The sequence below is a fragment of the Rutilus rutilus genome (genome assembly GCF_951802725.1).
Source record: "Rutilus rutilus genome assembly, chromosome: 14".
In the NCBI taxonomy this organism is placed as follows: domain Eukaryota; kingdom Metazoa; phylum Chordata; class Actinopteri; order Cypriniformes; family Leuciscidae; genus Rutilus; species Rutilus rutilus.
In genome coordinates, this window is record NC_140219.1 from 16,129,876 (window position 1) to 16,383,248 (window position 253,373).

A 253,373-nucleotide genomic window follows, 5' to 3' on the forward strand; every position below is an offset into this window, starting at 1 on the left:
GAGCCAGTGTCTCCGGGCAAGATGGCCGCCGCCACGCTTGAACCTGAGCCCTCAGCAGAGATGGTCGCCGCCACGCCGCCTGAGCCCTCAGAAGAGATGGCCGTCGCCACGCCGCCTGAGCCCTCAGAAGAGATGGCCGTCGCCACGCCTGAACCTGAGCCCTCAGCAGAGATGGCCGCCGACTCGCCTGAGCCCTCAGCAGAGATGGTCGCTGCCACGCTGTCTGTTCCTGTCCCTGAGCCGGTGTCTGTCCCTGAGCCGGTGTCTGTCCCTCCCCATAACCCTATAGCCGCCCCCAAGGAAATTTTGGTCTCCTGAACTGTCTGGTCCGCCCTGTAGCCCTGAACCGCCAGGTCCGCCTGGTCCCCCTGAACCGTAGTCTCCGCCCTGGCCGCCTGAAGGGTCGTCTCCGCCCTGGTCGTCTGCACTGCCTGCTCCGCCCTGGTCGCCTGCACAGCCTGATCCGCCCTGGCCTCCCATCCTGCCGCAGTCTCCAGGCCCTCTGCCACTCCATGGTCCTGGCCCTCCATCCCGCCCCCGGGTCCGCCTCCGCTCCACCACCCTCCTGAACTATTGTTTCCTGGGGAGTGTCTGGAAGCCACTCTTAAGGGGGGGGTTATGTAATGATTCATGTCTGTGTTCCTCTGTCTTGTCCCGTGTTTAGCAGTTCCCTGTTATGTTGATTAGTCTCCCCAGGTGTTTCTTATTTACCACGCCCCCTTGTTAGCTTGTTTGCATTTGTATTTAAACCTCTGTGCTTCAGTTGTTGTTTGTCGGTCGTTGTAGCTGTTTCCATGTTTCTGTCCTGAGTTTTGTGTTCCATTGTTTGCCCTGGATTTCCTGTTTGTTTCATTAAATTAGTGCTTGCGTATGGATTCTCTCTCTGCTTCGTCCTTGCCTCATCGTAACAGAACGACCGATCACACGATGAATCCAGCAGCATTAAGGGGTAATCTCCAGCAAAGTAGGTGGCTACGCCTGATTCTTATCCCCAGAATGGCTGCCGCCACGTCTGCCGAGCCGGAGCTCCACGTCAGACCAGCCAAGTCTGAGTCCGTCCACGTCAGCCCTGCCGAGCCTACGCTCCACGTCAGCCCTGCCGAGCCTGAGCTTCTCCACGTCAGTCCTGCCGAGCCTGTGCTCCACGTCAGTCCTGCCAAGCCAGAGCTTCACGTCAGTTCTGCCGATCCAGAGACTGTTCATGTCACGTCTGCAGAGACCGTTCACGTCACGTCTGCAGAGACCGTTCACGTCACGTCTGCAGAGACCGTTCACGTCACGTCTGCAGAGACCGTTCACGTCACGTCTGCCGATCCAGAGACTGTTCACGTCACGCCTGCCGAGCCAGTGTCTCCGGGCAAGATGGCCGCCGCCACGCTTGAACCTGAGCCCTCAGCAGAGATGGTCGCCGCCACGCCGCCTGAGCCCTCAGAAGAGATGGCCGTCGCCACGCCGCCTGAGCCCTCAGAAGAGATGGCCGTCGCCACGCCTGAACCTGAGCCCTCAGCAGAGATGGCCGCCGACTCGCCTGAGCCCTCAGCAGAGATGGTCGCTGCCACGCTGTCTGTTCCTGTCCCTGAGCCGGTGTCTGTCCCTGAGCCGGTGTCTGTCCCTCCCCATAACCCTATAGCCGCCCCCAAGGAAATTTTGGTCTCCTGAACTGTCTGGTCCGCCCTGTAGCCCTGAACCGCCAGGTCCGCCTGGTCCCCCTGAACCGTAGTCTCCGCCCTGGCCGCCTGAAGGGTCGTCTCCGCCCTGGTCGTCTGCACTGCCTGCTCCGCCCTGGTCGCCTGCACAGCCTGATCCGCCCTGGCCTCCCATCCTGCCGCAGTCTCCAGGCCCTCTGCCACTCCATGGTCCTGGCCCTCCATCCCGCCCCCGGGTCCGCCTCCGCTCCACCACCCTCCTGAACTATTGTTTCCTGGGGAGTGTCTGGAAGCCACTCTTAAGGGGGGGGGTTATGTAATGATTCATGTCTGTGTTCCTCTGTCTTGTCCCGTGTTTAGCAGTTCCCTGTTATGTTGATTAGTCTCCCCAGGTGTTTCTTATTTACCACGCCCCCTTGTTAGCTTGTTTGCATTTGTATTTAAACCTCTGTGCTTCAGTTGTTGTTTGTCGGTCGTTGTAGCTGTTTCCATGTTTCTGTCCTGAGTTTTGTGTTCCATTGTTTGCCCTGGATTTCCTGTTTGTTTCATTAAATTAGTGCTTGCGTATGGATTCTCTCTCTGCTTCGTCCTTGCCTCATCGTAACAGTGACACTGAAGACAAGAGAAATGGCTACTAAAGAAAATCAACTTTTTATAATTACATTTTAAAATGTATTAAGATAGAAAGCTGTTATTTTAAATTGTAAAAATATTTGCCAATATTTCTGTTTTGTGTATTTTTGATCAAATAAATGCAGCCGTAGTAAGAATAAGAGACTTTATGCAAAAAAATTTACCAACCCCAAAAATTTTAAACAGCTATTCAAAAGTTACTTTGGTTTTTTTAAGATGATATGTAAAAAGATACACAGATATCTAATATAATAACATAAAAACAACATTTCATCAGAGTGTGCCACACAACTATAAATCAGTTGATGGTTACCCTAAAGACACATTGATTTCCCTGTGCCAATTTAAGATTATCTGGAATGTGAGATCAGTCAGATAATGCATAAATATCATATGAATGAAGAACGCAAATAGGGGAATTCAATCTTTAAACTTTTAAGGTTAACTTAATGATCTACTCTGTATATCTGCCATACATAACTCCTTATACATGTACAGGCCTATACCCATAATTATGATATTAAATAATTAAATCGTGTTCATAATGTGTCCTAAATTAACAGCAGGAGAATGATTAAAATTATGGCCATGTCACAGGTTGCTAATGTTGAATGTGATGCCCTGCACTTGATTGACAACTGACATTTAGCGGTGAAGGAACAGTCTGGGAGAAAACCATGAGAGTTTTCATGCAGAGCGGAACAAAGCTCAATGACCAGGGTGGTTTTTTGGGTTTTTTTGTTTTTTGTTTTTTTGGTGGCCATCTGAGAGTGCATTCAGAGTTGAGCCCTGGCCCTTTGTACTAATTAACCTGTCTAATGGGTTCAGCAAGTTCCCACTTCCACACTCGATGGAGTCCGTTCAGAGTTCTGTTATTTTAATAACACGCCAGGAGAGAGATATGGAGAACAGAATGCCAAAAGGTGGAAGGTCTCACTGGGTGTTTTAATATAACTCAGAAGACCCACAGCTCTGTGTTCCTCTCCACTCTTTTCCCACATCTCTCACTTCACCAACACCAAGAGCTGTTTGCGTGCTGTGCCTCTTAATGTTAAATACATTACCCATTAGCTCTGCATTCACAACAGCTCTAGTGAGATTCAAGACATTCCAACTGGTTATTTGTCACAGCAAAGAGTCAAACATGGATTTTATGAGTTGACTGTGTATGGTTTGGGCAGTGTGAGGAACCAACATTTAACTGCAGTATTCCCAATTTAATAAGATTTAAGAGATTTTTCATTTTCTACATTCTTGAGTGAGTAATGTTGCAGTTTGAGCATGAAAAAGGTCTGCAAAGTCACAAAGCACAAAGTCACCCCAAAGGGAGTATATCTCTATATCAGTAAGCACTGTTTCTGAGCTCCCTGCAACACCTCGATTGTAGTCTTGAGAGTTTTTTTTTTACGGGAACATACACATCAAAATATTCCTCATAAAATAATTCTCTCCCAAGTCATATGCATATCCTGATTGAGTTGCGTTAGTAGTAGTGTGTTGAAATTCGCGGTTATGACATTTCTGAAACACGCTCAAAGCGGTTAACCAATTACTACACACTGATCCAGCCGACCAATCAGAGTACATTGTGCTTTTCGGAAGGAGGGGCTTCATAGAGACAGGAACTAAACGGAGCGTCACTGACTTACTGGGAAGAGAGGTGATGCAACAATGTAAACATGTGAAGAATGTGTTTTTGAACATTCAAGCATGAAAACCTATTCTAGTAGACCCACACACACACAAAAAAAGACTTTGTAAAAGGGCATAATAGGCACTTTTTAAAGGATTATATTTACTCACCCTTATGTTGTTCCAAACCCTTATGCAGAACATTCTGACCATTAAAATGATTAAAATGTGATGAAATGAATTTGAACAGATGTGACTTTTCATAAACAAAACATTCAGTTGAGCCTGATCTTTTCAATAAATTGGTTTATCCAGTTAACCAAAATTTGAATGATCACTGACTCAGTGTTCCTTGAAGTCTTGAAATATAGCGCATGTATCTTATAGACCATCATTTTTTAAGCTTTAGTATTCATAAATAATTTTCATTTTTGAGTAAACGATTCATGGAAAGGTACATTCAATTGAAATGGCAAGTAAAATAGTCAAAGTGGAGCATGCCAAAAATGTTGTTTCACGTGTATATTAAAGCAACACTAAGGAACATTTTTTACCTTAAAATAATGTTTCCAAAATCGTATCAGTGGTTCATCAAGTCGTAACAGGGTGAAAGGCACTTCTGGATTCGCTTTGCAGCCCTATATGTGCTATAACCACACTATGCAAGTTTGCCAAACCGGGTTGCGTTTCTGTAGTTCGAATGAGACATAAGAAAACTACAAATTTGACTTGCTTTACGTTAAGCGTTACAATAGTCATTATTTAGTTTTTCTTCGTTTCTGATGTCGCAATACATCATACTTTCATGAAATCATGCAACATACACTACCTTGTCTGTGGACATCGTTCATTCCAAAGCCGGTGCTAGATAAACAGCGACTGTAGTGCGACAGTAGGCTGCGGGCGGCGAAATTATTTACGACAGCGGTAATGGACAATTCCGCTTCCAACCTGTAGGGCGACCGAAGAGGAAAAGTTCCTTAGTGTTGCTTTAATGGAGTATATTTCAAAGGTAATAAGTGAGGTAATTCTTCCAAGCCAGGTATTCTGGAAAACAGCTGTTCAGACAAACACATATACTGTGCACATACCCTGAATGCAAACATTATACAATCATGCTATTGAGTTATCAGTTTATTTTCTGTGTGTGTGTGTGTGTGTGATGGAGACACAGAGAAAGAAAGAGCAAGAGAGAGAGAAAAGATGAGACCTCTAAGTACCAGCTGAACCGCCCACGGCTACCTGTGCCTCAGCTGTTTTCATCTCTTCTCTTTGATTTTCTGTGTCTGTACATCCGAGTCCTCAGAAGACAAACACAAACACAGCATTCCCACATGACACCCTTCAGACAGACTCTCCATAAAAATATCCAAATATCAGAACATGTCCAAGAACAGTTGCTCTTTTAGGAACACCTAGACCCACTCACACCTACTGCATACAAATTCTCTTTTTCCACTGTGCAGTATTATAACTCCAGCTCACCTAAACACAATGACACACAGTCCCATTTCGCCAGCATGTTGGCTTTATATAGCCGTGATGCTCAGCACTGAGAGAAAGTGGGCTGTGATTACGGTGGCGAGATGTCAGGAAAAGAAGTTATTGCATGACCTTTGACCTTCCACGCATATCCTTCGGCTACGGTTCCTGTTTTCGAAACAGGTGACCATTGCACTGCAATAAATCATTTTATTCATTCTTCAAAAAAGTGCATTTAGTTGAGAAGCAAAACTGTGTATATTAAGATTTCCTACCCATTGTACTGTAGCTTTTTCTTGGTCTTAGCACAAATTTAACACAATTTAGTGAGGTTTATGCTTAAAACAAGAAGAAAAAAAAAACAGTTTGCCAATGGGGGAAGAAAAATAAATTGAATTCAAGATATTCTGTGGAAACAAGCTGAAGGAGATTCAATAGCAATCTGTGTGTTATTATAAGAGAGCAACCATACATCTGTGTTGTGTTTAATTTTCTTTGTTGTTTTTTTATATGATTTAATTTTATAATCATTTATGATCATTAGTCATTTATGTAGTTGTCATATACATAGTGTTTCATTTCTTATTATTTCCTTTCTATTGTGATTGTGAGGTTTTAAAGCTACAATATGTAATTTTTTTGCCGCCAGAGGTCGCATTTTCAAAAAAATAACAAAGAAGAAGCTTGATGACGCTATGGAGGAGAGTGGAATGATGGGAGATGTCGTTTTCACCATCCAGAGATGTATAGAATTCACGAATCATATAAATTATATATAAGCTAATAAATTAGTTTTTGTATTACCTGTACGTTTTATCACACTATGTTATGTCATCGTTATGAATTAGCTGCCAGGATTGTGAAATGTAATGCTATATTAGCCTGTTACTAATATGTGACTATTTGTCAAATTATTTGGTGGGTTAATGCTGTGCAGTTTTACAACAATCGTACTAAAAGTAGCCTACATTTGAACAAACCCACATTTGCAAGTAATGGCTTAATATTTTTGTGCAACACATACTTAAAGGTTGTATCAGTGATTTCAGGCCCAACATTTTTTTTTATCACATTCATCTAATCACCAGTCTTAATCATCTTGGTCACCAGACTTGATAAAAAGCGTTACTGAAGTACAAACAAAGTGCAATATATAATACAATAAATACAATAAATAATATATTTGCTTACCTGTCTATTAAAACACATGCGAGAGCGGAGTCTCTGTAGACAGATCAAGTCAGTTTGTCGCGGCACTCAGCGGCAAGATATTTCCCAAAATTTACTGGCAATGGCAATGGCAATGTTTTTATTTATTTTATTTTTTTTATTAATGGAAGCTTTAGGGTAATATACAGGTTATATTATAAAATAACACAACACAAAAATATAAAATTACAGGACAGAAACACAGACCCCCCCCCAGTGTTCTTCTCACATATGTCCTGTCGCATTTTTAAGTGAGAATTGTAAATGTTCACTAAAGCACTTCTACGAAAGACCAAAGCTTGTGCTTTTGTGCATGTGTATGCATGTGTAAATTAGTTTACCCCCCTCATGACATCTTGCTTTATCGCCGCTGGTCCTTATGTTCCCCTGCGTGTGCCGTGTTTGTGCAGACTGACTGAGAGTATAGATTTAACCTTGCTCACCTCGCTTTAACATTTCCACTCCTGTGTTGGTAACCCAGGGCCATTATTTCCATGCCGCACAGGCGAGCTCTGACTCCATCTGTGTGGTTCAATAGCCACGGGCCCTTGCTATTGAGTCTGTGGACTAGACCTCAGAATCAAATCAATACCAGCACTGTAAACATCAGACACTCTACAGCCACTTAAAGCAGAAAGAGAAAACAGCCCTAAAACAAATACAGCTGAACTGCAAATGCCATTTGCAGAATCAAAATACAGCTTATAAGATGTGAAACACACAAAAAAAGGTAAACATTCTGTTAGGGTGTTATACTGATGACATTTATTTGTTTGATTAAAATATGATCGATTCTAAATTGTCTGATTGTTAAAGAGTTCATTGATCCTTCAACAGACATGACTGTGATCGACTAAAATGTTCAGCTCTGCAACCCTTTAATGCGTAGATTTAAATATAAATGCTATAATCAACACTTTTCACGATTAGTTAACCTTGGTAGCTGCATTGGTAAAAACCTGTTAAAAGTTTTCAAAAGAGTTTTACAAGGAGACAAGCCCAAATCAGAGGGCTAAAAGAAAATGGCTTTTGATTTTAAATAATTGTATTATCTTCCTTACAGATTTGCCTCTACTAAGAAACATTATCAATGACAACAGTTATTTATATACTGCCATTCAGTTTGATGCTAGCTCAGAAATCGCACACTGCAGCTTTAAATAAAACAGAGCAACAAGGTTCTAAAAATCTTTCTTACATCAGTTTATGCTGTTTGATATAGAATGTTTTCTCTATTTTACATAACTGCTCATGCCAACTTTCTATCAAGACGCTTTAAGGACCTTAGGACAAGTGTGGTTACTAAACAAGTAGATCTTTGGGACTCTCCATCGAACAGAAATCAGTTTGGAGAGTTTGGCTCATTCCAAAGACTCAGACTGGGAGTCCTCGGTAGCCAACTCTCCCTCTGCAATCAGTCTGTATCCTGCAGCTAATAAACCTGCTCATTAACGGGCTCCTGAAAACTTAATTAAAGTTGGAGAGAAGGAGGCACCGCCGCCCCAAAGAGGAATAATCCACTCTGTGGTGTAATTCAGCCTTTGTGTACATCAGGGAAAGGAGCCTGGGGCCTGAATGTCAAAATCCTTGTTAGATTAATGAATACTTATGCAGACCTTATAACATGACCTCTCTGCTCTTTTATATTTGACTTTTTTAAGGTAATTAGAATTGTTGGGGAGACTTTAAAGACATGGGTTAGGACCATCATAACTGAGCAAAGTACTATGAACAAGATGCTCATAATTGTGTCTATAATTGTATTAAGGATTTTTTCCTACCCATGAATTCCCATATTTCTGCAACACTTTATGCTTATTATTTGAGTTACACTTCAAATGAATTATTTGAATCATATTATATATATTTTTTTGTTTTGTTTTGTTTAATCGAAGCTTTTTTATTGTATTACTGAGTGACTTTGCCAGTACTGCACAGTTATGTGCATTAAAAGCACACATTGATCTTCAGATTCTTATTATTGACAATCATGCTGGCTTGGAAACACAGGATAAAATAGATGGCTAAAGCAGGTGGTACTTTTTGTGTTTGAATGTCTGAGAAGGAAAGTAATATTTCGTTAGCACCGAGCTGCAAGGTTTATTTACTGCCAGTGGGGAGAGGGTTATAGCTTTTATATTTCTGTTATTAAAGCAGTGGCTAATGTCGCATCCACAGACAAGAACAGAGGAGAGCCGGCTTTGCAGCAAGTCTGCCCATGGCCACCTCCATCTGAGTAATGTTTACAGAACTCTCTAGCTGTGTCTGAAATCGCTCCCTATCCACTATATAGTGCACTATTTAGGGTGTCGGCCATTTTGTAGTGGTGTCCGAATTCTGAGTGAACGACATCATTCCCTACATTCGTTCACTACTTTTACCCACAATCCTCTCTGAATTCGAGTGTACATCCGATGTACACTTGCTGAGACACTATTTCCCACAATCCAACACGATAAGGCGATAGAGCGCGAATGAAAAATAAACAAAAATGTCACCGTGGCAACGGCGCACGCGAGATAGAAAACATCATTTATAAGACCAGACGCCTGGTTATTTATTTATATATATACAGTTATATCTATATTTGAATAAACAAATGTGCTGTGTAGTGTTTTGTTCTCTTTTATTTTCACATATAAATGTAAAAAGTAAATAAATTGTGTTTTTATTATCTTTTTTTATCAAATAACGCAATAAACGTGAAAAATACATACATACAATTGTTACATACAATTCATACAGCCAAAAAAGGAAATATTAAAGATGGGTAGGTAATGTTTATGACGAAATTGTCCGAGCTCTCTGGCGCGTGATAATTATGTCAGCGTCCGAATTCGCTCACTCGTTTTCGTTCACTCTTTGCTGATGTAGTGCACTCAACTGCCATTCACTATGTAGGGATTAGTGAATGAGTGAACGAGTGAGCGGTTTCAGACACAGCTTCTGTCTCTCTTCTATCTCACACATACACACTCTCATTCAGTTTTTTCTTTCCTTTTTATTTCCTCTGCTGGCTTGGGAAGAGTGCAGCTTTGACACACACTAATAGACTTCCGCTAAATGTGTAATTAATGACTGCCCAAGAGCCAGGACGACAGGTCAGAGAGTCCGTGAAAAAAGAGAAGCTGCGACGATATCTGAGATACAGGCAGCTTAAAGAGTGTCACAGAGAGAAGCACAGTGTGCATTTTAAGTCCACAAATATTCGCACACTGTGTATTTTACACCTTTACAATAGCACAATAATAGCGAGACTGAGGTTAGTTGTCACACTTTATTCTATATGAATTTGCATTACCCTTTTGATAGAAATTATTACTTTTATTCAGCAAGGATGCATTCAATTGATCAAAAGTGAAAGTCAAGACATTTATAGTTTTACAGAAGATTTTTATTTCAAATAAATGCCAGTAATTGCTATTTCTATTCATCAAAGAATCTTGAAAAATTGTATCCACAAAAATATTAAGCAGCACAGCTGGTTTCAACATTGATAATAATAATAATGTTTATTGAGCAGCAAATCGATTATGATTTCGGAAGGATCATGTGACACTGAAAACTGAGACACAGAGTATTGGCTGCTGACAATTCAGCTTTACAAATGACATTGTAATAATATTTGACAATATTACTGTTTTTACTGTATTTTTACTTGGTGAGCATAAGAGACAAAAACACTTTTGAGCGGTAGTCTATAATGTTACTATAGGTTCAAAATGTTGTTTAAATCCACTATTTTAAAAATAGGGACATTTATTTTCCTTTAAATGACATTTATTAAACACATATTGACCTTTTGACTCTTGTAGTCCCATTATTTTGAATTATATTATAATGAAACCGTTTTTATATTTATTTTTGGCGAACAAAAATATAAAACGTGTGACGGCTTGCCCCAAAACATTTACAAAACTCTTGAAAGCAGTTTCTTTTCAGGCTTTACAAAATGAAGCAATGTACAAAACATGCTTCTTCAAGCACCAGTTTCTCTGGAATAATGATAATATGTCACAAGCCCATAATTTTAACACAGTCAGGCACATCAACACTGCAAAAACCTCATCCTCTCCTATTTAAACAGCCTTAAGAGACTCATCTATCAAGGCCCAGCAATTAACAGCACAGCAGCTCATCAGAATCAGATGCAATTGCTCCAGTCCGATGGAAACTAAATTTTCTGCCTTTTTTTCAATCATTAATTGAAGCGGTGACAGTCAGGGCAATACCTGATTAGGCAACTCTATTCAATGGCCTGGCCTGTATGGCAGATCCATCGTGTAAAAAAGCAGGAGATGGATTATGGCTTTTCTGCCGAGCAGGCAAACACGAGTCCCACTGCCATTCATTGCTTCTTATTGCAGAACAGAAATCCATTAGCAAGGCTGTAGCCAACTCTTCTGCTAATCTCATATCTGTCTCATCCAGCACACAGGGAATACTACAGCTCTTCAGTCCGTTTCTTCTTTTTCCCTTTTCCTTTACTTAAGAATATTTTTTTATTGATCAATGTACCGGTAACCTGTTTTTACAATAACATCTGTCCCGGTTTCTATTCATTAAAAGCAGGGTAAATCATAATCCAAAAAATATTTAGAGTTGCAGAATTGTTGTCTGTTGCACCAAATGGAATTGCAAATATGTGACCCTGGACCATAAAACCAGTGATAAGTCGCACGGGTATATGTGTGGCTATAGCCAACAAAACATTGTATGGGTCAAAATTATAGATTTTTATTGTATGCCAAAAATCATAAAGTAAGTAAAGATCATGATCCATGAAGATATTTTGTAAATATATATTTTTTAAAAATAATTTGTGAGTGGATGCAGCAAAATCGCCAACATAAATGGATAACTTTAAAGGCGATTTTCCCAATATGTAGATTTTTTTTGCACCCTCAGATTCCAGATTTTCAAATAGTTGTCTCTCGGCCAAATATTGTCCTATCCTAACAAACCATACATCAATGGAAAGCTTATTTATTCAGCTTTCAGGTGATTTATAAATCTCAATTAAAAAAAATGTACCCATAAGACTGGTTTTGTGGTCCAGGGTGGTCTTCTCAGCCTCCCTGGGAAAGTCTATGCCAGGGTACTGGAGAGGAGAATCCGGCCGATAGTAGAACCTCGGATTCAGGAGGAACAGTGTGGTTTTCGTCCCGGTCGTGGAACACTGGACCAGCTCTATACCCTCTACAGGGTGCTGGAGGGCTCATGGGAGTTTGCCCAACCAATCCACATGTGCTTTGTGGATTTGGAGAAGGCATTCGACTGTGTCCCTCGCGGTGGCCTGTGGAGGGTGCTCCGGGAGTATGGGGTCCGGGGCCCTTTGCTAAGGGCTATCCGGTCCCTGTATGACCGGAGCAGGAGCTTGGTTCGTATTGCCAGCAGTAAGTCAGACTTGTTCCCGGTGCGTGTTGGACTCCGGCAGGGCTGCCCTTTGTCGCCGGTTCTGTTCATAATTTTTATGGACAGAATTTCTAGGCTTAGCCAGGGGCCGGAGGGGGTCAGGTTTGGGGACCACACGATTTCATCTCTGCTCTTTGCGGATGATGTTGTCGTGTTGGCCTCATCAAACCAGGACCTCCAGCATGCACTGGGACGGTTTGCAGACGAGTGTGAAGCGGCTGGGATGAAAATCAGCACCTCCAAATCCGAGGCCATGGTTCTCAGTCGGAAAAGGGTGGTTTGCCCGCTTCAGGTTGGTGGAGAGCTCCTGCCTCAAGTGGAGGAGTTCAAGTATCTTGGGGTCTTGTTCACGAGTGAGGGAAGGATGGAACGGGAGATTGACAGGCGGATCGGTGCAGCTTCTGCAGTAATGCGGTCCCTGTACCGGTCTGTCGTGGTGAAGAAGGAGCTGAGCCGCAAGGCGAAGCTCTCGATTTACCAGTCAATCTACGTTCCCACTCTCACCTATGGTCATGAGCTGTGGGTCATGACCGAAAGGACAAGATCCCGGATACAAGCGGCCGAAATGAGCTTTCTCCGCAGGGTGGCTGGGCGATCCCTTAGAGATAGGGTGAGAAGCTCGGTCACTCGGGAGGAGCTCAGAGTAGAGCCGCTGCTCCTCCACATCGAGAGGGGTCAGTTGAGGTGGCTCGGGCATCTTTTCCGGATGCCTCCTGGACGCCTTCCCGGGAAGGCGTTCCGGGCATGTCCCACCGGGAGGAGACCCCGGGGAAGACCTAGGACACGCTGGAGAGACTATGTCTCCCGGCTGGCCTGGGAACGCCTCGGTGTCCCCCCGGAAGAGCTGGAGGAAGTGTCTAGGGAGAGGGAAGTCTGGGCATCCCTGCTTAGACTGCTGCCCCCGCGACCCGGCCCCGGATAAGCGGTAGAAGATGGATGGATGGATGGATGGGTCACATATTTTAAAATGCAATCAAACTAAGTTTTTGTTTTCTGGTTGGACAAACAATTCACGGCATTGGTTGAAATCTTGCTATAATCAGCCCACAACCAACAAATGACTTCCTTACAGTTGGTTTTGCACATTAAACTGGAAAATAAGTATTTTATGTAGTTTTACTTTATCCGAGTACAGCTGAAACACAAGCACTCTGTACTCATCTGCATCGAATACAGAAAACCCTTCAAGGCTCTCTCACCATTTCTTGCTCCTTCACTTTTTCATATTCATAATCACCTCGCTAATGCCTCTGTCATTATCTCTGTTCATTATGCCCACATTTCTGTATCCCTGTGAAAAGGGAGAGGTCAGTAGATGGGAAAAAGAGAACGCAATGCAGACAGAACGGCAAATCAAATGAATTTCTGTAAATGGATTTTAAGATATTCCTGAGACAGAAAATAGATTATTATTATCTTATTTCAGGACAGCTGGAGTAGGATAAATTGCCTAGTCTTGTCAACGTTTTCTTTGTGAGCTGAAATTTAAACATATAATCACCGGTGATGGACATTTGTGATTTGCTTGCAGAATGAATGGAGGGTAAAATCAAAACTGGACGGTCAGCTCCGCACAGTAGGCCATGATTTCCAATGAATAAGAACGAGTTGATGTAAATGAATTCACACTGCGCAGAGGAACTCTCGGTGTCCTGGTTTGATCATCTATAATGGAACGGATGAAAGTTTGGTCTGTGCAATTAGAGAGTAAGAGTAGGGAGAGACATGAATGAAGACAGCTGGCAAGATCCAATAAAGGGATGAAAATAGTTTTGATCATAATACCAGACTGTATGTGATGTGATCTGGATACATCAGGCATTTTATTTTAAAACAAATAAGAAACTGGCCATTATTAATGTATAAAATAAACTGTATGCACCTGCCCTCACATTTTTAATTATTTGTGAAATGTTTTATATTCACAATATATGCCTGATTCAGTAGAATAGAATAGAATAGAATAGAATAGAATAGAATAGAATAGAATAGAATAGAATAGAATAGAATAGAATACAAATCGTACATGTATAGCTTGCTGGAGAATCTGTTTCGTTTCTGACAATATCTAAGTCCATATTCCGAGGTTGAGGAGGATACATGGCACTAGTACAGTACATCATGTTCACAACAGGACGTTCATGTCCTTACGATGGAACAACACCAAGCGCTAAGAGTTAGAGGACAGAAGAGAGATTGGGACATAAAGAAACCCTTGGAATGTGATAAATGTTTGGTGTAGAAGTAAATCGCACAGTTGGCCGGTTTGACCAGACATTCTCCACTGTCACTAAGGTTTATGGTCTCAGCAGAGCAAAGCTATACTCTGATACTGAAAATCCTTTTTTTTCTTTTTTTTTTTTTTGTGAGGACTAGCAGTTGTACATGGAGTGCCCCCAGGTGCTATGTGACATGACTCAAAATTTAAAGCACTTTTCAAATATATATGACTTTTAATAGGTATTGTTACCATTTTTATTTTAGATTGTTTTTTTCTACTTGCTTAATTTAATATGCAAATGCATACATTTGAAAATAAACTATTAGCAATAATAACAATTTCTTGTGGCACTGTAAATTTACAATACTGCATTTTAACATAATATAATATTGTAAATAGTTTAAAAATAACAAACATCTATAAAAATAAATATGAAAAATGTAAATGTCTCAAGAAAGTAATATTACATGATAATATTAGTACAGAGTTTATGCACTAAAAGGTCTAATACTGTAAAATACTAATTATAATGCAGAGGGTGAATAATGCTCTTAAGCTGCTTAACAGGGCAAATTAAATATTAATGCACGACACAAGCTGGTTCCCGAATCCCGTCTATGTACTATGCTTCCCTCTTGTGGGCAATCCTGATACATCCAAATCTACAATTTAACTTGTATTTAATGTGGGAACATGATATGGGTTATTATAAATAAAACAAATACAGGACTAAACTAATGGAAAGCCATTATGACCGTTATTTGAAATATGAGGAACATTTGGACGTGTTTCTAGTCCACTGGCATGTTTTTCAACAGTAGCCTACAGATTATTCAGCCGCATATCAGGACGGACACTGTGATAAATCCATGTGAAAATGGAAACCAACCGCCATGTGTGGTAATGAGAAAAATTACATTTGAATATATTTGCTAGACTTGATGACTAGTTGTACAGCATTATTTGTCACTAGAGATGAAACGGTTTGAAAATTGTATATCACTATTATAGTGACCAAAATTAATCAAGGTTATCTATATTATCACAACTGTTCAAATGGTAACACACGTGAATAATTGGATTATCTGAATTGTTTAGATTTTTAGAATGCACATTAACTTATTTTTCATCAACTTGCTTTAAAAATTCAGTCAGATTTTCGCACTGGGTTGAATAAAAGCAGTAGACAGGCTTTTTTAAACAATGTAAATCCACTCTTTGACAGTAGGTGGTGTTGCTATTTTCCTAGTAATGTCTGTACACAAAGCGGCGCTGCGCAAATAAACACTACTTTATTAGGCATTACATTGAGGGAAGATAAAAAGAAAATGCAAACTCCCTTCAGAAATACATTCATATAAAGTTTGTAGAGGTTATAAAACCCCACTGCCTTCCGCCATGTTTTCTCACAAAAACAAAACCTATGCGGCGTCTATGCGAAACTGTTGCTAACTTTTCTTAAAGGGATAGTTCACACTAATGTGAAAATTAAGGCTGCGTTTAAGTCCGATTTTTTATGCCCTTCCCTCGCTAACTTCCCTCTGTCTCATTTACTCAGATGTATGTCATTGCTTACGTTGGACGAGTGCCCACTACTAGCGGAACCACTGAAATGTGTTTAGATGCAACGCCCTAAAGGCCCCTGATATACTCACAGCAAAGTTCTTTTTCGTTCTTCGTTTAGGGGTTAAAGAAGTACGAAATACGTGAGCAGCGATAAACTGTAAGCGAACAGATGACGCCCACACTGCTGAGAGCACAGTTTGATGAATATGTTAATATGTGCTGCGCGCTTTCCTCTCAATATCAAGATTCACACACAACAAAGCATTTTTTAATAAAGCATAAGAAAAACATTTGATCATATTAACGATATGTGATGCGATCTGGGAAAACCCGTCGGATGTCGCGCTGGGCGGTTTTCAGTAAATTCCAAAATAGTTTGAATGTCAGTTTTTTTGTCAAATTTTTTTTTCCATTAAATTATTATTCTATAACATCTTTTCTCTTATCTCTGAAAATATCTTGGCAAAATTCCCTTGTTTAGTGCAGAAAAACAGCGATTTATAGTGTCAAGCTGAAAATACTCTCTTTCTCTAATGCATTCTATGCGACCATTAACGCCCGGCAGAGGTGAAAAAAAAAAAAACAATCGCCGTATACCCCATACACCTGTCCGTCTCGTAACACTACAAAGATAGTTTACCTTTAAAATAAACCACATACATGTACAGTGAATGTGTATACAGTAGTGCGCATTTCGCGCCAATCCTGTTTAAACTATAACGTCACGCAGTTTCATAACAATCGCGAGATGGACGCGTCTCAACGGTGACAGTTATTTAAACCTGTTTTTCTCAAAATTCCGTTCCAGAAAATCATAGAGATCAGCCGACTTCAGATAAACATAACTTCTGCTACCAACAAGCTATGATAAAAGTAAAAACAGATTTGGAAAGGGCTTGATACCAGCATCCATATGATATCAAAACCTGTAATAGGTAAAATTTCACCATGTGGTGGGTTTTCCCAGATCGCATCACATATGTTTGCAGGAGCTGTACAATTCGGCACCCTAGTCACGTTAAGATTATTTATATAGCACTTAATACAATATATGGCTTAAAATCAAGCAGCTTTACCGTATTAAACATGAAAAACCGCATCAGTGTCTTGTTTCATCAAAAGTACAACTTCATTATCTACTCTAAAGCATTCTCTCCAGTGTGTTCATGCTTTTACATGCGGAGGCCTGACCTCAACAAACTGAACGCACAGACCTCTGCAGGCTAGACAATGGCACCCTGACTGCCATTAGGTATCGGGATGAAATCCTTGGATCCATTGTTAGACCCTATGCTGGTGCAGTGGGTCCTGGGTTCCTCCTGGTGCACAACAATGCCCGGCCTCATGTGGCGAGAGCATGCAGGCAGTTCCTGGAGGATGAAGGAATGATACCATTGAAGGGCCACCACGCTCACCTGACCTACATCCAATAGAACACCTCTGGGACATTGTGTTTCGGTCCATCTGACATCACCTGGTTGCACCTCAGACTGTCCAGGAGCTCAGTGATGCGCTGGTCCAGATCTGGGAGGAAATACCCCAGGACACCATCCGTCGTCTCATTAGGAGCATGCCCCGACGTTGTCAGGCATGCATACAAGCACGTGGGGGCCATACAAACTACTGAGTACCATTTTGAGTTGCTGCAATGAAATTTCAGCAAAATTAACAAGCCTGCTGCATCATTTTTTCACTTAGATTTCCGGGGTGTCTTTGAATTCAATCCTCTGTAGGTTGATCATTTTCATTTCCGTCAAACGATGTGGCATCCTTTCGTTCATAACACATTACCCAGTCCATATTAGTATAGATATCCAGCATGATATTTTTCCCCATTGAGATCTGATGTGTTTTCAAAGTGTTCCTTTAATTTTTTTGAGCAGTGTATATCCGGTCTGGAACTCTGTTTGTCTGATGATAGTCAGAATGACAATTGATAACTTTGTTATGACAAACACAAGAGATATAATCACCTCAGAGAAGAAGGTACATGGATTGTATTTTGTGTCCTGTTTTTGTTAATATTGACTTCTGAAAACTTGTGTGCCGTGCACTGCAAGACAAACGGCCAAGGTCAGGATTTTCTTTAAATAATGTGTTAAATTTCATATCGTATACCCCCGGAACACTTGGAATATACGACACGTGTATAGCATGGGATCATTCTGTGATACTTTTCAGCCTTTTTTAAAAAGCTTAATGCTGGTGTCACGCTGTGGTTGAGACAAGGAGGAAGCAGGATCCAAATGCAGCATACTTTATTCACTAGACTCTAGACTTTACAAACACAGATAAGGGAACAGAACTCAGGAACAGGACAACCAACAAAAGCATTTAACAGAACCAAGAACTCACAATGATTGAACTAAAACACAGGGCTTAAATACAAGGGCAAACAAGCTAAACAAGATAACAAGGGGGCGTGGTTAATCTGAAACACCTGGGGAGACTAATAGACATGACAGGGAACTGCTGAAAATGAAAAGACTGGGGAACACAGACTGACATCACAACAGCTGGTCACTATTTACTGCCATTTTATGGGCGAGTGTGAGCAGGACATTTTTTCTCTTTCTTTCTCCTTTTGTGGCTGATTTGAAATATTTTCATTAATTGTGAATTCGGCAAGCAGTTTTTTTAGATTTCAGGATTCCCCAATTTAAATAGATAGGACTTGGTCTTGGATGCCTGAAATAGCTGCCCGGAGGCGTTGCAAATCTGGTCACTGAGTGAACAGACTTTTCTTGAAAGGGGCTTTGCTACAGCTAAACGTGTAATTAATGGTTGCTACAAAGAGCCGAGATTAGAGGTCAAAGCACCACACAAAACAACATAAAAAATAAAAGCAGGTCGGCTGCATGAATATTTATTAGAGCACACAGCCACTCTAGAGATTTGTATGTCGTTTGATTGTTTTTACTTCACTTACTAATTATCAGTGTCTATAACTTCAGTGCAATTAGCAGACAATGTTTTGTATTTCTTTGAAAAGTCTAAAAAAAGGATGATTTATATGCTATGATGGCACAATTTAAGACATGTACTGTAACATTGAGAACATAATAGTCTTTAAATCTGTATTGTTAGATCGCAAAGTGCTGGGCACCAGCATTAAGAAATAAAGCTGATATACACAAAAAAAAAAAAAGCGTTGGCTCAACAACAACAACAAAAAAATTAACAGTCAATCAATTAACGCAGAAATCTGAGTTTAAAGTACACACAATATTAAGGCATAGATCAACATTATCATGTCCAACAGAACTCAAAAAATAATGTTTACAACTTAAAAGTTTAATTAAATCAATAAATTATCATTTTAACTTAGAATTTAATTAGTAACAGGTCCCTGTATTACTTTTCAGAGATGGCCGAATATTTTGAAGAGGTTTGATGATTGCCGTTGCATGTGGTCATCAAGTCCATCGGCATCAGAAGTACTTGGTGGGATTTGATAAGCCACACATTTGAACATGAACATGGGAAGTGATGCCACGATAAACTCTCTGCATTGGGAGCATATGTCCGATCCTCTGCCCTTTCTTCAGGAACCCGGTGTAACGGTCCGGCTTTACGTAGAACAGCTTTAAGCAGAGACCTGCCAAACAGATGATGTGGGAGATATAAGATTATGCTTTTATTGTACGAAATCTTATTCCTATATTAGTAGTAGTAGTAGTAGTAGTAGTAGTAGTTGTAGTATTTTATCAAGAAAGGACTGTTTTTTCCACAAACATCTCTCTAAAAGAAAATTTTGCAACGTTGCTATTCATGCTTTAGAATATTTAACATTAGGTACACACCTTGCCCGCTCAAGTTAATGCCATCATCGATAGCATTGTTATTTCCGTATGGCCTAGATCTGCCATTCAGCTTCACATCAAATGGAGCATAAACTATGGCTCCATCAGCACACGCAATGTCAAGACCCATATGTTTCCGATTCCCACTGCAGCACAAACGCACATAATGTGATCAAAATTAAGTAGAAAGTTATTTGTCTTTCCCTAGCTCTCAAATCTTAATATGCATTTAAACATGATGCAATAAATCAAGATCTGACATCAGTTACATCAAACTTTTTTTGTTATTGTTTGTCGTGTGACAATTGTAGTGAATAATAGTATTAGTACACATTCATTTCCAAATTTTCCATTGAATGGAAAAAAGCAGTCTGATCAGTATCAAAAATAGAAAGAAGGTCGTACAGCATGTTATGGTGATGAATTTTATTTGTTTTATTGTATTAGAATGGTGTCTAATTCAAATTGAATAAAGAACCTTTCTATACTGTATATAGAACTCCATTTATCTTTTTTTCTAAGAGTGTATGATGCAGAATAAAGATATTTTGTAATGTTGGGTTGTGTCAAATTTGTGTGGGAACACACTCAAAACAAAAGAATGATATCAATATGTTACAGCACACCTCCATTACAAATGTGTTATTTGCTAAATGTGCGTCAACGACTTCTGGGAAGAGCTATGAGGAGATAAGTCAGATAAAACAAAATTTGCTTGTGAAACAGAGATTTATATACAGACAATCAGAAGAAACATGATCAAAAACAGAATTTACCGTTTGGCTCCATAATGTCCACAGCCATGTCTATCACATCCTCTTATTCTGTTACTTGGGTGACTACTGCAGAGGCGGCCAAATTTCGCTGTGAAATAGAAACATAATTTTCTCATCTCAACTCATCTCTGTGTTACTTTATGCTTCCTGTCTGTCTTTATATTTGTCTGTATGTTTGTCTTTTTCTTCATTAACATTGCATACCTTGAGCATCAACAGAAGAGCTGCAAATCACTGAAAAAGAGACACATTAAAACTTGAATTTGCATAATTACTGTATTTCCTTTTTTTGGAATGTTTTTGCAATGTTTTCTCTTTTCACAATGTCTTTAATGACACCACAAAACATCAGTGAATTATTTAAAAATGGTAACAATAAAACTTCATCTTAATACTAATTTTCGTTTACTATAATATGTGAAACATGAATATTTATTTTTCTTTTAAACCTGTATTTAATTTAGCCTTAAACAGAGTAATGTACATTTTAAAATATAAACATTTTCAAAATGAATGATGCTTCATTTGTGCAAATAGACTTCTATCATGTGCAATAGCTTTCTTACTCATAAGCAGCATTTTCAAGTTAAGTTTTAGAATAAAAATGCAGGCAGTGATGCTTTAAGTTAAATTGTAATTTCTCACCAGCCAAAAGCAGAAAACTTAAAAGGATGTAGAGTTTCATGATCCTATAAGCGTTTGTTTTCAGATGCTTTCTTCTCTGCTGTCGTCCTCAGTCTGTTTGTGTCAGGTTTGTGGGTAAGGATGTAGAGAGGACTCAAATGCAAAGTATTATTTGCTTTTGTAATTGATAAAATAAAACAAAAAACAAACAAAAACTATACCCGAGGAGAAAATGCAGGATTAACCGGCACGGCTGGCGAGAGCGGCCTGGACACGGCAGGACAGGACTTGAAATTATGGGATGACCTAAAGAGGTTCACACAGGACGAGTCACAACGACGAACTGGCAATGGACTGAGAACATGGAGAATATATAGGGAATGAAAGGGTATAAATGGAGAGAAAGTAGGGCAAATGAACCAATAATCAGATAACAATCAGATAATAAGAATGAATAATAATCAGATAAGAAGGGCAGGGTTGAGACAATACATGTGAGAACGTGATAACAGCCAGAGCTCTCACAGAATGCAAAAAACATGACAATAAAGAAGCACAAGGCCGATGATAAACACGTGCCGCATGCTCCACATAACACAAAAGCATGAAAGCACACAGCCAATGGTAAACACGAGCCATGCTCCACAGCACGACTACACAAGAACATTTGGCCAATGTAACTTGGGGTCTGATCAAATAAACCCACTTATCCACATGACTATAAGTATTACTGTTTCGAGTTAGTTTGAGGCTGGATCATCTTAAGTGTGGAAACTCTCTGTCAACTGATTGAACTTCAACTTTGACTCCTGGGGCCCGTTTCAATAAGGAGGTTCAACCAACTGAGTTAAAACTTGAACTCCGAGTTGATTTACCCTGACATGGGAAACTCTGAGTTTTAGTTTTCAGAACAGCTGATTTGAGTTAGTTCAATCAACTCTGAGTAGGCTGACTCGCATACACCACGACTATGAAAAAGCCATGATCAATGGAGCCCTGAAATTTCAATAACAAAGAGAATAAGTGATAATGTATCAGTATACACAGGAGAAATGTTAGCAATTCTGTTAGCAGTACAGTGGATAGAGGAAATAAGACCATTGAGGGTTATAATATGTTCAGATTCAACTTCATCATTAGTCAGTTTACAGAACAGTCATTCAAACAGCAGAGCCGATATTTTAATAGAAATACAACAAGTATTATATAGAATTCAAATGATGGGCATTGAAGTTATATTTTTGTGGGTACCAGCACATATTGGAGTCATAGGAAATGAAATGGCAGACAAGGCTGCAAAGGAGGCCACAAAAAGAGAGTATGTTGAAGTTACAGTTAACATCAGTAAGATGGAAATGAAAAGCATTATTAAACAGAGGTTGAAGGAAAGGTGGCAAAAACAATGGGAGGAAGAGAGGAAAGGACGGTGGTTTTACAAAATTCAGAGGAGAGTGGGAGAAATGAGATGTGCAGGAAGGAGAAGGAGAGAAGAGACAATTATATCGAGACTTAGATTTGGGCACACAGGGTTAAACAGTAATTTATTTAAAATAGGTAAACATAACACCGGCAGATGTGAATATTGTGAGAAACAGGAAACAATAGAACATGTTATAATACATTGTAAAAAATATGAGGGAAAAAGGAAGGAAATGATCCAAAATCTTAAAAAGGAGAGAATAAGTTTTGATTTAGTAGAAATTCTTAGGAAAAACTCAAAAGATAAATGCTATGGAATTGTTTTTCATTATCTTAGAATAATCGATGTGATTGAGACGATTTGAGACTTTATTTTTTTTTTTTAAATTTAAAATAAAGTAATTAAGACATTCAGATCCACACTCCATACCAGTTGGTGGCAGTAATGCACCATTTCGTTGTGTGCCAACCGCCAAAAAACTCAAGAAGAAGAAGAAGAAGAAGAAGAAGAAGAAGAGCCCTGAAATTACGATTCACAAATGGCAACAGCACCCGACAAAAAGACGTCCGTATACTTCCGAGTCAATACGCAAGTTTAATTCTTAATCACTGTTAAAATATCAGAGGTAAAAACTGGCAAGCGTTAAGTTATTAAACTAATATTCATTTTCATGGTATCCCAAGGGCAAAAAAACAAACAAAACAAAAAACACGTGGCAGCAACTAAAAATTAAGTAGGCTATAAAAACATGATTCAATCAGGTTAAGCTTTAAAGTGCCCCTATTGTGGTTTTTGAATATTCCCTTTAATACATTGTGTAATATATCTGTTTGTGAATGTAAACGTTCTGCAAAGTGCACGATAAATAAAGTTATTGTCTCCCAAAAGAAAGAATCGACTCTGAACCGCCTTTACTAGTCGTTTGTGTTTTATGTCATTTTATTTTTTTATCACAATGTAGAACAAATAAACGAAAGGGGAAAAAAGACACAAGACAGGGGTATATAACTAATCAGGAAAGATTACATATCAATTAAAAGATTTAGGCTACATATTTTAATTGTTTTTAAAGCCTTCTTGTTACACGAGTCAGAGATAGTCCCAAAGTAATGTTGTACTTCAGTAAGCAAAACATAGAAAAGTGGTTTCTGACCAGAAAATTTACATTTATATATATAAAATTTTGTTAACAAAAAAAAGAAGATTAAGTAAGAATATTTTATTTTTGTGTAATTGCATTCTTTTTTCCAATTAACAATTCCAAACAAAACATTTACCCAGTCAAACCTAATCATTATCAGTGTTCTCAATAACAATTCGGGAACAGTCTTTCCACAATAATTTGGCAAAGCCAAAGTAATGGCAAAGCCAAAATAAATGCACTTTAGTCTCTGGGTGCTGTTTACAAAACAAAAAAAAACAGTTTGTGTTAATATATTCTTTAAATTTCTTTAAGAAGGTATTAAGGGGATATTAAGTCGTTTGTGTTTCGAATCCGACTGCTTTGCGGTTCTACGTCACTAGAAGACACATTTGCATAATGCCCGCGTACAACTTGACCAGCCCTCAAATGTCATTTTACGACTCAACGCAGGATTCTTGCTTTTGAAAGATGGGTCAGTACCCAGTTTATTTGGACCAGCTTGCTCCTCGGAATCACAACCTGTACGTATGAATAATTATAGATGTATTAAACGGGTAGTTTTGTGTTTTATATTGTGTAGGTCTAATCACCTGTGGGCTAGCCTGGCAAGCCAGACCTACATCAAGATGTTTGGTCTGGCAACTCACCATAGACACGCTCAATCCGAGGGGCGGGATAAATGGCTGTCTTTCAAATTCCCTCTGCACGCAATAGGACAGCGCTTCAACCAACCAGAGCGTTTTCCCACCAGCGGAGCTAGTTGATAGATTCAACTTTTGCCATATCTGGCCGGCAAAACTACGAACACATCTTCCTTTTTTTAAGAATGACTTAAAGGGTTAGTTCACCCAAAAATTTAAATTCTGTCAGTAATTACTCACCCTCATGTTGTGCCAACCGCGTAAGACCTTCGTTCATCTTCGGAACACAAATTAAGATATTTTTGATGAAATCTGAGCCATGTTTCACTCCTCCATAGGCTTCCAGTGTGACCGAAACTTGCTGGCCCAGAAAAGTTATTAAAGAGATCGTTAATATAGTCCAAGTGACTCCAGTGGCTCAATCTTAAGTATATCAAGCGACGAGAATACTTTTTGTGCGCAAAAACAAACAAAAATAACGACTTTATTCCACTATTCATTTCCTTCTCTCTGGATGTCTAGTTGGTTTGCGTAGTGTTTTTGCGCAGCGCGTCTGTGTTACACGTCACCACGTAGGCTCACTATTGGCCGACGCCAGTCATGTGTGTGTTGCGTGATGACGTGCAACACAGAAGCGCAGCGCAAAAACACTACGAGGCCCAGAGAGAAGGAAATGAAAAGTGGAATAAAGTCGTTATTTTTGTTTGTTTTTGCGCACAAAAAGTATTCTCGTCGCATGATAAACTTAATGTAGTGCCACTGTACAAAATTCTGTCAGATTTCATCAAAAATATATTAATTTGTGTTCCGAAGATGAACGAAAGACTTACATGGTTGGAACAACATGAGGGTGAGTAATTACTGACAGAATTTTCATTTTTGGGTGAACTAACCCTTTAAGTGCCGTTCTTTGCTCTTTTCTCAAAGAAAAACTTCAAATCCTCCAGAGTCGCGGCCAAAGCCGATGAGCAGCCGTCATTCTTTGTTTTCAAGTAGCAGCCAGGGAACCGTCGCAACTCTGTCGTCATATGTTAAGCCCGCCCCGCATACTCTATACACGACGTGATTGGCCTGACCCAATTTAGGTTTTTGCAGCTCGAATGTCTATGGAGAGTTGCTAGACTGCCCTGGCTGCAAAATACATTTTGCTGCCGCTAGGGTGCGTCTAGATTTCTAGGCTACCTGTGGGCCACTATTACTTTAAACTGTGTCTATTGATGCAGATTGTCTGTCGTTCTCACTATACTTTGAGTAAAGATTAAGGATGAAGCAAGATTTGTTTTACAAACGTTTATGTTACATCAGTCATTCACATTAGTGCTTGGCTAATGTAAGTTATGCACCATTATCGATACAGTTCCCGCATGTGCACCGCAATAAATTAGAAATATACACATCGGTTTGTTGATGAACACACTTTTTAATGCTGATGGTGAGGAATTACAGTTGCAACATCTCATAATGTACCTCAAACTGAGTAGTATATAACTGAGAAAGGTCCTGCTCAAATTGTCCTTGCGATGGAGGTTCGGGTTGAATAACTACATAGTTCTTCCAATGTTTCCTCATTTAAACCGATTTCTACACCACTGATTTCACAAATCCTGTGAATCTCTTCTTTGATGGCTCTCACGGGTTTGTGTCCAGGAAACAACACAAAAATTCGAAGAAAGAACGTGAGAGCGAGGCACACATTCCTTCCCGCTCTGCATACAGCGGCCTTACTGATGTGCTCTGCATCCCCATGTTATATAGAAATATGCACAATAAATGAATGTACTGCACTGCAAATGATGCTTACTTCTTAGCATTTTTGTCTTGTTGTTTCCAGTCAAAATATCTAAAGATTCTTAAATCAAGATGCATTTTCTACATAAGAAAAAATAAGGTATTTAGTCTTTCCTGGGGGGAAAAACGATATTTAAGTGCATTTTTCTTATTTTACAAAAAATAAGAAAGTTTCAGTTTGCATTAAGATTATTTTCCCTCATTTCAGGGTTAACATACTCAGAGTTTTCACTTAACCTCCTTTCTGAAACAGGCCCTGGTCTTCATTGAGCATATTGGTCTCTTTATGTGGCTTAACCGTAATTCCCCTACACAGACTTTTCTTTTAAATTTCCATTTTCCCCATGCATTATCCCAGTCTATGATTTATCCCAGTGTCCTGATATGCTGCTGAATAATCTGAATAAACTTCCCAATGTTTCTCATATGCACATTATTCACATTTAAAGCTGCTTTGAAACAATCTGTATTGTATAAAGCGCTATAAATAAAGGTGACTTGACATATGGCTACACGTGATTTGGCACTGCACGGACGATCAGCTGTCTTACATTACGAACATTGCAGTTTATTGCTCTGGCCACATCTGCATGTGCAATAATTGTTTATGGTTCATTGAACAAGCATGAAAAACATTGTTAAAACCCTAAAGATCTGGAAAGCTTATTTGTATTTTATAAAATTATGTAAAATAAGAATGCTTTAGGATAGTGTGCACACACAACTATAATGACTCAACCTGGTTCAAATTAGTAGATTTTGTGAACTTCAAATAACCTTTATGGAACTGCTTCAGGCCAGACATATTATTTAGGTTAATTCATGTCAGGTGTTGGACTTTAATCCCTACTTTTCTCAGCACTCTTTATGGAACAGGCCCTATGTGGGGAAAATAACCCACTAAACAGATAACAAGATGGGCAGGGTAGAGTTAATAGACGGGAGAACATGTGGCACATGCATACAAATATAACTAAAGTCACGTGTTCACACAAAACTTGATAAAGAGCAGGAAGCCAATGAGAGCTCTCACAGACTGCATGTCCACACAAAACATGACAACATGAAAGCATTCGGCCGATGATAAACACGAACTACGTGCTACACATACTGTAACACAACAACATTAAAGCATACTCACAATGAAAGACGAACCATGGACCATGAATGTATAAACCACAGCACTGAACCGAAAACCAAGCTAGACAGAAGTGCTGGGATCCGAACACCACGTGCCGTACAGAAACAGAGTTTAAAGAGATAATCTGGTGTCAGTAAATGGTCATACATTATCATGTACACCAATCAAAGTCTATTTAATAGGCTTCCCCACTCTGAGTCTTTATCAGTGTTTAAAGAAAATATAAAACCCTTGACAGTATGCATGCTAGTGGGGAAATTCCAGTGTAGTAATGAGTGTATGCAAAAAGCAAATAAAGACTGCCTTTGTGTTGTTCTTAATTTAATAAATTATAAAATCACAACACTTCTGAATCACTGAATGTGGGAAACCAAGTGGACCAAATACAGTTTTATTAGGAATGTCATTATTGTCACAGTGTCTGGTTTTTGTGTATCTGTTGATATGTTTGTGGGTGTGGGATCTGTGTGTGTGTTGCTTAGAAACCAGCTGATCACTTAATCAGCCCGCAGCTGCAGCTAGTTAATTCTGTTTGTTAGCTGCCTATATCTAGCAGGAGTGATTATTGCATGGTGTCGGTGCCTGGTTTCCTTGCGGAGATAATTCCTAGATCTCGTCTGTGTTCCCAGACTTCTGGAGATCATTGGAGTCCTCTTCTTCCAGTTACCGTTGACATCCGCTCAAGGACCATTCATATCACTCATCCTCTCCTGTATATCTGCTTCCAGGTCGCCCACCTGCTAAGCGTGGTGTTTTGAGTGTTTCCATCAGTTCAACCCGCTTGTCAATAAACTGCTTGCTTGCAATTGGATCTTCGACTCTCATTCTGACAATTATACATTGCAGTAAAAGTTGTTGGAGAATGTCTAAAGGCTGTAATATACCACTAAAGAAGCTAATGGATAAGTTGAAATGTGAGACGTTGCAGTCTGATCAGCTAAAAAAAAAAAATGTTGTGTGTTTTTTTTGTGGGGACAAGCAGTTGTAAATGGAGTGCCCCCATGTGCTTTGTGGCACGACTCAAAATTTACACTATTCAAATATATTAATTTGTAATGGGTATTGTTACCATTTTTATTTTATATTGTATTTTTTTCTACTTGATTCATTTAATATAATATTGCAAATGCATACATTTTAAAATAAACTCTTTGAAAAAATAATATTTTGTAGCACTGTAAATTTACAATTCTTTATTGTAAAATAATAAATCAAATAGTTTAAAAATAACAAGAACCTCTTTAAAAACTAAATATGAAAAATCTCAAGAAAGTAATATGATAATATAGATTGTATGCACTGAAAGGTCTAATACTGTAAAATATTCTTATAATGCAGAATGTAAATAATGTGAATATGAGTGACATTGGTAAGTTTATTCAGATTATTCAGCAGCATATCAGGACACTGGGATAAATCATAGACTGGGATAATGCATGGGGAAAATGGAAACTTAAAAGAAAGCAGGCCAAATTAACTTCACTCAGTACCATCAAGCGTACTGAGATTCAATGGTCTAAATTCAACAGAAAACATACCTGAAATAAATACTATATGATTATGTACATGTGTTACAGTACATGTACTTAACTGAATCACAGGTAATTTATATGATGGGTGGTAATAAGAAAAATTACATTAAAATATATTTGCTTGACTTGATGACTAGATGTGACAATGAACAACGACATTTTGGCCACATCCTTTGGCTACATCTTGCACTCAATTTGACACATGCTCAAATAGCAAATGCTGCACACGGTTTTCTGTCTCTCTCTGTGTGGTTTTCTGCAACGACAAACTGTGCAAAATAGACTTCAGCTAAATGTGTAATTAAAGAGTTAGTTTACCCTAAAATTCAGAAAATTCAAAAATAAAATTCTAGCATCATTTAGTCATCCTGATGTACCGTTGCATTCGGACCAAATGCAATGATTGGACAAACATTTTATGGTCCTAAGCCTTATTTATGCATATAAATACTTTAAGACCACTTAACTTATTGATTGCTATCAGGATGTGAAGAGACTTTTAACCAGCAAAACAAAAAATGTTTCTGGAACAAATCGCCTACCCTGCCTTTTAGACATGTAACACTGAGAACATAATCTGAGTCTTCAAAACTTTATTGTTAGATTGCAAAGTGCTGGGCACCAGCATAAAGAAATAAGGTAAAAAGCTGTAAATATTTTGAAGTGGTTTGATGGTTGCCGTCGCATGTGGTCATCAACTCCATCAGCATCAGAAGTACTTCGTGGGATCTGATTTGTCACACATTTGAACGTGAACATGGGAAGTGATGCCAGGATAAACGCTCTGCATTGGGAGCAGACTTCCGATCTTCTGCCCTTTCTTCAGGGTCCCGGTGTAACGGTCCGGCTTAACGTAGAACAGCTTGAAGCAGAGACCTGCCAAACAGACATGAGATTACTGTGAGATTATGCTTTTGATGTACAAAATCTTACTCCACATGTCCTATATTTACTAATATACTAAAATTAATTTTCAATATAGATATGACCTATTCTATGAAATAAATGTATGCTACATTGCTATTCATGCTTTAGAATATTTAACATAAGGTACACACCTTCTCCACTCAAGTTAATGCCATCATTGATACCATTGTTCTTTATGTATGGTGCAGCTTTGCCATTCAGCTTCACATCAAATGGAGCATAAACTGTGGCTCCATCAGCACACACAATGTCAAGACCCATATGTTTCCGATTCCCACTGCAGCACAAACACGCATAATAAGAATAGTCCTATCATCATTTACTCCCTGTGACCAAAATTAAGTAGAAAGTTGATTTTAAAAAAAGAAAAAAAAACTCACATAGCTTTAAAATCTAAATGTACATTCAAACATTATGCCACTGCATGGAAAAATAGTCTGGTCAGTCTGTTTCTTATGAAAGACAGAATGTCATATTGGTTGTAAACAACATGAGGGCAAATTCTTTTTTTTTAATTATCATGTCTGTGGTACAGAATTAAAATCTTGTGTAAAGTTGAGTTTTTGGGTTGTGTCAAACTTGTGTGGTAAAACACTCAAAACAAAGGAATGATCAATGTGTTGACACACCCTCCAAACAAAAATGTGTCACTACTAAATGTGTCATCAATGACTAGAGCAATGAGGAAATAAAAGTCAGAAAAAAAATTGCTTGTGAAATAGAGCTTTATACGTTAGACAGTCAGAAGCAACATGATAAAAAAACAGAAATTACCGGCCGGCCCCATACTTTCCACAACCATACTTTCTATCACATCCTCTTTTACGGTTACTTGGGTTACCACTGCAGAGGGGGCCAAATGTCACTGTGAAATGAAAAGTTTTTGTGTTATTTTATGCTTCCTATCTGTCTTATGTGTCTGTTTGTCTTTTTCTTCATTTACATTTCATACCTCGACTAGCATCAACACGAGAGCTGCAAATCACTGAAAAAAGAGACACACATTAAGACTTTAATTTGCATAATTACTGTATTTTGGATTGTTTTTGCAAGGTTTACTTTGCATGTTAACTTGCATGTTTACTCTTTTCACAACAAACAACAAAACATCAGTAAACTTCAACTTTAAAAAATGTTAACAGTAAAACCAGAATCTTAATAGGTTGCTCATTCTTGTTTGCGAGAATATGTGGAATAATTTGTTTTACCAATATTTCATTTTGATTTTAGAACATAAACAAAATTAATTATGCTTCATTTGTGCATTAGACTTAGTGTTTTCTTATTTTGCTCATTTACAAGTTTTAGAATAAAAATCGCTGGCAATGATGATTTAAGTTAAATTGTAATTTCTCACCAGCCAAAAGCAGAAAACTGAAAAGGATGTAGAGTCTCATGATCCTATAAGCGTTTGTTTTCAGATGCTTTCTTCTCTGCTGTCGTCCTCAGTCTGTTTGGCTCATTTAACTGTGAGTTTTTATATTTTGACTGGGGTCATGCACTCATGGGGAAATTTTGCTTTCAACACACTTGCACATGCTACAAACACAATAAAATTGCAAAACAGCCAAAATGGGAACAAAAAACTAGCCCATTTTAAATATAAATGTATGTCGCAGCAAAGATAAGCCAACATTGTGCAACCACAGTGCAAATATGATGATGAAAATGATAAAAGCTCAAATGTATTCTAAAAGTTTTTAAAGAGATACTTTGGTTATACATTAGGATGTTCACCAGTCAGAATCTATTTAATAGACTCACCACTAACTTATAGTATATGAACACATGTAGTACATACTGAGACTTTATCAATGTTTAAAGGGGTCATGAACTGCCTTTTCAAATTTTCTCTGAGGTTATAAGCTAATTTGATTTTTACATAAATAACATCCTAATTTAGAAGTAATAGAATATTTTCTATCTTGTTTTTGACCCTCTCTTTGAAACACTCTGATGGCCGTGCCACATTCAAGACTTGGAAATAAACGCCCAGTGATATGAATGGGTAACAGTTTTGCATATTAAAATACTTTTCCACATCCCCACCATTACATGTGAGAAATTGTTTTGAAAACATCCGATGTTGCAACCGGTGAAATTCGAGCAAGAAGGTGGCTGACCGCACACTGAATTCAGTACAGACCACAGAAGTCTATCAAAACCGGTAAAATTCAGCCATATATGTTGGAACCAGAGTCTCAGACAGATCAGACCACCTGAGAAAGTAGATACTATGTCTGATTTCAAAGAAATTGATGGCAAAATTTTGGAAGAAACCATACAGCACCCTAAAACATCAACATGCGCCCTTGACACACTTCCCACATCTTTTTTCAAAAGTGTGTTAAACAGTTTAGAAGCAGATCTTCTAGAAGTGGTAAATGCCTCAGTTTTCCAAACTTCCTGAAAACTGCAGTTGTCAAGCCCCTCCTGAAAAAGAGCAATCTGGATAAGACCATATTAAGCAACTATAGACCAATCTCAAATCTTCCTTTCATAGGCAAGATCATTGAAAAAGTTGTCTTCAACCAGCTGAACAAATTCTTAAGCTCAAATGGATACTTTGACAATTTTCAGTCTGGTTTCCGACCGCACCACAGCACAGAGACAGCGCTCATAAAGATAATAAACGATATTCGCTTAAATACTGATTCAGGCAAATTATCAGTGCTGGTACTACTCGACCTCAGTGCTGCATTTGACACTGTCGATCACAACATACTTCTTGACAGGTTTGAAAACTGGGTGGGGCTTTCTGGGATAGTCCTAAAATGGTTCAGGTCATACTTAGATGGGAGAGGTTATTATGTGAGTATAGGAGACCATAAGTCTGAGTGGACATCCATGACATGCGGAGTCCCTCAAGGCTCAATTCTTTCGCCACTCCTGTTCAACCTGTATATGCTCCCACTGAGCCAAATAATGAGAAAGAACCAGATCTCTTACCACAGCTATGCAGACGACACACAGATCTACTTAGCCCTTTCGCCTAACGATTACAGCCCCATTGACTCCCTGTGCCAATGCATTGATGAAGTTAACAGTTGGATGTGTCAAAACTCTCTTCAATTAAACAAAGACAAAACTGAAGTCATTGCGTTTGGAAACAAAGATGAAGTTTCCAAGGTGAACGCACACCTCCACTCTAGGGGTCAAACAACTAAACATCAAGTCAGGAATCTTGGTGTGACACTAGAGTCAGACCTTAGTTTCAGTAGTCATGTCAAAAGTAAACAATAACTAAATCAGCATACTATCATCTGAAAAATATTGCAAGAATTAGATGCTTTGTTTCCAGACAAGACTTAGAGAAACTTGTGCATGCTTTCATCACCAGCAGGGTGGATTATTGTAATGGACTCCTCACTGGCCTTCCCAAAAAGACCATAAGACAGTTGCAGCTCATACAGAACGCTGCCGCCAGGATTCTGAGCAGAACCAGAAAATATGAACATATCACACCAGGTCTTTACACTGGCTCCCAGTTAGATTTAGGATTGATTTTAAAGTATTATTACTGGTATACAAATCATTCAATGGCCTAGGACCTCAATACATTGCAGATATGCTCACTGAATATAAACCCAACAGATCACTCAGATCATTAGGATCATATCAGCTAGAAATACCAAGGGTTCACTCTAAGCATGGCGAGTCCGCTTTTAGCTACTATGCCAGCCGCAGCTGGAACCAGCTTCCAGAAGAGATCAGATGTGCTCCTACAGTGGTCACATTCAAATCCAGACTCAAAACACATCTGTTCAGCTATGCCTTTACTGAATGAGCACTGTGCCGCTGTTCATCCGACTGTTTGTACTGTACTGTATTTTATTTTATTTTTCTAAACTGTTTTAATTATTCTTATTTCTTTTTATTATTTTAATTTCTTCTATGTAAAGCACTTTGAATTGCCATTGTGTATGAAATGTGCTATATAAATAAACTTGCCTTGCCTTGCCTTGATACGGAATCGGAAGACAATACATAAGGAATAAATATTTATATTTATTCCTTATGTATTTGTAAGCTAGTATTTTATGGCGTTATTTTAGTGTTGAAACAAAGACGCCACAGAAAGGTGTTTATCTCATTACATAGTTGAAATATTGGCCAACTGTATGTAAGGGTTACGTTTAGTTTCATTGTGTTTTAGTGTGGTTTTCCCTGTTCATGTTTGCCTGAGTTCTTATTCATTATTTGATGTCATGGTTACTGATTGCATTGTGGGCCTGTTTCTTGTTCAGTTTATTTTCTCAGTGTATTCAAGCCCTCTGTTTAGTTAATGTCCATTATTATCTTTGCTTTGGTAAATCTGTTGCATTGGTTTTCTTCTGACTGTTCTTATGTTGAATTGTCTTCTTTGTTTTTGACCAAAAAAGTTTCAATGGCTATTATTTGTCCACCTCACCTGTTCCTTGCCTTCGCGTTGCCTGCACGTGATAGAATACTGGATCTAGAAGAGATAAATAATCAATATACCAGCCGTTCTCCTCCTCCTCCTCAACCAGGGGAATCGCTTCAAGAACCACACCAGTGAGCTTTTGGACTATGCCCATCTTACACACTACCCTGACCTCAACTAAGAGTTGGTGGAGCGTGTCTAAAGGCTGTAATGTATCAGCCTTTGTAGAAGGAGCTAATGTAGAAGTCGAACAATGTGCCGTTGAATTATTGCAGTCTGATTGCAAATAAACCACAGCACAGAATCAGTTCAACTGTCAGTTTTGTTTTGGCAAGATATTTCATGTTTCTCCTTTTTTGTTTCTGCTGCTTTCAACAGTGACAGGACAAAGCGAGCATACAGTAGAAAGATGGTTCAAACACAAAGACACGAGGAAGAATGAAATCAAAGGACACATTAACTGTGGTCTTACAAACCAGACATACATGCTCATCTCTGTGTGTTTATGTACAGTATCACTGTCAGAAATAGGGGTACAGTAGGAGTCCATTTCTGTTCCCCAAGGTACAATCTACACTAACGTACCCCATAGGGCTTATTATTGGACCTCAAGGTACATATATGTACCTTTTTGAGGGGCAAAAAGCATTAAAAGGTACATATATGTACCGTTTCTTTTAAAGGTTAAGGTACAATATTGTACCCTTGAGGGTACAGCCCCAGTGACAAGCCATTGTACCCCTAAAGGTACAATTATGTACTTTATTTTCTGAGAGTGTATATAATAATGTACACTCTTTATTTGCCTACAGTATTTGCCGGTCTATATCTATACCAAAGGTTTACTCTTTCAGAGAGGTAGACTTTTTTAGAAGCATATATAACATTCCTTACTCGTGCTATATCATTCTATTGTGTCTGTGATGGACATACAATATCTATATGCCTATAGCTTTCCCAAGGGACTTTTACCTCAAGACTTTTACCTCAAGACTAATTTTACAATTTCTTTTCATAGTTTTGCTCCATCACTATTCAATAAAAAAATATTTTTGATCATTGTACATTCAAATAGTGTAATCAAACATATATAATGTGTGACATACTGTAGTTTTTCTATTTTTAATGAATTCTCAGTCACATCAAGGTTTTTAAATGTCTCATGATATCAGTATTGTCCACTAAATGGAGTACACAATGTAAGTTCAGAAGGAGCATTTCAATGAAGGTAAGAAAGGCAACATAATCATGAAATATTGTGTCATCAGAGCATTTATTGTCATTTTAATGTTGACATATAAAGGTAATTGGTACTTTCTCAAAGCAAAACAAATTAAAACATTTCACAAGAACAGATTTGTCAGGTTTTGTATTATAAAACAATAGATATGCTGTTCAAATACATTTAAATATACATTTTTGATTGTTAATGTTAATCCATAGTTAATGTCATAAATAAATAAAAATCAGCAGTTCATGACATAAGAGCTAGATATGGTTGCGATGTGGTTCTGTACTTCCTACTTACAGACATTCACATACACAAAGAAACTATTATTTCTTATGCATGCTTCTATAGCAGAAAACAGGCTTATAAAAGGCATTTGCTATTCAATGGTTTATACTAAACAGCACAATCTACAGTCTGCTATACTGTATAATTCATGGTTGAAATGCACTTTACATTTTGCCTTCCACTGTTAAAATCCATTAAATGTATTCAGTTTTTAGTTCACAGTTTATAATATAATAGAACATTTTGAATATGTACAATTCTAACCCAATTTTGGTGAATTTTTCAAGCAGACATTGGCAGAAACTTTAATTCACACAGTCCCCTAATTTTTTTAAGACGGTATGAAACTGAGTTTTCCAACATTATTAATCCATCCATCAGGCCATGGAGACTGTTGAGTTGTCTTGAATATCTATACAAAGAGCATTTACAAATTTTAGATGCAAACATGCAGTGTGCCTTCATGCAAGAAACTTGAAATGTTTTAAAATACATCTATTTGTCTCTAATGTCTAAAGGAAAAAAAGAAGGAAATGGAATTAATATCTCCCCATTCCAGTTTTTCCTGTGCAATTTAAACTAATCTTAAGTTACTTTCACGGATAGGCAGACTGACAGATGGATGGACAGATAGACAGACGCTCTATATAGTATTAGTCATTCAGTTCACCCTAGAATTATTTTTAAGTTATGTAGCCTAGTATCTTCAGATTTCCATAACTGTAATGCTAACCTCACGATCAAGCTTTTTCGCCATTTAAGGATCATTCAGTCCTGCTCATCTTTGATAGTAAGGTCATCTTTGTCCTGGATTCTGAGGAGGACTCCGAATCAGACCCAGAACACCTTAGAGCCTCCTTTAACCTATTTCTGAAATCCTTAGACACATAATAAAAGATGAAAGGATCGATGCAGCTGTTGAAGGTGCTGAGAGACAAAGTGATCAGGTATGGAACATAAAGGTCATTATTGGCGAAGTCCGATTTGGAGTAATGCAACAGCAAGAGAACGTTGCTAGGCAATAAGCAAACAATAAAAACCGTCAACATCAGCACAGTTACTCTAATTGCATGGGCAAAACGCTGGCCTTCAGCCATAAGGGTGTGTAGCACTGCAGAATAGCAGAACAGCACAACCAACAGTGGAAGCAGAAAGCAGAGGGAGAAGAGAGTAGCAAAGTACGGCAGGAAGTACTTTTCCTGCTCTTCTGAAGGCAGTGCATCATGGCAGGTTGTTATTGAAAGATTCTTTATGTTATAAGACTGTTTTGAGGCTAACAAGGGCACAGCAGCAGCTGCAACTACTATCCAAACAAAAACACTCATAATGATTGAGTTCTTGTTACTACGAAGTGTCTTGGCACCGAAAGGGTGAACGAGAGCTACATAGCGATCCACAGCGATCAGTGCCAGACATACCACTGAGCCGTACATGTTTCCATAGAAGAGCGCAATTACAATTCGACAGAATGGTTCTCCAAATGTCCAGTTGTTGCCTAGGAAGTGGTAGACAATACGAAAGGGGAGCACCAGCAGTAGCAGAAGATCACAGGTGGTGAGGTTGATCAGCAGAATGGTGGAAGGGAGCTTTTTGGTTCGCAGGACCAGCAACCAGAGGGCTAATGTGTTTGTGGGAAACCCGATGAAAAAGGCGAAGAGGCAGAGAAGAGGAACCACTAGTTCAGTCCTGTAGCTCTGGATCTGCTCCTTATGCTGGTCTAGAAGTGTATTATTAAACACAGGAAGGCTCCTCCCCTCTGAGAAACAGAATAACAGAAAATACATACTCATTTAATCACAATAGGTCAACCCAGAAAGCAATCACAAGCATAACTACTAAGTGAATGCTATATGTGCAGTCCAGTCAAATAGACATTATTGGTCTCTACACCCTGTTTAAAAGGCTAGTTCACCCAGAAAATCTAAATTATGTCATCATTTACTCACCCTCAAGTTGTTTCTAAACCTGTATGAGTTTCTTTGTTCTATTGAACACAAAAGAAGATAGTTTAAAGAATGTGGGAAACTACACTGTAAGACTTTCAGCCACATTCGGTATTTTTACAGAACTAGTACAGAAACTGATTGCTACTAACACTCTTCAGAATATCTTCTTTTGTGTTCAACACAACAAATAAACTCATACAGGTTTAGATCAACTTGAGAGTGAGTAAATCATGACAGAATTGATATGTGACCTGTTCCCTCAAGTTTTATTTATTATTCAGTTTAATCTGAAGCAGCCTACATTGCACCGGTGATGCAAGAATCTGATCAAATCCATGTGTTATGACTAAATGTGACTGAATCTCATGTCTGTGCATGTTTCACCACACATTACACCCAGCCCACATTTTATTTAAATATGCTGTGTTGACCTAAATTATCTTTTGTGAAAATCAGGACAAAATGTCAGTAATAATGATGCTTATTTAGAATTTAGATTACTGTAGCTACATAATCTTTTCTGTTAGCCTATATTTTGACAGAAAGGTCAACACACCAAAGTCACAGACAATCAAAACACAATGTTAATCTTAAAGTTAATAATATAATGAGAAAAGACTTACGAGCACTTCTGTTGGAGCTTTTCACCTCTAAAGCTGAAGAGATGTGAAGCACAATGAGAAGGAGATGGAGAAAAAGCAATCGAGAAATTACCAAAAATGTCATTGTGCTGAAAAACTAAAAGTATTTTTCAAGGCTGAAATCCTATCTCTTTCCTCCCTTTAGTTTGTTCTCGAGTTCTATTAAAAGGTTTTTCAGCTTGTAGATACCGGTCCAGTCCGCTCTCTTTACCGGTTCTTTTTTTTTTTTTTTTTGCGTTTGTCACTGTTTAAAAAAAAGAAAAAAAAGAAAGAAAGTTGTTTTAATAGTTTTGCTGTCTTGGGGGATTTCTCACTCCGCCTCCTCTTGAGTTTAGACCAATCAATGAGTTTTTTGTCTTGGTCGTTCCTCTGTCTGTTTCTGAAGATGGCTGAACAGATGTGATCTCCTGTTTACATGTTTCCCTCCTGCTCTAACTCGTATGGGAATAGTATAGGTTGCTTGAGGGGAAAAAAATCCAGATTTCATAATGATTACCAATTTTTTTTTTTTTTTTTTCATATGTTCATATGTTTCAATATTTCATATGTCCAGTATTTAAAACCAAATGGTTTCATGGTGATAGTTTTAGTGATGTAAAGAAGTCTAGAGATGCCTGCATTTGTTAAGCCATTTAGTGGACAAAAACTGAAACAGTATAACAATTCTGAAATGTCTTACCCATGACAGCACCACTGTACTAAACAGGAAGAGATAGGATCGTACTGGGAGGAAATGAAATAGTATGCTATGGGAATAATGGGGGTTGTTGGTAAAAAGAAGAAGGCCTACTTTACCCACAACATGCATTGACCTTTCTTAGATCCTTTAAAAGAGAAAGAGAGAGAGGGAAAATAATAACAGTTTGTTCTATTAAAACTAAAGGTTAATTTTATAATAACTGCTTGCCATTAATAACAATAAGAAAGATTATTGCATTAAATAATGGTACAAAGATTGTGCATTCAAAGTCATTAATTCCTCATTTGTTTTTTAATGACTTTTTAATGGCTAAAGATTTGCCTTCACTATCACTTCACTTGAAGTATTAGTTTTGTCTTTCATCAAAAAAAAAAAACGCAATAATAACAGTCATTTTCTGTTCATGTGTAGGCCTATGCATGATTCCCTACCACTAAATAACCTTTATTTAAGAGTGTAGATGTAGACAGTGAGCTCTAGAGGGCGCAACGATTGCACTCTTGACCTGCAAGATTAACATAATTATAGTTGATACGTCATTTCACAATAATAATAATAATAATACACAGTCCTAGTTAGTTTCCACCCTCTTTACACATTAGGCTCATTTGAGATCTTGAGAAGTTGAATCTTGTGAAACTGAAGAAATATGAAAAGGAGACTGGAAAGAATTACATGCATATGAATGATAATTAGACATGACACTAAGTGTATTATTTTTTTCCCTTATAATAATTCAAGTGCCTTGTTTTAGGCAACTCAACTGTTAGTTTCAGTTTTCCATCGTATCGACCATGTCATCATAACCATTCTCTGATGCTGAAGAAACATAATTTTCATTTTCACCAACTTCATAAGTAGCTATAGGCTATAAGTAGAAACAATCTTAATGTAGGCTAATACGTAATCTGTATATGCAGGAAGAATACATTCCTTGTTAATGGAAACATTAAAGATAAAAATAAATATTTTTTAAGTTCACATTTCAGGGGGAATTCTGTAGGAAATATGCTGTCTGATTTAAAAGCATGCTCGTAGTTGGACCTGATGAAATGACTCTGAACAACAAAGAGGGAAAATAATAAATAAAAAAAACGTTTGTTTTTATGATTTATTGTAATGTAGGATTATATGGCCTCCACTAGAGAGAGCCAGAGATCTGATGAGTGATAGTTATATATCCAATGGTTCGGCTAAAAAACGATCTCTACAATTATTAAGCTACAAGAAATTGTGTACATATATATAGTGGGCAAATAAAGGTAATTGTTTAAAGGTGAACATAGGACAATAAAGAGGAAAATAATGATGGATTCATGTATCTCCTGCTGTTTGTCAAGATTACAGATTTGTTTGTTATATTGTGCATTAAAGAAAAGAAAATATTTTTTTCAGGATTCTTTGATTAATAGAAAGTTCAAAACAGCATTTATTTATAATCTTTTGTAACATTATAAATGTCTTTATTTTATTTTATTTTATTTTATTTTATTTCTTTCCCCCAAAAAATAAAATAAAAATTCTTACAAGAATTTGAACGGTAGTGTTTAATGTTACAAAAGATTTCAATTTCAGATAAATGCTGTTCTTTTGAACTTTCTATTCATCAAAGAATCCTGAAATTAAAATGTAAATAACTATTTTCAGCATTGATAATAATAAGAAATGTTTCTTGAGCAGCAAATCAGCATACTAGAATGATTTCTGAAGAATCGTGTGACACTGAAGATTGGAATATGAAGAGTTCAGATGCAAAAGCCTCTGAAATTTTCTTCTAGAATTATCATTTTTTATCAAGCCCGTATATTTAAGTTCAGTAATTTCACTTAAATGACAATTAACAGGTAATTTTCATTGCCATTTAAGTGAAATTACTGATCTTAAATATACGAGCTTAATAAAAATGATCATTCTAAAAGAAAATTTCAGATGGCACTTAGAGGCTTTTGCATCTGAACTCTTCATACTGTATATATATATGCTATAAAATGTTACTTATAGGCAACATTTTTCAATAAGGATTTATTTAACAATTACTTAACTACATTAGTTAACAATAACCAAGATTAATAAATGCTGTAGAAGTACTACCCATTGTTTGTTAGTTCAAGTAATTTCCACAATTACGAATACAATTTTAAAAACAAGTTTTATCTGTTAATGCACTTTGAACTAATATAAATAAACAATAAATAATAGCATTTTTATTAACTAAATCATTAAACACAAAACACACACAAAAAAAATATTGCTTATTGTTGATTTATGTTAAAACTAATGCATTAATGTTATCAAATGAGACCTTATTGTAAAGTGTTACCGTTACTTATTTAAAATTGTGCTCTGGGTTTTCACAAGAGTAGCCGCTGAGATGTTTATGTAGTCATGTCAATTTATGTACAAGAGAATCATTCATCTTTATAGAACAATACATTAACAGTAGGCTATACCTTTATATGATGCTATCAAATATGGAAGTTGCCTCTGTATTATTATTAGCCTACATCATCGGTAATGTAGCCTATTATGCTTTACATTCATCCTTGCTTACATGCTTACATAAACAGCATCTTTCAGATGAGCAAACTGAAATAAAACAGCTCTGGTCATGCAATGTAAAAAATGTACAAAACATAAAATACATAACTCTTTGTAAACTCTAGACCTGTGAAGTTAAAAAAGTACGGCCTCGAATGCTGCCACTTGTATTAAATGAGTGATTAAGGCCCAGCATACGCATTTTGAGATGATGGTGATGATGTGGCCCCGTCCTTCCCTCCCACTGATCTGATCTCACCGTGCGAGAGACACGCTGCTTCGCGCATGCGCATATGCGTACGACTCAGTGTTCGCGACCAGGAAAAAAGCAGAACAGCAACACATTGGTCTGCCTATGGCCGAACGAGCCACGGCTCTGTGAAATATTACAACAAAGAGAGAGTTTGACTCAAAATAATACAGGTGGAAGCGACCGAGCAGGTAAGATATCCCGCCATAACCCTTTTTACTGAATGAAAATCTCAGCGCGTGAGGAAAGGAGTTTTTGTTTCATAGCTGTCCCTGTCAGGGCTGGTTGCACGAACAAAGCAGTCCTGGTACCAGAAGAAACACATTGGTTGCCCTTTAACAGTCGTTAAATGCCAATTTACTAGTTAAAGGGCCTGTAGACGAGGCTACTTAACGGCCTTTAATAAAAGCAAACTGTGTTTATTATACGGACTCAAGCCTCTCTAATTAAATCTACGCGTTTTGTTGTCATTGCAAAGTCAGTACCGTCGACTAATCTATCGACCCTTTCTTTCTGTCAGGGGAAGCCACGCATGGCTCACCATATGGACGTTGTGTCTTGAGAGGAGGACAGTATGTTTACATGAGGGCTCTAGAGACAGAGCGCTGACCGTTGAAAGAATCGCAGAGTCGGGTTGCGTTGATCGGTGAAGACATTGCCGAAGATGCTGAAGAGATTGGCCGCGCCGGCGTCATGCAGCAGCTGCCTTCTCGCCTTCCTCCTTGCCTTCGTCTCGCCCAGGTGTACGCAGTCTATCGGTGCCGACAAAACTATGGTGAACAAGGAGGATTATTATAGCGCCACAGTCAACGCCACCGTTTTGGACCATAAAGGCAATCCTCAACATTTGGTGACGAAGAATGACGGACGGTACGGGCAGAATTCGCCTAAAACAGAGGCGAAGGGGATCGTGATCGCACCTGCTGCTGTTAATGGGGGTGAGTGTGTGTGTGTGTGTGTGTGTATGTATGTGCATTGATATTTTAAACAGGTGTTCAAAAATATTCCACCAGAACAGATGCTCTATCTCTTCACTTATCAAGGTTATCATCAATAACTGTCTCATAAATAATAATCATTTTTGGGGGGAAGCATCATAAAGCAAAGTTGGTTTGATATTGTACGCAATTGTTCGTGGTTTGCTTTAATGCGTCACCTTTTCAAATATCTTCAAATCAATTATGCTTTATGAAAGAGAACTATTTTGGAACTTCATTGTAGATTTGCAGGTCAGAAGCTTCCTGTGATATTTGTCAACTTCTTCACATGATTGTCATGTAATATCCTCTATACTGTGTGCAGTGTGCACAACAGAGTAACATGATGTTGAATATTTACTATATATATATATAGTAAATATTCAACATCATGTTACTCTGTTGTGCACACTGCCCACAGTATAGAGGAAATGACTGACAATCATGTGAAGTATAATTTATAATACAATAATTAATTATAATATAAATTATTATAATACTTTTTTTTGCTACACGTGATTTGAGATTGTTACCCTTTCAGCTACCTATGTAGCAGTATAGCACTCTGAGATATTCAGGTGCCCTGTTTTGGCTGATTCTCCTGCAATGATGACTCCGTAAACAGAACTGTACACCCTTCATACGATAAACATAACCTCCCCTGAAGAGGCCCTGCACCGCTTTGTGCTCTGTTCTGAAATTCAGTGACGTAGGGGATAAGGGACACAAGTGTGACTTGCTTTGTTTCATCTGCACTAAATTAGCAGCTCTTGTGTCTCTGAGCATATGTTAGGTGCCCTGCTTTGACGCCAACCGGTGTTGCACAATTGCTTTGCAAACTTGTTTAATCACAGTATCATGCATACTTGTAACCCCAAAGTTGCTTTTTGCAGTGCCATGGCTGCTGTCTGTGGATTGTCTTTATCAACAATCTCCCATTTGTTTTTCAGCTGACATATTTTAGGTAAATTCATCTCCTTCACACTTGTTATTAAAAATTTTGCTGAATCATTTAGTTTTTGCTAGATCTTCCTGTATGTATTGAATGGCTTAAGGGAAGTGCAGTATCTATAATAATTCTTAGGCTGGCTGGTGTCGTCTTCCGGTGTTCGGATGTATATTTCTCTCTCTCTCTCTCTCTCTCTCTCTCTCTCTCTAACCCAGTTGTCCTCTTATACTGTGCTTGTTCAGGTTACAGGATGCTCAGAAATCACCAGAAATCCTTGAGACTGAGATTCTCTGTAAATCAATTATTAATCAATATAGCACCATTAGAATGCTTATTGAGGTGCAGGGCACTTTGACTTGGTTTAGCCATTGTGGTAAGACTAAAGAAGATGAATAGGCTATGTCAATGATGGCAACCGTTGCAGTCAAGGGATCTTTACTGCTGATCACATATTTTAAGTTCTGTTTTCAAGCCTTGTTTTTGATGACTTCAGCATGGCAGTTTTCTAAGTCTCGTGTCCATCCCTCATTGTACCAATTTTCAGCTTGCATGCTGTTAGTTAACCTACTGTGTTGAATTTACCCAAGGCAGTTGTCTGACCTGCTGGTCATTATTCCAGTGAACCCAGTGGAGGTCATTAATCCTGATCCAGTCAGGAGCTGGAAAAGGGACACCAGGCTCTATATTTAATGTGAATTATGTTCTCAAGGACATTAGCACACCCATTCTCCTGTTTGCAGTGAGAGAAGAAAGACAATAGCCAAAGGAGACATTCTATCATTTTCAATCAAGTTTGCACAGTAAATCCAAAGCTAAACTTCCACAAGCTGTTCTGCTTCTTTTATTGCCATCTCAATTGGATCTGAGGCAAGGTAATAATTCTTAGTAGAAGATTGTGTATAAAGAGAGCAGAGTACTGACATAAAACAGTAACATCCACTTCCTCTGTCACTCTAATCACTGTCAGGTCAGGATTAGGGATTGTAACGATTAATCGACAGTCGACTCATTGTCGATCATAATTTAATCGATAAAACATATCGATGGTCGATTAAGCAGGGTCATCATTAGAGTGCTTAAGCTGCCTTTCCACTGCACACGACATTCACATATGATTGTCGCGTTTCGCCCCCTTAGCGGCAGTTGTGCGGAACTTTGAAGTTGGTCGTGAAGCAACCGTACCCTCGATTTTAATGAATGTCATGCATTTATGAATATATCCACACAAAACAATGACCCTCAATACATCTAGAATAAAAACTTAGTAGATTTTATAGAGCTAATCAACATAAATATTGATTTGATAATTATAAAGTAACTATTTCTGGCATAATTATTAATAACCGCCATTTTGCAGAAATAGTGTTTAAAATATTTGTAATTCTAGCTTCGCACTCATAGTTTTGATTAGAATACATCACATCCGGTCGGCTGGTTGCATACGGTCTAGCTGCAGAAGTTCAAATATTTCAACACATCCGAAATTTCCGCATATGATCGGATCTCCACACAGCTCCCGTACTACTCTCCATTGGAAACGAATGACTTCCGGTCCAACGGCTGTCGTTTGTCGTGTGCAGTGGAAAGGCGGCTTTAGTGTTGAGGTGCAGAAAACGTTCAGCAGTACAGCGTGCCGTGGTTACATATTCTAAATTTTTTTAATGTCTTCAAGATAATTAATCAAGGGAAGAGTCCAAAACACCCTCCAAACTAGTGATTTTAATGAACATGAAGTACTTGCATGTGTAAACGCCACAATAAAAGTACAAGAGGTTAAGATTAACGATTAATTGATTGATTGATCGTTAATTTAAACGATCGATTATGGGAATTTTTGGAAACTGACATCTATAGTCAGGATTCTCTCTCTCTCTCTCTCTCTCTCTCTCTGATGATGGCTGCATTTGTGATTTCACTCTAGCATAATTATTCCTGAGTTGCTCAGTACTACAGATCAGCTGACCAAGAATATTCTCTCAAAGAAAGGAATGTTTGGGATGTTACTGCTCTCAGCTGCATACATTTAAAGAGGAAGGGTGGTGGGTATGGATTTAAAGCTTGTCACATAGCCTAGTCTTTTGGAGTGACAGCAACGTTAAATAACACTGATTAAACTGACCATGAATAAAGTCTCGCCCTACTTTTTCGTTTCACTCTAATATACATCACAATAGGAAAGGAAAGTCCAATTGTCTGGGTCATGCTGACATTAAATTTGTATGTATACATGTATTTGTGTAAGAGTCCCAAATCAGTAGAGCATTCGTGAGAAGATGTCTCATTACCGTTATTGCAGCATAAACTCCGGTATACTCCGGTATAACTCCGGTGAGCTCTTCAAATGGGTTTGACAGTCTAATGCTGTGACGTTTGAGTGAGGCTGAGAGTGTGCATATGCACACGCACCATCTGACTGGCACCACTCATGTTACATCAAGCATACTCCAATGTACACACCTAAAGGATTATTAGGAACACCATACTAATACTGTGTTTGACCCCTTTTCGCCTTCAGAACTGCCTTAATTCTATGTGGCATTGATTCAACAAGGTGCTGAAAGCATTCTTTAGAAATGTTGGCCCATATTGATAGGATAGCATCTTGCAGTTGATGGGAGTTCCACCACATCCTAAAGATGCTCTATTGGGTTGAGATCTGGTGACTGTGGGGGCCATTTTAGTACAGTGAACTCATTGTCATGTTCAAGAAACCAATTTGAAATGATTCGAGCTTTGTAACATGGTGCATTATCCTGCTGGAAGTAGCCATCAGAGGTTGGGTACATGGTGGTCATAAAGGGATGGACATGGTCAGAAACAATGCTCAGGTAGGCCGTGGCATTTAAACGATGCCCAATTGGCACTAAGGGGCCTAAAGTGTGCCAAGAAAACATCCCCCACACCATTACACCACCACCACCAGCCTGCACAGTGGTAACAAGGCATGATGGATCCATGTTCTCATTCTGTTTACGCCAAATTCTGACTCTACCATCTGAATGTCTCAACAGAAATCGAGACTCATCAGACCAGGCAACATTTTTCCAGTCTTCAACTGTCCAATTTTGGTGACCTCGTGCAAATTGTAGCCTCTTTTTCCTATTTGTAGTGGAGATGAGTGGTACCCGGTGGGGTCTTCTGCTGTTGTAGCCCATCCGCCTCAAGGTTGTGCGTGTTGTGGCTTCACAAATGCTTTGCTGCATACCTCGGTTGTAACGAGTGGTTATTTCAGTCAAAGTTGCTCTTCTATCAGCTTGAATCAGTCGGCCCATTCTCCTCTGACCTCTAGCATCAACAAGGCATTTTCGCCCACAGGACTGCCGCATACTGGATGTTTTTCCCTTTTCACACCATTCTTTGTAAACCCTAGAAATGGTTGTGCGTGAAAATCCCAGTAACTGAGCAGATTGTGAAATACTCAGACCGGCCCGTCTGGCACCAACAACCATGCCACGCTCAAAATTGCTTAAATCACCTTTCTTTCCCATTCTGACATTCAGTTTGGAGTTCAGGAGATTGTCTTGACCAGGACCACACCCCTAAATGCATTGAAGCAACTGCCATGTGATTGGTTGATTAGATAATTGCATTAATGAGAAATTGAACAGGTGTTCCTAATAATCCTTTAGGTGAGTGTATATTTGCACCTTTGTTTTGTTTTTTTTTAAAGTATTTTTTTACTTTTAATTGCATTTTTGTTTTCTTTTCTGTCACTCTCTTGTCATTTGTTGAGCAGAATGACCACAATTACTCTTGAAAATGTGCACATCATGATTCATGCATATTTAATATTTATATACAAACTGCTATAAATGTGATTGTTCCAATTTGTTCATGCTGCAATTAAAAACAATACTAGCCCTACATTTAAGAATGTTCGTACAGACCATAAGATTGTGCAGTATTTTTGCCTTTGAAAATCTACTAAGTCACTTAATGCCTCAGTGAGCCTGTCTCACACAGAAAAAACAAGCTGCTCATTGCTTCCTGTTTGACTGCTTCAAGATTATATTTCCTCAGGAGACCTCAGTGTATTCGCCTGACCTCTGTTTATCTCTCCTCCTGCTTCTCAGAGAGCTTACCGGTGGCTCGTCAGTCTAAACAAGGTGGTGAGCACAAAAAGATTCTCTTGCTTTTAGGTCTTACTATAGAAAGGGAGAAAATGAGAAAAAGACAGAAGGTGTGCAGGGTTTTGTGGATCTTTCACTCCATTCTCTCAGTTTCTCCACCAGCTGCTGCCATCATTAGGGGTCTGGCAACAAAACAAACCACACTCAGCTAATGGGTAGTGAGACAGAAAATCACCTGCCAATATGCAGAGGTAACTTGTCGTCCAATAAATGTCAGTCCAGCAAAGCCCCCAATCAGACATTAACCATCAAGCCAAAGAGATAGCAGTCTCAATCAAGACTGTGGCCAGTGGGAGGTGATGAATATTTGTAGTGATAAACATCCTGTAGCATGATTCCAAGTGTGAAGCGATTTATGACGCGTGAACAAGCCCAAATGGTAACAAATGACCCTAACATTAGGGCTAATTAGATTCACTCCTGGTCCTGCACATGACAAGGTGGCGAATGGGTAAGTAACTCAATGGTCCATCTTTATCAAGTAGGCTAATTAAGTTGAGTTAATTTAAATATTTAGTTTAAATAGGTAGCTACTTTCTGTACTTGTTTCATTCTCATATCATGGTTTTTATTTTACCTTTTTAATATATATATATTTTTCATGTTGAAGAGGCTGTAAATAGGAGTGGTATTCCATAGAAATTCTACCCGTCACAGATATTGGATATTAATAAAAAATATTAATGCTGCAGTTTTCATACAATTATAAGATTTGTTTGAAGTGTTTCAGCATGTGTTGTCAAATTTTTTTTCTTTATTCCCTGTTGTCCTACTTAAAGCCAAATGTAAGTGCATGAAAAAATGGTAACCTAAAAGGTTAAACCCCTAAATTAACTGGTCACAAAGTCATGTTTTTATGGGTTCAATCTGGTAGAAATAGCTCTGTACGTCAACACTTGCAGGTTACTTATGAGAGGTTCCTTAAGTATCATGTGATGTGTAAACAGTCGATTGATTTGCTACTACCCAAGGAAGAACAGGAAAATCCATTTGTAAAAAGAAACAGATGAAAGAACAGACAGGAACCATGTGCCATATGCTTCTAATTGATCCAGGCAGGAAATGTGAGCTGGAGTAATGTTGGGACATTGATTGCAGTGGTGTTGTTGTCATATGAAGTGAGGTTGGAGATGGTCAGTAGGGTTAAGGTAGCAAATTGCCTGCCGGTTTTTCTTAATACCCATGATTTTCCTCTGTGTGGGTGCATGTGAGTTTGTAATGTATTCTTATTTGAGATGAACACGATGTTAGGAGACGGGCTGCTGAGAATCAAATTAGTGTCGTGTCTGAATGTAGTTTGTAAAGATTTACTGTAAACTTGGTTTATATTCACACAAATACTTAATGGGTTTTGTGCCTCTTCTCAAAATGTCTGAACTCTGAAATAGCCTTTTAGTATGTTTTAAAGAAGCACTTTAAATCATCCATTGAATGTCTCAATGATGTTAGTGATTGGTTGTGCTGAACTTGAAACATTTTCATCCGATTTCAGCTCTGAATCACGGGTTATTTGCTTTTGCAAGTACTAGGAAAGACTCTTGGAGAAGGCACAGGTTGCACATATTTTACTACCTCCCTTGGATCATTCACAAAGCAGCACTTATGTCTGTCTGTCTGTCTGTCTGTCTGTCTGTCTGTCTGTCTGTCTGTCTGTGCGTTTAGAGTGAGACAAACCTGTCTAAACCACAACACATTAGAGGATGTTATTATGGAGCTGGCTTTAATAATTGAAACAATTATTTTGAAGAAAACATGTTTTTTTTTTGTAACATAATATATACATAACATTTATAATATTAGAGTATTTATATTATATAGCATTGATACAAATTTCATGATTTGATTCCATTTCGATTCACAAGCTTGCGATTCGATTAGGTACAGTACATGTCAATTTCTCTCAAGGAAAAAACATCTCTCTCAATAATGCTGTAAACTATACAGGGAAGCCTTTCACTTTATGCATTTAAAAATTTTAAATTGTGCAGTTTTTAAATTTTATTCACGCATCAAATGAAAGCAGCTTAGACTAAAAGATTGATTCTTGGGATTTAAAGGTTTTTGGGACACAAAAACAGTTGGTTTCACCCCTACGTCATAGGCAGCCACGCACGAGCGCAAACCTGACAACACCCACCCCTGTCGGTGATTGGTTGGAACACTATTTATTTTGGTTTTGAGTGGTTGGTGAAACCAACTGTTTTTGTGTGCAGATCTCAGAGCCTAGGCTGCCTACAGAGACGCGTTTTTTGACGGCATGCTAATGGGGCGGGCAGCTAGCGGATCGTTAGGAAAGATTAGATGAATGTGATCATTTATGTTTGGGCCTGAAATCGCTGATACAACCTTTAAGAATCGATATTGGTTTATCAAAATGAGCATCAATTAAAAATGAGAAATGTATGTTTCAACACAGCCCTAATAATATAATATGTCCTTATTGGCAGTTTTGTTTTTCACCCCTTGTTTGCTTCACTGTGATATATTCTATCTAATGTGATTTCACTCTTTAGAAATTGTGAGTTTAATATATTAAGAATTTAAAGAAGTATCTTCCCTTTTTTTTTCTCCCTCTCTCTAGCATGTCTTTACCTCTCAGCACTTAGATAGCCAGAACAAAATACAGTAGATGTGATGTGACTTTGTCATGTGCACTTCTGTCAGGATTGACCTACATATCAGTCTAACAGCGCTTTCTATTGTGGAGTTCTACTGTGGATGAATGACTCTGCGTCTGTCTGAAAGCTTTTCCTGGAATTTGAAGTGTGCTTTATGTAATGTTGAAGTGATTAAAAGTACTCGTTGTTGATTAACCTGAAAAATTGTTCTTTAGTGTGATGCAAATATCACACTCAGTTTCAGATCCAGCACAAGAACCGTTTGCCAGCTGTTCAGGTTTGCACAAACCAAGTCGCATCTCTCTTACTCCCACAGGGAGAGATGAGAGATACCTCACTGAGATATGGCTTATTTGTGACGTTTATCTGGTTGTAACGCAGGTGGTCTGATGGAAGGATTTTGTTGCTTCTGCTGATGGTATCTAGCATTCCTAAGCTTGCACATGCCTGTCGTGGTTGTGCCGAGAATGTTAGAGGTGCAAAAACAAAGATACAAATGAGTGTAGTCTTGAAAAGAAGGCAGATGTGTTCTTCTGCATATACTTGCATTTTATTTTATGTTTGAAACTATTTTCTTTCTTGTTGCGACTTGTAGATTATAAGTATCAGTTTTCAGAGTCTTTTAATATCATTCTGGCAAAGGTGAATTATACACCTTTTACAGGAAATAAACGTCGATGTTATGTACAGTATTCCAGTTTTACAAATTATATCTAGCAACTAATTCACATATTTAATCGTGTTTAATATTAGTGCCGTACAGAGTTGTACATTTTATTTTTACTTAGTACATTTTATTGTGGGTGGAGAAGTGAAATAATGAAACTTTGACCTTTAATTTTAGCTAAGTTAAGGCTAAGTTAACATTTTATTTTTGTTCAATTCATATTTTAATTTATTCATATTTGAGAAAAAAATGAAAGGCAAACCCTTTGTTGAAGATCCCTGGTTTAGATGACAAATAACTTAATGTTAATTTTATTCTTAAAGATAAGGCAGTGCAGATCAAGGGCACAGCAAATAGCAAAATAGCAAAAATATCAAATTATTTTTGATAATTATTCTCTTTATTTTATGGTTGAGTTGTTGACTTAATTTTATCTAATATAGCTTTATAAATATTCACCTATAATAATTAAGGCTGATATGTCCCCTCTGCTTGGTGATGACAGACATGCCCCAGATACACAGGATCAATTTGATTTTAAAACTCACACTGATCAACTCTTATGCTCCACATCGTCTGATTAGAATTAATAGAGACATCGATTTCTTGGAAGCACATGTCCTCCGGCACTGCATTTAATTTGTGAAAAACATTATGCTCTGCCTAGCTATTGGACAAGATCCCGATTTGATGTTGCAGACAATCTGTTCGTTTCAGCTAATGATTGGTAGAAATGACCTGGTGTCAGATTGCTTGATCAGCCTCTGAACTAATGTTATTGGCTCTGGAAATGTTGGGCATTATTATGTCCAGAACGGCTGATAATATTTCAGCATAATATTAGAAGTGTGTTGTGTTCTGATGTTGGTAATAATATTCATTTCTTTATTATATTTATATTTGTTTATTTTTCAGCTACATGGTGAGTTCCGATGTATACCAACAAAGCTTCATAACAGGATCGCATTTGGATGACTGTATTAACTTTTGACTCATGTTCTGCATTTGTAATTCTCTACAATTTACTAGAGAGCAGAGTGAACATGTGAGAACATACATTTGAATGTTTTCTTGTTTTGCATTTGTCTTCTTTGCAGTCTTTTGCATTTAGTCCATTTAAATGATGATTCATTTAAAACGAAAACTGCATTGTTAATTTCTCTTTTCTAAAAGATCAAATAAAACTTGATTTTACCAGCTTTTACTAAGATGGTATAGCGTCTTGTTGAGCCTGAACCTATTGGGAGATCTAACAAGCTGAGTCATTAAATTCAAATAATTTCCGGTTGTGTATTAAGTACAGCAAGACTGAAAAGAGCACTTTAACAAGGAATTCTCACTGCTTTAGATGACATATGACATGGAATTTAATCCATCTAAATTCTTCAGCATGACATCTTAAGATTACAGATTGTGTGCACATTCACTTTTGCCCTGAATAGATCATGAATTAGTCTAAAGAATAAGTCACAAATTACATCAGATTTTCCTTCCTGCAGATGACTCCCTTTTGAAGAAAAGGGAAAGGAGAAAAAGATATGATAAAAATACTGAGTGACCGCTTAATTAAGGCTAATTTATTGGTTAAACCTGTTACCCAACAATTTTTTTATAACTCATCCGTTTAAATTATATTAAGCCTTAAAATTTCTGCATAATTAAGGGTGTCCACTTTTGAGTGACAGGTGGATTCCCGCTGCTGTGGTCATTAGTCATCATTAGCCGTTTGTCTGCTGTCTGTTAGCCGCCACGTTACCTCAGCTCATTGCCTGACTGTAAAAATAAATCAATCCGGGAGTGACGCGCTGCCAAGATGGCGACGGTCGGCCACGCCCACTTTAGGCTTCAAAAACGGTCTTCAGAAACCTACGGGTGATGTCACGGACACTACGTCCATATTTTTTTACAGTCTATGATTTTCACCCCTTGTCCTGCACGTCGCATGTTGAGAAAATGTCCCGCATTTTCATGTTGGTTTTTAATTATCATGTTAAGAAAACGTGCATGCGTTCTTTTGCCTTTTTAAGAAAGCATTTTATTTATTATTTTTGCAGCGTAGTTTTTCACCTATATTTAACAGTGCTTGATCAGAAGTACAAATACAACAGCCGTTTTTTAAAATCCTATCCAATGGTTGATAAGAAAGGAGTAAACAGTCACTAGTAGGTTGTGACGGCTGTCATTCAAAATGTGGAGCGGTGATTCGTTCCATGTGTTCCCTGTCAGAAAACAAATGGATAATTCGGTAAATTAAAATGTTCATTTAACAGAATTCATCAACTTTTTGCCTGCTGTGATTGGTTTAATTCACATCCTTTCTAAAAATATGAAAGCTTTTGGTTTAATATATTCTTAATATATAAGACTGTCAATGAACTAATTTCATGTTGTTTTAGGCTATATTTTATTTGGTCATTATTTATTTTGTTGGATTTTAGTTGGAATTGCTCAGAACTGTTTCAAAAATAGTTATCTGCATGATGCCTGCTGAGTGATGTTGAATTTAAATGACATGTAAAATAAAGACGTTGTTATGTTACATTGTGCAAAGTAGCAAAGAACAAAGTATTTTTATCAGCTGAAAGGCAGAATACAAATGTTTTGATTAAGTTAGATAGACATTATATAACAGTTTCAGGTTATGTTTTAGTGTTGGTAACATGTCCCACATTGTCCCACACAAACTTAGTAATTGTCCCACATTTGGTTTGTTTGATGGTGGTCATCCTACTCCTGAGGTTGACGATCAGCGTTTTCTAAAGGTTAAATCTTTTTCACTGGCCAGTCTTAAAACGAGGTTCATGCCCTAATTTGTACCATGGAAAGTGCCTTTTTTATTCCACAAGAAGAGAAATGAACTCTTTGTTTCTCAAAATTCACAGTTTGAATATTTCCATGTCAAAGTTGAACTAAACTTTTTGGGATGTCATGGAGTTTCTCATTATATAACCTTACGTAACTTGGAGAAAGTTCAAATAGAAGACCAGATTTCACCAGCTTTCCTTACGAACCCAAATATGCCCTCTCAGAGCTGATAACGCTGCAAAGTCAAAGATGCACTATGCAACACCAACCTTGACCTTAAGGGACTTTCAGTACTAACTGCAGTTACAGCACATTAATAATTGAATCATTTTCAGTTAATAAACATGTTTTGATAAACGCAGTCATGAAATTAGGAATGCCAAAATGAAAGTCTATATTTATCTTTTTATTGTGTCAATGGTTTTTGTTGAAATAAAGCTCTGTGAATTAATTTCCACCTGTGAGCTTTTGTTATTTTCTCTCAGTCCATCTATGATGCATCATCAGGCTGTTTTTATGGTTTAATATCAGGTGATGTTTGGATTCATATTGCGACTCTATCTCAGTATCTCAGCTGTAGGTCAGTTGCATGAATCATTCATGCTGATGCTAATGTTATGGTGATAGGGCCTACAATATTAGTTTGTGGACCAATATTATTAGCTTCTGGACTCCTCGTTGGTTGCTTCTCCGCCCAGTAAACACACACACTCCCAAACACCAACATTATACCAGTGTTGATGCTGAAAACTGATGAATATTTGATTTTGCTTCATCATCTTTGTCTGTGAGCGTGCCTGTGTGTGTGTGATCCTAATGGTAAAGAGATTTCTTTCTACAACCTCTCTTCTTGCTTTTTTTGCATTTAGTGCACAAGTCTTGCTAGAATGCCTTGAGGGAAGGATGGTGGGATTTGCTGGGGAGGTGGGCTTGGTGCTGAAACAAGCAAAAGCCTTCGTATTACCTTTTAAAGACAATCAATTATCGTGACCTGCTCTGCTTCCCTGTGGGGGTTCCAGCTCTCCTCGAGAGCGGGCCAGGCTGCTTCGACATATGAGTCAGTGTTTGGAAGTGACAGGGCATTAGTTTGCATAGCCCAACTCATAAGAGTGCCTCCATAACCTCCAGTGTCAATGGAGCGATCACGTAAGAAATAGGCTGGCAGGCGGCCCCTACATACTCTATTACATTACTAATGAGTTTAGTAGTGGCATGATTTCAGTCCACAGATGTCATGGTGAGTGTGTGTTTCATTAGAATTGCAAAGTGAGGCTGCGTATAATAAGCACATCCTACTGACATTTCAGTTCATCCAATTGGATTTGTAGTTGATTCTTTGTTGATATCTTTAGGATTTCTTTACATTCCTTTAGGAGTTTTTGCAAGTCAGATATTATATTATGTCTCATGCATTCATTTGTAAACCCTTCAAAAGTTTTAGGTTGGTAAGATTTTTTTGAAATGTTTTTAAAGAAGTCTCTTATTCTCACCCTGATTGATTTATTTTAGAAAAAATACAGTAAATCAGTAATATTATGAAAGTATCTGTTTTCCTTAATACATTTTAAAATGTATTGCATTTTCAGCAATGTTCTCTGTCACATGATGCTTCAGAAATCATTCTGATATGCTGATGTGATGCTAATTTCTTATTGTCAGTCAGTTGTGATGCTTAATATTTTTGTGGAAACTGTGATATTATTATTTTTTTTAGGATTCTATGATTAGTATTTGAAAAGAACAACATTTATATGAAATATAAATTACACATTGCACATTATAACATTATAAATGCCTTTTTCTGTTACTTTTGATCAAATAATAATTAGTGTTTGCTGAATAAAATTAATGTTATTTATTTTTAATCTTATTGAACTCAAACTTTTGAACTGTACTGTTGTGGTATACAGCATTAAATAGTTTTTGTGTATTTTTGCCCAAGGATGTACAGCAAGTGTTGGGATGCCATCCACATTTCAACAGGCAAACACCAGTGGAAATTCATGATTATTGAAACCCATTTTTTGATGTGAAAAATGTAAATGTAATAAAAAAAAATAAAAAAATAAAAAAAAAAAGACTTTAGAAAACAATAACTTTTGCTGGAGCATATGTACTGTACAAAGTTTAAATGAAGACAGTAATCAAGGCGGTCCCTCTATCTTTCTTAATTTCTTTTTAGCGGTGGATTTGCAAGGCTGCTGTCCGCACACCCGGTTTGTAGTGCCTCCGAAGACCACACACTGGGTGGCCATTATGCAGAGAGGGAAGTGCACCTTCAAGGAGAAGATCCTTAAGGCAGCTGCTTTCAATGCCACGGCCGTCATTATCTACAATAACAGCACCAAAGAGGACACCGTCACGATGGCTCATGAAGGTGAGCTCCATAATCGATGTATTCTCATTAGGGATGTCCCGATACCACTTTTTCACTTCCGATATGATAACGATGCCGCAGCTTTGGCTATTTGCCGATACCGATATCAATACGATATTTTTATTTTATTCTTGAACTAATACTACTAATAATAAAATATATTGAAGCACTTTGCTCAATTAGCCACATAAAACATCTCACTCAAATGGAGAACAAATACTTCTCCAGTATATAGTCCACAACAACAGTTGATAATGAAAGACTGCCACCCTTTATTCAAAAGACCTTGAGATATGTTTGGTAATTGTACCTGAATGAATTTAACATGAATTTGCTATATTTCAAATCAATATATTTGTTTCTTTAAAATTTTAATTAACTTCAGCGTTATTCTCATCTGAATTATAAATAATTTATTTCTGTATAAAATAATACTACCATTAAAAACACATTTGATTTTCTTTTTTTAATCAATGTAGAATGTGTAACTTCAAAATAAAAGGATTAGTGCACTGTTTTAGGACAAGAAATGAAAACCAATGCAATATGATGAATGTCCAAAAGATGAGATCATTTTTGCTTTTAAACAGTGTGTGTGTGATTTTGGTTGGGTGACAGTTGTAGGTTACAGTTTGACGAGTTTATAGTTTGACAAAAGCACAATGTTGTGTTTTACACAAATATAAAGTAGGCTAAACACTTTTTGCAGTTTTAATGATGTCCTGTATGAACAAAATGACGTATTAGTATGTTTTTAAGTTTCCACTGTTCGATCGCGCCCGTGCCTCTCTCTCTCTCTCTCTGACACACACACACACACACACACACACACACACACACACACACACACACACACATTCCAGCATTGCAATCTTGACATCGCAGCCTGTTCATTTTGCTGCGTTCACACCAAACGCGAATAGAGCGTCAAATTCGCGTCTATCGTGTCTAGTTCGATGCTTGAACGGTTTGAATCCATTCGCGCGTATAATGATAAAGCGAGCGTTTGAAGCGAAATAGACGCGCGTTCAGAGCTAAGGCGGGGCTACAGATTAGGTGTCCCTAAAGAACCCGCATATGTCTATGCACGTATCTAACAGTAGTTCCGCATTACATTAATTAATGTGCACGCGAGTTTTATTTATTTTTATACAGTGTATTCTCCGTGTAAATCCATGCACCGAACCGTGACGCACGTACCGAATGTACGTTCAATACGAATACACGTACCGTTCCACCCCTAATAGGTATCGGATCATAGGTATCGGATATATTTTTTTCTCCCCTCCGATATCCGATCTAGCGTTCTGGGCCAGTATCGGCACGATACCAATGCCGTGGATCGGATCGGGACATCCCTAATTCTCATTAAGACAAACACAGCCATGTTACTTTGATGTTAGGCAGACATCTGTCACTTCTTCTGTCAGCTGACAGAACTCAAAGCTTCTTCGTGTTATAATAATTTTGACACTACATGCCGGTTAACATGCAGACATTGTTCAGAATGTATATGTACCGTAAATGGATATTTATATTTGCCTGCATTTTTTTTCTCAAATACAGGAAGTGGTAATTGTTATTTCTTGACAGGGCATGGTGGATTTACAGATGCTTCTGACCAGTTAGATTAAGGTCTTTGTAATGCTTGCATCATATTTAAATGCAGTGAAATACTGGAAAAATTGTCCAAGGACTAAATGGGAGAGAGAAAGATAGGCTAAGTTTGTACTCTGCGTGTGTATTTGTGTGTGTTTTATTCTGCAGCTCCAAAATTTGCACAGTAAAGATAACTGTAAAATGAAACAAGTCAAAGTAACTCATTAAAACTCTCTCTCTCTCTCTGTGTGTGTGTGTGTGTGTGTGTGTGTGTGTGGCTGTCACTCACACAAAAGTTTTGTGCAGTGGACAGCAGACAGTCTGGGGGAAAATGTTGCTGTGCTCAGCAATAATGCATTTTTATTTATTTATTTATTTTTCTTCCTCTTCTTTTTTTTTTTTTTTTAAAAAGAGCATTTTGGTGAAAGCAATAGCTGACACAGTAATTTCAATGCCCATTACATTCCATTAAGTGTTTACTAAACAGACCACACAGATGCTAACCGGACATGATACAACTACACCAAGCTACGCATAATACATTATGGATTGTTTATTATCAATTATGCAAGTGTTTATAATACTTGCATGTGACTTTAATCCTGTTTTTTTTATGTCCTATTATAGTCCAATCCAGTAGATCAAATCTAGCTATTGTAATACTGTATGCAGTTATGCAGTTAAAAATATATATATATATTTTAAGTAGGCTGTTGCAAATTCTAACAGTGATGTCATTAGTAGTGCTTTTATTATGTTATCTATTCAAAATGTGTAGATTAATTTTTTTTTATTCTGTGGTGTTCATTTTGTTAGTCTGTTTGAGGTAGTTTTATTCAAATTTTTTTTTTTTTTTTTTTTTATCCGTGCACATGCTGACTGTCTACTGACGTCTGTGGTGGTTGCATCGTGACTATTTTTAAAATGTCTCCCACCATTTTTAAGATGATTTAAAAACTCATTTCAAACCCCATGTGTTCTGTTCCATTTATGTGGTGCTTCGTTTAGCTGTTTTTGAATGCAGTAACACATCCTGTGTGAACGTTTTCTCACTCATTCTGTGCTGCCTGCTCTCTGTAAGTGTGGGTTGTTGACGTGTGTGACCTGTAGTAACAGAAAGGACAAAAAGAAAAACATAATACCGGTACTATATTTTACATGCATATAGGAAAATTATTAATTTTATGTTGTTCATGCACATAATTAAATTAATAACCCCAATATTGTTGTTAGGTCATAACACAACTTTATTGGTAAATAAGCATTTTTTTTTCTTTGTTAATTCATGGATTTGTTATTTTTTATGTCACATCACACACTTCGTGGATGACTCTCAGTTGTAGCCAAAACAGTAGCCTTGAGGAGCACGAGCATTCAGGACAAATGCTGATTGTAATATTTTCAAGTCTGCTGGCTAGAATGTTATCATCCGTTTGTTGAGTTTGGAAAGTGTTGTTTGTGTGTGTAGGTATTTCATAATTTGTCTTTGGGCTGTAAACCTGCTGTGAGATAGTGACAGGGACTGTTTGTTTGGTTTTAGAGGACATTCGGACATGATGAAGGACTGTGTGTACTGGAATCTATCTGCCAGAGCAGTCACTATTCTGCAGGTGCACTCTCTCTACACACACACACACACACACACACACACACACTTCTAGCTTGGCATATATGCAACAGCTCTGGATGCACAGAACACATAAGAATCAACCTAAAACTTCTAAGCAGCGTCTTTGGACGTATGAAGGGGTGGGCCGACGTAGGAACAGGAGAAAGGGGAGAGATGGTGAGTCACAGCAGCGCTATCAGAATGGGATCGATGAGATGTTTAAATATAGCAGGACTGCATGATTTATTCAGAAGGTCCTTTTCCCCTGCCACATATGGGATTCAAACATCTTTATACAAGCTGTAAAGGATCTTACGATTCATTTAAATTTGGATTCATATAAAGTCATGACCGAGACAATTGTGCAAGGGTTCTCTGTGCATCTCAATTTTTCAGCAACAGTGTAGGGAAGCAAATTTAAGGTAATTTAAATTGTTAAGGTGACTAACTTGCTGCCAATTCAGCATTAAGATCTTTGGCTTTTGTAAAATGTGAATGAAATGCCACTTCAGAGCACTGAAAAATACTAAAAATAACTAATAACTACTAAATTACTAAAAATGACAAGCACATAACAAAATAATTAAAGGAGAACTTGGTCACTTTTCTAACTTAATAAAACTGTCTAGAAATCATTTGGATGGTTAAACAACCTGTTCTGGTGATATTGGTGACTTTCCCTGCTCCCCCCAGCGTTCCCAGGCGGAAAACCAACCTTGCAACTTGGGGACTACCGTCCCGGCAAGATAGAAATTGGAAGTCTCGTGAGAAGCGAGAACGAGAACGAGCGCGAAACACGAATTGCTTTATGGCAATTCGACATAAACACACACGCATGTATGATGTATTACCAGATTACCCACCTCGGTAGATATAGCTCCACACGATACAGTTGGCTTGCTCCGATCAAAACAAACGCACACGAGCAGCGGTAGAGAGGGGGAGGAGGCCGCCGCAAGTGAGTTTTTTACGACCGTGTTGTGAAATATACGCCCCCCCACAGCTGTAGGGGGAGCTCGTGGGGAAAACATGCAACAACAAAAGGGAAAATCAGCGAAGAAGTGACTAGAGTTCGCTAGAGTTGCCGAGTTCTCCTTTAAAACTAAAAGCATAAAACTAAAAGCTAATTTCAAATATTAATAAATACAAAAGTTTTGTGTGGATATTTGAAGAAGAATCACAATGCATCGACCAGAGAGTTCATTGTTCTTGCACTACATTACAAATTGTGCATCTGATTTTTATACATGCAAGACGATATGAAGAGTTCAGATGCAAAAGCCTCCAAGTGCCATCTGAAATTTTCTTCTGGAATGATCATTTTTATCAAGCTCGTATATTTAAGTTCAGTAATTTCACTTAAATGGCAATGCAAATTACCTATTAATTGTCATTTAAGTGAAATTGCTGAACTTAAATATACGAGCTTGATAAAAATGATCATTCTAGAAGAAAATTTCAGATGGCACTTAGAGGCTTTTGCATCTGAACTCTTCATATATTTATATATAGGTTTCAGTCACACATTCAGATCACTGCATTTAGATAAACATATCTTGTGTACCTACAGGAAGTTTGAGGTTTGTGCATGTGTGTGTGGGTGGGTGGAGAAGTGTTTTCAACACGAAAGATGCAAGCAAACTGACACACTCTTTTTAAGAGCAAGTAACTTAGGATTTAGTTATAGTAAGTCATGCAGTTGTCATATGTATTTATATCAGGTGCTGTAATGATGTTTTACAGAAAAATAACCAGGGACTGTTTTGACATACATTTGTTTTAGTTTCAGTAATGTAGATTGAAGTGTGAAGCTAAAGTGTGAATGTGCTCATGTCCAAGATATAAAAGTGCACGCGTAACTCGCGTTAACTCTGCTCTGCATTTACTGGCAAGTTCCATGTTATTGTAAATAATTATTGTTTAATTCCTCTGAGCATTGTTGGTACAGAAGCATAAACACCTTTAAATATCACCTTTAAATATCTGTTGGAGCTTGGGAACTGTTTTTTATCTGTTCAAGTTCACCTGTTCTGTTCAAGTACTGTTTAAAAAGACATGAGCTAAAACCAATATTTAAAAAAAAATCACATGCAGAGTGCATCAAAATTCATAATGCCACATCCTCTTTGGGTCACTGTGGTTTGAAGGATCACATCACCTTTACTGTCAGAGTCAGTCAGCATGTGCAGGGCTTAAGACCACCTTTGAGGGAGTTTCCCTTTTAACAAAGATCAATATTCGCATGCCTTAAAGGGTTAGTTCACCCAAAAATGAAAATTCTGTCAGTAATTACTCACCCTCATGTTGTTCCAACCATGTAAGTCTTTCGTTCATCTTCGGAACACAAATTAAGATATTTTTGATGAAATCTGACAGAATTTTGACTCCTCCATAGGCTTCCAGTGTGACCGAAACTCACCGGCCCAGAATAGTTATTAAAACATCGTTAAAATAGTCCAAGTAACTACAGTGGCACTACATTAAGTTTATCATGCGACGAGAATACTTTTTGTGCGCAAAAACAAACAAAAATAACGACTTTATTCCACTTTTCATTTCCTTCTCTCTGGGCCTCGTAGTGTTTTTGCGCTGCGCTTCTGTGTTGCACGTCATCACGCAACACACACATGACTGGCGTCGGCCAATAGTGAGCCTACGTGGTGACGTGTAACACAGACGCGCTGCGCAAAAACACTACGCAAACCAACTAGACATCCAGAGAGAAGGAAATGAATAGTGGAATAAAGTCGTTATTTTTGTTTGTTTTTGCGCACAAAAAGTATTCTCGTCGCTTGATATACTTAAGATTGAGCCACTGGAGTCACTTGGACTATATTATCGATCTCATTAATAACTTTTCTGGGCCAGCAAGTTTCGGTCACACTGGAAGCCTATGGAGGAGTGAAACATGGCTCAGATTTCATCAAAAATATCTTAATTTGTGTTCCGAAGATGAACGAAGGTCTTACGCGGTTGGCACAACATGAGGGTGAGTAATTACTGACAGAATTTTAATTTTTGGGTGAACTAACCCTTTAACCTTTACAGCAGGAACAGTCGATAATGAATAAACAGCGCATTACAATGTAAGGCCATTCACACTTTTTTCTCTCCTTTTTAATTTAAGAAGTTAATGTTTCTACATGCATGAAGGACAAGTAATTACTTTTTTTTTTTTATTTTTTTTTTATCTCTATGGGGATCATATCTGATAATGATATTATTATTATTATTATAGCTTATCATATTTAGTTTGATAAAACTGTGAGTACCATGTCTAACAGACTGTGCCTGTAGAAGTGAGTTATGTATAATGATATACATCTGTTGGTTTTTATGCCATTTATGGAGAGAAATGGCCTTGAAGTGGATCTGAGCTTCTCTATCAGTCACTACTAGAGCAAATTGTCCCTGTCCTGCCGTAGACATCATCTTTACTGCTGACAAACTGCCTTCTGAGCCAGGCATACAGTATGCCAGTCACGTCTCATTCTCACATGCTTACACACACATACAAGAACTCACATACACCAATGCGTTCGAAAATCTATACAAAATCACACCAACAGGTAGACTGCATAAGTAAACATTTATTTATGCAAGAAAACGCACATCACACACACAAGCAGCCACATTCACACGGACATTCTCTGACATCCAGACTCCTTTCTCACACTTTTAAGACATTCAGGATTTGGCTGTAAGACAGCCGTTTTTATACACAAGGGATAATGTACCTTTGATTGCTTTCATATAGCAAATGCATGCCTGTTCACCCTCTGGCCTTATACTACAGTTAAATATTAATCAACTAGAACTCTTAATAAACTGGACTTAGTGAACATTTATTCAAACAATAACATGTTTGTTATTGGACACATATGGAGCTATTTACAAAGTCCAATGCCAATCCTAATAAGTAAAAAGCAGGGTGGCTAATATAATACTAAAATGTGTATTATACAATATAGAAATAGCGGATTAAAATGATTGTTGTTCCAAATGTTTATGATAAAACAGCGGGGGTTTTTTCCTGCATTCAAAATGTTTTGACGGACGCCAAAAGGAATTTTTGTCTGGCCAAAGATTTGTTTGATCATTTATTGTGACGATATCTGCCGTTCTGCAGTACCGATGATAGCAATCTGCTTTAACACTCTCCCGTGTGTCTTCGTGTAATTGCTCTGTGAAGAGCCTCATAGGTTTCTATTTACGATGTGTTTTTGCAGTGTTGAGTTTTGTAACCAATCACAGACATATCTGTTGAGCATGTGAGCTCTGGCCAATCAGATGTGTTTGTTAGTCAGAATCTGCAATGCTCGCGAATCCTTTCATTATAGCCAACAAAGTATAAACACGGTGTCAGTAAATAATTAATTGCACAGCGTAGACAGCTTCACAGCTTCACTGAGTTTTCGCAAGAGTGCAGCTTTGTGTAGGCCTATATCGCGCTGAACTGAAGTATTAGACAGCTTCGGTGATTGTAATGGCAACCATCTTTTCCTTCTTTCTGTATATAATATGTTTTTCATGCTGCTAAAGTTTCTGGATTGACACCCGTATTTAAGCGTAATTGAATCCAATTGACAGTGATAACCATAGCAGTGGATGAAACAAATATGATGATGTATGTCAAATGATCTGTGCATTAAGTCTTGGAGTGTAAATGCAAAATAATAGACCTGCGACTTTTTCTAAAATGTGTTACTTTGTTGTTCATTTTATTACTAACTTTTCAAATCACTCAGTAACTTTTTATATATAAATTTATGGATATTTCACTTTGTTTTTTGATCAGTCCTTTTTTTCATAAATAAATAGCATAAGTTGGGCTCGCAGTTGACATGGGTGGGTACTTTGTACTGGATGAACGTATTTGTTCACCATCACCGACTGTAATTATATTGAAGTATGTTGCATTTATTGTACTATATAATCCATATATAAAATTATTAAATTATGCAATTTAATTTCATCTTAAATACATTTTATCAGATACAGTTAAGAGTAAGAAAAGCTGCATTAGGCTATAGGTTTCTCTGAATAACTCAGATATATGTGTGTACAGCTGGCTAATGAGAGGTCTGTATAAAAGGTGTTTATTGTGAGAACTGGTGAGAATGGCACTCTTGGCATTGTTCGAGGATTGGGCGAGAGCATGTCTGCAAACAGCGGCAAGTTTGACGATAGTTATAAAAGGCTGTAATGACAGCGTGTGCGGAAAGCCGTTATATAGAGATGGTTTGGGCGAGTTTTGTGCAAATAACTAACTTTGTGCACACGGCCGCTCAATGAGAATAGTCCAAATTCACGAACATCAGAACGATGTTAAGAACAAATTCATGTGCGTGAACGTGTTGTGAATTAGGCGGAGTAATGCGAGTAAGTTCTCCTGTGCATACAAATACAAAAATAATCTATGCAATTATTAGTGAATGAGACCCATTGTCCAAATGCATCGTTTGTATAAGGTCAATATTTCAAATGTGCTTGCATTTAATAAATGACCCAGAAATCAAATATTTTTATACAGTATCTCACGAAAGTGAGTACACCACTCACATTTCAGCAAACATTTTAGTATATCTTCTCAAGGGACAATACTATATAAATGAAACTTGGATATATTTTAGAGTAGTCATTGTGCTGCTTGTATAGCAGTATATATCTACTGTCCTCTGAAAATAACTTAACATAGCCTACAGCCATTATTGTCAAAATAGCTGGCAACAAAAGTGAGTACACCCTAAGAGAACATGTCAAAACTGTGTCCAAAGTGTCAATATTTTGTGTGAGCACCATTGTTATCTAGGATTGCCTTAATCCTCCTGGCCATGGAATTCACCAGAGCTGCACAGGTTGTTGCTGGGATCCTCTTCCACATCACGGAGCTGATGGATGTTAAACACATGGCGCTTCTCCACCTTCTCCTTGAGGATGCCCCACAGGTGCTCAATAGGGTTCAGGTCTGGAGACATACTTGGCCACTCCATCACCTTCACCTTCAGTTTCCTCAGCAAGGCAGTTGTCATCTTGGCGGTGTGTTTGGGGTTGTTATCATGCTGTTCTGCCCAGTTTCTGAATGGAGGGCATCATGTTCTGCTTCAGAATGTCACAGTACATGTTGGAATCCATGTTTCCCTCAATGAAGCTCAGCTCCCCAGTACCAGCAGCACTCATGCAGCCCCAGACCATGATGCACCACCATGCTTGACTGTAGGCAAGACACCATTTTCTTGGCACTCCTTACCAGGGCGTCGCCACACATGCTGGACACCATCTGAGCCGCACAAGTTTATCTTAGTGTCATCAGACCACAGGACATGGTTCCAGTAATTCATGCTCTTGGACAGGTTGCTTTCAGCAAACTGCGGGCTTTCTTGTGAGCCAGCTTCAGAAGAGGCTTCCTTCTGGGACGACGGCCATGCAAACCGACTTGTTGCAGTGTGCGGTGTATGGTCTGAGCACTGACAAGCTGACCTTCCGCTTCTGCAACCTCTAAAGCAATGCTGGCAGCACTCATGCGTCTGTTTTTTGAAGCCAGCTTCTGCACCTGACGCACAGCACAAGGACTCAACTTCTTTGATTGACCCTTGCGAGGCCTGTTACGAGTGGAAACCGTCTTGGAAAACCTTTGTATGACCCTGGCCTGTACTGTAACTCAGTTTCAGGGTGTTACCAATCTTGTTATAGCCTAGGCCATCTTTGTGGAGAGCAACAATTCTAATTCTCAAATCCTTAGAGTTATTTGCCATGAGGTGCCATGTTGAACATCCAGTGGTCAGTATGAGAGAATTGTACTCAAAGCACAAATTTTAACTGCTCTAATACAAGAAACAACAATTTGTATGGTCCTGTCAAGCAGACAAAAACATGAACTTGATGAATAGGACATGTGGCTTTGCATGGTTAAACGAGGTACAGATATTATCACTTAGTTGCCAGCTATTTTGACAATAATGGCTGTATGTTGAGTTATTTTCTGAGGACAGTATACTGCTATAGCAGCACATTGACTATAGTCATTTCTATAGTATTGTCCCTTGAGTAGATATACTAAAATGTGAGGGGTGTACTCACTTCTGTGAGATACTGTACATTCTCATATTTAGCAGTAATAAAGTTGTCAAGCTCTGCCAAGCTTTTAGGAATTATGAGATTTGTTTCACTATGCTTTCATCGTAATGCTTTAAGAAACAACAGCTCCATGTGGTTCCTTTCACAGGATTTTGTAAAAACCTGTGTCCGTTGTGATTCTTTCACAGCCCTGCCATTCTATCTGCTGCTATAAAACTGAAAGTAGATCTGTGCCTTGTAGACCCTTGAGGAATTGAGACTCGTCGTTGGAAAAAGTCAGTTTAATGTAACATTATGGCATCTCAGTGGTTCATCAAGAAACCTATGCTTCAAAAACATGTTGCTACAGTCTGTCTATCTCACAAATCTCTCTAACTATCTCTCAAAATAGTTTGTATTTCAAGTTTGTGCCATCAGGGGTTAATCATATTTTTGTTATGGTCAAAAAGTAACATACTGTCTTGTCACATTTGCCTAAACATATTCTATCATCATAATAGTTATGTGATGCTATTTGTCATCGCATTTGTTATAGGGCAGTTCAAGTGCCGAATATGGTGAGATTTGATCACTGACCAGGGCAGGTCTGCAATAGGTTTCCATCTGTACTGTTCTAACCTTATTATTGCTAAGCCTGAGGGCCTGAATTATATCAGTGTCTGTTGCATGGCCTAAGCTCCAGATCGGTGTAATTGTGTGTGTTTGGGGTGGGTGGGGGGGATGGACGAAGTGTTTGTTTGTCCTCATTTTCTGGTGGCATTATTACTGTGCCATTTTGTGTGAATGTTTAATAGGTCAGACTTAGGAGCATTACACTGAATTGGACAAGATCAGTGCATATCTGTGAGATGTTTTGATGTGCTCTGAACAGATAACAACATAATAATAAATACATCTGGTGCAACCTGGTATGGATTATGTATCTTTTTTTGTAAAATGTTTGTATGGAGCCCTGTATATTTGTATCTTCAGTAGTAGTAGTAGTAGTAGTAGTAGTAGTAGTAGTAGTAGTAGTAGTAGTATACTAGTACTACTACTATTATTATTTTTATTTAATTTTTTTCCATCACAAAATGTTCTTACTGTATATACGTTCTTTCTCCAAAGGCACTGGTGACATAGTGGCAGTGATGATCACTGAGTCCTTTGGAAAGGACATTCTGGGATTCCTGGAGAAGAACCAGACTGTGTTGGTCTCCGTGATGGTGGGGTCACGAGGGCTGCCTAAGAACATCAACCGTGGCTCCTTGGTGTTCGTCTCCATCTCCTTCATTGTACTGATGATCATCTCGTCTGCTTGGCTAATATTCTACTTCATCCAGAAGATCAGAGACACCAGCGCAAGGGACCGCAGTCAGGTCTTAAACACACACAGTTCTTTTGAAGAAAACACACACAAACCCAGTCTCACCCTCAAGCTTGCAGCTAAAACCTTGGCAGATTTTTCTTTCAAAGACCTCCCTGATATTTAACAGGCTTATCTGACCTTCAAGGACTTCCCGTGTGCTCAAAGATAGTAGTAAATGGCCCATCCTTCCTAGCTCATGAAATCTTAATGTGTGTGTGGTGACACTCTGCCTCTTCAGCGTCTGGTTCCACACAAACAGACTCATAGACCTCATTTCTCCACTGTAGTATTTGTCTCAATGCCCTTTTGCTTTTACCAGACCTCTGAATTTACTACTGACATAAACAGGCTATAATAAGGTGGTAATAACAGCTGCTGCTGCAAAAGAGACTTCTTTCAAAAATATCTGAAAAATGTTTAACGACCCCAAACTTTTGAAAGGTAGTGTAAATGTATTAGCAGGTCATTTTAATGTTTTGAATTTGGCATAAGTGTAATTGCTTGTACCTTCCATTGACTTGTTGTTCTTTAATCAAGCTAATTATAATTAGTGCAGACTGACCTTTTTTAAACTGGCATTTTTAAACTTTAATTAAAACATAATTTGGCCATTTTATGAACCGTACTTGTGAAGACCATCCTCATGAGTCAATTTTAAGAGGTTTGTTGTGTCTGTATTTGTGAGAACATTTTGAGGCCCTTGCAAATATAGCACACACAAACAGTTTAGTTAGCGCTAATCCTTTGGGCCCCGGTTGGTCCTTTGGCATTTTCTGTAAACTGTCGGCAGTAAATCACTGAGCTGTTTATTTAGCAATAAATTGGCAGAATGAAGACGAGGACATCTCAGAACATACACTTATAAACACACACAGACAATGAACTGCCCATCACAGGCTGCACTTAGTCTTTTATTTATGGCCGTCTCTGGCATGCCTTTCGCTAACTCTGCCTTGCTTAATACAATCCTGATAGACACTCAGATATGTTGCTTTTATGACAATTAATAATGCTAATGGTTTCTCCTCATTATTATTTACCCCTACATTGTTTATCAAAATCTGTAATGTAATTTTTTTTTCTGCTGTTCTTGAGTCTTTTCTTCCCCAACTCTTTTTAGTCATTTTAATTTCCTGTTTTATTAAATTAAGCTGCAAATCTAAAATTATGTGACTTACTCTCTCCTTTCGTCCTTTGTTACTATAGCGACGGCTGGGAGATGCTGCCAAGAAGGCCATTAGCAAGCTGACTACCAGGACAGTAAAAAGAGGGGACAAGGTGAGGTCTTTTGATGTCATTGCTTGTTTATTTTTCTCAGGCTCATGTCCATGCCTGTTATGGAACCGTTTCCTGTTATGGAACGGTTTGTGTAATTCTCCATTCATAATGCATCTCCATACTCCATAAAAAGGACTCACTGGACACGTACACACTGCAGCTAAATATGGTTGTCACTCTTCTTCCGAGTGCTTAGTCACATTCATTACGCACACATCTTGGTTATTTACAGCTGCATTCGACAACTAAATTAATTCCTGAAAAATACAAGTAGTTACTAAATCCAAGTTTCTCCCACCAGTCTTGCGGTCTAGCAACAACCCATACATTACAGTCCAGAGTGCATGCTGTTTAAAAGCAGACGTCTGAAGAGCATAAACAGAACACGGCGCCTGGAAATTGCTGGATGATGATATGCATACGATCACTATTATTACTTCAGAAAAGGCAAACTCAGAACAGGTTAAACTGTTGAAATCCATGTTTCAGTTTACATCCAAACAAACAGCACTGCTTTTTTGTGATAATGTGACTAGGGATAACAAAAACTAAAGCACAGTAAATGCATCATTGCTTACATAATATAATGCGTCATAAACCTTTGGTTTATAGTATTGGTTATTTTATATTTATGACTGATTGCTCTTAATTAATCAATAATTGGCTGTTTAATATTGGTGGTAGACAGGTTAGGTTCATCTCAGCAAGTAATGTTGCTGATTGTACCACAGTCCAAAGAGAGACATTGACCTGTGTAAAGGTGAATGACTGTCAGGTGAGAGAGTCAGGGTCGTGAGACTTCACAGCTGTTCGGTTTGGAGAAGGGGTGGAGCCGTGCCAGTCAGTGCATATCATAGCCCAGTCAAGGTCAGCTCACATCAGCTATGAATAAAACATCAGTGGCCTTGGAGAAGTGCTGCAAGAAATTGAAACCTTTCATCTGAGAGGTCATGCTCAGTAGAGATTGAGTGAGAGAACGTCTGTCTGTCTTCCTCTCGCTCTACTTTTTCCTTTTTGATCACATACACATTTTCGATCAGTTATGACACATTTTCCAGTGATGAAGCATCTTTACAGCTTCACTGCTTTTGGCCGAAGCCTCTCGGCCTCTGAGTATTGGCCAAGTCCCTCTGCAGGGACTGGCAGGACCACAGTCGATGACTCTTGCGCTAAGAGGGGCCCATTAGAAACCGAACACCACTCACCACAACATGACCTTGACCATGCAGAGTAGACAGGACACTGCCAGGTGACGGAAATAGCATCTAGAGTAGAGAAGGTGCTTCCAGGAAGAACAAGGCAGAGTGTGATATAAAACCTAGGAGGATTTTTGTCACTTTCTAAATGGCTCCATGCCCAGGGAGGTCCAGTTAGCTGGCTGAGTGATGCGTTGCTTGCTACTAGAGGTATATTTATACTATGATGATAATATCTAAATAGTATTTGAAAATGTTACTGCTGTTTGGTGTACTTCATAATACTAAGTCTTACAGGAATTTGCGATTATAGAGTAAGAATACCATACAAGCAGTTATTGTAGCACTATACACTAGAGCTGTTAATTGCCTAAAAAATAATGGAATTAATTAAATGATATACTGATAAATAATTATTATTAGATAATAATATACACTGCTCAAAAAAATTAAGGGAACACTTAAACAACACAATGTAACTCCAAGTCAATCACACTTCTGTGAAATCAAACTGTCCACTTAGGAAGCAACACTGATTGACAATCAATTTCACATGCTGTTGTGCGAATGGAATAGACGACCGGTGGAATTTATAGGCAATTAGCAAGACACCCCCAATAAAGGAGTGGTTCTGCAGGTGGTGACCACAGACCACTTCTCAGTTCCTATGCTTTCTGGCTGATGTTTTGGTCACTTTTGAATGCTGGCGGTGCTTTCACTCTAGTGGTAGCATGAGACGGAGTCTACAACCCACACAAGTGGCTCAGGTAGTGCAGCTCATCCAGAATGGCACATCAATGCGAGCTGTGGCAAGAAGGTTTGCTGTGTCTGTCAGCATAGTGTCCAGAGCATGGAGGCGCTACCAGGAGACAGGCCAGTACATCAGGAGACGTGGAGGAAGCCGTAGGAGGGCAACAACCCAGCAGCAGGACCGCTACCTCCGCCTTTTTGCAAGGAGGAGCAGGAGGAACACTGCCAGAGCCCTGCAAAATGACCTCCAGTAGGCCACAAATGTGCATGTGTCTGCTCAAACGGTCAGAAACAGACTCCATGAGGGTGGTATGAGGGCCCGACGTCCACAGGTGGGGGTTGTGCTTACAGCCCAATACCGTGCAGGACGTTTGGCATTTGCCAGAGAACACCTAGATTGGCAAATTCGCCACTGGCGCCCTGTGCTCTTCACAGATGAAAGCAGGCAGCAGAACGTTGTCCATGGCGTCTCCAGACTCTGTCACGTCTGTCACGTGCTCAGTGTGAACCTGCTTTCATCTGTGAAGAGCACAGGGCGCCAGTGGCGAATTTGCCAATCTTGGTGTTCTCTGGCAAATGCCAAACGTCCTGCACGGTGTTGGGCTGTAAGCACAACCCCCACCTGTGGACGTCGGTAGTATTGTATTGTAGTATTCTATTTATTGTAGAATTAGCTCTTATTTTGATATTTTTAGTTTACCTTTAATAATTTTGTTATTTGCTTTTGTCATTTTTATTAGTTATTTAGTTTAGGATATTTAGGTTATGGTTTAGTTTAGGTTTAGGATATTAGAATGTTTAGGTTTAAATTTTTTTTTTTTCAGTTTTAATGAAAAAAAAACTTGCTCAGGACGTCTTATGAATATGGGACTACCGATATAAACTTCTTGTATTTTATTATGTACAATAAGCAGAACAATTGCAACAAAAAGAGATAAGATTAGAAAGCATGAAGGTCACAGTGTCAGAATGCCAGTCTGTCAGACAGAAGCTCGAACATGCATTTCCTGCCACAGAGTCCATGACACCTTAATGAAAACAATTTTTAATAGTTTTTGTTTTAGTTAATGATAACAACACTGTTAAAATAAAATAAAATAAAAATACACTCTAAAATAAAATAAAATAAAAATACACTCTAAAATAAAATAATAAGCGATACACAAACATCACTATACTAGATCATTTTGTCATAATCTGCTTTTCTTAATTGATACTAAAGGGTTATAAAAACCTGAAGCTTAGTATTTCATTTTTTTTAAATTCCATTTGTAGAAATGCAGATCACTTGTCACTCCTACAAGTAGGCAATGTTTCCTCAGTGATGTCAAGATCGGCTTCAGACTGACCTCACAGGTCAGTCAAATGACAGATGGGCTGAAAGCGGAGCCAGAGAAATACAGCATCTTTGACACATTGTATCTACTAAATCTGCTGAACGATGTCCTGCTCACTCATCCTGCAATAACTAGATGGATACACTGTTACAGCTTACCATAGGTTTCTCTGGAAGTTGACATGAGTTTCTAGAACTACACTGATGAAATGTTTTCCACATTACTTTCTGATTTTACTCTATTTATATTCCTCTATTTTTGGGATCTGTGTTAGGAAATTATTTGACACAAAATACAGTCGGAATGTTCAGAATGGCATGCTATCAAACCTTATATGCCGGAGTATGCAGTATGTGTACGATGCAGGGTATGCAAATCTACGGTGTTCATGGAATACCCAGATGGCCTACTTCATTTGCCAAAATGTACAGCACACAACCACTTCATCATTCATTCAGCGAGTGACAAACAACCAGTGACTGCTCTTTTTTTGTGCCTTGACTTATTGTTTGATTGGACTTCCAGAAGTAAAGAGATTATTATGTGCAGTATGCCCTGTTGTATACAGTATTGCACTCAGATTGTACTTGATATATATTATATATATTTTGCCATAGTAAAGGCCATTGCACACTGAGTCCGAATTTTTCGTATGCGTTTTTTCGTGTTCGTCAGCCTAAAAATTCGTCACGCACAGAAACCTTGCACACTGAGTCCGATGCGTATTTTTTACACATTTGCGGAAAAAACGCAAACAATACAAAATGGATTCGTCAAGCAGTGAGGATGATTTTGTTGCCCTGTCTCTTCTTAAAAAGAAAAGAAAGAGGAAATATTAGTCCATCCAATTCTGACTTTGCGACGAGAGGAAGGAGAGTTTCACCTCCTAATTAAGGAGTTACGAAATTATCCCGAGCGATTTAAAATTTACTTCAGAATGTCAGTGGAACAGTTTGACGATTTGCTAGCGACACTGGAACCACATTTTAAAAAGAATTCTACCAATTATCGTGAACCAATCCATCCTGAACAGACACACACACACACACGGCCGGCCAGCCGGCGGAAGCACTGGGCAGACAGAACAGCTGTAGCCTACGTTTTTTAACCAAATAATACATTATAGTATTCGAATTGGCTGCTCAATCACACCTTAATCGATCCGAAATTTCGATCAAATTGAAAGGAGTGGTTCCTTTTCTAATACGATCGAGAATCATCTGCCACAATCTGTCTTTATATTCAGTGTTTTTGTAATCTGCATTTTGTTTATCATACAGTGCTTTGTGCTGAGAGACCAAGTGTATAAACTTGTCAGACGCCATTCTGGATGTTGTCGTTTGCTTGTATGGTGGCTCTGAATAGTCAAAAATCCTCTCAAAACGCTGCCTGTGGATGCGAAAAACGCAGAAAATCGAACCCAATCCGATTATTTTTATTACGGACGAAAGTTTCGGAGGCAGTGTGCAAGCGTGATTGACATACCGTGAGGTCGTATTTATTTTTTAACGTCCGAAAAATTCGGATGCGAATTTCGGACTCGGTGTGCAATGGCCTTAACTGTACAGATTGCTGTAGTTGGACTTTTTAAAATTGAATCTGTTTGAAGAATTTAGTTTAGTTTCACTTTCTACTGTATGAAAGTATTATCTAAACCTTAAATGCTGAGCTTGAGAATAGCTGGGTGAGATGAACGCAAGAATGAGGCAAGGAGGAGGTCAAGAGATCAGATCAATATAGAGTGAAATGCAGGTACTCAAAGTATATTGCCAAGAGTTAAAAAGAATTTCACACTTTATACCCATTTCTCATAAATGCATGTCATAAGGCCAGCATGCATATTTAATAATAATGGGCTAGTGAAGTATAAATAGTAGGAAGGATCCTACAACTCCTAAAGGGAGTTATATCAAGAGTTGTTTCTGTATGTTATATTTCTTAATTTGTTTAATTTTTATAATTTAAATAATAATACAATAAAAGTATAATTTTAAAATTGTTGTTGTTGTTGTATAGTCATATTGAATAGAAGAAAAAAAATCATTTTTCTTCTTTTTTGTCCTTAGCTGATCACATCCACCAAGTGACGAGCAGCAGGACATTGCGATGGTCGCTTGGTTTTTATTTCTGTGTTGTTGTGCTAAGTAGCATTGGTCAAAAATGCAGCCCACATAACTATTTTAAAAATGAAAGATATTCATAATTGATAAGTTTAGAATGTGTCATGTCACACAGTGTTCTTTTAGTGTTGTCAGTGGTCATTTATTGCATTTTATCTTCTGATCATTTTCATCAGTTTCTGCCTTTTGACATTTGCCCTCTTTCTTGTTTGACTGGCAAATGATCTTAAAGCTGCCCTAATGTATCTTACGGGAGTGTCCTAATGTTGACAATTTCATTTTTAGCTAAAGTTTGACTTATGAAAAAGCTCATCTTTATTATTTGGCTTGTTCATGTTTTTCAGGAAACAGAACCAGATTTTAATCATTGTGCGGTGTGCATCGAAGGTTATCAGCTAAACGATGTGGTCCGCATCCTACCTTGCAAGTAAGTGTGTGTGTGTGTGTGTTTGTTTGTTTGTTTAGTTTTGCTTTGTGTAATAAGGGCATTATAATCTCCACAAAAGTCTAGGTACACTATTTTTTTTTTTTTTTTTTAATGGATAATAATAATATACTGTAGTAGTAGTAGTAATAGTAGTAATAATTGCATTTATAATCATATGAATTGCGAATTTGCTCAGGAAACTTCCCTTGTTATAAGTGTAGATGAAGATATTTCTGTCTTCTTAACAACTTAGCTTATGTTGTCTGCTGAAAAAAATCTCTTTGCATTGCCCAGTGCAATTTGGTTTTGACCCCAGACTTTGAATAATGGTCAAATGACATTTGGAGAGAGAGGAAGAGAGAAAGGGAGATCAGGGGTCACTTGCTGTTGTGAGATGTGATTTTGTTGAGGAAATATGGCACTGTTGTGGCTGTGAATCACACTGCCCCTGTCAGACCCACTCTGCTTATTTTGAGCAGCTCAGCTTCCCGTGACCTCTAGGCATCCAACACACAAACACAGACACGCATTTATACTTACAAACAGATACACATTATTCATGCACACTGTATTAAAGAGATGCGACATGCAGTATGCACACACAAATACACAAGCATGCCCTTTCCTACAGTTTCAGACACCATCTGCCGAGTATGACCTGGTCACACAGCTGGAAGTCTGACTGCAAATTTTGTGGATCACCTCACAACAAACACATACTGTACACGTTCACACATTATAACTGCAACATGCAGTAAATCACTAGTTTTCTCACTATTGCTGTTTTTTTTATTTCTTCCTCTTTTTGGCAGACATATTGTTGTTGCCACTGTTTTAGTAATTGAGGTGCTTCCTTTTAAGGAGACCATTAGTTGTAATTTACACACCCTGATGTTGGTCCAGACCTAAATGATTTTGTGCTCTCTGTTTTATGAAATAAATTGGACATTTAGCTCATATTTCATTTAGTCAAAGTCAGTCATACATGTTTGGAACCACTAGTAAAGAAACTATCCTTTTAAGTACAGTATCAGTCATCTCTCTATGAAATCTGTCGTACCATTTCTCTTTTCATCCATTCCACACCCACTCACTCTATCATTATTATCTCTTTCTCTCCCACTTTCTGTCTCTACAACTGCACAGCAGCAATGAAACGCTAATCCAGAGCTTGGTTAATTGCATTGTTCTCTGCTTACGGCTGAATCACTGCTTCACTCCAGTCAGATCAAATAACACACTCATGAGCTGCAGCCTGTACTGCCTCAGACAGCTGCTGACATCCAGCTACAAACCAGTCTCAGACTCTTAGTCATAATGAGGAAGGGTTGGATGACCATGTAGGCCTTACAAGCATTGAAGACTCAGTGAAATCAAACTTTTAGTCCATTTCTGATGGCTTTCAGGTCATGTATAAGCTAACACACTCCCAAAAGGTGGCAAAATATATAAACAAAAGCCTATTGGCTATAAAAAAATAAATAAATGTCCTGCCCCTAACTTCCTATTTCTATACTAGATATGTCAACACAGGAAAGAAAACACAAATGAAAACATTTGATTTCATGAGACAAAAAACATGTCTCAAAACATTATAATATTACAAAAGAATTATATTCAAATATAATTCAAATATATTCTAAATATTCTAAAAATATACATCAAAGAATTCTGGAGACTGGAGTACTGATACTGAAAATTTTGCTGTACCATCATAGAAACATACAAACAATGTTATATTGTAATAATATTTTACAATACTACAGTTTTTACTGTATTTTTGATCAAATAATTGCAGCCTTGGTGAGCATAAGAGACTTCTAAGCATAAGTTACCATCTTATCTTATTCCTTCTTAATGTGAGTGTCTCTGCTCTTTTAAGCATAAGCATCTCCAACCACAATCAATAACTCAAAGCACAAGTAATGGCAGTACACTTGACCTAGCCTAGGCCATTCAATTTACGTCCCTGTGCATTAGCTTCGCTGTTTCTCTGTAACTTTCTTAGGGGTGTGCCCTTAACTTCATGGATCTGTCTGACTGCATATGCATGTAAATGGTATAAACATGCATGTGATATGGTAATTGTAAAAGAATTCAGTACATAAAGATTGGGCCCAGACATATAGAGCTGGTCTGCCGTAGTTTGATGGCATGCATCTCTTTAGTATAATTTGTGTTGTAAGCTCCCTCATTAATAATTCATTTGACCCTTGTTTGCATGTTCTCCATCCAAGAAAATACAGCTTTGTTGGAGTTTGTTTGCACGTAACTTTGTTGCAGCATAATTTCAGAAGCATGGGTCCTCTCAGCACCTGTTAGTCGCAGTATGTAAGACGTACTTAGCATTATTTGATATCCTTAGATAACCCCTCTCAAATGTATTGCTGCTGCTGTATTCCACTATCTCTCCTGCCCAGTAGTTCTGTTCGGAATTCTTTTTCGAAACAACTTGTGGCTGAGGAACCTGCCTTTATTCCGGTCGGGACTATACTGTTTTCTATTTGAATGCATTTTAAAATGTCATTTATTCCTGTGATGGCAAAGCCTAATTTTCAGCATCATTACTCCAGTCTTCAGTGTCCCGTGATCCTTCAGAAATCATTCTAATACGATGATTTGGTGCTCAAGAAACATTTATTACTGTTATCAGTGTTTAAAACAGTTGTGCTGCTTAATATTTTTGCACTGACCCCAAACTTTTATATATTTATAAAATGAATTTGTATTATACATGTATTTAATGTGTTTTGTTTCAAAAATCTGTGTGCATTTATCATTTAAAATGTATAAATATACATAGGTAAACAATGCTGTTAAAGGAACACGCCAACTTTTTGGGACTTTAGCTTATTCACCGTATCCCCCAGAGTTAGATAAGTCCATACATACTCTTTTCACCTCCGTGCGTGCTGTAACTCTGTCTGACGCACCCACCGCTAGCCTAGTTTAGCACAAAGACTGGAGGTAAACGGCTCCAGCTAGCATACTGCTTAGAGCCCTGCACGGGGCAAAAAACCCAGCCCTAACCGAGACCTGGCCCGTGGTGTTCAAGCCCTAATCCGGCCCCAGCCCGAAAACGTCTGCAATTTCTCAGCCCGAACCCGACCGGAGACCAACATCAATATTACTTTAAGATCTCTCTGATGCGCGCTGTCTCTGCTAGACGCACACACATACATGTACGCAACTAGGTAAAATTTTATTATAGGCCTCAAACATAACTACCACCACCGACAATTATGCCCACAAATATTAATACAGACTGTCCATTACAGAGAAGCATAAGCATGCAGTAGAGAATTTTATATAGCCAAATGTGATCCAGCAGTAAATAAAGATTTACGGCCTACCTTTTTTTGATGTCAAGTAACTTTACTGAAGAACAACGTTTCAAAGAACTTTTCGCCAACTGGCTAACGTTAAACAATAATAAAATATAATCTTTTTTTTTAAATCCGTTGAACTGAGTAGGCTCATTCACTGTTTATTTGCGAGTGTTGTGAAGAAAAAGAATAGCGTCCACTGTTGAAGGCTTCAGGCTCGGTAATCAAATCAAAACTCTTTCAAAATGCAGCTTTTCCTGAAGTATTGGGAACTTTTAGTAACTCCTTACGCTCTAACTTCTCCCTGATGCTCTCCATGGTCAACTGTCATCTAATGCATTGCACACGCGTCGCGTTACTCGCGTAATCGCATATTGCCTTGCATATTTATAATATTATCAATATAACAATATTTCATACAGTAGCCTGCGCTCTGCACGTATATTACGAGCACGATGAAAGGAGAGAAGCTAAATGAGCCCGAGTCCGACCAAAGCCCAATCTGTAGCCCAAAAAAAAAAAAAGCCCCGACTGCTCCCAATAAGTGACAAAATAACGCCAACATTTTCCTATTTACATGTTGTGATTTTTGTATAGTCACAGCGTGTACAAATAACAAGGTCACAAGAGACACAGACATCTTCTAACCGTATACATACTGGGAACTATATTCTCAGAAGGCGAAGCACTGCTACTTGGGCGGAGTGATTTACTCCAACTCTGAGCGAACTCTCTGCTCCTCACCACGGGGCTTCTCAGGCGCTGCGAGCAAATCACTCCGCCCAAGTAGCAGTGCTTCGCCTTCTGAGAATATAGTTCCCAGTATGTATACGGTTAGAAGATGTCTGTGTCTCTTGTGACCTTGTTATTTGTACACGCTGTGACTATACAAAAATCACAACATGTAAATAGGAAAATGTTGGCGTTATTTTGTCACTTATTGGGAGCAGTATGCTAGCTGGAGCCGTTTACCTCCAGTCTTTGTGCTAAGCTAGGCTAGCGGTGGGTGCGTCAGACAGAGTTACAGCACGCACGGAGATGAAAAAGGTATGTATGGACTTATCTAACTCTGGGGGATACGGTGAATAAGCTAAAGTCCCAAAAAGTCGGCGTGTTCCTTTAATTACTATGCATTGTTGTATGTGTGCATATAAATGATAATGATTAAAAATGTAAGACCTTTTAAGCATCATTTTAGATATAATTTGCCCAGCTCTATGATGCAGTGAGAAAGATTCCTACAATCTTTTGAGCCCACAATAACAGCCTTGTCTCTAGCACGAGTTTCAATGGCTGGCTTGTGCCGAGAATCTCCCTCATGAAGAGGGTTTCCGCTGTCGAGAGCCCAGGATCTTTCCTGGAGTAAACACAGCTCAGATTGTGCAGCAGCCGGATATGAGGAAGAGGAGGAGAAGAGACTCAACAGCTCTCTGTGAAAGCTCATGTTGCTGCTTTGAAGTCCACCAGCTTATTGCTTTTAATCTGCCTCTCACTCTCTCCTCTAGTAATATAAATGTGTAATGTGCTTTTACGTGTAATGTCCTTCTTGCACTAGTGTTCTTAGAGCAGTTTCAAATATTTATCGTTGCTGCAAAGAATTATGGTGATATCAAAGGCTTGATGCTGCATTTCATGGTCTTGCATTGTTATAATCCAGCAGCCATATCACCCTGTAGCCAAAGACTGGTCGCCCACTGAAGCTAAGCAGGGCTGAGCCTGGATAGTACCTGGATGGGAGACCTCATGGGAAAACTAGGTTGCTGCTGGAAGAGGTTTTAGTGAGGCCAGTAGGGGGTGCTCACCCTGTGGTTTGTGTGGGTCCTAACGCCCCAGTATAGTGACGGGGACACTATAATGTCAAAGAGCACCGTCCTTCGGATGAGACGTTAAACCGACGTCCTGACTCTCTGTGGTCAATTTGCCTCAATTTGCCAAATTGCCCAGGGGTCTCTATCCATCTTAATGGCCTCCTAATCATCCCCATATATACTGACTGGCTTCATCACTCTGTCTCCTCTCCACCAATAAGCTGGTGTGTGGTACTGTAGGCGTTCTGGCGCACTATGTCGCAGCCATAGTTATATTACCAGAAAATACACATTTATATTACCCAGAAAAGCGCTAAATAAATGAAACGAATTATTATAATAATAGCAATAGAGAGATTAAAAAGATTTTATTCATGCATATTTATGTTGTTGCAACCATATGTATTACTCTTGAAATATATACAAATTCAACAGATGATTAAAACATGCAGATGTGCTATCAAAATGTTTTCATCTCTTCTTTAGGCATGTCTTCCATAAAATGTGTGTGGATCCCTGGCTAAATGAGCACTGCACCTGTCCCATGTGTAAACTCAACATCCTTAAAGCTCTGGGGGTTATGGTGAGCACACACACACACTTCCGAAGACATCTCTTCGTAAAAAAAAACAAAAAAAAACATTTTGTAACATTATAGCTGTCTTCTGGGAACCATTTTCCACAAAATGTGCTACTAAGTGTACACAACAGACACATTGATCTCAGAGGGCAGCAGGTTATGACTTTTATAAGGCTCTTATTTGATTTGTTATGATTTTATTATGATTTATCCTCTTGAAAATAACATCAAGTCCTGTAGTTTGTTTGGGATGGATTGCCAGAATTATTACAGAACTGAGAATGTAAAGATATTACTGTAAAAAAATGACAAAGAGAAGATGTGTTGCTGGTCTCAACACAATATAGCTATAATCTTGATTTTGCAGAGGATTTATGATCCAGTAGCTCCCTCTGGTGGTTACTTTAGTCATTTCATGCAATTTTTCATGTCATGGCTGATATTCAATGCTGTAAATCTTACCTTTTTTACATCATCTTTTTTTATTTTGGGGTGTGATTTGATAATGTAATTTGACTAAGACATGTATGCCCTTGCAGCCCAACCTGCCCTGCGTGGACAACATGGCTTTTGACATGGACCGAATGTCCCGCAGTCAGACTTCCAGCCAGAGGACGGCGCTGGTGGACCTGTCCTCTGAGACCAGCATCAGCCTAGAGCCTCTACGCCACTCCAGTTCCTCCCAGCTTCCCTCCGACGAAGAGCTCATTCCTCGCTCTGGAGAGATCAACATCGCTGTCACTAGTAAGAGCAAGGCTTATTCTGTCTTAATTAGTCATTTCTGGATGTTCTCTAAAGGTGAAGTGTGTCATTTCTGCATCACCAAACAGAATTTCAAAAGTAATGGTTGTTTTTGAACAGATATTATTTTAGTATTGTAACGGTGAAAAAGGTCATACACTTCCCCTTTAAGTATCTCTCTGTCACCTTTATTTCCTCACCTCCCTCCCACCTTGTCCTTCATTTCCTCCCCAGCGGGGGGGTTATCTTTCCTTCCTTCAGTGCGCTGACTGCATCCCTCCACCTGCTGCTGTGGCTTAGCTCTGTGATGTCAGCAGGTGTCTCTGCTCCACCACAGCGTGTCCTGCCCTTTCACTGCAATACATCTTTTGTATTGGACTTCTCACGTCACTGCGTGTTTGTCATAGCACTCTGTGGTCTCTCCTATCACCTATAAAATGAATGTGAAAATGACATATCATTTTATAATGAGTGAGATTATTTACATTCAGCCAGTTATCGTAAAATAAATCACTTTTTTTTATAATAACTGGCTGTACATTATTGCTTACATATTCGTAAAGTGTGACTTTGCCGATTTTCAACCCACTTTGTATTTTTACAGTGTTGATAATATATGTAAGTGAACAATGTTTACTCGTCTGCTCGTTTAATTGAAAACTATGGCAACAGGTTTCTCGCCTCTATACGTGACAGCGTTTTGCATCGGGGTTTGGGCGGAGCTGACAGAACAGCAGTTTCTTTCAGTTTTTCCCCATCCATTTGGCCTAAAACTGTTCGTGGTCATCCAGTTGTCTACAAACACAGAGGTTTTTCACATGATTCTTTGCAGCCTTTAGCCACTGCCTACAAGGCGCATGATCCAACGGTAACTCCCTCCCTCAAAACATTTACTCTTTAAATTCTTGCATCCAGAAACAAAAAGTCAACACCATTATGACTAAAAGTTTGCTAAGAAGTATTTCCTTCTAAAGCAAGGTGGTATTTGACTCTGATAAGCGTATCCACAGCAGACTGGTGGGAGTGGCATTGGACGGCATCATGCCCAGTGCATTATGGGTGTTGATGTTTTCCTACCTATTTGGAAGAAGGGAAGACAACAGCCTTTTTTTCCTCTTTTCTCTAGTCAGGTAGAGCTGATTTCAATCTTTCTTCTGTACAGGCAGCCACGTTTTATTGAAAGCTCGTTTTGCTAGCTGTGAAGTACCCCTTTAACATTTTAGTTGATATTTATATTTGCCTTAAATTCATATTGATTGACAAAATTTCGAACACTTTTATTGTTGCGCAATAAAATATTGTTTATTGTCCCATACCATCCACCTCTAGTACCTTAGACATTCATCAAAAGTTAAATTTAAGTATTGTTTTTAAATATATATATATAATATGTGTTGGCTTTAAGTAACATCCTTTTCTCTGATGTTATTTTAGTGTATAGATTGTGCCAGCGTTTTTAAGCAGGTTATTCAGAGCAATAACAACACACATGTTGAGTGCAATTGTAGCATGTCTGGAACGGACTCTCTAACACCAAAAGACCACATGACCACTCAACAATGAGATCCAATGGTTGTTTCCTTTTAATCTGTAAACAAATAGAGATCATCAGTGGATCAACAGGGCTTCAGCTTCTCTCTCTCGTGTACACACAGTCATATTCACGGAGAGAAGCAACATAGACTGAGGCTATATCCAAACTTAAACAAAAATAAATAAATAAACACATGTAAATAAAATAATAAATCTGATTACCATACATTTATAATCTTCCTTGTGATACATACATAAGATTAAGACTCTTATTAATACATAGTATATTACATTAATTGTATACTAGATTGCATAACCATATGCATTTATCCAGATATTTATATGCATTAATTCAGATATGTATGTTATAACATGCTATGATGAAACAAATAATCAATTATAATACCATTTGTACACAAATCCAAAGAAAACACTCAAAGCTCATTTAACAGCATACCATGTGCACCACGTGCATCACGCATGAATCTATGAATCTGATTCGTTCCCCTTATAACACTCTTAATACAGTACATATTTATTAAGTCAACCAGATCTCTTTTCCTTCACTAAACAGAACTAAAGAAGATACCTGTAAACAAATAGAGATCATCAGTGGATCAACGGGGCTTCAGCTTCTCTCTCTCGTGTACACACTAAGCATAAAATACTAATCAGTTAGCATCATGATGAATTTCATAAAATCGTATTGCTACACACTTCATCACGACCAACATGCTCAAATGTTGAAACACACTCCAATTACACTTAAAGAGCGACAATTATGCCTTTAGACAATAAACATCATCATACCAGTCATATTCACGGAGAGAAGCAACATTTGCGTGTGCTCATGAGCCTAGCGCACAGGTAGACTGAGGCTATACAGATTGCATTTGCAGGAGGGGAAACCCCAGAGGTGTTCCACCGATGACGCTCCCTCCCCAAACAAAACACCAAAAGAAAAGTTCTGCTATTTTAACACTGTTCTCTTGCTCATGAACAATAATCTGAACAAAATTTCGTGAGGTTCATTAAGAAAAAACTTAGTATAAACAGTAAATTAAAGAAAATAATACAATGTAAAAAACAAACAAATCAAAGAATAATTCACTCCAGTTACACAATGAAACTAATCTTAAGAAAAGAAAAGTGCATAGAAAGTAAAATAAGTAAATGCTCACAAAACTTCTCTTAGTTGCAGAAACAGATGTGGGGTAATTATGGGTTTGTAGGATAATTTATTATTTTCCAACCATTTGTTCTGGTGCTGTCTTTTTAAAATATTGTGTTCAGCAATTTTAACCCCTCCTGTTGGCCTCTATTTGAATTGTAGTGATTAATTATGTAATAGAACCCCAAGCAGGTGTAGCGCCTGAAGAGCTCTGCAATTTATTTATACACTTTTTTTTTTTTTTTTGGTTCTTTTCTAAAAATGTAGTGGTCTCTGTTTTACAGATTCTTTTGAATGTAAATTCTATTTGTTTACAGAATTACACTGATCTAAAAAAATCCCTCAATTTAAATTGTCCTTAAAAAAAGAACAACAACAAAAAACTGCTTCTGTGTGGAATACTTAGCTGCATCTTCTAATGTCATGGTCTTCCTAACAGATCTTTGCTGCTTTGTAAATGTCTGGCTAAACCAGCACTAAGCCTCATGTGCTCTGAATGTGCTACGTTCTGTTTCGCTCTCGTTTTTATCTGTTGTGTTCGGATCATCGCTTGCCCATGGCTTCCTCTCTTGTTCCATGGATTAGAGAAGTGTTCCTCTTTTCTTCACGCCTCCACCTGTCTCCAGTTTCCTGTTCTCTTCGGCTCTCTGTCGAGATGATACCCTGGCTCCGCCCTCAACAGAAAATGACCCCTCCCCCCTTTTACTCTGTTAACAGAAGAGTGGTTTATTGTTGCCAGCTTCGGCGTCCTCTCTGCTCTCACACTTTGTTACATGATCATCAGAGCCACTGCCAGCGCCCCCACCGATGAGTGAGTATTGCAGATCTTTTTCAAGACTTTCATAATGTCACAGCATCCCTATATACATTAACGAAGAGCAAATGTACCTACTGTCCATCAAGATTTGTGACATCAGTGTACTACACTTCTCTAAGAGTAAATACTGTCATAGTGTTATGCAGGCTAAAAGTCTTTAAATGAGGTTGATCAAATCATTATTTTATAATCAATTTATTTAGGTACGTGTTATATATTTCCTAAGCATAATGAGTTTGCTATGTTTTGTTTTACTATGTATATTTATCTTTTACAGCCTTAAATTGGAATGAAGATGTTTTCTGGAGTCCTGAAAAGCAAAGTTGCTGACTGCACTTCAAGTCCACTTCAAACACATGCAGTGTTAGTGTTAATAGAGCTAACTTTCACCTCTGTAGATGTGAGGATGTTCATAGGTTTTCTCTGGATTATATTGCTGATTAACTTCTGTTTTACGCAATTGCTTTATTTAATAAGCTCTTTTTGTTTTTATTTTAGATTAATATTGTTAAATGTTAAATGAATAGAAATATGTTAAATGCTTAGAAATGTTAAATGTTTTTTTTTTTTTTTTTTTTAATACTTTGGTTAATCTTTTTCATGTAAACAAATTTGTTTAAAGACATTTGTGTGTGTATTAAAATTGCTTTGTGCAAACAGCTTTGTTGTACTGAATTGTCCAGTAAGTTAGTAGTTACTAGTACTAGTTTTATTCCTTGATACTGTTTTGATGCTTCTGTCTCCCTCAGTTTATCATGGTGAGACTCCTGAATCAAATTTTGACTTGCAGACGAGCAACCTTCTTCATTATGTCACATGTCTATTAGACATACAGTATTGATTTGCTGCAGCATATTCTAGCTGTAAAGTTTATTTCAGCACTTCCTTACAGAACGTCAAGCTAAGAGCACTAAAATACTGTAACATATCTATGAGGACAGGTTGTGTTTTGTATAAGCCTTACCTTTAATGCATGAGGATAGAGATTGTGCAACTCATGGTCAGGGCTCGAGTCCTGTCCTATTCGGCTCCAGTCCTGGAGGGCCACTTTTCTGCAGAGTTTAGTTGGAAACCTAAAAGCATTTGAACAAGCTAACGAAGGATTACTTGCTGGAGTTAAGCATATTTTGCTTTATTGTTGTAAATGTATACATTATTAGGCCTCTGTCTTTAAGTCTGCAGTTGCTTTGAATACAAGTTGGCCCTCTAGCGGTAAAAAAAAGAACTGCATCCATAAAAACCTGTTTTTGAAAGAAGGATTGGTGTATTGAATTGGCAATTTTCAACATAAAAATGACAATGTGCCTTTGACACCATTTTTAAGGATTAAATATTCTCTGCATTTGCAGCGTTATTTTAAGTAAATCAGTAAGGTTTTTATTTACCTATCTACTGTTGCATTATTTTTATACTCATACTGTGTATAATTGAATACTGTTTAATAATGCACAATTGAATGGAACAGCGCATACACACATACAGTAACACATTAACAGTTCATCGCAGTCTAGTCTACTGGACATAATATAAATAAAATAGAAAAATGTAGACCTATAAAATATACATGCCCATAAAATCCGCTTAAATCAAGGAACTGTATAATCACAAACTCTTCCATAAAGAACTGACTTCCACTGAGAAGGTTGATGGTAATTGCTCCAGTGTCAAGGACATAATAAGTGTTGATTACACGTAACGGACCGACATTGATTTTGAGCTGAGATGAAATGTCAGATTTGAGCGCAACCTTTATGCGGGAAGGTAAATAAGTATTTTCATTCTGCAGGAGCAGAATCCTGAATATTTTATTAACTTTCAGTAGAATCATTCCTTCTTTCATCTTTCTCAATTCCCTATCCCCCTGTTGTACACAAAAATGACACGCGTTAATCCCCATCATTTTTGTTGTTTGTCTGTTTGCAGGTGGTCATTTCTTCAACCGTAGTTCTGTGTCTCCGCGCAGTGTAGATTATGAAATGGAGCTTCCAGACATCCAGGCGTCACTGGACATGTACGACGACAACAAATCCTGAGGACACGCATCTCCTCCACCTCAAGTCCATTCCTCCATCGTCCTCTCCCCGACCCCAGCCTGTGGGGATCAACCTTTATGAGTGTGAAATGGAGTACTGACAGTGAGCACACTGACTCTGGCGATAAACTCTACCACTGTAGAATGATCGGTCGCCTCAAGCGGATGTGATTGGACTATTGCACCATCATCAGCCTCACACTTTTACACTTATTTTTCTCTTACTTTTTGAAAGACTATTTCAAATGACATCTTTTCACAGACGGCTATGGGAAGTACCTCTTTGTTCATTTCTCTGGTAGCCCCAAATGTCGTCTCTGTTGTTGTCTCATGTATGTAATTTGCTGACTTGTTTTTACGTTCCAATGCTTATTGTTCCAGATGGGGAAAACTCTCTCGAGGACAGTCGTGAAAGCAGGCTTTGCAAACTGAGCCTTTATAGAAGAGCCGTCTGCTTTGCATCTCAATGCTTTGCATCTTTGTAGCTAAACAGTGTCTCAGATGCAAACCAACTCGTCCTTCATGTGCTCAAATGCTGCAGCTTCACATTTAGTGCTGGCCTGTAGCACTCGAAACTCCTCGACAAATCACCGTTACTTCCTCGTAGAAATATACAGTATTTCTGTGTACATAGAATGAAAATGTTTGAAACATGTATTTAAAGAAAATCCTATGGAATACCTTCAGTGAATACTAATCAGTTCCAAGCAAGGGGACCTAATATATACAGTATTTGGTAACACTTTATTTTACAGTGTCCTTGTTACATGTACTCACCATAGTAATAACAGTAAAGTACGCATAATGACATGCAACTAACCCTCAACCAAACCCTAATCCTAGTAAGTACATGTAGTTGCTTAATATTACTCAGTACTTAAATATATAATTAGCCTACACTGTAACAATGACACCTTAAAATAAAGTGTAACCCAGTATTTGCATATTAGAATTCATACAGTATATCTCTCTCTCTCTCTCTCTCAATTAGTCTTTCCTGGATCGGATCTTGTCCGTGCACAAGAGTGTCTGTCTATTTTGTGTTCTCGTTTTCGGGGGATGGCATTGTGACCATGCTGGGCTTCACACAAATCTTCATGTTGATTCTGCTTCAGATTTGTTTTATGTCATATAGTTGCAGTCAGGACAGGGCAGAATCTCTGCTCTGAAACGCTCAGTGAGAAACGGCTCTGCTTTATGTGGGTCATAATAATGGGCTACTATGTTACATACTGCCTCAGCATTAAACTTGTCATAATTGCCTATACTGCTGTCTTTCTTTGAGTGAGGTTTAAAATAAATACAACATGGATCAGTGTTATTTTAGTATTGTTTATACACTATTATAGTATTTATACATTTTTTGTATTTGCTTTTATATTTATTTACAGTTTAGTTTTTAATTTAATACGCCTTTGTCATTTTATTATAGTTAAAATCTTTATATTCATGCAGCTCTTTTTAATCCAGTTTAAGATTCATTAATTTTAGTACTTCAACTTCAACCTTTTTTTTTTTTTCATCTAATATTTATTTTTTATTATATTTCAGCTTCATAACAGAACACTCTCATGGATGGATGGATAAATGAGCTTAAACTGGCGCTATTTGAGTCAAGTCTGGATTGGGAGTCCTGTCATGCAATCAGAAAGGGCATCAGCCTCTTTGGAGTTTAAATACCCGGAACCAAAAAAAGAAAGAAGAATGAAGTAGATTTTTATTTAGGAACACTTAAGATGAAATATTATTATTTAAAGCAGTAGTAGAATTTAAAAAAAAATATGTTGCATGCTACTAAATCACTTTAATATAGATTAGCAGCTTCAGAAAATAATTACATCAGGAGAATATATCATTAATGATGCCATCACTTAGTACTTACTTTTATAATAACTGAGTTACATGGGCACCATTAAGTGTGTGACCTTTTAATTTCATGGAAAGCATTAAGAAAAAAATAATTTATTTTGAATTGCGTATAATTAGACGCTTCATAAACGCTATTGGATTAAATTCATGTAATACAATGCATTTGAGAGTTTAGTGTCTTTAACCTTTTCGTCTGTGATTCCTTCGGTGCTTTGGTTCCGTTTTACATTCCAAGAGCCTGTCTGTGTCCCGCAAGTCCGCAACCATAGGTTTGTAAGAGGGCGCTCTCAGGTAATGTTTTCATCAGCCGCTAGAGGGCGATAGAGCGCTCTGCTCTGCTTCTGCTGCAGGAAATTATCTACAGCAGAAATGAAAGTTGCTAAAGAGTACTGCAGGCAGGCTTTTCTAAACGTTTGCTTATGGTTCCGTTTAAATGGCGTTTCCTTTAATATTTGTTGTTTTGATCATTTACCATGAACTGCTCACGGGATCCATCAGCGTCGAACTAAGTAACGTTAGGAAATATCTGACGGACGAAGAACGACTGATGACTTTTCAGCAAGAAAATGAAAACAACGAACTCTATCAGAGACTGATTAATTTCCAGGTATATTTAGTGGACTAACATTAATATCTCACATTACAACGACAGCATTACATCCATATCATAAGAACTCATTCATCGACAATCGCTGCCTATGATTAAGAGACAATGGATGTGTCTCATAACCTAGCGAGCTGCCTAACTAGACAGTATTTTCAGGCATCATGAGATGAGGACTCTCACAAATACAGCTCAATGCGCCTTGGATGCCCAGAAATGCTGTCTAGGTAGGCAGCTTACTCGTTTTTGAAGGCAGCCAATAACTAGAGATTATTCTAATGTATTTAAATATTGGAATTATAAAGTAAATCTACAGTTACTGACCATGTCTCAATACTAGAATTTGAGTTTTATAGTATATGAATACATATACATATAGAGAGAGAGAGAGGCAATGCCAGTGATTCCATTAGTTTCTGTCATGTGATATAGCCTACTTCCTCATGTGATTCAGATCTTACCTGTTGCACAACACACCTTTGGTGATGTCTTCTTGTTTTGTCACATTGTAGAGTTCCCTCAAGAGACAAGCCTTTCTGAACTCACAGTTGAAGAAATCAAACCGTTCTGCCCATTACGGCATCAACCAGTTCTCTGACTTCTCTCCGAAACAATTCAAAGGTGAGTATGGATAAGGATGCTTACAGATGAATTCACTTTTTATATAATGGCAACTGACCTGCCTCATTTGATTGTCAGAGCGATATCTCACAGCTCGGGCTGAGACGGCTCCAAAGTTTGACCCATCTAGGGCTGGATTTCAAATTAAGACGAATTATCCACCCAAGTTTGATTGGAGGGACCATGGAGTTGTCGGACCAGTACGAAACCAGGAGTCGGTAGGGTTTAGATTTTAAAGTCACCATGAAATCCAAATTTGACCATTTTTATTTTTTAGGGAATATTGCAGTATTTATTATAAATTATCTGTGCCCATCATTATTATTATATTTTTAATTCATGCCCTCATAATCTTTAATTAAAGTAAGTAACTTCCCCCTCTTCTATTCTCTGATGATGTGTTTACTGGCATCAGGGTGGGATCAACCTGTCACTCACATGAGATCACAACAATAGCAAACCACAACCATCCACTCAATTACACACTGACAATATCAAGTCCCACCCTATATTTTTTTTTCATTTGAGAAGCTTTTCCACTTGAACATACGTCACAACAGCGAGGAAGAGATCATCACAACTTCTGTTCCGTGCCGACTTCAAGATTAGGCTTTAGATCTGAACGTCACATTTTTTCACTCGTGCATATACTCAGACTCAGAACATATGACTTTTTTGTTACAGTGTGTAATAGATATGTTTACTCTGCATTTCTTTTTGCTCTTTCTTGCAGTGTGGAGGTTGCTGGGCCTTCAGTGTGGTGGAGGCCATTGAATCCGTGTCAGCTAAAGATGGTGGAAAACTACAGCAGCTCAGTGTGCAGCAGGTTATAGACTGTTCTTATGAAAACCATGGCTGTAACGGTGGATCCCCTGATGAAGCTCTGTACTGGCTCATACAGGTGCTGTCTAAATTGATCATAATAGTGTATCCAACTACCATTCGTTTTAATTGCTTTGACCAATGGTGTCGGATCCTGCTCCTTGCGGGCCAGTCTCCTGCAGAGTTCAGCTCCAGTCCAGTCCTAATTAAACACACCTCAACCAGCAACTCAGAGTCTTCCGAATTACTAGAAACAGGGTTCCCACGGGTCCTTGAAATCCTTGAAAGTTTGTGAATCTGAAAAAATGTTTTCAAGGCCCTGGAAAGTTTTTGAAAATAAACATACATAGAGACAGGTGCTTGAAAGTGCTTGAATTTATTTTGTGCAAGAAGTTTTCTGGAAATAATTCCATATTCACTCCAGTCCCCTAATGTGTTATTTTGCCAACAGTTCATGACCTTTGCATACTAGTTTGCTTGATTTGCACTAGTTAAGAGCATTTACGCGTTACGTTACCAGGGTTTTTCCTGCATAGAGAATTATGAGGCGGCCGCCTTCGTCTCTCGACAATAAAAAATAACTAGGGAATCACCGAAAACGTGAGGATGATTCTGTTTTATTTCATTTAAAGTAAGTGGTGATTGATAGCCTATGGTTGATAATAATATAGTCCTACCTAATGTACTGACGGTAACAATGTAGCGCTGTTGAGGCTCGCGCAGTTATTTATAACATATAATAGTTAAGAAACAATATATAGCCTAGGCCTAGGCTACACGCGACCAGAGAGCTGTTTGCCTGAATGCCATCAAGATTGAAACCGAGACGGATTTCATAACAGTTCAATAAACAAATAGTTAAAATTAAGTCACTTACATTTTAGACGCAATGACTGTTTTTGTTCTGTTTCAGCAGCGAAAATAGTTCCAAACAAAGATCACCGCAGAACCATCGCGCATGGCATGCAACAGTTGTTGCATTACTGAATGATTCAGCGTTTTGAAAGAATCGGTTGAGTCAAAGATTCAATTACCCATTCATAAACTGCCTCATTCTGAATAAATCAGCCTTTTGAACGAATCGTTTGAATGAATGACTCAATGACTCGCTCATTAAGACGGTCGCCTGCCGCCTCCTACTGGCGGTTTAGTTTCATAAAGTATCATTCTTTTCAACATTCCTTATTTGTATATTCAAAAATATTTAAAAGAATCTAAATTAATACAGTTATTATTTTTCAATGTAAATTATTTAATTGGATTGGTAACAGCCTAGTGTCTTATTATATTATTTGATCAAATTTAAGAATTTGAAATGAAAGATGGAGCATACATTTAATAAAATTAGGGGAAAATGCCCTTTATAAAAGGTACAAAAAAGTAGTGTATTCAAACAGTAATGTAATGAAAGATTGAAACAACAATGAAATTAAACAATTGAAGTTTGAAGGGAGTAAAGCCTCTGTTTAGGCTATTAAGGAATTATGTAATTTTGCCAAAAGAAGAACTTTTATTTTAAATAAATGTTCATTTTAAATCAGCCTACTTCAGTGTGATATGTTACCATACTATCATGCTTAACAGTGAGAATCTGAATAATTGTAATGAGATGATCAGATGCAGATATCTAAATCAGAGAATATAGGTGGTTTGCGGGTGGATTATCTATTTTTAACAGTGGATTTGGGTGACTCAAAGTGCACCAGATTAATGAATTTATCTTTAAAATGTACAAACTTTTCTTACGGGGGGCATGCCCCCGTACCCCCCTAGAGGTACCAAGCTCAAACAATGTGGGAAACACAATAGGCTATGTGATGATCTACAAAAAATATCATTTTTATTATCTTATTATTAAAATACATTAATAGGATTTTACCACCTCCGCCTCATTTTGAGCCAGGAAAAACCCTGAGTTATGTTAAGTGTTTCCCGCATGAGGTACTTGCCATGAAGTTCACGTGCGCATGAAACTACGATGGTACCTCATCGTTTGTTGTTGGACACAACAAATGTGTCCCCGCATTAAGTCCTTGAATTTGAGGGTATTGGACCTGGAAAGTCCTTGAAAGGTCCTTGAATTTGAAGTCAACCAAGGTGTGGGAACCCTGTAGAAACTTCCAGGCATGTGTTGGAGCCGCACTCTGGATTGCAGGACTAGACACTCTTGGCTTTAACCAATAGTTTGTTATGGCATATTTTCTTATGCGAGGAGTATATACAGTGAGGAAAATAAGTATTTGAACACCCTGCTATTTTCCAAGTTCTCCCACTTGGAAATCATGGAGGGGTCTGAAATTGTCATCGTAGGTGCATGTCCACTGTGAGAGACATAATCTAAAAAAAAAAATCCAGAAATAACAATATATGATTTTTTAACTATTTATTTGTATGATACAGCTGCAAATAAGTATTTGAACACCTGTCTATCAGCTAGAATTCTGACCCTCAAAGACCTGTTAGTCTGCCTTTAAAATGTCCACCTCCACTCCATTTATTATCCTAAATTAGATGCACCTGTTTGAGGTCGTTAGCTGCATAAAGACACCTGTCCACCCCATACAATCAGTAAGAATCCAACTAACATGGCCAAGACCAAAGAGCTGTCCAAAGACACTAGAGACAAAATTGTACACCTCCACAAGGCTGGAAAGGGCTACGGGGAAATTGCCAAGCAGCTTGGTGAAAAAAGGTCCACTGTTGGAGCAATCATTAGAAAATGGAAGAAGCTAAACATGACTGTCAATCTCCCTCGGACTGGGGCTCCATGCAAGATCTCACCTCGTGGGGTCTCAATGATCCTAAGAAAGGTGAGAAATCAGCCCAGAACTACACGGGAGGAGCTGGTCAATGACCTGAAAAGAGCTGGGACCACCGTTTCCAAGGTTACTGTTGGTAATACACTAAGACGTCATGGTTTGAAATCATGCATGGCACGGAAGGTTCCCCTGCTTAAACCAGCACATGTCAAGGCCCGTCTTAAGTTTGCCAATGACCATTTGGATGATCCAGAGGAGTCATGGGAGAAAGTCATGTGGTCAGATGAGACCAAAATAGAACTTTTTGGTCATAATTCCACTAAACGTGTTTGGAGGAAGAAGAATGATGAGTACCATCCCAAGAACACCATCCCTACTGTGAAGCATGGGGGTGGTAGCATCATACTTTGGGGGTGTTTTTCTGCACATGGGACAGGGCGACTGCACTGTATTAAGGAGAGGATGACCGGGGCCATGTATTGCGAGATTTTGGGGAACAACCTCCTTCCCTCAGTTAGAGCATTGAAGATGGGTCGAGGCTGGGTCTTCCAACATGACAATGACCCGAAGCACACCAAGCATATCAAGGTTCTGGCGTGGCCTAGCCAGTCTCCAGACCTAAACCCAATAGAGAATCTTTGGAGGGAGCTCAAACTCCGTGTTTCTCAGCGACAGCCCAGAAACCTGACTGATCTAGAGAAGATCTGTGTGGAGGAGTGGGCCAAAATCCCTCCTGCAGTGTGTGCAAACCTGGTGAATAACTACAGGAAACGTTTGACCTCTGTAATTGCAAACAAAGGCTACTGTACCAAATATTAACATTGATTTTCTCAGGTGTTCAAATACTTATTTGCAGCTGTATCATACAAATAAATAGTTAAAAAATCATACATTGTGATTTCTGGTTGTTTTTTTTAGATTATGTCTCTCACAGTGGACATGCACCTACGATGACAATTTCAGACCCCTCCATGATTTCCAAGTGGGAGAACTTGCAAAATAGCAGGGTGTTCAAATACTTATTTTCCTCACTGTATACACTATTGTTCAAAGCGTTGGGGTCAGTAAGATGAAAGAAAGAAATTAATGGTTTTATTTAGCAAGGATGCATTAAATTGATCAAAATAGATCTTTTCCACTTCCTATTCACCAAAGACTCCTGGAAAAAAGGAATCATTTCCACAAAAATATTAAACATTTGTTTTCAACATTGATGATGATAATAAGAAACGTTTCTAGAGCACCAGATCTTCCTAAATATTAAAATGATTTCTGAAGGATCATGTGAAACTCAAGACTGACTGCTGAAAATTTTATTTTAAAATATATTAAAGGTTATATCAGTGATTTCAGGCCCAAAAAAAAAAGATCACATTCATCTAATCTTTCCTAACGATCCGCTAGCTGCCCGCCCCATAAGCATGCCATCAAAAAAACGCGTCTCTGTAGGCAGCCTAGGCTCTGAGATCTGCACACAAAAACAATTGGTTTCACCACCACTCAAAACCAAAATAAATAGTGTTCCAACCAATCACCGACAGGGGGTGGGTGTTGTGAGGTTTTGTGCTCGTGCACGGCTGCACGCGAAGTCGGAGCTGAAGAAGAAGTTGGCTCAAAACCTCACAACACCCACCCCCTGTCGGTGATTGGTTGGAACACTATTTATTTTGGTTTTGAGTGGTGGTGAAACCAACTGTTTTTGTGTGCAGATCTCAGAGCCTAGGCTGCCTACAGAGACGCGTTTTTTTGACAGCCTGCTTATGGGGCGGGCAGCTAGCGGATCGTTAGGAAAGATTAGATGAATGTGATAAAAAATGTTGGGCCTGTAATCACTGATACAACCTTCAAAGCAGTTCATTTAAATTGTAATAATATTCATCTATTTTCATCTAATAAATTCAGCCTTGGTGAGCATAAGAGAGTTCTTTTAAAATCATTTAAAAAAGTTCTTGCCCCGAACTTTGTGTGTAACACGTTTTAGTAGTTCTATTATCATTTGGATCATATTCCCTAAATTTAGCAAACAAAACGCATCATTTTACAGCTGATTACAAGCAGTAATTAAGTTGGTAAAAGTGCTGAAATGTATTGTGAAGTCTGCGTTCTAAGCTTTTAAATGACATCTGTTTTGTTTGTTTTTTTGTAACAAGCATTTTAATTAGGATTTTAATAAGGGTTTTAATTAATTAGCTAGCCGCTCCAGTTCTGAGAGGGTTAAAACTCAAAGTAAAGTTGTCGGTATCATCCACAACAAGCTGCTAATTAAAGATGTCTGTTATGCTCCCAGAAGTTCCATAATTGGCGCACCTAATATCCTGTTTTGTATGTCTGTTTTATTTCAGACCAAATTGAAGTTAGTGAATCAGGCGGAGTATCCCTTCAAAGCCGTTGCTGGAAGCTGCCAGTACTTTCCTCGTTCTCATGATGGAGTGATAGTGAGGAATTACTCCGCTTATGACTTCAGGTAATAGATGAAGCATGCAGATACCTTGAGCTTTACATCAACAGTCAGCTGTGCCAGTGCATTAAGTGCAGTGTAGACCTCGTGTACAATTAAATCATTAAGGTTGAAGTTTGTTGGGATGTGGGCCAATGTTTTATGTTTACTCATCTGTTCTTGTCAACTCTGTTTGCCACTCGGGGTCACTGACTGTACACTCACTAAGCTCACATACGGCTGGTCAAAAACCAAACGCAGCACTTCTGACCTGTGTTTCGGTGTTAACATTTATGTCAGATGTCACTATGTCTTGCATTGTGCTCTTTCTGTGGCATGGCATGATTTCTTCCCTTACCAACTGGGTCAACCAACCATTTTACTGGTTGTATGGTTTCCATTTCTGTCTCAGCCTGCAGGGAAATCTCATGAATGCATTGAATTGATCAAAAGTAACGGTAAAGACTAAAAAAATCTGTTTTAAATAAATGCTTTACAATTTGGATGGGCGGATTTATCATTACCCATGTTGTGCAATGTAACGTCTGAACTAAGTAAACCTAGTAAGTACTGTATACATTGGGATTGATATGTTGTTCTAGTGTACATGAGGAGGTGATGATGAGTGTCCTGGTGGAGTCTGGGCCTCTAGTGGCCATTGTGGATGCCATCAGCTGGCAGGATTACCTGGGCGGCATCATTCAGCACCACTGCTCCAGCCACAATGCCAACCATGCCGTACTAATCACCGGTTATGATACCACAGGTACACACACACACACACACACACTCACACAGACAGTTAAACTCTCTTTACTTGTGCCTCAGAGCAAACAAAGGTTCAGATCGCTGGCCTTCACGGATTACGTCCTGTCAAGGGCACACAGTTGAGCCGACACTGGCAAATACTGGCCGTGTGCCAACATCCCAGAAAACTGCCTGATGTGTCTGCGGTTTATTCAGCAAGCTGTCCGCAGCGTTTATACACTCCTTTGATTTGTTTTCTCCTGTTTGTTTACTAGTTTGAATAAAGTACTTGCTATGTAAATTAGAGAAAGTCATGCACCATTAGCTTAAAACTGCAAACAATACATGAGCGTTATTGTAATTAATCAGTTTGTCAAATCTGTAATTCTAGTAAGATGCTTTTTGGATTAGTTTGGTATAATTTAGTATAATTTAGTTTAGTATACATACTAAAAATAAACAGATGCACATTTTGACAGAAAACAGGGTCTAATTTTTATACTTGTGTATACTTTTGTGTATACTCTTATTTACAAAAATAAATCAGCACATATGTTAGAACATTACAGTACATTATATTGACAGTACGACTGTATGAAGCCCACTAAAGAGACCCGGTGATATGAAAAAATATGAGATGGGATGAAAAATGTTATTTCGAAACATTTGCGTTCCCCTGAGAAAGAAACAATTCCCCATCACCGTGTCACTTTATGGGCTCCGTACAAATGTGTACTTAAAGTACCGTGACTTAAAGGGTTAGTTCACCCAAAAATGAAAATTCTGTCAGTAATTACTCACCCTCATGTTGTTCCAACCATGTAAGTCTTTCGTTCATCTTCGGAACACAAATTAAGATATTTTTGATGAAATCTGACAGAATTTTGACTCCTCCATAGGCTTCCAGTGTGACCGAAACTCACCGGCCCAGAATAGTTATTAAAACATCGTTAAAATAGTCCAAGTAACTACAGTGGCACTACATTAAGTTTATCATGCGACGAGAATACTTTTTGTGCGCAAAAACAAACAAAAATAACGACTTTATTCCACTTTTCATTTCCTTCTCTCTGGGCCTCGTAGTGTGTTTGCGCTGCGCGTCTGTGTTGCACGTCATCACGCAACACACACATGACCGGCGTCGGCCAATAGTGAGCCTACGTGGTGACGTGTAACACAGACGCGCTGCGCAAAAACACTACGCGAACCAACTAGACATCCAGAGAGAAGGAAATGAATAGTGGAATAAAGTCGTTATTTTTGTTTGTTTTTGCGCACAAAAAGTATTCTCGTCGCTTGATATACTTAAGATTGAGCCACTGGAGTCACTTGGACTATATTAACGATCTCTTTAATAACTTTTCTGGGCCAGCAAGTTTCGGTCACACTGGAAGCCTATGGAGGAGTGAAACATGGCTCAGATTTCATCAAAAATATCTTAATTTGTCTTCCGAAGATGAACGAAGGTCTTACGCGGTTGGAACAACATGAGGGTGAGTAATTACTGACAGAATTTTAATTTTTGGGTGAACTAACCCTTTAAAACTGCAAACAATACATGAGCGTTATTGCAGTTAATCAGTTGCTTTTTGGATTAGTTTGGATATAAATAAATAAAACTCCTGTTTTGTTTCCATACCATTATAAGTGTATGCTATGTATTATGTCTTTTTTGTAATTAATCATTTCCCATCTCAGGTGTATTATCTCTGAAATGTCTTCATATTTTATCACAGGGGAAGTGCCATATTGGATAGTACGCAATTCCTGGGGGACCTCATGGGGCGATAATGGATATGTTTACATCAAAATAGGGAACAACATGTGTGGTAGGTTTGTGTATGACCCACTTTTAATGCTTTTTTACTTTGTTGACAGTTTCCCAGACAAGTGATAAACACAATGCATCCTGCTGCAGGGAGACATTGTGTGCGTTCATAAATATTCATGAAGTGTTGGACGTTGGCAAACACTCAATACTGTCTGCAATGAAAAATCCTATGATTTTTATTCAAATCAGATAATTTGTAAATTATGTAGTGAGATTATTTTTGGTTACACTTTATTTTTAGGTGTCATTGTTACAGTGTAATTATATATATTAAGTGCTGAGTAATATTAAGCAACTGCATGTACTTACTATAGGGTTAGGGTAGGATTAGGGTTTGGTTGAGGATTAGTTGCATGTAATTATGCATAATTTACTGTTATTACTATGGTAAGTACATGTAACATATGTAAAGACACTGTAAAATAAAGTGTTACCTTCTTTTTCGATTGTGATCTTGTTTGTCAATTACTTTGATTGACTTTACGCAATGTCAGATGAGAATCAACAGCCACTCTTTTTTTTTTCTTTTTTTTTTCAGGAATTGCTGACAATGTTGCTGCTGTTTTTGTGTAATTGTCAATGATCTTTTGTACTTCCATGATAAGACCGTGGCAGATCGACATTTTAAAATATCACCCTCAGGACAGAAATCCTCCTGTGTAGCTGATGAGAACTGAAAAAATTATCACGTAACAAATCCTGTTGCCTCGTGAATGCAGAGCAAGTACGCTGCTATTAGAGCTAAATATATCATATTCTTAATCCCAGTCACTGTAGCCCAAAATAATCGGAGTCAGAGCCAGAAATCCTTTTAGTTACGAAACGCACAGTCTTTTAAGAATGTTTTAATCTTCAGAAAACACTGTTAGTAAGTATAAGTGCACAACTGAACTGAACGCTTACTATATTGTGACATTGCACTGATGTTGGACACAAGTGAACTCATGTAAGAAAAATACTAATTACAGCCTTTAATATGCAAGTCCTTATCACTACAGTACATTATGTACTAGATGCTCAGAATTTATCTGCTTTTATACACATTTGTAACTTTAAACTTGGGTTACACTTTAATAAGGTGTCCTTGTTACAGTGTAATTATACAAATAAGTACCGTTATAATTTGCTGTTACTATTACTATAGTAAATAAATGTAAGATGTTACAGGGAAACTACAATAGAGTGTTAACCAAAGTTGACTTTTTATTGTGTTTATCAATTGTGGTTGCATTTGAGGAATAATCTAACATGTTTACTGATATTAAATAAACTTGTATACTATTCAAGTACACATTTTGACAGATGACACTTTTTTTTTCCCAAATAAACAAGAAGTATCATAATATCTGTATGTATGCTCTTTATTTACAAAATATAAATCAGTTAACTACACACGTTAGAATATTACATTATATTGACAGTATATAAACAAGTGCAATAACAGTGTCACTGATTTTTTTGACGCTGGTTTAGAATTCCCGTTTTGAACATCTGTAAAATCAGCACAGCTTTGTAGCCTCTCATTCTACCATTTAAAAAGTCTTTAGTGACAAATGTTGGTGATGGGAGACTTGTGAGGGTTGAAGCTTTTTTTTCTTTTCTTCTGTGCTCTATAAACACTGTTCATCCTTCCCTCATCCTCCCATCTGTTTAGTCTGAGTCATCGCTGCTGCAGTAGGAGCTGTCACAGCATTCGGCCGTGTATAGGAAGCTGTGCTCACTCGGGTCCAGCTTGGGTACCCACTCCCTCGGAACCAGGAACGTGGCCAAGTTAAACAGATCCACAAACACCTTGTACCGATCACTGGCAAAACATAGTCAGGTTCATGAATAAGACATATCAATACATACTGTACTTGTGTTTGAGTGGTTTGTGTCCAGGAGATGACTTGCCTATTGCTGCCGATTCACATTTCATTTAGCATTATTTTTCGCATGGATAATTCCAGCAGATGCAGGGTGCTTCATCTGGATTTGTCCCAGATTATTTGGCCTACCTGACAGTGGAGCGCAGATACTGGTAGCCTGAAGAGCCACCTGTGCCGCCTTTACTGCCAATCATCCTGTGCACCATACACACGTGGTTGTCTAGGGGGAAATTCAGGTATAAATTATGCAGGAAGTAAAAAACGAATGCATTATTGATAAGCAGAAGAAAACCTTTTGTTCAGTGTTGACACTTCTAAGAGGCTTTGCCCTACAGGGTGTTTAAGGTCAGATTTATTTGCAGTTTTGAAGCTGTTTTCAGTGGTGTCACGTACATCTCCATTTTGTCATGAGGGTGTCGATGTCCATCAGAGATGTCAGGAGTTGGAAAGGAACCTGAAATCGAGGCTCCTCCCTGAGAACAGACGGTGAGAAGTTGAGTTACAAATGAGATTTTTGTTCTTCATCAAGCTAATGAACCATGGTATTCTTTGAAGTACCATTGGATAATCTCTCTCTCTCTCTATATATTTAATTACAATGACATCAAGAAATATATCAAGAAGTACCATGATATTACTGATTTCTTATCTGATACCTCTGTACCACATCTGGTTTTGAAAGAATATTTGTAACATTTACAAAAATCTGAAATGTTTCTTGAGCATCAAATCAGTATTAGAATGATTTCTGAAGGATCATGTGACACTGAAGACTGGAGTAATGATGCTTTGACATCATTAACATAAAAAAAAAAGTCTTGAATGATTATGCATACAACATAACTTTTACTTTGAAGTTGAATCGATCTCTGTTTGGATAGAACAGCATCTTTTTACTAAATTAGCAGGTCATCTTAGACGTACCTGTAGAAGTATATCATCAGGGCTCCCTGCAGTGCTTTATAGGACAGCCTCCTCTGACCTGCACAGACAGAACAACATGTCCCACTGTAACAGCTAGTGGATGTGGCACTTGACATTGACATTGTATACACGAGAGGTTTGCTGACCGGTGCTTAGTAAGTGAACATGTCTTCTCTCATCAAAGAGCGATAAGAAAACGTCTCTCTGCTTAATGAGCTCGGCCATCATCTCCTCTTTCATCTCCGAGGCTGCTTTTTGCTATTAAGAGGAAACATGAGTTATCACTTAAAACTTCGTTTTGAGAGCTGCACAGAATTATCCAGGGATCCTGCACAAACCTCTATATTTTCTTTCTCTCTCCTGAGCCCCTCGAAAATGTTGGCTTCCAGTTTCCCCCAAAAATTGAAGCCATCTTCCTCCAAACCTGGCGTTCTCTCCAGCCATTGCTGAAAAGTATTGATTGCTTATGAGAAATGTTAAACGCCAGGTAGCTGTCCGCCAGATTAATCCTGACTTGATAAATAAATTGTCCATGTATCCTATTCCTCTCTGAATACCAATAACCCGCAAAGAAGTCCAGTAAGTTACAGCTCTTGTGTTGCATTTCCCCGATTACACATTGATTAATACAGTATTCATGACTTCTCTTATAATGTGATTTCCCTCAGGTTTACCTCCACTAACTGAAGAAGCGTGGGCTCCTGCTCTGAGTGGAGGAGCAGCTCATTTTCCTGGTCACAGAAATTATCCCGGTAATGCCTTCTGTTGTAGGGGACCCTCTGGTTTTGTGGGACCCCAATCTTGTTTTCCAGCAGTCGAAACTGCAGACTCTGGAAGCCCGAAGCCGGCGCGAGATATTCCCTGTGCACAAAAACACGCAGATCAATCCAACTAAATACAATTATGCTAAACTGCCATTGACTTTGATTTAAGAAAATTAGTGCCATCTAATGCTTATTTGTTGAGTTAGCTATATCCAGTCTCTTGAGTGTTAGTACATTTCCAACAGCAATTTTGCTCAACCAATGCTGTTATCTAGGAAATGTAAAACTTGTTTTCAGGAATTGCTTTTCATTGTCAAAATGAGAACTATATAAACCTTACCTGAAGTCATAGAAGTCTAAGGCAGTCATGGTTTCCAGAACAGAGAACTGGTCGAGCAACAGTCTGAATATCATCACAACCCTTTGGATACGAGTGTTGACTTTGAGCATGTTTCGCTCGTCACGTACCTGAGGAAACAGCGGTACGGTTAGATTCACTTTCATCAGTCTTCATAAAGTCCCTGAACCAGGACATTTAACTAGAGAAGTATCTTAAACTAGACTGAAGGTGGCAGCCTCATGCTGCAGTGCGCATTCTTTCTTTCAACTGAACTACATATATCATAAAGCTGAAGGCTCGGGCTGTTTATCATTGTCCAAAAGCCCACAAACAATAAATGAACTGAATTTTCCATTAGAAGTAACAAGTATCCCAAAAATTCGTACAAAACCCTGCATAGCATACAGTAGCATCAAAATAGCTTGGGGTATAAAAAAAAAACTTTTGTACGAGCGGTTTACCATTAATACTTTTATTCAGCAAGGACACATTAAATTGATCAAAAGCAACAGGAAAGGCATTTAGAATGTTTTAGAGATTTCTATTCCAAATAAATGAATGCTGATCTTAAAAAATATGTGTGTATATATATATATTACAGTATTTTCAATATTGATTATAAGAAATTATTTTTGAGCACTAAATCAGCATATTAGAATGATTTCTGAAGGATCGTGTGACACTGAAGACTGGAGCAATGATGCTTTGTCATCATATGAGTAAGTAACACTTTAAAATATATTCAAATAGAATATATATATATATTTTAGCACATAAATGCAGCCTTGGTGAGCAGAAGAGACCCTTTCAAAAACATTTTAAAAAATCAGGTAATGCCCTGATTTTGTCTGAGCTATTGATCCAGATGTTTATGAAAATCATTCATCATCTCTTGCTAATCTCTTCTTTGTTCCCTGTCAGCCTGAACCTTCATTAGATGTAATATTCTCATTAAAAAAAAACACTTTTTTAGGTGACTTATTAAATGTTAATCTTATTGCATTCATTAAAAGCAGGTCCATTCAAGTTTGGAGAAAAATGGAGCTAAATCTGATAACTGTAGCTGTTTGTGAACCACTAACACAAATCTTTTTTTGTATTTGGGCTAAGTTCCTCACATGTCCACTGATGAAGATTTCTCTCACTGAGTCCAGCTCCCACAGAATTTGTTTAAACCACAGTTCATATGCTGCAACAGAAGGAACAAGTTAATCATTTCTTCAGGTTACATATGAAAAGTCATTACGCTTCAAGGTAAACGTACAGAAGTGCAGTGACATTGGTCTCTGGGCTTCTCTAATGAACCTTTATGACAAACTGTATGAAAAAAGCATGTATTTATGGATTATGTTTGTACAGTATGGATTATGTGTAGTCGTGTAACTCTGGATTGTCGACGATTGTTCACATGACGTGCGTTACATTCAGCTTTGAGCTTTTGATTTAGTCTTGCCTATTTTTGGTTGCAGTGAAACTTGTCAACATTCAGCGTTATAAACAAGGAAATTAGTTTTTTTTTTTTTTTTTTTCTGTCGTGTTTTGGGAGCGTTCATTGGAGAGAGGCTAAGACTGATTTGCCCAAAGGCTGTTTAGCTTTTGTGTGGCTCACCTTGATGTGTGACGATGAACAGATGTTCGTCGTGGATCTTGTTTCCCTTCAGCTCACTTTGAAGCATCTGAGATGTCACTATTTTATCCAGCTGGGGATGAGAGAACATTTTGTTTCATGAAAAGCAAGCCCAAAAAAGTCTGTATATAACCAAACTCGGTGTGTCTATTTAAAATAGAACATAACAAACAAACTGCATCACCGTTTGCCATGAAAATCTGAGATGCATGCAATTTCCAGCATTAATTCATTTGGAAACCTAGAAAGAACCCCATGGTGTTCTGATCGCACAGCCCATTATAATACGCTTTAGATTCGAGGACTGCTCACCAATTAATCATGAACTATTTTAGGAGAAGCTATGCCTTATGCTTATTAAAATATATGAAAATGTCATTAATATGCATGAGTTAATATGCCGTTTACCTGCAGATAGTCACCATAGATAAGACCTCCTTTGCTGGCCTTGTTAATTCCAGATTGAGAATCATCATTCTCATCTTCTTTCAGATGCTGCTTACTAGCTGACCTGTATTTCCATCAAACACAGAAACATTAGTGTACAACATTCAGCGTAGGTTTGTGTTCTAACTGGTTTCATATATGGCAGTGATGATTAACTGTATAATCTCAAATTGCTCAAAAATGTTGAAAGCTGAAAATACATACACAAATTTCTTCTGAAAATATGGACATCCACTCATGGCTGAAATTTGAATATGTCAAGCTGGACTGCTTTCTTTTACTCAGCTTTTAACTGTCAGTTCTCAAGGATGGTCACGCATTTTATAACTTTTCCCCACATGCTGACTGACCAATCATCTCTAGATCCATCCCACCTCCCTTCTGGCCATGTTCACCCCGGCGGACATGTTGTACTTTGTCTTGTTCTTATCTTAGGTGAAATCGAACTGAAACAGGTGAGTTGAAACAGAACTTTGACTTGATAACATTATGAGCAGGGCATTTATACATAACTTGAACGAATGTGGGATGCCAAAGGGTTCAGAAGAACTTCAAGAGCATTCCTATTTTTACTGCCATTAAGAAAGACTGAATTACACCTTGTTCTATTGTTTTGCCCCTGAACAGCCCTTTTACATAGTTTTACAATATTTCTTTGTCATTTATTATGTGCATTTGTCATTTTAATAGATAATATATATATTTTAAGTTTTAGTAATTTGTCTTTTGTCATTTATTATTATTATTATGATCATAATTATTATTTAATTTCATTTAGTTACCAAGATACGGAAGCGTATTGCATTCACTTGAGAAAAAAAAAATCTACTCTGTTTTTCTGAATTAATGAGTTAATTATCTCAGAATTACGAGATAATTTTTCATGAAAAAAAAGTTTTTGCTCTGTTTTTCTGAATTAATGACTTAATTATCTCAAAATTATGAGATAATGTTTTCTTGAAATAAAAATATTTGCTCTGTTTTTCTGAATTAATGACTTAATTATCTCAGAATTATGAGATCATTTTTCATAAAAAAGATATTTTGTTCTGTTTTTCTGAATTAACGACTTAATTATCTCAGAATTCTGAGATAATTAAGTCATTAATTCAGAAAAACAGAGCAATTTTTTTAAAATGAAAAATGATCTCATAATTCTGAGATAATTAAGTCGTTAATTCAGAAAAACAGAACAAAATATTTTTTTTATGAAAAATGATCTCATAATTCTGAGATAATTAAGTCATTAATTCAGAAAAACAGAGCAATTTTTTTAAAATGAAAAATGATCTCATAATTCTGAGATAATTAAGTCGTTAATTCAGAAAAACAGAACAAAATATTTTTTTTATGAAAAATGATCTCATAATTCTGAGATAATTAAGTCATTAATTCAGAAAAACAGCAAATATTTTATTTCAAGAAAAAATTATCTCAGAATTCTGAGATAATTAAGTCATTAATTCAGAAAAACAGAGCAAAACATTTTTATTCATGAAAAATTATCTCGTAATTCTGAGATAATTAACTCGTTAATTCAGAAAAACATAGCAAAAAAAAAATTCATTAAAAATGATCCTGTAATTCTGAGATAATTAACTCGTTAATTCAGAAAAACAGAGTAGATTTTTTTTCCTCAAGTGAATGCAATACGCTTCCGTACCAAGACAACATTTCTATTTTTGTTTAAGTTTTTCATCTAATATTTATACTTTATTTTATTTCAGCTTTATTTCAATTAACAAAAATTTTTTTTTTTGGGGGGGGGGGGGGGGGGGTGGTGAATCAAAAATCGATTTCATTTCTGGAATCAGATATAGCCTAGTAAAGGTCAGGAATCGGATACTTGCAATAAAATTCAAATTGTGATTCTGCTTATCGATTCCCGTGTGTGCATTTTAATGTGATTTCAAACTATTTCAATTGCAAGAAGACGCAAAAGAGAACTTAATTCGGCACTCGCGCGCTGTTTTCTGTACGCACATATGCAAAGCGTACGTAGAGAGCCGCCTGTCATATAGTGCGCTCATCTTCTCGCTCTTGAACGAACAAATACAAACAAAATATGTTCAAATATTCTTGTAAACACAGTCGGTTTTGTCTTAAGTGAACGTAAACAGTTGAGAAAGAAAATGCATGTGTAACAGTATATTGGATCTGCGCGTAAGGTCTTAAAGTGACAGCAGCCTAATATGGTCTGTCATAAAGGTTAAATCAGAGAACAAAAGAAAAATAAAATCACTCATTGATCTTGACTGAATAACATTTGTAACTTTAATAAGGATTATTCTATATTTTATCTATAAAAAGAAAACTATGCAATCAATTTACATTTGATTTCAATTTTTGGATTTTGGAGGACTTTACACCTCTGGGACTTGAACAGTTGTGTTTATTTGTGCCATTGCTAATTTGTTTATTTGTTCTTATTTTATTACTGACTGTTTACTTGTCTTTAAAAATGTTTGAAATGTATACAAGTTGGTCCAGTTGTTTTTGCCGTGTTATTTTAGTTAAAAATGTTCTTTGGGCTGCTGATTTTTGTTCATGGAATTCAGCCAGAACAAAATGTTTTACCAAAAGACACTGAATCATTATTTTTGATATCTAAATGTTTGACTTTTACTGGAATGGAATGGAATGGTTTACTGGAATGGAAACTGGGATTTGATAAGAATCGGAATCAATAAGAATCAGAATTGATTGACAGAATCAGAATGGGAATTGCTAAAATTCAAATGACCCAACCCTGATGTGAAATATATTCTATGATATTTTCTTATCAAGTTTTATATAGTAGTGCTTGCCACACTAAATTTGGTTCTGTTACATAAATGACAATGTTTGACGTGTGATGTCAGTCCTGTTAAATAATCACTGTTAAAATCATCTGCTCACGCTCTCCATTGTGCTTCAGTGATGCTTTTGGATTTTTGAAGATGGAATTCTGTGTGTAATGGATGCAAAAATGAAGTTTCGAACAATGCCATTCAACATGAAATGCGAGTCATGTGACATTTGATTTGTTCTCATAAATTATTTCACAGTGGAGTCATGTATGCCTGCGTTATCTTGGAAAAGCTAATATTAGAGAGTGTCTGAAATATATTTAAACTCTTTAGAGTCTTTGATGATCTGCCTATGTGTGTAAATATACATGGTTTTTAGCTGAACTGTGGGTGAATAGGTGAACTATGCTAGCCAGAACAGATTGTGAAAGGTTAGAGGATTTGGAATGACAGTCAGGGGATCTGTTGTGTGTGTGTGTGTGTGTGTGTGTGTGTGTGTGTGAGAGAGAGACAGACAGCAGGCTTGTCTTTGTCTTGTGTCCTTGTAAACACACTGCTCGCTCGGGCTCCAGAGTTTGCTGATATTGAGCGGTCTGTGACAAGGATTGGGCGTCACTGTCTTCACACCTTTTGAGAAGAGTTGGCTAATCCATCAAATCTGCCACTTGAGGCATAAACAACAAAAATGGCTGTTGAGAGTGACCTTCATAAACCAGTGTTATTTTAGGGATTTAGTAAAACTGTGTGCGAATAAGCTAAAATGTCTCAGAGTAAAATGAACCAACCCATTAGGAAGTATATGTTTGCTGGGACTTGACTGTGCATAAATGTTGTGTTTGAGGAGTGTTAATGAGGAGTCGGGGCTGAACAGCATGGTGCATCTTGGATTTAACCAGAAAACAGAGACCATGGCTAATACGGGTGAAACCAGGGAAGGTTTTTCCTCAGTGCATTTGCATAACATTAGCATGCACTGCACTAAAACAACACAGTGGTGTTGGTGACATCATCTGACCTTGCCTCGCTCACTCTTGCGTAGTAAATATGATGGCAATTTCCTAAAGGAAATGTGTCTCTTAAATATAAACCATGCTTAGTATTAAAATCATTTATGCCTTTATGCATTCCATTAATTTGGCCTTCATCCTAGCTTCAGTTAATTTGTTTGAGAATGGGGGTTTGTCACGTGCCTCTCTAGCTTTCCAGTAGAATATATTTTGCAGACTGTCGTGGGACCCGCAGAAAGTTCCAGCTCAAAAGGGGCTTTACGTAACGCTTCCCTTTAAAAAAAAAAAAAAAAAAGTACAGCTGTGTTATGTAATCTCATGTTCTACTTTACCCTCTTGCAATAGAATTGATAAAGTTCATGCTGTATTTATATTTGTAGTTGTTCACAGTCATGAATGGAGTTGAAAGAAAGTGAAAGTGAAAGAAAAAGAATATATATATATATAAAATGTACGAGATGTAAGGGATCATTTGGAATTGCATACTAGGATACTCTTACTATTTCTGCTAAATCATGCAAATAAAGCATGTTTCTGTAGTATACTATTCCTAGCAATGTCTTCATGTCTGGGTTTATTTTGCTGTAATGATCATCCAGCATATTGACTATTGTCCAAATAAATGAATACTTGGCCATGAAATAGTGCTTGAGTTTAGATCATTTTATAATTTTATCTGGATGCTTTTTAACCCTCGGGTTGTGTTCAAAACTCTATAACACTTTTTTTGTTCCTGGCCGGCTTATAAATCACTTGTTATGCTATATCATCACCCAATATTGGATTCAATCTTTTTGTCAACTTGTTCTCTTTCAATTAGGACTGCTTTTATATTTCTATTTGCATCCGATTAATCGTAGGTCTCATTTATCGAGAGTAGGCATCTATTTTTTTTTAGTAAAAAAAGCATTATTTAAAAAAAAAATTGGCACTGTTGCTCACACTAGTCTACTTTAGTGTCTCGATCAATGATCTGATGAAGAACATCATGCACAGAGAGCTTCTTCACCATTGTGCTGCTACAAAATGAATGACAACCAAGACACTGTGAAGCATTCATACGTGTGTCTGTGGTATAACATCTATATTTGTACATTTTAGTCCCAAAACAAAATGTCATCATATTTTGTCTGAAAACTGTGATGAAACAAAGAACATGAAAGATTCTTTTGAAGCAGGGTCACTGCGGACTAAATCCAGTTCGTGCATATGTCTGTCTGCCTGTCTGTGTGTGTGTGTGAATGTCAGATGGATGAATGGATATTAGATGCAGTTCAGGGCAGGATCAAGCTTTTCTCTGTGAAAATGAATGTGTGTAATACTCAAAATAGTTGAGGCCTACAATTAATCAGATGCAAATAGAAATCAGATGATTTATAAACTAGTTTTTGTAGGCCGGTCATTTTTGACCGGGAACACCACAAGAGTGACTGTGCCATTTTGTACAAAATAAAAGCATTTCAAAACAAACACCCTAATTAAACATTAAAGCACACTAGTGTGATAAACAGAGCAATTTTTCATTTAATATTGTGAAAATTATTCATAAATGATGCTTTTTTTACTCAAAAAATGAGATGCCTACTCTCAGATAAATGAGGCCTACGATTAATCAGATGCAAATAGAAATATAAAACCAGTCCTAATTGAAAGAAAACAAGTTGTCAAAAAGATTTAATCCAAATTTGGGTGATAATATAGTATAATGAGAGATTTATAAGCTATTTTTTGTAGGCCGGTCATTTTTGACCGGGAACACAAGAAGTGTAACGAGGTGACAACTTATTAATCTGAGAGCTTGAATAAATCATGATCATGTGCAGCTGACCAAGGAATACGTTGATTTTAAAATGATATCTGCGAGAGGACACTGTAATGTCAATGTAGTGATCATCACTTATTAGATGCAGTGTGTTTCATGTTTACCTGTGCATGCTATCAGACACCTCAATTAGAAAGCATCTTTCTTTATGATCTCAGATTTAGCAGTGGTCAAATACTGCAATTACCACATCATATATAGATATGTTTTATGATGCACCTGTGTGGTCATAAACCACTTTTAAAGAAATCACATGATAGAGGGTGTACATGTTTTAGTGACACAGCAAGCAAATGTTCATGCTCTGTGGTCCCGACTCCTCTGCCTTTGATCACTCATCAGATTTTACACAGAAAGCAATTATAAATTTAAGTTAATATTTAGGGATTACCATTAATCTACCCACTATTTCCAAAGCAGATGAAAGTGAGTTTTACTTATTTGCCTTTAATTCAAATGAATTCACATTACCTCTCACATCTAACTTCAGAGTGCCACAGTGCGATTAGTTCAGTAGTAAACAGCAATTTAGAGCTAGTGGACAAAAACTTTAACAAAGGTTAGACCTAGGTTTATATATATCCATGAAACTAGGCTAAAGTGTATCATGTTCTTGATAAACCTGATTTTAATTTGATCTGTGTTTAAAGAAGTAAAAACGGTCAAAAATAAGTAATTTTATCATTTATTTTCTTTTAAGTACAAATCATTTTCATAAATATTTCCCTTGGGACCTGTAACCAAATGAGCAAATAATTGCTTTTAATTTTAAAAATATGCAGATTAACACTCATTTACATGAATACAGACATTTACATATTTTCTGTGCTGTGCTGCCATTTTATTTGTTTCATGTACAGTTTATTCAGTTAATGTATGATGTGAAATAACTGCAAATCAAACGGTCAAATGCAATTTATAAAACAACGTGTTTTTGTAACAAAGTAGACCCAGACATAAATAAAATATATCCCAAAAAACACCTCAAATAATATTTAGGACAGTTTTCATTGCAAATTACATGATTTCCAACAAAAGCATTTTTTTCCTATTATGATTTTCATGAAATGCACAGGAAAGAGGGACAAATCTGAATAAATATAAAAAATATTACAGTGTATAGCTGGCTACAATAAACCACCTGACATCAAATGTGGTATTTTTGCAGTGGTACAGTGATATGCATATGTAAACATTTTCATTTTCCAAAAGGTATGTCATTTTTCTCTTTAGGGATATATTTGAATAGTGCCTGTAAAAATGAATAATCAATAAATAGTTAAATAAAGATATCAACAGAATCTGGCCTGTCTCTTGATGCTATTAAGTTCATAATTTCATTGTGCTCCAGAACTGTAACCTTGTTAAGGCCTTTAATAGGTTTTGAGAAAACACAATGATTCACAACGCACAGCGTTGTTTTAATGCTCCCCCCCCCCCAGGTTGCACTCTTCTTACTAGACTATGAGTAGTAGTGGTTGTGGCTAATCATGGTCTGTTCACTACCTTTTGCCAATCTCATTTTGTCTGAGGAACTGAATGTTGTTCACACTGTCGGCTAACTCAGGATACTGTTCTACTGACAGCACATAGTATCCATCGTAGCCTTGCACCCGTCCGCTGCTGAGAAGCTGCCTCTTCTCTCCCTCGGTCCACAGTCGGGATCCTTCCTCTCCGTTTCGTACCCGCTGCTGCTCACGTGCCCATGTGACGGCGAGGGCCCTCTGTCGGGCCATCTCTAAAACACGCACTCGTTCCTCATCCAGAGATGCCCCGTAGCGCACGTGCAGGGAGAGAGCCCCTCTCTGAAACTCTACATCTGCGAACCGTCGGGTGCGGCCACCTAACACAGCTGTGGACTGTGACACGGTTACGTTCACTGCATTCTCAAGTTCTTTCCGTCCGCTAGTCAGCCGCAGCGCTGCCAGGTCTGCTTCAGGAGAATTCATTTTAACAAAGAAGTGCATGTCTCTGCCATCCACAATAAAGTGCAAGTCTTTCAAGTAAAGGGCGCCATTGAGGATGTTGGCAACCTTGACGCAATCCTCATTAGCCAGGCTTAGTGCACGAGTTATCACAATGCCCTTGTAAAGAGCCAACATGATCCCACGACCTATCAATGAATCGCTTGAGGCAAACCACAGCCAGGGTTTATCAGCCCTTTGGCTATGGCTGAATTCAACCTGTGGCAGATCCCCAAATGTTAAAAATGCTTCAGCTTGTCGGATGACATGCTGTTGGACTGCAAAGCTGGCCTACAAAAGAAGATAAACATTTTAGAGAAACGTGTAGCTCTAGTTCCATTCCAAAAATGGTTTTGTTGTATTTATTATTATAAAATATGAATCAATTATTATTAATTTAACCGATTCCACCATTATTTTAATTAGGGGTGTAACGATTCATCAACTACATCGATGTATCGATTTATATTCTTAATGATCCAACTACATCGATCTGTGCTCGGCAAGTTATATCGATCTAGACATATATCGATCTAACATCGTTTTAAAAGGTAATGAATCGATTGTATCGATACTATGAAATAACGCATTGGATTTAAGCACGTCAGACTTTATAAGGATGTTTTTTTCTTAGCACTTTTAATGATAAAGGCGTTAAACGTTACTCGATTCAGTCTGCCTATCTGTGACATGATCGCCATGCGTGACGGGCCAGCAGCAGCGCAAAGACAACAAGCAGCTTAAAGTCTCTCACCTCAGAAAAACGGACTTTCCTGCCCTCTCAGCCGCTATACTGCAGTAGCGCGCACTCTTCAATTGCACGCGCAAATGCGGCGGCGCGTGCTGCAGGCTTATATCGTTTCACTAGCCTATATAAAGCACAAAATAAACTACAAGCATGCAACGTCGTTACGTTTTAAATTAGAAAAAACGTGTTGTCCAGATTCAGTATCTGCGGTCAGATGATGTTGTCAGGCTATATGTCCGTGTCATTATTCTATCATTATTTTCATAACTTGTAACGAAATAAAGTCTCTCACCTCAGAAAAACGAAATCTCATGTCCTGTCATCCTGTGCTCGTAGCGTGCACTCTTTAATTGCACGCGCATAATTAATTGTTACTATGATTCCCTTTCAAGAATTTTTGGCTAAAAAGTCACTGAATCGATTTCAAGTTACTGAATCGTTTCGGATCGTATCGTTCTAAATGAACCAATATCGTCCTTGAATCGTATCGACAACCACGAATCGCGATACGAATCGAATCGTTGTTAAAACGAATCGTTACACCCCTAATTTTAATATATAATGGTACAAAAAACTATAATATAATATAACAGCCTATAACTAAAACTTATGTGAAGATATCCATCTAAAACAAACTTACTGTCAGGTCATCCCACACTTGACTTTTGGCCAGTTCGTATGAGGCTTGTGTCATCTCAGAAATGGGGATGGGGAAACCAGGAATACTGTTGTGGAGATGGAACCCAAATGTGACCAGCCAGCTGTTTACATCTGTAGAAAAATATCAATGAATAAATTTAAAATCTAGTTAAAATTTGGGGGGAGGGGAATGTGCAATATATAGCAGACATATTACTTGCAGAAGTTATTTTAAGGTGCGGATACAGTAGATGCAGTGAATCCATGCCATACCTGTTAAGTAGTCTCTAACTTTCTGCACTTTACTTATTGGGTTGTTGTTTCGGAACATGTAGAGATTGAAAGGTCCCGGGTTCTTGCTGATTTTCTCCCACAGCATGAAGTCAGGTGAAGTCCAGCGACCCGACATGATGTCATAATCCCTCACTCCGAAATGAAGCAGTTTTGTTAGAGGGTCATAAAGTCCTCCATGAAACCCGATCACCAGCTGCATGTCAGGATTGGAGTCTGAGTAGACCTCGCCGTAGGCCGTATAATGAACCTGCTTGAGGAGGATGCCATCACTGCCAAAGACAGCCAGCGGTGATCCTATGTTATCACAGGCTATGTAGAACTCTGCTCCATTGCTGATCTCCATTGCAAACAAGTGTCCTTGCAGGTCATAGTATAAAGAGGTAATCTGTGAGCTTGAATGGTTGTAGACATGTGTTATCCTGCTAGGGTAGCTCAGATCAGCATAGAAGAACTGTAGATGCTGTCCCATGCTGGACTTTGTGGAGACTCTTCTTCCCAAACCATCGTAACGATACTGGACAGACCACCCGGTGGATTTACTGTAGACACGTTCTAGGTGGCCATTGGAGTTGTATTGGAAGATCTCAGGACCTCTCTGGCAGAGAAACCCATCTTCGTCCAACTCGTACTGCAGGTCCCCAAGACGAGTTATACGGTCTCGTAGGTCATATCGTAAAGGCATGATTCGTGCGCTGTTTGCTGGACTCAGTAGGTGTATGTTCCCATTTAAGTCATAGCTGTAGCGCCATGTCATTTTCTCATTGAGGTAGACGGTCTGCAGCTGCCCGTCGACGTCATATTCATAGCTATACTTGGTGGCATTGGAGGACGGGCCAATCTTAATCTCCCGCTTGGTGACTCGGCTCATATCGTCATACTGGACTGTGATCCAGAAGAGCAGAGAACGGAAGAGTTCATACTGAATTTCTCGGACCCGACCGTGCCCATCAAAGTGTTTGGTGTAAGTCATGACAGAGGTGGAGATGATCTGGTTGATGTCGTAATAGATGACACCAAACTTGCCGAACTGCTCCACCTTCCCTGAGATGTCATCATACTGATAGAGGTCAATGGGCAGCGGGGTCTCATTGATAACCCCCTGAACACTCGTCACACGCAGACTACTGTCGTAAGCGTAGTCGAAGCGAGCGTTTACCATCCCGTCCTCGCTGAAGCGGTAGATCTGGCGGTCTACCAGGGGGCCGAGCTGCCTGTATCTAATGGTGCATATAAAGCCCTCACGCTGCAGATTGACCGTCTTCAGCACACCTGCCGTCTCATCATAGGTGAAGCTGACACGAGTGCTGTCGTACAGAACTTCTGAGAGTTTGTTGTGCCAGCGATACCGGTAAAGGACTCTCCGCCCTGTGCCCAGCTGCACCACTCTCAGGAGCCTCCCGTCCTCACTGTAGTCCACGGCGACAGACGCATTACTCTCAGGCATATGGTAAAGGTTGCGGTAGTAAGACACAGAGCGTATGGTCTCCATAGCGTAGCGTGCCACACTGGGCATAGTGACTGCAGAAAGGCCTCCCTGTGGGTCAAATTCAAAGACGTACTGCCGCTGACTCGCCAGTATAAGGACCGTGGACTAGAACGAGAAGAAAACATACCTTGCATAAATCAAGATGAATTAAAAACAACTAATTCTTAGGTTAATCTTCACATTAGTTGGATCTTACTGGGATCCAAAATTAAAATCATTTACTGGCCTTCATACCACTTTATACCCATGTTTTTTCTTTCCTTTTTGTGGAAAACAAAATTACATTTAGCTAAATATCAACTTCCAAAAAAAACAGTTAAAGGGACGAAAAGGTTCAAGAATGTCTTGTGCTCATCATATAATATATCTTGAAGGTCTATTTTTATTATAAGGAAAAAAGAATCTTGGACATATCTCCAATTCTCAGAAAAATTATATTTCATATAAATATATTTCCACAAAAAAGCAGCACAACTGATATTAAAAATAAATGTTTCTGAGCACCAAATCAGCCTACCAGAATTTCTGAAGAATCATGTGACACTAAAGAGTGGAGTAATGGCTGCTGAAAATTCAGCTTTGCTAACACAGAAATAATTCCTTGAACTGAATCAACAATAGATAAATTAAATGCTTGGAAAATGGATATACATATCCACGAGAAAGAGTTGAATGATACTTGTCTAAAAGCACCAACACAATAAACACAATAAACACAAGGTTTAAATAACTTCAATGTAAGTTGTTAATGAGAACATATGTCAACGTACATAACTGTCAAACTTCATCATATGTCTGCTAATATTCCAGATGTGTGTACTAAATATTTAAACAAGAAAGGTACAGTATATCACTTTCTTTTTGTAATGTCCAAAAATCCCAAACTTGTCCAAAACCAAAACTGGAAGGAGGTTATAAAATGTCTGTTAGATATATGTTTAACTCTAAAGTCCCTTTGAATGTTAAACTCTGTGTTCTTTATAACAATTTATTCAATGGACTTTACACAAACATCGATACTAGAAGACTACACTTCTGGACTTTGAACTTCTTCAATCCAGGAGAATCCATAGCATTGGAAGAGTATGGATGCTCCATCTTTGAAAATGTGGATAAGGATCGGAAATGTGGATAATGTGGTATCATGTTTCGGTTTGCAAAAATTTGTTGTTATTGTATGCTTCTTTGATGTGATAATTGTACTGTTTTTATTGTATTTTGAATCAAATAAATGCACCCTACATGTGTGTGTATATATTGGTAAGCAGTGTACACGTGACAGAGTCAACTGACAAAAAAACTCTTGATGTCTACTGTATATCACATACATCACTAAAAGCAATTTCCGCTGGCCTTTACCTTCTCCAGATAAGTGTAGCTCCAGGTCTTCCCATCAGGAAATGTCCTAGAAAGCAGACGGCCTTGTCCATCATACTCTACCCTCTCTGAGACAGAGCCCCAATGTATGGCACTCAACTGCCCATTGCTATTGCGAGTGAGGTTGACAGGAAGCAGCTTGCTACTTGGCATCCAGAGAGTGGGCTGACCTGCAGTGTCATAACCAATCTTCAGAAGGAATTTACGGTGATCATCATAGATCTTTTCAATCCTCATCGCTCGGTCATAATCAACAGACAAAATGTTCCGTCCATTTACCTTGAAGTGCAGGCGGAGAAGAGACACAAAATTGGTATGGCAACAGTAAAATGGCAGAAAATTGACTAGAAAATTGGCAGATTTATCTTTATCTGTCAGTTGCCTTGGTTTCCAACAGAAATTTTGACTTGATTCTTTGTGTGAACATGAGTCTCATGATTAAAAGTTTAACTTAATAAAACTAAGTGACTCGGTTTCACCTTCAAACTATTAAATCATCTTCCAATGTCAACATAACTTTTAGAACAGGTTTATTTAACCACTGTAAAAATGTCATTTTTGTACTCTTAGATCAGCAGGGTGCAATCTTCATGCCACATTTGCCTATTATGAATGAGGTCAAGACAGATGTCAAGTACTTTGTGTTAAAGAAAGGCTAATAGATTTAAGAATTAAATGGTCTTGTGGTTATTTTTAACGAGAATTAGACTTGTTCTTTCCCGTCTGTAATTGGACTTCAGTACATACTCGTAACTTGCGTCCAAACACTGTGACCTTCGTCCTTGTCTGCTCTTTACGAAAACGCCACTCCACCAAGTTTTGCCCGCTGTCATCAGGTAGGGTCATATTTCTCCGTGCCAGCGTAGGGGAGGATGCGCCAGCCAGAATATGTGGTTCGGTCTGGTAGTGAGTGTTCATTCCATTGGCATACAGAATCCACAAGGAATGGTCATAACCAATCACATAGTTGTTCTTCAGCTGATCTGCAAAAAGGCAACATAAATTAGCAGAAAAGCTAGAACATTTTAAAAATCCTATGAGAATGCAAGTGCATCTATTTGATTTGTCTGTTTACACAAGGGTTACCTTGGTGTAATGTGAGGACGGTCTGAATTGCTGACTGGTTTGTCGTTATGGTTGCAGCTTCATCTCGGTCAAAACTTTCTCTTTCTACTGTAGAAACCGTATCCATGTCATAGGCCAGACTGGTCACCACTCCAGTAGGAAAGGTTACATTGGTCAGTCGTCCCTCTGTGTCATAGCTGAAAGAGAGAGTGATATTAAGGTGCTGAATTTAATGTAACCCATATGAATAAGCACAAAGTTTAAAAAGCATTTGAGTTATTCAGTTACTTTATATAAAATCAGTCCGTCATGCTGTTTAATGTTGCAAAAGGGTATTGTTATGATATTATTTTAATTCATTTTCATAAACATTGTAGAGCAATTCGTTTTACGGTTTACTGCACTTTGTTATTCTTGTATATGTTTACCTATAGCAGCTATTAAATCAGAAATCTTGCAGATTCATGGGAAATAGCTGTGGAATAAGGTGGATAGTGGTCCCTAGAAATGGTTTAGGTCAAAGACGGGCAGCTTCAGTCCTGGATGGCCATTGTCCTGCAGACTTTAGCTCCAAGCTTGATAAAAACTCAACTGCCTGTGGCCTTCTTGTAATCCTGAAGACCTCGATTAGCTTGTTCAGGTGTGCTTGATTTAGGTTGGAGCTAAACTCTGCAGGACAGTGGCCCTCCAGGACTGGAGTTGCCGACCCCTTGTTTAGGTACTATTTCAAATGTAAGTCTCTGATTTTTCCTATTTTATTACTCACCAGGCAAAAGTCTGATTAATTATAGAAGTTATTTCAACTGGTTAAGTAAGTTACAGGCTGATGTTGAGAAATAATTATAGAGATATTTGTCCTGGCAAGCACGAACAACAAGCAGAAATGCTCAAACATTCTTACTCATAGAATGTTGTCCATCCATTGGCAGTGCTCTTGGTTGCCAGGAGACCACTGTTGCCATGGTAAGTTAGCAGCACCTGTTCACGCCCCTGTGTGCCAAGGGTCTTCAGCCCACCACTCGAGCCTACAGTTAGCCAAATAACCTGGTTGTCAGGTGCAACGATGCGGACGGGAAGGCGGCTGGCATCTCTGCGAATCCGTAGCGTGTTCCCATGACTGTCGGCCACTGAGGTCAGATCTCCCTCATTGCTGTAGCTGAAGTTATATTTGAAGTCTCCAGTGATGAGGTTGGCCGTATGCTGGTGTGTGCCATTAATGTCAAACATGTACACTTCCTGCTTCGCAGACGATGCCACTTCGTACAGGCCCATGCTGTTAAGTGCAGGCTTGTTTTTTCCAATCACGCGAATTCGAATGTTACCCAGGTCGGCCACGAACAGGGTCCCATCCGGAGCTGCCACGAGGGAAGACGGCCCATTTAGCCGAGCATCTTTAGCGAAGCCGTCTCCTGTTAGGTAACAATCACAGTTGACGTCGGTCTTGCAGTCGCAGTCTGAAGGCGCCCCCACCAGGTGAGTGATCTCGCCATCTGCTGCCACGCTACGTATGCGGCTCATCTTCCTCTCGTCTGTCTCCGCGATGTGCAGCACTCCATTGAAGGAGACGGCAATGGCGCTTGGGGATTCCAGATGGGTGTGCGTGGCTCGCTGTGTTTCTGTCACCAAGATGTCTGTAGAAGGCATGGGGCAGTGGAGGGGTCTGCCTGCTGCCACGCTGACCTGCCCCTCCTCAGTGATCCGCAAAACCACACTGCCATCCAGCACAAACAATGAGTTATCCATCGGACTAACAGTCAGATCTGTCGGCCATTCTAAAGACACCTAAAAGGCAGATGAATGAGAAAAAAATGCATTGTTCAAGAAGATATGTAGATATTATACTTTATATAACTTCACATAGGCAAAATGTATTCCTTCCTTTTTATGATAGACTAGATAGATAGATTAGTAAAAATTTGATATTTAATCCTACTTGCTTGGCTTATTAAATGGTATTTTTCCAGAACTATCGATAGATCATTTTCAATAAGGATGCATATGTTAACATTAATGAAATAGATTATGAGGAAACAACAATGAACATTATTTTTTACAGCATTTATGAATCTAGATTAATTGTATTTTCTACATAACGATATTTTAATACATTAACATTTCAAGTTTTATAAACATTTGCAGTGGTTCCCAATTCCAGTCCTTGTGACCCACTGCTCTGCACATTTTGTATGTCTCCCTTATTTAACACACCTGAACCAGATCATCAGCTCATTAGGAGAGACTCCATGAACTGAACTGAGTGTGTCAGATAAGAGAGACCTACAAAATGTGCAGAGCAGTGGGTCACGAGGACTGGAATTGGGAACCACTGAGTTAATGTATTATGAACAAACATGAACTAGTATATTTATGAAATAATATTAACTTCAAATTATTTAATTTATTATTCTATGTTACATTTTAACATGAATGAACTATAAACAAGTGTATTATTAAATTAATATTAATCTTGAATAATAACATTTTTATTTAATTTAATTTTAAACAAACATGAACAATAATTTATTTAGAAATGAATATCAACCAAGAATAATAAATTAAATAATTTTTAATGAATTAATTTTTAATGTTAACAAACATGAATATAATATCAAAATATTATGTTTCTAAAATAATATTAACCTATAATAATACATTTAATAATTTTTTTATAATTTCATATTTAATTGTTATTCATTGTTCATGATATTAATGTATAGAATAATACATGTAAAGAACATTTATCTTATTGTAAAGTGATAATGTTTTCTTTTTAATTTTGAGTAAAAAATAACAAATATTTATATAATAATAATAATAATTTATATATAAATATTTTTAACCAATTTTGTGTATATCTTTGCCCTAGTATTGTGTGTATTTGAGTATTATATCAACCACTGGCCGTTCTTTTTTTACTATAGATTTCAGCATCAGTATTTGTATATATAAAAAAAATAAAAAAAACATAACAGCCGATCACTTCATTGTTTCCTAAATCACACTGTATGAAAAATAAACAAACGACATTAACCAAGACCGAAACTCATTTAGGTCACTGACAGGTCTGATAAATGGCTTTAGCGTGTTGATTTAAGAATTTTAACTTTTCACCTGATGGATGTCCATAACTGAGTCACAGCTCAGAGGTCGAGCAGAGGCAAGGTCATTGGACCCCAGCAGGGTGGAGATGATGCCGTTTGGATCCACCTTCCGGATGACGGTCCCATCCACAAAGTAGATCAGTCCGTTCTTGTCAACGGCAATCCCTGGAGAGAAGAGAGGAAGGAACGAAATGTGCAGGTCACACAGCTGTGCTCTTTGCTTGCCTGATCCAGGCAGCGGGTACATGTGTCGTGTTTGGCTTCCCATTATTCAGGTCACTGCAGAAAGCATCGCCCTCAATTATTCACATCTTGCCTCCCACTGCTGAATTATTTCTTAAGGAGAAAGTGGAATAGGATGTATTAGAACATCTCTCCCTCCCTCCCTCCCTCCAGCATTTCTGCTCGCTCTCCCTCACTCCGTCTCAGTCGGTCTGTAAGTCAACTCAAGGTATTTGACAAAAGCATGGAGTGGGAAAGCATCCCACTTTTAAGCCCAAATTATAAAAGTGTGGGTTGCTATAGTAACTGCTGCTTGGTAAATTCGTGCTTAGCTGAGTGATAGCACGAAGAGTGTGTGTGCCTGGCAAAAACACAGTGAAGTGAACTGACGTTATGGCAAAAATCTCAGTCCCAACCGAGGAAAAGGCATGCATGCACTTTTTATAACATCCAGAATGTAGATCTCTGCACACATCCCATCAATTCAACGCATTACGCTCCCCGTCTACACAGGAAATATGATACCTAATGTATCCATCATGCCATATGTGCATTCATGTGTGAATGACATTTTATTGCAAAACAATGAAACCATCTCTTTTTCTGCCTGATGAGATTATATGAAATAGGTTGACTATATTCTCCAGGCAAGTGTGACCCTTTAAATTTATGTCGGTGAAGTCACAAAACGTTCAAAACAGCTTCATCAATCTGTTGTGTCTGGCTCAGTCAAATAATTTAGTACCTATCCCGAGGCTGTCAGTTCCCATTTCCCTCGCTGAGGCGCCAATCAAAAACCTCAGTACATAATACACTGTTAAAAGCTCACAGAGCTTTGGGATGTCAATCTTTCATGTCAATCAAAGTGTGTTGTATGCCTCAGAAGATTCATCTCAAGCATTTGAGCAGTTTGAAGAACCCTTCTTATTTGACTCCTTTTGTGAAATGAATGCATGACCCATTTGATGATCAGTTTTAATGATCCTCTAACAATACCTTTGGGTCCCGTGAGGAGAGCTTCGGTGGCTGGACCTCCATCTCCACACTGAGCTTCGTCAAAAGGCAGACAGTGGTCTCCTGTTCCTGCCACCACCTCCACGTTCTGCTGGAGTTCTGAGCTGGCCAGGAGTGTCTGCGGGCTGTAGATGCGCCTGGAGTTGGTGTCGGACACATACAGCCGGCCCGTCACCGGATCTGTGGTCAGGTAGTAGCGGTGAGCGGGATTGTTACTTGGGGAGAAAGATATAAACAGTAGCATTATTAGTTAAGACATTAGTCTGCTGTCAAGCTGAGGCAGTGCAACAATAAATTATTGGTCTGACATTGCAATTGGAGATGGCAGATGAAATGAGAGACTGATTAGAATATTAATATCATTAAAGACATTGAAAGAATCGCAGCATGTTTTTCCGCATCTATCAAAAGGGTGTGAGCTCCTGACAGATGGGAAGAAGAAAAAAGAACGTGTGAAAGGGAAGTAAATGTGATGTGACTGGAACATATTTGTGGAGGCTGTGATGACGACTTCAAGACTGCCAGATCATTTCAATCATTCTCGTTCCCTTGCGGGGAAAGGTTCTCTGCGATGCCGTGATGATATGCATATCTTAATGACTGTCAACAACTGATGGCTTTTCAGAAAGCTACGCTTATTTGCATTCATTAATTCTGCCTCCCAATCAGTCTGCACCTCACTGAATGAGGTAGTGTGGCCCCTCCAGACATGCCATTAGTGGTTAAATGACCAGTCAAGTCGGGACTTTGTAGATGATGGTTTGGAGCTCAGTGACATTCTCCTCTGGGATCAAACACATTTTTTCACGTTTTATCAAAAGCCATTTCAATGCTTTTCTTGCACACTGAGTGCGCTCTATTCGATCAATGTCTTGGACTGTTTGGAAACCAATTCACACTCACAGGCACTGGCCTGTGTAAAATCCAAATGTGAAAATCTTCTTTCAGCTAAAGGCCTAGAGTGTTGGCCACTGCATCATAATCCAAAGTCCTCTTGCATGGCTCGAGTAAATCTTTTTGACAGTCAGAAAAAGGTGATGTGCATCTCTCATAAAATATGCCTTGACATCTTCTGGGATTGGTAACTAAACTAGGTTAGTTTTCTATATACACCCTTTGGACTTATAAATCCATTTGAAGATGTTTCAATAACAATGTGTCCCAAAGGGTTTTATCCCATCTAAAATTTTGTAACACATAAATGTCCTTTAAAAATAACAACATCTAGCCGTGGCCGGCCATGTGCTTTGAGGATCGGCCCTCTATTCACATCAACAACAACTGTGACCATGTATTGTAATATAACTTACCTGTGCCTGAAATCCTTATTTCTTTGGTTAGTTTGAAAAAAGAAGGGAAAGATAAAGTAAGAAAATATAGTGAGACAAGTTTAGGTAAAATAGTATACACTTATTCTATTTAGTTCACATCACCCCCTTGTCCATCTAATTCAGGAACCCACTGGTGACCACTGTATTTATTCTTCACAATCCAATTGAGGATACCTTTAAATTGAACCCTTAACAATTCTTAAATATTGAAATAATTATTGAAATATAATTATAGTATTTATTTAGATTTATTATTATTTATTTAATTAATATTGTGCATTATTTTTTTTTAGATATTGTCAATTTTCATTTTCATTTAACTTTCAAATGTAGTATGTCTGTAATGTGCTTTTGTTATTTTATGTTAACTTTTTTGTTTTGTAACAAACAAAAATAATACAAAACCAAAATAACAGATAAAAGAACTGATTTTTGTCTCATATGTCTTACTGTATTACAGTCTAGACTCAAACAAATGACTCTGTAATAAAAAAAAAATTAAGGTGTAGTATAATCAGTCTCTAAAAATAATAGATAAAAAGCCAAATTGATAGCATCACTGTCATGTAAAAAAAAAAAAAAAAAAAACTTAATTTGATAAAATTGTCATATATAGAACTGATTTTTGCATAATAAGGCACCACTGGTAACCAAGGTAATAGGATGGTAATAGTAGAGCCTCTAGGAGTACAGTAGGTGGAAATTGTAGAAATTGATTTTCGTAAAACTACACAAGGGCAAAGAGCTTTTCTGTAAAGGGCTTCCAACTGGAACATGTTGCCAATTGAAATCAAAGGAGTACATGATAAAACACCTTTTACAATGATGGTTAAGTGCTGGTTTTAAAAAAACAGAGCTGTACACACATTTACATTTGTTAAATTATTGTTTTAATCATTTATTCATGTTTCCAGGGCTGGAAGTATCCTTAAAATATGTTTTTAGTGATAGTTAGGTATGTATTTATATGTATGTACTGTACTACATCTAGTTACAAGTTTTAACTAGGGTATGCAGGGCTGGTGGTGTCTTTCTTTCTTGGACAAGGTAAAAAAAAGTATTATCCTTTTTAGCATTAATTTATTTTTATTTCAGTTTTTGTTCTAGTCATTTTTGTATTTTAACTTTATTTAAATATTTCAGTTAGCTGCCAAGGCACCATTTCTTTTTAATGTTTTTAAAACATTCAGATTTCACTTTGCTTCAGTTAATTAAAACTATTTTAATAATTTTACTTTAAGCTTTAGTTAGATCCTTCCACTAATCCTTCATACTGTGTTTGACAATGTGTTGAAAAAAAAATCTACTTGTCTATTCTAAACATACTGAGTATTTCAAAAAAATATGTAGATCTGAAATTAAATAAAAAAAGGATTCAGATCCTGGGTAAGACAAATCACCCTCAAACTGAGAATGTGTGGTGAACAGGAGTTAATCAGAGTTTACCTTTCTAACAGTGTGATGCACAACAGTCTAAAATCTAAACATCTCTAAATTCAACCCCTTTCAACCAGTGCTGCTACAGCTATCATAGCACTGCTTACAAATTCACAGCATTCACCAATAACTTTCATGACAATTACTGTCGGGCTTCAAATCACCTGCTGTGAGAATTACTGCCGCTATTAAGCAAACTCTCCTTTTTATGAGGACTATGTTTTTAAACTAAAAATAGTTATGCTATTAAATGCTTTGTTGAGAGATAATCTCTAGACGCTGCCTCTCAGGATTCTGTGATTTGTCACAAAATGTCTCAAGTACTCTGCAAGCTTTCCATGCTGCCGTGCTACTAAATCACACATTCAGTTGTGCTCACTCACCTGAGCTCCATGACACTGGTGACATTGCCTGACGGATAGATCCGTCTGATGTAATTGAAGTCGCCAACATACAGGCTACCATCGATGCCCCATGCGAGAGCAACAGGAGCCAGCAGTTTGTTTCCCTCCGCCTGCCCATTACAGCTCGGACAGGAGATGCTTCTGCGCCTGCCATTCCCCATTATGGTGCTGATAACAGGAGGAAGCTGGGAGAGGAAGATATTCTCACCACTTCCCTTATACAGAATCCCTGAGACACCAGAGAAAGTGGAAGTTTTAAATATTTGTTTTAAATATTTCATTAGAAAATAAAACGGTTTGCTTATTACTTTCATATCACATCAATGTTTTAACAAAAATATTTCTATTGATTTTCACAATCACATATCATGGAAGACCTTCATCAAAAATTATTATAATATTAAAATAAAAAGGCAATTGCAGAGAGCAACAAGCAGAGAAATGCTATTCATATCTGACTTAACAGCCTCACATGCTCATATAATCTATAAGAGGGAATGAAAAAGGGTGAGCAGTTTTATTTTGGCTCTAATGGAAAGGCCTGAGCATATAACTCAACTAAAGATGAAAGTTCCTACCCTGGACATCACTGTGAAAAGGGGGCACTTAGCACTGTGATCTTTCCGAACTTCCGTTAGGAACTCCATTAATGTGGACATTGAAGTAGCACTTTGATGAGGAAGCTCCAAAAAGAATTAAGCTGCTAAAGGCATCAGAGCTACCATAATGAACAGTTTCATTAATATGGATGATTAGACTTCAAATTTTGAAATAAATTGAGCACTTCCTGAAGAGTCTAGTTTTAAGCAGAATGCCATTTTTATTTGATGTTAGTCTTTGTTATTTTGGTTTTGTATTATTTTTCCTTCAACGATATTTAGAACACAATACATTCAGCTTTAAATCATTGTCCAAAAATGAGCCGAAGGATAAACATATTGTATTTGTATGAAATATTACATGAGCTGTGCTATCATTTGTGTCAGTTCACTGTTATTGAAAATATTTTAAAAGAATATTTATACATTCTACATTTCTACATAAGAAATTTTCTACATTTTCAAATAAAATAACCTACTTAAAATAGTCATATTGTCTTCACTATTTAAGCAATATAAATGTATTTGTCTCACAGTATTCCTCCCTTTTTTTCCAAGAATTTTGTGCAGTTGTTTTGCTATCGAAGATAATCTGTCTCAAATTTGCAATGCCCAAATATAAAAAGCATAGTCCTCTATCCTCAGGCATTAAATGTACCAACCAGAGACATTTCGATCACCTGAGAGGTGATTATCTACACAGATGTGTGCTTTATTTTCCAGTCCCTACATATCTCAGCTTCTAAAACCTTTGATCGTTTCAATCACTTTAACACCACTTTCAGTCCAAGACTGAGCGAGGAGCTTGGGTCATTACAGATAAATATTTTAGTCCTGTGAAAATTTAACTTGTTTCTTTTTGGGGTTGGCTTCAAAGAGGAACTTCAAAGAGAAGTGCCATGCCCAGGGCCATAAATTATTCATAGTGAGCAACATGTTAGACTTCCAACACTTACTTTGGCCTATTAATCACATCAATAACACTGCAATGAACTATGCTTCAATTGGCTGGCCATCACATTTCAAGCTCAGTAACTGGCTACCTCAGTGGCTGCCCACCATCGCCACTGCTTTGTAATTGGTTCAGATGCAGTGTTTCATCCAAATGATAGGAATCTGAACTGTTTAAACATTAAGACAAACCTAAGCGTCAGAAGCTGACCAGAGATCCTTTTCTGAATGTCTTTCTGATCATGGAAGCACAGATAATGGATAACATGGTGGTCGACTAGTTGGTCCAACAACTGATCAGTTGACTTGTTTATTATGATTTTATCAAGTTTTGTTATTTTTAGCAGGTGTGATTTATCTAGCATACTTTCAGAATGATGTGCTTTTAAAAAAGTCAATTTTATATGTGTATTACTTTTTACAATACACACTGTTTCAAAGCAGTCATACTGTTATGTCTATAATGCCTTTTAGCAGTTTTAGGGTTGGACGATATGGGGATATATATATAACAAAGTATAAATGTTCCTCCGACTTTAGATCTTGTTATATTCTATTTATATTGTGTAACAGATATATCAGTGCCAGAGCGTCTCAGGTACACGACTGAGTGATCTAATGTATTTCTGCGAAATGGAAGTAGAAGATAATATGTTGATATTTTAGTAATGATATTTTGATTTTTTTAACAAAGCTTGGTAGTAAAACCTTCTGGAAAAAGTTCCATCTTCAGCTACATCCCATTTTAAAGCATCAGCCATTAAAAAACAAACATTCAGACAGACATTTTGCTATTGCATCGCATCTGTTTTTGAGCATCCTGACACAAGCATTGTGTTTTCAAAATGGCACGTCAAGCTACAAAACATATCAAAACCACATAATTCTGTTCCATTCAGCTGTATTCTGTAAAATTGTTTTTGAACAAAAGAAAGTGTCCTATGTACATTGCCCAAGAAATGTGTCTGATCGGGTTCATGTGAACCTGGAAATAGCCCAATTATATAGACCAACAAGATGATTTTAAAAATATGTGGATTTGCACACCCCTAGTCGCCTGTCACTGAGGAGACAAATCAAGTGCATCCTGTGCCAAGTCTCATCAGGGATTCGTCTACAGTGTGATGACTGCCACTTCAGCTGCAAACGTGGTAAACTGTCATTGGCTGATATCAGCTGTTTCACAGAGTGCTTAAATGACCCAAAACCCTCTGCGAATCTGAACTGCATGCAAATCATGGCTAATGTCTTCCCATGTGCAGCTAAGCAGGGTGCATAGCAATTTGTTCCTGCTTGATTAGGCCATGCCATTGATTAATTGATTGAGAGGAGGACTGGAATGAAAACATAGTCAGAGGGGATCTCGAAAACGTCCGGCCCAATAGAAGCTGCTGTTCTCATTCAGAGGTCTACAATGTACCATTAAGTAAGATGAATTGGTCTGGGTATCTGCTTTTAAGTGTGACTCAACAAAGACGCTGACCTTGACAGCAAGACAAACCAATGACACTTTTCACTTATTCAAACTCTACAATTGCTGCATTGCATTGCCCTAATCTCGTTAAGCCCTGCTCATACAAATGAACCACTGTTCAAATACATGAAAGAAAATAATGAACTATATCTACAAATATTTGACTAAAACCTATGCAACAAGAACAACATGAAAATAACATATTGCTTTGGATAATCGACATCACTATGAAGACATTGTGAATGGTTTTCAGGATATTGTTATGCAGTTGTTAAGGTGTTCTGGGTGGTTTCTATGGACAAAGTCCAATACTCATTCCTTTGGCTTGGCTTCATCATTCAACAAAGGTTTTTTTTGTTTTGTTTGTTTTTCTTTTCATCATTATCCAGGAACAATAAAACCAATTGCTTAGAAAAGTAATTGCACAAATGTATTCAGCAAGCCACACAATTTAAGATATCCATAGCACAAACTGTGCTGCAAGAACCACTAATTACAAGCAGCGTCAAAACATAATTACATTTAAAGTGCATGATTTTCATTAGTGTTACTCATTACCATGCAGCATAGATGTTGTAAATTGTGGCCTAATTAACTTGTGACTTTATGGCTAGACCTTTAGTTAAAAAACAGTAAAAACAATTTGGCCAGTCTCAGCTACATGTCAGTGTCTATGAAGTTCAACAAACACTATAAATGGAAATTGTATTCAATGTCATCTACAGTAATGCAATTCTTATGTTTATTGATTATTCACTGAGCAAATATGCTGATCAAATAGCAATGGGATAAATAAAACTATTCGGTAAATGTCAAGCAAACAAGCTGAATATCAAATCATCTAGGTGTCCTGCCGCATTTGTAAAAACGCTTCAGGCTAAGCAGTCTGCCATATCGGAAAAAAATCACCAAAAAGGTTAACGATTGGATTGACACCTACAGTGGGGTCCAAAAAAGACAACATTGAACTTATCGTCAGTAAAAGAAGAATCACTGAATATCCGCCATCATTTCTAAGTTACTAAGCACATAAGCAACTTAGTAGCATTGATCATGTGAACTCCTTTGCACAGATGGTCAGATGTTCTTGCTTCCATCATTCTCAAATCATGCTGGAGAACATGATCATCAGGTTTTACACATGCTGCTTGAGAGCTGCTGCCATTAAAGCGAAATGACAAACCAGATACTATTCTGAAATTAAACTAAACGTTTCAGTTCAAAATTTATGCTGATAATACAATTTATAATATTTTGTTTGCATTAAAGTAGAAAAATACCAAATAGAAGCAATACAAATACAAATACAAAAGTCTCAGACTTTTGAACCACCATGATTCATATTTAAAATCTCAGAGTTTGGTTGTGTTATGAGTAAAAGCTCAGCAATGGGATGTAGCTCATGCTCAAACACATACATATAAGATCAGGCACACAGTTTGCAAGGCCGTTGACTGCTGATCAGACCTGTAAGCCATAGATATGAGAGGCTCTGCATTATCAATCAGTGAGACAAATGGGACTGTCAAAGAGAAGATCTCCCTTTGGCAAATTGATTACATTTGTGACATGTTATTCAGGACAAAAATGTTCCCATCTCCATCACTTCTCATGGATCGCTTCTGATATACAGAAATGCACTAATCATAAAAGATGGTAAAGGTGACATGCCCTAATGTGCAAAGCTTCCATTTAATTTAAAGAACTCAGATTAACCAGGGTGAGCCAGATTTTTGTCTTAAGGCGAGACACTACAGGTGAATAGGGTAAAATTTTAAAATAATAGATATCACCTTCATCAGTTGATTACTTACACAAGTATATAAAAAAAATGTATTACAAGGTTTAGAAATTTGTATGTTTAATTATGCAAATTAGGCATTATCTCATTAAATATGCACGATTTTGCATATATTTTCGGTAGATAGATCTGAACATATGATAAAGCCAGGTGCAAAATTCTTTTTTCAATTTGTTTACACACATGATGAAAATAAAAATTCAGAGGGATTTTATGATATATGCTTTCATTACCTAGGAAATCAAAATATACTGTCCATAGCCATAAAAAATAGATTTTTCGCCATATTTTTTTGATTAAAATGTCGCATAAATCAGGCCAGGAATGATTTATTAACAAATCTTCAGAATACTGCGAAGTGTATAACTGGAAAGTTTGGTGTACATAGGTTGAGATGTTTGTACTGGAGAATGACAAAAAACTCATTTTGAGAAAAATGCAGTTAAAGATTTAAATAGCTCTAAATGAGAAATCCTGTTAGCTTTAAATCCCCCTTTGGACATTCACGATTGGTTACTGATAGAAAGGAAATGCCCATATTTGGGTTACATAGCGTTGTGCAGGAGACTCAGAGCTTTACAACGATAACGGTCACGACAGACTTCAGTAAACAGACGGATCTCGGCATGTCGCGTTGGAATGCTAACTTCCTGGTAAATTCACGAGAAACTTACTGCCGCAAGTAAACAAAATGTAATAAAATAAACATCTTAATGTATATTTTCAACGTTTTCTTTATAGCAGCTTGAAAGAACACATATTGAAGGAGTAAACTAGCCCAAAATCTCAAAACTGACCACTGCATGAAAAATCGAGCCATTCTAAATCTGTAATTCAATGATTAAGAAGATTATGAGCAAGTAGATACGTATTGAGAAACCCAGTGTGAAACTCACCTAACCACAAACCTGCCATTATTTAGTTATGAGACAAAGAAGAACAGAAGATCATGTTATGGATTTATATTTAACAGAGCTGAGGACTCTAGGACAGAGGCTCTCTGGCTCAGTGCTTTCTATCAGAACCAGCAGTTCCTGGGCTTTTTGTTCCATCGCTTTCAGCTGTGTCTGTGAGGTTTTTGACAGATTTAGTTCACAAAAACAGCAAAAACAATGCAGTTAATCTTCAATTCAAAGTCTATGAACTTCACCAGCAAGCAATCTAAGCAGTATAAAAATCCCCAAATATTTAACATAAAAACATGTAAAAATGTCATGATTTCATCTACATGCATTGAATAAAAAAACAAACAATCAGAATAAAGTGATGTGATGCATCCTGCTGGATTTGGCTAATCAATTAAATGCTCTATTAACTGATGATAATCAGTATTAACTAAGAAATGATAAAATGGCAGAACCAAAGCATTTCCATAATAATGGTCTAATCTAAAATAAGATAATGATATAAGCCACCTCTATATCCTAAAAAAATCTGCAATTGGTTTAATCTACTCTGGCGCTCGAGGTGTAAAATGAGAATTGAAGTCTTATTTGTAGGAATAGTGCTTAAACTAGATAAACTGTCTAGAGGTGCACAAATAAGGGTTGAGCAGACGGCCATGACCATTTGTTTGGCAGGTCGTCAGATTAAAGGGTGTGGAAATCCCAAGCCCAACTGGGCATTTAGCCAGCAATCAAAAAGAGGCTTAAATTCTTTGGTTCAGGCAAGGTACAATCAGATGGTGTCACACTAACTAACTCTAGAGAAATAACCGCACCTGAAAAGTGTTAGTCTAATCTTGTGTTTTCGTTTAAGGCATCAGGATGCACTGCAGAGCTGACTTCTTTCTCAAAATGCGCCATTAAATTCGACTGCTGGATCCGGTTCAAACTGTGCACACATCGTCATTTACCAAGAATAAAAAGATGCCATTATCTGTGAGAATGTGGAGATTTAAGCTGACAGAATGGGTTTCCCTGTCACACTGTTTCATTATGGAGACAAAGGAACAGGGAATGTCTGGTGGAGTAATGCCACATTTCCATATTCACGCTTGTGTTTTAATGGCACTTTTATTGAATTAAGCTATAAGTATGCATTCTGCGCCTGAAAACTGGATAAAGTTCATTCAGCCAAATCATGTCCCCCATAATGTTGGAGAGCACAGCTCTGACTTGGCACGCTGTGTTAATGATTCCGATTTAATCTGTCATCACCGTGAGCGATTAGCCCTTTCAAACTCTTCTTTATTATGTGCAAATTAGGCAATGAACCATATTTCACGTTAAGATGAATATTTATGACAATGAGTCCAGGTAGAGGCACTGACCCCTGAGTTGGTGAGGGGACATTTCCCATGAGGTGGTTCCAATGGGGTTTAATAAGCGATTCCTACCGTTTGGCACATCCAAGATGTGATGCTTATCCAGGGTCCAGCCACCCATGTTGGCGGCCTCCAGCTCATATCCCTGCAGTGTGGCTGTCCGCTTTTCCCACAGGATCACATTCAGACATGATTCATACTCGAAGCCCACAGATACTACAGTATAGGGGGGAAAAAACAGGGCAAAAGGCATCCATTATCTCTAAATGTTTTTCTACACCTAATTTAATCATTTAAAAATTATATTTTAAACAATTTTACAACCAAATACTTTACCCATATTTATATATTTTAAGCATTGAAACATTTTTAATTCTATAGGCTGCTCACATTCAAATATGTAATACTGGCACAGTATATGCGGTATTGACAATTTACTGTTCATGCATAATTAGAAACTGTTTCAGTTACTATTTCAGAGCAGTTACAACATTGTTAAGGAAGAAATATTTCAGCAAATGGCATGATTACAATGAGTCCAGTCATAGCAACATTTTCCAAATGGACCTGTGACCTTCTAAAAGCTGGTGTTTCTCAGTGTGCTTCCTTTTCAGACTAATTATACATGCAAAGAGGAGTCAGCAATATAAAGATGGACTAGAAAAATGCAGCTGCTTGTAGATTTTATTTATTGTTAGAACACAACCTAGAGTCAGTTTAGCAAAAAGATGGTTCAGATAAAGATTAAGCATATGCTACCAATTTAACAAAATGAGATTGGCTTTTGAACTATGTGTATTTTCAGCAAGGTTTAAATCACATTTTGTGCCGTATTAAAATGAAACCATATTATTGTCCTGATTCTCTGTTCTAAATCCCTTTAGTTTAAGGTTCAGAGAGTATTAAGTTCAACCTTTTGGTCTGTATCATAATAAGTCACCTTCACCTAATCAGTTTGGCTTGTACTACCAGTTTTTAGAGAGTTTTTACTCATCTTGCCAAAGAATTATCTGGGTGAAAAAAAGATTAATTGTATCTTGGTTTAAATCAGTCCAAGTTAATAATATATTCATACACATAGGGCTTTATATAGATCTGTTTCCTCCCATTGTTCTGCTACCTACCTACAGCCTCTGCGAGTCCGTAGACTCTCTGGCTGTACGCATCAGTCTTGTCCCAGATAAAGCTGTAAGAGAGCCGGGGTGAAGCTGGGAACTGCTTCTGAAACATTCTGCCCTCCACAGCCACCATGAGGTGGATCCGAGCCAAGCCGAAGGGCACGCTGGACTGGGTCAAGATGACCTTCAGAGCAGGTTTGTAGGCTGAAGCACGTGAACTCAAGTAAATCAAGTCTAAATCACTACCAGGAATGGCCGTCTGCTCATGAAGAACCTGTGATTAAAAACGTATTACAATTATTTGTAACAAAATGCAGTGCTTTGCAAATGTATTAAACACTATGAATTCATTCTTCACTCGGGGGTGGATATACACTACCGTTCAAAAGTTTGGGGTCAGTAAGATTTATTTATTTATTCATTCATTTTATTTATTTATTTATTGGAAAAAAAATTATATACTTTCCAATGATTATAAATTTTCCAATGATGCATTAAATTGTTCCAAAGTAACAGTAAATACATTTATAATGTTACAAAAGTGTTTTTATTTAAAATAAATGCTGTTATTTCGAACTTTCTATTCATTAAAGAATCCTCATATAAATATTAAGAAGCACAATGTTAATTGAGCACCAAATCACTATATCATATTTAACTAAAGAATCAAGTAATGCCTGCTGACAATTTAGCTTTACAATCACAGGAATAAATTATATTTTAAAATATACATTTCCCAAACCTTTGAACATTAGTGTATGGCAACCCAGAAGTCAATAGTTAAAAAGAGTCTTTATAACTGGTTAAAAAGATGACCAATGCCATTTTCAAGCAGCATCATATGAACATCTTCAGAATGAGTTACATAAAATAATAATTTACCGTGAATTTACACACAATTTGTTTTAATTACGTCTGATCCCTGCTGACTTCCACTTCTGACCTTAAAAGTGACTTATGTTACAAGCATGTAATGTACATTATTTATGTCACAGGAACATAATATAGTACACCACTGTCATAATTAATTCAGAAGCAATATGAATGCATAAGAATGTCTTGTTTTCCTGACCATATAGTATGTTCTGTACATAAAATGTCATTAAATCATACCGATCAGATGGGCTTAAGACACATAGGCAAATTGATTTAGAATTTCTGGAAAGAAATTAACCGAGACTCATTTTACTCCAAGATGTGATGCGGTATGAGTCACCTGTGTCTCAGGAATGATGGGGCTGGCCTCGGGGCTGGAGCGGTAGAAGGTGGAGAGTGGTGACGCGGTGATTCGGGGCGAGGGTCTGTCAAGGCCACTAAATTCACAGGTTGGCGTGTCTCTTTCCTCTTTTCTCATCACCAGCGTGTCCATCACATGGAAAACTCTCCATGACAACCACACCGTGCGATACACAAAGGAGTACGGAGCACGCTGGAAACATAACGTCATTGCTGTCCCTCCGTTCACCAATAAATCAAACCTGCAGTTGGGTAAAAATAATTGTTTTACAAATTTTTATTTTAAAAAACTACTATGGTATTGCTACAGTCCAAAAATACACTATTCCAATGGTACATGTCATTATTATCATGGTACATGGTACTTCTATGTTGTATGTATGAGAAATGTATCAAAAGCAACTTAAGTTATGTCACACTACTATTCAAAAGCTGGGTGTGAGTAAAAATGTTTTTGAAAGAATGCATACTTATTCAGCACAGACTTTTAAATTGTTCAAAAGTGACAGTAAATACATTTATGTTGTTACAAAAAGCTTTTCATATCAAATGAATGCTGTTCTTTTAAACTTTTTATTTATCAAAGATTCCCGGAAAAAATCTTTGATCAAGATTCTTGAGCATCATACCAGCATATCAGAATGATTTCTGAAGGATCATGTGACGCTGAAGACTGGAGTAATAATGCTGAAAATTCAGCTTTGCCATCACAGGAATAAATTACATTTTAAAATATTTGAATATAGAAAACATTTATTTTAAATTGTAGCAATATTTCACAATTTTTATTTTACAGTATCAAATAAATGCAGCCTTGGTGAGCGTAAGAGAGCATAAACATTTTTTACCAACACCAAACTTTTAAATAGCAGTGTATATTTTAATAATATTTCACCATTTATATGAGTTTAAGACATAAATCGTGCCATAAACTCACATTGTTTGTGTGGGAGCAGAGGGCATATGAAGGCTAAGTGAGATTCATAATTTCCTGTTATCACATTGACAAGCGCACGTGTTTTCTCCAAATTTCATGGTTTGTTAGCTCCATCACAGCACTTAGTTAGTGATGTCTTCCACATTCCATATCCTCTGCTAGAACTGTATCCGATTCAAACATCCAATGAAAATAGCAGCTAAATGACATGTACTTCACTGTCTTTTATCAGTAGTTCACTAGCACATTTAAGATGTTCTATTAGTTGATAAGGGAAGATGGGATGTAACTTTTTACGTTTCAGGGATTTGGATGAGAGATCTGGAGGTAGCAGTTAGCGCAGGCCCTTTTTTAATTAGCATGGTGTAACGAGGAGGTAGGCGCAGATTTGGAAATGAAGGGGCGTCTCTTTGAAGTCGTGCTCTATATGAGCTGCTGTCTTCTCTGCCCGGAAGGGGAGAGATGAACGGTGCGGTGACTTTACGCACATACACACAAACATACACATCCTTGAAGTGCCACTGCCTTGAAATTCTCACTAACTGCTCCTGTCCCTTTTTTCAATCTGGGCATGGCTGGGCCACTGTTCCAGACCATCAGCCTTTAAAGCTGTTTCTTTCCCTCTGTTTCCCCTTGGACATGCTTGCTAACCAAGAGCAGACACCAGCACTGAACAAGCATGATTATCTGAAGGCCATTCCACTGTGTGCAGGTTTTTAGGAGGGATCTGGATATATATCAGATAATCCCCAACATCGGCCTTCCTTCTTTAGAGATGTAGACCCATCCCTTGAGTATTTTTCATTCTTTCATTAAACTCTATTGAAACGAAAATTAAGTTTTTAATGCATTATGGTCATGCCTCAGTTAAAGGCATACGGTCGCCACACATACACATGCACACTCCCACACATGTGACCCCTGAGTAGAAGACTCGCATTAACTGCTGATCTGTGTGATTCTTAATAATGATGGATAATGACTAAAGGGATTATTATAAAGGTACAAGAAGGTCAGATCAGCACAGAACTTAAAGTTAAACTCTGCTGACTGCATTAATGTTGTATAACTAGAGTTAAAATGGGGTTTGAATGTGAAATTTTTCATATTTTTATGTATGTGTGTGCAGATCAGATTTTTGCACTCAGTTTAAATCAGTCTTAAATCCACCACTGAATTTATTTGATTTGTCAGAACGGCTAATGAATTACCATCTGATTCATCTACTGTAAATCATCATTTGTCAGACTCAAAATCAAGCAACTGTTTTATTTACTTATGCTTAATGATTAAAACAGTATCATCACTGCCAGATTGTTTAATGTGTAATTAATTTTTTTGTTTGTAATAAGTGTTCATTTTTAAAAACAATTATTACTTAAATTGCATAATCATTTAAATTATGGTAACACATTATTTCGGTGGTCCACTTTAGACATTCTGCTGATTATAAGTAACTTTGCTAGTACATGCCAACTAACTCTCAATAGAGTATCAGTAGACTGTCTGCTTAATATTTGATAACACTTTATTTTGATGCTTCTCCAACAGACATTCTACTGACTATAAGTAACTTTGCAATTACATGTCAACTTATTCTACTAACCAAGGGCTGTATCTTACCACTAAGGGCAAGATTTACTGACAGCTTGTGCCAGCACAAACCCTCTTTTGGCGTTAAAAAACGACCGTCAGGATTTATTAAAGACACGCAGTGAAAAATTTGCACTGAAAAGGTGTGGACACAGTTATTTTTGCGACTGACCTTATTGCATATGCATTTGTAGGAGTTTCCCTTTCAGGCACAAAATTTATGGGAGGAGAGTATTTAAATGAATCAAACAAGGTAATTTCCTAAGGTTTGCACTTGTCAAGGTAATGGTCTTTGCACCATAATTTATCGCCCCAAAAAAGCACATCTTAAACCAGATGCTAACTGGTAGATTGCGTTGGTCATTATGGAAATGATCTGACTGAGTCTGTGTTCTTTAATTTGTGCGTTGTCAGTAGATCACGCGCAGAACTTTACACTCCCATCGGCGCTGTTTAGGAATTGCGCTCTCACGCTAATTTGCCCTGTTTAGTAAATCTGCCCCTAAGAGTTCTAAATGGTAGTAAAAGTTCTTAGTTAAGAGTTTTCTCTTAAAACATATTCACAAAGCTGCTGAGACCAACTTTTACAAAGGAATAGAGAGAAGTCTTAAGCTAAGAGTAAGGGCGGGATTGACCTCGTTGCTATGGATGATGTCAACATGCTTAACTATGCCCACAGTGATTGGCTGATAGGGGAGGGGTCTCTGTCAGTGATTTAATCATAGAAATATTTTAGAATTAAAATAAAGGTTTTAAAATGTAGGCTAAATGTCACTATTATACTAGTATATGTTCAGCTAATTGTCAGCCTCTTACATGTCTGCATCTCGAGAGATTGCAGAATTCAAGCGACAAATAATAAAGTTCGGGAGGCGGACGTTCAAACGGATCAATCTAATCAGCTCGAGAGGAGGTATATATACACAGCCGAGAGCTGACTCACCTAGTACCTCGAAAGTTTTCTGCATCCCTCCGCCACCCCGTTCCTCACTCTCAGCTGGGGATACGGGGTATAACTCGGGGCTAAATTACAAGCTCAGAGCCTTCGATCCCCTTGGACAGCAAATATGCTTATTATATTATTTTACTCTATTCGATCATTTGTAAGTGTGAACTCATGAAAACAACTGCCACAGGTAATCAGACATTATTTATTTATTAAATATTTATTTTTGCCTTTTTATCGTAGATTAAAATCTATAAATCAAACTATGTACTGCATTTCTGAAGAAAAGGTTCAGCCCCCAAGGCTAGCTATTGCTATTGCCACAATGGTGTACAGTGTATTTGGGCGGATTGCTGAGGCGGATTGCAAGCAACAGCCATTAGGATTGTTTGTGATTTTGTCTTAGTGACTTAAGAGTCCTCTTGACTACTAATGTTTCACAGATTGAGGAGCTGGATTTAGAGCTAAAATACTTTGTGAGCAAAAATTTAGGAGTCCTAAAATTAGGACTGACATGCCCATTATTTTTAAGAGTTTCTCCTAAATCTGCAAGTTAGGAGCTACTTTAAGCCTTAAGATGTTTTGTGAATATGGCCCCTGGGCCCTTATGTATAAAACTTCTCAGAAATGCTCTTAAGAATAGTCTTAAGCTTTGACTTAAGTGTCAAAAAATTCTTAGTAAAAAGTAGGACTTCTCTACTTCTAAATGATTGGTGTCATGCTGCTGTGACCTCAGCCTTGCAGGCTCACTATTGGATGATTCAGTGGTTGAGGGTGGCAATTTTGGCCTACTTGTAGGAGATGTTTATAAAGCAGCTAAAAGTAGCTTTCAGTAAAGTCTAGGACTGATTCTTAAGTGCTGACTGAGGTGACACTTAAGTGCTGCAAACTACAATGATGTCAACTCAAAATGGCCACCCTTAACCACTGAATCATCCAATAGTGAGCCTGCAAGGGGGAGGTCACAGCAGCATGACACCAATCATTTAATGCATTTATAAAATCATTAAAATGATAAAAAATTAGTGTTGATGCTACAAAATCCTTTTCTATTGAAATATGTCTCCTCATTTATAGTTAGAGCAATGTTGCAAACATAATTTATATGTCCACAAACATACCAACAACTCCACAAAATCCTCATAAAAGTGACTTTATGAAAATGAACTGCCATACAGTAGTGGCCAAAAGGGTTGACCAGCCTAGAAAAATTGACATCTTCAACATTTATCCAAATACTATTAAAAATGTGTTAAATATTTTGTAAGCATATTGTGTAGTTATGCTTTTAGTCAATTGTTTTATTTGTGATAATGCAATGAAACATGCAAAATCATGCTAAGATATTATGAGCACATGCAAAAACAAGAGAGAACCAGTGAAAATTGAATAACTGATCATGTTGTTGTCAATGTATTCTTTATCCTGTGAGCTTTTTTATTTTTCTAAACCTGTAAATAGTTTGATATATAATAGTTTCAGATAACCTTCACTAAGTTTAATATATATATATATATACACACACACACACACACACATCACATACATACATTTCTAATGTCACACTCATACATTCTCCTTTCACATACATACATTTCTACTCTCACATACACCTACATTCTCCTTTTACATACATATATTTCTACTCTCACACAGACTTACATTCTCCGTTCACATACATACATTTCTATACGCACACACACATACATTCTCCTTTCACATACATACATTTCTACTCTCACATACACCTACATTCTCCTTTCACATACATATATTTCTACTCTCACACAGACTTACATTCTCCGTTCACATACATACATTTCTATACGCACACACACATACATTCTCCTTTCACATACATACATTTCTACTCTCACACACACATACATTCTCCTTTCACATATATTTCTTTTTTTTTATTGGTATCCTTATATGGTTGTCTATATGTAGTGCGGACTGCTTATGAATCCAGACAAAGAATCAGGTCTGAGAACAGTTGCACACACAGAAGAGGCTGTTTTTCTGGTGGCACATATAATTTTTATTTCTGTCACACACTGTACAATCTGGAAATTCAACAAAGACAATAATAAATTAGTTCCCTATCGTCCGGTCACTATGACGTACGTCGTGGTGACCGACGAATAGGAATCTCGCTAGAGAGGTCAATCTACTTCGAGTGAAACTAAAACAAGCCAATACACATTGCCGTGCAATCATTTGCATCAGCTGTGCAGCCTCGCAGCACGGGTATAATAAGCAGCTGGTGATGATTGCTCTTCAGCTTTTTGCTTCGGAGCAAAGCACTTCGATGCTCTCTACTAGAGTGACTTCAAAAAAGACAAGCCATTCTGGACCTCTCCATCTTCGGTGCGGGCGTGACAGCACAGCAGCACGAGTGGTCTTTTTTCTCTCTCTCTCTCTTTCTCTCTCTCTCTCTTTTTTTTTTTTTGTCAATTGAGCAAAAAAAAAAAAAGCTGTCATCACAGCTGGTAAGGTGTGCCTGAGAGCGCTCAACGGCCGTTTTCACGGCTGGTAAGACCAGCAGAGAGAGACCTGTCCTGTCTGTGTTCGCGGTGACCGTTCCCCTGCGTGCTTCAGCACCAGTGAGAGCAGTCCCTAAAAGAGCTTACACAGATAGACCAAGTCTTTTTAAAGATGACATTCTATCTGTGTGTTTCTGGATGCGGTCGTTACCTGGGATCACGGGATGGTCACAATCACTGCCTCATGTGTCTGGGCATTGAACACACTGAGGCAGCTTTTGTGGATGAGTCATGTACCCATTGTGGGAAGATGACCATCGCGGAGCTGCGGTCGAGACTCTCGTTCCTGCAAAGGGGCGGAGTCCTCGTGCCTCTGCCTCGATCCAATCCTCCTCAGAGGGTTGCTTCGGGCAGTGACATGGGAGACCTGAGGATTACGGTGAGCCTCCTCTTTCGGGGAACCAACCCCCTAGGAGCCCTTCACCCCTCTCACGCTCTGCAGCCAGTTAAGCCATTGGAGAAAGCCGGACCATCCCCGAGGTGTGTACCGGTTGTCTCCTTTGGTGCTCCCCGCGACGACCAGATGTCGATTGCTGCATCGGAGGGTGGGTCAAACTTCTCCGCGGATGATGACTCGGTGCCGCTACCTCCTTCGCTACCTCCACCTCGCGATTCGTGCGACGAACGTGACCGCACGGTCGGTGGGTCGTGCGATGTCCACCTTGGTGGTCCAGGAACGCCATCTCTGGCTGTGTCTAGCCGACATGAGGGAGTCCGACAAGCTCCGGTTCCATAACTCCCCCGTGTCCCAGACCGGCCTCTTCGGCGACACGGTCGAGAACTTCGCCCAGCAGTTCTCGGCTGTACAAAAGCAGACTGAGGCCATCAGACATATCCTGCCGTGGCGGCCAGCTGCTGCCTCCACCCCACCGCCTGCAGCCCCTCAGTCTGCTCGTCGCCGAGGGCGGCCTCATGCGTCTGCGTCTGCTCCAGCGCTGCAGCAGCAGCCTCCATCTAAACGCCGCCGTGGAGCCAGTCGCAGGCAGGCCGCCCCGCCCGTCCAGGCTCCCACCAAGAAGGCGGCAAAGCCAGAAGCAAGCGGCCCTAGGACGGGCGACCCAGAGATGGAAGGGACTGCTCTCTAGGAGACGATGAACGCATCACTACATCCCCCGGAAGAGGGCCGGGTGGAAAATCCTAATTTTCCTTTTGTTTTTGTTCTGCCGCTGGCCTCAAAACCAGCGGTACAGCGGTATTTGTAAAACACAATACATATTTGATACTCCACTGCATTTTCACTCAAACTGACCTTTGTATTGCACATTGCTTTCTGTTTGTTTGTGAGTCGAGTTTTCCTTTGCAAAGCAGATCGAGTTTGTTTGCGAGTCAAGTTTTCCTTTGCGAAGTAGATCGAGTTTGTTTGCAAAATGCTGGATTTGTTTGTTTAATAATGGCACATAATTCGCTCCATACACTGTCGGCTGCAAAGATGAAGTTGACGATGCTGTTTAACTTTATAACTGTAAACTCTCTTTACAAAAACATTGAGTGCACTGAAAATGTATCTCTTTTCAACATTGTCAAGTCGCGATCTCCCACACAACATCCGACAGCGCGGCTGTGGACATCCGCCTAAGATAAAAAGTTCTCTCGCTGCTGTTCCTGAATTAACCTGAATTAACATGTAATAGGCGCACACCCATTTTTTTGGCGGCTGGCTTGACCGCAGTCCGGTGACCCCGACCCCCGACCTGCCTTCCGTTTCCATTATACACCTTCCGTTTCCACTATACTCTCTCTCACACATATACATTATTCTCTTACATACACGTTTTTTCAGACATACATACATTTTCTTCTTACATACATTTAATATTTATAATATTAAATGTATACTTTGAATACATTTGCATAAGAGTAAACTGTATGTGAAAGGAGAATGTATGTGTGTGAGAGTAGAAGAATGAATTTTGGCTTGTTTGGCCTTTCATAAAAGAACAAAACAAAATTCACACATCACTTTTTGCCACTACTGTTTGGTATGGTCAGTGCCACAATAGTACTATTTAAGACCCTGCTTGCTGTAGACTGAAGGGCCAAAGTCATCACCAGTGCACTGCTGCATTTTTCCAGTCGCCAAAAAATGTCATTATTACTTTCATTACTGCAGTCAGAGCATTGATTTGTAGAGTGGGAGAGGTTATTATATTTCTTACATATTCAGTTACTTAAAGAATACCTTTACGATCAAGCCTGTATCGTTTATTTAACGCCCTGTCATTATATTATAATATACATATACTGTACATAACTCATTATAATACATTAATATATTTAAATTAATACATAAAATTAATACATTATATCTTTTTTTTTTTAACTAACAAGGTTAGGATACCTATTCAGATTTATAAATCACACTTATTCTTAAATCTGGGAAAAAGAGTAAAATTATGTCATTCTTAGAATTTTTACACACTTAAGACTAAAATTTTACTCTGAGTGGCTTTATACATAGGGCCCCTGAACCCTAACACCTAGTCCTAACAGTCTAATACAGTCTACTAATACTCTAATGAGAGTTAGTTGACATATACACTCACCTAAAGGATTATTAGGAACACCTGTTCAATTTCTCATTAATGCAATTATCTACTCAACCAATCACATGGCAGTTGCTTCAATGCATTTAGGGGTGTGGTCCTGGTCAAGACAATCTCCTGAACTCCAAACTGAATGTCAGAATGGGAAAGAAAGGTGATTTAAGCAATTTTGAGCGTGGCATGGTTGTTGGTGCCAGACTGAGTATTTCACAATCTGCTCAGTTACTGGGATTTTCACGCACAACCATTTCTAGGATTTACAAAGAATGGTGTGAAAAGGGAAAAACATCCAGTATGCGGCAGTCCTGTGGGCGAAATTGCCTTGTTGATGCTAGAGGTCAGAGGAGAATGGGCCGACTGATTCAAGCTGATAGAAGAGCAACTTTGACTGAAATAACCACTCGTTACAACCGAGGTATGCAGCAAAGCATTTGTGAAGCCACAACACGCACAACCTTGAGGCGGATGGGCTACAGCAGCAGAAGACCCCACCGGGTACCACTCATCTCCACTACAAATAGGAAAAAGAGGCTACAATTTGCACGAGCTCACCAAAATTGGACAGTTGAAGACTGGAAAAATGTTGCCTGGTCTGATGAGTCTCGATTTCTGTTGAGACATTCAGATGGTAGAGTCAGAATTTGGCGTAAACAGAATGAGAACATGGATCCATCATGCCTTAGTTACCACTGTGCAGGCTGGTGGTGGTGGTGTAATGTTGTGGGGGATGTTTTCTTGGCACACTTTAGGCCCCATAGTGCCAATTGGGCATTGTTTAAATGCCACGGCCTACCTGAGCATTGTTTCTGACCATGTCCATCCCTTTATGACCACCATACCCATCCTCTGATGGCTACTTCCAGCAGGATAATGCACCATGTCACAAAGCTCGAATCATTTCAAATTGGTTTCTTGAACATGACAATGAGTTCACTGTACTAAAATGGCCCCCACATTCACCAGATCTCAACCCAATAGAGCATCTTTGGGATGTGATGGAACGTGAGCTTCGTGCCCTGGATGTGCATCCCACAAATCTCCATCAACTGCAAGATGCTATCCTATCAATATGGGCCAACATTTCTAAAGAATGCTTTCAGCACCTTGTTGAATCAATGCCACATAGAATTAAGGCAGTTCTGAAGGCAAAAGGGGGTCAAACACAGTATTAGTGTGGTGTTCCTAATAATCCTTTAGGTGAGTGTAGTTGCAAAATTACATAATTATAGTTAGTAGAATGCCTAAGGTGGACCTTCAAAATATAGTGTAATCTGAATTAGGCTATATGTGATATATGTATGTACAAATATTATATTACATATATATATATACACACATACAGTTGTAATCAAAATTATTCAACCTCCATTGCAAATCAGGTTTAATGGCAAAATGTACAGACTTTCCGCTGTTTGCAATGAACAAGTTAAACAAAATTAATTGAAATAGCTCAACACAATTAATGTTTCAAGTGGTGTCCCCAAATTCAACTGAAAGCGCAACTTTTAATGACTTCTGCATACTAAAAATTATTCAACCCCTTCATGGCAAGCATCTTTAGTACTTAGTAGAATGTATGTAAAATTTGTGGAGATGTGTATTATATTCTATCTTGTGTTTACAAAAAATATATGCTAATGTGATCTGTAAATTAAACCTGGCTGGGTCATAAAATGACATTAGATCAAGTTGTAATGTGTTGCCTGTAAGTGACATTGTCTGTCTGTGATGATTTGACCTAACTTGACTTGTGTGGGAAGCAGTGAAATGTAAATAGGAATTTGCATAAGACTATGCAAACTGGTTTCTCACTGACTATCTTAAGGATAGGTATTAGCATAATTATGTGTGTATATATAATAAGTATGTGCATGTCTGTGTCTGAGTATAACATATTTGTACGTACATGCCATCCTGTCTGGTGATGGTATAACCCTGCTGGGGGTAATGAAGAAGGGACACATTCACCCCAATCAGTGGAGTGCCGTCACTGGTCACCACCTGTCCGCGCACTACGGACACCAGGCTGTTAAATAAACACAAACACAAGCCCAAAAAAAAGGAAACGTGGTTCCGAAAGTAAGCAAAGGTAGTTTAACCATCGCATTGATTTTCAAGGTCAGCAGACTGTTTATTTTTTTAAAAAGCAGCATTAAATTGTTTATATTTTATCTATAACACTTTTAGATTTTATATCTTAAATGTACAGATCAACTATAAAATGTCTCAATCCACTGCACCTGACCTTCCTCTGCTAGTCTGTTTTGATAATCTTAATAGATGTAATTACAGCACAAATTATTTTACCAAGCACCATTTAGTGTCTGACCTGCAATCTCGCATCTTTAGACTAATTGTGCGATAATTTCTCAGTGTGCGAACAAAAGGAACTTCAGGGCAGATGGGCGGGATGAGAAGTTTCCTCATCAAGGCATAATCAAAAGCTTCATCAGCCAAATATTCTTAAGAGATTCTAATAAGTTTTTCTTAACTGGTCCTACTCTAAGGCAGTAAAGACAAGCAGCAATGTTCATATTGTTAACTTTGCCCGAAAACACCAAAGGGCATTGAACATATTCGCTCAAGAGTCCAAATTGAAGAGGTGCAAAGGTGAGGCGCTCAATTTTTTCACTGGAAAAAGTAATCATTTCTTAAAGTACACGGTGTGTTAGCTTTTCATACAAATCATACCAACGGTTGATGGCTTTTCTATCTGCAATATAAAAGCAGCAGAAATTAGATAGGACAACATGGAGTCTTCAAAAGGGAGACTGAAGTTCTGAATTCCTATCAAAAAGAAAAAGCCTATTGTTTATTCCTTATGAGGGTGAGAGTCTTGCTCTATTTCCCCATGCTGTTAGATCTACAACCCCAAAACGTTACAAAAAAACACTTTAAGATTGTGGGAAATATTGTGAAACACATCAAACGGCATCACAATTACTTGCATAGCCAGAAGGACTTTCTATGCATATACATTTTAATATGTTATAGCACTGATAAATTAATTATCGGAATAAAAATTTCCGGGATAACAAGCCATGTGTCACAATGAAAAGCTTAGCATTATATATAAAACAATTTGATGGTCAAAGTCATTTTTAAATAACGTTCCTAAAGCATCTAAACTAACCATTTTGTGACATCATAAAATATGTTTTAACATTATTAAAAAGTAGCTTATCCCAAAAAAATATATATATATAAAATGCAGCTTACCAGCCTAGTATAGAAATATTAAAGAGATAATCCAGCCACAAATGATAATTCTGTCAACATTAACTCAACCTCATGTCATTCCAAATCTCTTTTGGAAAACAAAAGAAGATATTTTGAAAATATGTTTCAAGTATTTAATCCCTACGATTATTTGCACCAACATTGGGGTGCGAATAAAAAAACGTCTTTGTGGTAATATCCATTTTTGGGTGAAGTATCTCTTCAAGCCACATATTTATCAGTTTATTTCACCAAACCTTGCTGAGCGTTCTTCAGCAGTTTAAGAGCTCCTAACCTGTGGTTGAACGTGTTTTCCCCTGTTAGGGTATGGGTGCCCCCTGGAGCTACCAGAAAGCTGACGCGCTGATAGAAGCCCTGAGAGTCTGGAGTAGGTGAGCTGTGGTGTTGCATTGTGTTGGGATCTGGAGCCCCGCGGCAGTATATCTGACCCTGACAGGTGCTGTGAATGCAGCAGTCTGGGTCCATGCAGTCCACCAAGCCATCTAAAATAACAGCAAGGGACTTTAGGCGAAATATTCAGATGCTTTAAAAGTTATTTAGACATTTCAAATACAGCTGTGTGTAAGTGGGAGCACCATCATAGTAAAACAATTATTTAGCACTCAACTTCGCAACATTTTCTCACCTCCCTCATTGTCCTTGCCATCAGAGCAAAGGGTTTCCATAGCGACATCACACCCCACTCCTCTCCATCCCGACTGGCAGAGGCAATGCCATCCGTTCTGGTCCAGAATGCACCTGCCGTTGTTGTTACACAGCCCTGGACAGCTATCTACCAGGACAAATTCATCAGTTATACACACCGACCAACCAGCAGCCTAGGATGTGTCAAGGGGGTGAAGAACTCACCATAAAGAACTGTTTAAACATACAGGGGAAAACACGGTGAATGTGTCTTAGTCAGTCAAACGTTTGGCACTTGACATTTTAAAGACATCAAACAGGACTCAGGGACAGCTGTAATTTCACATGAAACAGCTGGACAAAATGTCTGTTTTAGAAAATGATTTTATTTAAAAAAAATTCTGGAGAATAGATTTATAAATTCAGCGAAACACCAACTAGGCAAAATGGTTTGAATGAAATAAAAAAAGAAAATATTTATGAAGTCTCTGAGCAGCTTCTAAAGTTAAAAGAAAGTTCTTTTGAAAAATACTGTTAAATTATCACATCTAACAGTGTCCATGTGAAGAAACAGCATGCTGAGCTGATCAGACAGTGTACAGAAGTGCTCCATCATATGAAAATTACAGAGGGAAATGCTAAACTAAAGGAGCTTAGCAGCTGCTAAATATTACATTAAGAGACAGTGAGATGTGCAACAATGGGGATTTGGGTAATGCGAACGTGTATATGTGCATGGACTGACTGATGGTTGTGTGTGTGTGTCTCTGTATGCCTACATTTACACTGTATAAAACAGGAAACCTGAAACCGAACAGATGTGGAGACATTAATACACGGTACATAGACATAATGAAAGTCATGCTTGAGAGACAGAGGGGTCAGAGCCACATGCTCTCTTCAGGGCAGCATGACCGTTACCTCTATATCCTATCCAGTCTGCTATCATGAAGAGACATTCAGGGAAAAGAATTAAACATGGGGTGTTATACTGCGGTATGCAGTGATTTAGTGTCATTTCTTTAGACAGCCCAGGCAGCCCCCGCTGGTTTACACACACCTAATATGCTGCGGCTTACCCTCTCCTCAATAAATATGACATTTCATGATATTTGCATTGTACTGTTGAAGAGCTCGATCAGAGAAAGGCACGAAGCAAGGTCTATGTCTGTGAATCTACTTTTGGGTTTCATAAACATTTGTATTCAATGAAAATGTAATTAAAAAGGAACATTTTTTATTTCACAGATCACATAGAAAGCAAACCATGGCAAATGAAAGAAAGCACTGTACCTTTTATTTTGCTGTCCAGAAAGTGTGCTAGAGTGATACAATGAATGAACAAAAAAGTCATTATTAACACAAAATTATTTTTTGTGCAATGTTAACAATGCAACTCATGTACATATTTAGCCGATTGGCAACCTGTGAGCTCCCATAAGTGATTCATACAATTTGAAAATGTGTAACAGTGTATTGATGTGCTGTCAATGTGTTTGATTTAAAAATTACTCACAAGTATACCCTGAATAATTTTACATTTTCCAATATGCTGTGCATTTTCTCAAAATGTAATATGCTTTTGCATTTCAGTCAATTTTGATTACTGGATAAGGATGTTTCAAAATCATTTTGATTCAGATTTGTGAATCATTTGTTAAAAAGATATGGTTAAAATTATGATTTATATAAAAACAGCGACCATCATCGAGCTTTTACTCTACACAATCTCTGACTAAGACCAACTAAGAAATATTTAGCCAATGAAATATTTTAGTGCAAAAATTTTTACAATGCCATTCAATCGTTTGAGAAGGCAAGACTTAAGGATTTTTTTATGAAAATCTCTTACTCACCAAAGCTGCAATTATTTGATCAAAAATACAGTAAAAACTGTATTGTGAAATATCATTGCAATTTAAAATTAAAATTTTCTATTTGAATATATTTTAAAATGTAATATATTCCAGTGATGGCAAAGCTGAATTTTCAGCATTACTCCACTCTTCAGTGTCACATGATCCTTCAGAAATCATTCTAATTTGCTGATTTTATGAAACATTTCTTTTTATTATCCATGTTGAATTTTTTGTGTGAAAAAAATCAGGATTCTTTGATGAATGCAAGGATTTATTTCTGACCCCAAACGCTGGAATGGTATTGTATTTTCACTATAGAAATCTAACCTTTTGTATGTTATTAATTTCCATGACTTTTACTGGTCTGTAAAATACAATTTAATCTGTGATATTTCCGATGGTTTGACTGTAGGGACCTTGAATAGGATAAGCTATTTTTAAAGCTAATCTAACAAAATACAAGGTTCACAACATTGTTAACTCACCGATATTGCAGTTTTCTCCCGTCCAACCTTGGTGACACTCACACTTCCCCTTTCGACACATGCCGTGCTCACCACAGTGAGCCTTACAATCCTCCTGTTCACACCCAGGCCCCGACCAGCCGTCCGCACATCGACACACACCTCCACCACACACGCCGTGAGGACCGCAATCCGTTGCACACATTTCTGAAACAAACAACAGTGTGTTTTATATAAATACAGTTTATAAAACAACAATACAACTGAAGCATTTTTTGTACCGTCACACATCTTGCATTAGTACATTTACATATCTTATGCTATTAAAATAATTATCATGGATGAAGAGTCAGATACTTGTACATTAGAGTTAGATTTTCCTTGATGCATTTTAATGTGGGATGAACAATGAAACTTTTATCTGAATTGTTGCTTCTTAACATGAACGCTCGTTAAAGTTAGCTTAATGTTGTATTTTTGTTTAACACACATTTCAATTTCGTCCACAAAATAAGTTTGAGATCAAACATTAATTTGTGGATGCCTGCAGTACAATTGTGGTTCCCCTGTTGAAGACCCCTGATCTACATGTTGTCTCATCTACTTTGGCAAAACAAAGAAATTTCATCTCCTTCACAATAGCACCATGCTGAATTATAACTGCTATGATTGAATGCATCTTCGGCACTCTAATTCTCAATGCTGGATTTTATTTGAATGCTGGGGAACAAAATTGGCTGTAATCCTTTGATAGTTTTGTGTTAAAGCCAATGCACAATGGCTCTGAACTTGTCATCCTACAAGCTGTGACTGCTAACATTTCTGGAACCCTTAGGGCATCCATCAACAAATACATGTACACACACACATTACTTTGTGTCTTGTGCACATTTTCAAGGACAAATGACTCTTTAACAGAAAAACACTGTGTTGCGTTTCTGTTATCATAACATTAAGTGCCTTTAAAAATGCCTTAATATAATTCACTCTATTTCATATTATTATCATATATTATTATAAAAAATGTTTTTAAATAATTTGAATTTAAAGATATGGCGTGGCTACATGCCAAAACCAGTTTATGGATGGTACATTTAATAGATAATTACTTCCATAAGGCATAACCATATTCTGCAAGTGTCAGCAAATATTGTGCACTCTGTTATTCTAGAGAGACATCCCAAATTAGGAAGACTTGGTTCCATAGATGGTGCTACAACAACTTCATTACTCAGTTTATATTATACATTCAATTTACCGTCACCTTAAAATTTCCCAGTGGGCTGCAAACTATTAAACTAAATGAATTAACATGCACACAGTAGAATTACATCTGCATGTCTGTTTCCAGTCCAACAACGATCTGCATGTATTAAAACAACCTACAGGTCAAGACAAGACCGTAAGATTACATCTGTATGCGTCAGACAGCACAAGGCATTTAATTTTTTAGTATGTATTTTCTGCATAAATTCATTGAAACCAGACATTGTCTACAATGAGCTAGATATTCAGCAATGGAAGTATTAAGGTTAGAGATCCATTTTTCAGACATGCTGCAACCAGAAAGCAATGTGTAGGACCATCTAAATGCATCTGATGACAGGTAAAGAGAAGTTTAAACCTGGATTGCCCCTATCCACCTTAATTTCGAATAATCATTATGTTCTAATATCGATACAGTAAAGGGAAGTAAGATATGAGGAACCACTATTTCAAACGCGTTAACATTTTCAGTATGTATGTTCTCAATAAATTCATACAATTCAGGTAATGTCTGCCTTAAGTTAGAGATCCTGCTATGGGAAGAGAATAAGGCTCAAGGCTGAGACCAGGCAGCACTGTGCATCTAAACACCTCTGATGCTAGATAACAAGGGCAACTTAGACCTGGCTTTGCCCCATCCACCTTCATTTCAACTAATCATTATGTCCTTAGAACTCACCTCAACGACTCCTAAAAACAGGCAAATAACACAGCCCGGGGCAATTTTGATTTTATAAGGCCATAATCGAGCCAATTTATCACTGCAGAGAAATTACACTGGTGACTTTTCTCCACCGCTACCCAAGGCAACCTTTCAGGCAAGTTCAGAATTGGTCTTCCATAAAGCCATTTCTTTGTCAAGCCACTTTTAGAGTGGGAAGAAAGTCCTCTTGACAAATAAATGACGGCTAAAAACCGAAGTGAAACGTAAGTAAAGTCTCTCTGAAATGTTTGTCCAGGGGAGAAGTCGAGAAGATAAGTTCTTTATTCAATTGCAAGACCTTGGAGGGTCTGATTAGGTGGTGTCGGCTCTCTGGAATATTAAATTGCTTTAAAAGGGTGAAGGGGTGGTTGATTTTTTGCAATCTTTTTTTTTACAGCGTTCTTTTTCCACACCAGTCGATGTAATCAATTTTTCATTAGCGGCAAGGTGTTTATCTGTTTTTAGCACTTCCAGGTTCCAGCGGGAGGCGGGTCGATCCACGCCACACACACGTTAATTAAAGTTTATTTAATTGAGGTGGAACAGTGCAGGTAATGAAGAAGAGACAAAACCCCAACTGTGCAAGCAAGTGGACTCCCATTGCTCCCATGGCCAGAGCTGCAGCTAAAGTGGCCTGATGCTAAGCTCACCAAACACTCAAGAAGAAAGTAATGGCTTAGTTGCTTTGCTACTTTTATATTCAATAGAAGCTAAAAGTTAAAATAAAACATTTCTGTATAGCAGTATTGCTATACTGTATTTAATTGATAAAATCCAATAAAAAAGGATATGGAAGCATTACCAAAGTTGTATATGAATATAGAACTAAACCAATATACACTTTAGATAGATTTTTTTTTTTTTTTTTTGACTGATTAAATGCGACAGTTAAGACATGTAAAATGTTCCAAAAAATAAAATAAATCCTGTTCTTTTGAACTTTCAATTCATCAAATAATCCTGAGAAAATGTATCGTTTCCACAAAAACATTAAGCAGCACAACTGTTCAACACTGATAATGATAATAAATCTTTCTTGAGCAGCAAATCAGCATTTTAGAATGATTTCTTAAGGATCATGTGAAACTGAAGACTGGAGTAACAATGCTAAATCCGCTTTACCATCACAGGAATTAATTACATTTTAAAATGTATTCAAATAGAAAACATCTATATTTAAATAGATATATATATTAAATAGATATATATATATTCAATATAATTTTTTTCACTGAACTTTTGAGCATAAGAGACTTCTTTCAAAAACAGCAGTGTACAGTAAGTGTTAATCTAACTTTAGTTCACATATGAACAGAAGATTTATTTTCATACTGTAACAGTCGAGCACATTAAATTGAATCTGTGGTGATTTCTGTTTTGCTATAACACTTTTTGATAACTGCAGCACCACATTTATTGTTCTCTTCACATTTACATTTCACAAAATTCCCCTATTCCAAAACCACAGGTGCTTGTGACAGCATAATTCCCCAAACATTCTCTGAAGAAACAGCCTGACAGCTGCATTTCTTTTTCTTTTCACCAATTACTTATAGGCATCAGCAAGGGACTGCAACATATGGAAGTTCTCGCAACTTCTGTAAGATTAGCGTGCAGTGTGTGCGTCATGGTCACAGGAAATGCTGACTTGATTGAAAGGTTACTCACAACAGGCTAATCAAACTAGAAACATAAACATTAGTGTTCCCAACAGCACCCGGTGTGGGGAGCATGTTAGAGCATAGACCCACAACCATTTCCTATAATAATGATTCAATTACCTACAGTGGGGTGCAAGAAATCTAAGACCACACTGAAAATGTCATTTTCAAATCTAATTTAAACCTGGAAATAAACTAAGTTTTGGAGTTTTCAAACAAATCTCCCAATCTCTAATCAAACCTTATTTAAAGTTATGACATAAATTATCACAAAATCAGTGAATCAGTGGTACCTGTAGAACAGTCAGGGCCAGTCCAGTTGGCATCACAGATGCAGGTGCTGGTCTCACTTTGGAATGAGCCATGGCCAGAGCAGTGTTCTGGACACAGAGAGAGTTGCGTCTCACAGTTCGATCCGGTCCAGCCTGAGGTACAGTGGCACTGACCATGGAGACAGGAGCCATGGCCCGAACAGGATGGCTCCACACAGTCCACTGTGGAAAACAATACTGTTTTTAGACCATTTTTCTAAGAATTACCTTTACATTTTTGCAATGACTTTTAACCAACAGTTCACAAAATAATGTTTAGTTGTTCAGCGGATGTATGAAATCAGTTACCCAGATCGTAACCACAGGTGTAGTCACGTCACATTTTCAATATACATGTTTTTTATCTATTTATTTATCATTTAAAACCTGATAATGTCTTCTTGTGAAATGTCTTGCTTGAAAAATACTGTAATTCTTTAAAATACACTACCATTCAAGTCTGAGATGGGTGAGATTTTTTTTTTTTCAAAAAGGCTGCATTTATTTAATAAAAATTACAAATAGTCCATTAGAAAAAATGCTGTAATATTGTTTTCTATTTTAATATACAGTATTTTTAAATGTAATTTATTCCTGTGATGGAAAATCAGACATTTTCGGCATCATTACTCCAGTCTTCAGTATCACATGATTCTTCAGAAATCACTGTAATATGCTGATTTGGTGCACAAGAGACATTTCTCATTATTCTCAATGTTGAAAACAGCTGTGCTGCTTAATATTTTTGTGGAAACCGTGATAATTTTTTCAGGATTCTTGGATGAATATTAAGTTCAGAAGAACAGCATTTATTTGAAATAAACATTTTTGTAGCATTATAAATGTTAATATTTTACTGTCACTTTTGAAGTGACTTTTGAATGCTAGTTTATATTTTACTAAAATATTCAATGCATTATGTAATACATTTTTGAATGTTTTTTTTTCCTTAAATAGTCCTTATGATAATGATATTACACTTGACCTTTTTCAGAAAGAAAGGTCTCTTTATTTCTTTGATAGTTTCAATGCCACACTCCAAAACCTCCTATTAAGATTCAGTGATGCTTAGATGCCATTTCAGCTTCCTGCTGCTATTCATGAAATCTCTTGAATTTGAAGTATTACCGTCATGTAATATAGAAACATAATGAGGGAACAATGTTTGCGCAGTGGGAATATGTCTGATCCAGTAAAATGGCTTTATATTCATGCAGTTCTATGATCATGCAGTGCAATCATGGGACCAAATGATGCACATGAGAAGGAAGCAAATACCATGACAAATCCATCATCATGTTTTACAGTAGCAACAGACAATGTGTGTTGAAGGTATAATTTGGCTTTTCCCAAGCATAAACCCATGAAGATATAGAGAACAGGTTGAAAGATGTCTCATCTGATCACATTAGTTTCTCTGATCTATTGCTCGAGGGTCCAGATTTTGTGCTCTGTAAATAAATTACAGCCATAGGACGTGTGATGTACAGTTATTGTTGAGACTTGGACAGATGTACTAATATGATTCAACGCTACTATTTGAGGTTGCAATTTTGGAGAATTTAACAGCTATCTTGTCTGTGTGTGAAGTTGCAACACTGTTCCTCATTGCTTGAGTTAGAAAATTTGGTAATCAACCTCATGTTGTTCCAAATCTTTTTGAAGAATGTTTTAACTGTTTTTGTGCGTATAATAAAAGTCAGTGGCATCTAAAATGGCACATTGACTTTCATTGCATGGACAGAAAAACAGAGACATTTTTCAAAATATCTTTGATGTTCCACAGAAGAAAGAAAGTCATACAGGTTTGTAATGTCATGAGGGTGAGTAAATGACGACAGACTTTTCATTTTGGGGTGAACTATCCCTTTAAATATCTGTTAAAGTCAACAGTTAAAGCAAAAGCATCAAGCTGTTTTGAAAAACACACATATCAAGATTAATGTCAGACCTCTTTGTAGGTTTTAATTGGTAATTAACTAAATGTGACTGCAGCTACATTATTATTTGTAATTTTGCTACTTCTAAAGCCAATCATTTTGTTTCATCTGGTCTTTATTATTTTGTGCAACTTTATAATAACTGCAGCATAAAGGCCCCCGATATACTTTAAGAGAAATCAAAGAACGTACTGATGTGACGTCATTTTGTCACATCCTTAAGAAAATATGTTAATATATATATAGCTTATTAAATAAAGTTTAAAAATAAAGCTTATTAAGGCGAGACACTATAGGTGAATAGGGTAAAATTTTTAGCTAGCAGATATCACCATGAAACTTTCCCAGCTGATTACCTACATTAAGATGAGAAAAACATGTATTACAAGTTTTCTGTAATTTAATGTTTAAATATGCAAATTAGGCTATATCTAATTAAATATGTGCTAATTTGCATATATTTAAAAAAACGAAATCTGAGTATTGGATAAAGCCAGGTTAAAAAATGTTTTTTCATTGTGTTCACATATTAGATAGGAAAAAAATTACAGAGGGATTTATGGATATCTACTTTTGTTATCCTGTAAATCAGAAAATACTGTCAATAGCCTTAAAAAAAGATTTTTGCCATGTTTTTTTGGAATAAAATGTTATATAAATCAGGCTAGGAATAATATATTAACAAATCCCTCTGTAAATGTCTTCATAATATAACTAGGTACAAGACTGGAAGGTTTGGTGTATATAGGTGCTACTGAAGTGGAGATTTCGGACTGAGAGAAAAGTCATTTTGAGAAAACGGGCTTTAAAGATTTATCATCAGCCAATGAGATTGCGCATTCAGCCCTTTTACTTTCACGATTGGTTGCTGATAAAAAGGAAACGACCATATTTGGATCCGACAGGATTGTACAGGAGAGAGAGAGCTTCCTAACGGTGCTTCTGATGACAGGCTGCCGGCAGCGATCGCGGAGCAGCACGTTGATTAAGAACGCCAACTTTTGTTGAATTTATGAGAAATCTACAGACGCAAACAGACAAAGTATAATAAAATAAAGACCTAAATGTGTTTTTCACCACAAGTCTAAAAGAAGACATGTTATTGAAGACAAATATCCCAAAATCTCAAAATTGACCAGTAAAAAAAAAAACGATGTTTTTGCCTGCCGTGTCTCGCCTTAAACAATCTATTCCCAGCACGTCTCTCTTTTCAGCTGTCTCACTAGGTCTTTCTCTCTCTTCTCAACCTTAAGGTGAGTTACTCATTCAGTTCAATGACAATTATAACATTGGTCAAGTGACCCAAACATAGACATCCAAAGAGTTCATTCCAAGTCTATTGAATGTGGATCAATAGACTCAATTGGTTTTACCTAGAGAAAGCAAGAGGAAAGGAATCAAAAGGTAGGAAATATTTTGTGTGCATGTAAGGGGTATTTTCTTGGCTGTCTGCCTTATCTCAATCCCACATGTAGAATCCATTTCAGTCAGAGGATGCTGTTAAATGGTGTGGCTAATTTATCACAACAAAACCCAGTCTTTAAGTCAGTACACTCATCCATGTAATTAGCTGCTCAGTGGTGTTGTAAAAAGTGTTCTCCTCAACTACAATGAGCTACATGTGTTGTGGTTTCTTTACATACCTACTAAAATCAGTCCAGTTACCTTGATCACAGTTGTCACCTTTAAAGCCTGGGTTACATATGCAGGAGCCTGTAACACACATGCCATGACCCGCACACTGGGCGTCCATACACTGACCACTGGACACGTCACATTCAATCCCTTTCCATCCGCTGTAGCACTGGCAGCGACCGCCGTTGTACTGACCATTGCCGCTGCACAACACTGGGCACGCCGCTAAAAGAGTGAAATAAATTAGTTAGAAGGATAAAGGTATACCACAAATGGAAGAAACTCACAAAACATGCCCAGGATGTCTTACTTTTGGGTTATTTTATAATTTATCTCATTGATGATTATCATTATACTCTCATTATTGTAATACTGTAATGAAAGTCATCCTTTCCGGACACAATTTTATTTCATTAGCCTAAAAATTAAATACAGTAAATTATTAATATCTTAGTATTTTAATTCTATTTAGGGTACAGTATAATGTTGATTTGGCCGATAATCACATTCTATGACTCGATCTGTAGTCACTAAATTTGGCCGATCTCACGAACCAATTGCAATTTAATGACGTAAAACCATAAAAGGTGCCGTAGACGAACATTTAAACAATATACAGATGAGGTTTTTGCACAATGTCTTTTTACAAAATAAATCAATAAATTGCACCACTTTTTCTGGGGGTTTCTCAGCAGTTTTGTAACATAAGAATCTCCAAACATGATCAAAATCTTTTCTTTTTTTTTAAGTTTTTTTTCATTTTGATTAAATGCGACATCAAATGAGACCTTTTTCTCAGCAATAACAATTAGAGGGCTTAATTATCACAAAGACAAAAAATGAATGGGTCCCAAAAGAAAATGTATATTAAAGCAAAATTTATTTTTCTTTCTTTCTTTCTTTCTTTCTTTCTTTCTATTTTGTGGTTAAATATGACCCCAACATGTTCTTTTGTCAGGTTTTATGACATTCATCCTCATAGCAAAACTGTCATTACAACACCACACACACACACCTCTCGAGCAATATGGTCCAAGGAATCCTGGGAAGCAATTACATGTGCCTGAGACACATTCTCCATTGCCATAGCAATTGTGTGGGCATTCCATCACCGACTCTGCACAAAGAAAATCAGATAATAAACTTGCTATTTATCTGTGGCAAATTAACCGCATTTTGACACAGCTTTGTTACAGCTTTATATTTGTGATATAAAAAGGCAGTACAATGTAATTGTGGTAAAAACACTACTGGAGTGTCTTTAAGAATTATAAAGAGTATATTTGGAAGTTGCCTACTGAATTCCCACTTAATAAATAAATGTATAAATAATTGAAAAGGCAAGTACTTTCCTTTGCTGTAAATAAAAGCAGATCCTCCTCAAGATATAACATACAACATACAAAATAAATTCATATTTGAAGATAAAAACAAACAGCTCAGCAGCTCAAGGCTAAGAGATTTAGTCTGTTGGCCTCCATATTCCCTGGCCTGACAGAAAGAGATAGCGGCAGAATCAAACTTATTGATTAGCCAACAACTCAGGGCATGCTTCTGCACGCCTCATTATCACTGCTGCGCTATCTCAGGCACTTGGGTGCAAGACAGAAATATAAAAAAGGCCATTTGAAGGCACCTATAAAAGCTTGTTACAGTGGCCCAATTGCTCTGTCAAGCATCACATTACATAATGTTAGGTATGAAATTACATTTTCAGCTTTGGTGCAGAAAAAAACAGGAAACTAAATAACAAGCCACTCTCTGCAGCGCATAAACAAAGACGTGTATGTACTCAATCACATGATGTTACATGGTTGTATTACATGTGCTAGCTCACCTAGAACTATTGTGTTGTATGAAACGGGTTCTACAGTGCGCCCATCATTGTAAAAGGCCAGGTGCCACACACCGGTGTGCAGGTACTGAATAAAGCCCGCCTGCTGAACGCTGACCGGAATCTCCAGTCGATCCCTGAGCTCCGGATCCAACTGAACTCGCTCTGGTGAGATGAGCCTACTGCCATCCAGAAGCTCCACAAAGTCGTACTGAAACAAACACAATTACATTTGATGACTATAATTCAGCAGTTGCCAAGAGCATTACAACAAAGTAAAAAGGCAAATTTAATATCCAGACACCATGACATTTAAGCTGCCATTACCCTGTCTGGTCCTAAAATATCATCACAAGAAATCTTCTAAAACAGACAGGAAAAAAGTATTTTTTTAATTCATTTATTTGGCACCACAGAGTGTATTATCCACCAGAACTTCAAACAGAACATTAAAATAAATAGATAGCCCAACTAACTCAAGACTCTAAATTAAAGTTTCTCCAATTGATTTCCTACTGGTCAGCTACAAAAAGCAATAAGGAGACACATGGCAAATTGGAAGCAGCACTCAATAAGCTTGCTTTAGTTTATTGTGAATGGCTTTGGGGACACATTGATTGAACATCTACAATAAGTTGGACAGTTTTCCTCAGCACTCACGAAAGATGGCGCTTTTATTGACAGCTGTGAGTGTTAAACACCCAGCCAATCACTGAGACAGAGAGAAAATGTCTTTCTGTTGGAGGAGTTTGTTTTGTTTTGTCTTGATTAAAGTAGGATCTTGTGTTAAACCTTTGAGGGCTGATTCCTTTATCTCTTGTTTTATATTAAATAGCTTCAGTCAATACTTTGCAGACAACGGCTTATATAAATGCAAAATAATCAAGCCAATTTTGAAAAAAAAAAAAAAAACAGAACTTTGTCTTTTTGTTTAAATAACTTATTAAAGAACTAATTTTAGTCACTCATGAGTTAATTAAGATTAAGTTTGAAGACTTTGATATTGTTTTACCTGTGTGTGTGAGGGTGGAAGACCCCTCCTCCCATAGACTCCAATCAGTGCGTTTTTCTGAATGGAAATATTAAACTTGAGGAAGTGGGGTTGTTCAATGAGAAGTCTGGACCTCCAGAAAACACCTGGTGGAACAGCATGTGCTACCTGCTGACCCAACTCCACCTGCCCTGTGTCCAATGTGGCATTATATTGCAGCATCACTCCTACCCTTCCTGCGAGCAGACACATTTAAAACAATATTAACACATCAATAACTAAATATGTATTTCATATAGCAATTTAAATTCTATTTAGATTAAAGTTACACAACCATTAAAACGTTTGGGTTCATTAAAATGATCAAAAATGACAAAAAGCCCTTTATGTTACAAAAGAATTCTATTTAAAAGAAATGCTGTTCCGTTTGAATTTTTTTCTTAAAATAATACTGAAAAATGTATCATATCACGTATCATCTGAACTAGATAAAATTAAGAATCAAAAGAAAATTACATTAAAAGAATTTTTTATATTTATGTTCAAAGATAAACTGGCTTTTTTTTTTTTTTTTTGATGAGAGTCCCTAAATGTCAAACATTACTCTAAAACTTGCAGTAGGCATTTGCCATGCTCTTTCATACTCTCCAAAGGCTATCAATAGAAGAGTTGACGGAGTTTATACAACACAAGCAAACATCTTTATATCACACTTCAGAAAGAGGCAGTTAGTCAATTAAATGAACACAATATAACATGGCAGCTTCGCATTCAGAGTGAGGAAATAGTCTTTTATTGGTTTGCTTCAAACTGATGCTTTCTAAACATGGTAATTAGGACAAACCCAGCACAGTGGGTGCTATTCTTTGGAGAATGTCACTCCTCAAGTAAAATATACCATCCCTATTGTTACATTCACAACCATTTTTAACTTATTTTATCCATCAGCAATTGCTTGGATTGTAAAAAATTACAGTTGCATACTAGAATGGACCAATGTGGTTAGCTGTCCTTGGTGGTTGATTTATATGACTTTATATCTCTGAAGACTAAAATTGTATCTTTTAATATAATTTCATTATTTCATATTATGTATCTGTATTTTTATTCTTTATTAGTATTCATAATCAGTTGTATTATCTTATGAAGTTTAAAATGCATGAGTTAGACTATAGATTGCATGACGGGGTGAGAGGAAGGAGAAACATAGAGGCAGGAGCGGGTGAAGGAGGAGAAACACAGAAAAACCATTACAGCTGGCATGATGGGATGAGGGGATAGAGAAATGGGGATAGAGAATATGAGAAATCTGGAATAAAGACCACCTCGCCTGTAGCCTTATTCTTCTATGCCTGTTTCTCTCGTATGTCTGAGACATGTATAAAAATAATAAATAAGAGATCTCTTGGCAAAGTAACTGGTGTAGCTTCCGTGATTCAACAATAATGGGGAAAAGCATGATTTTCAAATCTACTATCTCATAACTGCAACTTTATATCTCACAATGTGACTTCAACTGTATCTCAATTACACCTTTCTTTCTTATAATTGTGACTTTACATCTCACAATGTGATTTTATATCTCAACTGCAACTTTATATCTCACAATGTGACTTCAAACTGTATCTCAATTACAACTTTCTTACTTATAATTGTGACTGTATATCTCACAATGAGACTTTATATCTCTCAACTGCAGCATTGTGAGATATAATTACTGTATATCTGTACTGATATACTGTTACTGTGACTGTATATCTCACAATTTGACTATCTATCTTTCAAATGCAAAATTGTTTCTAGTAATTGTTACTTTATATCTCAGAAATGCAACATAGTTTCTTGTAATTGTGACTGTATATCTCACAACGTGGCTTTCTATCTCTCAAATGCTACATTGGTTTGTTTTAATTGTTACTTTGTATCTTACAATTTGACTTTCTATTATTCAAATTCAACATTGTTTCTTGTAGTTGTGACTTTATATCTCAAAATGTGACTTTCTATCTCTCAGATGCAACATTGTTTCTTGTAATCTCACAATGTGACTACAGACCCTTTCCAAAAAATTAGAATATCATGGAAAAGTTGATTTATTTCCATAATTCCATTCAAAACGTTAAACTTCCATAGATTATAGATTCAGGGCCCACAACTTAAACGATTTCAAGTATTTAGTTGGTTATTTGTACATAATTTGGGCTTCCAGCTCATAAAAACCACGAAAACAGGATTTTAAAAAAATGGAATATTACATGAAATCACACCGTAATTACACAGTGATACCATGGTCATTGAACCAGGTTTTGGTTCTTTTGGCAGTGTGGGCAGGTGCAAATCCTGCTGGAAAATGAAGGAAGCATGAAGTGCTCTGAAAATGTCCTGCTAGACGGCTGCGTTGACTCTGGATTTAATAAAGCACAGTGGACCAAAGTCCTCTTTTCTGATGAGAGCAAATTTTGCATCTCATTTGGAAACCAAGGTCCCAGAGTCTGGAGGAAGAATGGAGAGGCACACAATCCAAGATGCTTGAAGTCCAGTGTGAAGTTTCCACAGTCTGTGTTGGTTTGGGGAGCCATGTCATCGGCTGGTGTTGGTCCACTGTGCTGTCCACTCAACGCAGCCGTCTACCAGGACATTTTCAGAGCACTTCATGCTTCCTTCAGCAGACAAGCTTTATGGAGATGCTGACTTCATTTTCCAGCAGGATTTGCACCTGCCCACACTGCCAAAAGAACCAAAACCTGGTTCAATGACCATGGTATCACTGTGTAATTACTGTGTGATTTCATGTAATATTCAAATTTTTTGAAATCCTGTTTTCGTGGGTTTTATGAGCTGGAAGCCCAAATTATGTACAAATAAACAACTAAATACTTGAAATCGTTTAAGTTGTGGGCCCTGGATCTATAATCTATGGAAGTTTAACGTTTTGAATGGAATTGTGGAAATAAATAAACTTTTCCATGATATTCAAATTTTTTGGAAAGGGTCTGTATATCTTGCAATTGTGACTATTTCTAATAGTGACTATCTCACATTTGCGACTTTATTTCTCCCAACTGACTGTATGTCTCAATTGACTTTATACTGCATCTCAAATTGTAACTGTTCATCTAACAATTAATGTTTAAAATTTTACTTTAACACAAAATGGGTACTATACTGTCCTAAAAGAAAACACTTCTCTACAAATTAATATGCTGCTTGACTGCAATGTATGAAATGAAAATATCTAAAATATCTCATAGGGATGTGAAAATGCAGTTCTCTGTGATTGAAAGGTCATTGATTTCGGCCTTGAAATGTTACCATCTGCAGAAATTGCAGTCACAGGGTTGGTCGGGAACGTCACTGGTTTGGCTTGTCCATTCTCAAAGGCGTGATTATCCAAATCCTTCAATTTCCAGTTCAGGCCAAGTACATGCATGGCTGCGACAGAAAGCAATTAGGATCATGAAACGGAACAGCAAGCACATATCATGTCATGAGACAATCTCATTTGCAAAAAGATATAGTTTAAAAGCTGTTGAAAGCCATTTTAGAAGGTGATTTGCACTCTCCTTTTACGCATGTGTTGGACACAAGCACAGTGCATTAAAAAAGAAAACCTCTCCCTTATTAGAATCTGCTCTGAATAGTGCACAATGTCTTTTTTGCTGTTTGAAACATTTTTTTTTTTTATTATTATCACTGCATGGGGTCTTTCCGAAAACTGTTTTGAATATACTTCAGATTAGCTTTTAGCTCGTTACTGAAAACTGCTTGCTGAGGAAATTAAATCAGATTCCAGTGATTAAAAAGGAAAAAAAGAGGGAAAAATGCGAAAATCAAAACCATGAAGATCAAAACCTGTTATATAATACAAGTTTTTCTCTCATTCTCCTTGCTACTCTCCACTCTCAATCTTCTCTTTCCTCCATTCTCTCTTCAAAACATCCTCTTCCTCATGCACTGCTGTTAAATCTTAGGCAAACACTTTCTAGTTTTTTTTGGTTTTTTTCGCTCGATGAGTGTGAAAACAGCTAGGGAAAAGTCTCCTTCAAAGTTCACAGCGAGGGAGCTTGCTGAGGAGGCAACGCTTCACACACCTCTCTTCCTCTCGGTTTGATCTTTGGAGGGATGAATATTTCTAACAGGCCTTCAGCAGGGGGGGAGGAGCCTCCAACTGCGGCAAATAACTCACAGTGGGGAAACAATGTTAAGAAATCTGAGAGAATAAAATAATGTGAGGTTATAATGTTTGTAAGGGCTAACAGAGTGAATATAGATTACTGCAAACAATAAGTAAGATCAGTTCATGTTGCTTTTGCTTAGCAGCAGTTATTAGTCACTAAATTGATGTCTTTTTCCAGCATATGTGTGTGTACGTGACTTCCTCTGTGGGACTGAGAGACTATTTAGAGCAGAGCACCAGGTGTTTTGGCCACAGATGAAGGTTGGGGAAGAAAAACTCCACCTGATGAGCTATTTCGCTATCTCTGATGGGGACAGGCTGTATAAAACAGCTCACACCTGAGTCACATAAGCTAGACACACACACACACACAGTTACCTATGCAGTAGCAGAGCAGAACCGACAGCAGGGTGGCCACTCCTACGGCACTGAGAGCGGTGCATTTCCACGAACACCGTTTAGGCGACTTGTTAAATTTGAATGCACCTCTTGATAGTGTGTTGCGGGTTAAGGGACGGGCTGGCGGAGAGTAGACAGCCCCGGTCGCCATGGTGTAACCGGGATTAGGAGTTGTGAAGAGAGATGTGGTGCCTGTTCCAGTCTTAAGCAGGAAGTGTCTATGAAAAGAAGATATGATATGGGATGATGCAATATAAAAACAATAACTTTGCTGAATTTTTTTAGAGCAAGCTGTGAACAAAACCTAAGGTTAAAAAGTGGTCTTTTTTAGAAGTTATTAAAAAGTTTGACATTTTGAGAAATTTTTCCTTGACATATCACTATTTTTTTATCACTATAGAAACATAAATTTTAGTATGAATGTAACAAAAGTTGTAATTTAATAAACTGTTAGTTAAATTGTACTAACTACATTTATTTATAGGGTTGTCATTGTAATGTTATGTTTACAGATCAGTGCCTGTTCTTATAAAATGAATGTCTCTAATGATGGGCTAAGATGGAAAGAAGCACACAAAGTCAAGTCAAAGTGAACAGCGGTTAACTGAACTCTATATTCTATGATAAGAAACATAACCCATTATGATGTGTAAGAATCAGCATTTGGTAGCAGTGTTTTGCTCTGCTTTTCATCAGTGACGCTCCACCGCTGCCAAATCTTCTGCGCCACAGCAAAATAAATCATACTTTACCTAGGTTGTGAATGTTAAGTTTGCTGTCTGATTTAAATGTGATGAGAACACAGTATACCACAAAATAAAGGCAAAAAAAATGCATTTTGAGCTGGGAATTGGCCATAAAGGGCCCTATCATACACCCGGCGCAATGCAGCGGCAGGCACGACGCAAGTGTTTTTTGCTAGTTTGCTAGTTGCTGGTCTGGCGCGTTGCTATTTTGAGGCAACTGAAATAGACTGTGCCATTGACCAACTGAAACCTGGTCTAAAGTCAATGGCACAATATATTTTTTAGTATTTTTTTTTAAAGAGCGAGTTTGTAATGTGCGCCTATAGGCGGGTCCACAACGCACGTACACTCTGCTTGTTAAACACACAGGGACGCGCAGCAGCACACAAACATGGCAAATATTAAAAATAAAAGGATTACAATGTAAAAGATTATTATTGTGTACATAAAGATATGGTGGAATCCGGCTTGTCCCGCTTTAACCTCGCGCACGAGCAGATCCGTTTGCGCTCTGGAGATGCGTTCGGTCTTTCCACTATCAAATTCTGTCATGTAAATAGCGAATCCGTCATGCCGTGAGCGCAAGTGGCATTTAAACGGAATGGGAGATGAGATTCTGATTGGTTTATTGCATGTAAAGCCCAAAACACACCCATTTCTCATAAAGAGAATAGAGACAACCCTTTTAGGCCATGCGCCGGGCGCGCCGAACATTTTTCCCATCATTAAACTAGCAAAAGTGGATTCGGACCAGCCCTAACTGCACTTGCGCCATCCACTTTAGACCATGCGCTTAGATCGTTAAAATAGGGCCCATAAGCTCACAAATCTTTGAACTATTCTGATAAATCCCTCAGTGAATGAACTGCAAAATAAATAAATATGGAACATCCCTAATATATATATACAGTGCTATGCATAAGTGAATACACCCATGCTAAAGTTGACTAAAAAGAAGAATAAAAAATCATATTTTGAAAATTGAACTTAATGCCTTAATTTAAAAAATGTGGAAAAATCCAACCTTTAAGGACACCAATTTTCTTTGTGAATGAATAATGTATCGTAAATAAATAAATGTTCTTCCTTAAAATACATGGTGCATAAGTGTGTACACCCCTATGTTAAATTCCCATAGAGGCAGGCAGATTTTTATTTTTAAGTATTTAAAAAAAAATTTTTTTAGGATACTATGCATCCTGATAAAGTTCCCTTGGCCTTTGGAATTAAAATAGCCCCACATCATCACATAGCATTCACCATACCTAGAGATTGGCATGGTTTTATTTCAGTTAGCCTAATAGCTAGTTTGATTTGCATTGAGAGATGATCTTATGGAAAGTACCCCATGCCAATCTCTAGGTATGGTGAAGGCTATGTGATGATGTGGGGCTATTTTAATTCCAAAGGCCAAGGGAACTTTATCAGGATGCATAGTATCCTAAAAAAAATAAAAAATAAAAACTTAAAAATAAAAATCTGCCTGCCTCTATGGGAATTTAACATAGGGGTGTACTCACTTATGCACCATGTATTTTAAGGAAGAACATTTATTTATTTACGATACATTATTCATTCACAAAGAAAATTGGTGTCCTTAAAGGTTGGATTTTTCCTAATTTTTTTAATTAAGGCATTAAGTTCAATTTCCAAAATATGATTTTTTATTCCTCTTTTTAGTCAACTTTAGCATGGGTGTATTCACTTATGCATAGCACTGTATATATATATATATATATATATATATATATATATATATATATATATATATATATATATATATATATACACACACACACACACACACACACACACACATACACACACATACATATATACACACACACACACATACACACACACACATACATATATATATATATAGTGGAGAGCACAAGCCGCCTCTCAGTTTTAGAGAGAGCTAGCAGCTTTTGAGTCACAAGTAACAAAAATTAGTGGCTTACTGCGCTTAAACGGTCAAATACACACAAAAATTATTTCAAAATGGCCGTCTTGGTCAGAATTCAGTTAAATGCAGTCAGTTTTGGAACCTAATTAGTTGAGAAATATAACACAAGTTGTGTAAAAGTATATTGGATCTGTGCATAAACTCTTAAAGTGACAGCAGTCTGTCTGTCACGTTAATAAAAGAACAAATAAAATCACTCTATGCTCTTGGACTGAATAACTTTTGTTACTATATGTAAGCATTAATCTGTATTTAAATTTTTACAATGAAGACTATTCAGTGTTATTTTACATTTGATTACTTTAATTTCTGTAGTATTTATTATCTGAATATACTGTATACACACCTGAAAAACTTAAAGCTGTTTATTTCACATCTCTCTATATTCTGTTGCATTTATTTGTGCTGTTGTTTGAAATTTGTTTATTTGTTCTTATTTAATTACTGTCTTTTTACTTGTTTTTTTTTATGAAAATGAAATTTTACATTGAAGAAACGGTGATTTTTGTATAGTTCTTTGAAAGACAATCAGAATCGGCAAAAAATAATTATCGGCAGGTCACACTTACAAAACAAATCGGAATAGGCCATTTATATATATATACACTTTTTTCTTTTTCTTTTTTTTTATGAGAAAATGTTTAAAACTCTCCAACTACAAACAGCATTACTCTTTAAAAGTTTAAACTTCAACGGTCAAGCAACACTCAGACGCTTGTTCTTTTGTGGAAATTTCAATACAGGCCTGGTTTTAAGATGCCTGCTTTTCATTCAGAAGGACTCCATTGTAATACTTCTACTTTATAATCTGCACGGTTATGAGCTGCTGCCACCACTCCAAACACACACACACACATTTTTCACAAGGGCTCAGATAGGTTACGGGCCACTGCACACTGAATGAGGCACATTTAAAAGCCTTCACAAACGATTAACAAATACACTGACAGTGTGCCGTTTTGAGGCCAAACAATCCATAATTGATTAGCAGGAGTGTGACGCCAGCTAGAGAAAATGACTAAGCTAATCCTCATCGCCCCTTTTTATAGGGTGTGAGAGTGTTGTTCGCATTAGGACTACTAAGAAGTAACTTCACCCCAAAGAGATTTTTGTACTTGCACAATCTGATTCCCTGTCAGTGCCCCACCTTTCCTTGTCATCAGGTTGACGCTTGGAATACTGCGGTGCGAATGAAGAAGCCCAACAAAAGAAAAGGGGATGATTTGGAGGTTGAAAGAGAAACCGCAAACAAAAGAATAAAAGTCCTTTTCTAGCATAATCTGATATATAATGATGGCCGCATTAGCTAGGCTAAAGAAAAGACTGGGCTTTTCAAAGGACTACTTGTTGACTTAAAGAGTTCAAACGTTTTAGTCTATATGCGAAAAGAGTATATGACTGGTGACAAAGTGGAAGACGAGTTTAAAGTGAAGACAAAGCCTCATTCCGACACATGTGCATGTGAGACTAGGTTTTTAAAAAATCTGTGAAAAACAAGGAGGAATCGCACAGATCCTCTCAACTCCAACTAGGACTCAAGCATCCTCTTTGAGGTGGAAGCATCTGCCACCTCAGTAGGGGTCTGGGAGCAGCAGGTGTCTCTCTAGCACTCGGCTGAGTGGCGGTATTTTAAGACGCTCCCTGGAGGTTTCTGCGCCACTGCCATTTTAGGACAGTCCCTTTCTGTTGGCATGTAAAGATCAGAGTTTTTGTGACATACAGCGGAGTGGAAAGTTTTCAAGATAACGTGCTAAGAAAGGTAGAGTAGTGAGAAAAGGAGACTTGATGGATTGGCGTACTGCATGGAGAAAAGAGAGGAAGCTGAAGGGAGAGAGAGGTAGAAGAGGAATTCTACTGGGATCATTAATAACAAGAGAAGACTGTTTTCTGCCTAGATCTAGATAAAAAAAAGATTTTTCACTTGATGTGATAACAAAACAGCTTTTTTCCCCTCATATCCAAAAGAAGTACACTATCACTAGAGTCTTTCTTTTTGTTGCTGTTTTTTTCCTCTCCACAATGGAGCACAGCAGCTGTGGTGCGCAAAAGATCAAAAACCTGACGCACAGCATTACTAACTCTGTTATTAACGAATGTGTACAGTGTGACTGCAGGAAGGCCTCTCCATTAAATGCTATTTCATAAAGAAAACAATTTAATGTCTAAGTTATTATTATTATTTGAAGAAAGAGCTTATTTTGAAGTGATTAACAAAAATTATATATACCTAAATATATTCCTGTGCTGATGAAAGAGTGACATTTAGTAGAGATTTCTAGAAGTAAAGGTGCCATGTTTTATTGGAAGTTAATGAAATGCTTAAAGGAAAAAACCTTGGGCATCACGTTGAAATGCCAAAGAAAGAAAATCCTCATTAAACTGCAAGACAGGCTGATTGTAGACTGAAATTAAATTTGATTAATTCACTAAAAATGATCCACTCTACATTTACTTTTTAAAATGACAACCCATTCCTCTATGTCCCCCACACACGACTGCTTTGTTCACACCAGGTTAACTTAATTGATTAATTTAGTGTATTCTTGCCTACACACATCATGATCATTTTATGACAGGGCACAACAGTGAATACATACAGTATTTATGTTTGCTTTATAAACCATATGTTTGCATAAAGCAATTTCAAATAGTGTTTGAAATTGCTATATGATGTAACATATTTCAGTTGTACATGCTGTTAACATTAGACTTGTTCTTCCTTTAGGTGGCATGACAACAATAACATCTAGCCTTCAACAACTTTAAAAATATTCTATAAATATATATTTTTTAATTGTGTCAATATATCATCCATCATGAATTACTTTTAAAAGAGATCCAATGAACCGTGGATTATTTCACATGCATACTGCATTTTGTCCATGTCAAAAATAAATATGTCTCTTTTATTTGTTCAATATTTTTGACCCGTTTTCTCTTTTGGCTGAAAACTGAATGTGACATTTTATGGTATATACTGTATAAAGGGGCCATCTAGTAGCTATTTTTAGTACATTATTGTCACAATTTTGAGATAAGTATTTAATGGCACACATGTTTTTGTGATGATACTGTGAACAGTTTAAAACTGTTATTCGTCTTGTTTAACTTTTCGAGTGGGTGGCAGCTCAGGCTCCTGGGGGTATATATGCAGGGTTATATAAACTGGCATTATCCGCAATATATCTTCCAGGAAAGATTTAAATCCTTCATGCTTTATAAAAAGTTATTACTGCTTGAAGTAGTTTCTTGTTCATATATATATATATATACTGTACATATATATATTTATAAATATATATATATTTATATATTTATATGGGTTTATCATCTGTGGAGGCATCTTTCAGATACTGACAGAACGTTTTCACGATACAAAAAGTATTTTATTTCAAAAGGTCAAGGAAGATTTGACCCCTTTTTGGTGTTTCATCCACTTAGTCTAAATATAGGCCAAATACAGTTCATGAATTGATTGATTTAGGTTTCAAAAACTAATACTGTTCTTATGAAGAACTAACATTTTTCTTTGTCCACTACTTGGTCATTTAATGATATGTGTTTGCATATAATTTGATGTATACATAACAGAAATGTTGGCTTGCACATAGTGACTTTTGTTTTGGCTAATGAAGTCTATTTCCAATGCTTTTGCATTCATATTCAGCCTCTGCAGGTCCCAGTCTACCGGGACCCTTCCCTTCAGCTTTTTGAAGTGAAAATGCTGATTGTAGCACTAAGAAATCTGCATAAGGGTGGGGAAAATCTATGATGCAGTACATTACTATTTACACTGTGTGTCTGTTATGAACAAAGGCTGAATTTAGTAAAGGGCGTCATCCTTTTATGAACACTAATTTTGCACTTTCAACCCTTAATTAAAAACAAAAACTGTCTTATAATGAAACAATAAACATGTTAAGAGACAATGTCCACTATTACAATAAGAACAAATGTGTTTTTACAGACAAATGCTTTTGAATGTATATATATATCTGAAGAAGATAAGACTAACATGACATGTATTTATTTATGCTTGATATGATACTCATGTCATGCATACCTAAATTCAATCTGTCAGGTGGATGCTGGGTAGGCAACCCTCAGCTTTAGTAGTACACTTCAAGATATCTGTAGTGACAGCAAGGTGCATTACATAAAGGTTTGACTTTGTAGGTTTTACCTTAATATTTCCTCAAAAATTAGTAGTGAAAACTGATAGGAACCCAAATGGAAAATGTATGACTATGTAGAGTATTATTTCTGACACAAATGTAACTGATTGCGTTCAGTGTAATTGAACGCAATTGTAAGAAACGCACTTACAGTGTAAGTGTAATTTTAATATTTATATACATAACACAGATTAATTTTGATACTGAATGTACTTTTTTACACACTTCAAGCGCGTTCAACGTGGACCCGCAAGCAGTTCTGGTGGTAACTAACAATACCTGCTTGTAAAAGCGAATGAACGTATACTGTATATGAGGCTAAATCACTAAATATTGAGAATGTAACAGCGCGTATTATATTTTTTTAACTCCAAACAATCGCCCACTGATCGGAACTAGCTGATAATCACACATTTTGATAATGCAAAAGACGCGCGCAAATATGAAAGGCTGAGCTGAGTCGGCGTCTCAGTGTCCACCAAGCTTGAGAAAAATGATATTCAAAAGCCCGCCGGCACGTTGACGTGATTGGTTACAAGGTAGTTTGTGACATAAGAAACACTTATGTTTTCATTCCATTTCATGAGACTGTCTTTTTTGCACTACAGTTTTAAGGAGAAAATACTTCTAAGAAGGTTGAGTGAGAAGTTTGATAAAAAAAATTTTTTAAACAGTGTGAATAGAAAGTCAAAATTATAATGAAGTCAAAAGAAAAGAATAATTAGAGCCATAACCAGACCGGAGAGGTGTGAATGTGTGCAGGGAAGACTGCAACTGAATGGGCAGTTTGCACCACAAAACAATAGAGACAATACACTGAATGGATGCTTAGAAAATCACAAATTAACATCAGCTGGCATTTTAGAGTCTTCTCAGAATGAATTAACCTGACATGGTCTTTTACATTTAATAAAATTCAAAGTTTTAGACATCCTAAGATTTTAAATATAACATGGTCAGGCATGTGGTTTTAGCTGCAGTGCATTTCTAGATTAAAACGAAAAAAATTACTTTACAAAACTTTGAAGCTATTTATAACTTTTACATTATGACAATAATTAATTCTGACTTTACAATAAACTGCCATGTGTCTAATTTAAAATGTCCACATTTTAGCTTTTTGTGCAAAGGGTTCATGAACTGTAGGCTATCTGTTTTAGTTTGGGTATGCCATTTCTTGGGATTTTTTCAAAAGCGGGTGTTAGCGAAGGCTAACAGGTTAAGATGCATTTAAGATCAAATGCAAATACAGTACAGTATATGTGTTGTAACCATAAGGTGTAATGTTGCTTATGTACTTAAATCAGTATCTGAATTCACTCACTTATTTTCTTTCACTCCTTCCCCCATTTAATGCACTGTGTGTTATTGACTATATAGAGAATATTGAATATAGTAAGTGAATGAGTGAGTGAATCCAAACACAGCAAATGACTGTGTAAAAACAAGTACCTGTTCTCCAAGCCCACATTGCTACCAAGAACCCAGTTTTCTTGCAGCTGCACACATTCAGATGCGCTCTGAAGCTCTGTCGGCTGGTTGGCCAGTGATTGGTTGAGGGAGGTGATTGACGGATGCTGCTTGTGATGATGTGGAGCAGGTGGCAGAGGGGGCGGTCCTGCTTGGCTGGGAAGCTGGTCTATTGGAAGAGGAGAGGCAGAGTATTAGTGGAGCTTGTTACAGAATTCTGCTTTACACAAAGCGCAGGCGGATTGTGTGCCTGTTCCAGATTGGATGGGGTTAAATGGGATTCTTTACAGGATGATTTGGTCCTTTGAACACCGTCACATCTTCACTTCTCTCCATCCTGATTCATTTAAGAGAGACAGAGGAGACGCTTAACACTACATTATGAGAATCACATGGTTTACTGCAAAAATGTGATTTAATTTGAGAATTAAAATAACAATAAAAAAAACAGGACTGAATGTGTTATTGTTGAGGATTGCAGGTACCAACCTGTCTATTGTGAGTAACAGAAAAAATATGACTGACACAATTTTTAATTTACATGTGTCTATAGCTTCAAAATGTAGAAAATGTCTTTACTATTTATTAAAATTTACTTCAAAAGAAATGATAATGAAAAAGCATCCATAGCATAAGGATAAATGCCCTACATCGTAGCTGCTAAGTTTTTGTACAGTCAAAAAAGACTATATATGGCCAGTAAAGGTGAATATGACTCAGATCGCAGCAGTTTAATTGTACACCTTGCAAAGACTTGAAATTGAGCAGCAATAGTGCTCACCGACATTTACGACAGAACAAACGTAAGTCTCCGCAGGCCGTTGCCGGGGAGCAGATGTTTTATAATGGGCTCTAAAACTGAATGCTTCACGTTTGATTACAGCCAGAGAGAGACTCTCGTTTAACTAATGACCGGAACCTCCATTAGGACAGCAGGAAAAAAACAGGTTTTCTCATTTCACTCCAAAGCTGGGTAATTGCCCCCCAAAATGACACTGTGTGATTATCTCACTGTCCCATCCTGCCGCCGTGCTGACAGGTCTGTTTCCATCTGACTACGGGTGTCCAAACATATGCTGTCACACACTAGACTGTGACAGGGACGTACTGCTCAGGCAAGCCACAAAAATTCATTATTTGCCTTTATTATCATGCAAAAGCACCAAGAGGAATAAAGTGTGGAGCATGATGGAATAATTTGCTTTCCTTTTTTCTCTTTCTTTTCTTTTACGATCAATAATTTAAATGTCAAAATGGTAGTGTCAGTGATCAAAACGTACTTTATAATCTATTATTACCATTTCAAATGCATCAGTCACAAAATAAAAAGGCAGATTTCTTTTTTTCCCACATCACATTTCATGTATCTTACTGTATGTTATAATATGGATTAGTGTTGCACAATATACCGGTATCGCAATACCCTGTTATTAAAAATGGTACAATACAACTTTTTATTAGTACAGGTACATTAAGAATGACAGCATTCTAATAAGAGCCAAAGCAAAAAATGTATCTGCGCAGTGCATCACGGATTAAAGACATTTTAGAGCAACAAAGAAATATGCATGCACGAGAAAATAAAGTGCTGGACGTGCAGCGTATAGAGTTCTTTTTTCAAGCCTATTTGTGCTTAACTATTTTTAACACAAATAGTTAAGCACAATAAGGCTTGAAAAAAGAACTCTATACGCTGCTGTGCTCAGACCTGAAGCGCACGCACAGAATGCCGCCTTTCAGACAAGCATGTGATCGCAAATTCGATTCTTATTCACGGATTATTGCATTTGAATTAGGGTTGTGCCTGCTGACCGACAACACGATGGAGAGCCACCATCGTGATGCCACGCCCCCCACCCTGTCAGACCAGCCCAGTGTCACGGCAGTTCGTGAAATGGTCACGTTATTTAATCTATTGATTTGTGTATACCAGTGGTTGGGAACCTACCAAGCGAGCTACACCTGGCTCTTTGGGAAATAGCATGTGGCCCCCAAGGTTTCTCACCCTTTACCAACAAACGATCGATAAAAAAAATTAAGGCACATCAACAGAGATCGGCTCTCTGTAGAAAAAGCAGCCAATTACAATTCCCTTGTTGTACAGCCTACCGAAGTTAATGAAAAGTTTATGATAGTAATAATATTCAAGTTGCACCGGCAAAAGTGCGTGCAGTGCTGTTCGCGAGTGTCACGAGTCACCACAGCAACGTTAACGTTAACCGCTTACGTTTCTGTGGTAACCTACAGCTCCTGCACTGGGATTCAAGCAGCTGCAGCTTGTTTAAGGTAATGGCAAAAAACATTTTAGAACAGCAGCGAAAATGTAAAAGTAGGCTATATAAACTTTAATATATCATTTTATTGAATAGGGTGCTTTGCTGTGCAAAGAGACATTTCGAAGCATTTCACCCGCTGGCCGCTGGTACTTTCACTTTAGCTGCAGAGACCCTTTTATGTCCTATAAATGTGTCGTATTTTTGATAATCCGCGCAGATTTCAGTTGACGATTTTGCTTAAAGTTATATTTAAAATAAATATTAAAAGCGCGATAATTCGCGAAAGAGAACTGAATTCTACTGACAGGATGCTGTGTGCGCGCTCCGAGCGCAACACGGACAAGCATAGTAGCCTTCGTCTTCGGTTGCGCGCCTAAACGGCCAAATAAACACAGAAATATATCAAAATGCCAAGTCGAGTATTCCCGTAAACACAGTAGATATAAGTACAGTGTGCATTCTCTCTCTCTCACACACGCACACACACAAAGAGGATTTATGCTCATCAGTTGGTAACTCAACCTCACAGTGAAAGACCTTGCCCCCCCCCCCCGACGATATCATCGTCCATCGCGATGTTTTACTGTAAACATCGTCAACTGCCAATTTAGGGGACAGCGCCCAACCCTAGCTTGAATGGTCAAAAATATGTCAAAATGCACATAATGGTGAGTATTCAACATAAACACAATAGGCCTTTTCAGAATGTTTGTAAACAATAGGCACCGAGTAACTTCCGGGTGGCAGAACGCGAGCGGCTTGCACTGACTAACTGAAGAGATCCAGCCGGCGACTGCAACAGTTACATAGTTAAAAACATTGTTGTTGATCAAAGGTGAAACGATGATGAAAACGTGTTGTGTTTGGGGTTGCGCTGCCAGATATACAGCAAAAGGTGTAGGGGTTTCATCGATTTCCTGTGGGTGAGGAGGTTATAGCGAGTGGACGTCGTGTCGTCAAAAGTAGGAAATCTTAACGATCCCCTAAATTATATGATTCATCCAACGTTTACATTTCTGCTGCCAACCCTGCTTGCCCTTCAACTCTGCTTCGTGTATTCTCAAACCGGTCCATCTACAAAATCACAGCAGAGCATTTATCTTCCGCCGGGGAAATTCGAGACTAATATTAGTAAACTTGTCTTTTTTGATCTTCTTTTTTGAAGATCAGACTCATTGCCAGTCACTGCCTGAAGTAAAAGAGGGCATGCATTCACCGTGAGACTCACGCAACTGTCACTTTTCACACGCTCTCACGCCACACATCCATTTTCTCACGCAGCTTACCGAAATGTATATTCCTCATACATAATATCGACCAGTCAGTGTTTTTCAACCGCGCAAAGGTCGATATAACAGCTGGAGAACAATTGTCACATTTACCTCAGGAAAGCCATTTAATGACTATGATAGGCTATATAGCACGTTATTTTGGCTAGAAAAAAAGAGCTATAGAGAGTATTTTGCTAATTATGTGTTGGCCTACTATATTACATATTTTTTACTTATATCATTAAACACAGTTGTTATTATGATAAAAAAATGCATTATGTTTAATTTATTTATTTTTTTGTTAAATTTTTACTGTCGATGGTGGGCCTCCCTTCCAAGCAATTTACTAGCGTTGCCATAGGAACGCTTCGGCTTTTGCCAACCGGAACAACGTCTATTACTGTTGTGAGTCGTGACGTCATGGTGAATTGTCGTATAGACTATTACTTTAGTGAACATAAACAATTGAGAAAAATCGAATGTGTATCATTATTTTGGATCCGTGCAGGTCTTAAAGTGACAGTAACCTAATAAACCTGCTGCTGTCTAAGTAATTCATTTTAATCAAACAACAAAAGAAAATAGAAAATCACCCACTGCTTGACTGAATAACATTAATTTATAGATTAAAAATCAGTGTATAGTTAATTTATCACTTGAATGCTACTGTTAAATAGACCTACTGTAGCCTACCCGAGAAACTAAAAGCACTGTTTATTTAATTTGTCTCTTTCTTATATTGTATGTCATATTGTCTGTAATTATAATTATTAATAACAAAGATAAAATAAAACTAAATAACTATATTATGATATAAAATTACAATAGAAAAAATTAAATTACTCGTATTGTGAAAAATCTGGTCATTTCTCCCACCCCTATCCCAACCTCTTCAGAACTGTGAAAGGTTAGCGAATGTGATTGATAACATGATTGATAATGTGATAGTTGCAAACATCTCTGTAAGTATGTTCACACTGTGGCATGTAATTATTTTTATAAATAAAGTTGAGGGAATGGTAAAAAAGCAGAGCAGTCATGTAGTATTTAGTTTTGTAAAAATAATTAATAAAACAATGCATTTTAAGTTCTGTCATATCATTCACTTACTTTTACTGTTTTTGTTTTTTTGCCGTGGTGTCAATTCATTATCGCTATCGAGGTATTTTAGATTTTGATATCGTGACAACACTACTATGGATTCAAAAATATTTATGCCACATTTAAAATGCAAAATTTATTAACATAGATAACACTGTCAAATATAATCACTTTAACTATGTAAATGTTAACCTGTATTTTCGATGATCAGATTAAAATCAAATAGCTCCTGGCCAAAATAAAACCCATTAAAAGATGGATTGTGTTCACATCACTGAAAGCACGTTCTGAGCACACGCAACAAGGTGTAAACACTAATGTGTTTTCATTATTACCTACACAAGTGATTTGTAATACAGACACTGCGCTACAAATAATCATTATCCATCACATTGACAGACTTGTTTGTAAATTTTCCATCATGATCTACTTTATCCATCAATAAAATATACTAACACATTTTTAATGTGACATTTATATTACAAGAGCTCCTCTAGTTTTATCAAGTGCTTGGTTGTTGGAGACAGATTCTGGAGGTTCTTTTTTGTATTCTCTCTCTCTCTGTCGTTTCTCTCCCCAGATCCTCACTCGCTTGTCTCTCCCAGGCTATTTCCACGGGGGTCCTTTAAAACTTTATTTTCTTCCCTTTTCTTTGCTTTCTAATCCTTATTAGCATCCTTTACTGTGGGAATGTTTATAAAGTAGGGAAACGCAGTAGACCAAACGCCTTATTTTTATCTCTTGAAATAATGGAAAGCATTTTGGAATTATTCCTCAATGTTTTTAAAATTCAGTAAATGATGGAAAATTTTCCATTAAGTGGCATTTTCCATTTTGTGTGGACGAGTGTGATTAGATTTATATACAGCCACATTGGAATGCAAAGTGTAAATGCACCCAAATAATATTCAAATACTATCCTATAAATAAATAAAAATCATGTTAAAGGCAGATGAACAACAGCCATATTGTTTATCATTTAAAAAGTTGTTGTTTTTTTGTAAAAGGGTCTGAAATGCTCTTCAGTAGGGGTGCACTAATTAAAAAAATGTATTTCTTTGTTTTCTTTTTTCACAAGCAGGAAGCCATAATATGCTTTAGCAAAATGCATCAAACGGTATGTTAACAGACAGCAATTTAGCAATTTATTTTGTGAAATTTCCATATTTATTGGAACATTCATTTAAACAGTTCTGTTATCAGTGTCAAAGATCATTGTGATGTGTAACACTGTTACACAGCAACACATCGTGAGATTTCAACATCACACACAACAGGGATGTGTTTAAAAAACAAGAACCAGTACTAAGAACCAGTACTAGGTCCAAACCTACTCAAGTGAGTAATCATTAAAATCAATTACTTAATTTAAGTTTTGTTTAGGTTAAGTAGCACAAATAACTTTTAGTAGTGGCACTACTAGGTAGAATGAAAGAAAGTTAATTTAGATTTAGAATAACTAATGGGGAGATAACTTGTTGATATAAGTGCAATAATTCCAAGTCTCTCTCTTTCTTGCCGCCCCGACTGGCTGCCTATAGTTCGCCTACAGGCACGTGCCGGCCCTGCTCAAACCTACCCATACTGTACCACCAAACCTGTGTCTAACCTTAAAATAGCAGCAAAGGTGTTTTGCAATACAATATGAACACAATAAGTACATTGTACTTATTGTTTGATGTAAGTACATAATGACACCTTACATAAAATGTGACCCAAATAAATAAAACTAAGCGACGTCTCAGCACGGTTATTGCAGGATAAACTGTTATTGCTGTTATTATGGTGAACATATATCTCTGGTGAGCTCTTAAAATGGGCCTGTCATAGACTAGCGCTGTGACAAGTGACTGAAGTCAGTGAGTGAGACTGAGAATGTGCATGCGACCACAAACTAGTATAATGAAATATGTGCAGTCTGACATGTCACATTAAGTACAGTATACTCCGATTTGAATTTACACGTTTCTCGCTTTAAAATTGACATTTTTAAAATGTTCCTCTGGATGCAGTAATGTGTACGCCACAGTAGAACCAACCTTTTTTGTTTTTTTTTGCCACGTCAAGAACTATGAAACAGCAACTAATTTTGCGCTTCATGGACATAGGCTGAAGTGAAGAAAGAACAGGAATTATTATGACAGGTGTCTTGCCACATTCATGACAGGGTTAAAATAGGCCTACGTGACAGGTGCATTAGACAAAGTGTTGGAGAGGAAACACGGTTCTCCCTCCACTCTGTGCTCCTGACACAAAGAGGTCAACCGACATAAAGACGGCCATGTCGTGTCATGCCCAGACACAGCGAACACCATTACACTTTCATGTTGTTTGCATTCGCTAATACATCAAACGGCCTGAGACAGTGGTTGGAAATGAAACAGCCAGCAATCTTAAAAGACAGTGAACTTCTATGGCAATCACAATTTGCCTTAAACGTGCCCTTAAGGTAACTCATGCCTTTCTGAATGCGACTTAATGGAAAATTGTAACAAATTATTTCCTTCAATCTAGATAAGGAGGCGACCGCTCTGATTCAATCTGAGCGCCGCTAGACTCCACATACTAACAAATGATTACACACCGCATGAGCAGAATGTTAAGGCATTTGGCAGGCTTTCCATCCAGATCTGAGGCAATCAGCTTCCTTTAATCAAACTTCCTATAGCAATAAAAAACAACTCTATCCTTCTTGATTGGACGTACACAAGCTGTACACAGATTTCTCTTCCATGAGCGTTTCTGTCCTGTGTAAGATTATGTTTACCTTCACACTGACATCCTCTGGCACATTTGGCAAAAATATGAAGTGCCTAAGAAAGGAAATGTGTTTTTCCATAAAGTTTTCATTTGCAATCTGGGCAAGATGGATACATTTGTTCTACTATGTTTTAACCAGATGATTTAGTGGGTCGTTTTGATTAATATTGGATGGAGCGTCTGAAACGACATCTTCATTTCACTCTTAATGCTACCACTAATGTATGTCTATGGAACACAGCTAAGGGGTCATCTACATTTTCTTTTCTCATGATGGGGAGCTACAGAGGACATAAACATGAAAATACACTGAAACAAATGTATGCTGACAGACATAAATATAGTGATATCAATATTACTACTTTCTGCCTATTTGATATTTATGTGAGCCAAACGTTAATAGATAAACAGATGGTTTTCTTTAGTTTGAGCAAATAAAAAGATCAAACAAACAATTATCTTTCCTGGTTGCCACATATCAAGCATAATACTATATTTTCTATAGTAACACCAATAAATAATTTATGTACGCTATTGTTTTCTTTCAACAAAGAATGCAAACAATTAGTCTTTTCTAGTCTTTTATGGTCTCAAAATAAGCTCAAAAACCCTTTGAGTAAATAGCTGTTCATCTAACATTTATCAAAAACAAATAAAAAATACATCCCCCTGCCCATGACAAGAGTATAACATTAACTGTCATATTTGATAAATGAGACTAAATAGTACCAGAAAAAGGGGGTTTGGTATTGCATTTCTGTAAATAATGAAAAGAAAATTGCATTCATGAATTCTGTGGTAAACAGAGGACCCTTTGAGGTTTAGACATTTGAGGTTTAGACACCATGAGCATAGTAACAGATGATTGTGAAATACACATTATCGTCTGTGCATGCCTGAAAGGAATTCAATTATTATTCAATCTCAATACAAACAGTAGAAAACAGAACATACAATATATTTTAACAAACTCTGAACCTTTTCCTCTAACAGTAAGAACACATGCACATTTGAAGGCAATGAAAATGATGCATTGACGGTGAATACACATTATTTTTAGCACGCGATTTCACTGAATATTTTTGAAATGTCTTGAAGAGCTTTTTCACTTACTCCCGCTCCTTCGAAGACAGATTATAACACCATTTTTGATTATTCTGCGCCAAGCACTGCCCTATATTTAGACATCCCTCCTTAGCTCTCCTTCCATTGACTTTGCCAGTCGGTATCACATCCAATCACTTGAGAGAAAATGTCACATTTGGAATAACCCTCCGGAGCATGGAATAACCCAGCAGTTACCAGTGGACTATAATTGTATTTTACTTCAAGTTCAGTCTTTGTGAGCCACTACCACATCCTCCAGAACAATCCAACATTTTATGTGAAATGTAAGAATTTATTCATTTATTTCCTAAGCATCTTGTTTTCATAATAATAATATACTGTATATGTAAACGTATAAACAAGCTTTATAATCAAAACAAGAAAGATAACCAAAGGAAAGTGGTATTTGGTTATTCAGTTTCAGTATGCAGCACTCTCATACGTTTGCTCCTTATTTACCCCTAAATGGTGCATATTAATAACTTAAAGGAACATATTAGTAGGAGGGTGTGGTATCATCACGATATTAGATTGTCTCCACGATCGATATTAGAAATGTCTCCACGATCTGCCTTTAAAGAGAGATTGTTAGTATCGTTCTACAGTGCGCATTCCAACACAACACAGTTACAACGTGACGTACATTCACATCCCCTGTTTAGCAACAAAGTGGTGGGGTGGGCGTGTATACTGTTATGCTTGTGTGACATTGCAGTTGTTCACCATCATGAAAGTTTATCATTTGCATGCATTTCAAAGCCTTGCCAGTTTAAAGTTTCAAACTATTTTACTTGCACACTGTTCTGACATACAGTTTTCTGAGTGAACACACCTGAAGCGCGCGCACACGTCTTGTTCATGTTCATGGGGCTGTTTACACGAGATCGTTTTCAACTAAAAACGTAAAACTTTTTATGCGTTTTGGCCGTCCGTTTACACGACAACAGCGTTTTGGGTGGCTGAACACGCAAATATTTGAAACCGGGTTTCTAAGTCCATGTTTTTGAACGTAAACGTGAATCTCTGAAAACTATGACGTCATGCACATGCGTATTACGTGTTCAGTGTTTCAGAACACAGCGTTTTTAGTCGTTTTCTGTGTGAATGGGGAAAAAATAAAGCTCTATTTATTTAATTTGCATCTTTGATCTTATTTTTACTAACAAAGATAAATAATGAAATGAAATAAAATGTACTTTTTGTTTTATATTTTGTTCCCTTGTAAGGCTTAACTTTTAAAATAGAGAAGTTAGTTTGGCTGTACTGCTCTGTAAATTGCTAAATAGTCTTAAAAACAAACATGAAAAAAAAAAAACTGTGATAAGATTGTGGATCGTGATCCTCCCTAAAAATAAAAATGTGATATGCCAAATCACCCACCCCTTCATATTGGTATCTTTTGAAAGGGCACTGCCCCAGAGACAGCTTTGTGCCATTTTTTCTGAGAGTGAATCATTATAGCAAGAAGCATAAACTGAATTGCCAAATATGGTTATGATAAAAGAAAACAGAAAAAGATAATATTGCAAACTGACAGTCACCCCTCACTTTACAGGAAATATTCAATAGATGTGGCAGTGGGGCAGGGGGCAGGGGGCAGGGCCCACCCATGATGAGTGTAAGAGAATAAGAGTATATTCGTCAGTATAAGGCTATCGAGCATAATAGTGGAACTTGTCTACCTGCCATGACAGGCTATTCTTCAGGCATTCAGAGTCTAGCGTGAAGCAGAGCACAAGCATTTAATCAAAGTCACACCGCCGCAGAGCTGAAAGAGTTCCCTGGGACTAAAACCCAACAGAGAATAATTTCAGTCCCTCTTAATGTTTTTCCTTTAGTCTGATTTCTAATTGTTAATAGCTGAATACGCTCGGTAGGTAGCATTTTCTCTTAGTTATTTGTCAGTAATAACTGTCTCAGAATTTTGTGTCAGGCAGAAACTTTAGAGTAAAAGGACAGATGATTCCAGTGACACAATCACCCTCAAGCTATTCCGTCTGAAACTGACATCGGCAATCTGTTACCAATGTAAAGCTTCACCAAGACCCCAGTAAAGACAAATCATGGCTATACCTACACCACTTCTGTCACGATGATTTTGTCAATCATCAAAAATAAATCTTCCTCAAAAGGAATCAAAGTCATTCACCATATGTAATGAAACTTATCTGAATGTATTTATTTATTCTATCTATCTGAATGCATGGCAACTGAACTATACTGGCTCTTGCACTGAGCAAATATCAATAAACCTTGTCCCCCAAACACCAAAAAATATCCACATTCATTTGTTGGGGTGTGCCATCAAAAATACTGAAATGCAATTTCTTACAGCAATATCTGTTCTGTTCATTTTTTTTTCTGTCCCCTTGTTTTACTACACACAAAAAAAAAAAAATTACACAACAATCACATTCTCTATAACAGATTAACCATTTATTTATTTATTATTATTTATTACAGAATTATTTATTGTTATTATTATTGTATTATTATTCAAATGTAATGATGTTGTGGCGAGCAGGATGAGGCCGAGGGCCGTGGGAGAGCGGCACGTGGCGTGATTACTGAAGAGCGACACCTGCGCAACGCACCGGTCTCGTATCTCTCACAGAGGAGCGGAAGCATAAAGGAGGAGCGACGACAGTGAAGAGCGAGAGAGGACAGGCCTGAGTTTTATGTGATGTTTTGTTCTTGTTTTGTGTGGCCAGCAGTCGTCAGCGAGGGGCTGCTGGCTTATACTTTCGTTTTTGTATTGGTTTATTTATTTATTCAAATATTTGAATGTTCGCCGGTTCCCGCCTCCTTCTTCCCATAACAACGAACCTCGTTACAGATGTCTTTTTAATATGGCAGGTAAAGGTACACAAATGAATCTACACAAACAAGAATGATAAATTACACATAAGATATGTGAGATATGATATTCATACTGGTCTTATATACAGAAAACACTGAAACAAAAAGCACCACAAATTAGGACTGCATAATTAAATCAACTAAATAATCAAGATTATGGCTATAGCTCCCATTTTTTGCAGTGGTTAAGCATTGTAATCATTCACAGACATAGCTATTTCTTGTGCACTGCCATGTACTTTTACTTATTTCAGCCAGTGTGCGTCTTAATTTACACTTCCTTACCAACACAAGTAGTTGCTGTCAGTCATGTTACTATATGATGTAAATTCAGTGATTGAACAATGTTTGGCATTCAACAAGCTGATGATGCTGGTTTCCCGCCAATGTTGTCAATAACTGTATTATTTCACCAGTGTAATGGTAAAAAAAAAATCAATTTCAGCACTTCAGAACTGTTCCCCATGAGTTCCTCAGCATTTGATAATGCATCAGTCATTCTTTACAGTTTTGCATGATGTAAAAACTTTGCCCAGTAATCAATAACCTTGCAGATCATAACGGCAGAATTCACTTAGAATAAACAAATGTATTGTTCATTTTGTGTGGATGCTAAGATAGTTACCATTATAGCTTTAATTTTTGGTCATACTGAGTAAATAGCAGGGCTGGGTTAAAAAAAGTATTGATTTTCCTATTTTAATCCATTCTCATTTTTATGAACCGATACGGATTCTTAAATCCCAAGAATCAATATTTTAGTCTGTTTGCAGTTGATGATTGAACAGAACACAAAAAACAAAACAAAACTACTTTTGCTACTTTTGATATGAAACAAAGTCTCAATTTTCAAATTCTGTCAATTTTAAACACATCCTACATAATTTTTTTTAGCTCTTTAATGTGGCGTGACAGATCGCTTTGCTGCCTCAGTTCAAGCGAAGCGGCAGTGTGAAACGCACATGAACTGATCCTCTCTTCCTCTTTACTACTAGTAACAGCACGAAATAAACATGAATGAACATTAGAAGGTATGTAAATGATTAGGTACAACTTATTGAAATCTGCATCATGTCTCATGTAATCGCTCAATCAGTGTTTTTCAACCATGAAAAGACATCAATAAAACAAGCTTGTAAAATATGTCATGTTACCTCAGAAAAGCCATTTAGTCACCATGAACTCAATAGTCAGCTGGAAAAATGAACTCTAGAGAGGAACATTTAGCTAAATATATGCACCATATTACATAATCATGATCACATATATATATATAACCCCCAATTTCCACCAGATGCGGAACGGCTGCGGAACGGCTCCGCTGCGTGACAGCTCCGTGTTCCGTCATCCGTCAATACCCACCAGGTCCGTATTTGTTGCGGAACGGCTGCGGTCATGACTGACAGCTGAAGTCACAAGGACCCACGAGATCTCGCAAATTCACGTATGATCGCGCGATATAAGTGCTGAATTGCTGCGGAGCTCTCCGGCATCCGGCAAAAATAGAAGCTCTGCGTATCTGCTCCGGAGGGCTGCGGATCGCCGGAGTCGGAACGCAGCTGTACCGCATTCAGTGGAAATACACTCATTGACTTTACTGGAAACCTATTGACTCCGCCGCCGTGCCGGAGCCGTAACGCAGCCGGTGGAAATTGGGGGTTGACTAGCATTGTATGATCACGCTCTTATTAATGTGAATGCTTTTAAACCATTCAAGCGCGACAAGACTAAAGAGGCCGCGCTGTAAGTCCTGCCAATCACACACACACACACACACACACACACACACACGACCCACATAAAAGACGCGCGTCAGTATCGAGTTCTCTTTCGGGCTTAAACAAACCATAACACACACAAATTATGCCAAAATGTCTATTTTGTCGAGTGTATTTATAAGAGCAGTCTTAAATGATTTAAATAAAGTCTTAAATGAAAGTAGAGATTTGTGAGAAAATGGGACACGTGTCAGATCGCGTCTCTGTCAGCAGCGGCTTGTCTTAAAGTGTCGTTAATGTTAATCAAAGAACAAAGGTAAAAGAGTAAATTGCTCACTCAGACCCGGCGCCAGGAGGATTATTATACCGGTAGCCTAATAATCATGAATGCACTCCGCTATCTTTTAACACATCTCCGGCGAACGGCTTCTTCACGCAAAAGAAAAACGCTTCATTCAACGACCTATGTGGCGTTTCCTGATGGATTGAGGTTGTTCGTTAACTTCATTTTATATGTGCAATTCACACGAGCTCTAAGCGCATGCGGGACTGCTGCGAGTAGTCAAACTTTATTAATGAAACAGAAAATCAGAGGGAATCATTTCTTTATCTTAATTTTTTACAACCCCATCCCTATATATATATTAGGGATGCACGATATATCGACCACATGGTGATTTTTTGTTATCGATCCGAGATCACGTGATCGGCCATGACCGACGACCGGCCGGTCAGTCTGACATATGCCGATTTTATGCCGGTCAAATGCACTCGGGCGCCGCATGATTAACATCGCGCAACATCAGCATCACACGTGCACAGGGAACGCACATTTAGGAGCCTCGTGAATTACGGCCGTTTCACACCGCAATTGTCAGCGCCGCGTGAGAAGTGCGGGTTTTCGGCGCGGGTCTATTTTTGCTGCTCTGCTCACGCTCAATTAAAGTGAAAGCACACTTTTGATGGACAAACTAAAAATGAATTCACACAAAAAGTGCTCAAAATGCACAGAATAAGTATGTCTAGTGTGTTTTAACAAGAACTCCAGTATGTCAGAAAAGAAAACGAAGACTCAAAAATATTTGTAGAAGATTTACCCATTTAAACTTGTTTTCATTATTCAGTTTTGGTTGCAAGTATGGTTATGATTATAAAAAATAAATAAAGTATATATATATATTATTGCCATTACCTGTTTTCATACAGAAGTTTAGTTTGCTAAATATATAAAAAAAAAATTTGTTGGATATTGGATATGAAAAGAAGGAAATGGTTCTTCCATAACACTGCACTTTAGATGTGTGTCAATTTCCCACACCGGGAGTAATTTATATAGTTCTATTTTATAGCGATTATCTGTTCAAAAAATTAGCTATGTTCTATGTAAAATGTTCTATTAAAGAAAAGATAGAAAATAAATATTTGTGTGTGCTGTAAAGTGGTTAGAAAAAATGAAATCGGTATCGGCAGGTCAAACTCGATGAAATATTGGAAATCGGAATCGGCTTAGAAAATTGTAATCGGTGCATCTCTAAAAAAAAGTTAAATTAATTAGCTGCGCACTGTGCGCAGTACTTGGTAGCCTTGTTGTCCGCCTAAATGACTTATAAATAAACATAAAAAAATACTTTTTTTTTTTTTTTACCTAATTTTTGCACTGAAATGAGTCTGACACACGAGTCCGTCGGCTCTGACAGCGTTGCATCACGTGCACCTGCGCAATATCATAGCCTATGATTTCCGAAAATAGTATTATGTTGTCAACTAGAGATATCATCACAAGAACTTTTGAGGAATATGCAACATAATTTAGACAATTGTTTTTGTCATATGTATTATAATAACTGACAGACACTATCATTTCAACATAGGAGCTCAGCTTCGTGGCTGAGACACGAATAGACTATTAACTTAAAGCTTTTACTCTTAAACACAAAAGGCACGTCCACTTTAATAAAAAAAATCATATTTATTAAACAAACCAGATCAAGTAATAATATTCAGCAAACCTTCTATAGCCTACTTTCTTCAATCTGTCTCTCTTCTCCAGTGGGTTGGGCTTAGGGCTGAACGATATTCTGTTTTAACATCGACATCGCGATGTGCAAATGAGCGATAGTCACATCGCCGGAACATGCGATGCGAAGGGTAACGTTAGTAGCACCCATAGTGTAAGAGAACGGTAGCACACAGTAAACACGAGTTTGTTGTATGGCTTTTTGCTGGGGTGACATACGCGTTCCGCGTGCCTGCACAGTGATTGTTTGCTCTGCCGCGCTTACGCTCACAGCCAACATTCACTGGCAATCCTATAGCTAAAAATGCGCGACGAAGTGGATCGTCCGCAACAAAATCAAAATCAGCTATTTGGGACTAGCCTATTTCGTCTACAAAAAGGAGGATGTTGACCAAAAAGAGGTAGGCTACTTTGCTGGAGTGTTATAAAGTCGTGGATGGTTGTCTTTTTTTAAAAATCGTTTCGTGTTCGCATTTATGAGGAAAAAACAATGTTACGTGACATTATGGACGCGTCACGCGACCGTTATGAAAGCCGCACTAAAAGACTGCTTTAAAACTTTCACAGAGACCTCAAACAGAAAGCACAAAGCCTTTCTTTAAAACGAATTTCGTTTAGTATTAATTGTATCTTAATTTTAAGCAGTATTTCATTATCCAATTTTCTGGATTTAATAAATAGGGCCTAGCCTAAAAATTAAATATAGCAGCCAGCGCCTGAACTGGAGATTAAGCTATCATCCATGAACCGAAACTCAGCATAAAAGGTAGTCTACTCGCCTCACACACCTAAAAATAACAATAATAATAAAAAAAATAGAAATATAACTATTATCTACAGAAGAACCATTAAAAAAAATTTAATCTGTATGAAAAGTGCATTTCTCCCGATCACTGCTGTGAAGATCGCGAGTCAGTATTGTCAACTTCATCTTTACAGAAAACACTTCTTTATTAATAAACAATTAAAATGTCTCACTGTAATATTTTACATATTATTAATCATTACTTTTGCTGGTTCTAGGTGCCGTTTACATGAACGCGTCACTGAATCAGCACAGAAAACATAATTTTTCAGGTCCTAGAACCCGAAGAACGTTAGGTCCTGTGTAGAACGTTCACCGAATTCTGAGAGAAATATGTTTCTGGAATAAAATATTAAGTGGCCTTTTTGTTACTTGTAATGAAGCTTGCTTATTAGTGAAATTATTAATAACATGGAATGGTAATTATTGACTTTAGCCTGGATTGATGGCTCGCAATATCGCGATATATATCGTTGGGAAAAAAATATCGCAATGTAATTTTTTTCCCAATATCGTGCAGCCCTAGTTGGGCTAATCCAAAAGAAGTGAAAACAAGGGGGGTGTTCTGAAGACAGACTGTTACCTGTGAAACAGGGGTGCTCTGAAAACACCCCCATTAGCAATTAGTGGTTTCCACCTGATGAAATGAACGCAGCAAAACTGCTGAAATGAACGCGGCAAAACTAATGAAATGAACGCTGCAAAAAATCGACCAATCAGAATTTTGGTCGAGCCAGAACGTATCGACCAATAATCGACTAATCGACTGGGAGATTACAGCCCTAGCGCGCTGTTCACCTTAATGGTTTTGAATGATTGGAATCACTTTGAAAAGGAAGATACAAATAAGTGCAACATGTGCAGCACAAATCTGTCACATAGGCATCATAACATTATAATAAGAACACGCCTGTAAAAGAATGTTGTGAATTCTTGTTCGCCAGTGTTTCAGCGCGACGAGCGCATTTTGGCGGAAAGAGCGCGTAAATAATGGAGTTAAGCCTTCATTGGAGTTCATTGGAGTTAATGGAGTTAAGCCTTCATGACAAGCACAGTCAAGTTCGGTTGAGCATTTGCAGCATTTTGTGCCATTGTAAGTTATAATATGTTTATTTTGTGTATATATATATGATTAATCTAATATAGGATGCGTTTGGTTGAGTTAATTAATCTTTAGCGTGCGCAGCTCAAACAGCAATGCACATTTATAACTATAATTGGGACTGTCATATACATGCCATTATAATGAGAACACTATTGTAATAAAATGTTGTGAATTCACTGGGTTTAGTTGCCGTGTTCCAGCGCGTTGCTGTGGAAATAGCTCGTCCAGAAGAGGGATTATTATTACGTATTATTTTCGTCAACAACATGGTTTGATTAAAATAATTTCCTTCTTGTCCGTGCAGAGGCGATTCCATTTCATTTATCCATGGCACATGCGTTCTGTTTCTTTATATGCAGCCCAACATTATCCAATGACTTGTTTGCATTATTTAGGTATTTTATTTTTTATTTATTTACATTTTTTGTTAGGCAATAGATTTCTCATTTGTTAATGCAACTAACAGAGAGCAATAGCCTTTGTTAATGTTAGTTAATAAAATATTTGTGTTCATGTTAGTTCACAGTGCATTAACTAATGTTAACAGATACCATTTTGGATCTTAAAAAAGTCTTATAAAATGTTGAGCTTATAATAAATGCTGTAGAAGTATTGTTCATTAATTGTTGGTTCATGTTAACAAATGTTGACAAAATAAAACCTTATTATAAAGTGTTACCATTTTTTAATAAAGAAAGTTGGCCATAGGAGTGTAAAATTAGTAAAAAAAAGTTAAGGAATCTTACACTGGTTCAAACTAGGCTACTATATGTTTGTTCATATATGTTTGATTTATGTTGAAGTGTTTGGGACATTGCTTTTAATGGTGAGCCTTTTGTTTATGTATACAGGCTATCAAATTATATAAAAATTTGAATTTAGATTTATCGGCCAATATATCGGTTATCGGTACGGGCCAAAATGTTCATATCGGTGCATCCCTAATATATATATATATATATACAGTGGGGAGAACAAGTATTTAATACATTGCCAATTTTGCAGGTTTTCCCACTTACAAAGCATGTAGAAGTCTGTAATTTTTATCATAGGTACTCTTCAACTGTGAGTGACAAACAAAAACAAAAATCCAGAAAATCACATTGTATGATTTTTAAGTAATTAATTTGCATTTTATTGTATGACATAAGTATTTGATACATCAGAAAAGCAGAACTTAATATTTGTTACAGAAACCTTTGTTTGCAATTACAGAGATCATACGTTTCCTGTAGTTCTTGACCAGGTTTGCACACACTGCAGCAGGGATTTTGGCCCACTCCTCCATACAGACCTTCTCCAGATCCTTCAGGTTTCGGGGCTGTCGGTGGGCAATACGGACTTTTAGCTCCCTCCAAAGATTTTCTATTGGGTTCAGGTCTGGAGACTGGCTAGGCCACTCCAGGACCTTGAGATGCTTCTTACGGAGCCACTCCTTAGTTGCCCTGGCTGTGTGTTTCAGTTCGTTGTCATGCTGGAAGACCCAGCCACGACCCATCTTCAATGCTCTTACTGAGGGAAGGAGGTTGTTGGCCAAGATCTCACGATACATGGCCCCATCCATCCTCCCCTCAATACGGTGCAGTCGTCCTGTCCCCTTTGCAGAAAAGCATCCCCAAAGAATGATGTTTCCACCTCCATGCTTCACGGTTGGGATCGTGTTCTTGGGGTTGTACTCATCCTTCTTCTTCCTCCAAACACGGCGAGTGGAGTTTAGACCAAAAAGCTCTATTTTTGTCTCATCAGACCACATGACCTTCTCCCATTCCTCCTCTGGATCATCCAGATGGTCATTGGCAAACTTCAAACTTCAGACGTGCCTGGGCATGCGCTGGCTTGAGCAGGGGGACCTTCCGTGCGCTGCAGGATTTTAATCCATGACGGTGTAGTGTGTTACTAATGGTTTTCTTTGAGACTGTGGTCCCAGCTCTCTTCAGGTCATTGACCAGGTCCTGCCGTGTAGTTCTGGGCTGATCCCTCACCTTCCTCATGATCATTGATGCCCCACGAGGTAAGATCTTGCATGGTGCCCCAGACCGAGGGAGATTGACCGTCATCTTGAACTTCTTCCATTTTCGAATAATTGCGCCAACAGTTGTTGCCTTCTCACCAAGCTGCTTGCCTATTGTCCTGTAGCCCATCCCAGCTTTGTGCAGGTCTACAATTTTATCCCTGATGTCCTTAGGCGCCGTTCACATATCGCACCTAAAAACGCGTAGAAAACGCTAGGCGCGCCGCGTTCTCCTTTTTCCAAAGCGCTAGGGCGGTTGCGCTCCGGAGGTGTCTGTCGTTGATAAGCAACCATCAGCTGCGCTCTCCGTTACAGCAAGGAAATTTCAGCAATGGATTTCCACCACTGAAAAACCCTTGCTGTAACTCTGTTACAAGATTTATTTACTAAGAAAAGTAAAAAACATTAATGTAAAACAGTATCATGCTGACCAGTTATTCCAAGCTCCAAGCCTATGTGTCTCCATGCATTCTTCCTCTCATTTGAGTCAAAATAATGAGGGCTTGACAAGTCATAAAGTTCAGGAAATCCCTGGACCGCAATGATGAGGTGCTCCTCCATTTTTCTGCTGAGGTTTCAAAGTAACAGAAAAGGTGAGGAAGCTGATTGGTTGGTTCTTGTCACGTGACCTGCGGTGCGCTTGCGGCATTCTGAAAAGTTGAGATGTTTTTATCTCGATGCGGCGCGGACGCGCTTGGAAAAAACGAGCGCGTCGCACCGCGACCGCGTCGCTTCCATTATGAGCGTGCATACCGCACGCCTACATTTGAAATAACGAACTTGAGCGCGCAAAAGACGCGACATGTGAACAGGCCCTTACACAGCTCTCTGGTCTTGGCCATTGTGGAGAGGTTGGAGTCTGTTTGATTGAGTGTGTGGACAGGTGTCTTTTATACAGGTAACAAACAGGTGCAGTTAATACAGGTAAAGAGTGGCGAACAGGAGGGCTTCTTAAAGAAAAACTAACAGGTCTGTGAGAGCCGGAATTATTACTGGTTGGTAGGTGATCAAATACTTATGTCATGCAATAAAATGCAAATTAATTATTTAAAAATCATACAATGTGATTTTCTGGATTTTTGTTTTAGATTCCGTCTTTCACAGTTGAAGTGTACCTATGATAAAAATGACAGACCTCTACATGCTTTGTAAGTAGGAAAACCTGCAAAATCGGCAGTGTATCAAATACTTGTTCTCCCCACTATATATATATATATATATATATACTGTATATATATATATATATATATATATACTGTGTATATATATATATATATATATATATATATATATAACAATTTTTTACTGTTCTTCAGTATTTAATATATGTGTGAATAAATTTGTTTATAAAGTTTTTATGATAGCTACCATTTAAATGTTTATATTTCAAAAAATGTATTTAAGTAGAAACATAATTATGTAATTATATAAACTGTATTATAACTTTATTATTATTAATAAATTAATTGTGTGTAATTTAACTGTTTATATACAAATCAGTTAATTTTAACCTTCAATGTTGAGGTATAATGTAGTACCAACTGCCTACCTGTATAGTTACAGCATTATTTGAGAAAATTCGCCATGTACTGTACCTGATATATATAAAAAATGAATCGATATAGAATCGAAATCAAATCGCAAGCTTGTGAATTGAAATTAAATTGTGGAATTTGTGAAAATACCCAGCCCTACTAAATAGCCAACAAATAAATAGTAATTTACCTAAAACAAGTGAATAAAATAGTACAACACAGCTGCAATTTACCTAAAACTACGAAAGAAAATATAAAACATGGCCACAATCGAAGTAAACCGAAAGAATGAATTAATAAAACATGCTCACGTGTTAAGTTGAATTCTTAGGCTAATTATTGGCCACAATATATTTTTCCTGCATGCTATAAGCAGAGCTTAGTAAATAATATTATATCAATAATAATTACTTTTTTTTACTCCAACAAAATGTTTTACTATCACTACATAAGTTTGTAAACCAGCAGTTGTTACTATCTCTCTTACCTTTCCTCTGCATCTCAACTCTTTTTTATAAATTTTTTTCATTTCACCTATAGACCTGTGGTGATGTTCTTTTTATTGTCTAAAAATAATTTGTGATGTTTCGTCACACCAAGTACCTGGGAAAGTTTTACAAAACTGTATAAAAGAAAGATGGATGTCAGCAAAAACAAGCTCTTCAGACACTGCCTGCTATTGAGCCGGGGAAAGGTCATGCATTTGCACATTTCCTTTGATTTTTCATCAGCACGATGCTTCAAAAACAGCTGTGGTAAAATGTGCTTGGATCAACCAATTTAAATGCTAAACTTCTCCAGGGCTTCTTCTTAAATACACACTGAAAACAAATCACTTGGTCCACTTTGAAGAGAGGAGTGGGAAATTGAATGACCTTAATGTTAAGGTGTATTGTGTCTGGGCTGGAGTAATGGAGATTCTGCTGTCTGCCTGGCCTTAAGAAACAGTTTCATCCTTAAACATCGTTAGTCCTTTTAGTTCCACCGACTCGGAGTCTTTAAATTGAGTTAGTATTGATAGAGCTTTTTGCACTCCAATGGGCCTAATTCATTATCCTCTTTGCTTCATAAGGTATGTAATCATCCATCTAATATTCCTGTTCAAACAAATTAAGATGCTACAAATAACATCAATAAAATAAATGCAGCATTTACTGTGCTTATATAGTGTGTGTATATATATATATATATATATATATATATATATATATATATATACAGTATATATATATATATGTATACACACACACACACACACACACACACGCACATACGCACATTTAAAATATATGCTAAATATATCAGTAAGGAACACTTTCGTCAAATGTGTTTATTATAATGATAAAGCATACAGTTAGTGTTGGCCGTACAATTCTGTTCTGGGCAAACTCCACGCGCCCGTCCATGCAGCCATGCCTGGACAGAGCGGAGAGAGCAGCAAGTCAAACCCCCATGGAGTAACAGAACAGATCCAGTAATCATGCATACATAATTACAATTCACAAATTTATACGAGTTGTTGAAACAAGCCAAAATACACAAGGAAGGATGATTACAATGAAATTTACTGCATGCTGAAGACAGTCGCGACGAATATTAAATTACAAATTCCAGCTAGGTAGAGTTGGGGATGGAGGGGGGAGTTAGATGCAGCGTGCAGCCAAGCAATAGAGAGAGGCTGAATGATTGGGGATTTAAATAAACCGCTGTGATAAGTGTCACAACTGGATTGGTACACGTCAGAAACAGCTGACTGCAAGCTTGACTGACGTGGCCTGCCTGAACTAACGCGATGCTTGATGTTGTTAACAGAGTGGCTTAAGGAAGTATATTTTTCCAATTAAATAAAGTTTAAAAAAAACTTCAAGAAGCAATAAAATAAATCTCCAAACAATATATTTTATTTTATATTTAGAATGAAAATCTCCAAAATATGAGCAAATACATTTTAAAATGCATGTTAGCAATAGGCCTATATTTTGGGCCATTTTATGTATATTTTGAAACATATTTGAAAATACGATATTTTGCCTAATGGCCCGCAGCCACAAAACTCTGCTACAACATGCCTCAAAAGATCTTCTGATCCTTTTTTTTAATGTAAACATACCCTACATTCTCAACGATCACTGCTAATCTAAGCCTGTGCTCCATGTTCTCGTACTTTACAAGTCCGCACACTACCTGATAACTTTCAGACAGCCTGTACAACTCTACTTTCAGTCAGGTTGGTTTCACGCCTCAGGGTAGAGACTCAAACCTTAAGCTCTCCTCACATGTCGGAGGAATGCACAAAAGTAATCTTGGCCTGACAGCCTGTGCCGCTGTGTACTACTCCGCTGTCTTCTGAATAATGAATCCAGTGCTTCTTCTAGTCATCCTCCAGCAGAGCAGTCTGGAAATAGCTCCACAGCCACCCAATCTAAAACACCCCACTGCTGAGCTAGCCTTTAACCCTCTCTCTTATCCCGGAAAACACACAAGCACTGCGGCGCACTCAAACAAGCATGTCGATTTGTGCTCAATCGCATCACCTATCAAGTTATATGTAGAAGCGGCTTTAGGTGTTCTTATTATCCTTAAGGAAAGAGAAAAAACAGGATCAAAGTAGGGTAGCCGACTTTCTTCGAACGCCGCCATGCAAAGCGAGCTGGCATAGTAATGACCAATGGCAGATCTGAGCGCTGAATGATGGATGACAGTAAAAGGAAAAAGCAGGATGGAGGAGGAGACTGAGATTTTGAAAGCAAGGCCTAATTATTCAAACTACTTCACCCTATTCCAGAAATTCCTTGGTGAGAGCTCACAGACGCAACAAAGTGAGCAGACAAACTCAGAACAGAAATATCGGGAAGAGTGTCCCTTCATTAGAAGATCAAAGAGGCTCTTTTTTCCCCTAACTATTGCTGGGATTAATTCAAAGGAAATGGGTCAGGGTCGCTGCAGAGGCTGACACATCCCAGATTAGCCTGATCTTGTTGAGTGGCTAATCATTCAAAGTATCACTCTCAAAACACTTCAATTATACATGAGTTATTTAACAGATTAAGATCAATCCACTATTAGGGCAAGAAATTGTGATTTTATTCGTTCTTTTTCAGCTCAGGTGTTGGTTAAGAAAAAGCCCCTGATTGAAAGACAGTGAGAAAGCATTCATTACAGAAACATAATTTCCATAATATAGAAGTAATCATTTGACTAACTTAAATAAAACAGTTGACTTGAAGATTATTTTAAATAAATTCTGTTCTTTTCATCTAAGAATCCTAAAAAAAAGTACCACAGTTTCCACAAAAATATCAATCAGAAACACTAAAGCCCCTTTCACACAGCGCATTGAATCCCAGAAAACTGCCATAAAATTGCTGGAGTGCCTTCTGTGTGAACACAAACACGTCCTTTGATGGAATGGGACCTAGTAACATTGCCATGATCAGTCCCGGAACGCGCACTGTGTGAACAAAAGGCTGGACCAATGAAGTATGGGGTGTGAAGCCAGCTTAGTGTAACCTTACACGATGCACTAGTTTATGATCGAATCAGAGAAAAATGCACGAGCGTGGTTTCTCGAGAGAGAAATTGCAGATCATGAGCAAACTTAAGATGCTGCCGATACATTACCGTCTTCACTGGATCTTTACGGGATGTGAACGCACGCACAGATTCCAGAAAATCACTGGCAGTGTGACAAATCCCGGGACACATTTTCAGTGTATGTTCCGGAATCTCTGTGTGAAAGGGGCTTCATAGCAAAATAGAAAACAGTAAAACATTTAATTGTAATATTTCATAAAACTGCCATTGGAGAAGGAATATTAACATCACGTACACACTTTACCTTTCAAAAGCAAGTTTTTTCAAACTACACTACAAAGTTGTTTTAATGGCTTTTTAGCAGTATTACTTGGCAGCCTCATTCATATTTCAGTATTCTATAACTTTATGAGACGCCTCAAAACTCATTGGTGCTGTTGTACTGAAAACACCATAAAACAACATCATAGGCTTTTAAGATGAGGATTTCTCTCTCTCTCTGCATTAATGTGCCATCTATTCTGGTGCAACCCAAGCATTGTCTGGGGATTTTTTTTTTTTATAATAATAACAGAGTGATGCACTTACAAGTTAACCAAAAAAAAAATCTAAAACTGGGAGCCATGCCCAACTCTCCTATACTCCTCATCCGCTCCCTATTGTGCCTATACAAAAACGTGCAAAATAGCATATAATAAATGAGCTGAGAGATTAAAGGTACACAATAGAAATGCCTACTTAAAGAAATCAGGCAAATTACAGTGCTTTAACATGCAATAAATTAATGAACTCAATTGTGCAAACAGGTGCAGACCGTACATATATGTAGTCATCACATCCTACAAAAACAATGCTTTACACCTCACCTTGTGGCCCAAGCCATAAATCAAATAATAGCCCTGTGCAGGCAACGGAACATCATATAACACTCGGAGCAGGACGATTATGTTACCTTTGTGTTAGTGCTTGAGTATGGAGACCTCTGTCATCTGTAAATATATGTGGATTTGCGTGCATGTGACCCCGCTCGAATCTGCTGTGCATTTCGGCTTGATGTATCTGTTCTGCTTACTCTGGCCAGCTCTCTGTACACACCAATTACTCTCTGTCCCGGCTGCGAGAGCTCAGCTAAGCACTTCAATCCATCATCACTACACCTGCCCTGATGCAGGCCCCTTGTTAAATCATAGTCTTCCATACCTAGACCTACAGGACAGGCCAGGGCAAGGCAGGGCAGGGAAGCAGCAAACTACAGCACTGCAACACTGCATTTCCACTGCTTACCAGTTCCCAAAGTGTGAGGGCTGGATGGTATATGAAAAGGTGTCAGCCGGAATTGATCCTGCTATATCATTTATACCACGTTATGCAAGTGGCATCAAGCACTAAATCCGACACTAATACATCCACCATGCGAAACGTGTCGCAGCATAAACAGCTCCATCGATTATAACAGAAGCGGATTAGTTTTGACGCCAAATAAAAGCTCAAAGTACGGCAGCAGGTTGTTTATGGTTGCCAAGCAACATCACTAGAATTCAACTTATGTCTGGTCACAGGTGTTCATATATTTTACAAGGGCTTTACATGAGGCTTATTCTATAATCGGTTTTGATGTATTACTGTTTTTTTATTTTTAACTCAAGTGTTACACAATATGAAGCAGCTGGAGCAAGAGATCTGATTTATTTGTTAAAATAATCAAATAATTAGTTTGTGTCTATCACGTTACAAAAATAAAAAGTACACAACCGCTCAAAAGTTTGGGGTCACCAAGATTTTTTTATTTAAAGAAATATATTTTTTTTTTAATTATTATATATTTATTTATTATTCAGCAAAAACATATATTTCAAATAAATGCTGTTCTTTTGCACATTCCATTCATTCTAATGTTGATTCTAAATATCCTGTAAAAATGTTAGGGGTGGGAATCTCTAGGCACCTCACGATTCGATTACGATTCAGAGGGCTGCGATGCTAAAACGCAGATTATTGATGCATATTTTTTTGTGTGTGTGACTATTTGGTACTTTTAAGGCAAAGTATTTATAATGACCCATAAAGAATTTACTTCCAATATCTTTTATTAATAATAAAACAAATGGAAGTGATTTGGCAAGTCAACTGTAAGGTTATATTTGCCAGCATATGTCCCAACATGGCAAAGAACCGACAGGAAAAGAAATGTGTGCCTGTACTAGCAGCGTACTTGTAAATGAATATAAACTTCAGCATATTCTGAATCTCTAACATAAAATAATATAGACTTCTAACCAACATCCTCCTGGTATGTGCAACGAGCAATATAATCCTTCAGACAAAAATAAAATAGAATCACAAGAAAAAAATCACAAACAGCTTTCATACAAAAATATAGAATTATGTACCAGCAGCTCTCATACAAAAATAATGCTTGTGGACTTGCGCATATTCTGAATAATTATTGACATACAAAGCTGCCCAATAAATAATGAGTCTAAGACTTATGACTTGAGATTGTTGCTGTATACCACAATCAAAAACAGCTTATACAACAAAGAAGTACATAATCATCTGTGGAGAGCACAGTCAAAATGTAACTTTTTGTGACTGGCATTGCACTGATACACACTGTGACTGTGGAGGGCAGTACAGTAAACCTACGTATAACAGATCTTTTTTTAAAGCATATTGATGTGAAAACTAAACAATAAAGAAAGCAGCTCTCATACAAAAATACAAAATGGGCCACAATGAAATTATGCCAATTTCCCATACGTTAGCTTTTAACAAAAACTGCACTTCCACGCTTCAGAGTTCCGCCTTTTACGTTCCGTCAATATTACTATTTTTTAGAAAATCGATTTTTGACATTTGTGAATCGATTCAGAATCGTCCACGTCCGCATCGCAATGCATCTAAGAATCGATTTTTTTCCCCCATCCCTAAAAAATGTATTACTGTTTCCGCAAAAATATTAAGCAGCACAACTGTTTTCAACATTGATAATACTAAGTTTTTTTTACACTGTATTTATGATCAAATAAAGCAGCCTTAGAAAGAGTCTTCCTTCAAAAGCATAAAAAAAAAAAAAATCTTAAGACCCCAAACTTCTGAATGGTAGTGTACCTTGAATCAAAGATGTTATTATTATTATTATTATTTTTAAATAAGGCATGACTTAATGGTTATGTAATTTGTAAAACATTTCAAGCAAAAACAACTATACATCTCGGTACAGTGATATAAAAATTTAGGAAATACCGCCCAATAAATAAAGACACATACTGATAATGTTCATATGATCTGAATCTGTTTATGCAGAATAATAATTCATAATTCCATCGTATTTCATCACAATTGTTAAGCAAACATATAGACATAACCTCAATGTGTCAGGCTGCAAACAGTGTGAATTTCAATAACAGCAGGAATTCTGCAATGCACATTTCTCTCCCGCCGTCTACCCTTAGATATTCGTGCCTAATGTGAGGGTGTCACATTTAATTTAGCTCTCAGAAAATGCAAACACAGTGACGCCTAATTGAAATCCACTGGAGTTATAACCACTGATTTACTGTGCAATGCTGGTTATTTAATACGACACTGTGATCTATAAAAGCATGTATTAGATATGCAGGGACATTTATTTGACAGTAAGTAGTGGGTAATATGAAGTACATTTTTCTTCCCAGACCCATGAAATAAAATCTTATAAAATATCCTAGCATTAACATTATTTAAATGAAGCATGTTTTTTAAAATACTGAGCAATTTTCCCTACCAGTGGTAATTTCCCAAAATAAATTGAACAGTGTTGTTTTGTTCTCTGCTGAATTTCACCTTTAAATGGCAAATGTGTACTGGAAACTGTGTGTGTACCCTTGGCTAATCTATACCAGACAAAACTGCTGATCTGTGACAACAACCAAGAACTACTGCACAAACAAAATATTTACTTTACTTTTGGTTAGACCACTGTAGTCATACATGTAGCTTTCATTTCATGCGCTTTCCTTTCAATTTAGCAGTACCTGACTGATGTTCTGAAAATGATTCCACCTTTTTTTACATTCAAACTGAAATAAATAAGATTTGACCGTTTGGAAAAAAATCAAGTGTACTCTGGCAAATTTATTATAACCTTTCTGAATTGTAAATTGAATGTGCTGTTTGTTAATACTGATTTAAATAAATCAGGCTGAAATAATGTTAATGAAATAAAGAATCAAATACTAAAATATTAATTTTAGTAACACAAATAAAACTAATTTCCATTTGGCCTCATGCAAAATGACCCAACAATGCATTATAATGACCAATCATGCATCACAGAGCCAGAGGGAAAAAAAACAACAAAGTAAAGCAAATTTTTTTAATTCATTATGATAAGCCTCAAAGACTGTCTAGTGACAATGCTCACTTGAGACGAACAAGACTAAAATGGGTGCTTTTTTTGACATTAAGAACTGAGCACTGGAGAGAAGATCTGACATTATCACTCACGAGTGCCAAGTATCTAGGGCATAGTTACCATTTGAATATGATAAATGCCTTCCTAAGAACTCTCTTATCGTAACAATGCAGAGATGAATTGGGAATACAACAAACAAAGCGGACATATGTTTCATAGCACGCAAACCCCAGGAGACAGTCTATATGGCATTAATCACTCCACTGAAGAGCACTAAAAAACTCTCAAAGCACAACATTACAAACAGCCCTGATTTTATATAGCGTTAAGATGTTCCAAAAATTACTGCATCAGTCAAACAATGCAAGAGCGGTGCACGTACAGAGTGTAATTGGAGCTGAGGTACTGGAGATGGATTGAGGTCGGACTGTCAGGAGGATAAGCATCAGATCAGAGGCAAGGTCCGGCAGCATGATGTCTTTGCCTCTACTGATCCTCGCTCAGCCGGGTCAGGCTTTTCCTGAAAGCCCACTGTGACAGCCAACCACACACGTATCGACACACACCTTATTACGACCACCGTTGATTTAAACAATGGGAATTGTGTGGAGAAGGACAGATGTTGGGTATTCTACGTCTACCTCGTGTTGTTAGAGTAAACAAACAACTTTATAGGGCTTTTGTGGATATACTTCTGGTGTAGCTCAAAGTCAGTGTGGATCTTTAGCTTGGATACATTGATCTATCTGCAATAGAAAAAACAAACAGGATGTTCACACTGGATGTGTTCTTGCATTATAAAAAGGCTCAAAGCTTATAGTGCAGGACCAGTGTTCTTTTCAATGATATTACTGAGAAAAGGGTATGTTAAAAAAGGTTTTTCTTGATATTGTTTTTTTTTTTTTTACCAATAACAAAGATGAGACAAAAATACATCATGGCAATAAAAACTTTCATCAAAACATACTGATGTAAATATGACAGTGTTTTGTTAAAAGTGTTTTTAAAGAGGAAAACCTCTTTGTGATGTATATATTAAATTGACTTGGCTTGACTTGACAATGCATAACAATGTTTTTTTTGAAGAAGAAGAAGAAGAAGAAATATACAGAAAGAGTAAGATTTTCAAATAATCCAATTATAGTCTATTATGTTGGGGACTGACCCAATTTAGTATTTCACATATCACATTACCATATAACTATGCTTTATTTTTTTATTAAATAGTTGAATTTAAGGTATACTACAAAACTTTGGAGCCAGCAAGATTTATTAATATTTTTTAAAGTAATATCTTATGCTCAGCAAGTCTGCTTGGGTAAGGCTTTTATTTTTTCATCCAAAATATAGTAAAAATAGTAGTGAAATATTAATACGGTTTAAAATAACAGTTTAAGAATTTGAATATATAATTTTTTTTAATTTATTGCTGTGATGGTAAAGCTGAATTTTCAGCATCATGACTCCAGTCTTCAGTGTCACATGATCCATCAGAAATCATTTATTTTTTATACATTAAAAGTATATTTTAAAATATGTAATAATAATAATAATAAATATTAAAATAAAATTTGGAAAAAATGCTGAAAAGACGCATGAAAATGGCAAAGACACAAAAGACGCTGAAAAAGGTCCATCTAACAGTGTTTCTCAACTGGTGGGTCGCAAGACCGTTTTGAACGGGTCACGGAGTGTGTGGTCAAAGAAACAACAACAAATGCATTTTCTGATCCAAGACTTTTATTTTGAAAGATGTGCGTGATTTTGAAGAAGTTGCTGACACTTCTGTCAGACGCTGTTTAAGTAAAGCCTGTCAGAGAAAAACGTTGTCCTGATTCAGTATCTGCGGTCAGATGAGATGTTGTCAGGATATATGGCAGTCAATGGCATAACTTGTTACAAAATAAAAAGTCTCTCACCTCAGAAAAACTTTGCTGTCCTATCAGCCGTTATACTGTGCACTCTTCAATTGCACAAGCAAATGCGGCGGCACACGCTGTATATCACTTCCGTTTAAATAATGTGCAAAAGAAAATTTGAGCATGCAATGTCATTGTTGTCAATTAGTCATGAAATGTCCAAAAAGTACCAATACATGTGTAAGCTGGGTAACAGTTCATATTAGTTTTGTGTATTGACCATGGTAACTGTTGTTTCCGTAACCCCAAAATGCCACTTTATTATCACTTTGTGTTATTTTGTATATTTTATTTGTGGTGCCTGGTCAAATGGCCAAACCAGTTGAGAACCACTGATCTAGTGCATGTTTACGCAGAACCAGACGGAAAAGAAAGAAAGGCTTTGTGCTTTCTGTTTGAGGTCTCGGTGAAAGTTTTAAAGCAGTCTTAGTGCCGCTTTCAGAGCGCTCACGTCCGTAACTGGGAACTGACACATCCGTAACATTGTTTTTTCCTCATAAATGTGAACACGAAAAATAAAATAAATATATTATGTTCTGTGGAGAGCCAACCCTTCTTCATCCAGTGGGTAGTATTACTTTTGGTTTGCGCAGTGTAATTCACAGAATTACTAAAAAATATTTTGCCACCTAAAAGTTAAAGATTTTTTGTGTCACGTCCGTAACGCATGTGTATTTCCCTCATATTAAATATAAAATGCATGTGTAGACTTATATTTTTCTAATGTCTGGACTCCTTTATTAAGGTAGTATGGATATATAAACAGAAGTTTCAATATATTAGTATTAAACACATTTTCTGAGAATTTATATTTCAAGTTTTGACTGCAAATGTCACGTCCATAATGCTGGAATTGCCCAATTTTAAATAATTTATCCTCAACTAGTTTTGTGGTGTAGGTCTACGTATTTTATAATGTTAACTTCAAATAATACTAATAGTAATTTGAAGATGTGGTAGCATTAGATCTGGACAGGAAGGATAACTCTTGGGGTTGGAAGGGGTGTGTCGCGATTCTGCCTTCTCACACCGCGACACAGGTTCGTGGATCTGAGTATCGTGATTTCGGTTTTATATCGTGTATCGTTACAACCATACCAAACATTGTTAGTAGTAGAACAAGAACATGACGATGAAGTTATTACCGCTGAGACAGGTTAGGCGCTGTATAATTGTATATAGGTTTAATCAAATAAGGTTGGATTATTTTTATGTTGAGCTGCCTGTTCATGAAGCTGAAAGTGCACGTAATAAAATAATATACCATTGATGCAAACCAACAGGAATCCTTGCTTTTTCTGCTCTATTATGTTTACGTTTTATGTGGGTAGGGCCCCATATTAGTTATTGAAACGGGCCCCCAGATGCTTAAGGCTGCCGCTGCGCAGAACAATATGTGCAAGAGCAGGGCTTGACATTAACTTTTTTGCTCACTAGCCAATATGGCTAGTGGTTTTCCAAAGTTACTAGCCACACAGCATTTTTACTAGCCACATTTTTGTTGTTGTGAAATTACCTGATAAAAGTTGACTATGGCGTGCTAAAATGTACTTGAACTAGATTTACAACCCTTTTAAATGTAAAACCACTGTACACACCCAAATCAAGACTACATAAATATATAACAATACAGGTCATTATCATTAGCTCTGATAAGGTTGTGTGTAAAGCTCCTTTTTTTTAAATAAAACCATGTATTATGTATTATATGTCGCCACATAGCTCCACCGGCATACAATGTAACTCCAGCAGGGCAGCTAGCTGTCTCTTCGTTTCTGTGTTGTTGGTCACTAGCGCGCAAGCGCATGTGGTTGCCATGATCTGGTTGTGCATTTTGTCAATGACGCGCATTACGTCAATAACAGGACAAATTAATACAAATAGACATAACTACTTGTATAGGTAGTTTATTTAAGTTTAAAAATATTTGACATTAACGTATACTACACATAAACAAGTAAATCAACTAATGGCCAAGACCGCAGACCTCACTCTCGCTCGCTCGCTCACTCGCACTCGCAGGCACTCTTTCTCTCTCTCGCCTTCACCCTCACGCTGCGTTCACACCAAACGCGAATAGAGCGTCTGGCGCGAGTGATTTCAATGTTAAGTCAATGTAAATCTTGCGGCGCGAATGAGGCGTCACGCTCTCTGCGCATAACGGTTTAAATGAACAACAACAAAGCAAATGTTGTGTGCTGATCAAGAGTTTTGTGCAAGCAATTTAAGGTCGCGACTCTTATATAGCAGGCTTCATTCAGTGATTGAAACAAATATTATTAACATTAATTTAAGGTTTACAGTATATAGCACCGACATTGAACGCTCCGAGTGAGCTGTGCTGTGGTAAACATGGAACTTTTCCTTGACATGAAACGGTAAATAATCAAACCAGTGGAAGCCTGCAGTGCATGAAACTGCTGTATCTAACCTACCTTATTCATGCAATATCTATTCAGTCAGTACAGTAGCCTACACTTTAGTAATGTTTCTGTTTAACGTTAACGCTTCTTCTTGTGACCTGTCCCTGACCCCTCAGGCAGCGCGCCCACTCGCAAAGCAGACAGCCGCGCCTCTGCTACCGCGGGCATTTTTCCATATTCGAATATTCATTTTCACCTTCGAAATTCTGTTTTTTAAAACTATTCGAATATATATTCAAATTTAGAATATTCGTTGACGTTGACAGCCCTAAAACTCATGGGAGTTGTAGTGTCGTAGTGTCACACTTATTTCAGATGCCTTTTGAAAATACTACAATTATTCAACCCGCCAAAGTGGCTAGTTGGAGTGACTATGTTACCCGCCACGAGCAAAATCCACCCGCATTTGGCAGGTTGGCGGGTGTTAATGTCAAGCCCTGTGCAAGAGAGTGAACAGCCCCTTGAAAGTGTCTCCTTATCCGCACATTCCCTTATTCAGCGTTCACATTTTAGATGTGTTTGTCCTTGCTTTTTTACTGAGGGCAGACATAATCAAATCTGCAAGATGCCTTCCCGCCATTAAAGGAGGCAGTTGTTTTGAGAGATGCACATATAATGAAGGGAGCTCAAGATGAGCTATGCTCTTTGAGATGCAACAACTTCAGGATGGATGTCAGGATGAAGGGTTTGAATTTAGGTTTGGCAGGGAGGAATAGAGCCTCAGTCAGACGCAGAGGCACGTTATGCATCCATTAGCTTCAGAAAGAACAACATATATCTCCGCACCAGAATGTAACGCACATCTATATTAAATGCAGGGGAAGAACACAAGTGTCGATTTTGGCTCTTTTTCAAGTGCCTTGTGCACCTGTGCGGCACTTTCAGTGTTTGAGGGACAGACTCTGTCTTCTTGTGATCTGATCTTCATTATGGATCGCAGCAGGGGTTTTGTGCAAGAATAATCCGGATTGAAGCAAGTTGTTGACAAGGGTGGGAGCAGCTGAGATGAAATCCCTGTGGCACGGCATGTCAAAATCAACCCAGGGGGCCTTTTACATTGCACCTGGTTTTCACACCCACCAAAACAACTGAAACTGGACATGCGTAATGGAAAGGAAAGGGGGCTGACATTTTGGACAGAGCACCACCTGCATCTAGACATGACAAGAAGACATGTTTAAGAAGTCGAAGTGAATTCAACCTGTAAAGTAGGGCTGAACGATTTTTGAAACTAATCTAATTGCGATTTTATTTTTTTATCATCAGTATTGCAATTGCGATGTGTTTAACCCTTAAAGACCGATACGGCCGCCCGCGGCATAAAATAACTATCGTTCTAAAATGTTTAATAACTTTTGAGTCGCTAATCCAATCTGTATGCTTTAAAATGCATAGTAAAGATGAGATTCACAGCTTTCCCGTGTTATCACGGTTGTCTCTATTGGTCATTCATAGGCTGCGTAGTGCCGGTGATTGCGTCATCAAAATCTGCAGCAGTGATTCGTCAAGGAAACACATGTGGTTTCTTTCTCTGAGCCAAACAGGAACGATTGTTGATGCTTAGTCCCACCCCCATGCCCAGATTCGTCCAAACGGTCATCAACTCAACCAACAAACATAGTGATTGGTGATTTTAACAACCAATCACATTTCTTTATACATTTTTAACAAGCGCAATGCATTGAAAACTACGCATGAAAACTAACGGATGCAAAGTTTTTGACCATAGCGCAAAACACGAAAGAGCGCAAACCATGAAAGAGCATAAAACACGAAAGAGCATGAGTATGTAAAAAAAAACAGCAGTACAAATCGGAGGATGTGTTAGAATTGATTTTTTTAAACGAGTCGTTAGACCTGGTGGAACCTTCCGATTCAGAAGATTGTTTGAATCATTTGCACTGTTTATTTATCTATTTGTATTTAGTTTGTGAAGATTATTTGCACTATTTGTTCATTAGCACTCAGTATATTACCCTCAATGAACCATTTCTTCATTTGCACTGTTTATTTCTTTTTGTATTTAGTTTGTGAAGATTATTTGAACCATTTGTTCATTTACACTCTGTATATTGTATTGTTAGTATTTATATTGCACAGTTGTCACTACTTGTTATATTGTTTGCATTTGTTGTTCATGTTCAAATTATAATATAATTTTCTGAAGAAAAATGTTTGCTTCAGTGTTCTGTTGTAATATAACAACTTTTCTATTTACTTTACTTCCTGAACTTATTTGGACATATCTACATTGTCAGTAAATGTAATACACCTGTTTTTACTCAAAAACGCCTAGAATAATATTATAATAAATGGCTATAACTTGCTGAGGGATTGTTACATGTAGACAAAATTTCATCTGGAAGTCTAAAACAACCAAGTCTAACTTTCTAAAAGAAAAAAACAAAACTTCAGGAAGTTCTGTTTGAGTTCACACTGAAAACACCACATTTTTTTGCTGCCGTTTTTCTTAAAATCCTGTTAATTTCATAAATTCTCTGACAAAAGAAATGTAAAACTGGGACTTTAAATGAGCTAGCTGGAAACTTTAGGTTCTCCTGTTTAAAATGATATATGGCACTTGATGCTTGCTGCTAGAATGGGTTAGAAAAACAAAGAAAAGTACAGGTGAGTCAGGCGCCCCAAAAATGTTCTAGGTCTTTAAGGGTTAACAAAGACAAGTAATAAATCATTGTATTTTAGGGGTGGGAATCTTTAGGCACCTCACAATCTGATTCCAAATTATTCTTGATCTACTTTATTTTCTTCTTAATTAATCTTATAATTAGATGTGTAATAAAATAAAATATATATTTTAAGTACATTTTAAAATAATTACACATTAAAATAAGAATTTTATATATACTGTATAAACTAATATAGCTTCAAAACAAAAAAGCTAGTAAATAATAAAGAGGAACGAAAAACATATTACAAGCAATAAACAAAGTGTGATTTCAGAATTTAAGAGTATATCTGAACGTTCCATTCCATTCTCGTCTTTACTGTCGTTTTATTATTACTGATGACATCACATACAGCGGGAGATCTAATAATGCATTGACACTAATGCACAGATCTATGTGGTTTGTCCTGTCTGTCTAATCCCTTAACTGTTAATTCTTAACTGACATACAGTAACTGTGTTTACATTCATTTCATGTCATAAAACCATTTTGAGTTGCAAGTATACATTTAACCACTTATACTGAGATGCACACACACAGCCGCAGGCGTGAGCGCTCTTGCGCACATGACAATTCGAAATTGAAAGCAGCCTTCTGTCAGTGAGTTTCATATTTTTAATATATAAGCCCACTGCATTCCAAACGTCATAAATTATGCCTACGTAGAGCAGTAAGGAAAATACTGGAGGGTGAGACGCGCACTGCAAGAGTAACATCAAGCAAAGCGTGCGTTTCTCACAGCGCATATCCTGTGCAATGAAGCCCGCTAATGTCATTGTAATTTGCTTCAACCTATCCAAAATTTATGAAAGATTATTTTACAGAAGGTTAGAGTGGTGTGTGTGTGTGAGAGGACTTGGAAGCAAGCAGAATACGTGTGTTTCTTAAACACAGGCAGCGTCATTGCGCATCTGTGGTTAAAAACTAAGCTCAGAATCGACCCAGAATCGTTGAAGAGAGAATCTTTTCTCCCACCCATATTGGGCCAACACAATAGATAGATTAAACATAAACTGTTCTTTGCTGTAGGCCAGGCCTATATGCGTACCACGTGCCAAGTTGATGCTTCCTCTGCAGACTACTTTACTCTCGCGTGTCAGGTGACCAGAGTGTAATCGCAGCCTTTGCGGTAAAAAAAAAAAGTTTCATCATATCGCGATATTTCCGCAAATGCAATTAATTGTTCAGCCCTACTGTAGAGCAACATGTTTCACAACATAGTCCACTTCACAGCAGTGGGGAGTTGAGGTCTAGCAGACTCATTATTCAGCACCTGTTAGACTCAGACACAGTGTAGCTATGGGACTAACTTTCATTGGTGGCAAAATGGATCTTTTCAAATATTGATGAGAATGCAATTGCAATTTATTACACATTTTGTGATTTATTTTCTGGTTGCTCTCACAGGAAAACCAATTCAATCTAACAGGGGAATACAAGCAAAACCAAGTCACAGCGAGTAATTCTATCGTTCAAATTGAATGTTACAGTCTCTAATAAACAGGTCATTGCCAGGAAATAAAGCCTGGCCACAACAAAATATCTCTCCTTGAGTTGTGGAACAATCTGCAGCTACAAGTACAAATCAGTATGAATTCATAGGTAAAATTACATCAAAAGCATTGTAACCACAATCCATTTCTTCTATTAAAGATTCATCAAGAACTAGACTCATCTGAAATAATTTAAACAACCAAATCACAAGGTTTTCTGTTCGCAGAGAAGTTTCATGCCAACTAAGACTAATAGTTTATCGCTGAATTAGCCGATGCAGGTGACGGCTATTGTTGCACTTTTCAAATATCCCTTTCTTCTTTTGCGCAGAGTGGTCGATCTCAGTATGCAGAGATGTGAAGCAGTTACATGTTGACTTCTAAGCCCTTGCCATTTTCTAGATCGACCTATGTTCAATATCCTGATTGAGGCTAATCATTACACCAGCTTGCTGAGACAATAACTTTCTCTCAGACAGCGGGCTTTGCCAAGGACTCTGGGGATCTAATGTTTTTCCTGTGGCACACGGCCTCATGGCTTAAGGCATTAACAGATGTCACTCCACGCCACAATCTGCACCTTATAGATATTGATATAAAACGATGCAGGAAAAATGTTCACATACAAACCTGTGTTTTTCATTTTCTATAATCATTATAAAAGCATTATAAATTCGGATAGTGCTCGAATTGTTGGGACTAGTCAAAAGCCAGATCATATTTTACCTAATTTATTGATGCAATTGAATTCCTGAACCTTTTTTTTTTATTTTAGCAGGGGGCCGTGAAATGAGAATATTCCCACATTGTCATAATAACATTGTGCAGCAGAGGTAGAGCGTGTAAGGAGAGGACATTGAGAGAGCAAAAGATAGTGAATAATGGTTTGTCCCACTCAGCACTTAAAGGTTGGATCTCTATTACCAGCTGATATAAAATGTCATTCGCGTCCCTGGGAAGAGTGGATTGTGATATTTAATGGTGGGTCCTGGGACTTGACTTTCTTTCCCAGAGCTCTCTATCTTCCTGCTACATTATTCACAGGGCTGTCAACGAGCACCTGGCCAACATACAGCAGCACCTACGTCTACAGATGCACTGAAGGGTAGAAAATGGACTCTTCTCCAGCAAAGCAAGGCTTTTATTGAGAATGATGGGTCTGCCATGATGGCTTCACAGATGCATAGCACTGTCTTCAGAGCCCTGAAAAGATTTGAAAGATTTTGCTTCCATTTTGGGGATTTTTCCAGCATTTTTTCTTATTTTCATTGATTACCTTTGCAAGTTTTCTCCACATGATCTCAGAGAAAGGCTTGTTGGGCTGTTCAGAAACATAATTGGGCAAATGCTGACAAAATAGCCATAATGTGTGGGGATGTTATGGATGCACACTGTCTAAAACTGATGTGGTCTAATGTCTCAAAACTTTTGCACAACATCTGTTTATCAGGCTGTTTTAAATTATGGATCTAACAGCATGCTAGTTTCTAAATAAGAAACTATCACCTATTCACATCACCTGTGCATTCGACCTACTAATAAGTACACACGCATATGATTTAAAAAACAGAACAGCACTATATGATGTACAAAAGCATATTGATGTAGTGAAAATTGTTCAAATTTCAGATACTAATGCTTCAAGATAAACATTGATGGCTTTTTGTGTTTGTCTGAAAATAGCTTCTATATTTCATGCTCAAAGGTTTATTCCCTGTCAACCCTTTCCCACATGTGGTGGATGAAATGCACAAAAAATAATAATCAAGAATAAAAGCTTTCCCTTTAAGTGTCTGATGGACTATGCCAAATAATTACAGTTATTTGTCACCTCATGGCAACCTGTTTGAGATCTATTTTTACCTGATTCATTGTGATTAGGATAGAAATACTTTGAAAGCTTTTAAGAACCTTGAAATGTTAGACAATCCACCATTATTTGAAAGTACAGTAAAGTTCCTGTGCAGAAAGTCCAGCTTTTCTGTCAGTTTTTTAGAGCTTGTTTGATTATTGACACATACTCTATAAAACAGAAAAACTCAGAAAATTCATCATGTCCTGAAATAGATTAATGCAGTTTTCTGCTGTATGTGTAAGTAAGACTCAGCCATGGTGAACTGTGTATGTCACACAGCAAAGAGAGGAAGACAAATCCACCATAAAGCAAATTTAATGAAGTCCCAAACGGCAACCACTGAGTTTCTCTGGCTTTAAAAAAAGGAAAATTCCCACAACACCACAAACTGTCCTTCAATGTGATTCTAAAGTGATGCAGAAAGTGAACAGTCCAACTTGGGTTGTATGGTATTTACATTTAATACAAAGTTCTGCAGTACCAAAAATCCTCATTCAGCACAATTTGGTACATGACCTGGACAACAATGTGCTGCTATTCGATGGCGCTGACAACTACTTGTTAGTATTTGTGTAGAACTGAAAGCCCATTTGCCACTACTGTTCACATTCATCACTAATGTAAAGACCGTGCAGAGCTGGAGTTTAACACATAAGCTCTGTTCCAACAACTGCTGTTTATCTAGATGGCATTTTAAGACATCATATGCCTCCTGAAGCAAAAGCTGTTTATGTTGTCTTAAGATACCTCATATGGGCCAAAAGAAAAAGAAAAAGAAAAGAAAAGAAATATAAGGGAAATTCCAATTGAAAATGGATATTTTACCAAAAACTTTATATATAGAAAGATGGCTATATATATATATATATATATATATATATATAAAGCACTAGTATAAGTATGAATGATAGAAAGTGCAACGCGTAATATGGCGGATCAGTCAGTGTTCTGAGACACGCGCTTAGGAGGACTGCGCATGTGCATTAGCTTGGTCCAGCCTGAAAAATTCAGTTTTTTGTCATGATTTGAGCATTTAGAAACAGATTTCAGTCAGATTTCATTGGTGGATTCAAATATGAAATTTAATCGTAAGCTTGGCGAACCGTTTTGGAGAATTTGATGTTTCCCCATTCAAAGAGAAAGGAGCTGCACTTGCATGCCCGAGAGGCGTTTCAAATAGGGTTGCACCGATACCACTTTTTCCAGAACGAGCCCGATACTTTCATTTTGGGTATACTTGCTGAAACAGATATCTGTATTTTCACTGCATTTGTAATTTTTAAATATATTGGATAGAGAAACCAAAAGAATATGAATCAAATGTGTTGGCTTAATTTGTTTAGCAAATATACATATATATATATACAGTGAGGAAAATAAGTATTTGAACACCCTGCTATTTTGCAAGTTCTCCCACTTGGAAATCATGGAGGGGTCTGAAATTGTCATCGTAGGTGCATGTCCACTGTGAGAGACATAATCTATAAAAAAAAAATCCAGAAATCACAATATATGATTTTTTAACTATTTATTTGTATGATACAGCTGCAAATAAGTATTTGAACACCTGTCTATCAGCTAGAATTCTGACCCTCAAAGACCTGTTAGTCTGCCTTTAAAATGTCCACCTCCACGCCATTTATTATCCTAAATTAGATGCACCTGTTTGAGGTCGTTAGCTGCATAAAGACACCTGTCCACCCCATACAATCAGTAAGAATCCAACTACTAACATGGCCAAGACCAAAGAGCTGTCCAAAGACACTAGAGACAAAATTGTACACCTCCACAAGGCTGGAAAGGGCTACGGGGAAATTGCCAAGCAGCTTGGTGAAAAAAGGTCCACTGTTGGAGCAATCATTAGAAAATGGAAGAAGCTAAACATGACTGTCAATCTCCCTCGGACTGGGGCTCCATGCAAGATCTCACCTCGTGGGGTCTCAATGATCCTAAGAAAGGTGAGAAATCAGCCCAGAACTACACGGGAGGAGCTGGTCAATGACCTGAAAAGAGCTGGGACCACCGTTTCCAAGGTTACTGTTGCTAATACACTAAGACGTCATGGTTTGAAATCATGCATGGCACGGAAGGTTCCCCTGCTTAAACCAGCACATGTCAAGGCCCGTCTTAAGTTTGCCAATGGCCATTTGGATGATCCAGAGGAGTCATGGGAGAAAGTCATGTGGTCAGATGAGACCAAAATAGAACTTTTTGGTCATAATTCCACTAAACGTGTTTGGAGGAAGAAGAATGATGAGTACCATCCCAAGAACACCATCCCTACTGTGAAGCATGGGGGTGATAGCATCATGCTTTGGGGGTGTTTTTCTGCACATGGGACAGGCCGACTGCACTGTATTAAGGAGAGGATGACCGGGGCCATGTATTGCAAGATTTTGGGGAACAACCTCCTTCCCCCAGTTAGAGCATTGAAGATGGGTCGACGCTGGGTCTTCCAACATGACAATGACCCGAAGCACACAGCCAGGATAACCAAGGAGTGGCTCTGTAAGAAGCATATCAAGGTTCTGGCGTGGCCTAGCCAGTCTCCAGACCTAAACCCAATAGAGAATCTTTGGAGGGAGCTCAAACTCCCTGTTTCTCAGCGACAGCCCAGAAACCTGACTGATCTAGAGAAGATCTGTGTGGAGGAGTGGGCCAAAATCCCTCCTGCAGTGTGTGCAAACCTGGTGAAAAACTACAGGAAACGTTTGACCTCTGTAATTGCAAACAAAGGCTACTGTACCAAATATTAACATTGATTTTCTCAGGTGTTCAAATACTTATTTGCAGCTGTATCATACAAATAAATAGTTAAAAAATCATACATTGTGATTTCTGGATTTTTTTTTTAGATTATGTCTCTCACAGTGGACATGCACCTACGATGACAATTTCAGACCCCTCCATGATTTCTAAGTGGGAGAACTTGCAAAATAGCAGGGTGTTCAAATACTTATTTTCCTCACTGTATATATATATATATATATAAATAAAAATACCTTCAGCTATTCCCATGCTTAATTAAGCCAGCAAAAATGTATTGTATGAGCTTCTGTTACTTTCACTGTTCATTCTATTGCTCTATCATATTTTATCTATCATTTAATTGCACAGCACATATTTAGAGCTGACCCAATCCTTAGCACTGAGTCCTGCTGGAGCAGTGGTTCAAATTCTCACAATCTCTATTTCAATTTTGATACTACAGCAAAAACTATTAGTGTACTAATTAGTGTAAATATAACATTATTAAAGACAAGTAAGCAGTCAGTAATCAAATAAGAACAAATAATAAAATTACAAATAGCACTAATAAATACAATAGAACAAATACAACAGAAGGTATTTCATGTGTTGCGTGATATCTCTGCGCCCAAGTAGCAGTGCTTCGCCTGTGCTTCACCCTAATATAGTCCCAAGTCAATATCTGCCTAGGAAATCTGCCTAGGAAATCGCCTAGTGTTAATCTGCATCGCTATTTGTACTCGTTGTGAATACGGAGGCCACAAGAAGTAATTCTTTTTTTTATTATTCTTTTTTTTATCACTTTTACTCAGGACATGCTAGCTGGCAACAAAGGATTCCATTCATTAAGCTAAGCTAAGCTCACGCCGACCCTGTCAAACTAAAACAATGCATGCACTGAGACAAAAATGCATTTGTCCACCTATCTAAATGTAGGAAAGAAGGTGAATAAGCCCTATTTCAAAAAACGGTGGAGTGTTCCTTTAAGTTTCTGCTAAGAATATGCAGATGCAAATGTAAATGAATATGGATTTTATACATGGTCTTGTTATACTTCAGACTGTTGATATTTTGCTGCAATTGTTCAGAACCATCTGTTATATTATAGTGGCAGGATTCTGAAGAGATTTGTGCTTCAGAATGGAGCGTGCCACCAAGCAAAACAAAAGCATGTCAATCTGAATGTTGCTCAACAACAACAAAAAAGTGTGATTTTCTGGTGTTTGCACTGCCAAGTTGGGCCTGAGCCCATCATTAGTGCCAAAGATCTGGCAGATACTGTTCCCAATTTCCAGACAACTGTACAGCTGCCTGATTGTTTAACAGATGAAAGAATTTATTTGAAGTCTCCAAACAAAGTTGCAAGACCATCTTCACTGAATTAGACTAACACAATTTGGAAAGAAACCAAAGGCATCTGCTCTAATATCCATTTTACACAGGTTTAACCTTATTTGCTTCAAAGCATCAACTACTTTAAACAGTCTGAAGGATAAGTGAAGAAATAATTAGTTTGGGTAAATTAAACAGCTCTGGGTGAAATTAAACTTTTAAGTGAACTTTACTCGTACAAGGAGCGTAACCATATCCAATCAGGTTGCATTGAAAGCCACTTTGCAATCAAACAACATCCAGATGGCATTGTGGGCCACACGTTGGCAAGGATCAAGAATAGGCTGCAGCTAGAGCCGGAAAGGATCACACCACCATCATTAGTTTGTTATCCAACAGTGTCATCTCGAGATAATGGACATTTATGGATTCGCAATGATGGATGAAAAAAGCCTTTTCTGAGAGTCGCCTTGCTGCAGCGAACCCAAATTACATTGTGAATGACGTGAAAATAATGTAATGCGGGTGCCTTCAACATTTAATGTGATTTAAGAGACTGTTCTGAAGTCGATTCAATGTAGAGTCTTAAAATTGTCATGGTTTTTTAATCCAGGATGAAAGATCCAATGGCCTGAGCCAGAAACGGATGACAAGTGGCACGGAGGGTCCTTGACCTCTATATCCGATTCCATATGAGGGGAGCAATAAAAGGATATGGAGAGGGTGAATGAGTTGTGAACTCCAAATTCCTCGATTTATTTCAGTGTCCTATAAAATGGGCAGTAGAGATCCTGACCTGCACGTGTTCACCCTCACACAGAGTCAAAAATCAATATCTTTCAGGAAGAAAAGTACCCAATAAACTGAATTATTGTTGGGCAGACAAAGCATTTAAAGCCGGTTGTGATGTTGGTGGTAAAAAAAAAAAAAAAAAAAAGTTGAATATGAATAAATAAATAAATAAATAGAAAAGAGATCAAGTCTCAAAAGAATGGAAACATGGATGAAAATTATAATTAGCATGCAATCAAATAGGAATAAATAAACTGTGGCCCTGCTATAACATAGAAGGTTATTAATAGATCTGAACTGTTTATACAAAGGCATAAACAAATTCCTTTCCCCATAAATGAGTTTGGATGATTGGTCTTGGCAGGCTGGTTTGTGCACGTAACGTATTCAGGTGGTGAGCGCCAGCTTTCACATCCCCGAGTGAGAGTAGGTGAAACTTTTATTTGTCAGACGATAGCGAAAGAACGGTAGATTTTTTGTATAACACCATTAGATGAGTCCGAATTCTTTTCTCACAATTGTGTCTGTGATGTGAGATTTAAAACCCCGAATCTCAACTTGTTTGGTGAGGATTAATGTTTGCACTTGGCCATGTGAGAGATGATTATTGACATGCTGGATAGACAGTGATGTAGTGGGCTACCAAAATATTAATCTGCCCTAAGAACAAAGCGCTGATGTTCTCGCTCTGCAATCATATGCAATCTCATGCAATTCTTAAGAGAGAAAAATATCTAGCATATATCAGACAAATAGGAATTACACAAGCATTTAGTATGTGCTTCAGTGAACGTTTGGGTGATTGAGCAACCGAACACTCAGACGTGGTTTATTATCTGACTTTGGCTGGGTTTCCCCAAACACTAAGTAGGATGTTAGTAGAGTGTAAAATATATTTAATATCTGATAAGAAAATGAATGACTCATTTCTCAAAAGCATAAGTCGTACGCAAGTGCGTAAATGTGTATTTCTTTTTCACGTCAGTCGCAATGAAAACTGTTCTTTCTTTAAAAGATGTTCTTTTGTGCAGAAGAAAGACAGTCATACATGGATGGACATGAGGGTGAGTAAAGGACATTTACATTTTTTGGTGAACTATCGCTTTAAAGGAATAGTTCACCAAAAAATGTATTTCTTCTACTGAACACAAAGGAAGATATTTTGAAGAATGTAGGTAACCAAACAGTTGATGGACCCCATTGACTTCCATAGTATTTTTATCTTTTTGTGTTCAGCAGAAGAAAAAAATTCATACAGGTTTGAAACAACTTGAGGGTGAGTAAATGATAACAGAATTTTCATTTTTAAGTGAACTATTCCTTTAAAGTCAGATTGAGTGTCCAACAAAACAAGCGGGACAAGAAATAAATCTTATAAAGATCAATAAACTATTTTGGGTGCACTTTTTCTTGATCTACCATTAATATTTACATTTTTACCATATTAACCATTTAAATTTCTTACCAAAGCCATACTTATTCTTTATTCACTAATGTTTTAATAAAATAACACATTTAAATGTCTCAACAACATACTGTAATTTCCATGTTTGATAGTATGACATGCTGAGGTGTCTAACTATTGGAAATATTGGTGAAAGCTTTGGTCTTAGTTCAGCACTGTTAGGACTAATGGTTCTTGTAATGATGCCCCTAAGTTCTACTTCATAATAAGCAATCTGTGCTAATGTGGGGAAAAGGTGCTACTTCATCATAAAATAACGTACAGCACAGCATAAGTTAAGATTATTTTAAAAGTATGATTAGCAACGGAAATGGAATATATGGAAACTCTGCCCTTATACTGTACCTTACAATGATCTGAATGTTTTTACAGTATCTGACTCATATGCTAACTGTGAGAAAGAAAAGTTCATTTGAAAGTTTTGGATGATAATAAAACTTCAGCTTTTTATACTGTAAATTGTTCATCGTCCTCAGAGATGTTTGAGCAAACAACACACTTGAAATAAACAATTAATGCTGTTGAAGACAGATGCAAATGCTAAAGTATACAGCATGTTATAATTTGGTAAAAAATCTTTCTGTATGCTTACTGATGTCACGTTTGGCTGTGTAGTGAATCCAACAAAGACGAGATGCATGACACAGAATGAATAAAGATACACTTTAATAAACCGTGAATCAAATCTACACTCTCAACATTAATGCAAGACAATGAACAGAAGAAACTGAGGGCTTAAGTACACAAGGAAAGATAATCAATGGAACAAGGAACAGGTGTGAACGAATCAGGAACCATGACAACTAATAATTAGGGGTGTGACGAGATCTCGTGCCGCGAGATTAAAATGTGACGAGATTTCTTGTCGGGGTGAAAAGCTGTCTCATGATATTGCATGACAGAGCTTGAGGGTGAAATTAATATGCCACCGCTACATTTACATTACATTACGGTGCCCAACGCGAGTACGTGCAATCGCGAAAGTAAAACGCGAGCTCGCTGATGTGCGCAAATTAGGCTACATACAATAGTATGTCTGCCAATATCAAACAGCACTTTGAATATTGAGAGAGTACTTTGATTATGGTTGCACTTATTGTTTGCACTTAATAAGACTAAGAAAAACTGTTATTTAAACTTTTTATTTCTATGTTGAATTTGTGGAAAGGAGTTCAATTAGGAGGTCACACACAGCCTCAATCAGAAGTTCTGGAAGCTCATATAATTTATGTACAGTAAGGTCTGAAGAGACTCATGTGAAATCATACAGGAGAAAAGCCAGTCAGTTGAGTTTGTGGTAGGGCTGCTCCGAATACCATTTTTTGAGCTTCGAAGCTTCGGTAGTAATGAACATTGAATATTCGAAGCTTTGGAGAGAGGGGGCTGAACATATTCTTCTCTCTAATAAAGGCAGTATTCTCTATGTGTCTGTCTGTCCGTTTGCATTTTGATTATTTCGAGAACCGTTCATCCAACCGACTTCACAATGGAGTGCAGTGTCGCATTCGGTGCAATATAGATAGACACACGAGACGCGACACATTCAGAATTAATACACTTTTAATAAACTACAGAACAACGCGAGCAGGAAGCGGCGCACCTCACGCGGGCAGGGATTATATGCTCCGAGAACGGACACTGCACTAGTGATATTAAACACATCTTCCCCATGAACAACACAAAATAGATACACTCGCACGTAACACACACACAGGTCTGTTAACTTAAGCAATACTTTTAATAAAGTAGTCTAATATTTCTGACTAACAAATTACTGACACAGAAAAAGGGTAGATTTAAATAAAGAAAAACGAAATTTAAATAAAGAAAAACGAAATTAAGATTAATTTAGATTGATAATAACGGGTAAAAAGCTTAATACATTTTGTTTCTATTATTCTATTTTCCACAATGTCAAAGCAACGCAGCTTAACCCAAAATACAAGCTCAGGCATGCACTTCTGTCCATACAAACTCCGCTGTTCTGCGCTCTAGCCAGAGAATACTCCCGTTGCAGGAACACTGTAGTAGGCCAAGAAGCAGCAAATATATTTATTAAGTATAACGAGGTTGGGTTCCTTCAACTGTCCATCCTATTAAAAATGGCTAGGCTATATAAGATAATTGTAAAAAAGAGTATTGTATTTCGTCAGATTTTATAGTGTTGAACATATTCAAGCACGAATGAGAACCGTTTCGAGGGGGATGCCAGGTGTACAAAAAAAAAAAAAAAAATCTAATGTCAAATTTTCAAATAGAATACCAACACACCGAACGAATATTTGAATATTCGGGTCCAGCACTAGTTTGTGGCAAAACCTTTTACAGTTTCATACTCAGAAAGTAGAACTGAAATGACGAAATTTCGAAATGCACCTGCACTGCATTTTTCCAGTCATGCATTTGTCATTATGGATTTTTTAAAGATTCTGTGCAAAAATCTCATCTTGTTCTCGTTCTCGTGAACCCAATCTCATGTCTCGTCTCGTGAGCCAAGCGTCTTGTCACACCCCATCTAATAATGAATGAGAACTCAACCAAAACTATGGAAAGAAAAACAGAACAGATTTTTGTACTTGAATTCACATATCTAATGCAAGAACTATTTTAACATGAAACTGATTTGTTATTTGTGCTTGGAAATGTCTACAATGCTAATTTAATCTTTCTTTTTTTAATTCTGCAAATGGGACACAAGAAAGTGAACTGTTGCTTGTGTTTTATAATATATGCAATGTTTTTTTCTTTTCTTTCTACTACCCCAGTTTCTTTTATCAATATTACAAAATGGCAAAAGACACAAAATCTATTCATTTTCATGACAATGTTTGAAGATTTTTTCCCCTCATTATCAAACACAGCCAACTAGGCTCACAGTTGGACAATTAGAAATACCAAAAAAGGTCCAAGTCCATTTCTGAAACTGATTCCAGAACAATATTGTATTTATAATTGAGATCAACACTTTCCAAAAATCCTAAAGCCCAGATAAAGACACCCTCCATCTGTGCTGTGGGATACAGAAAAGGCATTTTGAAGAATTGCAGAAGCGCTGCATCTTTTCTTAGGCCATCAAAACCTAATCCTGCTATAAGCCGATCAATTGCATTATACATAGCTATAGACTATAACCTTTAAGGCAAAGTCCTCGTGCTGAACTGTAATAGAAAAAGCAGAACAGACAAAGAGACAATTTGACAAATGGTAATTATCTCTATCAGTCTTGTGCTGCTTATGAAGCTAAAGCTGCATTGGCACTCTGTGTGACCCGTTTCGCCTGTCTCACTCTAAACTTAGACCATCAGACCAAACTCTCCTGCCACCCAGAGTAATGAGAATGCATCAAACACAGCCCTCATCAGCTTTTCCGTTTGAAGTTTGCCTACAGAAAAAAAGGAAAACCCTGAGAAAACAACACTTGAATGGCTTGCTGGCCATGTCGAGATTGTACCAGATTCTTTTACATTGCAAGAGAGACTCATTCAATCTCTAAGCTGCCGCATGATAGTTGTACACTCCTGGACATTTTGGGCATTGTTGTGGAAAAGTGAAAATGCATATGGAAAACAAGCCGGCCTTGGTGTCTACAATGATCAATGGAGCAAACACCTTGATGTCGTAAAGAAAGGTGGGGAAATGTTCGCAGACGTGACAGATGGTTGGTTAAGCATCCTGCCGACGGGTGAGGGACGGGCTACATGAACGCACATACCTAGAACTGCCTCTGTCTGCCCCTCTGGGAGTGTGAAGAAGTTTTTGCTAGTAGTCTGTTATGATATGCATTTCCATAAAGGCATTTCTCACCAGTCCAAATCATTATAGTTGATAGAGATAATGTGGATTCTCCATCATTGCGCTAAATGGAAATGTGGAGCAGATACTACAGTGCACAGGGGAAAATGCGGTCTCAGTTCTTAAACATAATTTTAAGATCAGAGATTCCTCTCTGATCTTATAATGATGTTTAAGAACTGAGACTGCGGCATTCATTGGCCTTGGGGTGAGAATGTATACACACATAGAGCCTATATACACTCCTCTCATGTGAAAACACACTGAAAATACCCACATGCACAGGGGCAAAAGAAAGAAAGACAGAGAGAAAGCTTCACAGGCACTGAAGATCCTGATAGGGGTCATTTATCCTCTGATAATAGCGATCAGGCCAGACAAAAGCAGGGGGCAGCTGGGTTTCCAGGCTATTTCCTGGCCAAACGAAAAGCTTCTCTAACTTTTGTTCACAGTGATGACTTTTGTCACAATGTCTTTCTTGGCCAGACTGTATAGGCTTCTAACATCCCTTACAAGAATACAAATTAGCTAAGGGTTCTTTAAGGGGAAAAAGTTCGTCTAACTTTTTTTTTTAAACAAAATCTGGCTTGCTAATGTTTTGACAACCATTTTTCTCTACTTATTTATTTATTTATTTATTATTATTATTTTTGTGTGAGGTCTTGCTTGAAGGTTCACTTAATAAGTAAGTCTCCAACATTAATATATTCCCTTTACAGCTCCCTTAAATATGCACAAATGTTCATTTAGTAATGAATATAATCTTTCAGCTTGGTGATTGATAATATAGTGTTTTATTCAGAACAAGAAGTTCTTACTTTTTAACTTTTATGCTACCTGAATGAAAATTTAATTTTTCCACCTTCATAAAAGTTTGAATGAAGTTCAAGATCCAAATTAATATCAGAGGGCAACAGAATTTCACATGAACATCCAGTTAAAGCTTGTGGAAAAGAAAGAACTGCAGCAGCAGTACGCATTCACAGCAGCAGCAGCACCACTGAATTTCTGCTTTATTGCCTATCTTGAAAAGAGTCTTGTTTGGATGTTCCTCACGCTAAATCTCAGACTATGAAATATATCTTCAAGTGCTTCATTAAAAATGGATCATCTTAAATGATACCAGCAATAAATATGGTTTATAGCTAAAACAGACTCTGATATATGACTCTCCACAGGGGTTGTATTTATGTATTTTAAAAAAAAGAGAGATTTCCTATGTATGTGGTGTAGATTTCCAACTTAAAGAGAGATTTCCCCCAAAAATGAAAATTTACACACTGTTGAGCCAAACCTCTATGACTTACTTTATCATACAGGTTTGAAAAAACATAGAGTAAATGATGACAATTTTCATTTTTGTGTGCACAGTCCCTTTAAAAGCATCATATAGGGATGGATTTAATCACTGTAAAGAGAAAGTACCCATAAGAGAGTCACTTCATTCATCTTGATCAATTGCTATCCATTTGGGTGTGTGCACATTTCACTTACTATTTGGCCAAATAAATATGTGCAAAATAGTTCTAAATCCAAACTACTATTCCACTGCTATATCCAATGCTAATGCATGAGCAGCAAAATTCTGTCTTTCTCTTTGCCCCATTAGTTTTTGAGTTTTGAGATTGCTCAATCCATGTGTCCATCCACAATTGCTCATTCATGCATGTATTATGGGGCTCCCAAATCTCCATATGTGACAGTGAACTTTACATAATGACATGAACAACCAAAACGTATTAGCTTTCATGATAAGATCTGTACAGAAATAAATATTTTAATTACATATATATTACTGACTATTTAATAATTACTTACACCGCTAGTAAAAGACAATCAAACTGTCTCTAACTGTGACAAAAGCTGACAGAATGCCCTTATAATCACAGCAGATAAAAAAAAATCCTGAGAAAGGGGTCCTTGCTCTATGATGTATAATGAAGACAGATCAAAATTTGTTAAACAATTATCTGCATGTAACCATTTAATCGCTTTATTGCAAACAAAGGCAAAACTACCTGATACACAAGGCAGAGGAATATCAGTAATGGAGCGATGGAGATGGAAACGTAACAGGTGTACTATAAGGATGATGTTTTAAGTGGTTCTTTTCACCCTGGAGCTGAGCGGCTCTGAAAGCATTACCCACAGCATTTTTACTGCTGCTGCTTTCTTTTCAAAGGTGCAATGCAATGCAACAAATCTAGACCATTGCAAGTCAGCTTTGATGATTATGAGAGCGATTGGTTTTACAGCATCAAACATATGCAAAAAAGAAAGAAAAAAAAAACACAGTATAGCCAATTCATCCGCACTGATTGTGGAATTGGTCAGAGAGAAAGACAAGATTATTTATTTTCAGTTGTTCATCTGTGTGGATGAATTTCCTAATTTTCTCATATTTTATAATGCATAATTTGCATTAGGAACACATTAGGAACAAAGAAATTGCTTAAATAGGTAAAAATACATACTTAAATTCAGGCCTTGCCACAGAGAGGCCTACAGTGAGACCTTGGACTACAGACAAATAAATCTGTTTGCGTCAAATGTATAAAGAATAATTTTTATCATGACATTTATTAAAATATTTGTAAAATTATGTACCACTGAGGGTTGATCTTTCCTAAGACGACAGACTGTGAAAACCCCAGAACTATATCACACACTGACTGTTCAAAATGTAGACTAATCATTGATAAAAAATGCTCTTTTTACATTTAAACACCCTACTGACTAATAAATAATCATAGTCGCTCTCCAGAGTTGTCTATAACTTTATGTAATAATGACTAGTCCCTCTGGAGGAGGCTGGACACATAGAACAAAGTGCTATAATACAGCTTTAACGTGTTTTGCGTAGCAGACTGGAGAGAATTTGGGAAAGATGTGGAAAGATACAGAAGCTGAAAGACTGTGCAGAGAAACTTGACCTCATTCTCTTAATGGAATGCTGTGAAGCAGACAGCCTGCTCTCAGCTACATCATTATATTTTGACTCAAACGGACCAAGTCCCAGACCCAACCTAGCAAAGAAGAAAAATTGCTTTGAATATGCTGGTCAAATACTACTGCTCACCTCCATGTCTGAATCAGACAAACCCCCAGAGTGTTTTTTAAAAGCACAAGGCTATTTTGCAGATACATACAGTACACTCTCAGAAAAAAAAGGTACAAAAGCTGTCACTGTGCCGGTACCTTTTCAAAAGGTACACTTTTGTACCTAAAGAGTGCATATTAGTCCCTCAAAGGTACATATTGGTACCAAAAGTGTACATATTAGTACCTAAATGGTACATTTTAGAACCTTTTTGAAGGGTACTGTCCCAGTGACAGCTTTTGTACCTTTTTTTCTGAGAGTCTAGGGAACTAGTAGGGTACAAATTACACGTTCAGTGGCCTCCAAAAGTTTGAGAATGAGAAAATATTTTACGTCAAATAAAAACTAGTGAAAGTGTTTTACATTTTTCTAATAAAATATAATTACATTTCATTACAAATTATTCATATAATAACATACAGTATAATGTGATGGTCATGTTATTCAGCATGATTTGAGAATGAGACAAAGAAAATGAACTTATTCTTCAGCAGAAGAAATTTAGCACAAAATAATTCACATGATCAGTGACACAAATTTGACCTAGAAATGCAGATTCAGAAATATTTCTTATTCATTTGTTGTAAATAATGTTTCTTTGTTTATAATATTATTCAAAGTCTAATGTTTTATTTCCACTAGATTTTATATCCTAGATTTTCAAAATGTACTCATCCCACTTTTACATCCCACTTTATAAATCTAAATATCAAATGTTAGTGGACTTAAATAGAGGTATATAACTTGGGCTATTCTTTAGTCACAAATGTGTACATATAATAAACTATACTAAGACGAGAGCTTCTCAGAATTGAATTCTTATTATATTAAACATTATATCACACCAAACGAGGAAGTAGCAGCAATAAATAGTGTCTAAAGTGACATGAAAATTGAGCGTGTGCATTTCAGATGCGGTTTCCTTTGATCAATGCAGTGAATGCTGAACAAGAGACACTACAGATCATCCATTAGAAATGTTTAGCCTGCAGTGAGTAGGAGTAGATTACATTCCCTTATTTTTTCCTTTCCTCTTTTAAGAACAAATATCCATTCTGTCAGAAATAACCTCCACATGGCAGCATAAACAAATATTTTAAAACCTTTACTTTCCTTTTTCCCTACTAATCTTGCATATGTTTGCAACACAGTAGTGAATATATGAATGTAAATTTTAATAAAGCTCAGAACAGAATATTTTTCTCTTTTGAAAGCAAAACCAAGTAAATAAATCACAATAGTAAATAAATCTAGTCCAAAACAGTCCACCATGCCCCCCACAAGAAAAAAAAATTATGCGTCCTCAGAAAAACTTATTAATTAAAATACAGATGTATGTGCTTTGATATGTACTGTATATATTTCATATATAGACAGTTTGCTTTTTCAAAGACACTCCCTAATCCACAAGGCATTAGGATTTTCAACGCACACCAATTTGCACTTCAAACCAGTGGGCCCCTCTTTATCCACCGTAGCGTTGGTTCGCAGGCCCAGCAACGCCCTGTGGATCCACACACGCTAGTTAAAAATAACATTCTGATTAATTTCGGGTGGGTCGCGAGTGGATATGATAAATCATTATTAACGAAAATATTAACTACATTCTCTAAAATATGAGCATGTCTAAAATGTATTTTTTTTTCACCAGGCAGACAGGCACTAATTTGCACTCTTTTTAAGATATACACTGCGCAGGGTCCGCTTTTTTAAGCAGAAATGGAGCAGGTCCGAGAGTGAAGTAAAAAAGAAGAATTAAAAATAAAACAAAAGGAAGGAAAGAAAGAAAAGTACTGTGTGGGAGCGTTTTAGCGAAATGGTTAACAAGGATGAATCAAGTGCTGGGTATGTAATATGCAACGGCTGTGATGTGTGTGTGTGTGTGTGTGTGTGTGTGTGTGTGTGTGTGTGTGTGTTCGCCTGTTCGGGAAGTCGCAGTGACAGAAACAGTGACATTCCAGTTTAAGTTTCAAGGAAAAGAAAATTAAATTCTGTCAAACTAATTTTGTTTTAAAGAAATGTTCATTTAAAAGCAACGCTCATTCATCAGTGTATAATGTTACCATTAGAGATGCGCGCATCAACCATCGCCAAGTCCGCTGTTGAAGGTGATGATCATCCATTCCATTTATCATCACGCCTAACAACACATAAGAATAATTGTAATTTGACCATCGGGTGCGGGTCGGGTGCGGACACTTGAATCAGAGAAAACACACCGGGTGGGTGGCGGGTGGACGATTTGTTTTTGGCTGCGGATTCGGGTGACGTTGGAGCTCATCCGCGCATCTCTAACACGCGCATATTAGTTACTTTAACTTAACCATCTATGATTCAGCACAGGCCCAGAGGAAGTGTCAAGCAGTTCTCTGCACCATTTGCTAATATGCTTCAGGAAATTGTGTTATTCTCTCTGAAATGCCTACAACTCCCACTGTGCCCCTTAGGCTGCAAACATAACCAGTAAATCCATTAATATTGCCATCTCAACCAATCATTGGCTACCGATTGTTAGCTCTAACCAATTACATCCTTGCTCTTGAATGCCTCAAGGTGACTTTGCCTTGACTTCCTCAGGGGTATTTTCCCATTTGTGCAGTTTTATGTCACCAACATTTACTATTGGGGAATTTTGCCCAATGAAAGGATGTAAAGTTACATTTGAGAATGAAACACAGGTGGACTTACCATTCTCCTTATCCGATTTGTTGTCCTGTTCTGTGTCTGTGAGTGTTAAAGCAGAGTTGGACCGGCTAGACATCCGCGAGTCCCGTCTGTGTGGCTTAACCCACAGCATGGCGCATTCGGGAGAAATGCCCCCAGCTTTCTGAATATGGTCTGCTCCGCTGAGCTGAGTATGATGACTGAGTCCGGTCTCAGCGCAGAAGCTCAGACCACGACGAGGAGCAGGGCCACATATCCCAAGCTGCCTCAGTGACAGACTCTGGCCTGCAAGATTCAAAATGCATACTTAATTCAGAGAGAATATACTGTAAACTTGCTGAAAATAACATTCAAACACTATTCATTTAATTTTGCATTCAAACTCTTGCAGTATATACACTTTTATATTAAAATATTTGGGAATATAAAATATTTATATTATAAAACCAGGGAGATATAATTTATTTTTATTTTGTGTAAGATTTATGTGTTTTTTTTTTTCGTTGACGAAGACGAATTTCACTGAAGAAAATAATTTAAGAAAACACTAAATAGACTAAATAGTAATAGTTAAAATAGTAAAAAAATAAGATCACGATTAAACAAGAAAACGTAAAATGTAATGTAAAAAAGAGAAAACTATTAAAATAACCTATTTATGTTGCAAATGCCTCTTGAATTACCTTTTACAGTAAAATGAATTAGATAATGGTGAATACTCGATTCAAAGTGGTTTTTGTTCACATAAATAGTATTCAAAACATTTTTACTCAGGATACAAAATGCAAAACCAAGCGAAGCTAAAAAACAATCACATTCAGACAGTATTAGCAGAACAAAATATAATATCAATATACTAGACATTCTTTTTAATCTCAAAATGTACCCATAATTAGGTAGAGACAGGGAGTGTATTTCCAGCTTCAATTTAAACAGGCACTGCGTTAAAAATATACATTCAAACATTTATGTTAATTAAAAAATATGAAAGAACAAAATTTTACCAACTTGAATAAAATACAATAAATGGCAAAAAGAGCCATATAAAAAAGTATTGTCTGATCATTTTTATTTGATCATTAGTTTTTTTATTTTTTTCATTATCACACAATTATTTTATATTTGATTCTTATCAGTTTGCATTATTTGTCATAGGCTTATTTAACTTACTGATTGACTTTTTTTTTTTTTTTTTTCTGAATTTTATTTGATTTTATTTCTGTTCAGCTGAATCTGAATGTGGTTTAGCTCTACCTCTTCCAACACAGGAAAATATGGAGTTTTTCCCAACACAGTAACACAGTAGTAAATCCCAACACAGGATTTACTACACAGTACAAAACAGAAACGGTTCCACTTCAGACTGAAATTCACCTTGAGACTCTTTCAGATTTCTTTCAGCTCTGCTTTTAAAACTATATTCTTGTACCTGCTAGCATATGCTGAGTGCTTTATGACTAAAAGCCTACAGGGTTGGTGACACATCAAAATGATTACACAGGAATTTAAATTACGAGTACACTCATAGATACGAAACAAAATAACTCAACACAAGTGCTGACATTAATTACCACATGAGGGCATTATCTGAAATACACATTTTGAAATACTGCAAACTGTGGTAACCAAACTGCCACGATTTAGCCAGGCTGTGATTCTAAAATAAAATGACGGTACATTTGTATCATGAATATGGGCAAGATTTCTCTCCCTCGGCATTTGTGCCGATCAGGCACAAACACGGCTGCTAATTAAGGACATCCCCCTAAGTGTAACAGCCTAAGGTTACGGAGCACACTATAAAAGCATAACTTACCAACTAAGTGTATTTCTAATGAAATTAAATTTGAATGAGCAGTATTCTACCCTTCCACTTAAAAAGTGTCTCATCATGTGATACACCATCCAATATTTATAAAATAGTTTGTGAATAATCAGCAAATTAGTGTCAGCTAGGCTTTATTTAAAAAAAATGAAGTTAACCCATATTCCCAACCTGAATACAGCGGGCTAACAGGAGTGTATTAAAAGTACTTTAATTGAGACTGCTTCAGTGACATGTTAAAATAATATATGAAACTTAGTAAATTGAACAAAATAATTTCATTGAGGGCTTACATTACTTTGTAAATGTATTGTTTATTGTAAAAAAAGTATAATAATAATAATTGCGGTTTGCTTTTTTTTTAGGCTTGGAATTTTATTGCGTATCCAATCAGAAATCTAAGCTAAACTACATTCAAAATTATGAAATGTTCTTCAGCCTAAAATTTACTTAGAAAATAATGTCTTCTTTTTATGGTCAAGAATGTTTTTCCAAGGACATGGGACTTATTTTCTGGATAAGACTGAATTAAATCGGAAGATTTAGCTCTTGTCTGGGTTAGAGTTCAAGGTGAAGTTCGGTCACATTACTGATGGTGATGTACCACAGTATGCCACTGTTATCTTAGGTCTTAGATTTATTCAGTTTTGTGCTGCATACTGTATTTCTTATTTATTTATTTTTTATATGTTTTGTTTTTAGCATTTCAGACATCCGTTTTTCTTTTCCTTGTTGGTTTTGAAAAACATCACATTTGCAAGCCTGAAGGTCTCCAGAGTCTCCTGTCCATATGGTGAATATTAAAGAGCACTTACCTGGAGCTCTGCATTCCTCGGTTTCCCTTGGCACCATGTCTGGCATACGATGCCCATAAAGCCCCTGGGTGGATGGGTGTTGATCAAAGGCCTTCAGCGTCTCACTGGAGCTATAGGATTTCTGGGTAAGGACGGAGGATGAGCCGGTGTGACGGCGGTTCCCGGGACCCTCCCTGTAGCCCTCCCCCTCCTCTCTGTTTCCTTCCCTCTCCCAGTCTCTCCCTCGTTCTCTCCTGCTCCGAGAGAGAGAGCAGTAAGGCCGACGCTCCTTCACCTCCATGTTACATTCATGCTGTGTTCCTCCTTTTCTACGCTTCTCTCTTGCTTCTGTCTGTTCTAGTTTGCTCTTTTCCAGTTGTCAGTCTGTCTGTGCACCTCTTTCTCCACTCTTAGTTCCACTCCCCCTGCTTAGAGACAAAAAAAAACACTGCTTAGTGAGAGAAAGAAACACATAAAGAGGGGAATAAAAGAAAGAAACAAAGCTTTAAAGAAATGTCACTCCTGCTTAGTTCATCATGTTCCTTGTACAGCCTCAGAAAAACAATTAGTCACTAAGACAAAGTAAGAGGGGGTGCAGCAACTTTTTTTTTTCTGATAACATTGTTAAACCATATCATTAATCTCTCAAGGTCCGTAATCCTTGTTTCTTTAACAAAGGTTCCTCTTCTTACAATTACAGACAAAAAGAATAATAACTTTTTAGCTTTTAAAAAATGTTTTAAAGGTGTGAATTTACATTCTCAATATTTTAAGCAATTATATTATATACAAAAAAGACATTTAAATACTTAAAGGGATAGTTCACCCAAAAAATGTAAAGGGATAGTTCACCCAATTTCTTTCTTCTGAAGAAGAAATTTGGTAACCAAACCGTTGACAGCCCCCATTGACATCCAATGTAGAAAGTCAAAGGGGTCCATCAACTGTTTGGTTACCCATATTCTTCAAAATATCTTCTTTTGTGTTCAGTAGAACACAGAAATTCATACAGGTTTGGGAACAGCTTCAGGGTGAGTAAATGATTACAGAATTTTCATTTTTGGGTGAATTATTCCTTTAACATAAAAAAAATCTTCTTTTGTGCTCCTAAGAAAAAAGTTTGGAATGTTATGAGGGTGAGTAAATGAGGAATTTTCATGGCCCATAATTCAACCATATTGAAACAGCATTCAACCCAGTCCTCCAAAGAAAGAAAAAAATGCAGCATTTTCGAGCAAATGCGAAGTCAAACGAAGTGATACTAAAAATGCTCGCTTTCATTACACTAGCTTTGTCATGAAAGATCCACACACACTTGTAAGCCTTTAGTAGGTTTTCTGGGAGGTTTGTGCCAAAACCGTTCAACAAAGCTCTGGAGAATTGCTTGAGTTTCACTGGTGTGTAAGTTTAAGGATATTCCAGGGCTTCTTCTCGAGTGTCGTCTATCTTATCTAGTGGAACAGTCTACACACAGACACAAGTGCAGAACGCGTTTGCCTAGAGACCCCACAGTCAGTTTAAAGCACTATAAAGAGGACAAGAGAAAAAATGAGGATAATAAAACACTGTAGGAAACAGAGGTCAGCATTACTGCATACGGCCACAGTAATGGGATACGATTGGGGTAAAATAAATGGTGTGCGGGCATCAAAAAGATCTTCTCAGAAAGAGAGAGTGAGCTATAATTTACTTGACAATATTTCAGCTAGATAAATTAAATATAGTTGTCTTCTAGTACTGGTCATTTTATTCTCTCGTTTGAGTGTGATGTTGGGCAAAGACGCAGTGGGTTGCTTGAGCACACCAGCAGAAATCCTCTATCCTTCATTGCATTGGACAGCACCCACTGAGTTATCCTCGGGTAACACGGCCCCCGTATTCGGATCAATTTAGATTAGCTAGGGGCAAGGGAGGCTCAGACATACTGGTCTAGCTCTAAATGTCCTTAAAGCTGGTCACCAAGTCTATAAGATTAAGACAAAAAGCATGATGGCTGATTAGTAAGCACATCAAATTAAATTTTTTAATTGTGCTCTCAAATGTCCTTTTATTCATCAAGAGCTTGTTTAGAAATATTACACCTTTCAATCAAGAACACCGAAAAATTTTGGTGGCATGGGTTTAGCAAATACAGGCTAGAAATCACCCACTTAGAAAAGTTTAGAAGGAATGAGAAGCAGAGATATAAATCACAGTATAGCTTTGGCGGTCATATCATGCTCAGGTGGGCACTGACCCATGGGGCCATTGAAAAGCAAAGACTCAGCAGTGAGCAGAGGGGCCAGTGGGAACTATATTATAGCAAGAGGCAACCAGGCAAGAAGATGTCACTTGACTATACCTCACTTATGATGATCTAATGGCAACGACTTCACTAAATTAGATGCCCGACCATCTGGCGTAACTGAAAAAGGTAAGAATGCAAGTTACTGTGGATAGTGAACCTGGACTCTATGGTTGACCAATAAATCAGAAGAAAATAAAACAGATTACAATTGTAAATGATCAACCAAATGAAAAGCAAATACAACATTTCACTTTTAAGTTAAAGGGACAGTTAACTAAAAACTAAAATTTGAGAAGAAAAAGCATACTCACTTTTAAAAAATCCATGGTGTTTTCACAGCAAAGCCATGAATAACTGTTCTTAAAATAACAGTTTTTAATACGTACATAAGATATGTTTTTTTTCTTGTATCAATACTAAATGTTTTTAGTTTTTTGATAATTGTTATTCATTTTGTTTTTGTCATGAAGATAGCCTTTCTGCTGACATGGAATAAAAAATACAAAAAATACAAAAAAATGGATCAATAAAATAATTAATACATAACTGAGCTTTGAAAAGATATTAAAGGGATAGTTCAACCAAAAATGAAAATTCTACTTAACCTGTATTGGCATTGATGGTTCCATGAAAAATCTTTAGCAGCCATCCATGGAACATTTACAATAAAGAAAATGTCCTTTTTAGGGAAAAAAATTATCTTCAGATTATTAAAATGTTCTTTACACTAAGATAAAAACAGTGCCGTCCATAAAATGTTTTTCAAGGATGCACATAAATTGCTTTTGCTGATAATGACACAACAAATATAATAATAAGGCATAACCATCGTGTGCTCATAAAAAGGCTGTGCTATCTGATGAAAGTACACAAGAAATGCACTGGTTTGGGTGTAGAAGGTTGATAAGTTGGATCTGGGGTTCACAAAGTGAGATGAAGATAGGAAGCCTGGCATACAGTACAACATCTGGATAGTACTGGGCTTGTTGGCTGACATTACTATGATGATCATTATTTATGGAGTTTGGGGTCAGAGGTGGAATCCGATATCCGCAGCTAGTCCCAATGAAATGTAATTACTGAACAAAGAGACTTGCTGTAGATGTGCACTTTAAGCCACCAGACCCACACTCTCACACCATCCGCAGAATACCCAATGCACTTCAGGTAAGAAAGATGGGTCATGAAGGTTGCCACCAATTTATTTAACCATGGGTGACTGCATTGGTTCAAAGTCAAGGTGCCTTATCTGGTGGAGCTCTCAGTTATTGTGAATCCATTAGGTGTGCACAAACATCATAAACAGCTTTCCAGAACAGGATAGATCCAGACAAATCATTTAGAATAATTCAGATAGCACTCAACGAACAACAGAAAGTTCGAAAAAACAACAACAAATGGATTTCAGAGAGATTGCAGAATGATTCCACAGCAAATCTGACAACTTTGTGCTTAACATTTAGTGCATGTACCATATACAGGATGTTCAGTTAAACATTAAATGTGTTTTTTAAATCAGTGTTGAAAACATCGTTGCTCGGTCTACCCTCTACCCTCAAGTAATTAATTCCAATATTAAGAGACAGATGGAATGGATGAATATGCAATGGAAATAAGTTATATGAAATAAATCCTTGAACGTTTTTTAGTATGATCAAGATGTTTTTACTAGGTGCCATTGAAGTCGTTCAAAATTTACAAATGGATTTTTTTTTTAAATGAGAAGAACCACCATCATACCTCCAATGACTGTTAATGAGAAAACCTCTTCTAAAAGAACTAATCCACAGTATGTTTCCTATGCATTCATTTGCTTCACCTTGGAACGTCTTTTCTCATTATCTCTCTGAACTTCTCAAAAATCAACATCCATATTCAAAACATCAGAGAATACCAGAGTAAATTTGTTCTTATTCAAACTGATGTAATATGGTTTATTATTGATTCATGTCAGAAATATGAGAAACGAAATGTAAATACAAAATGTAATGATGTATCCTACCTAATATGCAAACTTCCAGGCAAAGAGGTTAGATAGGTCTGCTTGTTTGAACTATTTTGGTATGGAAATGGATAAAAAGTGGGCTTTTTTAAGAGACCACAGACTTAAATAGTATCCAGTTACTTCTCTGGAGTATATAAATTTGCTTCGAATTGGCTCATCCAGTGAGACATAGGATGGTTGCTTGGTGAAAGAAGGCCAAGGGGGAGATGGTCTGGCTGTAAAAACTCCAGCTCAGAGTGCCAGCAGATAGGATAACTAACAAGCTTTTCAACCGGAACATTGCACACAATCATCCTTAGCAAAAAGTAACTTTAAGTGAACTTCTAAGAGGAGATGTATCTTCTAAAAAGAGATGTATCTACAGAAGCATGCTGCAATGTAGTGTCGCTCTATAGACCTTATGTAGCCCCGCCCCTTTTCAGCGCTGCGCTCGTTGTCTTTTGACTTCCGGTCTGTATTTTCACAGCGATTTTGCGTGTTTATTAATGTACGGCTCGTTTTAAAATCTTCCCGGTCGACTGACATTTGTTTAGTCATCTGCTTTAAACATTACAGTCCTCATGATAACTTTCGTTAACTTTACATTAAGTAAATCCACTTCAAAAGCTAATTACTCCTGGACAGAAGCGCCATAGAGATATACAGAGCGACCGCAAAAACGGAAGTTACAAGACAATATTCTAAAGATGGCGGCGCCCTCGTTTCTCTGGCACATAAGGTCTATAGGAGCGAGAATAATGACAAATTGACCAAAGAGACATGAATGAAAAAGATCACACAATTTAAACACGAAGAATAAGGACTTCATCTACAGTAAACTTTTTTGGGCATACGGCTTATTATTTTATACAAATATTTTGCATTGTATTTAACTGAAATACAGTATGAAACTAATTATTTTATTTCAGAAAGTAAAAATGTGCAAGTTAAACAAATTAAATTGAACCAAACTACTCTGAAGGGAATAACGGCCAGAACAGAGTGGAAAAAGCTGATGCACTCCATATAGACCTATATTAATCTCACAAACAAGTCTCACCTAATATAATCTTTGCTGTATTTTCTGTTTGTGTGGTACTCTAACAAAACATCTAGTCTCGCAGGTCCACACAGGCTTAGCATCTGACTCAGGCAGAAACATGAGACTCGAACAAACATCCAGAGTTAAATCTGCACATCCCTGATTTATATATTTACCAGATGCAACTTAAGAATGGGACAAATCATACATCAATCCAAATGAGTTGCCTCTTGGGAGAGGGTTGCTGCAAACAAAATGCACGCAATAAAATAACCTGATACAGTAAGTAGCTACTTCTCTGTCCAATTTCTAGAAAACGCTTTGGTCATCATTAATGACATGGTTTCAACATACAGACAGTGAGTAATCCTGCTCATTATTTAATACGGTGTACATAATAAATTCTCTGTGGTAGTCTGTAAGATTTCTCTCTGTGACAGAGTACCCAGATGACACTGTGCTGTTAACATCTATGGCGGCCGCATTGTTTATTTATGCCTATGATTATATAGAACCGCACAATCATAAATTGTATAACTCCCTACATTAAGATCAAGATTAAGAATTCATTTAACATCCACCATTCCACACACAATAGGTGAAAATATAAGTGAGTTTCTCTAGTGTTAGCATCTCATTAGAGTGCATGACACTTTAATTGAATCAAAATAATTTTTAAGTCTGCATCAGCAACGTCCTTTTCTCCATCAATTCACTCCCCTCCTCTTCGTCTAAAAGCCTTTCTTTAATCCTCCTGCCCGGATCTTTCAAATTGACCTCCACAGTCCAAGACCAGCCACTAAAGTTCGCTCCAGGATACTAAGTGCACATAACCCGAAGAAATACAGACCCCCTCCCCTCCATCGCCGCTAACCCCCCACCCAACCCGTTCTGAGCTTTAGTGTGGCCGCCACCACCGACAATAGCTTGCTTTGACAGCTTTGCATAATTCATGCGCTGCACTGCTCTCCCTGAGCCCAGCCCAGCCACTCGCTCGCTGTGAGACAACGGGAAGAAAAAACACAGACGGGAAACAAGGGCACGCTTCCATTAGCCAGTGCCTGTTCCCACACTACACTGCTGCACCCTGGGATAGTGCCACTATTGTCTGGGGGTCGTCATTTTCACCACCCCCGCATCACGGTGGAGATGCGATGCAGCAGACACAGATGTGCACAGGCCTGGAGGAAGACACATCCACTTGTGTTCGTCTTTTTCAGTATTCATGACCTCAAGGCTGTGCTTTTCTCGGACTTGCTGGAAGAGGTTTGCCGGTGAGATTTAATTTAGAGCTTTAACGGTTATATCAGATATTCTGTCTAAAATCATCTACTAGGATGTGCAACTTCCTCAGAGACGACTAAAGGGTTTAATGGTTCTTGAATCATTACTTTAATATCAATAAGACATCCAATATTTTCCTAAACGGCACAATAATGCACAAAAAACTCTTGCAAGATGACGATGTTATCTATGACTCTTTTGTTTAATCTCAATTCAATGGGCAAAGGAATTCATTTGTGAAAATCTGTTTCAGCATTGATTTTAAAATGATTAAGCAAAACTACAACATTTAAAGAGGTGGGAGCGAGGTTATATAGGTAATGATAGCACTCACTAACAGAATACAGAGATCACAGGTCTTATTAAAAAAACATTACACTGATATGTCTCACACGGCACTGCCATGGGCTTTTTTTTTTTTTTTACTTACGGCCTATGTTCTAAAGATAACTCCTCCATGCTCATATATATATATATCCGTAATTTCCGCACGACTATAAGTTAAACAGGTTCAAGATAGGTTGCATATGTGTACAAGTTACATTATTATTACATTAAGAAATTATGTAAAATACCAGTAATTTAAAAAAATTTACTGTAACATTTTAGCTCCCCTCACTCCTCAACAAACACTTTCAATTTAACACTATTCAGAACAGAAATTAAAATTATAAAAACAGGATGTGTTTAGTTAACTATTTTATTTTCTATTTTAGTAAACAAAAATGCTAAAATAGAAACCAAATGTGAGTTTTGCGCATGTTTTGCATGCATTGCATTAACTGCATTAGCCTATATAAGTCACTTTAGAATTTAAGTTGCATTAAGTTTTACATTAGATTTTTTTTTTACTTAAAAAAAAACATAAATAAATGCACACACACACACATACATAATGTGCCTGTATTGAATTCAAAAACATTCACAAACAGCAAACAGTACTTTAATCTGGAGCCCTCCCCTGGACAGCAAGCCAAATACGCATAATACTGTTAGATTTCATGTACGTGTGAACTCGTGAAAGAAGCAATATTGACTGTTTGTGTTCTGTTTCAGCAGCGAAAATAGTTCCAAACAAAGATCACAGCAGAACCATAACGCATCTCACAGCAACACTCAACCGTGTTTCATTACTGAACGATACAGCGTTTTGAACGACTCGGTTGCGTCAAAGATTCAATGACCCATTCATAAATATCTGTCTCATTCTTGAACAAATCAGTCGTTTGAACGAATCGTTTGGATGAATGAATCAATGACCCGCTCATTAAGACGGTCGCCTGCCGCCACCTACTGGCAGTTTAGTGTTATGTTTAAAAGTATCATTCTTTCCAATGTTTCTTATTTGTATTTTTAACATTATTTAATGCAATTGTAATTTTTCAGTGTAAATTATTGAATTTGATCAGCCCTAACAGGCCTATAGTGTCTTATTATTCTAAATAATTTAATGTATTGATCAAATTTAGGAATTTAAAATGAAAGATGAAGCATACATTTAATAAGATTGGGGGGGGGGGGGTGCCCTTTAAAGGTGAAGATGTTACAATATGCACATTTAAATATATCAAAGCTGATTGAACACTGCATAAGAATATTGCTTCAGAATAAATATTTACAACACACAAAAAAAAAAAAAAAATCCTGACAAGCAACTTTTTTACTAGCACTAGCACATTAAAAGGCTGAATGTCGAGCCCTGTAAATGCATTGACTGTACAAAATGCAATATTTTGTAGTTACATAAACTTCAGACCTAACAAGTTTTCATTCACTTGATGCAAAAGAGAGAACTGACGGGGGAAGGCTGAGGTGAAAATATTCAGCAGTTTAAAGCAAATGAAGTGACAGAAGAGGAAAGCAAATGAAAAAAAAAAATTTGCCTTCACTTCAAATCAAGATGAAGATTGAAGGGAAAATAACTTTGATTTCAACATGGCATATTTTCTTAAAAAATGTTTATCAGTAATCACCTGAAATGGTTTTCACCTCAAATTATAAAGGGATACTGGCCTTTTTAAATACCTGTTTTTCAAATATTCAGCAGCAAGCAAACCTCATCGCACCACACTAAAGATCCTAATCCACTCTATCCTAAACCGCATTAAAAAAAAAATCATCAATTTAATTTCATTACAGAATATGATTTGTGCCACAAGCATCTCTCATTACTCATGTTTTTCTCTTCAGATTTTGTTCTCATATATAGCATTAGGTTTTGACTGTCATCTCTGCAGGACATTAATGTAAATCCCTTGGTTCCAGAGCTGAGGCAGTTTGGAACAGGGATACTGGCGAGTTTCACTGCCTGGTCAGCGCACTTCCTGCCTGTGGCAAATCATAGGCTGCCTCCAACACAGCAGGAGGCAGGCAAGAGAGCTCCACAGCAAATTGGAGAGTAAAGTGGGGGGTGTGGGAGGGCGGGTGAAGATGGGGGGGAAAGCGAGAAAAAGAGAATGAGAGAGAATTTAAACAAGGATGTTATGGAGGTTGGAAAAGTGTACTGCAGGCAGCCAAGTCTGTAATGGACTTTAGGACATCTATAGCACACAGAGAATGTCTCTGACTTGAAGCAATTCACTTGCGCGCACACACACACAAGCACAATCCACAATGTTCTTATCCCTTAGGGTGAAACAAAATGCATGACCAGAAATGCACAGACAATTTCTAGATGCTCCAAAAAAAAAAAACGAAAGTTTCGAGATACGGCTGCAATCGCAATAAATCACACCACAGGTTGTTGTAAAATCATGTAAAGTATCAGATGATGCAGGTTGCAATCCATCACAAGCACATAGAAACACAATGCACAAGAGACTTTGGCTGACATGTATTTCAGCTTGTCTCACAATGAAATGCGGCTGATTTTTAGCTAAAGATGTAGATTAGATACACAATAATACTACTAAACAGGTACATTGCCAGGGTTACATTTTTCGTTGATTGAATTTCAGACATGTCCTTAACAACAAACCAAGTGCAATTTAAAACACTGCATGTCGCCTTTATTGTAACATTGCACAAAACAACTTATTGAAAAAAGGACCGATATTATATCCATGGATCCATCAAAAGCATTAATTGCCGTATTCTAGCCACTGCTCTAGTCCTTTGAGACTTACTTTGCATGTATTTGTGTTTTTTGAAATCCTGATTTGTCCTTCACTCAGCTGTTGGAAAGTCAATTTTAAATGACACCAGTTTAAAAAGTAATCAATATGTGTAAAGTCTTGTTGACGTGCTGAAGTTCACGAGGGAAATCCGATGTCAATTTGGCCGTAGGATCCTGTAACTGCAACTGCCGGCAAACAGTATAACATCTCTGATTCATCTACAGTGCATTTAAATTGATTAGCTGTTAATTCTCTGAGGTGGTAAACTGTGTTGCTTGAAGCAAATATTGAGCAAGATGTATTTGTGTCAGCCTCTTGGCATCTACGCAAACTTGTTTGTTAAAGAATTGTTTGTGTTCTTGTTAGTCGAAGCATGTAATGGTTAAAAAAGGGATAAATCCAGAGCAAACACTATAAATGGATTTCAGCCAAGGACAATTTTCAGATCCTCCACAGTTTAAAAATGTGGCATATAGGGACGTTTTTGTATAGACGATAAATCAGACTAATCCTTTACAGGCTGTGATAACCTGGACAATGTTAAGCCAACAGAGATCGGGTCTGTCCACTGTGATTATGCAGAATAAATATAGTGTAAATGTGAAACGCAGAGGCTGACGTGCTGGCAGTGCGTGTTTGTCAGGGTACATTAACCTGCGCCTGTTTGCTTAGCACTATTGAAATAGGCACTGATGGCTGAGCTACTTTCATAGACACACACACACACACACACACAGTCATTCACTCTATCTCTCTCTGCACTGGACTTAAAAAGCTCCTTTACCTGGAGTGCTCAAGCAAATAAACAAATATTGAAAGAAGTGACAAGGGATTTTCTACTCAATAAATTGCCAAAAATGTAATTGTAGAATTACTAGTCCTTCAGAGCATTTTTTCAAACTTGTATCTATAAAAATGAACACAATTGTCATTTATAGATGGACTGCATGCCAATCAGCGAAATGCCAGTCCGCAAGACTGACTAAGGTAGCATCATCTAAGTGGACAGTCATTATGAGTTACTTCTGCAAATAGGATAGGATTTCATAAAAGGTACTTGATGGTGATATTGTTTTGTTGTTGTTGAGTTTTTCACTCTGCAGTAAAACAATAAATAAGATTAATATGATTTATGAAGCATGGAGCAGGGCTAAATGCAACCTTTCACTTCATTGAAGCTTGACTTATCAGTGTTATTTGAACCGTTTGATACAAGGTAAAAGGCTATAACACTCTCTTCCCAGCTGAATATGTGATACATGAGAGACAATATCTTCTAAATAAGCAACTGACATTAGTGACCTTTTGTTTTTTCCTCACTCTCTGTCCTTTTTCATCCCCAAACCAGACGACAAATGTGTTTTTCCTTAATCAGAGAATGATGTGGTTTTCTCTGCAATCAGGGGTCTAGTATGTTCACAATGTGACCTCTATTTTTAATGTGCCAAAGAAAAACTGTAAAATCATAATATGAACTGGCTGAGTATTTGCTGGGCTTCAAGTCTTATTTCGCAAAGTGTAAGAAGAATGTGAATCTATGGACCTACAGAATGTGAATATCAACTACACGGTTTCTGTATCAGATGATCGAGATCATCAGAGCACAAATCAAAATGGCAGGCCTCTACTCGAGTACCTTTTCAGTCACAACAAATCCTTTTTTTTCTGATGTTGTGCTTCTTTTGTTATATATCACAATGAGGTCTTTATTTTTTCTAGCGTGTAAAAGCAAAATTGATATGTGGGATAAAGACTACTGAGGTTTCAATCACAATATGTTCTTTAAGGAGCTGTCGGCATTATAATGAACAAATGAAATCGGTTTAAATTAATCAATGCTATTGCAAAAGGCTTTGAAAATCTATTTTAGTCATACCTTAGTTGATAACTGTTCTATAATCTTTATCGGGGTCTAATGAGAGCCCTTCATAATCCTTGTTGAACTGATTTGATGAAGTATTGCCTTGTAAATCGTTTTGTGCCACCAGTGCCCTTGATGACAAATTAGCTCAATTAGTCATATGCTCATCTCCATGTAGTATAAGTGATCTGAGACAATAATATAACTGCAACGTCGTTTAAACGGTATTGCAAATTAATGGTTCAGTATAGGCCTACTTATATTCAGTCACTTAACTGGCTCCTTTAAGGAGTCTATGAACCAAGGATCAGATTAGCTAGACCACTTAAATCTGATAATTTCTCAATTATCATCGTCTCATAAAGAAAACAATGAAACCATGGTCGTAATGTGTTGTAATTGAAATTGAGATATCGTTATCACGTTTCATTGATGCTTCTTTGGGCTACTGTTAAATGCTGTTAACTGTTTAAAATTCGTATAGGCCTAATTTAAATGTATGTAAAATTAATAAACGTAAAAGGTAATTAACGATGCTGTGGAAACTGTCTCGCGCAACAGAGATCGTTATTTGACGTTCGCTGTGCTAGCAGCGCCAAATTACAGTTAACATTTTAAACGTCACTACTTGTTTTGTGATGTATTTGTAGCCTAATATATAACTCTAAAAATATAATTTGACGTAATTTACCGACTTGCCGCCCTAAAAAGCTCGCAACAGCGAATGCGACTTCTGTTCGCTAAACTTTGTCAGAAATACGCGCGCTGACTAACTTGTCACTGTCTTGTCTAATTTATTTTATCATTTTGCAACTGAAGAAAGTGTTGAGACCTACGGTTGTATGGGGAACGTTTAAAAAAAATACCCCCCCACCTCCCCAACCTTTTCTTTTGACTTAATTTGGGGAAATTCAAGCTCTGAAATACGCCCCCATAATCCGCACCATGGTTTTGTGCACTGAAGATAAATGGTTAACTACCTGTTTGTGCACGAATACATTTGCAAACATTTTCATAGCATTTCAAGTACAGTAAGAGGCTGTGGGACGTAGGACAGGTCATCAGTCCATTCCTAACCTAGCTATTCTAAGCATTAATTTCACTCCCCAAGGTGGCAAATTGCAACAAGTTTGAGTCTGGTTATTTCCGTGCAGCTGGGCGGAATTCATGCCATTAAAGTGTATGAAGACACTGAGGATTCCAACTTGCAAATTGCAGCTGCAAACGTTTCAGTAAAATACTCACTAGCCTGCTTGAAAGGCTATACGTTTATTTATTAAAAACAGTGGCATCACTACAAATGTCTCAACATATTGGCAAACGTTATCCAACTGCATCAACTAACATGTAAAAGCAACATGAAACAAAAGTAACCTGACACTAATGTTTCTCATATCATTTCTTACCTTGTAAAATTCGGTTTAGATCCCCATTGTAGTGGAACGAGATGAAAAAAAACTTTACAGTAGGTATCCAAACTTATTAAAAGCAGCAGCTGTGAGATGAGGTAAAATAACGGTTAGGACGATAAATTTCCCGCAGTCACGCCTTCCCGCGTCTCTCACACACTGAGTGCTCTCGAGCGGGGGGGAATTCTTCCGCAAACGACCAGCCACAAATACTGTCTAAATAACGAGACAACGATCTGGACCCGGTGAACCCAGAAGCACTAAGTCAAGAAGCGTTACTTCTAGCTGTGTCAGAAACACATGTGATGAAGCCAAGGACTGTACCACTCCTCTGTTCTCCCTGTGTGTGTGTGTGTGTGTGTGTGAGAGAGCGCGCGCTGCGGTGCTGATGAGAGGACGGGTCGTTAGCGCGGGATCCGCGCGATAGACAGGCAGTGTCATTAACTGCACGAGGACCCGGAGCATCGCTGAATACTGAACAAGTCTGGTTTTCTCTTTCATTTGTATGTAATAATTTTATATAAACAAGAATTTCACCATAAATAGAATACATTTCAATAAATGGAAGGAAACTTAAATACTGGTATCACAGACTTCTAATGTAAATCACACAATGTACATTGCTTCACTACTAAGTTGAGATTTACTGGTTTATGTTTGTAAAAAATTTTTAAAAAAAAAACAAAAAAAAACACACAAATTCCATACACACATATATGTATGGAAAGAGAGAGATGACGAGTTATGTAATTCTCTAACCTTGTTGCAAAAACACATTGTATAAAGTATACAGTACATACGTTGCATACAGTAACAGGATTGCATCTTTACAGTGTGTACGTGGTCAAAGAATATTATGTGAAAACTTGCCACATTCATATTTAATATCTAGTGTCTCTGAGACTCCAAAGTAATGTTTTTTTTTTTTTTTTTTTTAATGGAGGCCGATTGAAGCATGTTATCAAGTTTCCTTATTACCAGTTTTTACGGGAAAACATTACGCAATCTGATGCTTGAATGTTAAATGCATTTTTTAAGTAACATTGCCTTGGGGGTCTGTCAGAAGAACCCAAACAGAACATGAGGGTTAAATGAACTTCCCATTAAGATCCAATACATATTCAACAAGCAACTAAAATCCCATTGTTTTGAATGGAAATTGTGATATTTTATGTGATCATTAAACCAGCATAATGAATTTGCACTTGTCTTATGGCAATTGACTGCGTTTTTCCTTAAAATAAAAGCTAATTTGGTTTTAGTTAATCAGTTAATTAGCGGTACAGATGGTGAGGTTTCTATGTGGCATCATCTCCCCGAAGACTGGCCTGCAGTGGCATTTTTCATGTAGTTGTCCCTGCTTAGAGGACATTAGAGGGCCTTTTGGCTTTCATCAAAGAGCTGATGCGAAAAGCACATGGCATATGAATCGCACTTTGACGGCTGTGAAATGACAGCTCTCACAGTAGCTGTGTGTAAAGAATGAAGATCATTAATTACAAAAGCCCCAGCTACTTAATCCCAATTGAAAGAGAGCTTGAGGCGTCTGTCGTTCCCTTTGCCCTTCTCTGTTTTTTGCTCTCTTCCGGTATCTCTTGTTTTCGCATCAGCCGCCCCCATTTCTCCTCCCCCACACCAGTCTACTCTTTTTCTCAGACTCATTCTTCTTTCTGTCTCTGCCCTCATATTCTTTTCAGCTCTTTTATTTTCCATTACAAACTCCACTTTTATCTCCTCGTTCTTTCTCTGAATTACTCTTTTATCATCTGTCGCCCCTTGCATGTCATGGAGTCCAGCAAGAACAGAATCCAGAGTTGGAGTCCAGAGGTTTTTGGACTCAGCAGGGGAGCGGCAGTGCCCTCCTCATGCGTCCCAGCCCTCAGACCTCATGCTGAGATGGAGTTATCTCTGGAGGCAAGCTGTTCCACTCACCAGAGCCTTGCATCTAAGTCTCCATGCCAAACACCAGCACATCAAACTCTCTCCCAGCAGGAAGTGCTATTATCTGCATGAAAGCCAGCTTGATCAGTAGCTTGCCTTGTACTGCAACTGAAAGACAACAACAGAAAAGTGATAGGCTACACTTCTATCTGCAGAGGAGCCAGGCTGGCCCAAAATGGCAGTGTATACTCATTACGTGAATATGTAATGTTTCACCATGTCTATGAAACTTTTTTATGAAAATTGATGTTGAAAATCAACCACATTAAAGGACGTTTTAAGTGATTGCTTTGTGTATTGTATAATACAAGATACTAATATTTGGCATTGACTGACACTGTTTATTATGTGCTTCGCTTCTTACTGGCAGTAAATGTGCCGCAATAACACATCAACATATTACATATTTGTCACCCATTCAGACGGACATAAACATCATACCTACAGAATTTCCAATTAAACTTTATGACAAACACTGTTAAGGTCACTCCCATCAAACTCTAATTCTTCAATAGATCTTCTGCAAACATTGTTCTGGAAACGGTCTGCTTGAATCCTCGAAACATAATTTCTGGGACAATACTAAATGTCTCTTTTTCCAGCTAATCCATCACCGCTGGACTCATTTGTACCCTCTAGTGGGGACGAGCAACACTGTAATTTCTCATTAGATGAGGGCACAGCTGTCTGTTTGAAAACAAATGATTTGGACATGAAATCACTGAGGGTGATACATGCACAGAAAACGTTTTGATATGGATGTACTCAAACAAAATACAATTTCTATTGAATGCATTGTAAGGGTTATCACTGCCTTTTGAAAGACCTGAGAAATATACTAAATGCTACATGCAAAAATGCTAGTGAAATATGTCAGGTTGTCAGTAAGGAGACACATATTAATGAATGGTTTAAAAAATCTGCCATTACTGCCGGTGTACGAGATACTAAGATGAAGTTTACTCCATGACCATTTACTGATCCAAAATACAGATATGACTATTTTAAATATACCAAAATTGCTATACTTTTCAGCTTTAAGCATTCAATCACAATATATGTGTCATCACATTTGACTCTGAATAGCAGCATTTTCAACATCCTGCCTGCATCCATGTGAATGGATTGCCACCAGTCAACTTAACTGAATATGACAATGAATCTTACTACGCACTGTATGTCGCCTTATTTCTCAATATACAGTACAACAGTATCTGAGGTGGTAAATAGTGAAGCAATTGTGAGGGCAAAGAGATATGGTCCATGAGGGAGAATGAGCTGCAGGGGATGAATATACCAAACTAAACTGCTAAACGAGAAGAGCTGATTTTACTCTTACTTTTGTATTCACTGTTGCTGTGGTTGCAGAATATAAACCTCTGGTTGTATTTCAAACCTACTCAGATCATCTGTAATTTATGTTGTCGTATGCTGATTTTGTGCTCAAGAAACATTTCTTGTGTTGAAAACAGGTGTGTTGCTTAATATTTTTGTGGAAATCTTGATCCATTTCTTTTTTTCCCCAGGATTCTTTGATGAATAGAAAGTTCAAAAGAACAGCATTTATTGGAAATACAAATCTTTTATAAGATTGTAAATGTCTTTACTGTCACTTTTGATCAATTTTATTTATCCTTCCTAAATAAAAGTATTAATTTCTTAAAAGAAAAGAAAACACCTTACTGACTCCAGACTTTTTAATGACAGTGTTTGTGAACACTTTGCCAGTCACTCATTCCTCTATAACAGGGTAGTATTGTTCCATGTTCAAGGCATTTTAACCAGTGATTTTTGTGTGATCAAACTCTGGTCAAAAGATGATATTTGAACAATTTTAGAGATTAAAAAAAAAAAAAAATTATCTTCTTTTATTTTTCAAAGACTTTTGATAGGAGTTCTGCAATAGACTGGCTCCGTAACCCGACATAGGATAAGAGTTTTGGAGAATGCATTGATGGATGGATAAAGAGTTGCATTCCCACATACAATATACTTCCCCTGTTTGATGATGTATTTGTAATGAATTGTATATCAAAAAACAAAACAATAATTCTGCTACTTTTGATAGTATTTGAACATTCGCTTCACAAGCATAAAAAGTGTGATAAAGGCTTTCTTTGATTAGCAGAATGGTGGTCAAATTAAAAATCGCAACAGTAAAAAAAAAAATTGACTAAAAGAGCTGACATACATATACAGCAGCACATCAATGAACAATTACATGTTGGAAATTAGAGACACATTCCACAGTGACCTTGAGGTGGCATTTCCCCGAATCAGTGTTCCTAATTAACTCTGATGTCTCTAGATGACTTCCAAAGACTCACCATGGCACGGAGTAACCTTCCAAATATAGTGCGGTTAACAAGAGGAATTGCTTCATCTGAGGTGACAGTTTTTTCAAAAACTTGGCCATTGGTGAGCTACTTACTGTTAGGCTTAATTATGCTCTCTGTGAAACTGTGCATTCTAATTAGACAATGTAACAAGTCTATTAGATTTCTAACTTTGGGCAAATTTGAAGAATTACCCCTTTGAATATAAAGGTCCTGATATAATTTAAATGAAATCAAAGAACAAACTGATGACACATAATTTCGAAGAAAATCAGGCCAAAACGAAGTTCGTTTGGAGTTAGTTTTGAGAGCTCAAAACAGCTTGCCAAAGCGAACTTTACGGAAAAGTTTGCATCGGCTGGTAAACACCTTTGTACTACCATTGGTCCGTGGCGATTATGTAATAGGTAGGTGTGCGCTGAGGCTCCGCCTTCTTTCATGTGGAGTAATCGTCCGTGAGTAAGGGTAAAAACATGAACACACGAGAGCTGCTGTATAGTGAAAAATGAAGTTGTACTGATGATGAAACGAGACACTGACACTGTTTTTCATTTTTAATACGGTAAAGCTGCTTGATTTTAAAGTCCCCCTGTAGTCAATAATTGTATCACTTAAAGGTGCCTTGTGTAAAAATAAATAAATTCATACTCCACATTCCATACCAGATGGGGGCAGTATACCTCCAGAAAGTGAGTTGGTCTACTCTATCTTCAAGCTACTCCACTTCACCTTTACCAGTGAATATGTTCATATTCGTTTTGTTCATATTACATTTTTATTGTTAGTTTGAATTACATTAATTTGACAGACAGCATTCGCTGATGTTGACCAAGCTAGCGCCAACGTAACCAAAGCTTCCAACTCTCACGCATTAACCGTGAGACACGCAAACACTTTTCACACGCTCTCACCCCACACATCAATTTTCTCACACACAGAAAAATCGCGAAGCAAAGAGGACACGGATACCGACAGACTAGACAGAGCAGGTTAGTTATGATATAAAAAAAATCTCAGCTCTCAGATTCTGTCAATTTTATCACGCAATTCAAACAATACCGTTTTGGCGCTTGTAAATGTTACACGACAGATCCCTAGCGCACGTAAACCGAACATCTCTACTAGCTAATAATAGTAAAAAAAACACGAACACTGAAAGATACAGTAACTTTAGGCTACAACTTACCAAATTGTATTCCTCATACATAATATCGACCAATCAGTGTTTTTTTATCAGCGTGAAGAGGTCAATAACACAGCTGGAAAACAATTATGTCAGATTTACCTCAGGAAAGCCATTTAATATACATAATATAGGTCACGTAGTTGGCAAGAAAAAAAGAGCAATAGAGATTGTGCTATGTGTACTATATTACAATACTGTATTTATGAACGTTATATAGACTACGTTTATCGAACAGCCTTCGATACATTTCTATTTTATAACTTCCCGAAAATCTACACAAACATATAAAACAAACTTCTAACGAAATACTAACAGCATCTTACTTACCAATCCAAAAGAAATGTTGCAAGTTCGGAGTCAAACCTCATTTTTTTCATGTCCATTAGTTGTCTCCAGCGATGGAAAGCAGTGCCAATGTTTACTCTGGTTCTGTTCCTTTTTTATCAGATTTTATTTGAATGTAGTAGTGGGGCTGTAGGCTACTTTCCACACGATTGACATCAGGTTCAAGTACGCCCACAAGCCGTGCGAGTTATTCGTGTATTGCATGTTTGGCTGGTGGTTATCTTGCCCGCATACCGCCTCCCATGGCCGAAACTGGTATTACGACACCTGTCGGGCCGTGGCTAGTAATGCTAATGCTAATTTAGGTTGATATCTCTGCAGCACTATAACTTGACATTTTTTTAATGACATCATCGCCCTTATTTCTTCTCATTCTTTTGATGCGTGTAGCTCATTTTTTGGATATTTTTACCTCAATTTTTACACAAGGCACCTTTAAAACTCATCTTTGATCACCAAAATGACATATTTAAAAGTTTTTTCCTTGCATTTTTTTTTTTCATGCCTTAAAGGAGCATTTCACCAGTGGGAACATTAATCTTTATTGAAAGTGGGTCATATGTGTAGTCGAAATGTAACATAAATTTAGAATTTGATGCCTTCTTGACCAAGGAAAGACAGAAAGTAACTTTAGGGCGCATTTGTATGGAAGACAACAACTCTCACAATGCACCACATTGCACAGCTCCGCAAGCCACTCCCACTAATCCAGAAACTAGGATGGTTCACAACACAAACGTCCGTGTCCTCGTCTGATTCAGAGATTTCGTCCAGGAGAAATTGACATTGTTGAAATTCTTTGCAGCAGACGGACTCTATCTCTGTGTCCGTAGGCACACAGTGAGAGCACAGGCACCACCCAGCTCGAGCCCCACCTCCACTCACTAGCACCAGCTCAGAGATCCACTCAGTGATGATCACACCTTGACGTGATTGGTTACAAGGTAGTTTGTGACGTCAGAAACACCAGCGTTTTCAAGCCGCGTTTTTGTTCACTGCAGTTTTAAGGAGAAAATACTCAATGGTGTTGACTTAATTTGCACATGGTTTGTCTTAAAGCATATTAAAAACACTACATAGACCAATAAACAACATTAAAAGCTCGATTTTCACCACAGGAGATTTTAAGCCATCTATTGTATAAAGTGCTATATAAATAAACATGCGACTAGAGTGCCGAATTGCAGAGCTCATGCAAACATATTGTTGCTATGATCAGATTCTTTTCTTATGCTTTATTAAAAAATGCTTGAGACTGCCATCAATTATACATACAAGAAGACACCTATGTCAAAACTTCTTAAAGTGCAACCACCTAACATCATCCAACCAGGACACTTGTAAGAATAGCTTGCATGAAGAAAGAAAGAAAGAAAGAAAGAAAGCTTGTGTCTATGCTGCGATCTCCAAGCATGAATCTGAAAGCCATGGAGATGAATGACCAGTCAATAGTGATCTCCATAATCGTTAGTCCTCTGGTGATTCATCAAGCCAATGACACTCGTGTCCCTAATACCACATTTATGCAGGTTTGAGCAGAGGAGATTGCGTGCTGTGATTTTCTCCAAAATGATTGATTATATCCAGCCTCTTTTGCCCAGTGTGTGTATGTGTGCACAGATGAGTAACTGAACGAATGAGCGGGTAAGTGAGTGAGTGAATGAATAAGAGATCAAGTGTGTAAAAGAGCAAGAGAAACTGAGACACAAACCAGACGGAAGAGATTTTGAGAGTAAGTGTGAGTGAATAATCTATCATTTTGCCTAAAATACTAAAGGGAATGTCATATTTTTGCACACGAACACTGTGCAATTTTGCTATAGGGCTTCTTTTTTTTTTGGCCATCTGAGATTAATTTCAGGAATATTTTGGTTGCGGTCTTGCAGTGTGGATACTCATTGACTGTCTAATGGAGAGCCAAGAGAAGCACGGCATTGATGATGTATGTATGTCTCTGTACGTAGAGAAGAGAGAAAGAAAGCAACAGTGAGAGATGGAGAAAGTTCAGAGAGTCTATATATGATATACAAAATTAATATCTCATTATTTGTTCACTTAACACAAAAATCATGCTAAAATTACCTCAAATTCTCTCTGAAGAATAAAAAGAATATTCCAAGGACAACACTGCCAACCCGCTCCACATTAAATAAATCAGCTTTAAGCTACTGTTATGACTTTCATAGAAAAGTACTTTAAAAATATATATATTAATTTGTATATGAAAAATATAAAATATTTAAAATATATATAACAGAAATACTGTTCAAAACTTTGGAGTCAGTAAGATTTTTTTAAATGTTTTTAATAGAAGTCTCTTATACTTATCAAAAAACTCCTGTCGTCACTAGCGCACAATGAATCCTGTGAAACGCAAGGCCGCGTAGGGTCCATCCGTTGTATCCTTCATTGCCCGCGAAAAGAAGGGTGCATTTCGAGGCCGCATATTATATATACACATCACTGAAGTGACACTGTACAATCTGAAAAGCAACAAAAAAGTCAGAGAGGAGTGAAAGTAAACCCCTGGTTTTGGTCTTTAAGATCTAACAAAACAACACACTACTACAGTATTAAGCAAATCCATGCTGATGACTACAGCAGTCCTTAAACGTTCAATTAAGTAACAGAACCGTTCAGTGCAATGAGACACTGTAACCATCAATGGCAAAAGAATGACAGAACAGGGCGACCTGTCAACGGGGCATCATTCAATTACTTCTGATGTGTTTAATTAAAGAACAAGTCAGGCTTATTCCATTCCCATTTCTTTGATCATGTAAACCTTCTTTAAACAGACCTTGATCAATACTTAATAAAAGCTTGGGATAATACACAAGACTAGGGAAACAAAGCAGAGAGAGCTAAAGCATTACATAGGTATTTGCTCTCTGTGTGTGTAAATACACATATCAGACTTCTACTCTATGTCTGTGTTATCTTGATAAATTAAGTGTACATGAGGATTCCACAGAACTTTCTTTTAATTGAGTGGGGAATTACCACAATTCCGTATTGAATTCTCCTCGTCTAAAACGTCCATAGAGCTCTAGATGTGGCTCTCACATCCTGTGACAGCGGGAAACGTGAAGTATAGATTCTCATCTTGAGAATACAAGACAAGCTGCCAATACAAGAGTTACCTGTGAATGCCTGATGCCTCAGTGCATGGGTGTACTTACACGTGTCAGTCTCAGGGAAGTCTTTCTCTTCCGTTTCCATACAAATCTATTATCCCCCATCATCCTTCAGCAGTGGAAAACTAACAACCCTGTCGCATAATAATTCTTATGATGGCCGCTCAGTCTGAGGCAAAAGTGAAGTTTGCAATTAAGGAAATAATTATGTCCATGTGTGCTTTGAGATGCGAGGACAGGGGCCTTCTGGAGCCCTGTGATAGAGTGATACTGAGGACCTTAACAGCAGGGAGTTGATTTAATTGAGTCCAAATTACACTCTCGTGGCAGTGGCACTTTCCTCTGAGCTGTAATGGCTCACTGTGCGGTTGTCAGGGCTGCACGGTATGTTTTAGCTTTTAAAGGCTAGAGGTAATATCTGCAGACTTAAAGGCAGAGTAGATCTCTTCCTTTCTTAATAATGTAAGAACCATTTTGATTTGTGTTAGTTTGGTGCTGTTAGCATTAACCCCCCTTTGAATTTCTTAGTAGGCCTTACAACTGTAAACTAATGGGTGATTATTTTGGAGTCTCATTGTTATTTCAATTCATTCTTTTCATAAGCATTCATAAATCATTTTCACGCAAGCTGACATTCTAGTATAGATGTTTATCACATACCAAAAGCTGACGAAGGAGTAAACTGTTAAGTTGGTACCGAACAACCCAGTTGCCCAACTATGTACCGTAATGCAAACATAAGAATCTATTACATTAACAAAAGTTGGATCTAAACACCAAGATGTGCAACAAAATATATATATACCGTTCATTAACAGTTGGGGTCATTTAGCAAGGACACATTAAATTGATCAAAAGTGACAGTAAATACATGTATAATATCCAGCCAGTTGCACATCGAATGCCCATCTTCCACAAGTTGGTATGATTCTTTAGGGTCTTCATGTAAAGTTTGTAATATACAGTACTTTGGTTAAAATTCCTCAATGGTTGTGTAAAACAACACCATTTTTACCTCCTCAAAAACAGCTCTGTTCACAGCGACCCGCTTCGCTGCATGTTTCTTTAAATGATAATGAGCAACTGATTACTCACAAAGATTACTCGCACAGCTCTAGTTGGCCTCCATTACATCAAAAAAGTATTATGTATTTTGGTCATGTTTATCCCAAAATGAAATAACTAAAAGCCTGCTATCAAAACAATTGGATACGATTACCTCCACGCTAATCGATAGCAAAGATCAAATTTGCCATTTTATCCACACACTATGCCACACATAATTTATTGCATTTAATCAAATAGCCACAGTGGAAGTGATTATTTTGTTCTCTCGAAAACATGGGTCAGAAATGTTGC

The 253,373-nt window shown here is 37.6% G+C and overlaps 7 protein-coding genes across 11 annotated transcripts; 2 read left to right on the top strand and 5 right to left on the bottom strand.

The window, feature by feature from the left end:
* Positions 1-18,051: 18,051 nt before the first annotated feature.
* Positions 18,052-21,350, bottom strand: LOC311303187 (leukocyte cell-derived chemotaxin-2-like). Its single transcript, XM_084429497.1, has 5 exons — positions 21,029-21,350; positions 20,588-20,617; positions 20,384-20,471; positions 19,608-19,753; positions 18,052-19,402 (listed from the first exon to the last, which is right to left on the bottom strand). The coding sequence occupies exons 1-5, from the start codon at positions 21,066-21,068 to the stop codon at positions 19,236-19,238; spliced, it is 471 nt and encodes a 156-aa protein (XP_084285623.1). The 5' UTR covers positions 21,069-21,350; the 3' UTR covers positions 18,052-19,235.
* Positions 21,351-28,502: 7,152 nt separating this feature from the next.
* On the bottom strand, positions 28,503-31,084 carry LOC311303123 (leukocyte cell-derived chemotaxin-2-like). The gene is made up of 5 exons (XM_084429403.1): positions 30,958-31,084; positions 30,553-30,585; positions 30,375-30,465; positions 29,732-29,877; positions 28,503-29,549 (listed from the first exon to the last, which is right to left on the bottom strand). The coding sequence occupies exons 1-5, from the start codon at positions 30,995-30,997 to the stop codon at positions 29,383-29,385; spliced, it is 477 nt and encodes a 158-aa protein (XP_084285529.1). The 5' UTR covers positions 30,998-31,084; the 3' UTR covers positions 28,503-29,382.
* A 4,177-nt stretch (positions 31,085-35,261) lies between these two features.
* On the bottom strand, positions 35,262-38,417 carry LOC311304281 (proteinase-activated receptor 4). Its single transcript, XM_084431211.1, has 2 exons — positions 38,091-38,417; positions 35,262-37,277 (listed from the first exon to the last, which is right to left on the bottom strand). Exons 1-2 carry the CDS (start codon positions 38,191-38,193, stop codon positions 36,286-36,288), a joined length of 1,095 nt encoding a protein of 364 aa, XP_084287337.1. The 5' UTR covers positions 38,194-38,417; the 3' UTR covers positions 35,262-36,285.
* Positions 38,418-41,562: 3,145 nt separating this feature from the next.
* rnf130 (ring finger protein 130) lies at positions 41,563-88,188 on the top strand. Of its 2 annotated transcripts, XM_084429615.1 has the most exons (10): positions 41,563-41,787; positions 42,117-42,534; positions 55,925-56,119; positions 67,512-67,762; positions 68,959-69,030; positions 74,778-74,860; positions 80,481-80,577; positions 81,114-81,318; positions 84,737-84,830; positions 85,114-85,496. In XM_084429615.1, the coding sequence occupies exons 2-10, from the start codon at positions 42,261-42,263 to the stop codon at positions 85,127-85,129; spliced, it is 1,287 nt and encodes a 428-aa protein (XP_084285741.1). In that variant the 5' UTR covers positions 41,563-41,787; positions 42,117-42,260; the 3' UTR covers positions 85,130-85,496. The 2 variants fall into 2 exon arrangements, with proteins under 2 accessions (XP_084285741.1, XP_084285742.1); XM_084429616.1 differs by lacking the exons at positions 84,737-84,830; positions 85,114-85,496 and adding an exon at positions 86,760-88,188 and having other exon boundaries at positions 41,646-41,787.
* An 808-nt stretch (positions 88,189-88,996) lies between these two features.
* On the top strand, positions 88,997-99,900 carry ctso (cathepsin O). 2 transcript variants are annotated; one of them, XM_084429619.1, is made up of 8 exons: positions 88,997-89,344; positions 89,854-89,962; positions 90,041-90,180; positions 90,696-90,863; positions 95,886-96,007; positions 96,583-96,746; positions 98,464-98,556; positions 99,097-99,900. In XM_084429619.1, exons 1-8 carry the CDS (start codon positions 89,171-89,173, stop codon positions 99,129-99,131), a joined length of 1,005 nt encoding a protein of 334 aa, XP_084285745.1. In that variant the 5' UTR covers positions 88,997-89,170; the 3' UTR covers positions 99,132-99,900. The 2 variants fall into 2 exon arrangements, with proteins under 2 accessions (XP_084285745.1, XP_084285744.1); XM_084429618.1 differs by lacking the exon at positions 99,097-99,900 and having other exon boundaries at positions 98,464-99,002.
* Position 99,901: 1 nt separating this feature from the next.
* tdo2a (tryptophan 2,3-dioxygenase a) lies at positions 99,902-104,830 on the bottom strand. Its single transcript, XM_084429617.1, has 12 exons — positions 104,733-104,830; positions 104,490-104,592; positions 104,064-104,154; positions 103,573-103,643; positions 102,455-102,582; positions 102,025-102,211; positions 101,689-101,796; positions 101,497-101,608; positions 101,351-101,408; positions 100,820-100,899; positions 100,556-100,646; positions 99,902-100,362 (listed from the first exon to the last, which is right to left on the bottom strand). Exons 1-12 carry the CDS (start codon positions 104,765-104,767, stop codon positions 100,209-100,211), a joined length of 1,218 nt encoding a protein of 405 aa, XP_084285743.1. The 5' UTR covers positions 104,768-104,830; the 3' UTR covers positions 99,902-100,208.
* Positions 104,831-110,841: 6,011 nt separating this feature from the next.
* On the bottom strand, positions 110,842-243,394 carry LOC311303826 (teneurin-3). 3 transcript variants are annotated; one of them, XM_084430519.1, is made up of 31 exons: positions 243,067-243,394; positions 230,108-230,514; positions 227,492-227,752; positions 172,685-172,871; positions 164,322-164,560; positions 163,079-163,198; positions 159,788-160,002; positions 158,779-158,986; positions 157,957-158,058; positions 156,972-157,166; positions 153,349-153,549; positions 149,447-149,632; positions 148,396-148,422; positions 148,024-148,041; positions 147,104-147,250; positions 146,753-146,960; positions 145,145-145,264; positions 134,654-134,915; positions 133,444-133,711; positions 132,392-132,535; positions 125,208-125,457; positions 123,367-123,387; positions 122,039-122,271; positions 120,831-120,985; positions 118,621-119,501; positions 117,741-117,916; positions 117,402-117,637; positions 116,637-116,933; positions 113,771-115,382; positions 113,499-113,629; positions 110,842-112,401 (listed from the first exon to the last, which is right to left on the bottom strand). In XM_084430519.1, exons 2-31 carry the CDS (start codon positions 230,385-230,387, stop codon positions 111,649-111,651), a joined length of 8,133 nt encoding a protein of 2,710 aa, XP_084286645.1. In that variant the 5' UTR covers positions 230,388-230,514; positions 243,067-243,394; the 3' UTR covers positions 110,842-111,648. The 3 variants fall into 3 exon arrangements, with proteins under 3 accessions (XP_084286645.1, XP_084286646.1, XP_084286647.1); XM_084430520.1 differs by lacking the exon at positions 148,024-148,041; XM_084430521.1 differs by lacking the exon at positions 123,367-123,387.
* Positions 243,395-253,373: the final 9,979 nt, after the last annotated feature.

Coding starts and splice junctions, on each gene's coding strand:
- LOC311303187 (XM_084429497.1), bottom strand. CDS start 21,068: ATGAAACTCTACATCCTTTTAAGTTTTCTGCTTTTGGCTG. Junction 20,472..20,587: donor CTCTTCTGTTGATGCTCAAG/GTATGCAATGTT, acceptor TCTATTTCACAG/CGAAATTTGGCCGCCTCTGC. Junction 19,403..19,607: donor CATTAACTTGAGCGGGCAAG/GTGTGTACCTAA, acceptor TCTGTTTGGCAG/GTCTCTGCTTAAAGCTGTTC.
- LOC311303123 (XM_084429403.1), bottom strand. CDS start 30,997: ATGAGACTCTACATCCTTTTCAGTTTTCTGCTTTTGGCTG. Junction 30,466..30,552: donor TCGTGTTGATGCTAGTCGAG/GTATGAAATGTA, acceptor TTCATTTCACAG/TGACATTTGGCCCCCTCTGC. Junction 29,878..30,374: donor GGAAAGTATGGGGCCGGCCG/GTAATTTCTGTT, acceptor TTTGTGCTGCAG/TGGGAATCGGAAACATATGG.
- LOC311304281 (XM_084431211.1), bottom strand. CDS start 38,193: ATGACATTTTTGGTAATTTCTCGATTGCTTTTTCTCCATCTCCTTCTC. Junction 37,278..38,090: donor AAGCTCCAACAGAAGTGCTC/GTAAGTCTTTTC, acceptor TCTGTTTCTCAG/AGGGGAGGAGCCTTCCTGTG.
- rnf130 (XM_084429615.1), top strand. CDS start 42,261: ATGCTGAAGAGATTGGCCGCGCCGGCGTCATGCAGCAGCTGCCTTCTC. Junction 67,763..68,958: donor GCGCAAGGGACCGCAGTCAG/GTCTTAAACACA, acceptor TTGTTACTATAG/CGACGGCTGGGAGATGCTGC. Junction 69,031..74,777: donor CAGTAAAAAGAGGGGACAAG/GTGAGGTCTTTT, acceptor CATGTTTTTCAG/GAAACAGAACCAGATTTTAA.
- ctso (XM_084429618.1), top strand. CDS start 89,171: ATGGCGTTTCCTTTAATATTTGTTGTTTTGATCATTTACCATGAACTG. Junction 89,963..90,040: donor CTCTCCGAAACAATTCAAAG/GTGAGTATGGAT, acceptor TTTGATTGTCAG/AGCGATATCTCACAGCTCGG. Junction 90,181..90,695: donor CAGTACGAAACCAGGAGTCG/GTAGGGTTTAGA, acceptor TCTTTCTTGCAG/TGTGGAGGTTGCTGGGCCTT.
- tdo2a (XM_084429617.1), bottom strand. CDS start 104,767: ATGAGTGGATGTCCATATTTTCAGAAGAAATTTGT. Junction 102,583..103,572: donor AAATCTTCATCAGTGGACAT/GTGAGGAACTTA, acceptor CTGTTTCCTCAG/GTACGTGACGAGCGAAACAT. Junction 102,212..102,454: donor TTAGACTTCTATGACTTCAG/GTAAGGTTTATA, acceptor TTTTGTGCACAG/GGAATATCTCGCGCCGGCTT.
- LOC311303826 (XM_084430519.1), bottom strand. CDS start 230,387: ATGGAGGTGAAGGAGCGTCGGCCTTACTGCTCTCTCTCTCGGAGCAGG. Junction 227,753..230,107: donor CGAGGAATGCAGAGCTCCAG/GTAAGTGCTCTT, acceptor TGAATCTTGCAG/GCCAGAGTCTGTCACTGAGG. Junction 134,916..145,144: donor ATCACCAGACAGGATGGCAT/GTACGTACAAAT, acceptor ACCCAACTGCAG/GTTTGATTTATTGGTGAACG.